This window comes from Carassius carassius, chromosome 41 (assembly GCF_963082965.1).
Source record: "Carassius carassius chromosome 41, fCarCar2.1, whole genome shotgun sequence".
Taxonomy (NCBI): domain Eukaryota; kingdom Metazoa; phylum Chordata; class Actinopteri; order Cypriniformes; family Cyprinidae; genus Carassius; species Carassius carassius.
Genome location: NC_081795.1, coordinates 4,928,002 through 5,216,359, shown reverse-complemented (window position 1 = coordinate 5,216,359; position 288,358 = coordinate 4,928,002). Strand labels below are relative to the sequence as shown.

At 39.3% G+C, this 288,358-nt stretch overlaps 10 protein-coding genes across 19 annotated transcripts; 9 read left to right on the top strand and 1 right to left on the bottom strand.

The window, feature by feature from the left end:
- Positions 1-82,999: 82,999 nt before the first annotated feature.
- Positions 83,000-124,675, top strand: kirrel3l (kirre like nephrin family adhesion molecule 3, like). The gene is made up of 15 exons (XM_059534114.1): positions 83,000-83,651; positions 110,225-110,377; positions 111,114-111,263; positions 113,141-113,298; positions 114,939-115,089; positions 115,536-115,641; positions 115,875-116,023; positions 116,429-116,556; positions 118,116-118,242; positions 118,564-118,664; positions 119,738-119,936; positions 121,829-121,936; positions 122,141-122,250; positions 122,648-122,737; positions 123,011-124,675. The coding sequence occupies exons 1-15, from the start codon at positions 83,612-83,614 to the stop codon at positions 123,506-123,508; spliced, it is 2,268 nt and encodes a 755-aa protein (XP_059390097.1). The 5' UTR covers positions 83,000-83,611; the 3' UTR covers positions 123,509-124,675.
- A 4,478-nt stretch (positions 124,676-129,153) lies between these two features.
- st14 (ST14 transmembrane serine protease matriptase) lies at positions 129,154-162,081 on the bottom strand. Its single transcript, XM_059534110.1, has 19 exons — positions 161,887-162,081; positions 145,338-145,485; positions 144,924-145,087; positions 142,571-142,641; positions 141,889-142,061; positions 141,280-141,315; positions 139,955-140,183; positions 138,718-138,854; positions 138,450-138,553; positions 137,154-137,263; positions 136,812-136,942; positions 136,538-136,642; positions 135,696-135,803; positions 135,236-135,349; positions 134,500-134,619; positions 133,310-133,490; positions 132,734-133,005; positions 132,334-132,470; positions 129,154-130,609 (listed from the first exon to the last, which is right to left on the bottom strand). The coding sequence occupies exons 1-19, from the start codon at positions 161,908-161,910 to the stop codon at positions 130,448-130,450; spliced, it is 2,526 nt and encodes an 841-aa protein (XP_059390093.1). The 5' UTR covers positions 161,911-162,081; the 3' UTR covers positions 129,154-130,447.
- A 7,054-nt stretch (positions 162,082-169,135) lies between these two features.
- aplp1 (amyloid beta (A4) precursor-like protein 1) lies at positions 169,136-220,875 on the top strand. 4 transcript variants are annotated; one of them, XM_059534105.1, is made up of 17 exons: positions 169,136-169,382; positions 203,340-203,522; positions 207,599-207,728; positions 209,363-209,475; positions 209,793-209,989; positions 211,103-211,432; positions 211,698-211,818; positions 211,913-211,987; positions 212,831-212,989; positions 213,267-213,395; positions 213,947-214,046; positions 214,132-214,299; positions 214,444-214,467; positions 214,590-214,657; positions 216,478-216,543; positions 216,858-217,001; positions 217,995-220,875. In XM_059534105.1, exons 1-17 carry the CDS (start codon positions 169,320-169,322, stop codon positions 218,094-218,096), a joined length of 2,172 nt encoding a protein of 723 aa, XP_059390088.1. In that variant the 5' UTR covers positions 169,136-169,319; the 3' UTR covers positions 218,097-220,875. The 4 variants fall into 4 exon arrangements, with proteins under 4 accessions (XP_059390088.1, XP_059390091.1, XP_059390092.1 ...); XM_059534108.1 differs by having other exon boundaries at positions 169,137-169,382; positions 217,998-220,875; XM_059534109.1 differs by having other exon boundaries at positions 169,138-169,382; positions 211,103-211,422; positions 211,691-211,818; positions 217,998-220,875.
- Positions 220,876-234,701: 13,826 nt separating this feature from the next.
- On the top strand, positions 234,702-237,086 carry LOC132123191 (chymotrypsin-like protease CTRL-1). Its single transcript, XM_059533763.1, has 7 exons — positions 234,702-234,801; positions 234,932-235,032; positions 235,118-235,197; positions 235,337-235,418; positions 236,326-236,506; positions 236,600-236,730; positions 236,810-237,086. The coding sequence occupies exons 1-7, from the start codon at positions 234,747-234,749 to the stop codon at positions 236,969-236,971; spliced, it is 792 nt and encodes a 263-aa protein (XP_059389746.1). The 5' UTR covers positions 234,702-234,746; the 3' UTR covers positions 236,972-237,086.
- A 19,063-nt stretch (positions 237,087-256,149) lies between these two features.
- LOC132123190 (chymotrypsin-like protease CTRL-1) lies at positions 256,150-258,048 on the top strand. 2 transcript variants are annotated; one of them, XM_059533761.1, is made up of 7 exons: positions 256,150-256,204; positions 256,335-256,441; positions 256,529-256,608; positions 256,690-256,771; positions 257,405-257,585; positions 257,678-257,808; positions 257,887-258,048. In XM_059533761.1, the coding sequence occupies exons 1-7, from the start codon at positions 256,150-256,152 to the stop codon at positions 258,046-258,048; spliced, it is 798 nt and encodes a 265-aa protein (XP_059389744.1). The 2 variants fall into 2 exon arrangements, with proteins under 2 accessions (XP_059389744.1, XP_059389745.1); XM_059533762.1 differs by having other exon boundaries at positions 257,405-257,589; positions 257,682-257,808.
- A 3,910-nt stretch (positions 258,049-261,958) lies between these two features.
- Positions 261,959-263,973, top strand: LOC132123189 (chymotrypsin-like protease CTRL-1). Of its 2 annotated transcripts, none has more exons than XM_059533759.1 (7): positions 261,959-262,147; positions 262,278-262,378; positions 262,466-262,545; positions 262,629-262,710; positions 263,330-263,510; positions 263,603-263,733; positions 263,812-263,973. In XM_059533759.1, exons 1-7 carry the CDS (start codon positions 262,093-262,095, stop codon positions 263,971-263,973), a joined length of 792 nt encoding a protein of 263 aa, XP_059389742.1. In that variant the 5' UTR covers positions 261,959-262,092. The 2 variants fall into 2 exon arrangements, with proteins under 2 accessions (XP_059389742.1, XP_059389743.1); XM_059533760.1 differs by having other exon boundaries at positions 263,330-263,514; positions 263,607-263,733.
- Positions 263,974-267,883: 3,910 nt separating this feature from the next.
- LOC132123188 (chymotrypsin-like protease CTRL-1) lies at positions 267,884-269,898 on the top strand. Of its 2 annotated transcripts, none has more exons than XM_059533757.1 (7): positions 267,884-268,072; positions 268,203-268,303; positions 268,391-268,470; positions 268,554-268,635; positions 269,255-269,435; positions 269,528-269,658; positions 269,737-269,898. In XM_059533757.1, the coding sequence occupies exons 1-7, from the start codon at positions 268,018-268,020 to the stop codon at positions 269,896-269,898; spliced, it is 792 nt and encodes a 263-aa protein (XP_059389740.1). In that variant the 5' UTR covers positions 267,884-268,017. The 2 variants fall into 2 exon arrangements, with proteins under 2 accessions (XP_059389740.1, XP_059389741.1); XM_059533758.1 differs by having other exon boundaries at positions 269,255-269,439; positions 269,532-269,658.
- A 3,910-nt stretch (positions 269,899-273,808) lies between these two features.
- On the top strand, positions 273,809-275,823 carry LOC132123187 (chymotrypsin-like protease CTRL-1). Of its 2 annotated transcripts, none has more exons than XM_059533754.1 (7): positions 273,809-273,997; positions 274,128-274,228; positions 274,316-274,395; positions 274,479-274,560; positions 275,180-275,360; positions 275,453-275,583; positions 275,662-275,823. In XM_059533754.1, the coding sequence occupies exons 1-7, from the start codon at positions 273,943-273,945 to the stop codon at positions 275,821-275,823; spliced, it is 792 nt and encodes a 263-aa protein (XP_059389737.1). In that variant the 5' UTR covers positions 273,809-273,942. The 2 variants fall into 2 exon arrangements, with proteins under 2 accessions (XP_059389737.1, XP_059389738.1); XM_059533755.1 differs by having other exon boundaries at positions 275,180-275,364; positions 275,457-275,583.
- A 3,899-nt stretch (positions 275,824-279,722) lies between these two features.
- Positions 279,723-281,737, top strand: LOC132123186 (chymotrypsin-like protease CTRL-1). 2 transcript variants are annotated; one of them, XM_059533752.1, is made up of 7 exons: positions 279,723-279,911; positions 280,042-280,142; positions 280,230-280,309; positions 280,393-280,474; positions 281,094-281,274; positions 281,367-281,497; positions 281,576-281,737. In XM_059533752.1, the coding sequence occupies exons 1-7, from the start codon at positions 279,857-279,859 to the stop codon at positions 281,735-281,737; spliced, it is 792 nt and encodes a 263-aa protein (XP_059389735.1). In that variant the 5' UTR covers positions 279,723-279,856. The 2 variants fall into 2 exon arrangements, with proteins under 2 accessions (XP_059389735.1, XP_059389736.1); XM_059533753.1 differs by having other exon boundaries at positions 281,094-281,278; positions 281,371-281,497.
- Positions 281,738-285,648: 3,911 nt separating this feature from the next.
- Positions 285,649-287,663, top strand: LOC132123184 (chymotrypsin-like protease CTRL-1). 2 transcript variants are annotated; one of them, XM_059533750.1, is made up of 7 exons: positions 285,649-285,837; positions 285,968-286,068; positions 286,156-286,235; positions 286,319-286,400; positions 287,020-287,200; positions 287,293-287,423; positions 287,502-287,663. In XM_059533750.1, the coding sequence occupies exons 1-7, from the start codon at positions 285,783-285,785 to the stop codon at positions 287,661-287,663; spliced, it is 792 nt and encodes a 263-aa protein (XP_059389733.1). In that variant the 5' UTR covers positions 285,649-285,782. The 2 variants fall into 2 exon arrangements, with proteins under 2 accessions (XP_059389733.1, XP_059389734.1); XM_059533751.1 differs by having other exon boundaries at positions 287,020-287,204; positions 287,297-287,423.
- The last annotated feature ends 695 nt before the right edge of the window (positions 287,664-288,358 follow it).

Here is a 288,358-nt window from a genome sequence, read left to right as displayed (position 1 = left end):
GATTGAGAATAACTGTCTACTTTTATCTCTCTCATACTGGTAGTGGAAAAAAAGATTTTCTTATTTTTCTTTTCCCCTGTTTCTACACAGACGCTATCATAGTTGAACTAGCTGGCTCAGTCTCATGAAAACTTGTTATATTTCATCTAAAAATCTAAATTATATTTTGAATTAAAAAGTGAAACCTTTTTTTTTAAGGATGATTAAATATGAAGCATGTAGTTTCTACAGAGGTAATATTTCACAGTCTCTCACCCATGTTTGATAATTATAATGCATGGCGAGCAGTGCTGCGTCCCAATGAGCAGTAGCTGCAGATTAACAAACAAACAAGCAAGAATGCAATAAAGTGATCAAAATACTTCCACATTGTTAAAAAAAAATTCTGTTATCTTACATTTGTTAACTGGAACAAAACTGAAATAAGTTTATGAAAAATAAATATTACATGAAAATCTGAAATACTGCCTTAGCAATTTTTTTAATTAATTAATTTAATTAATTGAATCAAAGTTTTAATTAAAACACATTACTAGAACTATAATAACTAGAATAATTGGAAATAAAAATTAAACTAAACTAAACTGAATTACAAAAACTAATACAATGGACAAAAGCACATAACAAAATGTCTAAATATTTAACGAAAATTTCAATTAAAACATTAAATAAATAAGACTAAAATAACACAGCATAAATGTGTCCACTTTGATAATAACAAATGTTTCTTGAGCACCAAATCAGCATATTAGAAAGAATTCAGGGCTTGCGAAATGTGATGATACTCATCTGACTTCTTTCTCAGCTGTTTTCTTTTACTTTAGACAAAACCAACCAAGAGAATACTTGCCATGATGAGTATTTTGAGATAAGTTTATGTACTGTATATGTATCCGTTCATGCGCAATTCTCTGTTTACACGCTGTATGACATTGCTTTGAGTGTGTACACGCAAATAACAGCAAGGGAGAACAGAGCTCTTTCACCTCTTCTTGTGCTTGAATGGTCTTTAATGTTTAAACTGGCAAGACTTAGAAACCTGTGCAAAGGATCAACTACTATCCATTTCAACCCTACAAGCAAGTGAACAAAGTGAATCAAGGAAGGGATTTTATTTCACCATTCAAGATTGCATTAATACATTTTGGTAAGCCGAATGTGGAAAACACAATAGCCTCGTGACGTCGACGGGCTAGCGAGCTCTGCACATAATCTGGATGTGTTCTTGACAGGAAAGATAGGGAAAATCTGATTTTGTCCTGACATGAAAGATTCAAATTGCCATGTTTAAAACATTAACATTTTTATGGAAATCCTGCAGTACATGATGAATAGCAATCATACTTGTGAAACATAAATGTTAGATGTGAACGACAGGTTGAAGGCTGCTCGAAATTCTTTTGAAATACAGTAACTTTGAATTTTAATGTAATGGGCTGCAATTAGTGCGATCCTGTTCATTACATCATCATTCAACAAAAGACTTTCAGGAGATTCTGGTACAGTTTGACTATTAGACCTTTTGCAGTGCTATACACCAAAAAAGAAATACGTGTGTCATAGAAATGCATTAGTCTATGGTGTGTTTCTCTCTTTTTTTTTCAAGTGTTGAGACAGAAAGAGGCTACACAAGCCTCCCCTAAGCAGCATCACAAAAGAGCCATCAAAAGAGGCCTGTGACAAGGGAAGCCAACGGAAGTCACAACGCGACACGACGGCGCTATCACACTGTATTCAAACAGAATCTGTGTTTGCAGTTAAAAAGAGCCAGGCGCATCTCTCAGGCCCCTGCCACACAGTCCATTCTGCACAATCTATTCAGAAGCACCAAAAACATTGGTATTGTTTATTTCATTCGTCATTTCAAATAATAAAATGCTTTGTGTGTTTTGTGGATGCAATGTCTAGAGAGCACTCAATACAAAGTGTCACACACATACTTTTGGGGTGCTATCAGAGATATGCAGTGTCATTCATTAAATGGGCAGTATTCTGCATGCCAAGTCCATATGTGTTTCTTTATGAATTTAAGATGAAGGATATGCAAATAGGTGGATTTTTTAAGGAGCGAGTGAGAGAGAAAGCGATTGAGAGAGTGATTAAGGAAGAGGATGAGGGGAGAGTTTTAAGTACATAACATCACCAGCATTTGCAATTGAGCCTTGTGTGTGTGTTTTTTCTTTTTCTTTTTTTCGCCACAACCATCAACAGTGCTCCAGTCTCCGTTAGCAGTCTGTGAGGGAGTGGAATGAAGATGAGTACGTTTAAAGGAATGCAAATTCTCTCTGTGATGGCCTCCTACCATTTGAGCCATTACGAAAAATTCAACTGTACAACCACATCCGTATTCCTGTAGAAAACCCATGCTGAAAAAAACACAGTTTAAAAACAGCCTGAGATGTTTAAGGTGACCTGGTTAATCTGGTCTTCATGGTGGGAAAGTGTCCATAACCCTCTAAAACCAGCCAACAGACAATACAGACCGGGCCAGGAGAACAACTATGACCAGCTTAAAGGGACAGTACAACCAAAAATGAAAATTCTGTCATTTTTTTTACTCACCCTCATGTTGTTCCACTCAGAAATTGCTAGTAAAGTTTACAACTAACAAAATAGAATTGGCAGGTAATACACCAAATAAAATGTGAATTTTTGAAGAAGAAAGACAGAGAGCTTTCTGATCCTGCATAGACAGCAACACAACTGAAACATTTTATAGCCCAGAAAGGTAGTAAGGCATCATTAAAATAGTCCATCAGTGACATCAGTGGTTCAACTATAATGTTATGAAGCTGCAAGAATTTGGTGCGCAAAGGAAACAAAAATAGAAACAATTTCTTCAGTGTCAGTCTCTGCTGCCATTCATGAGAGTACCATGACGCATGCGTGTTGTGATGCTGACAAAGGAGCCGGACATCTGACGTAGAACATGCATCTCTATTCTGATTCAAATAATTAAAGCTGGGTAAAAAATTCCAAGTCATCCTCTCTGTCAAAATCTTCAGAGATCAGCTTTTTAAACAGATTTAGATGGTCAGAATTGCTTAAGATGGTCAACTAGCTAGGCTCCCTGCCTGACAAGTGTCCCGAAAAAAAAAAAAAAAAAAACTAATTAGAGCAGACTAGGACTCCAATTTACACCAACGAACCAGTTTAGGATGGTTCAGTTTTTTTTTTTTCTTCTTCACAGCAGGGTGGGATTACTGGCTAAATGGAAATGATGTGAAAGCGAAACGTATTATTTTAAAAAATCAAGAAATTTAGAAACATTTTTGCAGCTTAATGTTGTCACTCTGTCAAGTTGTGTTTGCTTCTCTAACGCATTTACATTGTACCCTTGAGGGCCACCGTAGAAACAGCCACTATGACACATTTGCCAAATCAATGACAGCATGTTTGAATGGTAGTTAGCAAAATATATTCCACAGCAAACTTTTTCTTGCTCCTTCCAAAGAGTAGACAAAGTAACACACTAATCCCTACCTTGCATGTTATTGGTAAGCCCACCTTAGAGGGAACCACATGGCTTAAGTTCTGCAAATATTTCTCTTTCTAGGAGGGTCAGGGTTTAAACTGAGTGACAGACCAAAAAGAAACAAGCCCTAGAGGAGACCTCACTCACTTAGACTGGTGATTACTTTCAGAGCTTTAAGTTATGTTAATGTATTCATCTCCAAAAGCATAGTGATTATTTAGAGTTCCTCAGCAACTGTTTTAGATTTCTTTAACTTGTCATTAAAGGGCTTTTTTCTTCCCATTTCTTTCATTCTTTCTTTTTTTTTACTTTATCCTTTTTTGAAGCAAGCAAAGTGCAGTGGTAGTAGATAAGGGGTTCAGAGGCAAAATCATAAAGAGAAATTTCAAACCTTTTAATATTTTCCCAGTCATGGTAATGTTTCTTGATGTACGAATTAATGCAAATTAAAATGTATAGAAGAAAAGAAAACTGAACAAAAATACAATGGAAATCTGATGTTGCAATTTCACTAAATTACAGGAGAGCGAAATCACGTGAAGCATGCATAAATTCCCTCATACTTTCTTCCCCCCACCTAGACCATCAAATTATAATGGGCTCATATTTTTCCTAGCAGAACAGTGACTGAATAAATCCTCTCTTTTAAAAGAAAAATATTTATATTTCAAATAAATGCACTTCTTTTGAGCTTTCTATTTATCAATGAATACTAAAAATGTATATAAATGTATATAAAGTAGAGTCAAAAGCATTAGGCTAATGAAATTGTAATCATTCAAACTTTTGACCAAGGTATATACATACACATGTATATACACATGTATATCTTTTACTGGTGGATGACCAACTGAACAGATTCTCTGGTTTAGCCAGACATAGGCTACACAGCCTGTCAGATCTCTGACCTCAACCCATGAGAGGCTGGAGATGCTGAGCACATGCGGCCAGAAAACATGGGTATGCGAGTCCAGCACACACACAATGACTGCTAGTTTGAGGCTTGGCTGCGACAGCAGCAACTTTTACAAGAAACGGTGAGGAAATTCAGCCTGGGAGCAGATGGAACAGGCTGGAGCACGTACACAGTAATCCCAAACACGGTGTAATCGGAGGAGACTGCTGCTGCTCTTAACGGCTTTGACAGCCTGGCGCCCAGAGACGTTCACCGGGGAGAAATGAGGGGGCAAGAGTCACGGACGTACACACAGACAGCCGGTTAGATGAATGGAGTGAAGACGATGAGATGAGGATGGAGAGAAAAGAAAAGTGGACTTGGAGGAGAGAAAACAGATTGATTGAGCAAACGATTGAATTGGAAGAGTACTCAGCGCAAAGACAAATGGACATCAAAGACAAACAGAGACAATGGACGGGGAGAACAGAAGGAAATTAAATACAAAAAATGAAAAGGGGATAGAAAAGAAGAGGAAAATGTGGAAGGAGATTTAAACGGATTTATAGAGCTGCAGGGATTTGCCGAGAATTTGGGGAACGATTACGGGAACTTCTCATGCATGGTTATGACAGCGAACTTTAATTTTAATTATAGTAAAAAGAACATGAAGGCACACTGACTCCTTATTGTCTTTATTAAACACTGAACCAATACCTCCATTATTACCACCTACTTCATCTTTTTAGTGGTCAGGAGCACATAGGAAGGTTCCGGGAACCAGTTACCATGTAATTGAACATGAAGGAAGATAATAAAATCAAACACACCCCGACAAAGTCATTATTATCATGTGTCCAGCTAAATAAATGATACTGATGAGAGAGAGAGGGAGAGAGAGAGACCAATTATAACACACTAAATCTGTGAAGCTAGTCATGTGTTCATGTTCAAATTAACTTGCTCTTTGTCATTTATAAAGTTGCTGATCTCATACCGCTGAAAATGATTTATTTCAAAACAGTTTTATGTTCAGCTTGTACAGTTTCCTCTGATATCATTCAGATGACGCAACTCGACCCTCTATTGGCCTACTTCAAAAGACTGAACGGAGATCCATTGAAACTAATTAAGGGTTGAGGATTGGCTTGATATGTTGACATTCAATGGTTCTGGACCAAAATATATGCATCTTGCTCTTGACGACAATTTCAAATCAAACTATTTTTATAAAAAAAAAATACAGAATTACTCAAAGTCAAAAACATTACTAATCATTCTACATTAAGAATTTCCACAGTGATAAATATGGTTTGAGCAGTTAAATATTGGCTGCCAAGAGCATGAAAACATCAACAATCAAAAAACATTTAGAAACTTAAGTTGCCAGTTTTCCTATTCAGCCTGTCTTGTTAAAAATTCAGTTCAATTTAATTTTATAGTACTTTTCACAATGCATATTGTTTCAAAGCAACTTCACAAAGAATAATGATTTACAAAACCCTCAGGGAGCAAGCCAATAGTATACTGGCATGGAAAACTCTCTGTTGTTAAAGAAACCTTTGGAGGAACCAAGACTCAGCTGAAGACGGCCTACTCCTCAGAATGCTATTTAATTAGATAAATGAAGTATAAAAGTTTGGGTACATATGTTTATTCACCAAGGATGCATTAAATTAATCAAATGTGACAGTAAAAACAATTAAAATGCTACAAAAAAAGTATATTTCAAATAAATTCTGTCCTTTTGAATTTTGTTTATGTTCTTATGATGGTCATAATAAAAATAACCGCTGGCAGGTTGATCAGAACCTCTTTGTAAAGCTGAGAGCTTTTGAATCATCCTGAAATGGTTTGTTCTTGTATATGTCCACTATACCACTGAAACCCACCCTGACAACAAAGCGACATCCAAACTAAGTCATGGTGGTCGATAGTAATGGTATTTTGCAGTTTTTACAATGTTTCACCAAACGCCTGACCTCCCGGTGGGAGCTCCCGCTTTAATTCTTCCACTGATGTTGGGATCCAAAAAAGCTTTAGTGAATAAATAAGATTAGGCTCATGGACATGCCACTAAATCTTATCATTTTGGAGCAGAGTGGCAGAGAATGAGGGAGCAAGGGAGAGAAGAAAGGGTCAGTGTGGGTATCCTTCATCTGAAACAATCCCACTACCCTCCCCAACTGAAAAAAAAAATCATCTCCTTCTGTCCTCCCTCTCGCTGCTCTTTCTCTCGTCCGTTCTTTCTTCCACGCTGGGGAGACAGTAGAGACAGTTTGTCCTCCTCACCACCCAGTGAGACTGAGGGATAAGCAATTCATGGAGCTTGGCAACAACATCGTCAACTTTGCTGTTTTTAATATGGTTGTCCTCAGAGTGAAGTGGATTTGGAGGGCTGATGAGGAAGAAGGTGGGCTCTTTTTGTCTGCAGTATGGGGTAGTGTGGCACACAACACTGGATTACTGAGCTATAATGGCTGTTCACTGCAGGGCAGATGATTATGGCGCATTACAATATATCTTAGAAATGCAATGACACTTCGCTGGCCAGACTTTGACAGCTTATTTCAGGTGATGCCGTTTAGCTAGTGAAAGGGTAAAAATGATGTCTGCCCAACTAAATAAATTTGGAATAGATGAATAAACCAGTGAGGCGGAATAATCACACAAGGTTATTAACTGTGCGTATTGCTATGGTTTCATGTCTGGGAATCATCATAATAGAGTTGAGAACAACAGTATTGTACCTCTAAAAGCATGTCACTTTACTGGGCAGCCATATTGGTGATGCTCATGTAAGGCTATGCAGGAGATAGGTATACAAGTGAAGTTGCTATCTACTTGAATTAAGCAAAAAACACAAAACTACAAAACTCTTTTACATGTCAATAAGATAAAAAATGATAATAAATAAAAAACAGTGGGATATTAAATTGTACTCTTTTAGCTAAAATTCTAAAACAACAATTTCTTAGCCAGGTTCAGCTGATATTGATGTGAATTCTTACAGAACATTATGTTAACTGAACTGCATTTCTCAGTAGCATGACAGTGGTCTAGCATTTTGCAGAATAGATTTTACTGAAACAAGCTTGTTTTCACAGCCAAGCAAAACAATAATCGAACACGCATATTATAATCAACTTGGTTGTACAAGTCATTTCTACTTAAATTATATAAAGTTGAAACTGCTCACTTATGAGTGATGACTTGATGAGTTAAAGTAATTTTTAACTCATCAAGAGAAAAAAGAGAAAAAGAGCGGGAGGCTGGAAGCTACCGAGCAGGAGCTTGAGGATTACATCAAGAACCTATCTAACCGACCAAGAAAAGAACATCCCGCTTGGGTCACCAGGACACGTGCCTTGTTCTGGTGAGCCAGCCATCAAATTTGACATGACACCACCCAAATGGGCTGAAATCAAGATAGTGATAGACAGGGCAAGGTCTGCCTCTGCACCAGGTCTCAGTGGCGTGCCTTACAGGGTTTATAAGAACTGCCCAATGGTTGCTGAAGCTACTCTGGAAGCTGATGAAAGTAGCATGGAAGGCCCAGAACATCCCCTTAGAATGGAGCCGTGCAGTTACAACCTTCATTCCAAAAGAACAAAATTCCCGCAACATCAACCAGTTTAGAGGCATTGCACTGCTAAACGTGGAGGGGAAAATATTTTTCTCTGTGATGGCCAAGCGCCTAACCAATTACCTCCTGAGCAACTGCTACATTGATACCAGTTGCCAGAACATCGGGGTCCCAGGGTTCCCCGGTTGCGTGGAACATTCAACTATGATCTGGGAGCAGATTCAGACAGCCAAGCGGGTAAAACAAGATCTGCACGTAGTTTGGTTGGATCTGGAGAATGCCTATGGTTCCATTCCCCATCAGTTAATCACTTTTGCCCTGGAATTCTTTCACATACCACCCAGCATTCGGAACCTCATCTCCAATTACTTCAGCAGCTTCACGTTTTGTTACGCAACACAGGAGGCAACGTCAGGATGGCACCACCTAGAGAAAGGCATCGCAATGGGTTGCTCAGTCTCTCCCATCCTCTTCACAGCAGCCTCTGAAATCATTCTCATAGGTGGGAGACAGATGGTTTGAGGGGTAAAAGGACCATCGGGCCAACGACTGCCAGCCCTGCAGAGTTACATGGATGACATAACCATCCTCCTTCAAACAGCAGCCTGTACCAACCGGGTAATGAAGAGGTTTGAAGAACTCCTTAGTTGGGCCAGCATGAGGATAAAACCTGCTAAGTCCCGGAGTCTCTCCATACGTAAAGGAGTCAGAAATGATCACATCTCTTTCACAGTGAACAGTGAGAAGATCCCAATACTAGCAGAACAACCCGTCCAGAGTCTTGGGAAACTTTATACAGCTGAGTTGTCAGATAAGCATATGGCTAATACAGTAATGTTACAACTCACCGAAAGTCTGACGCGGATCGACAAGAGCCATCTTCCGGGCAAATTTAAGATCTGGTGCTACCAATTCACCTTATATAGGCGGCTAATGTGGCCTCTCAAGATGTGCGAGATAACTACCTGCACTGTGCAGAAGATGGACTCAAAAGCCAACAATTACATCAGGAAGTGGCTGGGCTTACCCCGGAGCCTCTCCAGTGTTGGCCTATTTTGGGAGAAATGCACTCCAACTGCCACTGAGGTCGATTCTGTTGGGCTACAGACAGGAGAAGGCGAGGCTTGTCTTAGAGCTAAGGGACTCATCTGACCCATCTGTGCAGAACACCATAGCCCCAGTACGAACAGGTCGCAAGTGGAGGGAAGAATTAGCAGTCGACCAGGCAATCAGCAGGCTGAAACACCAATAAATTGTTGGCAGGACACAGTCAGGGAGAACTGGCCTGGGTTGGGGGACTACTCCAAAGATGTGGTCCAAAGCCACAAACAAGGAGAGGAAAGAGCTAGTGATTTCTGAGGTGGTCAGGACAGAGGAGGAGAGCTATCAGATCAAAGCTCTAAGCCAACGCCAGCAAGGACACTGGACGACCTGGGAAGGAGTAATTAGTAGGACCGTAGTTTGGGCCGACATGTGGAAGATCCCCCAAGCCAGGCTGAGTTTCCTCATAAGGTCCACCTACGACCCCCTCCCAAGCCCCAGCAACCTCTGTCTGTGGTATGGCTCAGAGGAGAGCTGCCAACTTTGCAATGCCCCAAATCCGAGCCTCCAGCACATCCTGTCAAGCTGTAAAACAGCATTTACCCAGGGTCGGTATAGGTGGCGCCATGACCGAGTCCTGCGGAAGCTGGCAGAGATCCTGGAGGTACGCAGGGTGGAATTACCCAGGGAGCGCCTACCACCGACATCAAGATGGATGATCCACTTCATCAGAGAGGGAGGAGGGGCCCTTAACATCACGCAGCCGCAGAGATCAGTCCTGGCAGGCAGTTGCGAGTAGAAATCTGAGAGTGGACCTTGACCGGCAGCTCAGGTTTCCAACTGAGATCACCACAACCAACCTTCGTCCGGACATCATTCTCTGGTCTGGCACAGCCCGGGCAGTAATTTTGGCAGAGCTCACTGTCCCGTGGGAAGGAGAAATGGAGGCAGCGTTTGAGAGGAAAAAAGATCGGTACCTCGACCTCATGGCCAAAAGGCAGAGAGGTGGGATGGTCAGCTGTCAGCTATCCAGTGGAAGTCGGCTGCAGGGGTTACGTGGGAGCATCTACCCAGCGCTTCCTGAAAAGCATGGGAGTTACCGGCCCCAAACTAAGAAAGGCTCTGAAAGACCTGACCGAGGAGGCAGAGCAGGGAAGCTTTTGGCTTTGGTTAAGAAGGAAGGACCAGGCGTGGGGAAAGCATGGTTCCTAGGGCTAGCTGCAGGGGGCGGCAGGGAGACGTCCCTGTCTTTGCTCCACCACCGTGAGATGTTCCGGGATTAATGGAGCGAAACATCAATGAAGGGTGGCTCCCGGCTTATGACCCTGCAGCTACCCGCAATGGCACCGTCGGAGGTGCAACAAGCAGAAATGCTTAGCAGGCAGTCACTTGCCTGTGCTACTATCTTTAAAAACAAAAGTTGCCATAACATAATTTTACACTGTTGAAACAATTCATGTGAATTAACTCTTTTCATAGAAAAAATATTTAGTTAAATGCAGCCATTTACCACCACATTTTTCTAGTTCTTTTTTTCCCTTCATCTTCATTGTAATACGTTTAAATTTATCAGATAAATACTGCTTATTTAAAATAATTAACATCTGATACAGTTACACTGATACTAAATTATATAAATATTTTCATAAAATTAATTACAACCCGAATTCCGGAAAAGTTGGGACGTTTTTTAAATTTTAATAAAATGAAAACTAAAGGAATTTCAAATCACATGAGCCAATATTTTATTTATAGAACATAGATAACGTAGCAAATGTTTAAACTGAGAAATTTTACACTTTTATCCACTTAATTAGCTCATTTAAAATTTAATGCCTGCTACAGGTCTCAAAAAAGTTGGCACGGGGGCAACAAATGGCTAAAAAAGCAAGCAGTTTTGAAAAGATTCAGCTGGGAGAACATCTAGTGATTAATTGAGTTAATTGATATCAGGTCTGTAACATGATTAGCTATAAAAGCTTTGTCTTAGAGAAGCAGAGTCTCTCAGAAGTAAAGATGGGCAGAGGCTCTCCAATCTGTGAAAGACTGCGTAAAAAAAATGTGGAAAACTTTAAAAACAATGTCCCTCAACGTCAAATTGCAAAGGCTTTGCAAATCTCATCATCTACAGTGCATAACATCATCAAAAGATTCAGAGAAACTGGAGAAATCTCTGTGCGTAAGGGACAAGGCCGGACACCTTTATTGGATGCCCGTGGTCTTCGGGCTCTCAGACGACACTGCATCACTCATCGGCATGATTGTGTCAATGACATTACTAAATGGGCCCAGGAATACTTTCAGAAACCACTGTCGGTAAACACAATCCGCCGTGCCATCAGCAGATGCCAACTAAAGCTCTATCATGCAAAAAGGAAGCCATATGTGAACATGGTCCAGAAGCGCCGTCGTGTCCTGTGGGCCAAGGCTCATTTAAAATGGACTATTTCAAAGTGGAATAGTGTTTTATGGTCAGACGAGTCCAAATTTGACATTCTTGTTGGAAATCACGGACGCCGTGTCCTCCGGGCTAAAGAGGAGGGAGACCTTCCAGCATGTTATCAGCGTTCAATTCAAAAGCCAGCATCTCTGATGGTATGGGGGTGCATAAGTGCATACGGTATGGGCAGCTTGCATGTTTTGGAAGGCTCTGTGAATGCTGAAAGGTATATAAAGGTTTTAGAGCAACATATGCTTCCCTCCAAACAATGTCTATTTCAGGGAAGGCCTTGTTTATTTCAGCAGGACAATGCAAAACCACATACTGCAGCTATAACAACAGCATGGCTTCGTCGTAGAAGAGTCCGGGTGCTAACCTGGCCTGCCTGCAGTCCAGATCTTTCACCTATAGAGAACATTTGGCACATCATTAAACGAAAAATACGTCAAAGACGACCACGAACTCTTCAGCAGCTGGAAATCTATATAAGGCAAGAATGGGATCAAATTCCAACAGCAAAACTCCAGCAACTCATAGCCTCAATGCCCAGACGTCTTCAAACTGTTTTGAAAAGAAAAGGAGATGCTACACCATGGTAAACATGCCCCGTCCCAACTATTTTGAGACCTGTAGCAGAAATCAAAATTGAAATGAGCTCATTTTGTGCATAAAATTGTAAACTTTCTCAGTTTAAACATTTGCTATGTTATCTATGTTCTATTGTGAATAAAATATTGGCTCATGTGATTTGAAAGTCTTTTAGTTTTCATTTTATTAAAATTTAAAAAACGTCCCAACTTTTCCGGAATTCGGGTTGTAAAGTCACTGTAAAGCCAATTCTGAGAATTGTTTCTAAACACATTATAAATGTTACACCAGAGTCACCGAGCATGGCCCCTCCCCTAAAACTATAGCCTAACTAGAGCATGTTCGCATTAGTTCACACCACTCAAGTTACTGTCAGTACCTGTACTACAGCCTGTAGTATGCTAGCTAGCTATGCCTTTGTCACAGAAACGGATTCTGGCTCTGGAGGCTCAAACATCCATGGCTTTGCAAATCCAATTAAGCTGCTATGAGCATCCATTCAGGCAGCTTTGTAGTATAGAGTGGGTGTGGTTTCAGCACAGATAGTAGACACACCCCCATGTTTGAGAGCAGAGGATACCGGCCATTTTTTCAAGATTTTGATAACTTATTCTATGTAGTTTGGCTGAGTAGTTAATCATTTATTTTATTTATTTTTGTGGTGTGAAAAACTCAGAACACATATTTAATATTGACTTTACAGGGACGTATATATTATATTATATTATATTATATTATATTATATTATATTATATTATATTATATTATATTATATTATATTATATTATATTATATTATATTATATTATTTTTCTAATGCAATATATAAGAAGAAAAAAAAACGTCTCTAGGTTACGTATGTAACCCTAGTTCCTCGAGGGAACGAGACGCTGCGTCGAAGCGCTTTGGGGAACGCGTTCAGCGTACGCGACTCTGAATATCGTGTGTAATCAGTCCAATGGAAGGGCGTGACGTCACCGACGTGGTGACGTAAGCGACCAGGAAGCTATAAAAGCACGTGCCACGCAGCTGGCGTCAGCTTCGAGTACCAGCAAGCGCCGGCAGGGGTGCCGGGGGTATGGCTCCGAGACGCAGCGTCTCGTTCCCTCGAGGAACTAGGGTTACATACGTAACCTAGAGACGTTCCTCTTCAGGAACTCGAGCTGCGTCGAAGCGCTTTGGGGAACGAGTCCTAACGCCGCCAGACTACCAAACCCCTGCCTGGTGTGTATCCGAAGAGCACAGCTCAGGACAGGAGGACAGAAGCGCCTGGAGTGACTGGCATATCTAGGCCATAGAACCTAACAAATGTAGAGGGCGTGGACCACCCCGCAGCGTTGCAGATGTCCAGCATGGATACACCTGCTAAGAAGGCCTTAGAGGCCGCCATACCCCGAGTAGAGTGAGCCTTGGCTCCCGACAGCGGGGGACGACCAGAGGACTCATAGGTGACGTTGATAGCCTCGACTATCCAACGACTAATAGTCTGCTTAGAAGCAGGAGAACCCCTCTTGGGGGGACCGCAGCACACAAGCAATTGGTCAGTTTTTCTCCACAGGGCAGCTCTGTGGACGTATGCGTCCAGTGCTCGAACCGGACACATACAGTTTAGCTTCGCCTGGTCGGGCTCCCAAAAGGGAGGAGGACAGAAGGCCTGCAGCACTACAGGTCGTGGTGTAACAGAGGGAACCTTGGGAACATATCCCGCTCGAGGGTATATGAACGCTTTAGTCATGCCTGGTGCAAACTCAAGATAAGAAGGGGCCATCGAGAGGGCCTGAAGATCTCCTACTCTCCGCAGAGAGGTAATAGCCAACAGAAAAGAGGTTTTAAGTGTGAGATGTCTGTCTGAGATATCTTGAATAGGTTCAAACGGGGGTTTGCACATAGCCTCTAACACCACAACCAAGTCCCACGGGGGAATACGGGACCGTACTGGAGGTCTCAGCCTCAGTGCACCGCGGAGGAAACGTGTAACTAGGGGGTGTCTTCCCAGAGACTGACCGTCGAGAAGGGTGTGGTAGGCCGCAATGGCCGCCACGTAGACCTTCAGAGTAGAGTGGGTCAACCCTGCAGAGAGCCTAGCCTGTAGAAACTCCAGAACTGTACCAACTGGGCAGTTTGCTGGGTCTAGCTGGCGGTCTCTGCACCATGAAGTGAAAAGCTTCCACTTCAGGGTGTACAGTTTCCTCGTAGAGGGAGCTCTGGATTGGAGTAGGGTCTCCACAACCTCAGTTGAGAGACCAGCTGCTACCAGTTGTGCCCCCTCAGGGGCCACACCCACAGCTTCCACAACTCTGGGCGAGGGTGAATTATCGTGCCCTGCGCCTGTGAGAGTAGGTCTGTCCTGATCGGTATCTCCCACGGAGAGCCGTCGAGGAGCGAGACTAGATCTGAGAACCCTACTCGGCCCGGCCAGAACGGGGCTACTAATAACAGACGGACCCCGTCCCGGCGTACTCTCGCCAGAACTCCCGGAAGCAGAGCGATAGGGGGAAAAGCGTACAGACGAAGCCTCGGCCAGGTCTGTACCATAGCGTCCAGTCCCAGAGGAGCTGGATGAACTAGAGAGAACCAGAGGGGACATTGTGACGTCTCCTGAGTCGCAAAAAGGTCTACTTGAGCCCTGCCAAACACTCTCCATATCTGATCTACCACCCGTGGGTGAAGTCTCCATTCCCCGGGCCTCGGCCCCTGCCTCGACAGTATGTCTGCTCCCATATTTAACTTCCCAGGAATATATACTGCTCTTAATGAGAGGAGTTTGTTCTGGGACCACACCAGGATCTGGTGCGCCAGCTTGTACAAAGGGCGCGAACGCAGACCGCCCTGGTGGTTGATGTAAGAGACCACTGATGTGTTGTCGGTGCGCACCAACACATGGTGACCTCTCAGGTCTGGGAGGAAGTGCTTCAGTGCACGATAAACTGCTAGCATTTCTAGACAATTGATATGCCACGTTAGATGGCGATCGCTCCACAGACCACGGGCAGGGTGGCCACTCATGACCGCACCCCAGCCGGTGAGAGACGCGTCCGTCGCTAGTGTCACACGGCGACAAGGAGCTCCCAGCACCGGGCCCTGATTCAAGAACCAAGGTTTCTTCCACATGTCTAAGGCACCGAGGCAGCGCCGCGTGACCTTGATAGTGCGAAGCGGATTGCCCCTCGGGGAAAATCCCTTGGTCTTGAGCCACCACTGTAGGGGTCTCATGTACAGCAGGCCAAGAGGTATCACGTTGGACGCAGCTGCCATCAGACCCAACAATCTCTGAAATTGTTTGACAGTGAGTGACTGGCCTTCTCTGACTCTCTTGACTGAGATGAGGATCGACTCGATACGAGCAGGGGACAATCGTGCCTGCATCGCGGTCGAATCCCATACTACGCCTAGATAGGTGGTTCTCTGAGCCGGAGAAAGTACACTCTTCTTGGCGTTCAGTCTCAAACCCAGCTCCCCCATATGTGCGAGAACGCCATCTCGATGTCGAACCGCAATCTGCTCTGACTGAGCTAAAATCAACCAATCGTCGATATAATTGAGAATGCGGATGCCCTGCGTGCGCAGGGGGGCCAGAGCCGCATCTACACACTTTGTGAACGTGCGGGGTGAGAGTGCGAGGCCAAAGGGAAGTACTCGATATTGGTAGGCTTCGCCCCCGAAAGCGAACCTCAGAAACTTCCTGTGTTGAGGAAGGATGGAGATATGAAAATATGCGTCTTTGAGATCTATCGTGACAAACCAGTCCTCGGACCTGATCTGAGCTACAACATGCTTGATTGTGAGCATTCTGAACTTCAGTCTCATAACTGAACGATTTAAGACCCTCAAGTCTATAATCGGACGCAGCCCCCCATCCTTCTTTGGAACTATGAAATACCGGCTGTAAAATCCGGACTCCCTGTCCTGAGGAGGGACCACCTCGATGGCCCCCTTCTCTAATAGGGTTTCCACTTCCTGTTCCATAACCAGACCCTGCCCGGGGCCCACTATCGTGTGAACGACCCCGTTGAATATAGGCGGCACGGAGCCGAACTGAATGCGGTAGCCTTTTTCTACTATATGCAGGACCCAACGAGATACATTTGGCAGGAGTTTCCACGCTGCTAAATAATCTACTAAGGGAATCAGTCTCTCGAGACTGACCTCTGGTGTAAGAGACCCCCGCAGGGGCGGCGAGCGTCCCAGCCCCGCTACGCGCACGGGCGGAGGATACTGAGAACGATGCTCGCCCGGGGCCGCTGCGCCCTGGAGCACTGGCAGGGTTGGCAGAACGACCCCTAGAGGGCACTGAGGTGGGACGGGCACCGTGGACTGCAGTGTGTACCATTCTACCCCAGCGGAGGCTGCCCTCTGAAACCCCGGGCCATTGGCGTCAGGGTTTCTTGGCCGAGGACTTCTTAGCTTCGATAACCGCCCTTAAATCTAATTTGGGCTTAGAAGACCTCGGCCTAGAGCGTCGCTGAGACTCTCGTTCCCGACGCGGAGGAGCACGAGAGGCGACGCTCTGTTTCTGGGCCTCGCGGTGTGAGGAGCTAGGGTGCGGCTGGGGCATCTCCTTCCCAGATGCCCCGAGGGAGCGACGAGGGAGGAACTTATGGAACGCCGCCACCTGTTTGCGGGCCTCCTGGAACCTGTCGACGACAGAATTAACTGCGTCGCCGAACAGGCCAGTCGGCTGGATCGGGGCGTCCATGAGGCAGACCCTGTCCCGTTCTTTTATATCGGACAGGGTCAACCATAAGTGCCTCTCCGCGGCCACCATAGCTGCCATGGACCGCCCAATCGCTCGGGCGGTCTCCTTGGTGGCGCGGAGGGAGAGATCAGCGGTCCTTCTTAATTCAGAAATATCATGGGACTTGATCTCCTCTCCCTCGTCTAGCTCCTTGAGCAGGTCGGCCTGGTACGCCTGTAACACCGCCATGGTGTGCAGACACGCACCAGCCTGACCTGCAGCCGCATACCCTTTGCCCACCAAAGCCGAAGTTGTTCTTAGTGGCTTTGAGGGCAATGCCGGGGCCTTCAGAGACGATGCCGCGCCAGGGGACAGATAGCTCGCAAACGTCTGTTCCACCCGGGGCATCGCTCTATAACCGTGCTCTCCCATCCCCACTACATTTCCGTAGTAATCAGACGAGGGGATGTAGAGGCGGGCCTAGAATGGACGTTTCCACGACCTGGCGATCTCATCATGCAGGTCGGGAAAGAATGGAAGGCCCCGGCTGGGAGGTGGCTGACTCGCGCGCAGGAAGCGTTCATCCAGCTTGCTTCTCTGCGGTTCGGTAGACTTTTCGGCGGGCCAATCGATACTTAATTTGGCCACCGCACGAGTAACCACCTCTAAGAGCTCCTCATACTGTAGCGAGTGGGGTGGCGAATCCCTATCGAGCGACTCCACATCGACCTCCTCGGAGGAAGAGAGGCGGAGCGTCGATCCCTCACCCTGAGTGGAAGGAACCGCTGTGCGTGCTTCCGACTCTAGGGATTGGGTGCCGGATCTGGCAGAAGTGGAAGGAGATAGGGACTGGCCCGTCTCCATTCCCTCTACCAGATCGACTTGCAAACCCCACGAGTGCAGCCGCCGTTCTGCCTCGGCAGAAGCGGGACCAGCACCGCGGGGAATGCTGGCGAAGGCCCCCTCCTCGAAGAGGGCCCTCCGGGAACGAAGCAGCCGCACCGACATTCGCTCACAGTGCGGGCAGTCGGCCCCCTCGAGAGCCGACTCAGCGTGCTTCGAACCCAGGCAAACCACGCACAGGTTGTGTGTATCCCCACCCGTTATATATCTCGGGCAGGGAGAGACACACAGCCTATAACGCGATTTGGAATCGCCATCTGAGTGCTTAACTTTCGCCTTGCTTTTTGGCATGTCTAGGAGCTCTTTTAACTGGACAGACAACAGTAAATAAGACTCACAAGACGGACAAATGACATTCACACACAGAGCGCTTGCTGAAAGACGCGAAGCTGACGCCAGCTGCGTGGCACGTGCTTTTATAGCTTCCTGGTCGCTTACGTCACCACGTCGGTGACGTCACACCCTTCCATTGGACTGATTACACACGATATTCAGAGTCGCGTACGCTGAACACGTTCCCCAAAGCGCTTCGACGCAGCTCGAGTTCCTGAAGAGGAACTATGTATTATTCTACTTGCTGGGACAAAGACAACCACCACTGTGTTAGAGTGACTTCAGGGTGACAATTATGCTACACATTTGTCATTGTAACTACACATTTAATGAGGAAAGCTTGGTTGAGGGTGAAAATTGCCAAGCATTGTGCTTAAGAGCAAATTCCATGCTAATGCACGGAGTGTAAAAGGATATGTGCATTTGTTGTGTGGTTGAACGTTGAAAGCCAATAACCAGATTTTGGGATTCACATATGGGATAGATATTATACTGTTAGGTGGGGAAGTCACCTAGTATTAAGACAGACTTCAGACCAGTTGTTTGAATGCAAGCTTATACAGTAAGATCAGTGTAAATATCACAATCAGGCTTGTGTTTGAAGGAAAAGAGATCTAAACAAAATAAACAAAAGCATTAGTCCATTAAATTAGCCAAAGAAAGAGGAAGTGTAATTACTTTAATTTTTGATGAGTGCCAGACCCAGACAGGAATGGGTTAAAGCTCAGTATCAACCAGCAGTTATGGGGTAAGTCCCTGATTGTGAGACCAAGTGATTAGCACCACAATTTAGTGGTTTGGAAATTATTATGGTATTATCAGAAGATATTATATAAACCATTACCATCTAAATGGTTTTAATTAGGGAGGAAAAATGGGCCAAAATATTTTCTTAACCAACAATATGATCGACATCAAAATATTAAAAACTGCACAATCTATATGGAGAATCTAGCCTAGACTCAAAAACTTGCAGCATTTGGAAAGATGACATCTAAATGGACAATGAAAAAGAACAAGAATAACAATAAGGGATCTCTTCTATAATATAAACAGCCAAAAATAAAAATAAAGCGATGTAAATGCTGAGCTATTTTTTCCTGTTTCTCTCTGTGTGACAGACGCTGATCTTCACAAATCCCAGTGTATATCACGATAAACCCGCGTAATGTGGATTAAAAGCTGTTGAGATATATATAGTTATATCAGAGGAACAGATTGGACCAGGCCTTGCCACCAAACAAATCATGCATCATGCCCAGAAAGACAGGGAAATTACTCCAAATTAAGTTCGAGACTAACTGCCACCCACATACCATCCATACTCTCTCTTTCTCTCTGTTTTTCTATGTGTCTCACTCACACAGACACGTACATATACAGTTGTGTTCAAAATTATTCAACCCCCTTGACTTGCAAGACAATTTGCTGTGGAGGATAACATTTTATGAAATCAATTTAACAAAGGCATCAGTAAAGTATTAGAGAAAGTTTGTTAATACACTTTTGAGTGATTCTGAGAATGGAACATTGATGAATCATGATAAAATTCAAATTGACTCTAAACATTCATGTTCAAAATTATTCAACCCCCTTTGTGCAGAATCTTAAAAATCTTATAACTCAAATATATTACATTGTATATTGACAATATCACTTTTAATATGCCAGTGAACTGTTATAGATGCAAGTTTTATTATATCCTGGATCTTCAGAAAAGCTTGTATTTGTAAAGTACTGCAGTCTCTAGGGGGTTGAATAATTTTGAACACAACTGTATATACTCTAGCTTGTAATCCTGGCTTGCTCTGGCCTCCATCAGCTCCTGTCCATTAGGATGTTTTTTCTTTTTTTTCCCCAGCGTGCCCCCAAATCCCCTCCACTTTTCCTTCATCAGTGCATAAAGAGCCACAGCTGCTCATCTCTGTACAACATTAACACACATTTGGACTCACAGCGCAAGACAGTTATAAAATCTGATGGTGCACAACATCAAATTCTGAAGCATTCCTTCAGTTTTTTTAGTGGCCCTCTACAACTGTTGGGCGAAATCAGTGCTACAAAAAGAGTAAAGTTGATAGTTTAAGTTTGTTCTGCAGAAGTGAGCTAGCATAGTTATTTCCAAAACATTTTGATTTCAATATAAAACTATTTCCCTGACCAATATTTAAACAATCAAAGCGTATGTCTTGTATTTTCTTTTGGATTTTTAGAAGTAATGTTTAGTAGTGATCTCTTATGTCAATTATTTTAATCAGGTCTTTCTAAATAAATTGGTCAAGTAAACTAACATAATCGCAGAATTGTTTTTTGTACGACATTTATACAACACCATTTTTAGCTACAAATGGAAGACTTTTTAAGCATATTGGGGGTCTGAAAACTATTGAATACATGTTACAAAGTGCAAGTAAAAAAAAATAAAACTATAGCATTATCATCTCCGATGTAAACTAGAAAAACGTGAATTTATGAAAGAGGCAACATCATGCACACACAGTCCCTGCTCAAGTACTTGAAACCATAATTTTGTCATTTTTGCAGATCTGTGTTAACAGGGAACATTTTGACAATGTTGTCATGTACTTTTCAAAAACACAAAGGAACAACTTTTTTATTTTTAGCACATTGTTGTCATGTAAATTTACCCTTCCAGGCAGTGGTTCCTCACTTCATAAATCAGTAACAGAATACTTTAAAATGGTGATGAATGTAGTGGATATTTACCTATAATCAATTGAAACCAAATCTACAAATGCATCTTGTTTGCTAGTGCTGAAATCTAAACTCTCCTAAGGTCTGCGCAAACAGCAATATCATTTTTCCATTTATCTTGTTCATAAGATGCTCTTTGTTTTCTAGTAGATCAAATTACCACTGACTATATGTAATATTATTTCATATAAAATATGAAATAAATAAAACTCACAACAGGATCACTGCACAAGATTGCATGTTTAGAAATGTCAAGGGAAGTATGCAGTACATACTGAGAGAACTTCAGCAGTCTTGGTTCAACTAGACTAAAGGTGCACCAGCCCAGAAAAAAAACCCTGTTGCATTATACCACATGATATACCAGAAATGTTTAACAGTTTATACTACATAAAAGGTAATCAATGACAGTCTGAGAACAGTTAGTGATATATAGTCATGCTTTAACCCCCAGCATCTACTTTCACAGAAGCAGGTGAAATGATGATGGCACGTCAGCTCATTCAGAGAGATGGATGGCTGCGCATCCGCCCAGCGACCCTCATTTATCTCAGACTGAGTGTGAAACTTATATATAAGAAAACTACTTCACTGATTTATCTTACATTTATTGAGTGGACAGGCCCCCAGAGCACAGGTTCTTAAATGCTGCTATCAAAGACTATTAAAATACATCAGACTATCTAGGTTGCTTAACCTTCAACCTAAGAACTTTTAGTCCAACTTTCACTTTATCTCAATCTACAAAACAATAAATGTTTCTCAATTGGCTCCTTAGTTCAGCAGTGCACTAGCTATTTCTAGAGCTTTATCATTGTCATTCAGTGCAGTAAAAATGATTTGGTCCCTACAAAAATCCTACAATGCTGCAGAAGAGCCAGTGAGCATTGATGCTCACTATATTTACTTAATGTCCAAAGTGAGGTAAATGTTGTTATATTTTATTTAGCCTCAAGCCGACAAAATGGAAGATGAGTGAATATTTAATGGTGGAAGTTTGTTTCACAATATGGTAAACAAAATATGGTAAACAAAAAACATTCACAATTTGGTAAACAAAAATCCTACCGAAAGGACATAAATTTTAATGCATTACACAGCAATGCCATTTATAAATCCCACAGAGGGTTTGAGGTGCGGGCCATTATTGCCCCAATGTTCGGTTGATCAAGTCTCTTATCAGCGAATGAAATCATGTTCACAGTATCCTGGATCATGACATAGGGAACTAGAGAGCAGAATATGTCATTATGATGCAGACGGTAATTGTCAATAAAATACAATAAATATAAAGCAATCTTCATAAAGTGGTACACTTAAAGATGTGTGATTTTCATTGCAAACAATGTTTTTTCATACAAAAACTTTTTCTCATAAGCAGCAACAACTACTAGCTACAAAAGTTAAACATCCACATTTTTCTTATTTTTTACAGTATATCCACTTTTAACAACACCATAAATCATAGGGGTCACTGCAATTTGCATTAATATGCAATCTCTCTTTGCAAACCAGGTTTTTGACTTTTTACTTATGTAATTTTAATTTATTATAGAAACGGTGCTTTGGAGCAACCAGCAGTTTAATGACAGTCTCACAGACAAGCGACTCTTGAATAAAGAGGTTCTGTAAAGCTGTAAAGCTCAGCTGACATGTCTCGTAATGCATATCCCTGTCAACACAAAGCCTGTAAAACACGATGGTCTTGATTAAAAATGACGCGTCTACTGTTACTTGTCTAGTTGCCAGTAAATGGTCTGTGATACAAGAAAACTGTCTGTTTTACTCACTCGCCCTCACACAAAAAGCAAATAAATAAATAAATAAAAGCATTCTACAAACATCCTGAATAAAATTTCTCTTCTTTTTTTATCTGAAGGGCCCATATGTTCATCTACCACCCAAAACAGGTTTAACAAAATAACAGATTAACACTCATTCCCAAGAGCTGTGGGCCACTTGTTTTCACTTTATTTAAACGCCATAGCAGCTGTGGAAAAGAGACCATCAGCGGTGTTTGAAAAATCCCAGCTAACACTGAATGCACAAGATCAAGAGACCAAACCACACCTGGGGATACAGGCCTACTTGTGTATTCTAGTTTATTTATTTTTTAAACACAAGGCCTACATTAAGTTTTTCGAGCACACTCACGCGGCCTCCAGGGGTCTTAATTGGAGGTGGCCAAAACCAGGGAAATCTAGTTCGTTCCCAAGGTTGGAACCATCTGCATGCAAACTCACCTCCGCAAAGTAGAAATAAATATATTAAAAGCTCAGAAGCCACGTGTGATGAACACCTGCTTAGTCTGGGGAATATATGTGTACCAATCTGCAGTGGCAGTAGGTTGGAAGGGGTGAATTTTTTTTCCTCCGTCTGTCTGAACATCAGCCCAGTGCCGTCAAACCCCGGCAGCTGGTGGGAGTCTGGTAACATAAGGGCCGGGCACTAGAAGAATAATGAATGTAACAGATTTGCGAGCTCCAAAAACCCATTAGGATAAGACTATTAACGATATTGGAGAGGGAGTCTGTGACGCACGTGCCACTATTTCCCTCTGCAAACCTGTATTTGACACCTTTTGAACCTTAAATGATGATTGAGAGATGTGCTTGTTGGAGGACGCTTCTGCAATGCTACGTTTCCAGTTTATATTTTATGAATGAATTGGTGAGATGCTAATGCTTGTGGCTTGTGGAATAGAGAACGACTGGCTTTTGGATTCTGGATGTAATGCACACAAGGATATGTGAGAGTAAAATAAACATGAGATCCACTAAACTCAACACCTTAGAGCATCCACTAAAACCTCCACTCACCTTCACCTCGTGTTCAAAAATTAATCCTTCATCCCTCTGCATTCAGAATTCTAACAGTGTGGAAGAGCAGAAAATTACGTACTTGGAGTTCGTTTTATAGCGACAGTTTCTTGTTATTTAAATTCCTCTTACTAATTTAATTCAGCACGCTCGAGCATTCGCATGGATGTAAATTACAGCGAGACTATAATGGACTCGTTATCAGGGTGGGAAGCTCAATATCATGGTTTACGTTGGGAAAACTCTCAAGACCACAGAAATGTCTTGTTGATGGAGTTTTGGTCTGTGTGGCCCCAGGCTGGGGGAGTTCTGGCATATATCCTCGGTGAAAAACCCTGTAGTGGAAAAACACAGCATTTTCAGATAGAGTCATTACAATTTTACAGCAGCGCACATTAGACCTCTAGAAGTAGACCTTTTATGAATTAGTTCTACTATTGATTTCCTATTCAACTTCAAAATGATTTAATCTAGTAGCACTGCAGCATATTATAAAAGACAACAATTACCCAAAACAAGACAGTCGATAAGCATAATTCAGGTCAGAACTATAGACAACATCAGTTAGAGGCTTGATAACAGGTTCAGTGTGTAACCACAAAATACTGAACCTGATATAATGCACTTTTGCTCCATATCTAACCTTTCCGCTAAGCGTGGGTTGCGAATAAGCACAATGCGCTTGATGTAGTGGTGAAATTGAATGAGGCTCTTTGTCTGCGCTTGAGAGAGCTGTGTTTATAAAAGCATCTTCTTGACGCCAAGACGTATAGCTGAAATATGAGGACTTTTATTGAGTAGATGGCTGAAGACTCTGAGGTGATATAGCAGTGCTAGACTGATGAAAAATTAATGCTGATAAGTTGGGCAGTTTTCATTTTCTCTGTTTGATTTCCTTATTGGCTGTCTGACTTCGCACTCCATTTTATTCCTCTCCTGAAAGTCAAGGGCTCTTATTTGTCTGTATGCTCGTAATGAATGTTTGTACGTGCGTGTTTGTGTGTGGGCATGCAACACCCGCAATGTATATGGTACATTTTGGCATTCTGTGACTTTTAAAAGCACAAAAATCATGTTGTTTTGAGACCTATTAGAAATACTTTATCAACTTTAAATTAATCTATCATGAAAAGTACCTTGAAAACACACTAAACTCTCTAAAACGTCATTAAGCTCAACCTAACCACCCTGTAACCCTAATAACTAATAAGGGAAATGAACTGTTTTGTATCCTATTCTTGAAAAGTATCACGCATGCTTGAGTGAAGACAATAGTTCTCATATTACGTTTTTAGCCTGACGGTGCTTAGCTATGCATGTGTACTAGTTCTGATCCACCCACATGTCTGTGCACATAAGCGTCGAACCCTGTCAAGGCAAAAGCGAGAGGCAAGGATGTGTTTCTACATGTGTGCGTTTGTGCAAGTGTGTCCCTGTAAAGTGGTGGAATCGGGTGCCTGTAGAATCCCGAGGAGCTGGGCTGTCAGTCAAACAAGTGTTGGAGAGCTTGTTGGGCTCTGATAAGTGCATTTATGGAAAAAGCCTGCCTGCTTTATCTCCTCATTGCAGGTTAGATCACCAATAAAAAAGGGTCTAGGTGAGGAGAGAGGGAGGAGGGTGTCAGATAAGTGCACATCGCTCTACCTGCCTGTGGTGAAGCGAACATCTGAACCTTTCGAAATAGAGATGAATTGGAAATGACCATAAGCCGTACTCATCAACAGCTGCCAGCCATGTGGGTCTCTCTTGACTCTGCGTCTGGCTTTAATCCGAGCGCCATATCAGCCTCGGACTGCATTTTTCATGTAAACAAAGGTCTTGTAGTTAGGTTAGGTTACCTCCTCACCCGCAGGCCATCTCTCTTTGTCTCGCCACTCCATTTAAAAACCCTGGTCCTTGTTTATTTCACTTTTTATGACCCTTACGACCTCTCCTTGGGCTCCATTCCTTTCAAAGCCGCATGCAGAATGGCACTATCGGTTGCCAGCTAACACCTCACCGTGCAGGACAGGGTACCGTAAGGAATCACTGTTTGCCTAGCCAAAGCCGAGCCCCGATAGGTGCCCCCGACTCTCACGTTTAAAGTATGAGATTGTGAAGAGGGAAAAAAAGAAAAGCCGCCATGAGCTAAAAGCATGCTGGCACACATTCTCTCATAGCACCACATTTATTTGTGTTTCATGTTTTCCATCTGCAGAATTTAATTTATGGGCATGACAGTGAGTGTGTGCGCGAAAGGCCACACTCTTACCACCGAACACACACTTTTGAGTACAACAAGCATCTTATATACTCAAGTACTGGCTCGAGTCCACAAGAAATGTGACAAAAATCTAAAACTTGTGCAAGTATACACAAACACGCATACAAGCATCACAAATTTGCTGTTAATTTTACCAGGCATGCATCGCAAGCGATTAACCATCAGGTAATTTTCCAGTTCTTTCACTTTCCCGCTTTATTTTCTGAACTCTCTCTTTTAGTCTCTGTGTGTTACACTGGAATCCATTTAAAAATCCAATTTATTGATTTCTACCCTCACTGTTTTTTTCCAGTGACTTGACCCCCACAGTTAAATATTCATAAGGCATTAAAAATAAAAGATGCACATTTTGTACATCTGACCTATTGTAATATACGGCGGCAGCAGCTGTAATTTGCTCCATCCGGCACAGTGAGGTGAACCTGGCAACATCAGAGACAAACAAAACCATCAATGTCTCACAAGCTCAGCATTGATTAGTACACCATGAAAAAGACAATGCAATTTTCCCTTTTGGCAGCACAGGGGCTTCCATGACTACCTTCATAACACTATGTTGTTGATGATGTTCTTATAAATGGCTTTTTTCTCCCTCACTCAAAGGCAAACTGGGAAAATAGGCTTCCATTATGACTTTTAAATAAAATAAGCGTAAAGCAATAAGAGAAGAAACAGTCGAGCTACAGAGAAGGACAGCAGCTTGTGAGTGTTTTGCCTTGTTTTCTCTTCAGACTAGTGTGGGATCGTCATTGCTAGGAAAGTTTTTTGGTTTAAATTGTGTGTGTCTTACCCTGGTTAATACGTGCTGACAGTGGCGCTTGGTTTTGCGTTTGCCTATCGCGGGACTGCCTGGTTTCGATCTGCTAAATAGTGAGGCGTGGCCAAAGCCAGTGAAAGTACTTAATTAGCTGTTTAGAAAGCACTTGTCAGAAGAAACAGTCGAGCTACAGAGAAGGACAGCAGCTTGTGAGTGTTTTGCCTTGTTTTCTCTTCAGACTAGTGTGGGATCGTCATTGCTAGGAAAGTTTTTTGGTTTAAATTGTGTGTGTCTTACCCTGGTTAATACGTGCTGACAGTGGCGCTTGGTTTTGCGTTTGCCTATCGCGGGACTGCCTGGTTTCGATCTGCTAAATAGTGAGGCGTGGCCAAAGCCAGTGAAAGTACTTAATTAGCTGTTTAGAAAGCACTTGTCAGAAGAAACAGTCGAGCTACAGAGAAGGACAGCAGCTTGTGAGTGTTTTGCCTTGTTTTCTCTTCAGACTAGTGTGGGATCGTCATTGCTAGGAAAGTTTTTTGGTTTAAATTGTGTGTGTCTTACCCTGGTTAATACGTGCTGACAGTGGCGCTTGGTTTTGCGTTTGCCTATCGCGGGACTGCCTGGTTTCGATCTGCTAAATAGTGAGGCGTGGCCAGCTGACTTCAATCACAGGTAATCAGGCTAATACAAAAGCGCTAAGTTTCACCGCGGCAGCGGTCGCGGCAGCCCTCGTGTGAGCCCTCCTCGTGTGAAGACGGACGAGTGTAAAGACGATCGACTCTACCTGCACGACTCCACCGAGCAAGGACACCGACAGGGCACTTGAGTATTGCTTCCCCCCCCTTTCTTTACTTTTTGTATACCTTGTTCTCAAATATCTTACACCTGTAGTCACTATGTGCTTTCAGATCTCTACTATCACTACTAACACTCGGAGAGCACGCTACGGACGTCGCAGGAAGGCCTGTCTGACAAACCTATGGCCTGTCCCTCTGACCTCTACTACTACGCTCTCTATTCCAGTTGGTCTCTGGAACTGCCAGTCTTCAGTTAACAAAGCAGACTTCATTTCTTCTCTTGCTACTCATTCCGGTCTCAACCTCATGGCACTGTCAGAGACTTGGATCAAACCTGAAGATACTGCCACCCCTGCAGCCCTCTCCACTAATTTCACTTGTTCCCACACTCCTCGTACCACTGGGAGGGGTGGAGGAACAGGTCTCCTTATATCAAAAGAATGGAAATTTGATCTTCAGCCATCACCTACAGGTACTGGTTCATTTGAATCACATGCCATTACTGTAACCCACCCTGTTAAAATCCATTTTGTGGTCATTTATCGTCCCCCAGGTCAATTGGGAAACTTCTTGGAGGAGTTGGATGTGCTGCTATCAAACTTTCCTGAAGATGGTACTCCTCTGGTACTGCTTGGTGACTTCAACATCCACCTAGATAAACCCCAGGCTGCTGACTTCAAAACTCTGCTCGCCTCATTTGATCTCAAGCTAGTGTCTACTACAGTGACTCACAAATCAGGCAACCAACTGGACCTCATCTACACGCGCTGTTGCTCTGTGGACAACTCTTCAGTTGCTCCACTGCACACCTCAGACCACTTCCTCATTACTGCTAACCTAGCACTTACTCCTGAAGTGCCTCACACTCCAACGCAGGTCACCTTTCGATGGAACCTACGCTCACTCTCTCCATCTCGCCTATCTTCTGTGGTTTCATCCTCACTTCCTGCACTCTCTCAGTTCTCTGCTCTGGACACGAACAGCGCTACGGACACTCTTTGCTCCACTTTAACATCTTGCTTGGACAACTTTTGCCCACTGTTGTCTAGACCAGCACGCACTGCCCCATCTGCCCCCTGGCTGTCTGAGGTTCTCCGTGAACATCGCTCTAAACTCAGGGCTGCAGAGAGGAAATGGCAGAAATCAAGAAACTCTACAGACCTCAGTGTGTATCAGTCTCTCCTCTCTTCCTTCTCTGCAAATGTCTTCACGGCTAAAACATCCTACTACCACAACAAAATTAACAGCTGTTGTGACGCTCGGACACTCTTCAAGACTTTCTCTTCTCTTCTTGATCCACCGCCACCACCTCCTCCATCGACTCTTACAGCGGACGACTTTGCAGTTTTCTTCACAAATAAGACGAGATCCATCAGCGGCCAATTCTCCACACCGCAGACTGAGGACAACTTCACAATGACCAATGCACACTCTTTCTCCTCCTTCTCCCCACTCTCAGAGATGGACGTCTCCGAACTTCTCCTGTCCAATCATCCTACTACTTGTCCACTTGATCCGATCCCCACTCACCTCCTTCAAGCGATCTCTTCTTCAGTCATACCTTTGCTTACTCACGTTATCAACTCCTCTCTTCACTCTGGAACATTTCCCTCAGCATTCAAGCAGGCTCGGGTAAGCCCACTGCTCAAGAAACCATCACTAAATCCAGCGCTTCTTGAAAACTACAGACCGGTATCCCTTCTTCCATTTATTGCAAAGACACTTGAGCGAGCTGTGTTCAACCAGTTTTCTATATTCCTTGTACAGAACAACCTCCTGGACAGCAACCAATCTGGCTTCAAAAGTGGCCACTCAACTGAGACTGCTCTGCTCTCGGTTACTGAAGCCCTGCGACTAGCAAGAGCAGCTTCAAAATCCTCGGTACTCATCTTACTGGACCTTTCTGCTGCTTTTGACACTGTTAATCACCAGATTCTCCTGTCCACCCTCAGAAAGATGGGCATCTCTGGAACAGCACTCCTGTGGGTTAAGTCCTACCTCTCTGACAGATCCTTCAGTGTGTCTTGGAGGGGTGATGTTTCAAAGTCACACCACCTTGCTACTGGGGTTCCTCAAGGCTCAGTACTTGGACCACTTCTCTTCTCCATCTACATGACATCATTAGGATCTGTCATTCAGAAGCATGGCTTTTCTTATCACTGCTACGCTGATGACACCCAACTCTACCTCTCATTCCAACCAGATGACCCGACGGTAGCTGCTCGCATTTCAGCCTGTCTGAGTGACATCTCTAGCTGGATGAATGACCATCACCTTCAGCTTAACCTTACGAAGACAGAACTCCTGGTGATTCCAGCTAACCCATTGCTTCATCACAACTTCTCTATACAGCTGGGCTCATCAACCATTACTCCTTCGAGGACAGCTAGAAACCTAGGAGTTGTGATGGATCATCAGTTAAGCTTCACAGACCACATTGCTACAACTACCCGGTCCTGCAGGTTTGCCTTATACAACATTAGGAAGATTAGACCCTTCCTGTCAGAGCAAGCAACCCAACTTCTTGTCCAAGCTCTTGTTCTCTCCAGACTGGACTATTGTAATGCTCTCCTGGCGGGCCTTCCTGCATGTACTGTCAAGCCTCTGCAATTGATTCAGAATGCAGCAGCGAGGGTTGTCTTCAATGAGCCAAAGAAAGCTCACGTTACTCCGCTCCTCATCAGGTTACACTGGCTACCAGTAGCTGCTCGCATCAAATTCAAGGTACTGATGCTAGCCTACAAGACGACCACTGGCACGGCACCAACTTACCTAAACTCATTGGTTAAATCTTATGTGCCCTCCAGAAGTTTGCGCTCTGCAAGTGATCGACGCCTTGTGGTACCATCCCAAAGAAGTTCAAAATCACTCTCAAGGACCTTTTCCTGGACTGTCCCCAGCTGGTGGAATGACCTCCCAATCTCAATTCGTACAGCTGAGTCTTTACTCATTTTCAAGAAACTGCTAAAGACTCATCTTTTTCGCCTGCACTTAACCAACTAACACTAGCACTTTTCCTTTTCTTGTCTTTTTAATTAAAAAAAAAAAAAAAAAAAAAAAAAAAACCCTACCTATGCGTTCTATACTAGACTAACTGAGACTTGTCATGGCACTTGTATACTGTTGTTGTTCTCTTGTTGACCTGACTGCTTCTGTTGTTCTCATTTGTAAGTCGCTTTGGATAAAAGCGTCTGCTAAATGATTAAATGTAAATGTAAATGTAAGAACTGAAACTTGGGAAAGCCATAAAACTGCTAATTAAGATGCGCCGCAGCTCATCTAGTGAGAGAGATACAGTAGAACCAGAGGTGGAAAGAGTACAAAAATATTCTACTCAAGTAAAAGTACCATTACATTAATGAAATTTTACTTAAGTACAAGTAAAAGTACCAGTCTAAAAATCAACTCAAGTAAAAGTAAAAAGTAGCTCATTTAAAATGTACTCAGAGTAAAAATTACTTAGTTACATTTTAACAGTGGGAGGGAGTCAAAAATGGGACAGGCCAAGGGTGTCAAACTCAGTTCCTGGAGGGCCACAGTCCTGCACAGTTTAGATATAACCCTAATTAAACACACCTGATCCAGCTAATCTAATCATTTAGGTTTATTTGAAAACTAAATGATATGTGTGCTGGAGCAGGGTTAGAACTAAACTCTGCAGGGCTACGGCCCTCCAGGAACTGAGTTTGACACCCCTGGGATAGGTCTATTAATCTCAAACTAGTTGTTTTTAATTAAAGGAATCAGTTATTTAGAATAATAAAACATTTGGGCTGTTACCAGGCAAATCAGTATCAACAAACTCATCTTTTAATGCAGAGGAAATGCAGAAGATTCATTGGAAGTGGCATTTAGATGTATTACACTAGTGCAGGACAAGAATGCATTTAACCTGCAGTTACAAATGCATGAATAATGTTTTGATATACAAAACATAAAATGTTGAATACTCATTTGAAATGATAAGAAATTAATTATTTAAAAAAATCAAAAGATACTTTAAATGTGATATTAAAATGGCCAGTATGTGTCAGCAAGTCACTGTTAATAAGTGAGTCATTGCGATTGAACCGAATCATTTAAACGGTTGATTCATCCAGGAACGAAACACTGTCACGTTGCTCAGAGACGCAAAACTGTGCTTTGGTGGCTGTGTTTGGAATTATTTTCTGTTGTAGAAATAGAGCTAAAAAAGGCAATATGGTGTCTAAAACGCAAGTCTCTTAATTAACTTGTTTATTGAACTGTTATATATATATGTATGTATGTATGTATGTATTCATGATGATTTTTGTAGGAAAAGACGGCATTCTTTGTGTGATTTTGATTTAATGTATGAAATTATATAAATATGTGAATTTTCTGCCCCTATATCTTCAATTTTGTGATCATTCTAAATGCATTTTAGGAGACTGAATCACACAGTGAAAGAACGCACTATAAGCGCGCACATCATTAAAACAAAAAATATGATATTATCGCAGATGATATATATAGCACACTCCTCACCACTGTCTTTTTGGCTAAATTGTGCAAAACCTCTTGCTAAAATGTCAAAGCTTCATTTTAACCACCAATGCAACGATGCAATTATTTAGCTTACCTCTACATTCTTGCGAAGGGTTGATGTCTTGTCGAGATTTTATAAGCTGCTAGTTTGGTCTTCCTAGGCAAGTACAGCTTACACTGCATAATAGAGCATACATATGGCCAGGGGTTCACTTCATTTCCTTCGAGTTCAACTTCAGAATATGACAGGGTTTCGTTTTCAGTGGTGTCTGCACCACTAACGCCTGTTTTGACCGTCTGCATCTTTCTTGTGATTTTAGCGCCAGTTTGCCCTCCTGCCCATTATTTACTGACGTAGTTTCCAGGGAGCGATTTTTTTTTTTTTTTTTTACTCAGTAATTAATGTGTTTTAAAATGTAGCGAAGTACAATACTTTAAACAAAATATACTTAAGTAAAAGTAAAATTACAGATTTAAAAAATTACTTTAAAAAGTATTAGTACACAAAAAAGCTACTCAATTACAGTAACGCAAGTAAATGTAATTCGTTACTTTCCACCTCTGAGTAGAACGGAGTGTATATTTTTGAAAATCCCAACAGAGAGAGGAAAAAAGATGGTGGCAGTGGGGGAAGGGGGCTGGCGGAAAGAAAATAGAGAGACAAGTTTTATTCCCTGGGTGAGGCTTAGTCAATCTGTCCTGTCTGGATCCAATATAACGCATTAAAACTGAATTATACTGCACTGCTCGGTGCATTCACTTTAGTGATGGAGGAAACCAGGGACAAGCGGGTGTGAGTTACTCTTTTTTTTTTCTCTCCCCACCCGTGACTGTTCCTATTTTTTCTTTCCTCTCTCTCGATTGCTTTCATCATTATTTCTCAGAATGGTTTACAAGGCCTGTGATATGTGAAAAGGATGCCGTGTTGCCTCAGTGTGGGCCCCTGCATCTTCCGAGAGGGAGAAAGGGAAGATCCAAAGCTCGCTTGTGCAGCCATATGGACGAGAAGGATGTGTAGAGGGGTCCCTGACAGAAAGTCACACAAACGTCTCGAGGCTGACTATACAAGAGGGGCTTTAGGAACCATAGGGGTCCCTCAACAGAATGTACGTGCTAAACGTTTCTACTACAACAAGACACTCCATGGGAGTCTAGGAGTATAGGAAGATGAGGATGAAGGCATTCAGGAGAAGCACATGCAGGTTAACATAACATTCATTCACCTTTTATTAAAGGGATAGTTCACCCAAAAGTGAAAATTACCCCGTGATTTACTCACCCTCAAGCCATCCTAGGTGTACAGTATCAGAGTTCAATTAAATAATGTCCAGGCTAATCCATGCTTTATAATGGGAGTGGATTGTAGCCCAAAATTTGAAGTGTAAACAATTGCAACCATTCATTATAAAAGAAGTCCATACAGCTCTGAGCGGTTAATAAAGGCTTTCTTAAGCAAAGCAATGCATTTGTGTAAGAAAAATATCCAACTTTATGATTTTTAATCTCTAGCTTTAATTTTCAATGAATTTTAAATTGTAATTATTTTATTTTAAAATATTACTGTTAAAAAAGAACTGACAAAATACTGAATGAAATAATAAATGAAAACAAAGTCTTAATATGTTATGTAGTGTTGCATCTCGAATCAGTTTATACCATGGCAAGGAATTATAATTTTTATTTACCTAAAAACAAGCAACAATGACACAAACATGGTTAATAATTTAGTGACGAATTTAGTTAATAATGAAGTAATTTTTGGCATAGTAAAAGCAGCATGTGACTCTCACAAGAGTTTTGCTGAAGAAGGATTACACCATATGCATAAACACTATGGAAATCCAAACCAGTAAGGTTTTTAAAATGAATTGAAATGCATCTACTTCTCATTGCTCAAATGCAGTGTTTCCTTTACTGCTGAGATTAATGAATGCACACATTAGAGCAGTATTACTTGTGTTTTAAGAGTTTCATGGCACTTTGATCCAACAGGATAAGGGATAAATCCAAAACCCATGAAGAACCAGCAGTTCTTTATCAAATAGATTAAGGGATGAACTTAACTCTTTAGACATTATGGGAGATTTGGTCCCAAAGTGTCACAGTTCTAATGTGTTGCATTTATATTCCATTTACTCTGCCAAGTGACTGTAAAGAGTTGGGTAAATGATAAATCCGCTCATACTGGAATGGATGATAAAGTCATATGTAATTCCATAACTTATTGTGGTAGCCATCGCTTCAACTCCTGTAACTTACATACAGTATAATGTCTAAAACTTACATAGATACAATTGTTTTTTCCTGTCATGTGACAAAAGACAGTAACCAGAAATGACTGGGGAGAGAGAGGGAATGTGATCTGGACTCAATCCTGCATGACCAGCATGTCAGGACCACATGTGGTAACCGCTGTGCTACGCATAAGCTTTTATGGTTAAGATCTAGCATTATCAACTCCCACCTTTGTTGTTTTTGTTCATGTCCTCCTGCTAGCTACTGAATGTCAGAGGTCTCATCTAATGGAAAACCAGGCTGTATGTTATTGACTGACACAAGACAGCTGGATCAGTAGCAGATAACTGAAGGTCAGATTGAGAAGTCAATCCCAAACAGATCTTCTTTAAGGCCAGGAGAGGAGGATAATGTCTTATTAGGGATTTACTTTAAGATACACAAGTAATTACACTACTGACAACAACAGAAACAGATAATATGAACAACAAAAACTGATATGTCACTTCCTGTTTGTTGCTACAGTGTTTTGTGTTTGAGCTCCATTAAGTTAATTCGTTATCATCTATTTTTTATCTTAAAATCAATTTTATATACCATTATATCATTTTCATTTCTACAACATGTGAATATATCCCCTATAGTATTCTACGACAAAAACAATCAGAGTACCTTAAGCACTATCAGCTTATAGCCCGTTAGCATCACCAGCATGGCAGCCGCTAATCTTGCTTACATTGCTGATACTCTATAAACACTCATTACCATTGCTTTACTCACAGTTTCTTGCTTTAATGGTGGATGTGTGTCTACCTTTTAGTGTAGGTGAGGACCTTGTCAATATGTGGGAAGCAGTCCTGACACAGTGATCATCATCGTGGGCAATGTGCTGTGCACCGTCTTGATCAGGCTCCTGAAATCCCTCTTCAGTGTTTCCGTTCCGTCTGCCCACGTGCAGCACGACCGCTCCTATGCTTTCGACGCCCTTCATTATTGTGGGTATCTGCCCAGAAACATCGAGAACATAAGCACCAGGGAAACAGTGAGTGTACACTTTACCTTCAGATAACATAGCATGGGCGTGCCAGATGATGGAGTCTCCGACGATCTCAGTGTCGCATTCCGTCTCACTGGAGGCTGTGGAGAAGCAGATCTGTGACCTGGTGGAGAAGTAGGCCCAGCTGAGAGAGTCGGACAACATCTCCACACTGTAAAAAAGAATTTGTTGAGTCAACTAAAAATATTATGTTACCCCGCTGCCTAAAAATTTTTTGTTATCTTGACAAAAAAAATCTTGTTGAAACAACTTCAAATTAGAGAGGAATTAGTCCAGGTAACAAATTTCTTTAAGTTGGCTTGACTATTATTTTCTAGTCCAGTCAACTAAATCATGTTGTGTCAACAGGGATTTTTTTTTTTTTACTTTGATCAATAATCGTAAACAAATGTTACCCCACTGCCTTAAATGTTTAAATAAAGATGACAAAACACTTTTTTTATGTAATTTATTTAATGATAGAGACAACACTTGCATTCACATTTAAATTGAACAAGCAATTTGCTGTCAACACATCAACTGATAATTGATTAAAAAAAAATTGCAAAATACAAACACACACGTCTAAAGATCTGAAACGACACTTGAAAGTTTGATGTATAATAAATAACATTGGCATGGGATTGAGAAACAAATAGTTTCATTTCAATTAATCAGATCAAAACCAAAGGATTTTTTTTTAATTGCATAACTCAATATGAAAATCAGAAGGTTAAACTCTGCATATTAGCCCTGCACAAGTTCACATGCACTCCCCCCACCATAATGCAAGTCATGGTCAAAATGAGAAACCAAGATATATGTATATAATATCACAATTAGTTACAAAAAAATAGTGTACTGTACTTCTGTATAATAAGATATAAATGGAATTAATGCACATGGAAGCACAAAGATCTAAACCGTCAGATTCTAAATTTCATAGCACAACATGACCAGACAGAGGTGTTAACATCAGAAGGATCTTGAAAGTTTCCAAACTCTCCACCATCATAATGCTACATACTGAAAATGTGTACAAACTGTTTTTAGAAATGAGAGGTGAAACAACATTTGTTTACATGACAACATGCATATTCCAAGTCATGACATGAAAAACTTTAACCCTCTGGGCTTCTTCGTAAATGGGTCACACTTAGCTTCCTCCCGCCCGAAAACGGGCGAAGCCTTAAAATTGTACTTTACTTTTTCCCAGGATAACCAATCAAATATATTTTTGTTCTATAATGTTTTCTGATTATTATTTAGAATTTTTAGATTTTTTTATGATACTTTGCATTAATTATATAATTTTTATGAGCTATTTTTTCCATTAGAATTAATATATCATTTTTTTTTTATATTTATTTTAAAAAAAAAAATTCAATAAATGCAGCATTTCACATCAAAATAGAGTGCCAGCCTAAAAAAAAAATGTTCCAGGAGAAGAACTTCATCTAGTGGCTTTAAAAAATAGCCACTTTTGTGTAATGTCCTGTACCAGCCTGTAGGCTGTCTATAGCTTCCTATATATCCTATGTAGAAAGGCTATTTGATTCCTTTTGTTGTTTTAGACATGATTTCTCTATCTTATTCGTTTTTTTTATTTAGATATACATTTAGATATTCTAAAAGATGATTACTTTATTTTCTTAACAAAAATGTTTAGATAAGTATCAGGTTTTGCATTATGATTACAATCAAACTATAGCATTTGGTTAGAAAGGGAACACAATGTGTGTGTGTGTGTGTGTGTGTGTGTATGTGTGAGTGAATGTGTGTGTGTGTGTGTGTGTGTGTGTGTGTGTGTGTGTGTGTGTTGCATTTGAGCGAGAGTCTCTTTTTGTATTTTTTATTTATTTATTTTTGCATATTCTCAAAATTTGCTGTTGCAGTCTTACCAGTCTCTCTCTTTTTCTCTCTCTCTCTCTCTGTGTGTGTGTGTGTGTGTGTGTGTGTGTGTGTGTGTGTGTGTGTGTGTGTGTGTGTGTGTGTGTGCATTTGAGCAAGTTTTTTTTTTTCATTTATTGATTTTATGTGGAATATTCTTCAAATTTGCTGTTGCAGTCGCCAGTTTATCTGTGTATGTGTGTGTGTGTGTTTGTGTGCGTGGGTGTGTGTGTGTGTGTGGGGGGGGGGGTCTTATTTGCACTCTTGATGTTCTAGAGTGTCACCCCTTCATTGCTGTACACTTTTTTTCAGCACAGTTGCTGATCTGTAGCTTGTACCACCAAAAGTTTCTTTGAGTTTTCCTATTTTTTCGTATTTCCCATTCATTTCCTATGTCGCCCGTTTTCGGGCGGGAGGAAGCTAAGTGTGACTTTTTTTTTTACGACCCTTTAACATATCAGAATCATCTCCTTGATTTTTTTGTGTGTTCATATAGGTAATACAACAAAAGTCACCAAGTTTCATACCCATCCGATGAAGCAAAAAAAATTAAACATTTCAAAACGTTCAAGTTTTCGCCCGTTTTCGGGCGAAGAAGCCCAGAGGGTTAATGTACATTCTAAAATGTAGTGAAAGGCACAAAAGAACCTAAAGTTCCTTAAAAAAAGAGCAGTGGGCAGCCATTTATGCTGCGGCGCCCGGGGAGCAGTTGGGGGTTCGGTGGCTTGCTCAAGGACACCTCAGTCATGGGGTTGAGGGTGGAGAGAGCACTGTACATTCACTCCCCCACACCTACAGTTACTGTTGCTGTAGCTGTAGCGAGCACATGGTGGGAGCAGCTGATCTTCACAAGTTTTTGCACAGCCTCAATGGTGTATTTCATGAGGTAGTGGATGTTCACTGCATACAGACCCATTAGGGGTTGCTAATGGCCAATATGCTAGCACTGAATATTTTTCAGGATTCAAAACAGTATTCAACAAAATAATAAAGAATGGCGATGTCCATAAACAGGGTTTCTGTTGATTTTATGGAGATAAATTTAACATTTTATAAAGACTTTATAAATACCAATTATAGAATAAAACTGAAGGGAAAATAAGGTCAAATTATGTTTTCCAAATTTTTAAGCTGTTTTCCAATGCAAATATCTACATTTTCGTAAAGGGTTCACCCAAAAGAGAAAAAGAAAAAAAATTGCAATTTACTAAACCTCAAGTTGTTTTAAATCTGAATTAGTTTATTTCTGTTAGTCCCAGTCCCAGATCGTCTAACACAGTACACAACCCCACAACGTGTTACAACCCCAGATCACCCAGATTTCTTCTTCTTCTATTACCTGGACCACATCACTGCAGACTGATGGTGCTCAGTTTGGTCATCCACAAGCATGATCCCAACAGTCATGTCCTTGATGAGTTCCTGCGCCGAGCCTGTGTGCTTACAAAAGCAAAAGGAAGCATTAATATGTGCCTTACAATTGTAAAGCTGATAGACTCCAATAAATGTACATTTATAAAGTAAATACATTTACTTAAAACTTTGTCCAAGCTCTACAATGTGAATGTCATCTCCATTATGTCTGCAAAGCATTTTGATGGATTAAACTGCAAAAGGAATTGCTTCGGTGCATCCACAGGATTACTGAATTCTACACTGATCTTCAGTCATTCCAAAATATCATAAACATGAAAAATAAAGAAAAACACGTTAAAACACTGAACAATAATAAACATCAATATATAAATAAATCTTTACAGAGAAAGTCAAATGTATTGACAAGTTTGTTTTAAATACCAAAGACAAACTTTACCATCCAGACGATGCTTTTAAATGACATAACACAGAATTATAACACAATAAAAAGAAATGTAACACATTTGTGTTGATCGTTATTGTATGGCTATTTATACAAGATATATGCTATTATTACTTTTATTTTAAAATATATAGTTTTAAACGTATGCAATTTACTTATGACCGTATATTCACCATAGACTGTATAAAAACAGATAACATTATTCACGCAGCATTACACTGAGTTCTGGTGAGGCACTTGAATGACTAACGTCACTTCAGAAAACTGAAAGAAGAGTTTGTATACCTTCAGAACTTCATCTGAACCGTAGACTGTAAAAAAACATCAGAACCAAGCTTATGTCAGCGATATCAAATGTAACGTTAGGTTACGCGCTCCAGAAGAACTCTGATGAAAGTGCTCATTTCCCTTATAACATGCAGAAAAGAGACAGTTCCCCCTAAATTTTCCCCTTTTCCCCTTTTTTTTTATTCCCGCTGTTCTTAATCCATACAGTGATCTGTTGAGCTCTCGCGCTCTGTTTGAACGGTCTCTAACGCAGCTCTGGGCTCAATTAATACATACAAACTGTATTTTTATCGTTCTCCACATAAGTTCAGCTCCGCTGTCCCGCATGGGAGAATATCTGTTTTAATATTTATAAGGAGAATTCTGTGGAACCGCCTGTATTTTGAGGCTTCAGAGTGCCGCGAAACGAACATTTGCATACAGTAAGTTACATAAAAAAATACGACTCTTTAAACCATACTTACTCTTCTGACACAACAAATGTAATTGTACACATTAAGCCAATGAATACGAATATTTTACTTACCAAAGTTGTATTCTGTTAAAATGTCCAAACTTTGTGGAGAAGCTTACTAGTATGGCCGACGACCGTATTCTGTCTGCATCTGCAACAGCCTTCACGAGAATGACGAGATAAGTGATGTTGAGAACGTGATATTGCTATTCAATTGAGTCAACACTTTTTTTTTTAATTTAGAGGACAAATAATCTAGTTGAGTCAACTTTCAAACTAGTTGAGACACTGAAAACTTAAAATTTTTAGTTGAATGAACAAATTCAGTAATTGCAAGTTGTGTCAACATAAAAAAAATTCATTGAAACAACTAAACTGCTAAATAATTTTTTACAGTGCAGGATTTTATGCTCCATATGACTAATAAGCCAATTTTTTAATAACTCTGGCTCTTGTTCTAACCACTTAAATACTAATAATTAATTGCATTTATATAGCACTTTTCTTGGCACTCAAAGTGCTTTTACATAGAAGGAGGGAATCTTGTCAACCACCACCAGTGTGGAGCATCCAACTGGATGATGCAATATTTTGCCAGAATGCACACCAGATTATTGATTTAGAGGAGAAAGAGTGATGAAGCCAATCAGTGTATGGGGATGGTTAGGAGGCCATGATGGTCAGAGCCCAATTTATCCAGGATGCCGTGGTTACACCCCTTCTCTATTTTGAAGGACATCCTGGGATTTTTAATGACCACAGAGAGTCAGGACTTTGGTTTAACGTCTCATCTGAAGTATGGTGCTTTTTGTCAGTAAGGTGTCCGTGTGCAGAAACCCTTTTTGGCAAGCACAGAGGTAAGTTGTTTTTGATCCACTCCTCTACAGATCCTCTCTAAATCCTCAAGGTTTCTTGGCTGCCATTTGGCAACTCGAAGTTTCATCTCCCTCCACAGATTTTCAATAGGATGGAGGTATGGAGACTGGCTAGGCCACTCCATGACCTTAATGTGCTTCTTCTCAAGCCACTTCTTTTTTGCCTTGGCGGTATGTTTCAGGTCATTGTAATGCTGAGAGACCCATCCATGACCCATTTTCAGTGTTCTTGCTGAGGGAAGGAGGTTCTCGTACAAGATTTTACAGTACATGGCCCTGTCCATGTGCCCCTCAATGAGGTGAAGTCGCCCTGTACTCTAAAAAAAAAACAAAAAAACAAAACAGCCCCAAACCATAATATTTCCACCTCCGTGCTTGACTGTAGATATGGTGTCCTTGGGGTCATAGTCAGCATTTCTCTCCCTCCAAACACGGCGATTCAAGTTAATGCCAAAGAGCTCCATTTTCGTCTCATCTGATCATCTTAAAAAGAAGAGCATTTATTTAAAATACAAATCTTTTCTAACAATATACACTACAGTTCAAAAGTTTGGGTTCCTTAAATATTTATTCTACATTATTCTACATATCTACATTGATTCTAATAATAAATCAGCATATTAGAATGATTTCTTAAGGACCATGTAACACGTTATACTGGAGTAATAGCTGATGGAAATTCAGCTTTGCATCACATAAAAAAATTATATTTGAAAGGATATTAAAAAACAAACCTCTATTTTATATTGTAATAACATTTTGCAAGATTACTGTTATTTCTTTCTGTATTTTTGATAAAATAAACGCAACCTTGATGAGTATAAGAGATTTACAACCCGAATTCCGGAAAAGTTGGGACGTTTTTTAAATTTTAATAAAATGAAAACTAAAAGACTTTCAAATCACATGAGCCAATATTTTATTCACAATAGAACATAGATAACGTAGCAAATGTTTAAACTGAGAAATTTTACAATTTTATGCACAAAATGAGCTCATTTCAATTTTGATTTCTGCTACAGGTCTCAAAATAGTTGGGACGGGGCATGTTTACCATGGTGTAGCATCTCCTTTTCTTTTCAAAACAGTTTGAAGACGTCTGGGCATTGAGGCTATGAGTTGCTGGAGTTTTGCTGTTGGAATTTGGTCCCATTCTTGCCTTATATAGATTTCCAGCTGCTGAAGAGTTCGTGGTCGTCTTTGACGTATTTTTTGTTTAATGATGCGCCAAATGTTCTCTATAGGTGAAAGATCTGGACTGCAGGCAGGCCAGGTTAGCACCCGGACTCTTCTACGACGAAGCCATGCTGTTGTTATAGCTGCAGTATGTGGTTTTGCATTGTCCTGCTGAAATAAACAAGGCCTTCCCTGAAATAGACGTTGTTTGGAGGGAAGCATATGTTGCTCTAAAACCTTTATATACCTTTCAGCATTCACAGAGCCTTCCAAAACATGCAAGCTGCCCATACCGTATGCACTTATGCACCCCCATACCATCAGAGATGCTGGCTTTTGAACTGAACGCTGATAACATGCTGGAAGGTCTCCCTCCTCTTTAGCCCGGAGGACACGGCGTCCGTGATTTCCAACAAGAATGTCAAATTTGGACTCGTCTGACCATAAAACACTATTCCACTTTGAAATAGTCCATTTTAAATGAGCCTTGGCCCACAGGACACGACGGGGCTTCTGGACCATGTTCACATATGGCTTCCTTTTTGCATGATAGAGCTTTAGTTGGCATCTGCTGATGGCACGGCGGATTGTGTTTACCGACAGTGGTTTCTGAAAGTATTCCTGGGCCCATTTAGTAATGTCATTGACACAATCTTGCCGATGAGTGATGCAGTGTCGTCTGAGAACCCGAAGACCACGGGCATCCAATAAAGGTCTCCGGCCTTGTCCCTTACGCACAGAGATTTCTCCAGTTTCTCTGAATCTTTTGATGATGTTATGCACTGTAGATGATGAGATTTGCGAAGCCTTTGCAATTTGACGTTGAGGAACATTGTTTTTAAAGTTTTCCACAATTTTTTTACGCAGTCTTTCACAGATTGGAGAGCCTCTGCCCATCTTTACTTCTGAGAGACTCTGCTTCTCTAAGACAAAGCTTTTATAGCTAATCATGTTACAGACCTGATATCCATTAACTTAATTAATCACTAGATGTTCTCCCAGCTGAATCTTTTCAAAACTGCTTGCTTTTTTAGCCATTTGTTGCCCCCGTGCCAACTTTTTTGAGACCTGTAGCAGGCATTAAATTTTAAATGAGCTAATTAAGTGGATAAAAGTGTAAAATTTCTCAGTTTAAACATTTGCTACGTTATCTATGTTCTATTGTGAATAAAATATTGGCTCATGTGATTTGAAATTCCTTTAGTTTTCATTTTATTAAAATTTAAAAAACGTCCCAACTTTTCCGGAATTCGGGTTGTATAAAAAATAAAAAAAATAAAAAAAAAACATTACAATTCTTACTGATCCCAAACTTTTGAACGGTGTATATAAATAATTAATTTCATTGAACATTTAAAAATATATATATACTATTGCATTGCTCCACCAATAGGTCCAAAACAAAACAAAAAATGACACATTCTGTTGAAAATACATAACTCCACTTACAAATGGCAGACAAACTTTGGGATTTTTAAGCTATCTAACAATGCTTAAAGACTATAAACACTCTCATTCTCTCTTGATAAACTTCTATTCTTGGTCCAGTTATCTGAGGATGCACAGTGTACATCGACTCTTTGTGGCCTGCTTTCAGTTCTTATTCCGGACACTTCGCTGGGATGTAAGAGTATGTGATACTCTCAACTACTACGTTTATGTTGGGGAGCATAAAGTTGGCATTGAGGCAATGTGCTCCAGGTCCTCAGCCTCGCCAGCAAATCTCTGCCCCTGATTCCCAGACCCACCCCCTTTTATCAAAATAGGTCACTTCCAAGTGAAGCCAGTTGGCAAAGAAAAGAAAACAGACTTTCTAAGTTACAATAAACAAAAATGTATGGGGGAAAGGGGGTATAGAGAAGATCAGATTCCAAATTGTCTCTTTTATTTGCGACTTTGTTTTCTAAACCCTTAAATTCTGAAATGCTGAGGATATGATCTGCAGCGGAAGGAATTTTGCTGGTGGGGAGCAAGAGCAGCATTGTCTTTAGGCAGGGTTTTAGAAAAGAAAGCCTGACATAGCCTATATACAGCCAGCCCACAGTGAGAGCATGTAATCCACCCAAGACATAAGCTGGAGGAAGGAATGTAATTGAAGCTCCCTTGACAGGAGCAAGGAAACACAAGATTGGAGATTTGGAAAGGATGGAGGGGGGACCCCGGCTGTGGATGGGTTTGTATGTGCATGTTATGTAGTCACAAGACACAGCAGATGGTTCATTTCCTGTGCTGATTTCGGGGGCAAGATAGACAAAGTTGATGATGACATGATAAGCTGTAACAGAGAAGTACGTGAGGCCTGACGCTAACAATCCAAATACCTCCACATACTCACACGGACATTTCCACATGTAGGGAGCTGTCCTGTCTTTGAGCTGAAGGGAAAAGAGACGGAAATGACAGAGATTCTGAAGTATCCTGGCTGCACGTCTCTAGGGAAAAATTTGTACTGGTACATAACATACAAACGCAATTTGTTGTACTATGTCTTTGTTTACTAGTGAGTATATGTCAACATGCTGAAACTAGATACATTTACTTCAAAAGCAAATAACTTTTTTTTTTAAAGCTATCTATTTTATTGTTTAAACTTAAAAGAATAATAATAATAATAATAATAATAATAATAACTAGGCTATATAGGACAAAATAAAGATAGATTTGTTTTCCCTTTAATGTAATTTTACTCCAAATAAATATATGTTATTTTAATAATGTTGAGATAGTTATAATATAAATATAATTATTTATAATTATTATTATTTTTTTCACTGTGAATGTCTTAATTTAAACCCTTTTTTTAAGTGCATAAAATCCAGGAAGCAGTTTAAAAGGTGTTAAAGCTGGTTTGATACTCAAAAGGTCCACAGCTTTAAACAGGTGTAAATAATATGCAATCCTGTTTGTGAAAACATGACTTGTCACATTTAGCTTAAAAAGGAAAATAACCAACTAATTTACAATTTTAGGAAAAAACATGCACCTCACAGAACATCTTCAATTTGTCTGACATCAAAATGTTGTGAAAGATATAATGTAAAGCACTTCCAAAGCTCTCCAAGTAAGTTAGAATTCTGTTAAAAATAGCTTTTTCTTTTTTTTTTTTAGTTTGCATTTGTCAACACCGAGACACTTTCAAAGTGAGAGATGTATCTGTTCACAAAATCAGGGAACCACCCCTCAATATTCGATCACACATAGTCACAGGAGACCCATTTGAAATGCATGTTACTGCCAGGTGTAAACAGCAGTGTGTCTCACGTGATGACTTGTGATCGGATCACCTGAGACAGATGTTTCTAGGAGGTGAAAACAGGGCCAGAGCAGCATCTCCGGGCAGAATAATGAAAATGATACCCTTTTAATTTTTTCAAGTAGGACAAGATCTTGGATCAACACCTTTGTTAGACCTGCAACAACATTCCAGTAAGCCAATCATATTGTAGGGATCAGGAAGGTTTAGAGCTTTGAATAACCTTCTTACCAATCATTTCTAATTAGTATTCCTCTCAGATTATACAATCTTAAAATGCTTGGCTGTTTCAATCCAAACTTGGATAAACAGTTTTTTAAGCCAACTGTTGGGTCAAAAATGTTATTAAAAATTTGTATGATGGAAATATTGCATCTGCACCAACAAAATACCTACTTTGCAAAAATCTAAGTGAAATGGCTGGAAATGGCAGGTAAGTTTGAGCGCAATTCACTGAGTGATACAGTATCTCACATTATGCACGGTTAACAAATGTATTTGATTATTTGGGTATTTCATGAAGTCAACAGTACATAGTACACATACTGCAAAAAGTAAAGGAAAGTATAATATAGTATAGTATAGTCAGTCCTGGGTAGTAATTCATTACATGTCATTTACGTAATCAGATTCCAAAAATTAAGCACTTGTAATTAGATTTTTAGATTACTTGTAATGTTTCATACACTTCATGATGTTGACAACAACAAATTGGAATAAATATGAGATCAGAAGTAATCAAAAAGTAGTCAGACTACATTACCTCTTATGTGTAATCCAATATTACAAACTATAATGTCCATAATGTAATTTGTAATCAATAACAGACTACAATTTGTAAATAATCTACCCAGAACTCCATTCCTCATATCCAAACATACTATATATCACTCTCTCAATCATTCCGATCATATTCAGTCTCACTGAGGGTGCTTCACATTAAAAATATGCTTCACACTGCTACATGTGGTGGATTGTTTTTGTATGTGTAAGTCAGCTGTAAAACAGTACCATCAACAACAATACCTTATCAAATCATCACAGAAGAAGCCCCATAGACAAATCATTCATGAACATCTGGAAATGCAGTTTGCTGATATAACCGGCACAGGAGTGGAGTATCATTCAGGGAGATAACAATCCTTGTGATGGCCAGAGATATAATGGTGGCGATGATGATGGTTATTGTTCTTTGTTGTCTTTTTTTGCAGCTGTAAGGTGGTGTTGAGAATCGATCCACGAGTCTCAGCTTGCTGCAGGGCTCTGAGGAAGAGAGAGAGAGATAAAGGAAAAGAGGGAAGATAAAAGATAGCAGGAGATAGACTGATTCGTTTCTCCTCCTTATGTCTCCTCCCTTCATTTGATGGCTGGCCTGCAGCTCTGACTGCTATCTGCTGCTAGTTTAATTGATCTCGGTCACGCTTCCACGCGAGCCTGCATTAGCGCTTATCAGAGTGGACGGGGGGTTTCTTGGGGGAAGATCGCGTTTGTTGATGTTCAGACCCTGTCACCCTCCTCGAAACAGATCCGGTATGTATGTGTGTCTAAGAGAGGGCCTTGAGCTCGGGGATTAGTTCTCCTTCAGCGTTGATAGCATGTGATTGACGTGTACGTGAGCATACGAGAGAATCCTCAGGCAGTCCGGTGGCTATTTATGGGCCTCTGCAGAGCTGTGGCTATGTCTTTAATCACCGGCTGTTATATTGACCTGCTTTACAGGACAAATACTTCATCTTGTGGACCAGAGCTGGACCACAAACAGAATGGAGTCCCACTGGGGCAATGGTTTGAGAACAACTGGGACAGCAATGGTTGATTGTGACTGCCTTACTATAAAGACAAAACAGACAATTTTTCCTCCCTTCCAGACTCCATCTTCTCCCCAGACGTTATAATGAGGAGACTCCGTGGCTAATAAGGTCACTCAAAGCGCAGGTTCAAACATACCCGAGTCGGCATGCGTCCCTGAACCTCCTGTGACTCAGGCACTGGAATTAAACTTTCAGCCAGGCCAGCTTTCAAAGCCCTCATACTCCGTTGCCAAATGCCAGAGCCACTTCAAACAGGTCTGATGTAGAGACAGTAAGAGAAGGGAGGGGGAAAAACATGACAGCTGGCAAAACTGGTGCAGCTTCAAACCGAATGAGGGGACTGTCTTTATGCCTAAGAGGGATGGCAAATCCCTGGCTTTACTGCGGAACAGAGGATGTTAGGGATTTCTCTATCAAACGGCAACAGTACAGAGGCAGACTGGGAACAATGTTTATATATATATATATATATATATATATATAACAGGGAAACATTCAGTATCAAAGGGGGCACAGCAAGACACGGAACGCTTTTTTGACCAGCAAGACTGACAGATCTCTTTAGCGTAATGACCGTTTGTTCTGTCTTTTCTATTTTATATTTTTTCTTACATGCCAAGGTAACCCTTTGGGTCTAATTTGCATGCAAGTCTACTGAGAAGACAGAAGCAGACCCAGGAGGGACATAAACATAAGAGTGAATGGGTGGAAATGGGCCGAATTCTGCGACCCCCTCAGTTTCCTTGTCACACCAATGGCGTTTATCATTCAGGACATGGCAGAGTGGAGACCTTAAGCTAAAGAGTTGCCGTCATCATTCTTCTCCCCTTTCCATTTCAAGTCAAGTCACTCTGTTGATAACGAATGGATAAAGGATATCCGAGAGTTTCATTGTGGCATATGTCTGGTGGAAAGGGAGGAGCCGATACACAAACAAGTTTTCCATCAATGACAGTCATGTCCGACTTTACACATTGCCATAAAATGTAAAATAATTGCTACAGACAGAACACGTGTTTTTCCTGCCCATGTATTTCAATGAAATCAATCAGGCTGTGTTTGATCACAGAGCCCTCATTTGTGTGGCTAAATAACAATTGACTGGCTATTGATTCACAGATGCTGTAACAAATTAAATGAAATCTGCATCATGACTCCCAATATAAACCATTTCCACTTGAGTTTTAATATATTTGACTCATACGCATAAGCATCAAACTGTCTTTACATTCACACACACAGCAGATGCATGATTTCACTATACTGACTAATGCCGATATACTTTGAAAGCTTAGACTTAAATTTAAAAAATTTAAAAAAAAGGCACTTTTCTCCATAAACGGCTAAAAACGATGAAGCATATCACATTTTAAAATCTAGCTCCCAATGCAAGTTTACAAATGGCCACTCAAACTATCCTTCCCCAACAGAATAAAAACATTCATAAACAGACAAGGAACTGGTATATTGGGTCATTTTCTGCTAAAATTTGTTCATGTAGGTTTTTGCAACCAACCCCACTGAGAGCTGGGAATTTGGAGCTCTGGTTGCTAACAAAAAGCACCAGGCTGGCACATTGGACACTGCCAACTGAACAATCAGCGATCACTTTCCAGGCTGGCACTTTCCTCTCTCCATCTCTCCTAGTGTCTGCAGCATGCCAGCTGCTTTGCTAAATAAGCAGTGCAGAGGAACACACACACACACACTCTGTTCCACGCTTTTTACCTGAGCCCAAAAGAGGATGCATGGGCATTGAGCTCTGTAATGGTGAGTGGAAGAATCTGGGAATCAGCATCCAAATGCTTCACAATGTGAACAAATACACAGAGTATTAAAAGCGTGTGGTCACACATATTTCTAATTTGGTGTTCATTTGTTTGTATACAAAGTCAATGAAAGCATCCAATCCATTATTGACCAAAAATGCATTTTGTCTACAAATATGTGCACACAGACAGATTTCGGTTTAAGCTACATTTGAAAAAACACATCTCGATAGAGCAGCCATTGATGTGGCTCCACACACATAGTGGAGTGAGCAGATGGCAAAACAGATGATCTGCTCTCGTTTGCCCCTCCACCGGCCATATTTATTTTACACTGACTGGCTCCGGGTTTCCTCCACCAACATACACTCCGACTGCACCAGCAAAGCCACACCACTTACCGCAACCTCAAACTTGAAGACAAAATAAGTGTGAAGAAGAGAGAGTGTGAAAAGAGAGTCAAGAGAGAAAACTGCAACAACAACTGCCATTACAAACACACATTCACAAATAAAAATAAAATAAAATCCTGGCTCGCCCAATGGACAGCCATCAAAGTTCTTAAATAACTTAATTTTGATCAAAGCAAGCAGCAAATCCATGAGTTGTTCTGAGCTACTGATCATGAGTAAAGTTTGGGTCGATGGCGTCCAGCGTGATTTATACAGCTTCCTTGAGTGCCGATAAATGAGTGGACTGATTGGCTGGTGGAAGGAGGAGGAAGAGGAGGAGGAATGAACTTGACAGTTTACTCCTTTTGATCTTGCGGTACTTCCTCTGGAAATGAAAACGCTGCCTCAGACAAATCCTCAGCAAGACATCTTATTTGGCTTGGTAATTCACCAAAGCTCAGAGGGTGAAAATTGGTCTTCATCTCAGCAGCTTCATGGAAACCCCTGCTTTTTTGTCATCCGGGCAAAAGGAGAACATCAGTATTGTCACAGACTGATCCATGATGTTCATCGCTGTGTCTTCCCTTTTGTTTAGTTTTGAAGCAATATTGTCACAGACTGATCCATGATGTTCATCACTGTGTCTTCACTTTTGTTTAGTTTTGAAGCAAAGTTAATGTCAGCATAATTTTTTTTTCGGACAATGCATCTACCATCTAAACAGAAACCACCCCGATACTGGCTTTTTAGAGGATGTCACTTAATATTCAGATCCTGGCTTGAGAGGACCTGGCAGTGTCCCTCCACACTGACTGAAATTGTGGTTTATCATCGGATGTGACATGGTGGGTGTCCCTCAAGGCCTTTGGCTGAGTGAGCAACTCAATTTAAAGCGGATTGTGGGGGCTCTCGCCATCCTCGGGTGAGCCCAGCATGCTCGTAGTCCTCATCTGGAGCTCAAATGACCATTTGCTCCAGTTCACTGACTGAAGATGACTCAATGCCTGACTAGACCCTATGATCACATGCACGCTCAGATATCACTAACAAACACACATTCGCATTCCCAGTGCAGCAGATGTCTGTTTAGTCATATTCAGTGCTTGCCCCCCAGGGTGCATGTGCCAACATCCGCAGAGTTTTCCAAAGGCAATCTGCTCTGTTTGGAACCCACCTTAATGATCAGTGACAAAGCGCAGAAGACGTATCGGAGGGAGACTTCACTTTTTTCCAAAGGTAAATGGCCTAAAATCAGTGAAACACAGAAGTTGGTGGGCCACCATTAGAGAGGCAAAACTATTTAGATCCGACAAACAGTCCAGCACCATCATTAGAAGGCTTTGGATTGAGGAGGAAAGAGTCAACAACAAGCACTAACCAAGCATCTGCCATGGTGCAAGGTTGGGAGCTTGTTAAAGCTGAGAAAAATAATGTGGCTTCATTTGTAGGATGGAATCAGTCGTGTGGTGGAAATGGTGGAAATGAGGACAGGATTGAGTTTTATACAACTGTGGCATGCTAGCATGCTCTCACCTATATAAACTATTACACTTAAGATATTGAAAATCCAGTATTATTTTGTTCTTGTTGTGAAGTAGCACAAATAACAATTTAGGTAATTATTTGGGGAATATAGCAGTCAAAATATGCTTACACACTACACTAGTCACAAATTCAATGAGAGTGCAATTATGCAATGGTTCTAATGATTATAATAAGAAAGGAGGAAGCAAAGGGTATACAACTGCGTAAAAATAATTAGAAATATTGAATAATTAGACGTAAAATGATTTCATTGGGCCATAGACCCTTTTATTTGAATGTCCCTGAGCCAGTTGCTTATGTCAAATTGAATTATTATAATAAAAAGAAAAGGAAAATATATTAAAAGATCTAAGGCATTTTCCTCAAACTAGTTAAATGTTTTGTTCAACCCCAGAGGCTTAGCGCATACATGGTTATGCATCTGGTTACTTTATCTCATGAATAATCCGTAGACTTTGTTTACTGCCAGGTGAAACAGGGTGTCATGCATCTCTCAGTCATCAAGGTGTCCTATCAAAGAATTGAGTCTAGGCTACATGTTTGATTGATGCACGCTGTCAAAAGTGTGGGGTGCTCGCAAGCATCATTGTTCAAGTTGTTTTTGTCTGAGCCTCTCTGTCTCTGACCCTGAAGAAGACATAACAGGGCCGTGACCATCAGGGACAAGCACCTTTATAAAACCACGCGGACAGTGACTCTGATGTCCCCACCGACTCAAACACATCTATCAATCTCTGCCCATCTGCCATAGGGGCTGTCAGCCTAGCCACTCTCTGTATCTCTGTCTCTGCACATCTCTCCTTCTATATTTCTCCTCTATTCGATCACCTGACTCTGACAAAGGGTTTTGTCATAGGACTTCTTGTCCACCTCACTTACTACAAACAGCTGTAGGATATTGAGGTTGATGATGATGCAGAGTTGTGGCTGTTCAGAATTGAATTGAGAACAGCTTATAAATTCCAATTAAATTCCTGAAATTGACATGAACTGAGGTAGAAAACACGGTGCAGAATTGCATTTCAAATCGGAACTTATGGTTTTTGACAGTTTTGAAAATAAGTAAAAAATTGCTACATTCGAAGATTTACAGGTCTTGTGTACAGAATGATAAACAGAACTATAGAACCATACATAGAACAGCAAAACAGATAGAATAGATAGAATGGTTAGACAGAATGATAGGTAGAAGGAATATTATATAGAATGATAGTTAGGCAGAACCATTGATCAAACGATGGATAGAATGATAGTTTGAACCATAGATAGAACAACACACTTTTGGGGGAGTTTCCACTGTGAACAGCACCTAGTACCTGGAACTTTTTTTCAGTACCACCTCGGCTGAGGTTCCAAGCGAGCCGTACCATTACCAAAATGTGACGTGTAAACCCTACTGATCACTGATTAGCTGGAGAGAATCATCACTACCTGTGTCATTGAACTTGTGACATGAGAAACTAGACCCCCTAGACTAAATCAGCACAGCCAGCAAGGATCGAACCCAACTTTTTTTTTAATGAACGCAACAGTTATAAACGAGCACACCTTTTTTAAATAACAAAATAATGGCTGTTTCGTGGTCTGTTGAGGAAGTACAGATGTTCCTTTTATTGACAGCTGAGAAGCGGATCCAGCGAGAGATTGATGGGACGACGCGGAATGAAAATGTTTTTCAGGAGGTCGTGGAAGTAGAGGCGGCACAAATATAACGGCATGTCTATAATCACATTAAAACAGTACTAAACTGCAGTGGAAACGCAAACTGAGGCGTGCCGAGCCGAGTAGATTCGAGTTGAGTTGAGCTGGTACTGGTAATGGAAAAGCACCATTACATTCCATCTCCATTAAAACTAAACCCATGACACACAACTAAAATGGCCTGAAGGGGAAATTGGTTCTCTAGGAACCACCCTGCTGGCTAGTTCCTAGAACAACGCGGTGCGAAAGCCCCTATAGTTAAATAGGACCATAAACAGAACCATATATAGAACAATAATTTAACAGAATGATAGGTAGACTAAAACCTCAGAGAGAATGACAGAATGAACAATAGAGTTTGATCTTGTAACTAATTGTTGAGGAACATTTGAACACTTTGAAGTCCAACTCAGCATATTCTATTTCCTTTAATTCCAATTCAGCTTCCTATGAGGTGTTTAAATGCCACCTCATGAAATGAAAAAGTGCCAATTCTCCAATTCTGAATTCTTCCAAACTCTGCGAACCACCACAATGAAGGAGCAAGACATATAAGAACAAACATAGTCTGGTCAATGACACATTGGTGTAGATGGAAGAGTCGGTGTTGCAAAGAGAAACAACAGCTGCTGACGGATTGGGGTCATTGTTGTGTGCTTCTAGCGTGACTCCGTCCCCTCAGCATACATGATGAGCTTCATTAGAAGAGAGGGATGTGAGATGCCTCAGTTGCCATGTGAAGTGACTGAAAATGTGAAATAGCATTGTTAACAAGACAACTGACTGTCAACCCTTCGTCAACAGGAATTGGGACCATTCCAAAAAGTAAAACGACCTTGGAAAGTGACACACATGAGCATAGAGGTCACCCTTTCATACAGTAAGTATTGTTCCGGAAGATAAGAAGGGCACAGCTATGATTCAGCCATCACAAAGTTATCACTTCTCTCAGTCAGTTGGGACACAAAGGGGGCAGAGTGAGATGAAAGTTGCCTGGTAGTCTATTCCGTGCAGGCAGGAAAGAGAATGTTATTGTGAATGTGTGTGATTGTCTGTAGACCTCTGTTCATGTGAGAGTATGTGTTGGACAGGAAAGGAAGGACGGTTGCCTCACAGCGGTGGGACTTGTCATGCCCAAACGCTGTCAAGCGTGGACTCCAGTGACAGGCATGTCACACCCAGAGCAAGCTGGCTCATCCCCTGCTAGGGTGAAGATTACAATGATCACTGTCTTCAGCTGCACGGAAACCACCTAGGACACACGTCTCCGAGTTTGGAGTCAGTCGAAATACTTCTCTCAATCACCAGGCTCACTTTTCCTTGCCATGTTCATGAATACAAAGATTAAAGTGTTTTTTATTTTTGTCAGGATGCATTACATGGAATTTGATTTGGATAAACAGGTCAACTACCATCTAGAACAGCATCCCGACCAAAATAAAATCTCAAAACTGACTGAAATGCTTGACATTGACAGCAACTCCAGTTACAAAGGCACACCACACACAACGTGCTCTTCATGAAAAAGAAATTCAACACTCCAAATTAATTCCGGTAAAGTTTGATATTGTTAACTCAATCCTCTACACTGAAAAGAAAAATATGTAAATGTTAGAGTAAAAGACCGTAAAAATTCTACAGTAAAAATGTTTTTTATCTTGATTAGTGATGTTAATTAGGGAATTATGCTACATCTTATGATTTAAATGAATGGTTTTTGCATTATTTTAGTGTCATGTTTGTTACCATTTTTATTTGTGAGCATGACACCATCTGCACTTTCTATATAATAGTATTTATTATATTTAGAGTATATAATAGCTTATGGAAACAACTACTTGTAATAAGCTTTGACTCTACATGTGGCTTTTTGGTGGTTGTCAGCATATTATAAAAGTACAAAACATATATGAGTACCTTATTAGGTTTTCACTATAATATAGGTATGTGAAATAAAGTTTTTAGACTGTAAATTTAAGTTACATATACGTATACATATATATCCTAATATTCCTTCCATGTTTATGGTGAATTCTGGGAATGACAACTGCCACAATTTTTCCAGCATAACAAAAAATAAAACAGAACACAAAATGAACTACCGTGAACTAACAATTACAGAATGCGTTTACACTTAATTAAAAGCCTTTCTTTCAGAAAGTTTCAATGGGCAAACATAATTTAGCTTTTTAGCTTTTTTTTAATTTAACTTACAATAGATTTTAATTAAACTTGATTAGATTTGTCAAACTCAATTTACTAAGGTATTTTAATTACATTTCTTAAGCAACATGCAAGCTAACTATAACTTTCTTTAAATAAATGTGATGTTTGTGAGGAGAAAGAAGGGAGTCTTTGCTGCAATGGCATTCACACAGTACTGAGTGAGTGAAGCAACAGTGTACATGTACTGTAGTGACCCACCAAGCACAAGCTCCACTCTTTAGCACAATGGGGATAACAAAAGCTCCAACAAATGTTTCTTACAAACAATTTCAACTGCTACACTTCAATCCAGTCCATGTGAGGAACTAGAAATCCACTGTCCAGTATCATTTGTCAACTATTTAGCAAAAGTATTGTTTAAATTGTGAGAGGTTGTTTAATTTTGTCATGTAGCCCCAATTTTTATTTTTATAAATTCAGACAATAATATATATATATATATATATATATATATATATATATATATATATATATATATGTGTGTGTGTGTGTGTGTGTGTATATGTATATATGTATATATTTTTCTTTATAGAAAGTTACATTCTATAAAGAGAATGTAACTTTCATTCAATGAATTTCGAGTGATTTTGAGAATCAGTTAAGGCACTTTTGCTGAAACAGGTCATCTTATTTGGCAGGATAATTCTGCTGCCTACTGTTTGGAATGGCCTATAGTATTGGTAGCGTGCCTATAATGCCTAAAAATGCTGTCTAGGTCCTCACTAGGGTTTGGAAGCAAGCCTAGAAGTGTCCTTTATCTTTATGTAGTGCACTAGTCTTCCTATGGCACACACAAGGACACATGAGCAAGCACTATTTGATGATTAGAAGTCATATGACTAATCAATGTAGATAGAGGCTTATATTGTTATGTATTATATATAGTCTGTGAGATATTGTTTTCTGCATTAGAAATATATAAATTAAAGAATCTGGTTTCCAGAGAAAAAAAAAAAACAAGACTCCTCAAAACAAGATTTCCAACAAAAAAATAACTGTTTATAGCACTCAGATAAACACTGCTGTCAGAGCCACGATTTCCTTTATTTTAACATTTCCAGTCATACATCAGAAATGTAACTGTGAAAACAAGAGCTGAGTGACATTCTAAGCAGCTCTGTTTATTTATCTGGCATTTAGAAGGACAAGAGAAGAAACTTATGGAAAAGGTGAGCCCTGATCAAATACAAATTTTGTAAAACAAAACAATTGTCTATCTCCATTGTGTCCGAGTAAAGGTTAACAATGTTAACAGCCACAGGCTGGGGCTGAAGGACATTAAATGAAATGCACACAGCCAGATCTTGTTGATTGTGAGTATCAGTGCCATCCTGTTAAGATGCCATTAATTAGCATTACCATATCAGAGAGATGCTAGCAGACGGGAAGTGTGCCGTCAAATGGCCCCTGGAATAACCGTGATGGGTGACATTTGATGCACCTCACTTTGCCACTTTCATTGCATTGTCCCCAAATAAGCAATGAAAGGTGTGTGTTCCTGGGGGATAAAGAGCTTTAATCCATATTCCATATGTAACAAATTCCAGGTTCTCCTGATAGCATGAGGTTACTTCATGCATTATAATAATATAAAATAATATAATAAAACGGTGTCTGAAAGTTGTGGTCAGTGGTCAGTTTGTGTGTAACTTTTTTCACTTTTGATGTCATTTCTAGCAAGAAATAGGTATTGTGATTAAATATCCCCTTAGTTCATCCTCTCTCTATTTTGTTGTAGATCATTAAACTGCCTCAGAATTCTGCCTGAAATCAGTATTGTGAGATTCCTTCATGCTCAAATGCTGCCTGCACAGTCATTGCCAAATAAGGCAGAGAGGCTTCAAGCTTTTAAGCACAGCCACTGTTGATATTGAACACAAACTGACTAATGCTAACTGGCTAACTTGCCACATTTCAAAAGGCATTAAAAGTTTTTAAATGTTATATCAAAAGGCATTGAAAGTTTTCAAATTTTAAATCTCTCATTTCATAAGTATATATATTATTTCTGACATACTGAGTACCAAGTCAAACTTAACTACTGTCTACATGCTCATGTTTGTTTACATTGCAGTGCAATGTGGGCGTCACTTATCTATCAGACCAAAAATATTTCAACGCAAATAAGACCCCCAACTGCTCAGATCGCTAGAACAGAAATCCTCGTGAAACATACGGAAATAGAGAGCTGAGACTTTCCTCATTATCTTCAGCTTATATGGTGGCAATCTGTAAATATTAGCTTTTATTGGATGACTTCTGGAAGTTTAGTCTGTTTTGGTAACTAGCAAAATGTGGTGTAGCTTGTAATGTGTGATATGATTTTATTGTAATTAGCATTGTTCAACGCTGGCTCCTGCACATTGTAGCACTCTCCTGAACGTGTAGTGAAAACTAACACAGAAAAGAATTATAAAGTCATTATTTTTGTTTTCCTTGGCATACAAAAAGTATTCTCATAGCTTCATAAAATTATGGTTGAACAACTGATGTCTCATGGACTATTTTAACAATGTCCTTACTACTTTTCTGGGTCTTGAAAGTGTCAGTTCAATGCAAATATTAACAAAGGTCTTATGGGTTTGGAACAGCATGAGGGTGAGTAATTAATGACAGAATTGTAATTTTTGGTTGAACTATCCCTTTTGAGTGTTTATATAAATTGTAAACTTTTAGCGAGCTACTACTTTGTCTGTCTGCAACCTAAGTAAATGGTTGGGTAGAGAGATTGAGCAGTTGTTGCTCTGAATGTGAAATAACAAGAGTGTGACTAGTCCTTCTGTCTGGTTAAGCCTGAATGCTGATTTGATTGTTAAGACAATCAAATTTAAATGTACTAATGACTGCAGGACGAAGGATGTGGTGCAAGCATTACTACAGAGATCAGTGAAAGTGATGAAAGGGTATAGCACCCCTGCTCAAACACACACACACAACCATGCTCATTCAGTTTCAGCCCTCTCGGGGGATGATAATAGTGGGGCTGAGATTGCATCAGCGCTTTGATCTGACCACTAATTGCTGGTGACAGACAGGGAAGCGATTATGCCACTTCCCTGCTTGATGCGGGGTCCTCTTATTCTCAGAGAAAGAGGGAGAGAGGCAGGGACAGGCTTTAGGAAGCTTGATAGAACCAGGGCCCTCACGGGAGTCCAGATAAATCCACATTAGCTTGGTGCGGGATTAACTAGAGAATATAAGTCAGCTGTAAACCCATTAAGGTGATAGTACTAGGACTTCTATGTTAGTGTGAAAGACACACACTTCAACATTAGTGTCAGTGATGATGTCCTTTACAATAACAAAGCTAACATCATATGTGGAAGAATAGGCCTAATACACAATATGCAATTGGTCTTGTATCATCCTATAGGGGTTTATTTTGTTATAATGACTGGCTGACTGCACATTTCCCTGCTTTGTACACAGCTACTTGCTGTATAAATAATTAAAAGGACATGAACTACTAATTTGAGTAGAAATACAGAGACCACAGAGTGCTGTAAGACACATGAAACTAGCACAGCCATGTAAGGAATTACTTACACCAGTCAATTATATATTTTTAAATCACAGTTTAATAAAAATTACAGTGACATCACACAATAGGAAACCATGCACGAATAGGGAAACCTGTGGTTTAGTGTAAAGTTTGAAATGATCCAATGTATATCATCTATTATACAAGTGCTACATTGAAAATACGCCAGTGATAACAGTTAGCCAGTTGGTCTAGCAAATAAAATAAAAAAATGTAAACACACACAATTCTAGAACTGCCCGCATTCAGTCATGAAAACAACATTTAAGTGGACTGCATCCACACTGATGCATCACCGTTGTTTTTTGTATTATGATGCAACAATGTTTGTTCTTCCATACTAGATTCATAATATTTAGCACACGCTTGGATATCTCCATGTTGACAGCAGAAAAGCTTTTGTGGAGGCTATTTCCACAAAATATCAGCACCAAGCAGATGATGATTGAAATCATCAGACGCCACACTCTGTTAAACTATGAAAACGAGTATCTAAGGAAGCCTCCAAGTCTGTCCATCTTCATTATATTTCCTGTTACTCCACCTTCTTTTCCTCGTCTTGCCCTGTGGGTCTCTTGCATCTCACTGCCAATCTGTGTGCCGTTACAGCCAGCCCAGTCAAGCTGGGTGTTTTCTTGAAGTCACAACAGGTTTGAGTCGTTCTGTGCATATCGAGTTAACAGCTCTCTGCTTCGGATGGGGCATGTCATTTCCCAGGCAAGCAAATCAATCATCTTTTTTCTTTTTGAGTGATCAGGGCAAACCTCCAATGTCATCCCTCCATCTTTCCCCCAAAGCACACGGTTATATTCTCTCTTTCACTTCATACACTCTCATATCTTTCTCACAGCCACCTCGCTCTTATTCTTTCTATTTTCCCATTTTTGTCATTCTCGTGTTTTTTTTTTTTTTTTTTGCTTTTGTTCCCTCCGGGTCCTCTGGTCAAACTGTATGGGGAGCTTACTAATGAATCAAATGAGCTGTCGACACAGGAAAACCTCTGGACCAAACTGCTGGAATGCAATAATTAGTGTGTTTTGGGCCGGCAATGTGAGCACTTGGGAAAGACACACCCGCAAATATACTAACACACACACACACACTATAGCAGCAAAGGTCATTTGTTACAACTATGCCTGAAACAATAGTTAGAGTTTTTGGAGCACAGGTCATTACAAAGCGGCTGATTTCTCAAAGCCGTTATGAAAGGCTATGAGTGCATGTGATTTAATATGTAGAAATACGATCTTGTGCAATGATAAAAAAACAATAATGAGGTCTGCCTCTCCTGACAGAGAGAGCTTGCAAAAATGGATCTCTCCTGTTTTAAAAGGGAGTTACATATCACATATTGGCAGGCATAGCAAAAAAAAATTTTTTCTCGCATTCATGTCTTTCATGATACATTTCATATCCCAGAACCCCTTCCCTTTCCCTTAGCACAACGGCTGCAGATATAAATCAGATTTCTAATGCAAGTGGTCAATGTTCAGTTATTCCTGTCAGCACATTCTCAGCTGAGCATTTATCAACCTTTACCATCTATCTCACCTCTCTGTGCAAGTCCATTTTCAAACCAAATAATATTTTGTCTAAAAATTAACAATTTCAGCATTTCACTTAACCCCATATAATAACTTTTTTTCCTTAGATAAAACACAAAAGGATATATTAGCAAGAATATCATTGCTTCTATTTTCCTCACAAAAAAACTGGATGGTAATTTATCCCGCCAATCTCCAAAAAGACACTATGAAAGTACACACATTTAGGTCACACTTTACAAAAGAGTCCCATTAGTTAACATAGTTAATTAACTAAAATCAATTTACAATAAGCCAAACATTTTATACATTATTTATTAATCTTAATGCAAATACAACTGTTCATTGATGGTTCGTGTTGGCTCAGGTCCATTAAATAATATTAACAATTTTTAATAATGGATTAGTAAATGCTGACATTAACTAAAATGACTAATATATATTTACACACAAACATACAGAGCCCCGCACAAGACACGCAGGGGAAAAAGAGGCTAAAACGTGCACACGATTACTATTGCGTTCCCTCGATTTACTATTGCGTTCACTTGATTTATTAATTGTGCGCACGATTTACTAATTCGTTCCCTCGATTTGCTAAATTGTGCGCACGATTTAGCAAATAAAGCGAACGCAATAGTAAATAGAGGGAACGCAATAGTAATCGTGTACAAGTTTTAGTAAATTGAGGGAACGAATTAGTAAATTGTGCGCACAATATATTTATTTTCTCTTGCATGTCATGTGCGGGGCTCCGTACATACATTCAAAGTGCATGCTTGAACAAACTAATTCATTGTATAAACTAGTTAATTCATGAACAAACATGAACTCAAAAATATTAAATCAATTCTGTTAAGTACAATATCAATATTTGAATAATGTATGCTTGATTATTTCATAAGGATGCATTTTTTTCCCACTCTTTTGCGTATTTATTTACACTGCTGATGCTGTTTTTAATTTAATAACCTGAGGTTTTCTTTTGTTTGCAAAAATGATCCATAGATTAAATGTAATGTATATAAAAAAAATTGAAAATGCACAAATAAATAATATAGAAATCAAGTAGTCCATGTGGGCTAACCCATGCACAATGCACAACCCCCAGATAGCAAGCATAGTCGGCCCGATTCTGGCTGAGTGTCGGCACAATCGGCTGGAGTCCGGGTCGGCTAACATACTGTCTCACGTGGTCGCACCAAGTCTGGCATCTTGTAGTTGTATTAGGTACATTGCATTGTATCTGGCCCTATTACGCCTTAAGTGTGACTGAGCTGTTTGGTGCAATGACTTGATGATGATGATGATGATGATATCAACAACAAAAACTGGCCTATAATACTTGTAATGTCCATTTTTACCGAGTTGATTTTTCATGATGATGATAAAATCATGATAAAATAATAATAATAATTATTAAATATTATAATAACACAACCTAATAAAAGTTATATTACAGAAACAACAAAAACAATTAAAAAAAGGGTACATAAACATGCACATTGCATTGTCTTTGTGGACGGACAGACGCTGCCCGATTGAAACTGACACAGACCAGCCGTCACGCTGTTTGGCGCCATTTATAAATATTATGCGGCAGACGGATATCTATCAAGCACACGGCCCGATTCTGTGGAGCGACAGTCGGCTCACTTGCTTTGAAACGGCCACAAGACGACTTTCGTCATCAATTCTAATCCCATAGAGCGGGAAAAGGGACCTCACTTCAACGCCTGAACTGGTAAGTGGAGCATTATTTAATTTTGTAAGATGTGAAATATACCAAAGTCTCTTTAAGACTATTAAGGGTATTCTATAGTCTATGAATATATATAGCACAATCAAAACGGTTAATAAATTTGTCAACTAATTGTTAGCTAAACCGGAACTCTCCAATTTGTTATTCTAGGTAACGTTAAGGTTAATTAGTCAACACATTTTAGCGTCGCAGGAATTCTTAAATATCTTTTGACATAGAAATAAAATATTAAGAGGAAAAGAATACACACTTTAAGTATATTTTTTTCTGTATTTTGTGTTCCATCCACGTAATCTTTAACGCAAGACTGGGTACGGACATTGCTAATTATTTTAGCAGAACAAACAAAACATGCTTGATACTGTAAATTGTTATTTCTTATATTATCTGAATCTACTACCATAATCATAAACACACTGAGTTGAAGTGCAAATATTTTTACCATTTACTACATTTTTCCAGTTATCTACATTTAGCAGCTAATGAATCGTAAGTCTTGAACATTCGAAAACAGCTTTTTGCATTTCAAAGGTGGAGAGACTCCAAGTGGTCTGAAGGCATAACAGTTTTGTGTGAAGAACAGCATGATCATATCAAACTTGATGAGAATGGAGTCTGTAATTTTTTTTATTATTGCAAATTTCACTGTATGAAAAAGAGCAGCACTGACATTCTGTGAACTATACTTTTAATACAACACACATTAAGTGGAATGCTTTGGAATCCTGCGCTTCACTACCTGTGCTGCTTTGGCTAATGGCCCAACAGAGCACACAGCCTACAGAATTTCTAACTCACAGGAGACGAGCCAGGGCCTCAGCCAAACGTAACAATCAGAGTACCAATATTTGCACTGGAGGAAGAATTCTCTATGCGTGTTCCAGAACCGGTTTGAAGAGAAGAAAAATTTGTGTGTCTGGCAGCCATTGAGGCAGGCTCTATCTTTCTTGAGGTCGTTGCAGCAATGGTGTATAACGTATCTCGACGGTGCAGAGTGTAATTAAGAGTGCACCATAAGTGGAGCGCGTCCCTGCAGAAAATGAGGCCACGGCTGCAGCCACTGGAGGTGATGACGGCTGCGTGACTACAGGGCGATAGAGAAAGAGAGAGCTTCTGTTCGAATCAGATTTTCAAAAACAAGCATGCTATAGTGAAACTGGAGGCCTATATTTAAAAGGCTGACAGATAAGAGCCGGGAGAAAAGGTTAGAGAGCAAATGATGAGATCCGCCTGCGAAGGAAAAAAAAAAATCTGATCAGGATATCCTTAAAGGAAACACGCTGAGCAAGGCGACAGACGCCAAGAAAGAAATGCTCTGCTATTAATAGCTTCTTGATAATGAAGCAAGAAATAGCATCCAACAGCTATTGCACGAAATGATCTGAGAGGGCATGTACAGGAAAATTCTGAAGTTTAGTGTATTTTCTTGCACCTCCCTGTGGGGTGGAAGCATTTTCAAAAGTTTTGTAAAATGCACTACTTTTTATTATCAAACTCTTGAGGTCTGATCAGAGTCAACATTCAAGTCTGTTAAATGAATATTCCGCCCAAAATGAAAATCCTCTCAGCATTTGCTCACCCTCATGCCGTCCCAGATGCATATGACTTTTTCTTCAGATGAACATACATTAAAAAAATAAAAATAAAAAAAAAAAATTAAAAAAAACAATCTCTATGAGGATCTGCAATGTAATAGTATGGAACTACCAAAATTGATGCTTCAAAAACCACAAAGTGAACATGACTGTTAACCAAATGACCGTTATCAACCTTTTTAACTTCTGGTCAATTATCATAATGGCCCAAATGCGATGGTTTATAGTTTAAAAACTTTAAAATACTAGTATTTTCTTATATAATTTGTTCACAGAATGTGAGCAGTTTGATAAAAAATAGCAGAAGACAATAGAACCCATAATAATCAATGATGTTGTCTACACTATACCAACTCTGGAGGTCTTAGAGATAGATTAATTTTCTTCAAATCTGAAAAATGAAAGTCATACAGATCTGGGATGGCATGAGGGTGAGTAAATCATCTGAGATTTTTTGGGTGGAGTATCCCTTTAAAACACAATCAAACCTTCTGGATGAGGAACGATGCAACTCATATCTCTATTCCCTTCAAACCTTCTCTCTTCCTCCCTAAAGTGGTTTAAATCTTCTGGGCTGCACGGGGTCAAGCAACAGAGACGGATGTCTTCCTGGTGAGGCACATCAGCCATTTAAATGAAAACAAGCTCTGTCCCACATGGAAAAAAACTTATATAAACATATATGTTTCAATATAGGTTTTGATATAGGTTTTTAATATATGTGACATATATAAAATTGGCCGTTTTCCTATATCATATGTACATATATATACATATATGCACACATATATATGTATATATATGAACATATATATATACATATATGCACACATATATTTACACATATAGGTACATATATGCACGTATATATGCACCTATATGTTCACCTATAATAGTAAAATTAAAATCCATAGCTGCTAGGCAACATAAATAAAAGTCCAAAATGTAGAGATGTACATTATTTATTTACTCAAGATCAATCAAATAGTACAAAACAAAAAATATAGTACAAGAACAAAAATAAGACAAAAAACCTGCTAGGCAACATAAATAAAAGTCTAAAATATAGAAATGTACATTATGCATTTACAAGAACAATCAAATAGTACAAGAACAAAAATAAGACAAAAAACTGAACAGGAAAAAAAATTATCTTTGTTATTCTTTGAAGGTCCGTCATGACGCGCCTCATCATCCTCCTCCACCGCCGCCTCCTCCTCCTCTTCCTTCCTGCACTATCCAATGACGTTTGATAGGGTGTCTGAGATTTTTATTTTTTCCTCTTTTTTTTTCGGCGCACAAATTTTTTAGTGGATAGGCATTTTCGTCCACACGGATCTGGCGTTTTGGAAGAGTGAAACCGATGTTTTGAAACTGGGTCCCAGAGTGGATATATTTGAAAACGCCGCCTTTGCGTTTCTTCTCGACGGCGAATCCAAACATTTTCTGAAAATATGGCATCATCAGCCCACGTCTCGCCCCTAGTCAAACACCACTACATCACGTAACAGCAACAAAAACATGAACAAACACTGAACGCTAACATTAACACGGATTAATAAATGTATTGTTCCATGTTCGTTTGTGTACCACGTGCAGCAAATCCATGTCTTCTTCTCCGTTTTAAGAGCATCTCTGTGTGCAGAATTACAGTGCCACATGCTGGTCTGGCATGTATACTACATCGGTTTTGTGTGGATGCGGATATTTCTTGAGACGAGGGAAAAAAAGATCGGGGGTCTGTCTTCGTGTGGACGGGGCCGAAGAAGTAACGGGTACTTACGGTTATGGATAGAAATGTAGCGGAGTAAAGAGTACAATATTTGCCTCTCAAATGTACTTGAGTAAAGTCATGAGTACTCCCCAAAAATGATACTCGAGTAAAGTACAGATCCCTCAAAATTGTACTTAAGTACTGTACTCAAGTAAATGTACTCCGTTACTGTCCGGCTCTGTATATCATGTTAATATATTGCCATAGTTAAATTCCATAACATGTCAATTACATGTGATACCAATTTCACATGTTCGCACATACAAGTTCTTGCATAATTTTTTTCGTTAATTCTTAGTTTTTGCCTTGATAATAGAAAATATGAGCTAGGCATCATGTATGACAGTCAAAAATGAGATATGAGCCACAAAATGATCAGATCCTGCCATTAGCTATATAGAGGACATATCTTGTATGTATAGGGCTTATATGTGGATATGAAGAAGCAATACAGGAGACCTATATTTCCTGTATATGCACATATATGCACCTCAATTTTGCCTATATGTGGCATATATACGCATATATACGCATATATGCAGTATATATGGCATATATGCAGTATATATATACGCATATATGCAGCATATATGCAGCATATATATATTAACATATATGTGCATATATGCAGCATATATATATTATCATATATGTGCATATATGCAGAATATATGTGCATATACACTGCATATAGGTTTCATATATGCGCATATATCCACATATAGGTTCTTTCCATGTGGGGTATTATCCTGAAACAGTGCCCAGCCACAGATGCTCTACTTTGCCTGGAAAACAAAGTAAACAAAAACAAAGATTCTCCAACTTCTCCATAAACCACTCGATCCAGATGTGTGGATGGGCCGTTCTTTAATGCCATTAGTGCATTAAGACCCGACCGGTTTCCTTCCCTCTCTAGGGAAAAAAAATTACATTCAAATGTACCATGTGGTGTTTTCCAAACAGGAAACTCATCGCAGAGATCTTCAAAGGAGTTTGCTGGAGGACTTTTGGATTACAGTAAGGTCTGATACCAGTCTTTTTAGCAACATGTGCATGCCAGTTACGAAAAACGTACCTTGACATTTCACAACAGGTGATGAAACAAACTGTTTTTCTGGACCATCTCTCCGCTCTTGGTCAGACAGAAGTAAGCATCATTGCCAAACACCTCCACATTTGGCAGCTGAACTGCAGCCAGCCATGGAGATAGTATGTGTTTGTGAACGTGTGTGTATACTCTGAGATCTGGCACATCACCTGTTGCCGTGTGTGCACTCGTGCTGCCGAGGGGAACCATCGCTTGGCCAGTGTTTATGTTTGTATCATTTTCCTGTTCCTGAAACAGATGGCCATCGCCTTCTCCAGAGGAAACGCAAGCCAAAACAAAACCAAACGAGGAGACTAAAAGGCTTACTGACAAAACATCATACAGTGTGTCAAAATGTGAAAATGTCACCTGTTTTTTTTGTTTTTTTTTGAGGCCCTAAATAAAAATAAACCGCAAGATCATTGATCCAACCCATTCTTTCAGTTCTCAGTTAGCCGATGATTAAAAAAAAAAAAAAAAAAAAAAAAATTCAAACAGGGACTGATGATATTCAGAATGCAGAAAACTCACGTCAGAATCACGTCATAAAAATTTAATTAGGAATGGAATTAAACCACAATATGGACTAGTGTCTGTGAATATTAAAGCACAAAAGGCTGCCATTTAAATATGAATTTTGCATGTTCTGTGTACCTCTGTGTGAGTGAAGGTTTTTTACATTTTTTTAAATTATCTAAATTGTTAATGTTCTATGCTTTTATTTGATTACCATTGCATTTGATTCTAATTTCCCAGTCATTTCTAAAAATAAATAAGTAAATAACTACATAAATAAATAAAACATATTTGGGGATAAAATAAAATAAAAATAAAACCAACAAAAATAAAATAAATGCAACAACAAAGTCCCACTGTTTTGGTCAACATCTTTAAACCTTAGATTACTGAAAAGGTGCATGTGTATCAAAAGCGGATTAGAACTTGGCCCCATTTACTGCTTTCAGAGATAAACTGAGAATATTTACATGTTGTCTATATGTATGGGCTTAGTGTTAATCAGGGTTTTGCATAGAATAAGTATACATAAGCTGCTCCATATGCCGAGATGGCGATGAATGTCATTTACTAAGATTGCTGAAAAGCTTTGCAACTTTTTCTTCCTTCTTCTAAGCACCTAAATCTCTTATGTCACAAAGAGTGCGAGACAGTATTTTCTCTCTGTGTCTTTGTGGTCTGCAGTCAGGCTTTGGTTGTAGGCTCCTAAGGCCTTATGTAACCACCCTGTCATATTCACCTTCTGCACCGAGACGGCTTGACAAATAAGTGATGACCGCTCACATTTTTAATTTAAGAGACTGATGAAAAATTCACAGTGCCAACACGAGGCCTTGATTTAAAAACAATCCACCCATGCTCCCAGCCTCCACCATCACGTCTCCTTTTCTCTTTATCTAACCAATGTCTTGTCCACATGAATCCCTTCACACATCTAGAGTGACTCAGACCACAGACAAAGCTGAATGGTTGCTTGTCCAGGTAAACTCCCCTTCCCTTTCAGTCGGTCACGTTCGACGTTACGAATGGGATCTCGCCCGAGAGCCCAATCACCTTCGAGTGGTACAAAACGAGCCAATGGTACACAAAGTACCTTGGTCTGCCGAATTTGCATCGCGAGCTCCGCCTCGCAGAGTGGGTATATAAGGAGCAACGCGAGCAACTCGCATTCAAGCTTTCGCTTCGGAGCCGAGCACATCGCTTGCTGCTTTCACCGGAGTGCTGCAAGAGTCACTGGTGTTGGTGTGACGGCGCGATTCAGCGGTTCGTCTGGGTTTCCTGCGACAGCTCCCGCGTTCCCCTGAGCGCTTCAACACCGCTAAAAGAGCAATTTCTCTCACAAAAGAGATACGGGCCAATTTGCGTCTTTTTAAAGATGTCATTTCGCCCGTTTGTTTCTGGGTGCGGTCGATATATCGCTCCTCGAGACGGTCTCGATCGCTGGGTCACGTGTTTGGGCTTCCAGCACGCTGAGACTGCATTCGTGGATGGCTCATGTTCTCAGTGCGGGGACATGACCATCTCGGCGTTGAGATCGAGACTCGATTACCTTAAAAGGTATAGAGTCCCCTCTGCCACACCCCGTTCTAGCTCTTCTTCTCATAAGAGGGCTACTTCGGCTGGTGGCCAGGGTGATCTGAGGGTTACTGTGTGGGCTTCCCCGACGAGCGAACCTCCTCGGGCCACACCCCCCTCACATACGCCGCAGCCGGTCGAGTTTCCGGATGAGTTTGCTGGACCCTCTCAGGCTCCTGACATCTCATTCGGGGCTCGCGAAGAGGACCGTATGTCGATCGCCGCATCACAAGGCGGGCTTGAGTCCTCGGGAGATGAGGAATTCGGCTGCGTTGCCTCCCTCGGGAGTGCCAGCGTTGTCCGAGTCCGATCCCGGATCCTGCTCATGCGGATCGCCAGCACCCCCCTCTGGTTCCTTTCTTCCCGGAAGTGCACCAGGAGGTAACCAGTTCATGGAAGGCACCTTTAACTGCCCAAAACCGTTCTGGTACTTCCTCCGCCTTCACTGCCCTCGATGGCGGGGCGGCCAAGGGGTATGCTGGGATTCCCCCGGTGGAGCGTTCTGTTGCGATGCAACTGTGTCCACAGAGCGCCTCCGCTTGGCGTGGTGGTCCCAAGCTGCCCTCCAAGGCCTGTAAGTTCTCATCCACGCTTGTGGCCAAGGCTTACAGAGCTGCGGGCCAGGCCGCTTCTGCCCTGCATGCCATGGCCTCACTTCAGGTCTATCAGGCCACCCTGCCGCCGGCGCAACCGGCGCAGCCGCCTCAGCCTGCTCGTCGCTGAGGGCGCCCCCCTGCGGCCTCCTCCACTCCTGCTCGGCCACAGCAGCAGCCTTCACCCCGGCCGCAGCGAGGAGATGGCCGCAGAAGGGCGGCGCAACCCGTCTCTGCCCCTAAGCCAGCCAAACGCCAGGCCAAGCGGCGTTCCTGAGACGGGCGACCCGGAGTTGGAGACGTCAGCTCGTCAGGAGATGGTAGCAGGACCACTCCTTCCCCCGGAGGAGGGCCGGGGGAGAATCCTTTGTTCTCGTTTTCTTTTTGTTCCGCCACTGGCCCTGCGGCCGGTGGTACCCAAACCTTCACTAAAAGAGCTGTTTCCTCAACCTCCGGGTCCCAAGAGGCCACGAAAGACAGTTGGCGACGTGCTTCCTCGCCACTCTCGTTCCCCTCTCCCCTTGCCAGTTTCCAGGCAAAACCGGCCCGAGAACGCTCCGCCTTCTCATGCCCTCTTTGCTACTTGGAGTCAGATGAGTGCCCGCACTCTGCCCCCGCTAAGGGACGTTATGCCTCCCATGCCGGGGCTGTCTGCTCCCCCACGCTGCCCCACTGTGGGTATGCCTGTAGTCCCCTTGACCCCGCTGGTTCGGTTCCTGGGAGCCTGGCTAGAGCTCCCCAGGCCTTCCCGCTGGCTCATCCGGACGCTCAGGCTCGGCTACGCGATTCAGTTCGCCCGGCGTCCCCCCAGGTTTCGGGGTGTCCACGCAACGATGGTGGGCAAAGATGCCCCTGTCATGCACGCGGAGGTCGCGACCCTGCTGGCAAAGGGCGCGATAGAACCGGTCCCTCCAGCTGACATGAAGTCCGGCTTTTACAGCCCTTACTTCATAGTACCCAAGAAGACAGGTGGGTTACGGCCAATCCTGGACTTGCGTGCCTTGAACCGAGCTCTGCACAGACTCCCGTTCAAGATGCTAACGCCCAAGCGCATTTTCGAATGCATTCGTCTGATGGATTGGTTTGCAGCGATCGACCTGAAGGACGCATACTTTCATGTCTCCATTCTTCCTCGACACAGACCGTTTTTTCGGTTTGCTTTCGAGGGGCAGGCATATCAGTACAAGGTTCTCCCATTCGGGTTGGCCCTGTCTCCCCGCGTCTTTACGAAGGTCGCGGAGGGAGCCCTGGCTCCTCTCAGGGAACAAGGTGTCCGTATCCTCAACTACCTCGACGACTGGCTGATCCTAGCTCACTCTCGAGAGCAGTTGTGCGAGCACAGGGATATGGTGCTCAGACACCTCGCCCGACTGGGTCTTCAGGTCAACTGGGAAAAGAGCAAGCTCTCCCCTGTGCAGAGGATCTCTTTTCTCGGTATGGAAATAGACTCGGTTGCCATGTTCGTGCGGCTTACGAACGAGCGCGCGCAGTCACTGCTGAATTGCCTGAGACAATTCGAGGGCAAGAGAGCAGTTCCACTGAAATTGTTTCAGAGGCTCCTGGGGCATATTGCGTATTTTATCCAAAGCGACTTACAATTGCTATATATGTCAGAGGTCACACGCCTCTGGAGCAACTAGGGGTTAAGTGTCTTGCTCAGGGACACATTGGTGTCTCACAGTGGATTCGAACCCAGATCTCTCACACCAAAGACGTGTGTCTTATCCACTGCGCCAACACCACCCCATTATACCACCCCGGTCATACCGTTCGGGTTACTCCATATGAGACCGCTTCAGCACTGGCTTCACGACCGAGTCCCGAGATGGGCATGGCAACAGGGCACGCTCCGAGTGACCATCACTCCGGCCTGCCGCCGAAACTTCACCCCGTGGTTGGACCCCTCGTTTCTACGGGCCGGCGTACCCCTAGAACCAGTGTCCAGACATTTTGTTGTATCAACAGATGCCTCTGCCACGGGCTGGGGTGCCATGTGCAACGGGCATGCTGCGTCAGGCTCCTGGACAGGACCCCGACTTCAGTGGCATGTCAATTGCCTCGAGTTGCTAGCAGTACGTCTTGCTCTGCACCGCTTCAGGGCCCTGCTGACGGACTAGCACGTTCTGGTCCGTACGGACAACACCGCGACTGTAGCGTACATCAACCGTCAGGGTGGTCTACGCTCCCGCCGCATGTCGCAACTCGCTCGCCATCTCCTCCTGTGGAGTCACAAGCATCTGAGGTCGCTTCGTGCCATTCACATCCCGGGCAGGCTCAATCGTGCAGCCGACGAGCTCTCACGGCAGCAGTCTCGCCCCGGGGAATGGAGACTCCACCCCCAGTCGGTTCAGCTAATTTGGGAACACTTCGGAGACGCTCAGGTAGACCTGTTTGCCTCTCCAGAAAATTCCCACTGCCAGTTGTTTTACTCCCTGACCGAGGGCACCCTCGGCACGGACGCCCTGGCAAACAGCTGGCCTCTGGGCCTGCGCAAGTATGCGTTTCCCCCAGTGAGCCTTCTTGCACAGACGTTGTGCAAGATCAGGGAGGTCGAGGAGCAGGTCCTCATGGTTGCGCCTTTTTGGCCCGGCCGGACCTGGTTCCCCGAACTTGTACTCCTCGCGACAGCCCCTCCCTGGCCAATTCCTCTGAGGAAGGACCTTCTTTCTCAGAGACGGGGCACCCTCTGGCACCCACGTCCCGATCTGTGGAACCTACATGTGTGGGTTCTGGATGGGTCACGGAAGGTTTAGGTACCTTGCCACCACAGGTGGTAGCTACCATCACTTCAGCTAGAGCCATGTCCACCAGACATGCCTATGCTTTGAAGTGGAACCTCTTCGTCACTTTGTGTTCTTCACGGCGTGAGGACCCCTGGAAATATCCGATTGGGTCAGTGCTTTCCTTTCTTCAGGAGGGGTTGGAACGAAGGCTGTCTCCTTCCACCCTCAAGGTCTATGTGGCCGCCATTTCCGCTCACCATGACCCTGTTGAAGGTAAGTCTCTTGGGAGGCACGATCTGATCATCAGGTTCCTGAGAGGAGCAAGGAGGCTCAATCCGCCTCGCCCTCAGCAAGTCCCCTCTTGGGACCTCGCAGTGGTTCTATCAGCACTGCAGAGAGCTCCCTTCGAACCCTTGCTCTCAGTAGAGCTTAAATTTCTATCTTTGAAAACTGCGCTCCTGACGGCTTTGGCTTCGGTGAAGAGGGTCGGGGACCTGCAGGCATTTTCAGTTGACGAAGCGTGCCTGGAATTCGGGCCGGCTAACTCTCACGTTATCTTGAGACCCCGGCCTGGGTACGTGCCCAAAGTTCCCACCACTCCTTTTAGGGATCAGGTGGTGAACTTGCAAGCGCTGCCCCTGGAGGAGGCAGACCCAGCCCTGGTGCTGCTCTGTCCAGTACGTGCGCTCCGCACCTACGTGGACAGAACTCGGTGCCTTAGGACCTCAGACCAGCTCTTTGTCTGTTACGGAGGCCAGCAGAAGGGAAAGGCTGTCTCCAAGCAGAGGTTATCCCACTGGATAGTGGATGCTATTGTCCTGGGTTATCAGGCTCAAGACCTGCCATGCCCCCTAGGGGTGAGAGCTCACGAACTAGGAGCGTAGCTTCCTCCTGGGCGCTGGCGCATGGCGCTTTGCTAGCAGACATCTGTAGAGCTGCGGGCTGGGCGACACCTAACACATTCGCAAGGTTTTATAATCTCCGTGTAGAGCCCGTGTCCTCCCGGGTACTCGCCCCTTCAGGGCAGTAAGGACCTGATTGGTGTCAATCCGCTTGCTGCGCCATTCCACTCCGCGGACTGAATGCGTGCGCTATTCCCCTCAGGTGAGTTCCTCAGTCAGAACCCTGGGTTCCTCCAGCATTGTTGATGTCCAACACTTGTGTACATGCCCTTTGGTCAGCCATGTGTGGGACTAGGTGCCTCCATGTGTCGTGATTCCCCTTCTGGGTAATCCCACGTGTGTATGTCCACAGTAAGTCTCTCCGCAGCATGTGTCTTTCCCTTGGCAAGCCCCTTGCCAGCTCTGTCGTTGTAACTTCCACCCTGCGGGCTGGGTACCTCAGAGTTCTTGTGTATCGCCACCTTGGTAGATACCTGCCTTCTGTAAGTCCTCCCACGGGCAGGCAGCCTGCTAGCATATGTCCAGCTGGAATATGCTACCCAGTGTAGTCTGTGTGAGCTATAGGCCCTCACTCGTGCTGGCCTCTCGACAGGGTGCTATCACTCACACGGGTCGCTGGAAGACAGCCATGTGGCGTTTTGTAAGGGACCCCATTCGTAACGTCGAACGTGACCGACTGAAAGGGAACGTCTTGGTTACGTATGTAACCCTCGTTCCCTGAAGGAGGGAACGGAGACGTTACGTCCCCTTGCCACATCACTGTTCCGCTGAATGGCCGGGTCACTGGCTCGGCTCCTCAGCAAAGACTTGAATGCGAGTTGCTCGCGTTGCTCCTTATATACCCGCTCTGCGGGGCGGAGCTCGCGATGCAAATTCCGCAGACCAAGGTACTTTGTGTACCATTGGCTCGTTTTGTACCACTCGAAGGTGGTTGGGCTCTCGGGCGAGATCCCATTCGTAACGTCTCCGTTCCCTCCTTCAGGGAACGAGGGTTACATATGTAACCAAGACGTTTCCCTCACACCATGTCCTCGGTATTAATGGTGATGAGTCTGATCTGGCTGGTGTTAACAGCAGAAGGCAGATGTAATGGTTTGATTCTCTGCATCTCATTTGGGGTCACACTAAACTTTGTGTTTCAGTCACTTAAATTAGCATGCATGTGAACGTGGGAGAGCTGGAACAAATGGCATATGCATAGATGTTTCATCAAAGTAATCATGACTGGTGAACTCTCTTTTACAACCTTGAATAGTAAAAACTGTATTGAGAGTTTCTGGTCAAATGTCACAGCAAGACTTCTCTCATGAATAAAAAGAACACTAAGAACGCTGCATGGTTTGTAGTGTAGCAGGAAAGTGGAGTAGATAGAATTTTAGCATTTTAAATTTAGGAAAATTTAAAATTAATAAATAAATGTATATTTTATTTTAAATCTATATTGGCTATATTTCATCTTTATGTTATCAGAGCAGATGCACAAATAAAAATACATGAAATAAAATTCAATAAACAGCACAAAAATTGAAATCAAAATAAAACAAAACTTACACAACAAAACAAAATAGCTAAAATATAATTTTTTTTTATTATTTTAGTCAGTTGGTAAGAAAACATTTCCCATTTTCACTTAGTTTAACATGATGTACTAAAATAACAAAAAAAAATACAAAAATAAAAAATTAAATTAAAATAAAATAAATCTTAATTAAAAGGAAAGTATACAAATGAAAACTAGTTTGAAAAACTAATTAAACTAATGGTAAATTCCATAGTGTAGCTTTAATAATAATAAATTAACTTTTGTTATGCATAATTTATTAAAACAAGAAGTACTGGTGGATGACAATAATGATAATAATAATAATAATTTTAAATGTAAATATATTAGCTTATTCTTTTTTATTTATAATGAATTATAAAGAGTAGACTAGTCCTGGTGCATGCCATCATATCCTGTTGCTCATATTCACTGTAGGGTGTAAAGTAATGAATACTCAAATCCTACTATCCGTGACACATTTTTGAGCATTCGCCATTTAATTACTGAGAGGGCAGCAAAATATTGAGAGAGAGTGAGAAATATGACTAGGAAGCCACATAGCCTAGATTCAAACCCACACATTCTACACAGTCACCACAGTTTGATATATGCTGACCATTAGGTCTCAGGTCCTTTATCTCCTTCCAACCTGAACTTCCACCCTACATGCCAGAGATATAAGCCATAGTTTAAAGCTGGATGTTGGCTCTTAATGATTTGTTTCCGTGTCTGAGGCAAACAGAAGCACTCTTTGGTAGCTTCCCAGCTGTTTCAAAGGTGCAGCAGCTTCTAGCCTTCACGCATCATGCTCCAGCCAGCTGTTCTTCATCAATTTTTCTCCTTATCACAGCTGCAAATGTGAATAATCCATGATCTGTCCTGTTCGAATGGGTTGGCTTGAGCTTTCGTTCACTCTTTGTATCTCTGGTTCTCCCTTCTCTCCTTCCCACTTATCCTCAGGACAGACTTTCATCAGGCTGCTCAATGTTTAACATGACAGGGTTCCATGGACATCACATGCAGGGGCTGCAGCGAGGCGACTGGTTTAGCTTAATGGGGTCAGATTCTGAGTCACGGCCCCTCAAGCATTCTTACAGCTCTATCAAATGCAAGACCGGGATCGTGGCAGATGAAAATGTTTACATTACTGCACACGTCTACCCACTCTCTCTCTCTCCTTGTCCTTCTTCTTCAGGATGTTTTGATGTCAGCGGAGGTCCATATGGTTTGGGAGTCATGGAAGATATCAAAGATAGATTATTTTACCATGTAAATCTTCCATTCCTGTGACAATCTGTAAAGAGACTGACTCTGTTATGATAGTCTGTGATTCTTGTGGTAAAGCAGAGACATAAAGTAGACTGAAAGAACGAGAGAGAGAAACAGAAAGGGAGACCCTAATAATGACCAGGGCTAGACACAAGATTTAAAGTGACAGTGGATAAGTCATCCATTATTTATAGCTCCGCAGCCAGAGTATTTATTTTTTCAGCGGGCGTGAACAGTGAGAGATCGTGGCACAAAACAAGCAGCCAGTCATGGCCCATTCCTGTGACTGTCAGCTGGCCCAGCGCCACAGCTAACGTTCACAACAACGACTGTCGGGAAACCAAGTCACTGCAGTGCCTGTACCTCAATCAGAGAGCCAGGGGCAAAAGCCCAGAAACCCAGAGAAAACAACATGCTCCATGTGTGCTTTCAAACACCTGTGGTTAGCGAGAGTACATGGGCAAAAATGTAGCAATGCCAAAAATATTACTGACAGAATTGTTTACTTTTACCTACTTTTTATGCAGGGGGTATTTTTTATAGTATACTTAGAAATAGTTTAAATATTCTCCTTTTAAACAGATGCATCTTAAAGGGATAGTTCACCCAAAAATGAAAATGGCCTCATGATTTACTCACCCTCAAGCCAGCTCATGACTTTCTTCTTCCAGATGAATACAATTGGAGTTACTTAAAAAAAATACCCTTGCCCCTCCAAGCTTTAAATGCCAGTGAATGGGGGTCGAGATTTTGAAGCCTAAAAAAAGTGCATTCATCCATCATAAAAAGTGCTCCACACATCTCTGAGGGGTGAATAAGGTCTTCTGTAGCAAAGTGATGCAATTGTGTAAGAAAAATATCCATATTTAAAACTTTATAAACCTTAATCTCTAGCTTCCACTAACTGATGTACCAGCGGATGACATAGTATGTAGCGTATAAATACAAGCCTGAAAATAGTTATTATTATAATTAGTTGTAGTCCTACGAGAAAAAAATTAACTGAAAAAAAAAAAACATTTAGCACTCGAGTTGCCACATTACCTGTCGACCTCTCTAAAGGTTTATCTACACCATTTTTGGTCAATGTTTGGTTGAGTAATTAAGAAGCCATGAGCCAGGTTGGGAATTCCCAGATGTGGATGCTACTGTTGTGCCCTCCAGCATTCTCAATTACTACAGCAAACACCCTGCTGTGAAACCAAATGCCTGATGCAAGACACTCTCAACAGGATTGGCTTTTGAATGAACAGGTGTTATGGCGACTCATGGAAATAACGGTACCCACGGCAGTCTTGTTCCAAAACCAAAGGGATATAGAACTAATTGTGAATTAGTATTTGTGTGGTTTTAGTGAACTGGCATAATATTGGGCTTGTAATTATGGGCACTGACATTAAAAGAACCCTAGTGCGCACAAATTCTCAACAGCAGTTAAAATATGAGAGTGAAATCGTACATTTTTCATGTTTCTACTTGTAATCTCAGAAGAATCACTTGAAAGAGCATTTAACAATGGGGAAGTCGTGGCCTAATGGTTAGAGAGTCGGACTCGCAATCAAAGTTTTGTGAGTTCGAGTCTCGGGCTGGCAGGAATTGTAGGTGGGGGGAGTGCATGTACAGTGCTCTCTCCACCTTCAATACCACGACTTAGGTGCCCTTGAGCAAGGAATCCCCTGAACCCCCAACTGCTCCCCGGGCGCCGCAGCATAAATGGCTGCCCACTGCTCTGGGTGTGTGTTCACAGTGTGTGTGTGTGTGTGTGTGTTCACTGCTGTGTGTGTGACTTTGGATGGGTTAAAAAGCAGAGCACGAATTCTGAGTATGGGTCACCATACTTGGCCGTATGTCATGTCACTTTCACAACAGACGTTCACTGGCCTACAGCCTGTTTTTCTTTTGTGGGAAGCCATGAAGTCATTTAATCACAAGTTATAAACACTTAAATTATAAGTAATAACAGAGCAAGGCTTTATTTTAAGAGATTAAAAAAATTAATTCAAGAAAAATTTAAGTTAAGAATCAGATCATAGGGAAATTAAATGCAGAGAACCAGAAGATAGAAGGTGACTAGTTTTTTCATGTTTTAAGAGGAACCATTTCAAATGATTTATTTGATTAAAGTCTACAGTGACTCGCAGAATTTATGCTTCGGAAACCATTAGAGCCAGCAGTTTGCAACTAAGACTGTGATCATCATTCATGGTTAATATATGACTTTTAGGAATTTGGCACCAATTTTTGTGGCTCTTCAGTGATACAGCCAAGATGCGGGACTGTTGTCGAGACTGGTCAGTGCATGTCAGGGTGGTTATCAAAATCTGTCGGCCCATCTGGGAGAGCTGGCCCAGAGATTAGGTCAGAGCTGAGCGGAGATCCAGAGTCTCAATCTGGTAATGATGCCAGTCCTGGACCAACAGCTGGTACAGGTCATCTTTCACACTTCCATTTCTCAGACAATCTTTCACTCTGTTCACTCTACATGGTGTATGAACAAATAGACACTGAAGCTGATATACAACTTTTTGGTAATACAGTAAGTTGGTCAATTTATCTAGGGAAAAGAAATCTCTAAAAAGTCTCAGCAGATGAGAGTCTTAGTTTTAAAAGTACAAAACACTCAAGTACACTCAAGCGGACATGATGATAAAATCTTTTATTATTTTTTTTTTTTAATGTGATCTCAGTAAGATAATCGCCAACAACACCAAAGCAACCACCTAGAAAACCATGTAAAACTCTGATGGGTAGTTTTGTATCCACACTCTATATTGTGAAAATGCTTTTTTTTTTTTTTTTTCGTGCTGTCATAGACAAAACTTTTCAGATTCCATAAAACACTGTTCCATGAAGCAAGAAAATGTGAATAATATAAAGAAATATTTTCCACCATAAAGAAGATTTTGTGCAATGAAAAAATTCCATGGATGTTAAAGGTTCTTCAAGGAACTGTAGAAGCCAATAAATCACATTTATTTCTAAGAATGTAGTTTGTCTTTTTTTTTTTTTTTTTTTTTAAGTGACGTGACATACAGCCAAGTATGGTGACCCATACTCAGAATTCATGCTCTGCATATTACCCATCCAAAGTACACACACACAGCGGTGAACACACACATACTGTGAACACACACCCGGAGCAGTGGGCATCCATTTATGCTGCGGTGCCCGGGGAGCAGTTGGGGGTTCGGTGCCTTGCTCAAGGGCACCTCAGTTGTGGTATTGCCGGCCCAAGACTCAAACCCACAACTTTAGGTTTAGGAGTCAAACTCTCTAACCATTATGCCACGACTTCCTCAACGTTTAACTATAAAACACAAACACAAATATGCATAGTATCTGTTAACAGAACAAAAAAACTATGCATCAATGTGTATTCTTACAGAGAAAAACAAATGGAGTGCACTGGTGTGACAATTTCTTTCCAGTCTGTCAGTAAACATCTGTGATAGTGGGTGGATCATTTTTATCTACATCCCTTTGGCTCCCTTTTTCCCAACTCCTCCACCATCCACACTCACTTTATGACCTACTTTAAAACATGGTGGCCAACATCTGAAATTTGGCCTCATCTAACCTTCATATAACTCAAGGCCTGATACTGTCACCCAGTCTGACCTCATTCAAAATCGTCATGGATGAGAAAATACTCTTTTAGCCTAGTGATCTGTAACTACCTACTCATTCGATCCAACTGCTTAGATTAGTATTATGTACTCTCTGCTACCTTATTTTTTGAGCATTTGTACTGTGGGCTGCAATAGAATAACATATTGCTCAGAATTTAAATCGTTAAATTTGTAAGTGAACACGAGTTTTGTGCAGACATCCTCAAATCAGCTTTAATCAACTGAAAACACACAAGCAGACACAGAGTATAAGAATGTGCTGAATTTACAGCATGCAGTCATTTTCACAAGGAAAAGTAATAAAACTTTCCCCAGGATTAAAACTATTATATAAAAATGCAATTAAGCAACACCCAAACACAAATACAAGAGCATAAGCCTCCAAAGCAGCATCATACACAAATGACTCCATATTACACAGGCACTTGATATTTTCTGTAACTTTAAAGATAACTAAAGAAACGTGTCCCCTTCTAAGAATACCATATCACACAATAAAAGGGCACGGCACATGGAACGAAGCAGTGTTTATCGCACTCCTGTTTCCGTAACACAGCCTTCTTCAGCAGCCTGTGGCCCAGCAAAAGGCCATACCCTTGACCCCTTCAGCAACCATATACCTCCTGAACTTCCCCTGAGGTACTCTCATTTCAGCCAACTCTGATTTCAATAATGGCCAGCCTGGTATTTTGATATTGAGATGAAGGACATGTTGTTGATTGTTCTTTTCATGATGGTATGTGTAATTATAGCTTGACAAAGCTGGCTTAACAGAAAGGTCTAGTTTAAAGCAGTACTAGTATGCATCTCAACCAAATGTAAGATATTCATAATAATAGGTGGAATGCATGACATGCCTGGCATAGGTAAAGGCATAACGAGTTATTGCTATGTAGCGGTACTCAGAGTTATGGTTGACACAGATCAAGGCTGTACTCAATAACATAATTATAGTAAGAGCTGCTGTAATGTCCCCATATGGTTAATGTAACAAGAGGGGAACTTTGACTGGAGTAGACTGTGCACCGCTCAGCACTGAATTCTGAACTGATGCATTATGTTTTTAATGATGAAATGTGAAATTATGTTTTGAGCAGATTCTTAAACACCTCTGATTGGCCATTGTGTTCAAGTGCTCAACAGATATTTCTGTGATTGGCTACAATGATCATTACTTCATGCTCTTCACACTTACACAGATACACACAGTAGTATTTGAAAGTCTATCAGTAGATCCTTAATATTTCTGCTTGTATCCTGATCTGACGAATTTGGTACCTTTGACAACCCTGCCATGCACAAACATGGAGAAAAAAATTAATAAATTCAAACTGGAATAAGAGTTTAAAGTCAACACAAAATGGTATTTCTAAGTAAAACAGGACATCCAGCGTCCTTTGTAAAACTTTACTACTGCAACATTTTTCAATTTGACTAAGTTTAGGTTGAAGTACTAAAATAACTAAAACTAAATCAACTAAAACGTAAAAATTAAAACATAATGAAAACTATAACCTGTTTAACAAAACTAATAACAATTACAAAAATGCATCTAAACAAAATTACTCAAACTTAGGCCTAACTAAAAATAAAATGAAAACAGAAAATATAAAAATAAAATGTATATAATAAATATAAATTGCATATAATGATATAAAATAACACCAATATATTACCTAACAGGTTGAAGGGCAGCAGTTGGTTATGTCACAAAAACTGGAACGTTATTTCAGAGACAGGACAAATTAATTACATTTTGATGAAAGAAAGAGACCATTTTTATGTCATGCTGACAATATAATTTTACATATCTTCACTTAATTTACACTGCAGAGTCATACTGGTTGATAAAACGAGACATTTGAAACTCAAGACTGACATTATTATATACCCGAGTCAATTAATAGCATATATCTTGTGACATTTGGATATACATTTATAAGGAATGCCGACCTTTAAGTGATACAATATTTACTTAAGGGATGTAGAGGAGACCGTTTTAAGAGAGACATAAAGACATTTTAACCTTTGTGCAACCGCACAATAACAGTTTGTCCACGTCAGCAAGAAAATGTTCTCTATGGAGGGAATGTCATTTAGTTTGTCTTCAAGACAAATACCAAGAAAGCAGTGTTTGTCGTCTGTCAGAGTGAGATTGGAATTGACTTTTTAGCACCATGTCAAATTAAACTGCAATCTCATGACAATATACTAGTTTCAGCTCAACTTTGCATCAGGCTTGCAAATTAGACAGGAGGGGAAAAGCTGCAATGGTAATTTCAGCCATGCGTCGTTGACGTTTTTTTTTTTCTAATTGACCCCGGGTCAAATGGGCTTGAGATAATATTTTTTAAAATATTCTCATTTCCTGGGGAGTCGCATTTCCATACAACACCTCATGCTTTATGACCTTCTTAACAATTACCATGCAAACGACATCTTAACTGTCTCTTTCTCCCCCAACACAGAACAGTTTAGTAAATATCCCTCTTATATGTACATGAATTATTTAAGTAGGCATAGGGTGGGTTGCAGCACCCTCAATGTAAGGTTACAAAATAATTTACTGTATGTTTCAGGTACGGGCCTGCTAAGCAAGTTGACTACATTCAACCAATGAAAGTAGCTGTTAATTCACACGTCTGGCTCACACCCTGTCAAGACTTGGTAAAGTTCACGCAGTAGTTGTTGATGTTTACTGTGCTCTCCCAGCAGGTGTGAGCCCCTGTTGTTTAGAGATCATCTATTGCCCATATACTCCATCTCGTTTCTTTCAACTCACAGGATTCCCATCATCATCTGTGCCTCCAGCAAGCTGTTTCTCTCATCAGCATGTGTTTGTGAGCGGCAGTGTCGCATTTGATCCCCTCACCTACAATAAATCTTAACGGGGGTGGAGACCAAAACCATCCGCATGGTTTTACAATTTTTCTCTCTTTGACCCTATTTCTAAAAGGTTCCAGTGTGTTTTTTTGTTTGTTTTTTCTTGAGAGAGAAATTACAAGGTGAAATCTTAAGAGTTACTTTTAAAACTGTGTTGGTTAATAATAATAATAAAGTTGGTTAATAATAATAATAATTACATTACTTACATTACTTGTAATGCGTTACCCCCAACACTGGACATCGGAGATGGCAACAAATGTAACAACATCTGATGCAGGAATGAATCGTTTGTGTCAATGAATCGGCTCAAACAAGAGTTCTGAACGATTCGCTGTGTCCGAATCACTCATTCACTATTTAGAGCCAACACAATTTCAAAAGCATGAATATGAACATTTACATTTAATAAAACATATGAACTCAATATATTAAAATAGCCCGTTAAATTAATGGGTTCACAACAGTGAAGGACACATGAAGCGAACGAATAGGAGTGAACGAATCCGACTCTAATAAAAACACAGTGCGCTTTAGAGCGCTCTGGAGTGATAAGCCCCTTTCACACTGCGATTCCGCAATTGTTTCCCGGGTCGCTAGATTTTGCACTTTCACACTCCCAGTGATTACCCGGGATATGTGCGTGCTCTCACACGGAACCTGTAAAGATCCCGTAACGACACGTGACATCAGGGCGTGACGTGTAATGTACGAGTCGAAAACGTTAGGCACGTTATACTTACACTGAAGCAAGCAAACGATCTCGGCGTCAGCGCGGAAAGTGAGGAACTAACTGATCTCTGCTTCATTACAGTTTGCACATATTTTACCGTTGCGAACGTTGATCTTCCAAAACAGCCGGTAAAAGAGTCGCGCGATAACATGCGTCATCACTTCGACAAGGCATTTGATCTGGCTTTTGTTCACACAGCGCTCGTCCCGGGTTGAACCCGGCAATGTTACTAGGTCCCCGACCCGGGTTCAATGCCGGAATCAATCCCGGAACGTGTTTGCTTTCGCACAGAAGGCGACCCGGCAATGTTCTAGCAATATGCCGGGTCCGACGTGCAGTTTGAAAGGGGCTTAGGTCCCCGACCCGGTTCAATGCCGGAATCAATCCCAGGACGTGTTTGCTTTCACACAGAAGGCGACCTGACAATGTTCCGGCAATTTCCCGGGTCCGACGTGCAGTGTGAAAGGGGCTATATAGACCTACTTTGTGTGTGTGTGTGTGTGTGTGTGTGTGTGCAGTATAAATGTTGATAGATGTGCTTTATATATTTAATACAGTCCTTATAAATATTTAATTAGGCTATTTAATGTCCTCAAAAGACTGAAATAGCACAAATACTTTGAGATATTTAAAATTAGACATTTATCGCTGCATTTCTTTTATTTATTTATTTTTTATTTTTATTTATTTTTTTAAACGATACAAAAAAAAAAGCTCCCGTGGAATCGACTTATGAGGAGCATGTGGTCCGTATCCGAACATTAAGTGATAAATAACATTAATTGATATGAGTGTATTTACATGACATGTACACTGAATCATTATTTAAAGAAACCCCATTAAGATCATCTGTTCTGCAGATTCTGTTTGCTCCGGGACACACCTGTTTACTTTCCCCAGCAGTTTATTCATTCACAGGCGCGCATAACCAAACACCCCCTGTTGTCTAAGGACCAAACACCCCCAACTGCTAGACACCCCTATAGTTTAAACCCTTAACCAATTGCAGGACCCGGGGGCGTAGGCCAACGGCTGTCCCTGTAGACTAAAAACTCATTCTCAAACTCTGTGTTCCACAGTGAAAGAAAGAAAGGGCGCTTGTTTTATTCCTCGAGCCAACATCCAGTCAATAGAACGAAAGTCAGTGAGGATCGTATCCTCGCCTTGCCGCTGCATTAGAAGAGAGCGAGGAGCGAACAGAGCAGTGCGGAGGGAACTGTGCGCAAGAGGAGGCGTTTATGTGCGCTATAGAGCTGTGGTGCTGAAACGCGCTCAGTTGCACCGGCGAGTGGAGCCCCGCTGAACAGCAGAAACGGAGTTTTCTATCACCCCTGTACGGAGGATCTACTTGTACTTGGATTGATGCAAAACATACGCATTAAAGCAACCTGATTTGAACAAAATTGTGTTGGGAAATATTACGTGAACGTTCGAAAGAAAGTTATAAACTTTAAAGAGACAGCAAACATTGATGCTTAGACTGTGTTCAGATGGCAGTAGAGACTTCCAGCTCTCAGAGCTGAGGTTAACATAATCTGCCGTTTAATTTATTATTTTTTTTTTTGTACCTAATTCAAGAGGTGGGCGAGGACCAGCTTGCACATTCTGTCCATCCGGAGCTTCCGTGCGCACACTTTCAGTCTGGACTGCAGGACAAGTGTTGAAGACTCCGGAAAGATGTTGACGTTTTACATCGCATTGTGCCTTTTAGGAACAGGTAAGACGTTTTGTTTGAGTTCGGTAGTCTAACTATTCTAATGACAAAATCGCATGTTTGTGTACTACTTAGCGCTGCGTCAACCTAATCATAACGCGATTAATCGTTCCGCACGCCCCGTTTTGAAGTTTATGCAGTGGTTTTAGGTGTGTCATAATTGTATTTTGTGACAAACAAGGTCCCTGTGAAATCTTCCCGCTATATTGGGCGAGTGGCACTGCGCCATATGCAAACAAGGCTAATTTGGAAATTAAGCTTGTCCGATATAGGCATGTAGGCTACTCCAGCGTAATGCAGCTGATGTTGATATGGTGCTCATCGTAGCCTACCATTATAGAGAAGTAAGCTACTGAGGTAGTGCCATGGTACAGTGATGATATCATATGGTACATAATATAATACAATGATACTGAAATGTATGTATTTGCATGTTACTGCAAGGTACTTTATAATTGGGCATGCCCGACAATTTGTTGCATATGCTATAACTTTAGTTACAAATAATTTTTGTGTTGATATAAAGGAAAACTCTGGCACATGGAAAACTTGAATGTAAATAGGCTTTATGTTGTGAATATGTGTTAAGGATGAAATATATGTGTTTTGGGAACTTTTGTTGTTGTTGTTGTTGCAATCGCGAGAGCATCATTCAGTACACTGGAACAAGTGGCTGCGTTTCATACTGTAAGCATACTGGACTGGAGGCTATACTGTACATGAGAGACTTGAGGTTGATATCCAGTGCCCCATTTAATGAGATCATCCAGCCAGCAGAATAATAAGAGAAAAGTTGAAGAAAGAATGATCAAGGTGTGACCATGATAATGGCTATCAGTAACACCCTTCTGAGCGTTTGGAAAGGAAGTGTGCTAAAAGCCACAGAGGTCTACTGCATAAGAAATGTGCTGATCACAGTCTCCAAAATAGAAGAAACACCTCTTAATAATTTCACAGTCAACGCCATCAGGAAGGCGCAATCTCCTCTCTCAAACAGAATAATTCAACAGCATTAAATAAATATAAATGGTGCCGGGCAGAGCTAGGTGCGACATTTCTCGATACAGTCTAAGGGGAACTGGCAATGCGCGCGATCTGAAAGATTATGCTCGTCGCAGTGTTGATTTATTAATTATTTTGTACTTTATGTAGTAGTGGCCGCGGGCATCTCTCCCTATCCTGATAGCCTATCTTGTGAGTATGAATGAGCTGGATATCGCTTGCTGCACTCATGCGCTCTTTGTTTTTGATAGAGACTAGCAGCGCTGCAGTGTAGGGTTGGGGACGGGGGAGTTGTTTCTACACTTTAAAATGACCGAAATCGAATGCTTTTTAAGACTTTAAATTTCATTAACGATTCTCAAACGTGCTTTTTCGCCGGCGCGGACAGAACATTGTACTGTAGGCTACTCTGACGGTATGAGTGCAGTCCGAATCCTAAATGAATGACTCTCATGAACAGGTTCTTTTAGCGACTCATAAACAAATTGAGACCAATGTAGACCGATTCCCGACAGAGCGAATTTTAGGGTGCTTTCACATCTCTACTTCGATTCATTTGGTCCGAACCAAGGGCAAACAATTATACATTGTAGCATTTTTCAGCTTTTTTGGTTCCTTTTCACACCACACTGATTGCTTTGGTCCATACCAGTTGAAACGAACCAAAACGCAGTCACATGACAACATCTACATCACTCATTGGCCATGACGTATTTCCTAAACTGCTTTTCGATTGGTCAGAATTTACGTTTGGGAAAATTCCAACATAAGAGGAAAAGCCACCAAACAACATTGAGACTACACGACTGCGCGGGCTGGTTTTGTCCCTGGCCATAATCTATTACATTGTTTGTATACACCACAATATGCAAAAAATACATTTCTATAATGAAATGCGGATGAGGCTTGAAAACAACGTTCTAATGCACTGCAAACGGCGAGCGGGAATCGCTCGTAACTTCAAGCGGAGGCGTGCATTAATTCTTCTTAACTCTGACATGCTCATGGTGATCAGACCAAATTTCTATGATGCTCTGCACCTCCTCACTACTCCAAGTTTGTCCACGAGCTGCCATGCTAAAGTGCAAACTGTCGACAAACACTTCCTCATCCCATAATGCACAACGCAGCTGACTACTGCAGCTGGTTTAGTCCAAAAATGATCAGTACTTTTTGCAGTTGGGTCTGTTCAAGGTCGGATCACATTCTCACCACAAACGAACCGCTCCAGAGTTCGTTTGAAAGTGTACCGAGACCACCTCTTCAAGCAGGTCTCGGTACGCTTGTTTGGTCCGCTTTTAGTCCGCACCCAAGTGTGATTGCTGCTTTCTCACCGGCCCAATCGAACCGCACCAAAGGGGGAAACGAACTCTGTTACGATTCAACCGAACTAAATGAGGCAGGTGTGAAAGCACCCTTATAAACAGGTCCATTTCAGTGAATCACAAACATACTGTGCGAACAGTATCTTTTTTGTGAATGACAAAAATTAAGCGTGATCATTTTTGTTTGATTTCAGAACAGATGACTCTTATGAGCCGGTTCTTTGTTGTGAATCAAAATCAGTGCTAGCAGATACTGAATCAATCTCTCTAACCAGTTATTGTCATTACTTGTCCAACTCAAAATGAACCAAGAACTGTTATTTGTTCAAACTTGTTCTGCAAATCATTGCAATTGTAAATCTGTAAAGATTTAAAGTTAGATGATGTCTGTCAGTTATTAAAAAAATGAATTTAATGACTGACAAGTCATTAAAATAGGACTTCATGTTTTCTTTTTATTTATTTTTTTAGGTCTATTATTTTTTTTGAGTTGTTAAATTACTTCTGTTAAAATTTGGAATGATGTCATTATTTGGCAGTGCAATAAGAATCACACTTCCCTTCAAATTTTTATTTCCTGAAAAGTATTTGTTAACTGTTGTTAAAAGTTCATCACTACTGCAGAGTGACACTGTGCAAAGTGAAATGCACTTAAACTTGTTATTGCACAACGCCATGCAATTTGAATAATTAGCAAACTGGTACAAGAAAACACACCTGTCTTTGCACTGACATATATCAATCTATTAGGTTTGTTTTCTACCACATTGCATTTAAAAGCTCAGTACTCATATACTCCTAAGTACTCCTAAGTAGTTGTCAGGCAACATATTCTAATTTGCACTGTTTATTTCACACCAAAGGCAGCACTATATTTTGCATATTCTGTGTGCTATGAGAGAGGTTGATACAGCATCCTCGAGTCTGGCCTATTTTTACAGTGTGTCTGTTGTTTCCACGCCTTTTAACAGATATTTTATTCATTGGGTGTATTATTAACACCGGCTTTGATTCAGCTCTAGATAAAGGCTTCAAAATCCCTTGGCGCCCTCAGATCCAAAAGTGTTTCTTCTCCCAATTAACAGCGTAACCGCAAGCGAGGCAAAGCGCTTTCGGTCGGTGCTCCAGTAAACGAATTAAAACAAATGTTTATTGGTGGTTAAGCTGTGCTTTCTGTCTGTCTCTTTGATAAATGAGGCTGCTGTATTGACACGGATGGAGGCGGTAATTAAATTTAAATGTTGAATCCAAATGCCTACCACCGTCACAAACTTAGAGGGAAATTATAGGCGGAAATGTTAATAAAATGCCTCCCTGGTTTGCAAATAGTTTTTACATTTGTAATAATCATAGCATAGAGTATGCGTCAGTTAAGCACAATAACAGAGACTTATCTGAAGATACATTATAAATTGTCCCCTTATAACAGCTATTTGTTTACTATTGGCTTTCATGTGGACTTTCAAACTCATTTAGGGGGAAAATATGACCCTGGCTGCACTCTAGATGTTTTTCTCATCATTGAGTGGGTGTGTAAGTAAGACAGAAGGAGGAGGGAGAGGGAAGAATAGGACGTAACAGAGCAATTCTTTGACAGACTGGTGGCAGCTGCTTTGGGAGGAGCAGACTCCCGGACGGCCTGAACCACTCATCTCACCTGACATCTATACAAGCAGCACGCCACACTCTGAAAAACCACCAGCAGCTCACCAGCTCCCTCTCTGAATAATGGCTCATAGATAGATAGACCAAAGAGAGAAATATAATCCTGGTTCACATAAACACACATGCTTTCTTACACATTCACCCAGACATATACACAACCAAATGTAGGTGCAAACACATATCCCCTTTATCTTTTATTCTCTCTCTTGTTTGTCTTCTCTGTCTGTCTGTCTTTCTCCCTCTCTGTCTCACTCACTCACTCACACACACACACACGATTTCAGAGTGTCTGACAAGATGAAGTCTCAGAACTAGTAGCAAAGAGCAATGTTTGAAGCAGGGAACATGACAGAGTCTTGAAGAGACCAGCCCCTAGTGCCAGATATTCATGTGCATGCCCTTACCAAAGCTCCGCTGCTTCTTTCTCGCAACCATGATTTGCTTTCTCGGATTGTCCCTCTGTCTCCCAGTGGAATTCTGTTGCACTGTGCCATCAGTATTCCAAGTTATCTCCGGCACTGTGCTTTTTTCGAAACCTTTGGCATGGGGTTGGCTAGTCCCATAAGGCAGCTTTCATAGGAAGCGTGTTAAGATCATAAGACTTTCGCCTACTCCTTCCTTCCTTTCTAGTCCTTTTGCTTGAAAAGAGAAAAGAAATACATAACTGACTATCGCTTTGTGCATTATAAATGTACCATTTTGTACATTAACACAGACTTTCATTCACATACTTTCCTACTCTTACACCTAGTATACATCTAGTACATGTATTTTTTGCTGTCTGTGATATCCCACAACCTTTATGGTGTTTAAAAAAAAGGCTATTCATAAATATCCATTTACTATCATTAGGTTCACTCAAATCAGTTTTAGATCTTTAGGCATCATAATAGTTGGTTGGAAGCCTGTCTGAAACCAGCTTCTTTATTTGGTGCCTTCAACTGCTGTCTAAGTAATTGACTGACTGGACAGCAAGGCTGCTGGCTTCAGTTTCACACACATGTAAACACTGCAACAAACAGCTTTGCGAATCTACATTCTTGATGTCTCCACTGGCTCCATTAGAGGAACAGATAGTTTGACCGCACACAAGGCCTCCCATTAGTGGTGGAGACTGCTGGGTGCTGAGATTGAGTGGGGTTGTATGCTGGTATTTTTGGCTTTGTGGCTCTCTGGGTTTGTTTTAGGAGCTTTCTGTATTATGCATGATATAAATATCTTAGGAGACCATATGGATACTGAAAATGACTGTTTTTATGTATGTGTGTATATTGTTAAGAGGTTTAATGCTTGTATGGAATGTAAAGGTGCGTAACATGAGATGATGTGTCCAGTGCAATGATCAGAAAAGAAGAACATGAAATATAAACATAATACAGAGAATTAGTGTCATTATTTCTCTTTCCCTCCTGCTCACTCTCTTCTGTGGAAACCTGTTTCTGATGCAGTTAAAAAAAAAAAAACAATAACTAAATGTAAGATGAAGTTTAAAATAATAAATAGTCACTTTGTGACATACAAAGTCACAATTATGAGAAATAAAGTGGCAGTTAGATATATAGTTGCAAATGCAAAATCCCATTGTGAGTCGATTTCTTTCCACTCTGAGGTAGAAATGGATTTCCATACTTTGCCTTATTTTTCCTTATTGAAAAGGAGTAGAAAAGTTGGAAGCGAGCAAGTTCAGTGATGAGTGTGTGCGTTTGAGTTAGAGAGAGTGTTTGACACACACGATTCACAATAGCGCCGATGCAGCAGAATCTGTCTGGTGCAGGAAGACTGCTGCATTATTTAGGAGATGCTCGTATGGCATAGATATGGATGAGTTTTGGCCTGCTTTGATTCACTTGCACTCTGCATACATGAGAGAGATGGACTGGCTGCAATCGGTTGAGTGCTCTGGGCTCTTTTACAGGGAGAGGTTGGCGCTTGGTGACAAATTCAACATAAAGGTCAGTTTTGTTTACAGCAGAGAGCAAATCGCGAGATTTTCTCCCCTGACAACTTTCTTGCGTACAAATTTTTATGTGTGTTGTTGGGCCTGATGCTGAGAGTGACATTCAGGCTTTTGAATAGGACTAAGGGGATCAGGATAATGCTATACCTTCTTTGTACAGTAAAAAAAGGAAACCCTTATATTGTAGGTGAAATAAAATCTGTAAGTTAACTTATATAATACCTCCTGTGGAGAAAAGGCCACAACTCCTTGTTTTCCATTTTTTCCCATGCTCTCATTTGCCCATCATAACGCTCAAACTGTGTTCCCGATGACACATACAGCTGTTAGGTTAGGGGGGTCTTGAAACAATGGCTCCCTCTGTTTTCTGCCCGAGACATGCTACACACAGCCGTATTGTCTAATTATCTTTCACATACATAAGACAGTGACCCTGGGGTCTCACCCACGTTTTTCCGCAGCTTTCCACCCCCCAAACAAATCTGCGCACACAGGCAAATATTGAGGAGAATTAGTGGAATACAGAAAGCAAATGAGAAGGTTTTGGAGGGAAAGGCTGTAATCAGCTTGCATGCAGAAGCACACATGTAAAGAACTTGGCATTGCATTCAGGGGGGCTTTTGTTATCAGCTGTCAGTGTCTCCAGCTTGTATGGCTAATGGCAGAGCCCAGAGGAGAGGTGGCCAGTTGTTCCTCACTCTGGGACAAGGCCATCTCCTCCATCTCCATTGTTTTTTCAGTCCTCTCTTCCTCTCGCCTCGTCTCCGTCCACCCACATCCTCACCTCATTTTCCTTGGGCGGAAAGACGAGAGAGTGGACAAAGAGGAATTGTGCTGACTTCTTCCTCTAGAGGAGAAAATGAAAAAGAGGGCAATGATGTCATAGGAGGTCTTCAGTTACATTAAAACGGACAGTTTTTTTTTTTTTTCAAGGCCGAGAGTGACTCCTAGAGCAGAATTTAATATTCTGTATCCACATCCCTTGGGATTCCTGTCAACAATGTTTTTTTAAGGGAGTTTGTTTATTCTAATGATGAGGTACAGTAGGCAATAGGGTCAGATAATCACGGATATTTGCATACAGTGGGGAAAAAAGAGGGTGTTTACTGCTGACGTTACTCCCAGATCACAAATTGGTGAAGCTCAGCAGCCTGAGTTAATTTGAAGAAAATCATTAAAACAATGCCTAAGGAAAGAGACACAATTTCAAACACTCATTTCCTATTTTTAGAAGCACTTTGCTTGCATTTTTTCTCCCAAAATGCGAAAAGTCTCACTCGTTACTGGGGGAAATGTATCACAATTTGGTACGAACAGGACCAAGGAAGTGTTTTGACACAGAATGAGCTGGGATTTGGTAGATCGCACAACGGCTTCTATTTTACTATCACCTCCAATCCTCCAAGACAAAATTTCATATCTCTTGCTGTGACACAGAAAGCAACATTAAATTGAAATTTATCTTCCATGTTGCTGCAGTATCTGGGCTCATATTATCCTCTTGGGCCAAGATCCTTAAGCTCGCTCTTAAAGATGGCCCTGATATGAGAGGATGTTCTCTGCGGTGGAAAAAATATCCAGTTCTGCTATGAAAACTGTTCATTAATTTTATCTGATTATTTATTGAATATTAGATTTTATGTTTATGTTTGGGGAAATTATGTACTGCAAATCATTGAGGCAGATTCAACTATATGTTCCTTTATATCTGTTGTAAAGTTTGTTGTAGTTATGGATTCATGCATTCATTCATTGATGAGTCATAGATGTTCAGATTGACTGACAGCTAAAAGTAATTGATTGTTTCCCTCGCACACACACAGTTGAAGGGTGTGCCATAGGGGCAGTTGAGATGAGTGTCTCGTGGTTAAAGCTGCATGGCCTTTATAGGGTGATTAGTCAAAGCCTGACTGCTTAATTAACGATTACTCCATCACAGAAGACATTGTGTGCCTAAGAGAGAAAGAAAAGCTCTCAGGAAAGACACAGTCTGATTGTAAAATTACATGTGATGCTTTAGGATCAAACTGTGTCCCTCATATTCAGTTTAAAGCATTTCATACAATCTAATACAATGTCAAAGTCAATTAAGATTTTGACACAATGTCACATTGTGCAGGCCTTTTTTGAGCTCATAAGTTCCGTAAAAAAGGTTCTGATACTTTCAGATTGGTGCAATATTATGCACCACAACAAATTAAAGAATTTTTGTTTGCTTATCTCTCCTTTTGTAGCGACAGACAGAATATTATGGAGTATTTTATACTGATATAGTCTAGTAATTAAAGTGAAATTGTTTTTGACACCCATGCACAAGTAGGATACTGATTTCAGTGCTGCTAATGGCGCTTTTCCACTACACAGTACCAGCTCGCCTCGGCTCGCCTCGACTCAGCTCTGTTTGGTTTTCCACTGTGTAAAAGTTGTACCTGTACCGGCTTCCATGTACTTTTTTTCGTACCGCCTCCGGCGAGGTTCCAAGCGAGCTGAGGCGATACTATAATGTGACGTGAAAACACAGCAGACTGCTGATTGGTCAGAGAGAATCGTCACTATTCACTGCGTCATCATTACACGCGCCAGCAATAGTATCCAGATAGTATCCAGAATAACCCCGCCATTTTTAAAACAACGTTTGTCTTCTTGCTGTGAGAAACAGCCACATCCCGAGGATCAAAAACAACATGCACTCGATTTCCTCCATTGTCCTGTGTGTGTGAATAGCGGGTGTGTGTCGCGTAGAAGATTACGTCACGGCAGTTTCCTGCAGCGTTGCTATGACAACCAGGTACTATTGTGGAGGTACTATCTGCAATGGAAAACGGAGCGAAAAGCGAGCCGAGTCGAGTCGAGTCGAGTCGAGCTGGTACTGGTAATGGAAAAGCGCCATAACTGTCTAGATTCTGTATCAGCATAGGATCTTATACCTGCTTCCATTATGAGATACCATCATGCTAAACAACAGATCTCAGCCAAGCACAGCCCTAGTTGAGCATTTGGCATAAAGACTGTCATGCAGACATGAAGACCCTCATTATCAGCTATTTGTGAGCTCATTCTCTCACTGTCTGTCTGTCTCTCTCGTTCTCATTCTCTGTCACACATACACTCACATCCCTAATCCAAATAGTTCTTCTTCTCTGGAAACCCCAGTGGAATGTGTGCACAAATATTGTGATTGTGAGCTCAACCGTTAACCATAATACTCTGAACCGGAGAGAAGACCTCACTCAACCTCCCCCACCACATCAGGGTTAAAGGCATCTCTGTTTAGTGCTCAGACAGCTGGGCAAGAAATTTAGAAAAGCATATATTTCTTCCCTTCACTCTCCTCACGTCTTTCTTTTCCTTGATTGCTGGGATATTACTGCATGGCTTTGAACGCCACAGTGGGAGGTTGAGCCAGAAGCAGGCCAATTTGCTATCAAGTAAGGGGTGTCAGTCAAGACGCATCAAACAAGCTTTCAATCATCACTCATATGTCCGAACATGGTAATTTTATCGAGCGATCCAAAGTTATCTTAAACAAGCCAATGCCTTTTTAAAATAGAAGGGGCCATCAAATGATTTGGAAGGTAGAAAGGATGGTGGTAAAGAAAGCAAGAGAAACATTTAGCCAAGATGCGGAAGGCTTAGGAGTCCATTCAGCTTGACAAAGTGGTGTACCAAGGCAGAAGGAAAGAGAGGAAATCAAACAGATTCATTTCCAGCATCTTAGCTTTAAAGGTAATGGATACTTTTGTACTGGTGTGAAGGAACCCCTTCATCTGTTCTCCCAGTTTAAAAGTAGGAAACAGAGTAACAAAGACATACCAGATGAAAAGTGATTGTCTGACACAGGAGACTGGATAGGGCATTTGGAGACACCTGGGGGCAATGATGAAGCTGTAACAAAGCAGACAAGCTTTGAATGCACAGGTTGGCCGGAGCTGGGTGGATGAAAAGGGCTAGTGTTGATGGGTTGAATTTGATACACAGCCTCTTTCAGACGATGAGGTAATGTCAGGCAGTGCCCCTGGACCTTCCTGTTTGATGCATTCTAGCCGCTTTACTGGTGTGGGAGGGCTGTAATGGATTACAGCGCCGAACCCTGCACAGAGATTGACAGAGAAACCTCTAATGGTCTGTGACTATTGTCTGGGTGAGGCATCCAAAGCCTGCAGTTCTCTGTGGAGTTTAGGAGGAGTTCACACACACACACACACATACTGGGACAGGTACACAATACACACTGAAAAGAGCTTCCTCAGCGTTGTTGCGCAGGATATTGGCTGTTTACTTTTGAAATTCTCTCCCTGGTTCTGGCTTGCTGTAAACAGTGGTGTGGTGTGCTTGTCAGTCACAGATAAGGACAGAGATAAATAGAAGAGGGAGGGAGTGAGATCGAAGACAAAGAGAACAAGGAACAAAGAGGGACAAAGGGAAAGAAAAGTTGCTTGCTAAACATAATGTCTCTTGGAGTGAATAATGAGTCTGTATGGACATATGAATTCTAAAAAAGTGATCCAATGCTTACATTAGCTGAGCTTTTTAGAACTTTACCAAGCTGCCTCACAAAGTGACACTTTCTATGCGGTTGCATGCATAAATATGCCTATTATGCAGAATAGAATGGAATTGGCTCTACAATCCCACAATACTTCACTCTACTCGGCTGAAAAGATCTGCTTAGGCTAGCGTGAGTTTCTGTGATGATGATATATATATAGCTATGGTGTTCACCAGCAACATGGTTCTGATAGACCAACATAATTTAAAATATATCATGCTAAGCAGCTTTTTGAGGTATCCATTATTTAGTGTGATCTAGAACATTATTTGTACCCTGTGTTATCCTTTCTTTTTCAGAGAAGAAAACATTTCTTTGCCATCCTTATTTTGTTTTACTTGTATGAATGAAAAAGCATTATAGGACAAATACATAAATAAGAAAAGCCATCAAGCAGGATAGGAAGTGTGGGCTGGTTCATGTGTGGAGTATAGAATGAGAAAAAATGAATGAAAGTTTGACGCTAATGCAAGCTGCTTGGTACTTTACCTCAAGCCACTTGTTTTAGCTTTCTTCTTGATTGTGTATGTTACCGGGGTGTGACAAAAACAGCCTCACCAGTTTCCTGAGAAAAAGATGCATTTAAATTGGCGAACACAGTGGGTCTTCCAGTTCTGGCTTTGTACACAGCAGGCTGCTTGGTTTCAAGCATTCCCAAACAGGGCCACCCCAGAGCAGGTTAGAGAATGAGGAGCGTGTTCCTGCTTGGAACTGCACTTCTCTAGGTTCTTCTCACTTACAGCAGCAGGCCAAGCAAGATTATTTCCTGCCTGAAGATACAGGTTCAGCTTTCTCTATGAGCTGCGTCCCACTGTAAGGAGATTTAGTGATGATTTATGAATCCCCCTAGAAAACAGGGCACAAGTGTGAAAGGTTGTCATATGATCCTGACATCTCGCTTCCAAAATCAATGTTTTATTGAGTTTTGGTGGAGCTGCAGTTTTGAAAAAGCTTGTTTAGATATGAAGGGATTGTGCAGGCAGAGGACTTTTTTGAGGAGTATATTTTTCAGAGTTTCTTTTGAGTTTTTATTCTACTATAATGGCCAAATAAATAGTGTTTATTGTTTATTAAAGTATGAAAACAGCAAAATGATGAAGACATCACAGGTCAATAAGTAGTTCAATTTAGAAGCTACATTAATCAGAATATCTTTTTTCTCTTTCAAGTAATATGGTTCATTAGCCATTAACTGTCAGATTTTTATGGCTGTATCAATTTTGTTGACAGACACCTTTTTGTCTTAAAAGTGTTTGCTTTTCTCTAATGAAAGTTTATTTTTTTATGAATCTGTAGAAGTACATGCTGTACTGTTGATTAGGTCTATATACGATTTCACCATGCAGATCATCAATAAGAACGTCTCTATTTGCTCTGAGGTAAATTAATGTTGCTAATTTACAGTCTTTCTTTTAACACAGTTTTACATATTGATTCAGGTCTCTGTAGTACAATACTTACTTAATAGTTCACAGTACAGCAGTAAATGTGTGCTGTTCACTTACACTGATGTTATCAGTTGTAATCATGATCAAATGAGGGGTTTCTTTTAAGCAGACTGAGAAGTATTTATCTAAATTCCGATGGTCCGGGGTTTTTGTAATTTAATCTCTTTGAAGAAAAATGTCAGAAAGAAAGATATTTTGCAATGTTATAATTCCTAAATTCTTTCAAATAAGTAATTTTTTTTTACCACTTTATGAACCCATCTTACTGCCAATCCACAAATCCACAGAATTTTCCTGTTTATTTTTATGGTATGCTCTATAACGTTTATGCAAGTTTAATGAAGGGTCAGCGTGATTGTGAAATTTTAACTATTCATTTTATAAATAAAAAAAGGTTAGAACAAGTCTTGACACTATTCTGATGAATGTGGACATGTGTAAGCAAAGAAAACTGGTGCAGGGGTGTGTCTGATGTCCTCTTTTTTTTCTCAGCTTGTTGAGAGGAGGTGATGGATAGGCTTCTAATGGACCCTCTCAATCATAAGCTACTTAAGCAGGCTGATCAGTAACAGAGAGCAGAAAGACCAACCCAAACCCCCTTTCAACAGAGCCACAGGGAGGTTCAGTGATCATCCGTGCTAGTGATTAGTCCTGTAACAGTCCTCATGCTGCAAGCTTTCACTCATTTACCAGGCATCTGAGAAATCTATGGTCCAAACTCACCGTGAAGGAGTCTTGAATTGTCAGGCAGAACCTTAAAAGGCTCTGTTAAAGCTGAGTCTTTTGTCCCAGGACGCGGTAGCTTAGTGCAAAACCTCTTTTGTTTTGCTAATGTTATTAATGGGCTCACTTAGATTTAAAAGTAAAGCAGATTCAACTCAGTAGGGAAAAAATAAGTTTTTTTTTTTTATAAAGATGTTTTTAAAGTTTAAAGGTTTACAAGGTATTTGTACTTTGGGCATGTAAGTGTGAAAGTGTGAAGTGTACTTATTTGTCGGTGGAAGCTTCCTGTGAGTCCGAATCTGTGGCTATCAGATTTTTATAAAACACCAGTTTAAAGTGGGACGAACTCATTAGCAATGTTCCTTACACTCTTAAAAATAAAGGTGCTTCACGATGCCATAGAAGAACCTTTTTGTCTAAATGGTTCCATAAAGAACCTTTACCATCTGAAGAACCTTTCTGTTTCACCAAAGGTTCTTTGTGGCGAAAGAAGTTCTTCAGATTATAAGAAAAGAAAGAGATGGTTCTTTGAAGAACCTTTGACTGAATGGTTATTTGTGAAACCAAAGATGGTTCTTTTATGGCATTGCTTGAAGAACCTTTTGAAATACCTTTATTTTTAAGAGTGTAGAGCCAAGAAAATAATTAACAAATATTAGTAGAAGGTGGGGCCTCTCCTCTCAGAAAAACCTCTCCAGCTCTTCATTTTGTCTCTCTCTCTCTCAGGGTATCCTTTTAACAAGTGCCAGCTTCATTGAATAACCATAACACAAGTCATTGTGTGTATTTTCACACCAATTAACAGCTTTCTTTTGGTGCTTGCTGATATGATGATGGCCTGTCTATGGCCAGGTGCATGGAGTTTGTGTGTATTTGGATTTTTTTTTAGCAGCACTGAGAGAAAGCTCAACCTTTATCTATGTTCATTAGCAGTATAATTAGTAGTTGTAGAACCTTGTTGGTCTGTTAGAGAGGAAGCCAAAAGGTAAAATGAATGTATAAGAATCTCTCAGCTTTTGTACAGAGTTCTCTCAGTCTTCACAAATCTACCATTGGCTGACTTGCTCTCTGACAAATTAACAGCCTACTTTGTGCCATTCACAATCTGCCCCTTAAGAGGTAAAAACTCCTCCATTGGCTGGGAGTTGAGTGGTCATTAATATCAGGCTGGTCCTTATTGGCACAAATGGCAATGCTGGAGAAAAATGATTCTGTCCAGCCCTCTTCCATTCTTCCCTTTCTCCCTCACACTATCTTTCTTTTGGCTCTCAAAGCCAAACTAGCATCCCCTCCTCTCTTGCACTCTCAGTCTAAGATAATTCAATCTGTCCAATATCGAATAATCGCCTCCATTTTTTCGGCCCATTTTAACCTTATCACTGGCACTGCCTCCTCAGGGGACTGACTCTTGTTTCACCTAGTTAAGAGAGAGAGAGAGAAAGGGTGCCCAAGAGCGATAACCTGGGATCATGTTGAAACGAGGTGGGTGACGAATAGTTCTCTAAGGAGCGAGGAGTAAAGACTGTTTGTTGTTCTCACAATGAGAACAAGTGGGCAAACTGGCTAAGAAGTTTTTTTTTATTTTTGTCTGAAAAAGAAAAGGTGAATAGTAAGGGTCACGGGAAAAGAAAAAGGGTAAAATGTGAAGCATGAGAAATGTGCTGTACATGATTGTGAACAATGCAGCCCCTCTGCATTGGCCATTGTTCCAAACCTTTGTTTACCTTCTCTAGGAGCATCGCTAGCAGCTTAATCTTGCAAGAAAGTGGGGTCGACAGGTCAAGACCGGACTCTAGTCCCCACCCTGAACGAGAGAGGGTGGGGGAACTTTTTCTCCCTCATCTTTCTGTTCTTTGTGTCGTGTCTCTCTCTTTCCTTTTCTTTTCCTCATTTCCCCTGGAACCTAATCCGTAAGGTTGATTGTTCTAAGCTGATATCAAACTTGCCCCTGGGAGGAGATGGGCTTTTGGAGTTGGTTTTAATTAAGATTTAAAGGAAGCCTTCCTCAAAAAGGAAGATTGAGTGGTTTCTCCTGATGGAGGGATGAGAGTGGACATGAGGACGTGGAACAGATTGCCCAGCAAAATAAAAATAAAAAAACAGTGAGAAATTATTCATCAGGAAAGAGAGAGAAAGATATTTCATGAAAATACAATGTTATGTCCGTTGAATTATAATAGGTTAAGTGGAGGTAATGTGCATTAATTCACAATTGCAGATCAGATTTTTTCCTCTTATTTCCTTGTCTTTGTTTGTGATTCTTCCTTTCCTTTCTCCATTTATTCACTCCTTGAGAACTGCTGGGGTGAAAAAAACTAAATGATACAGTCCATTTTGCCTCTCCAAAAATCTGAATCTATAGAGATTGATTTGGACTTCCTAAAATCCAAGCCCATATCCTGTACAGACGTCATTGGAACACTGCCGAGCTGCAGGCAAGCAATATCCAGATTATCTAGATGCTGTAATGATCGATAGCGGCACCTTATGTACCCTTTTTCGACTGAAATGGTGCTGAGGCTGGAGCCAGGACTCAGGGAATCTGTGAAACTCTCTTTAAGATTTTCAGAAATGAATTGAGAATGGATTTAACATTTAACATAGTGAAATTATTATTTTATATTTTAGAATTTGGATGTAACAATTAGACATAATTTAACTTAATTATTAAAAATCATATTAATCAAAGAATACATGATATTTGTAAATAACAAAATAATATCAATTGATAATGTCTATCCACAAAATAAAGTGATTAGAGTACCTGTATAGCCAAATAGTTTTAAATATGTGGTGTTTGGTTTGAGTTTTTTTCTTTTCTTTTTTTTTCTCCTGTGGTGGAGACTAGCAGAATTGGTCCAGGTTGTGCTCCAGTATCACTGTGTCGGTTAAACAGGAGTAATGAATTAAGAGCACATACCTCACTTGTTTACCAGCATCTGAAGTAGCCCAAAAACTGAGCCGTACCTGCTAATAAAGATTTGTTTATATAATCATTAAAACGGTCATGGCGTCTGGTGCTTTAATCATGATTTAGATCTGTTGGTGTCCTGGTCGTGACCGTACAGGGAATTAAGATTCCTACAGAGTGGAAAGTCTGTATGTGTGTGTGTGGCTTTGTTAATCTCTTTTCGCCTTTCTCTGCTAATGCCTATCTTTCGTTCTCTCACACACACTCTTTCTTCTCTTTCTCTCCCTCTGTCTCTCTGGATAATGGGTTTGTACACAGGTGGCCATGTCCCTTCGATGGACACCCCCACACATCCTTGTTAGACACTTAATTAAAAGCCTTATCACAGGAAAACACGCCAAGACATTCCAATATGGGCCTGGGCATCAGAGATACTGCTACAACCAGACAGTGTCCATCTATTACTGCTGTCTGCTTAAATGTCCAGCCAAACAGAGTGTGTGTGTGTTAAAGCATAAAATAATAAGGAGTTTACATGCAAAATAAGAAATTCTGTAAGCTGATTTATGATAGATAGAGAGTGAACGTCTAAGTGAGAGAAACTGTAAGGCCTAGTTTATCTGGTATTAACATCTATATCTGGAGATTCATTTGAAACAGGTAATTGCTAAATACAGGTGTAAATAGGATCCAGAAATATTTTGAGGTTTGGCTTTGAAAGATCATAACTGACTGATGATCTTTTCACATCTATTTTTGTTTATTTCTTTCTTTGAATTTTAGATACACGTTATTACCAGGTGTAAACAGCAATGTGTCGCAGCTGACCACTTGTGATCCGATTGCCTATAGACCTCAAGGCTAGGAAGAAGTAGGCTTTTTAACCTACCTTCGACCATGCTGATGAAACATAAGTGGGTCTGTTATTATCAGGAGAATATGTAAAAAAATCCACATCTGTCTTTCCATGCATTCCTCCCCTCCCACCGCTATCAGCACTCCTCCCATGGTCAGTTAACTTTTAGAGCTGATGACAGGCGGGGGAAAAATCCTTAACAAAGGGAAGACACACAACGAAGTGTTTATGTTAATTACACCAATAGCTGAGTTAGGCACACTAGGTGTTAAAGAAGAGTGGGGAGGTCAAGTGTCCCTCCCACTACATTCTTCAGTAGTGCTAGGCAGGGACCAGCACACAGGGACCATATGTCCCAAACTCTAGTCATTGATCCTCCCAAAATGGAAAGACAAAGGCCTTTTCACTCAGTTGAGACCGGGGAAATCTCCAATTCCACACTGGCAGCATAGTACCAGTCAACAAGAAGATAGTGAAAAGGAAGAGGACAAGAAAAGGGGGAGAAAGAGAGAGCATGAGAGAGACTTGGCATTTTCCATCACATTAACTAGGAACAATCCTTCCAAACAGCCTTAAGGCTCCTTCTCTTTTCTCCTGACTTCTTCTGTAGGTTGCCCGGTTCCAAAGCCCCCACGAGACTTTTCTCAAAAGCTCTGTGTCCATTCCTCTTGCTCAGATGCTCAGCTAATAATGCCACAGCCAAAGCATAACAATCTATATCTCTGGCTATCACAAAGCAAGTTCTCTTATGTTTAGGTTGGGTCTTGTGCACTGGGGAGTTGAAGGTTTACTGGGGCACGTCATATTTTTTAAAGGTCACAACAAACCTATCCAATCATAAAATAACTGTCAGGTGACAGATCCTGGTGTGAAGGTGCACTCCGATGGGGGTTGGGGGGGGGGGTATTAGTGAAAAAAAGAAGGGAGAGAGATAAAGAAAGCTTAGCAAAGACACGGAGAGGCCAGAACGGCACTGTAAAGTGCACAGGGTTCCTGGGGGAGAAATTGATCAGGCATGTATTCTGGCACTGCAGCGATTAATATCAGCGGAGGAAAAAAAGGTCAAACTTGACTGGAAAACGCTACGGTATATCATTGTTACTGGCACAGCCCACATTTCATACATCACACCATGCTGTGCTGTGTCGACTCTCCCACCGCTGGTCTCACAGCCATAGCTCACGCCAAGTATTATCAAAGATTGATAGAGTGTCTTAGTTAAGTGGGGAGGGTGTACAAAGTTGGATGGAGGGATGAAGTGGGGAAGGAAGAATTGCCACCTCTGCGCTTCAGGGTTACAACTTGTTGTATTATTCGATATAACACCAATCAGTGAAAATGAATGTATGTCAGATTTTTGGCTAAAACTAACACTTGTTTAACTGGATTACACAGTTATGCTCAGATAAAGGTTTTTCAGACATTCTGTGTGTGGCTTCCTTAACAACACTTCATTCATCCTTATCTCCTCATCCCCCCTTTTCTCTTGTTCAGAGTGCTTGCTTAATAATTAATTGATAATCAATTGATTGATTAGTTCACTCATTAATCATTCATTCATTAATCATTTTTCCAGAGGAAGTGGTTCAATCCATAAAGACAAAATAAATAATAAAAAAATCCTGACTTCACATTTAAGCCTAATTACGCTTTAGGAGTTTCAGGAAATTACCTTTTTTTCTCCTCTTCCTCTTTCCCTCTTTTCTTTTGCACTAAGCAAGCCAAGATGCACTGAGTTTGGAAGTTAAGATTTTTTTTTGTCCTTTTTCTATTCTTTTTCACCACCCGTTTTTTGTGTTCTGGAGGGTTTTAGTCATCAGTCATGTTAAAAGAACACTTTGAGTCCACGCTAATCTGATGAACAAGAAAGTTCGGTCTTTAATTAAACTACCCAACCCCCTACCACCATAACTTGATAGAGGAAGGAAATGCAAACTGTGGTAACTGAGAAAACCACAGACATTGATTAATCACGGTGGTTTTGAAGGCCATCCATGAGCGGGGTCAGCCTTTTCACCAGCAAAGAGGCGACTCATTGTTTCAGTCGATGCAACCCTCTCTAGAGAGATGAAGGAGCTGTTTGTTTAATTGTATACTGTTACGTGATGGGGATAGAAGTCACCACCACATAGGTGTCAAAAGAAAGAAAGAAAAACAGGCAGAATGAAGCTAAAGGGAAATTGTAATAGAAAATAAATTAAATCTCATTTACATCAAACAAACTAGTGGTCTTCAAAAACAACACTCAGCCATGGCCAGTCTCTCTTTTGATTAGAAAGGAAAAAACATCAAATTAGAGAAAACTTCAATTGGACTGCCAGCACCACATTAGCCTCCAAGCGGTAAAAAAAGCACACGCATTGAAAAATTCTTACAAGGTATTCACTGAACCCATCTCTCTTTATTTTCCAACACACATACTACCATGTGCACCTAAAGTTCAATATGCCACTAACAACTGAGGTTACAGCTATTTTCCCTTTCTTCTCTGCATTTAGACCAACAAAGTGCGTGGCCTTCTTTGCACTAATGAGATGCATACATTTACAGCATCACTTTTTCATTAAAAATAATAATAATAAAGACAGTATGAGGAAAAAACCTATTAATTATGGAACGCACTTCCACCTATCATAGAGAGCCACAGGGGCCTCCACTGGGCTCAATTAGGAAGTGTAGGCCACAAATCCCCAGACTAAATTGATTGACACCCCAGGGCATCGAGCCTAGCATCCCAGTAGCTCAGCATAAGGACTAGATTTTCTTTGTTTTCATTTAATTTGCTTTTTGAAAGTGAGTGCATAAGGGGGCCACGTTCAAATGTGATCTTTTCAATAACGTTATGTTTTTTTAATCATCTTGCCATATTTACAGTGTTAATTTTTCTGTGTTGTTTAACCTGACTTCACAACCAAAGGATTGAAACGAGAGTGCATATAAAAGCATTGTTTATTTATTTATTTATTAATTTGTCCTTGTTTATTTTTCCTCACAGTGAATGAGGTCCATCAGAGGCAGACCGATTGTAGATGTTTCCAAAATTGTGGGGGCTTGGGGCATACAGCAACCCACACATTTATGCAAAGAGTTCACAACGCTAATGATTTAAAAGCATATTAGATCTTAGATCATACTGTACACTAAGCAATAGAAAGCAAGCAACAGAAATATAAAGTGTGATTGGTGCATGCTGTAGGAAAGAGAGAATTAGAGAACGGCTGCACGGAAAGTGAGAGAAGGGAGAGCAGCAGCAATAACTGTCTCCAGAAAATACCAGGAGACCTGCAGGAATGAAATGACAAGACTGGCTCAATCAACATCTTGTCAAGACAGTTGGCTGATGTGTAGAGACAATCTCTTCCTCCCCCTCTTCCTTCCCTCTCTAGTTTTTTTTTCTACCCAGCCTCTTTGTGTTCCTAGTGGAAAGCTTTACGTCTGTGAGTAGAGGAGTTCTTAGACTCTGAAGTGAGAGAGCGAGAATGGGAATGCTGGAATAATGACACTTGGAAAAGTTCTGACGCACACCAGAGACACAGGACAGCAGAGAGGAGTGTGTGACAGACACAGACTCTGCTGCAACTAGAGGACCTAAGCACCACACACACATACATAGATGCATATTTCAGTACCATTTTAATTTCAGGATTTATCGGTCACCCTTCTTATCTGACCTGGCAGGGTCGACACAATCTGATAATGTGGTAATTGTTACCCTCTGTTGTCAGGCCAAGATTATTATTTTTCCTTTACAAATCTTGCTGCCAACATGCTAGGATGTTACGTGGTTGCTAATGTGTTCTTAGTAGTTGCCATGGTATATTGGGTGGTTGTTCTGGATGGCTTCTAGGTCATTACATTTTGACTAAGGTCTCTAGGTTGGCTTATCATTTTCCATGTCTGATCACTTAGCATTAGCACAAAACCCTTCAACAAGGCACAAGATTTGAGGTTTGCAAGTCACTCTGAATAAAACCATTTGCAAAAAGAACAAATGTAAATATAAATCATTCATGTCCATCATCGGTTTAATACTTAATGTTAGTGGTTTGTTCAAATCCTTAACCCTAACTATGAGAAACTATAATAGTAATGGTTGTCTAAGCAAACACCACTAACAAGAGAATAAGACAGTGAGAAACTGCAGGGTTAGATGCTTGATTATAGATTTCCATTTTTGAGCCCTCTATCTCTTAGAAGCCTGTTCTTCCCTTCACCACCCCTGTAGGAATCTCTTCCTATTCTATGATTTTCTTACCGCTGCAGAACCCCATCACCCCCATTTCACTCTCTCTGTCGACAGGTTGACTTGAACCCCTACAAGTTTCATGCTGATAAATAGAGAAAGGACAGGGATAGAGAGGGTGTAAGAGAGGGAAAGGGTGTATGGAATGCAGAGAGAGGAGCAGAAACAGGCATGGAGAAGGCAAATCAACAATTTGTCACACCTTATGTAACTGTGAAAAGGGCCCTGCTCAGCATTGATGCTGGGGATCAGGCCTCGTTGACAGGAGAAAAGAGAGAGGGATGGAGGGAAAAGAAAAAGTGGGGGTTTACTAAAGCAGGGCTAGAAGAAGAGAGGGAAGGACAGGGGAAGAAGGTTTGATGGATGGATGAGCTGTATGGTCGTTTTGAAAAGGGTCTCGCACCGTGCCAAGGATGCTTACAATAGACTGCAGACTGAATAAGACGCTAGGAGGATTAAACCCCTGCAAACAGCTCTTAAAAAGCTGTTAGGCTGCAATTTAGACACAAAACAACACTGAAAGTTAGAAAGAAAGGGGGAGAAAGATGTGACTGGAATTTAAGGCAGGAGATAAGGCACAGTAGATGAGACCAGGCAAACGGGAAAAGCAAGGAGGGAGAGAAGAAAGGAATTCAATGTGGCAGGTTCTAAAACTGCAGATGCAAATAGAAGTGGCCCTCAGTTCAGTTTGTTTGGACATTAGGTAGAGGAGATGGCTATGTTTACAAGGGAGACTTTTCAGATGCAGACTAGAGAATGTTAGAAGGACTTTGGTATAACATCTTCACATGTGATTCAACTATTTCACACACACGCACATGCACACAAACACACACTCACCCTCCACAATGAGAATGAAACAATAGAGTCAACCCACACCAAACAAAAGGATAATTCCTAAATGGAGCTCAGCTCTTTCCAGCTAGGGTTTAGTGGCCTTATCTGAAGCAGGCACAATGGATCGCTTTTAGCCAGCCCTGTTAATTTCCAGCAAGTTACTTTTCACACTAGTTTTCTCTTTTCCTCCACTGCACTCCACTACCCTTCTTTTTCTTGTATTCCTATCTCTCCTCTAGATGAGTCTTGAGCACAATGCTCAAGGTGCTGTTTGAACTTAATAGAAGAGCATGCTACGAAAAGGGTGAATTGAACAATTCAGTGATTTTGGCTTTTCTATTATTTACAGGACAGGCAATGTGGAATAAATTTGATCAAGATATAACTTTACCTGCATTCAAATGTGAGTCGCCTGCCTTTGCTGAAACGAGCAAACAATGAAATGATTAACAAAACTGCAAAATGTGTTATTTTAGAGTTATTGGTCCATGCGAAGCAGTGTCTATCTCTCTCTCTCTCTCTCTCTCTCTCTCTCTCTCTCTCTCTCTCTATATATATATATATATATATATATATATATATATATATATATATATATATATATTTAGCATGATCATGAATCCATGTGAGCTGTATTACCCTCCTGCAACATCTTTACCGTTTATAATCAGAGTTGTCAGAGCAGACAGTGAAGAGGTTGAAGGAGGGCTAAATATGGCTTGACATGGGATAAATATTCTGATTTATCTGCAAATGTGCCAGGGGCGAAACCAAGTGCCACACACACAAACATACACATTTACTAATACCATCAAGACTCCCTGCTGTCTCCAGTGAGGGTATACCAGAGAGGGATCAATGCTAACATCTGTTCGTCCCAGTGAGGCAGAGTGCATGGCTCTCTCCTCAGAAGCATCCTGGGCTCTAAAAACAGTCTGGAGAAAGTAGAAGAGAGTGAGACAAAAAAAGGCAAAGCTCTTTAATATGTCATGCTCATGTCAGGCCCAGCTGCAGCTGCACTTAATGTGTGACAAAAAAAGAAGACAAAGACACTGTGTCAAAGTAGCAACTAAATGTGAGCCGCAATCCCCACAGCACGCCTGCCCTATTTACGCCCCCACATGAACACACACTCCTCTCTGCTTCCATCCAGTGCCGTGAAATGATATTCCATTTTGAAAAAATCTGGATTAAAGTGTATCAGGCCAAGTGTGTTATGACCTTTTTACTAGAGGAAGGGGTAACGCATAAACATACAGACACACGCAGATGCCACACACTGTGGAGTAAATCACAACGTAGGTTTTAGAGATGGCTTTCTCAGTCTTATCCCACGCACCTCTTAATTTGTTATGGTACCTTGTAATGACATTGCATGAGCCATGTTAATACCAAGCCTTTTGTCTGACCTGCTTATAATGTAAATACAATATTTTTTATCCTTTTTAATATTTTGCATTAGTTTTACTTTTGTTAACGTTAAATCAGTTTTTGATCTTTCTTTGAGGGCACTATAAGGAACGGTGTAAAAAAATTCAAAAGGGTCTACCTTAAAAAAAATAAATTATCTCCCACCATTAATGCTCCTCTTAGTCTCAACACCTCCTCCTTTTTATCCATCTTTTTCCCTTCCTTTCATCCCTCTCTTCTCTGTCAGGAACGAACTCATGTAATTAAGCCGCTAACATGCCGTTAAAGAATTGGCAAATTCAGCGAGGAGGAATTATTCCAATTTGAAATGACTCATTAACCAGACGTGTTATTTTGTGGGGCTTCTCTTGGAGCAAGATTTGGAGAGCGTTGAATCACTCCTATGGTGTGAACTCGTTTTGCTGTATATGTGGATTTGTGTATGTGAATGTCTACATGCTTTGCAAAAGTAATAAAGATACTTTTGGATTTGCTCATACATCCTTGATACGGGTGCATAACTTGTAAATGGTCCTGAATGCCAGCTGTGAATGTCTTGTGTATGTGAGAGAGTGACTGAACTCATTGAGGGGTCTAAAGAGGAACTATTGAATGTACAAAAGCCCTCAAACATCGGCTCATCCTGATGAATTATCACAGCTTGTAAACATTTAGATGCTGGGGCAAGATGCTTTAAATGCAATCGATGTTCATCCAGTACCTGATGCAAAAATGGAGAATCCCAGAAGCATAACACAATTACAGTATCTATAAAGAGACTCAATATCTCATAAAAGCGGAGCTCCAGGGATGGCAGGACAGTACAAAGAAATAATGATTCTATATTAACATACAGTTAAAGGTTTGACTTAGAAATTCCGCCACTAATAATATTGTTAAAAAGAGTTTTGTTTCTGACAGGAGAGTCCTATTTAGCTCTTTTGATGTCAACTCCTTCATTGTAAAGAAAAAAAAATCATGTCATGGAGGGGTTTCGATAAGTCTGTTTCACCCAAAAAATTTGTAATTGCTACTTTGATTCTGATCATTTTTAATTTGTCTTCTTTTTTTCACAATAACATACAATACATATGATAGCACGAAAATAATGTCAAATAAAAATGTGTAATATTCAATTAATGAAGTAGGTAAAAATAAAATAAACTAGATAACTCTTTGGAAGAGAGACAACTATTCATAAGCATTGGTATCTTCGTTTTAGTAAGAGTGGGACACTTGTGGGATGCAGGGTGATTTGAGTGTGGTAGTAAATAGTAGGTGTCAAAATAAGGCATGGTTTGTGTTTTTATTTTATTTTCATTTACATTTTAAATGGCTATTTGTCATTTGTTTTTTAACATACCAGGTTGCCTGACAAGTAGAAAGTTGGCACTTCCATTTCATTGTAGTGTCAATTTCTACGCTGTATTTCTTCTCCTGTCTGGCTGTGTCCATCCTCAGTAGAAGAAAATAGGATTGTCAGGACAAGTGGGAGAAAAGAGCACAAACTGAAATCTGCACTGGCCTTTGCCTTGGAGGGAAAGAAAGCTTATGTTTCTGAGAGAGAACACTGGTGTGGGGTTAGGGGGATGGATGGTCTTTGCTGCACCCCTTGATGGAGTGGATAATTGAGTCTCGACCAAACTCTGTCAGCCAAGCTCGGAAGCCCCTTTTCAGCTCAAAGAAATGCAGTGAGAATGATGAAGTAAGAGAGAGAGAGTGAGAACAACAGAGAGTGAGAGAGGATGGAGGAGAAAGAAAATCCTGTGTTCCCTCAGGGGGGAGAAGCCTCTATTGAAAAGCTATTAAACTTGCATTTAGCAGGATTGATTGGAAATGAAGAGGCCTATTAAAACCAAGGGACAAGAGAACAATAGTGTGTTTCTGGCCACCGTATGTTGCCCTCCTTTCACCGTCTTGCGCCCCCCCCCCCCCCCCCCCCCCCGTCTGTTTAAACACCCCTGGCCCAAAGAGAAAAGTTTCAGAGGGGTTTAGCACCAGCTGAATAGATCCCTCTTTATCCACCACTGGCACCCTATTCTCCTATTTAACCACACAGAAATAAAAGGGCAAGGAATGAGGAGGCAAGGCAGAAAAAAATGGGGTGACGGTCCATTTCTTTTTGAAGAACCAGTAACAGGCCTCCCCTTCAACCCCCCCCCCCCCCCCCCCCTAGTTTCTTTTGGATGGTTGCCATCTTTCTACTTTCAAAAGGGCTCATGATGCACCAGATCAAATCACGAAGCTCTTGCAATGGAGAAACACAGAAATACATAAAAGTGATTGGGATAGTGAGCGAGTTAAGGCTGTTTGTTGCTTAATCTGGGTGCATTTATTTGCGATTTTACAGTAAAACAGAGAGCCTCTATGCAAATTACATAGAAAAGAAAGAGCAGAAAAAGTGTTTAAAAAGGAGAAAAAGAGCAAAGCCAAAATAGAGGAAAGACAGTGAGGCGGCAGGTGCCTTTCACAACGGATGGCTCTCATGGGATGCTGAAAGCTTCTTTGATTGTTTAACATACATTTTTATGGAAAAATTTCTCTTCCCCCATCCTGGGAAGTGGTAACAGATTCTCTGACTCAACGGGCCATCGCTTTCAATGTAATTCTATGCAGATTGCCATATGGGCATGAGAAGAGTTAAATAAGTCATGACCAGCTGATGCCTAAATCCCTTGCCAAGTGCAGAAAACCAAACTGTTGTAAAATGTGCTATGGACTGTAGTTTTTTTCCTGCCAACTGAAAGATGATGCAACATAAGCCTTTTCTGCATCAATCAGTCAGCAAAATACCACTTGCTGGTCTTGGTTAAAAACAAAACAAACAAACAAACAAACAAATAAAACAACGAGTATAGTATGTGACCAGTCATGAAAATTCAATTAAAAGAGTGTGTTGGGTAGGCAAAGTGATTTTAGATTAGTGTAAAGGGGTAATATGTTCCTAGAGCCCGGACATGGGTATTGCAAGGAAAATTGTGTCTCATTGTGTATCCGGAAGAGTATTACCAGCTGCAGAGAGATGGTGAATGTGAGCTGGAATGGCTCTTGCTGATTCAGCACCAATATACTATCGCACTAATGTGTTCTGTGCTTTCCCATCTCACTCCCTGTACAAAATCACTGACCTGAAAGCTGGATTGGTTAGAGCCAAATGACAGATAGGCTTCAGCATTAGTCTTGCTGCAGTTTACCAACTACTGGTCCACTTCAGAGAGCCAGACTAATAAAAAAGAAAAGTGGCACTTCTACATTTAAACATTTAAAGAAAAACTCAATAACACTAAAAACTGAATGAAATGGTCATGACTTTTTTAACCAATTTGTTGAAAGCAGGACATGGTATATTGAAGCCTGTCACTGCATTTCAAGTCTTAAGACCTTAAGGATGCTTCAGTTTTACAGTGTTTGGTGTAAATTTCTTCATCAGTGTTGTCCATACAGAAAGTGCACATACAGAACACACATGCACATGCACACACACTCACACACGCGCACACACACACACACACACACACACACATAGGTCTGTATGTCCACAGTATGTGATTCACTAGATCCACTGTGCTTATTACACATATTTATATCACAATATGAAACAACAACCAAAGTATTAATGTTTTGTGTGTTTATGTGTTTTCCTCTTACAGTGTCTCAAGCAGCCTACTTTTCTAAGCAGCCCCAGGACCAAGTAGTGGTTGCTGGCCAATCAGTAACCTTGCCCTGTGTGATTGTGGGATACCGGGGCATGGTGCAGTGGACCAAAGATGGCTTGGCGCTAGGCGGCGAACGAGACCTACCAGGTAAGAATTATACAAGAGCCAAACACCAAGGAAAATTGTCTGAAAAAAATGTCAAGAGTTCAACTGTGCTTGTCATTGAGTCATTTTCAAAAATTAAGTTGAAAGGGGAAAAAATGAAGACAACCTAATTAATTTCCAAGGTGCTTCTAAATGCTGCACTGGTTTGTAATTAGCTAGAAACCCGCTTTCCTGTATGTCAAACAAGTTTAGAGCAAGCAGCAAGGCAGAAATGATGCTGTTCCCCCAGGAGGAACACAATGCTTATTGAAGTCCATTTACCAAGTCTTCTTTTATCTTCATCTTTACTTCCCAGTTAACAAGAGATTGGCAGGTAAAGGGCATAATCCCTTCTCTGCAGTGAATATGTGTTTGAGTAATGTCACTGCTTCACTTTTTCGGCTGTGTTCAGTGAAGAAACGGGAAGGCAAACAAACACTGCAGCTAATGCAAACTAGCGTTTAATTTGTCTAATCATCTAAGCTGTCTGCTCGGGCTGAGGTGAAGAATCAATCACCACTCATGTCATGTGTGAAAATGATTTCCCCTTGAAGGCAACAACCTGGACAGTTAAGGTAGTTCGTTTTGGCTGGCTGCATGAGCAAGGCACCTCACATGTTGCCGCTGACCAAGTGATACAAAGATTTTAATGTGCATAGAATAGGGTCTCAAAACTAGCCCTATCTGTAATGGCAATATGTGTGTGTATATCTCTAACAGTGACTTTTGTGTTGATCAGGTTGGGTACGTTACTCTCTGATGGGAGACCCGCTATCAGGAGAGCACAGCTTGGTGATCGATTCAGCTGAGCTGGGCGATGATGCGGTCTACGAGTGTCAAGCCACACAAGCTGGGCTACGATCACACAGAGCCAAACTGACAGTGCTGGGTGAGAACTATGCGTGTGTGATATAAGTGAGTGAGTGTGATTGAAAGTGAGAAGAAACCACTGCAATATAACTCTCCTGCAACTGATTAAAAGCGAGGGGAATAGAGCATTCCTCATTGTCCCCAATTTCATTAACAGTATTTAAACTAGTCCCTCAAATGTGTAACACTGCAAATTTCTCTGCTCCACATAAAACACTTCGGAGACCTCACCCCCATGCAATCCTAAGTCAAGCCTTCATTATTTATTGACAATTTTAAATCATGCCCAAACAGAACTCTTTTTTTCAAACCAAGCGAAACAGTTGATAGAAACACTGAGGAAAATATCCAACCCCCACCTCACTGTTTCATTCCCTCTCTCTTTCTCTATAGCCTACTGACACTTAACACTATGAAGGGCCAAGGAAATGTGATTGCAGCAGTCACAAATGACTTGCGTGTATGGTTAAAAGTCAAAGTCTGCACAGTTAGCACATTCTACTGTGACTCACGGAATTCATCAACCGCAGGGCTGCTTTTACATTAACACAATGTGATTGATCTACATATTCTCCAGCATTTAGCGACAGGGGGCGGGGTGGGGGGCCAAGGAGGGGTGAATGATCAGTGGGGATTTCAGCTCAGTGCTACATTGCTGACATCTGGTGGCCCGACTTGGACAGGAGCTGTGTTTTATAGTATCTGAAAAACGTAGATTTCCCCTGCAGGGTAAGGATATTGAGGGCTAAAAATATAAGACTTTAAAGATTTAGCATTATGAAAGCGAGAAAGGCCAAGTTTGTTACTGCACAATAAAAATAATTTTCCTCTAATTGAACAAAATTGGCACAGCCACACAGACTCATCAAGAAAAAGTAGGGCTACAACAATAGCCTTTGTACGTACACACTGCCAATTGCTGGCACTATGTTCAAATTCCCAGACTAGAGCATCGTGAATATGCCAGCTCCTGTGTGGAGGGAATGAGGTGTGTGCGTGCATGTGAGCGTTCATGTGAGTACGTGCACGTAGGTGCATGTGGGGAAATCAATGCAGCCGGATGAGACCAAAGCAATCCAACAGAGTCAAAGAAGTCAACTGCAGGAGTGCAGTCGAGGGAATCCACATGAAAATTAGAATCACCTTGCACACGGATTCCATTAACGCCTGGGCAAGACCAGCGAAAAGACCTCTGACAATTCTGATACAAAAACAGAAATTGGTTCGGAGAAAAGGAACAGGACAGTCGGAAGACAGTGTACCACAGAAAGATTTTTTTTTGCACGCGTTTCTATGCGTACTGCGAGATGAACACTTTCATCAAATGTGGCAGACACTATTTGCCCAAGGCTTGCACACAGGCATGCAAACAAATGAACAAATCAGTAATTCAGATGAAACAGGCCTGCGGCGGAGTGCCTGTAAATAGACTCATAATGGCAAATCTCAGCCATGTTAAAAGGGCATGAGCACTGTCTTAACCTCTTTTCAGAGAGAGCCAACCTCTCTCAATCTTTTTGTCCATTTACCAGCTTGTTCTGTATAGGTCAAACTGGCAGAATTAAATTATTCCAAAACGCAGTTGGGAAGGGGTTAAGCTATGGCTTTATGTATGAAGTACATGTAATTTATGCTAGGACTAAATATACTCTCATATAAATTGTCTCAATACGCAGTAGTCTACTGGTCATTAGGACACTTGTTGTTATAGTGACTGGACACCTGTACATTTCAGGCTAACTGGGTGGAAATGACATAGACTTCCAAATTTGAAAGACAAGTATGATGAAAGACAAGTATAATTGAAAGACAAGTATGACAAGTAAAATAATTATGAAGTAGCGTTCATTTTTTTTTCTTGAAGTAAAATAAAAAACTCTTTGATTCAATTTTCAGTGCCACCTTCAGATCCCGTAGTGGAGGGAGGGCCAGTGGTCCGCCTGAAAGCTCATACTGCTCATAATCTGACATGCCGGGCATCTGGGGCCAAACCTGCTGCAGAGATTACCTGGTACAGAGATGGAGAGATAATGCATGATGCCATCTACATAAAGGTAAGAATGTGGACATATCAGGCTTTATGGAAGGCATGAGAGTCGCTATGGCTGATTACAACTTAGGATCTTTGTCTTGCCACTTACCTGTCCTTCACAAAAGTTCCATCACACAGTGCACACACAAAGTTGTGAAAACTCTCTTGAATTCAATCTCTGTATGTCCCATCCTCATCACCCTACCACAAGATGCCTCCTGATGTGCCTCTGTTTTCTCTCACTTTTACTATTGCTCTAATACTCGAGCATAACTGGAGCATGTCAAAGCTCAGACAGGCATAAGCGTTTGATACAGTTTCCGCTGAGAGAGAAAGAGCAAAGAAGGGAGAGAGGGAGTGAGAGAAGAGAGAGAGAAAGGGAGAGGGTGGAAAAGGAGAGAGGAAATCAGCCACAACAATGCCGAAACACAATGGGAAGTGCAGTGGAGCGTGAACTGGCTGCAACTGCGAAAGTGTCACATTTGTCATGCTCTCTGACTACGCTAAACGACATTAAACGACATCTTTAAGGGGGCAAGAGCCAGCAGTGAATCGGGGGAAGTGGAGGAAAGACAGATGGAACCCGGAAAGTAGATGAGGGAAAAATGAACAAAGGAGAAGATTGTTTAAAAGCAAGGTGGAAAATGCAAAGCCATTTTGATTTAAGCTGGAGAAAAAAAAAATAACTAGATGGAAAGCCTCTTGAAGAACAGAGTGAAGGAATGTAAAAAAAGGTAGACAGGGGGCAAGTTGGTGGGAGAGAGCAAATGAGCAATAAGAAAAGGACAGTGAGTGGAACGCTGATGACAGGCGGCATCGTGATTCGATCTAGCGTAAAATGCTTTCACCGCGTCAGAGTTTGTGCGTGTGACCTGCCAGGCTCTCCAGGGAACTCTCTTCCCATAACGCTTTTGCCCCATAGAGCACTGGGTGCCTTCCACCCCCCACCCCCACAATCGTCTCAACCCTAAAACTGCACCTGATCCTCCATTAAGGCTGTCTTGTAGATTCAGTGGGCAGCAATTCACCTAAACTTTACACCTCTCCCCACTTAGGCGTATTGATTTCTCACACACAATAAATAGATTTCGAGGATGACGTGTGGCAAGAAGAGCTGAAATACAGATCTTTGGGAAAACGTGCTAATGGTAGAACAGTCCCGGCAGCGTCTTAAAACACAGACACTCACCTGCCTCACTAAACTGATGGCGGCTTTAATTCTCTGCAGTGCTCAGCCTATGGAGCTGGCACAGAGTTGAGCTCAAATTGGATTATGGGCATCATGGGAATTCCTTATTAAATTAGCATGTGCATCAGAAAATATAGGACCATTAGATTAGGATTATCATGTCTGTGCGATTTTAACAGTGATAACAAGATTAGAAAAGTAGGTGTGTGTTTTGTATCTGAAGTACATAGACCATTAGGCCGAAATAACATTCCATTAGCCATTCTGTCTGTCAAATGTCTCTTCATATTTGAATCCAAAGGGTGACAAAAGTAACAATTATGGATAGTTTTGTTAAGAGCCATCTTTGACATTACTTTCAGAACATTTAATTAAGGCATTCTATTTTCGGAAAGCTACAGCAATTTGTTCCACCAGCACTGATACTGGCTCGGTTTTTTAACTAGTTTTACACCGTTTCACTGTCTTTTTAGACTTTGATGGAGGATGGAAAGAGAGAAACAGCGGTTAGCATGCTACCCATGGTGCCTGAGGACAGTGATTCTGGACGTACCTACACCTGCAGGGTCCTAAACCCAGCCGCCCCTGCAGGTCGCCAAACTTCGGTTACCATCAGTGTTCAGCGTGAGTAGATTTCTTTATGTATCTATTTTTCTCTGTGATGCAGATTTTGTGGTGCTTATTTCATTTATGCAGGCAAAAGGCCAAAGGTTTTTTTTTTTTTTTTTTTTTTTTTATGAATTCCGAATACTTGAAAATGACATGTGCTTTGTAGTTTAATATATTACAAATTTGATTTCCTAAAATAAAAAGTATGGCTCATTAGGGATTAGTGATTCAGTAAATGTGAGACTTGGTTTAAATATATTTTCATGGCACTGTACAATTGTCTATTTATATGCAAGGTTTTTGTGGTACAAAAAAAGACGTGTAATTGGACTGGGGAACGGATTTTAAAAAAGGATTGTGACTTACATTTACACACCTGGAGCTTGGCAGTGAAGTCATTGGGAAGGATTTGTAAAGCCTCTATTGCTGCAGTGAATCTAATCCTGCGTGTTTCCTTCCAGATCCTCCGTCTGTGACTCTCTCTGTTCAGCCTCAGACGGTGATGGAGGGAGCAAAAGTGTTGTTCATTTGCTCTGCCTCTGCCAACCCTGAGATTACAGGTTACAAGTAAGCACATCTAATATCACAACAGACTCAGACTCCCAGATTATCCACTTCATCAGATTTAGGTTAGAGAGTAAATCCCAAATTGGATATAAATGACAGATCAAATGCTTTGTACACAGTTGCTTTAGTGTTTGGTGTTAATAATAGTTGTTATTGTAAAGAGTTAAACATCACAAAGAATGTGACAGTGAATCAAATAAATGAAAGCATTTTCATGTTAATGTTGCAAACAGATGGTCCAAGGGTGGGGTTCCTATCTCGGAGGCTAATGGTGACAGCCTGGAGGTGACCGTAGACCACTCTTACTTCACAGACCCAGTGTCATGCGAGGTATCCAACTCAGTAGGAAGTACTAATGTCAGCACCTTGGTTGATGTACAATGTAAGTACTTTTCTTTCATCCACCTCCGTAATAACATATAAAATTGGTTAAAGCAAAATTAGAGATGTTCAATCCATAGTTCTCCCACCATTTATTATTTATAGTATTTTAGTGTCTGTTAAAAAAGATAAATCTTCATTCAGTACAGTCTAACAGCGGTGTTTAGGTATAATCAGTTTCTTAAATAATGTAAACGTGGGCACTGCATAAAAAATGTTCACATACAAGACGTAAACAAAAAGCGGTCACATCTTTTCCTTTGAAAATATAGAGCCATACGTACCTCCCACATTCATTCCTTGGAATTACCTTTATTTCCTAATAGGGCATGTGAACATTGTAATGGGCTTCATTTTTGTTTTGTACTTATTCCAGTGAAATGGAATTTACATCTTTTATTTTTAGTTGGTCCCAGGTTGCTGACAGAACCGAAACCCCAGACAGTGGACACCGGGATGGATGCTGCCTTCACATGCTCATGGACGGGCAACCCTCCTCTCACTCTGGCCTGGACAAAACAAGGCTCCAATGTGGTATGGTGACCTCTTCTCTTCTTCTTAAAAATTGCACATCATCTACAACTGTCACAGCAATCCTATCTGAATTCATTCAATGAGTTCAAGATGTATATTGATTTTCATTAGGGTATGGAAGGATTGGGTTAGAGTGATTCAAAACAACTTGTGTTGTGACTGACAATCTTTTGTTACCCCAGTCCAGTTTTTATTTGACCCAGTACACACATTCCATTTCCATTAAGTTTATTCACTTAATAAAAGGTTCATTACATTAAACAAGTTCATGTTATATCTCATCTCTGGCAACAGAATCGCCCACCTCAAAAAACCCAATTTAACCCCTGTCTATACAGGAAAGATAAAAATTATTTTCTGCTCAGAGCTGGATGGTTAATAGATGACTTTTCAGTTTATGGCACATTTACAGTAGTTTGGAAAATGGATAAAGGGATTGCTATGCTAAAATGAAAGTTTAGCTCCAGTAGATGTGTGAAATGCATCAGCCTATTCTGCTGTAAGTGTTTCTCTGCTGCTGCTTAATCAGATTCCATAAAGAGCCTGAGAAAGCAAACAAAAAGCGAGAGAGGAAGGTAAAAGAGACAGAGGGAGGGAGGGAGGGAGGGAGGGGGAGAGAGGGAGAGAGAGAGAGAGAGAGAGAGAGAGAGAGAGAGAGAGAGAGAGGCCAGAAGGTTCTGATGAGACAATCAGTTAATTTTGCCATGATTACATCCCTCCACCCTGCCCTTCCTGAGTATGGGCCGATCTGATCCACAAGTAGAGCGTTTACTTCATTGCCACAAGATATGGATTAATTGGCTAATTCGATGAGAGTTGGCGAATGAAAAATCAAGGCGAGTGCTAAACGGATTAATCACAGTTTGGTGGCGTCGAGAGAGGGAAGGAGGGGAAGGGGAATAGGGTGCTCTAATGATCAGTGGCTTCTAGCAACTGACCGTGGCGTGTGTACCAGTGCACTAGAGGCGAAGGAGCACAAGTATCTGCTCATACTCTGGAAAATTCTGCACTGCCATTGTCGTAGGTTTAATTAGAGCAGTGGGTTGACTCAGAGGACCCAGGCTAGAGCGCTTTAGACAGTAATTAAGATTGCTGCAGACAAATTTACAGGCGGAGTCAATTCTTTCCCCTTGGTATTGGTGGCATTGGTCTTTCTCTTGTGTGAGCCATGAGCAACGAAATGGATGACTGGTGCTAACGGCTTGATCTGTCTGAAATAAAGACTCACTGTGTCTATTCACAATCTTCCCATCTACATCCTGTGAAATATTGACATATTCCAACGATTTTCATACCACAACTGGCTAGAAAGATAAGACTTTAACAGAAACTGAAAAACATCAATATTACAAACACGTATAGACAGGCCCTGTCATACAGACATTTGATAGAAAGTATATAGTAATATTTTGTGTGTGATAATCTGTTGGAATAAATTATTGGCATGTGGTTTGTGCAAAATCTTACACGATGCCTATATCTGTAGTTACTTCTGTGGATAAATGGTTTGGTATAGCACCAGATCTGACCAGGCTCTTCTTGTTCATTTTATTTAACAGGTGCTCAGCAATAGTAACACCCTTCAGCTGAAGGCAGTTACACAAGAGGATTCTGGGACATACACCTGCAAAGCCATTGTGCCTCGGATTGGTGTGGCAGAGAGAGATGTTACTCTAACAGTCAATGGTAACTAAATGCTGTCTTTTTATCTCATTTGTTTTCTTCTCCCCTCATTCTTTCCCAGTTTTGTTCATGATAAATTATTTTTCAAAGACACATGAGTTCACGGTTTTTGGTTAGATTACCAGGGTTTGAAACAAAAGCTTTATTTTTTCTTTTAGTCTGTGAATTGCTTCTCTAATTGATGAGCTTCTTGATGAACTTATATGTGCATGACCCATGCACTTGGTCTTGAGTGCACAAGGAACATCAGCTCTGTGTCTTCTTTGCTTTCATTAGCACGCCTTAGTCAGTACGATTTCTCTTAATTTCTCTCTTTCACTTCAGGCCCTCCCATCATCATGGCTGAGGCCACGCAACAGGCCGTCAAGCATTCCAAGGGCAAGCTGGAGTGTCTAGTGGGCAGCAGCCCTCCTCCTGACAAGATTGTAAGTATACATCCTCCTATTTCTCGAGGTGTGTGGTTGCTAGGTATCTGACGCTTAGTGTAGCCTTATTCCTGACAAGCTTGTTTGTGAGCCTTTCCTATGAGCAGGTGCTTTCGGTGTGTGCACATCACATACTGAAGTTCCCTACCTCCAACAAGATCTCATGCAAGTGTCCTCTTTCCTTGCTCCTGTCTCTCTCTTTCCATATCTGACACCCACACAAATACACACATGCACAACTATACAGCCCCATTCCCCTATTAGAGAACATTCAATGAGTAGAGCAATTAGCGCATAACACCACTGACCTCCGATCGACCCCATCGTACGTGGGAAGGTCTTTCAGTGGGTAATTAGGGTCTAAGTTGGAGAGACATTGAGAAGAAGGGTAAAGCATAGAGATGCACAGAGACAGATTGAAGTTAAGCAAGGGTAACTGAAAGCAGTGATGCAAAGAATGAATCAGACAAAGAAAAAACCCTCCTGATCCTGGAAACAGTGACAGGTGGGGGCTGGGGGTGTTAATGGTTGTTATTTCTTCACCTGAGGCCAGTCAAGAGAGGACTTCTCAGACATGCTGTTTCACCTCTTTGCCAGAAAGGTGAAGGAAAGAAACAATGACTTGTTCTCTCTCTTTGAGTAGCTGATCTGCTGCTAGACAAGAGCTGGTTGTCTTCCCTGCACGTTTTTTTTTTTTTCCACAAAGCCCTTTTTCACAAGCGGAGACACAATACTGTTGGTAAACCAGCTCAAAATGACAGCATAAAAGAGCACAAGAAAAATTCCAATCTCTTGAGCACTGAGTTTATGGCACTGAATGTCTTCTGGAATGATAAATCTTTACATGTATGTCCTTAATTCTGTTATACTAAAAATTCTACTTAGATGTTCTGTTGTTTTGGCTGGCTTGTTGAATATACAATGAGATTTTAAGTCAACCTGGAACATTAAGAATCCCTCTTGCCTTTTCATTATCAAATCAACAAAAATGTAATTGTCATTTTATGCTTAAATAAAATGTAAGTATAAAGACTGTTGCTGCATCTTATACCTTGCTGCGTCTTCCTCCTCAGGTATGGACATTTGGGGACATGATCTTGTCATCTGGCTCTTCTGGTCGTTTTTCCGTGCAGACAGTTCACAGTGAACGAGGGGTCCTTTCCTCGCTAATCCTCTCAGAGACTCTGGCCCAAGATTTCCAGCTTCGATACAACTGCACTGCGTGGAACCGCTTCGGTACAGGCATGGCACTGGTCACTCTTGAAGAGCAAGGTGTGTGGTCCTCATGCAAGAATATCCTGTGTAAAACAGAATTTTATTCGAATGCAATGTAGTACTGGTCAAAAGTTTAAAAACCCCTAATTCCTTATTTTTACTATGTTCCAACTTTTAGACTGGTGGTAGTCATTAAATTATGAAATTACATAAAATTAAGTATGGATATTACATGTAGGTGGTGATCAAACATGTTAAATAAAAAAACAATTTTACATTTAAGGTTCTTCAGGGTGTAGAAAGCCCTAGATTTCATCTCTGACCTGAGATGCTTTTAAACAGTATTTAATCTAAATCAATATTGAGTTAACATGTATGCTTCCCCTCCCACAACTCTTCAGAAATTTTTTTTTAAAAATAATAATAAAAAAAATGATATATATTTGTTAAGAAATGCATTTGTATTATATGTCATGCATTTAACCCTAAACCTTAAGATCAAAAAGTTCTCAAGACTGTGAGAAACATATTCAGTCAGTTGTGTCCTTACTTTTGACTGGTAGCGTTTGGGGGTAAATGTTGTTGGAAAGGTTTGGGTGTGGAGAATCCAAAATGGGAGGGGTGTGAAGGAGGCAACTGAGAGTACACTGAAAAAAGAGGCAGGGATTTTAGATTTGTGGATGGGCCAAGCTCTTTTGGCACCATCTCTTTAATTATTGAAGGAAAGTTGATTTTCCAGTTGATTGAACAGTTCGTCCACCGCCTTTTATCTAAGATTAGTCATGACCAGCCGTAATCCAGTTTGAGTCAGCTCTATCTGCAGGAATCGAGTCTCAAAACACCCTGCAACTCTGTGCTTGTCTTAATTATACACAACCAAATCAATATCATTTAATCAGGAGATGGTTCACTTAATGAATACATTCGTTCCATAACAAAGATATAGATTTTGAGCCTGAATGAATTAAATCAAGACCTAATGTACGGCATGGGTATGTAACGCTTCACTGACCATTTTATTTTGTATGCACAGTGCACTGTATGCACATCTTAAATTTGCTTAAATAAGACTAAGAGTGTGGTAGATGATTTCAGCCTTTGTACTGGGAGACACCAAAAATAAGGTCTTCGCCAGCAATTTGCATCAAGGCAGCAAAGCCAAGTCTCTTGAGAGGCAGACAGTGCTATCTCCTGGAATCTCTAATTAGATTACTGTTGGCTGCCTCACTGCATGTCAGGCCTGGTTACCCCTCTTCCACCAGAGATTAGAGACAATAGCCTGTTCCTGTGATGCCACAGTGGATCACACTAGATTAATTTCTATACGTTACATTTGAGTTTGGACGTGGCTTGGACAAATAACTTCTTTGTAGAACGTGTTTAACAAACAGAGATCTTTTCTACAATTAGAGATTCAAAATACCTGTGAAAATTAAATAATCTCACATAGAAAATGTCAAGAACATGTCTGGGTCATAATTTAGTCCCAAACGTTAAAGAAAGAAAAAAGCAAAAAAAAAAAAAAAAGCTATATATTTTGCACAAGGAAAATGAACCCTGTTTACGGTCATTAAAATATATTGAGACATTTTTATGAAAATTACACAATTACCCAGTTCATTTGTAAAAGTTAATTGAAATTATGTGGTAGCATTTGTTGTACAAAATGTAATCTACAAATGTGCTTTGCAACTGTGCAAAAAACAAAAATAAATAGACTACTTTTGTTCATAGACAATATAGTTTTTTTTATTATATTTAAATAAGATTATGGCAGGTCAAAAAGTGTAAAGGACAAACAAAGCATTATGGACGGTGTAATAGAAACATAAAATCCACTGAATAAAATGAAACACTAAATTTGGATCATCTGCATGCCCTGCAACTGAAAAGGTAGATGTAATAATAGATGTAATTCAGCTCAGTCACATTCCCTGTTTTCCTTGCAGAGGCCCTCCCCTTGCTAATCATCATTGGAGCATCGGTGGCCGGAGGCTGTGTCTTCATCGTTTGTGTCATTACCCTGGTTTCCATCTGCTACCGCCACACTGCTAAAGGTGAGGTCAAAGGTCAGATGTTATCTGAGAGTTCTTAATCTCTCCTCAAAAACATGATACATTAGAAATCAAACGAACTAACTAGACAGAGGTTAATTATGGGGCCACCTCTTTGCCTGGAGCAGTGTTGACCTTTTCACCTCTGGAAATCTTCCCACCGTTCACCTCATTAATCTCTATACACTGCGCTATTTCCTCACCCAGGCAAAAAGGGCACACGCCTGTCTAAGAGCGACATCCGCGTACAAATCGTGCACAGTGACCACAACGCAGCAAGAGGAAATGATGATGAAGAGGACGTGAAGGAGCCTATGGTAAGTCACTCTCAAACCAAAAAAGAAATACTTAGAATGGCTTAATAGATAGAAATATCTTTTATACCATTTGTTTCCCCTTTTTTTTCCTGCTATGCTGCAACTCAATTTAATTTTTAAATATGTTCCCTGACTTCTGAGGGAAATGTGATACTAAATAAGAAAACAAAATGTTAGGCTATAGTTTATCCATCAGGACCAAAAATATCTAGGACTTAGTGACATTAGCCAAAAGGTAAAGTCATTTATTTATTTTAAGACTGTAAAAAACGCATATATTGATTATTTGTTCAAAAGACGACCAGGAGTTAGGGACAATATTAATTATGATTGCATGACATTTAACATACCATAGACACCAAGCAGATTGTAAGCCAAATCTCTGTACTCTTCTCAGGCTCCCAACAGCAGTGAGTCTCCAGGAACATCTCGCACAGAGCACAGCGACCTGCTGGAAGAGGAGGATGATGAGAGATCAGATATCAAGGTATTTCATTTCACAAAGCATGACTTGGACGGTTAATCCGATAAAAGCAAAAGGTTGTTTTCAAAGGTTTGAGGAAACTACTATACTTAATAACACAATCTTGCTGAGATCATATCGTATTACACCACAAGCTTGGATCATGTTTAAGAAAACCTACAATTCTTGGTCAATTTCTAACTTGTATCTAGCACCTTACTAAAATAATTTGCATGTATTTCATTCAGTACGAGATTTTATTATTATTTTGACAAGGTTTTCTTTTGTTCTTCCTAGGACCCCACCAATGGGTACTACAATGTGCGGGCTCATGAGGACCGCCACATTACAAGAACCGGCTTCTCCGAATATGTCCCTAATGCACGTCCAGTCTACACTCCCTCTCAGCTTCCCTCGCCGAGCCCCTTATACGGCCAGCACTCCACTCAGCCTCGGATTTATGACTTCTCTCAGCGTTATGCCACAACCCCTGCCACACGCACAACCTATGAGCAACAGCAATCACAACAGCCGCAGCAACAACAGCAAACTCCCACCATCTACCCTCAGGAGCCAGTCTATGCGGGCTCCGCCTACCTGCCCGCCACCTATGGCCGTGCCTTCACAAGCTACGTCAAACCTGCATCCTACGAGAAGGTTGACGGATATGAGCATTCAGACCAGGCCAGCAAGGTTTCCAGCTCCTCTCGTTTCTCATACGCATCCTCGCAGGTGTCGTCGCCACAGTCTGATTATGGACGGCCCTCTCAGCAACGCATGCAGACTCATGTGTGATGGCTCCCTCGAAGACCCACTGAGGGTCTAGCATGATCATCATCATGGTCAACAAGGACTTTCTTCTGAATGGGTTCAGGAGGGATTAAGCAAACTTTAAACTGAGATTCAAGAGGTGGAAAAGCTTTATTGCTGTATTGAAGTGAATGTTGGATCAATGGGAAACTTCTTTCGAAAGAACTACAATGTGCCACTCAAGCTTGGAAGTCACCATCAAGCTACTAATTCTCTTTGACCAAACATTGAACTTTTAACGGAAATAAACACCGTCCATTAATCCATCTCTATGGCACTGTATTTCCATTAAAAATGGTTCTAGCACTGACCCTTCTAGATCTTGGAGAAGGAAGGCAGTGCTTTGGAGAAGGGAAGTGTCCTCTTGAACTAACCTTTCCAAATGGGGACATGCTTATGACACTATGCTGAAACAATCATAATAACATAAACTTAAAAAAAAAAGTTTAAAAAAAAATGTTTGTTGGCATGCTGATGGAATTCGAAGCACATTTGTGTATCAATGACAACAGGTCTTGCCTACACAAAGTGGCTCAAAGTTCAATCCACAAAGCAGGAGAGCAAAAGAAAGCACCTTAAGATATTTCTTCAGAAGCTCTCTCTGCAGTCTGCACTGCTCGCAAGAGAGTATTTATGTAAAGCCTCAATGGACCAATGTGGGAAACTGGAATGCTCTGGTAAAAAAATTAATATATGGACAAAATCCATAAAATACATTTCTGTCTGTTTGATAGAAACAAGATTGGCCAATCCCCCCAAAGAAGCAAATTTAGAGGTGCAGTCTCTTTAAGCTATAGCCTACCCTCAAGGACTTTTTGCAGAGTTCAGAGTAGAGCCCATTTCGGGACCACGGTTTCTTAAGTCGAGCCATATACGGCAAACCTAAATTACAGCACAGCCTTGCAGCGTGCAGTAATAGTATTGTTACGTTCCTTATGTGACCACTGTATGTTATTAAATACAGAGTGTGCCAAGGTGACTGTTATGTCATGCTGACATGGCTGACACCATCAGGTAGCACTAAAATGTTTACCGTATTTTCCGGACTATAAGTCTCACTTTTTTTTCATAGTTTGGCATGTCCTGCGACTTATAGTCAGGTGCGACTTATTTATCAAAATTAATTTGACATGAATAAAGAGAAATGAACTAAGAGAAATGAACCAAGAGAAAACATTACCGTCTACAGCTGCGAGAGGGCGCTCTATGCTGCTCAGTGCTCCTGTAGTCTACCACTGAGCAGTATAGAACTCCCTCTCGCGTCTGTAGACGGTAATGTTTTCTCTTGGTTCTTGGTTCTAAATAAATGCGACTTATAGTCCAGTGCGACTTATATATGTTTTTTTCCTCATCATGACGTATTTTTGGACAGATGCGACTTATACTCAGGTGTGACTTATAGTCCGAAAAATACGGTACATAGAAGAAAAAAAAGAAATAGCAAGTGAAATGCAGTACTGTCCATATCCACTTAGAGCCACTTCAATGAGTGTACAAATTGTTGGGAAATTCATTCCTGTCTGTTGCATGCAGATGATGTGTGTATGTGAACGTATTCAGCATTTCTTCTCATCTGTCTGTTCCTTGTGTGAGAAACCACTTACTGCACCCTACATCAATTCGATCTTGGATACCTGCATTTGGAAGTTTCCATACTGCCATTTTCCTTTGAGCCTGAATGGTCGGCTCCATTTGGAAAGATGAAAAAAAAATTGAAATGAACATTGCTTGTCTTTATTTTTATATTTTATATAAGCCTTAATGTACAGAGTGTGAGTTGCTCTATTGTAAAGTACCTTTATATTATAAAATGCATAAATCTATATCTTTGAGTTGACTTTATTTGGTTCAGACTGTTTTTTCCCCCATGTTACTTATCAGTTTTTAACTAATTTACTTTTTCTTTCCGTTTCTTTCTTTCTTTTTTTGTAATAATGTTCAAATAATTTTATTTGCTAAAAATGAGCTATTGTTGCTTGTAACTTTGTACACATATTTATATTTAAATAAAACCATTTCGAATAATATCTGCTCTGACTGGAGTGAGTTTGGCACACATCGCTGGGTCTCGTCAAACCTCATGAGGAAATGAGGTCAAACAATACCAGGGCTGCCGAGTTGATGAATACATAAATTAGCAGTGATGCTTATGTTGATTCTCTTATTCCCGCGGCGACAGCAGGGCTTTTAAAAAAGACGGATGAGAATCCCGAGCCTCCCGCTGTCTGCGTATCAAACATAGCAGGCACAGGCCGTCTCCCTCTACGCCAAATATTGCGCTGACTGAGCGGGTGTCGTGTGACAACATTATCTTGTCGTGTCACCCAGACTCTCAGATTTCATCATGTCATGCCGAACTTCACCGCAGGGAGTGCTGAAGACATAAACACGTACTGAGCATTAAACAAATAAACTGACTGTTACTCTGGTAAATTGAGGGTCATCTTTCCATCAGCTGTCATCATCCCTTGCATACTACGAACACTGCCGAAAATACCCAAACAAGAATGAATATACATAATGTGCAAACCTAGTAACATAGACTACAATGCAAACTCTGATTCCCTTCATTAAAGGGATAGTTCACCCAAAAATCAAAATTATGTCATTAATACCTCACCCTCATGTCATTCCAAACTCGTGAGAACTCCTTTTATCTTCGGAACACAGTTTAAGATATTTTAGATTTGGTCCGAGTGCACGAGTCAATGTTTTGTGCGTTATCTGGCTCGGCTCGGTGTTCATCTTCATCTCTCTCTTCACAGCAGTTCAGTCAGTGTACTGTTTGAGTAAATGAATTACTCCGGGATATTGGTTTGTTTGAACACAGAGGGAGTGTCAGCCACATTAAAAAAGTTAACAGCTTAAGTCATTTGTGGATTAATGCGTATTGGAGACGCGAACCATTTAAAACGATTCAGTTCGATTTGGTGAACTGGTTCAAAAAGATCCGGTTACATCGAATGATTCGTTCGCGAACTGGATATCACAAACTGCTTTGCGTTGAACTCTCTCACAACAGACACGGAAGAGAATACAATGCTGAATAAAGTCGTATTTTTGGCTATTTTTAAGACCAAAATGTATTTTCGATGCTTCAAAAAGTTCTAACTGACACTCTGATGTCACATGGACTACTTTGATGATGTTTTTCTTACCTTTCTGGACATGGTATACCATACACACAGTTTCAATGGAGGGACCGAGAGCTCTCGGACTAAATCTAAAATATCTTAAACTGTGTCCTGAATATAAACGGAGGTCTCACGGGTTTGGAACGACATGAGGGTGAGTTATTAATGACATAATTTAGATTTTTGGGTGAACTATCCCTTTAAGACAGTGAGAAGGCAGTAACACTCAGTGAGTGTCTTGTGAACAAAATGGTTAGTTTTAAAGCTACCGTGGTGAATAACGGAAAGAAGAATTAATCACTTTGTTTACAAGAATTTACATTTTTAACGAGTTAGGTTAGTAGCAATGACTGAAAAAGCCCCTATTTTGGCAGATAGAATGTATGAAACTTAATAGTGATTAGTTGATTGTCACAAATGCTGGTTCTCTACGTTAGAAACAAATTCATCAATGTTTTTCTATGGTGAATTCTCAGTTGAGGAGCCGACTAAATCGACAAACTCTTAACTTATTAATAATACAATTTATATATTTCCTGGTTATACGATTATAACAATGAAATTAAGCACAAAATCAACAATACACGTTCGCAAATCTGGCATGTAATTAACCTAAGTTAAATATTCTGTCAACCATTTAAAACAACCGTTGCAGTGCTTAAAGGTACAGATTGTAGGACCTGCCATGAGAGGGCGCACTTCCAAAACAATTACAAACGCGTGGTCTGATGACGCTAAGAAGGAGCATGGATGATGGGATTTGTTGTCTTCTACCCAACTGCTGACGGCCATCAATCAGACAGAAATATAAAACATGGATTTAACGGATGAGGTTAAGTTTTATAAATGGTGTGCTTGATGTCATAATTTTCAAGCGCGAGTAGATTACATACAAAGTCAAAGCAAAAACACGAAAAGACTATGGATCAGACGTGTCCTCGCGCGGGTCTAGAGACACGATGCCCCGCGTTTGGCCTGTATGCCCCAAAATACTAATCTTGTTGGTCGTTATAATAGCATACGTTTTCTGTAAAGATACTAATAAAAAAAACTCACCTGTCAAGTAAAACACAAGTTTACGGGAGCTGTCCTTGTCGACAGAACGGTAAACGGTAATTATGTTCCATAAATAAGTAACACAATCCACCATAAAACGTGCAAGAAGAAGTAAATAAGGAACTGCTTGAAGCAAGCTAGTGGTTTGCTGTACGCTAGACACTACTTCCGCGTTTGTCCACGACACTGTTGTCATGTGGTTTCCTACGTCAGTAAAGGCGGTAACAAAGGGTAACTGACGTCATTGACAGGCGACTGCACTGCCCCGTGTCACTGTTTAGAATGGGAATTTTCCATAGACAGTAAAAGAAATGGACACAGCGACCCCATTGGAACTCAATTGAGACAAGTGAAGCCCATTTTTAGAGATTTTTAGCACTTCCGTTTCTGACGCGCAGACTCTAACTAAGCTTGATGACGTCAGCAACCTGTCTGACAGATGTAAATCTTCTAGTAGCTGTGCATGAAAACTGCCATCGTTAATCTTGCAGAGACGGCGAGCTTGAGCGGGGAGTTCTTTGGCGTGAGTGAGCAGGAGTAAGTATTCTGATTAATTATTTTGTATAGTATTTTAAAATGTAACGCCAGGGCTTGTATCTATGGGCTTCTCTCTTGACGTCTCCCCGATTGCCTGCGAGCTTCTCCTCCTGTCTGTACGGTAATTTCTCTACTGTGCGACAGAGAGTAGAGTGGTTATGACGCAATCGTTAGCCTATTTTTACAAAAACTGTTTCTACGGGGCCATAATGTAACATAGAAGGTAATGGAGCCCTTTATACATTGTCGTGTATCTTTAGAAATAAATAATGGACAAATAGAGTCTTTAAACGCCTCAGGTGTAAAGTTATTCGCTGTCAAAGTGACGCCAAAATGAATGTGAGTCATTGGTATGCTAACGCAAGTGAAGTTCTGCTACAAGATGGCGGCACGCGGCCGACTTCAACTTCCGGTCGACTTCCTTCCCGCCTGGAATTTTCTCATAATTTACAAGTAGTTAAAAACATTAAGAGATATTGCTAGTAAACAGCTGGACAAAATATATAACACTAGCCTAGTGGTTTTTGGATATTTCACTGCAAATATCTTACAAATTGTACCTTTAATTAAACCTATTGGGGCAATGTCAAAATTAAGTAGCTACGTTCACATCTGTAACAAAGACATGCTGTGGATTTTCTCATATCAACTGAAAAAAAAAAATAATAATAATATGATTTATGATGCTTTCTGGATTCGTTTTCCATTAGGAGTCCACTGATTTATGGGCATGTAATTGTTGAAGGCAACGTTGACGTTGTTTTATGCCAAGGCCAGCTGATTTAATGAAACTGATGAAATTGATCCAACTGTTTTGAGTTTTCTTGACTAAATTCTGCATTTTAAGGAGGAAATGAAATTACTTGGAAATTACCATTCTGGAGCGAACGAAAAAAAAAAAAGTAGTGTAAAACCAGCATGTATTTTATTTTCAAGAAAACATTACAAAATCCAGCATACGTTAAAACATTTGAATAATGATAAAATATAAAACACAAGGAAACAGAAAAGACCAACAAGTTATCAGTTACATGAACAATACAAAAAGCATTTAGTCACCCAGACACTTAAGGCAATAGATAAGCATTGCAGTTTTAAAAACAATTTAAAGTTGTTTGAAATTTACACAATTTAAAAATGAAATCCTAACAAGGGCTCAATAGGTCAAATAGCACATCATGATGCTATATGAAACTTCTGTAATACATAAATACAGCATATTGCTTTACATCTCTCAAAATACACCAAACGTCTCTTGTACCTCCTGGGAAATTAAGTCATTACATCACAAAGCCTGAAAATCTTACTAAGCAAGTGGACTTTCCACGGGAAAGAAACTTGCCAAGACTATAAGGAAGCCGCGGTATAGGTTCCTTGATACGTTTAGGCATCTTTGAAGGAGAGACTATCCTGCTTTGACATTGATTGGCTGGAACTTTAACATGCTGCAGAAGTGTGTGACCTATATTAGCCTTGGTTGTATTGGCAAACGGATGATGGAAATATCCTATTTTTACCTAATCCTCCATTTCAGAGCTTTGGCACTGAGGTTCCGAGGTCACACAGATGTGAGGAAAGAAGGTCAACCTGAGTGAGAGAAATTTCTAGATTGCAAAGAAGCGTTTGACCTTTGCCAGGCTTTGGGGGGGCCAGTATTTGGAATAAAGGCACACTTTGAGCATAAGAAAAAAAAAACTTTTTAAACCAAATATAATTCATAAAGATTACAACAAAACTTCCACCAGGTCAGAAGTCTCAGAATAGGTCAGTTTGATCTCTAAGTGCCATTTATGAAGTTACTTTTCAAGGAATCAGATACCAACAAATGGAACTAAATTGGGGTAGGAGTAGGTAAAAGAGTGTAAAAGTACATCACAGTGATATATACTGTCATTATAGTGGTATCTGCATCTATTATATGAACCATTTTATTTGGTTGACTAAAGCTGAAGTCAACTTTTGATTGATACATCTATGAAAAAAATCATTCATAAGCCATAACAATCAAATAGTCATACTGAATGAAAATGCTATTATGAAACAATTAAATGATTTTTTTCTCACAACAGATGTCGACCAAATTTGTATTCACTTTTGCTTTTGTGAGTGCAGCTCACATACTGTACTAAATATTCATGGCACTCAACATTTGTGTTCTTCTGCTTTGGTTGTCGTATGATTGCAGGTCCAGGCTCCACTATATGTTTGTGATTTGACGGATCCATTCCCGCAGTTTGGTGACACGCGTGTAGACGCCAGGCTTGTTCCGCCGAGCGCAGCCTTCTCCCCAGCTCACAATGCCAGCCTGGAACCATTTGCCTACATCTGAACGACACACAAGAGGACCGCCGGAGTCTCCCTGTTGAAGCCAAAAGAAAGAAACTTTTAAACATAATTCCACATTTTCCAAAACTTGATGAAATGCATGGACGCTACACATATTTGACCACCTTATTCAAGAGTTGATCTGTTGATCTATTCTAGAGAATGTTTTTTAATGCATCACTGAATGTTTATTTGATTTGTATTATATATCGTGATTATTTATTTTAGTGTTAATGGGGAATTATTTTCTATTGTGTGTATTGATGCTTTGGCAATATTGTATATATAAACAATTTTGCCAATAAAGTGCTTAAAATTGAAAGAGGGGATGAAGTGATGATTATGTATATGAGAAACTTGGGAAAAAAAAGGGGAGAGTGTGAAGCAATTGCAAATGTTTTAATTATTATTGTAATCACTTATTTATTATTTTGTGCCTCTAATTTAAGCTGCTTATTTACTGTGTCATTTCATTCCATTACTATTATTCCTCAATGATTTGTTTTGTGTGTAATACAATTCGGCTCTTAATTACTTTGCCAATATTGCAATGTAAACAGACATGGCAATAAAGCATACTTGAATTGGGAGATGAGAGAGAGAGGAAGACAAAACTACTAAGTGAATGAAAGAATATCACAGAGGGTGAGAAAGATGTAGCAAAGTACAAAGAGCGAGAGAAAATCTACGCACTTCAACAGCAGGAGAGAGGAAGATGGAAAGGAGTCACAAGACCAGGACCAGAACCTGTGCAAGAGAAAAGCACACTAAGAAGATTACACCCAGAATAAGAGAGACGCACAGAGCGTTCAGAAGAGGAAAGCAAGATGAATAACAAGTGAGATAGAAGTAGAAATTATGGAAATCAGCTCATTTAAATATTAGGGAACCAAGTAGAATAATTAATCTTCTCCACTACGAGGCTGCAGGAAGACAACAACATTAGCTGAACATTTTGACGACATTATGCTCATGTCATATCTGTACTGTAGATGTTTCTGAATGAACAGAACAGGACAAAAAAAAAAGACTTATCCCTGCTGGGCTTGACTATGCATCTAAATGGCTAATAAACTACCTCGAATTCATTAACATTCAATAAATGTGTAAATTTGCACGTGCTATAGATTTCAGATTTTCAAATTACAACTGGGGTTGAGGCATTATGATTTTGAGTCTGTAAATGGCCATAAAAACAACAACAAAAAAACAGCCCAACATGTACAATTGTTCAGTGAATTGTTATTGTTGAAACACGGTTGAAAGAGTAATTTTAATAGGAATCTAGATTTCTCTACGCACATTTCACATAAAGTTTAAGTTGGACCATGTTGACCGACAAACAGAAAGCTACTTGGTTTGAGTTGTCTATGTAAGCACTGCAAAATTTCATGTAAAATTGAATACAATGCTAAGCTTTGGACAATAGAGGAATTTTTATTTTATTTTTTACATAAAAATGTTGCCAGAATTCCACTAATGTAAACACACAATATTATTCTTATATGCAATTTGGTCTATGCAGTGTTTTGTATGTGCAAAAGAGATAACTTTTATTATTATTTTGATTATTATAATAGTTTTTCACAATATTGTTTATACAATACTAAGAACTGACCTGACAATCAAAAAAAAACAAAAAAAAAAACATTTTTTATTTATTCCTAAATATATTGCAAGTGGCCTACTACAGAATTCAAATATCAGATTCCATGTGTTTTTGTTATAAAAAAAAAGAAGAGATAACAATGGTTTTACCTGACAAGCGTCCACACCTCCAGTGAGGTAGCCACTACACATCATTCTAGAAGTCAACTGACCTTCGGTCACCATGTTGCATACTGTATCATTAATCACCTTTACTTCTGCTTTCTGCAAGATTTGTGCAACACTTCCTACAACACATAAATAAAACATTAGTCCTATGAGACCACCTCTATTACCAATGAGCATCTCTACTTAGTATAAGTCTTTGAAATATGTATTATGATAATAATGTGCTTCCACAAAATCTTAGAACAAAAGTTGTGTTAAAAGTAACACTGAGAGATGGAATTGATAATTGTCAAACTTGTGCGGCAAAATTTCCAAAAGGTATCTCAAAGAAAAAGGAACTCTAAATGCAAAGGGCAGCCCTCAGGCACACAAGCTGTCTCACCTCCCTCTCGGAGTGTGCCCCAGCCCGTAACAAAGCAGCCACTACCAGCTGGGAAGACGTGGGTGGATGCCGGAAGGCAGATGGGATGAACGGTGTTGGTGAAGTTCAATGGATCGCTCAGTTCCAGCAGTGAGATGTCATAATCGTAGGTCATTGAGTCGTAGTTTGGATGGGTGATAATGCTCTTCAAAGAGCGCTTCTGAACAGAGCCGTCCTGGATGTTCTGGTCCCGCAGACCACTGTATGTCAGCCAGTTGGATGTCATTTTGTTGCTGTTGACAATAAACACAGTGTTGTGTAATATTTTTTAATTCAGCTTTAGTATTTCAGTCTCAGAAATGTATGATTGTACTGCATATCTTGTGCTCCACCTGCTGGCCACTGAACATAAATCAAGCCCAGGCTTTGTTCCAACACAAAGCGCAAATGCTGGAAGAAGTTTGAGCACAAAGCAAATGGAGAAAGATACATTACAAATGTCTAATTTATGTCTGTCATAAATTATCATTAACTACAGCTAAATTAAATGCAGCACTAACACTAACAGCCATACAGAGATGCAATAAACTGACTCACGCTGGGTCAGACTGGATGAAGCAGTGGGCAGCACACAGCAACCATTTGTTAGAGATGATGGATGCGCCGCAAACGTGTCCCTCATTCTTGAAATGTAGACTGACCTGCCATGGCCATTCACCCACATCTGCGTTCTGCCCACCCACAATACGGTTGTGCTTGAATGGCCGGACTCCACAGTCTGCAACCAAATTGTAAGAACGGTTCAGACACAAAGACTTTAAGGAAGACAACGGAAGGAAGAGCATTGGTATGCTGAGATGAGAAGTGATGGGGGGTCTTGAACATGACCAGCAGGGATAAGATCAGAGAGTTAACTGCAAAACTATTTGCACTGAAAGATGGCAAGTTTCTTGTAACATCTGCTCGGACACACACAGTACAGTCGGCCTTTACCGGGACTAAAGCAGAATCATAACAATGTAGATATATGGAGGAATGAACCGTGCTGGGTAATAAAAACACAACGAGGAAGGACAATGAAACTAGCAACCCTGAGGACTGTAATAGAAGAACAATGTCAAATAAGGTTTCATATATATATATATTTTTTTTTTTGTGAATTTTATACACTAATTAGCACATTGTTGATGATGCTGCAGCAACTTCTGGAAACTGCAATTGCTTTTAAATTCACTGAAAGACCAAAAGCTTGTGAAACCTGGGAGCTCAAAAAGATTTTTTTTTTTTACTGTGCATCTCAAAGAATTAATCATAAGGGTTACACATTTTCTTTGCTAAAATCAAATGCTGTCCCTTTAAATTTGTCAAAATTAGTCTCTTTAAGTGTGTTGTTAAGGGATAGATCTTTGGTGGTTTATAATCAACTGACAATGCCTTTTTATTAAACAGTGAATTAAGTACTTTGCAAAGGTACTTCATCTAAAGTACATTCAAAAATGATAAATCTGGCATCAGTGCAGCTTCACATTATGTAACACTTGAGTGGAAAATAAAGGACTCCAAACAGGAAATTGAATATAATAAGAGATACTTCTAACTCCTAATTATGATTAGATAAACCACACTCTAGGTCATTGTAAAACAAGTGAAATACCCAACTGAGCACTACAGTTAAATAATATATATAGGCAATATCACATGATCAACCGTGCTGTTGTTCTGAATATCAGCATAGCCAGTTACTAGACAACACAGATTATAAAAAAAAATAAATAAATGTGACTTACCACATCCCTGTTCATCCGAACCATCTGAGCAGTCTTCTTCACGATCACACTCTGCGTTCACTTTGTTTACACAGTCCTTGTTTTTACATTTGAAGGAGAAATCATTGCAGATACCAGCCGCTAAGAGAGAAAGAGTACAGATAACGTAAAACTCAATTTTTTCCAAATATAACTTGACATTAGAGACCCTAAACTATAGACAGGTAGGGATAGTCTTACTATAAATGAACATCCAGCCCAACAATAGAAAGCACTATAATATTTTATGATTTTGTGAATAACTCCTATGCACAATAACTCCTGCATATGTTAATATCACAATGAAACAGTCAATGTTTTCCTCAAAGAAAAAAAAGGGACATTTTTTATAATTGTATTTTTATTTATTGTAACAAGTTAGGGTTAGATTGACTATAATTATATATGGCCTACATTGACTGATTCAGTTTTGTATCTTTTGTTTTTTGTTTTGTATCTATTGTTGGTTGTTTATCTTTTGTTTTGTTTTCTTTTGTATGTTTTTTTTTTTTTTAATTATTATTTTGTTTTGTATTGCTTTGTTTCCTTTCAAGTGGCACCTATGATGCCATGACAAAACATAAGTTGTTTGTTGCATGTGAATAGGTATATTCGATGCATATTAATGTAAGCTTACACAACTAGTTAGATTATCCTGGTGATAAGCTCTATGGAAAAGCAGATCTGTGGTCAGTAAGTCAAAGTTAAATCCACTCACCTGCTGCACAGGAGACCTCATCACTGCCATCAGCACAATCATTTTTCCCATCGCATATAAATTCTTGTGGGATGCAGGCACCGTCCCCGCACCTTTCCTGAGCTCTGCCACAATCTAGGAGGAACACCAAAACAAAAGCATGTCAAGTGTCCTTCAATGGCGAGAATCAAAGTGGCTTTTTATAGTATGCCACAAAGAAGCAAGTCTTGAATGTTTTGAAGTTATCCAGGAAAATGTCATAGATCAAAGTTAATCTTAAGTTTATTTGAAACCCAGGAAACAGCTTGTCATGTGACCTCAATGAGGTTCTGCTTTGTGGAGATAAAACACCTGCCATGGCTTCGTCTGTCAGTACTTAGTGTATCCTTAAAAGTATTTGGATTCATTTGAATTAACTTCCTAAAAGGTAAATTCTGATATAAATAAATATGTTCAGTAAAACGTAATAGGAGAAACTCACCGCAATCTTCCTCATCACTATTGTCACCACAGTCATTCGCTCTGTCACACACAAAGTACTGAGGCCTACACAGGCCATTTTTGCAGGTGAACTGTTCGTCATCACACTCTGAAACACAAACCACATTGAACTAAATAATGTGTCAACATAAAATGTATGTCTAACATAACCTATCTTTGTCAATTATTAGTACCATGTAAACACTCAATTTTTTTTTTTAGGTTTACTGGTTACTTGCAAACAGGATGCAAAATTATAATGCAAATCTAAAGTTAAGGAAGTGGAACTTACACATGATTTTTAATTAACCATAAACATTAACTGATGATCTAAAAAACTGATGTTTGAAATACCACCTATAGTGTAAAATTTGTATTTTCAATACATAATAACATTTATTTTACAAACAAAAACACCTAGAAGTTTTTACGTACATGACAAATCATACATTTAATATATAATATTTCATATAATACATACATTTTGAACTATTATTTTAAATTATGTTCTGTACATCTAAAACAAATGAGTACAATTGTAAAATCACCATTAAAACTGACAGTACTGAACTAAAATGGGAGGAATCTGTCCAATCAGCTTAAGAAAACAACATTTTTATATTACAGACACACATACACATATATATAATGTCAGATTAAGTAACAATTACATTTTAGATTTTGTTTTTATTCATTTGGACTGAATTTTATATAGCAACTGAATTGCAATTCTGTAAATTCATCTTCGTGTCGTTCTACATCAGTATCCTGTTGGACAGGGCTAATTCAGTTCAAAAGGTTTGAATGAAAATTTAGCAAAATCCTGACAGGGATGAGACTTACTGCAGTTTTTCTCATCACTCATGTCTTCGCAGTCATTCCACCCGTCACATTGTAGCTCTTTTTTGATGCAGTAGCCTGAGGTGCATGCAAACTGACCAGGGCAAGCTGGAGATGAAATTCATGAAGGTAAAAACAGGAAGACGGCCAGAACTCAACACAAAGGAGAAGTGAAAGAGAGTTCTATTGATATAATAATGTGATCTGTTGGTTTTAGATGGATCAAAATTTCATAACTGCATTTGGCTGGCCATATTGAAACACTGAGCTTACGTACGGTTTACAGGGTCAAAGGCGGTGTAAACGATCCTGAATCCCTTATCAGTGTAGGATTCATCTGAATGGAACTTCACTTCTAAGGAATTAGTGATGCTAGAGAGAACAAGTCTACGTCTCTCTCCACAATACCTTCAAAAGTAGAGGAAGTAAAGAAGTGTCAATACAACAAAAGCTAAAATGAAACTACAAAATTAATTGGCAACACATGGTTTTCAGCTAAATTAACAAACTTTTATTTATTGGGCCTTTTGCCATTTTATTTCAGACTGTCGGGAAGCTGACAAGAAATGATGAGGGAAATCCTTCTGGCTGGCATGGTAGGACAGATGACAGAACTCACTTTTTACCCAGCACCTCTACGTAGTCTTTGTGACAGGTGCTAGTGTCCACACTCGGCTCTTTCACACGGAACATACTGAACTCAAGCTTTATCCTTCCGCCAGTAGGAACCTGCAGAACCCACATGATGGTGTTCAGGGTTATTTTCAAAAAGGCATAGCTCAATAATAAAAGAGCACTTTTACAACCCTTTTGCTAATCAAGAGGAGTAGTTCATTCAAATATGAACATGTTGTCTTCATTTCGTCACTATCATATTGTTCTGAGTCTGACCTCTTATTATTTTCTTCTTTTGTGAAACACAAAATGAGATTGAGATTAGTGGGGCGAGTGGAGTAAAGCATAATGAGTGACACCTGTGCCTCTCACCAGTCTCAAGTTCCCTGGAGGAGCTCCCGAAAAATAAGATAAGAGTAACGACAGTGAAGGACGAGAAAGGAGCGGGCCTGGATTTTATGTTGTAGTTTTGATATGTTTTATACAGCAGTCGTCCGTGAGGGGCTGTCACTTTCATTTTGTGTTTGTTTATTTGATAATTAAAGTTTTATGTTTAAATGTTCACCGGTTCCCGCCTCCTTCCCGATCTACAAACTTTGTTACAGAGATGTTAAGCAGACTGCCTAAGCTGCTTTATATTAATGTAGTTTTCACCACTTATGATTTGAGGAAAACATACAACTTATAAGCTGAAAAATAAATTTGGCAATTTGCCAGATCTCTCAAAGCTCACACTTTCTCAGTTCAAAAATTGCACCTTTAGACAAGTATTTACTTATACACTTCGGTTCTAAACTTTAAGATTTGTTTATGTTTTAAAAAAATAAATAATAATTTATGCTTGGCAAGAATTTATTTGGTCAACAATACAGTAAAACAGTAATATTGTAACTATTGTTAGAATTTAAAATAAATGGTTTCTATTTTAATATTTAAAAATGTAATTTATTCCTGTAATGGCAAAGTTTAATTTTCCACATCATTACTCCAGTCTTCAGTGTCATAGGATTTTTCAGAATTAATTCAAATTTGATTAGTTTGCTGTTCAAATCTATGTTGAAAGCAGCTGTGCTGTTTACATTTTTTATTTTATTTTATTTTTAGAAACACTGATTAACAGTGATCAGTTTAACGCATCCTTACTGGGAAAAATGCATTCATTTAAAAAACGAATTACATTATACCTAACATCTCCTTTTGTGTTTCATGAAAGAAAGAAAATGATAAAAGAAAGAACAGCTATTACATAGTTCTCTCTATTGGTAAATAAAGAAAAGTGAAACGGTCATGTGGGGCTTACGTTGATGGTCCAGCTGCAGTCCAACAAAGGAGGATAGAAACTAGGAAAATGAGGAGAGGTGAAGTTTCCTGTGAGAGCAGTCAGAGATGCTCCACAGCTCCCAGCTAGAAATTAATATGGGAAGGGGGGGGGGAATGGAAAACAGATATTAATAACATGGAACACTTCAAGTCCAATTCAACATCCTTTTTTGAGTTCCAAGGCAAACACTGCAAGACTTATAACTATAGAATATTAAAGCATTGTACAGAATGATCAATGACTTTACCAGCAATAATTGGAACTGCAGTGTAAACCGCTCTGAATCCAGGTGTCTGGGCCACATCAGTGATTAGGTTGACAAGCATGACGTTACCAGAAGAAACTACCTCAAGAGGATTTGTAGGGGGTCGAAGTCCACATTGTCTGTGATAAAAGGTGCAAGAGTGTTAGAACTGTAGCAACGGTGTATACACACACACACATACATATATATTAAATTGCTTGATGGGACGAAAATCTGTGAGGTTGTATTATTGGTATGTTTGTTTCTAAAGTACATTTTGTCAATGTTTAGGTATAAACCTGTATATATAAGCCTGCAGATGACCTCCTAAAAGATTTAATAAATCTCTTTAAGATCATAAATTCTGTCAAGATTGTGTACACTTTGACTTGTAGTGAAACTAAATGTCAAAGCAAGTCACATTGGTATATTGAGTTCAGAAGCCTCAAGACAGATACACACACACACACACATGCACACACACAGACAGAGAGAGAGAGAGAGAGAGAGCGATACCTGGGGCGTAACAACATTATTATGAACTGTATGGCTGTGATGCACAGAAACGCTGTGTGACTGTTTACGACCTTTACACTTCAGGTGATTTGTTGCATAGCATAAATAAATCAAGAAATTAAAAAAAAACAAGTGTTCCCTTACTAAAGTCTGTCATCACCCAGGTGACTAAAAGTTGGCATGTAAATAAGAGGTGCTAGAAAGGGGTCTTAACAAGCCAATCCTGAGCAAGAAGCCGGATGCTAACCATGAAAAATGTAATAGAATTGAAAAGTAGTGTAGTCAGCACAGATGAGAGGCAGTTTAAGAGGCAGAGATGGATTGCAAAGGATATAACATATATAATATACTGTACTGGTGTTTTTATATATACTATATATATTTTTTTTTAAATCACTAAAATATGAAGCAGAAAATATTAGAATAATTTCTAAAGGATCATGTTATACTGAAGACTAGAGTAATGATACTGAAAATTCACATTTACATCACAATAAATTGAAATAGAAAATGGTTATTTTAAACTCAAATAATATTTTTTACTGTATTTTTAAACAAATAAATGCAGCAAATCAGATGCTAATCTGAAGTCCCTAAAAGTTTTTTTTGTTTTTGTTTTTTGTATGGTATTCAAGTGATACTGATAGAGCATAATTGTTTTTTAACTTGGAACATTCCTTTAAAATGACACTCAAGTCAAATCTGAGGTGTGACATGTACTCACTTTGTTATAGCATACGTGCTGTCAGGACTGAGAGAGTTGTAGATGGCCACGTAGTCATTGGCACAGTCATCTTCTATGTGAAAGGACCTGAACTTGACAATGATGGCGGAGCCTTTGGGAGCACGGATCTGCCACTGGCATCGGGACTTAGCTGGGTATTTCCTAGGGTGATCCGGAGATGTAAATTCTTTGTTGGTGGTGTCAGCCATGAGACTGTAAAAGCATTTCTCTGATAACAGAAACAGGAAAAAAGATAGATCTAAACTTATTGCGTTCTAGGTAAATAAACAACTAGCTCAAGTACTCAGTAGCACATCAGATGATAATTGCTGTGCAGCAAGTATAAAAAGCACAAAGATCCTTAGCCCCCTCAAAGTGGTTGAATCGAGTGGCTTCTTGGATGGACAAAAGATCAATCAAAAACCTTAAACATCTGCATGAACCAAAACTGTGGCTGGATTGTGATGTATTGTGCAAACTAAACGGAGGCATGTTTAATCAATCACTGTGTATATGTCCCAACTATAACCAAACAGACCACAAAATAACGTCACCATAACCCATAGTTAAAACCTAAATGTTTCGAAATCATTCATTTGCTGTTGAGTGTTGTTGTCAGTAGTCCAGCACATCTTTAACTTCAGATCTCACTGCAGCAGCTCTGGACAAATTGAAACAGGTTTTTATGGAAAAATTATTATATGAAAATGTATTCCTGTTCTTTTTTTTTTTTTTTTTTAGACTTAGAAGTCAAAAAAAAATTTTTTTTTACCTTTTTTTTTGTTTGTTAATAAATACCATTATTTTCTACTAATGACATGACCTTAAATGTTAATGTTAAACAATATCACATTAAACACTAAGCTCAATGTGGTCAATATGCTTGGCTGACAAACATTTTGGGAATCCCTGGTCTCAAATAAGGAAAGCCTAGAAATCAAGTTATTATATTTTTATCAAAAAAGATTACAAGCCAAATATTTCATTGAAGAAAAACGTGTCAATTTGGCTTTCATGTTGACTCTATAAAGTCATAAGAGACCTCCATGCACTTGCAGTTTAATGCAGATAATATAGACTTTCGTATAAAGGTCCTGTTGAAGAGCTGTTGTTCAACATTTACTCTCTGCGGTTGAAAAACAGGTTTTGAGATCACTGTACTGTTGTGCACAGCAAGGTGAGTGGAAGGGAAAGCGAGCGAGAGATAGAGCGAGCATGAGATGGAGGCGGCCAGGCATTTTTCAGTGAGTGACAGGATAGAGCACGACAACCCAGGTGGAAAATTACAGTGCAGCGGTGACTGAAATGGGACAAACTTTACTCACTGGATCTGGGGTCCCTGGCCATCCGAGGGTCTGTGGCTGCAGAGAGAGAGAGAGAGAGAGAGAGAGAGAGAGAGAGAGGGAGAGAGAGAGAGAAAATGATGCATGCTGTACTTTTTTCATTCCATTTTTCAAAGGCCTGTCAGATATTCTGTTCCTCCTCCTCCGCCCATCACCTTGACTCCAGCGTTCACAAATACCAGTCTCTCACTTCACTACAGGGACATGAGCCTCCATTCAGAGATATCATTTTAAGCAGAGCACTGAGGTGTCACTCAGGCCCCCTGCTCTCATGTATACAATGCATATGGGGACCAGAGAAGGACAGAGTTACATTTTTTTTTTTTTTTTTTGCAATCACAAAGAATTACTGTGTTGCATTGAGCTGCACAATGAAGCCAAGTCCCTACCGCTATCTACAATGTTATTAAAAAGCATCTTTATAAATTTTTATTGTTTTTGTCATTTATATACAAGTTAGTCATCAGATTTTGCTCCAAAAAGAATCATTCAAAAACCGTTTTGAATATAATCTTCCTTATCTCATCCTAATCACTGCACTGTGACTGTGTGGAGCAAAGACGCTATCTTTAGAATTACCAATCATCTTACATGAAGCAGTGATGTCGATGTCAGTGACTGCAATGTTGCCGACTTGTCTGCCCTCCTGGCGGATGCCCCTCATCAGAGCCTTGACAACACGCTCCTCTGACAGCTCCGGGACAATCTCTTGGTCATTCTCAGGAATGTCAAATTGAGACCAATGATACGCTAAGGTTCCTTCACTGCAAATGCAAAGATGGTGCAAAGTAGACATATTGTTGAATGAATGTACAACTTGATTTTTGTGATGCTTGCCATGCATAATGTACTTTCAAATTTTAGGATTTGCTTTGTACAATGCTAGTTGCCAAGGTGTTTTGTATGGTATTAAGAATTATGCTATGCTAGGTCTAGTTGGTTTCTTATTGACCCAAATCAAAAAAGAGCCCATTAAAAATGACCCTCTAATTTGGTGTAATGGATTTTCACTCTGTTTTTTATGGTTCCCCAACTCTAAGAATGAGCAGTAGTAATAGTTGAACTGGAAATTTATCATTTGTATTCCATTAGGGTGATTTTTTTTAAACTAGTTTCTATGAGACTTGTAATTTATCTCTATCAGCGGAACCACTAAGCATTAAAATCAAGACATAAAGAATGATCTATCCTTTCATTTAAAAAACTATTTGATTTAGAGAGCATGCTGTAAAATCAGCTTTGTCTGAATCAGGGATCATTGGTTCAGCCGTACCTGAAGGCAGTGATGACAGACTTGGTATAGTATTTAGAAAGGAGAGGATCTTTGGTGAATGTATTGTTCATCTGAAAAAAAAAAAAAATAGATTATTTAACACAATTATAATAAGATATAAAAGGTCAATGGTAAGCAGTAACAATACAACCTTTAAATATATTTATTGTATGTTTTATTTATAGTTTATATCAATAAAAATTATATATATATATATATATATATATATATATATATATACACACACACACACACACACACACACACACACACACACACACACACAGAGGTGGGTAGAGTACCCAAAAACTGTACTCAAGTAAAAGTAAAAGTACTTATAGAAATATTTACTCAAGTAAAAGTACTAGTCTGAATAGTTACTTGAGTAAGAGTAAAAAAGTATCGGATAAAAAGTCTACTCAAGTAGTTAGTTACTAGTTACTTTGGGTCATATATATCTACCCTATTTTTATTTAGATATATAGATAAAATTTATGTAATGTATGTGTGTGTGTATATATATATATATATATCATCAGCCTTTACTCAAGTCTTCAATGTCACATAATCCTTCAGAAATCATTCCAATATGTTGATTTACTATCAATGATGTTCTTTTTATCATAATCCTAAACAAAATGTCACAGGTTCCAAAAAAATATTAAGCAGCAAAACGGTTTCCAGCACTGGTAATAAATCAATATATTAGAATTATATTTTTAAGGATCATGACTCTGAAAACTGGAGTAACAGCTGATGAAAATTCGGATTTGCATCACAAAATAAATTATATTTTAAAGTATGTATTATATATGTATAAATAACCTCTGACACAGAGAAGAGAGAAAACTCCTCACATGACCGTTAAGTTACAGAACATCTGTCTGTTTACCTAAGTAACAGATATAGGTGTCATGCCATAACATATTTTTAATACGACTGACTTTATATTAAATATGAATTTAACATTGAAAGTTAATGTGATATAAAAACTGCTACTAATTTTTCATTGTTCATAAAGAGAGCAAATAACATTTACATTATCAAAAATCATTTTCACTGACAGTCTAGAGTTCAATCACTCTCAAAAACTCCCATTAAAATCACTGAAACTGTCAACACTGTGAAATCAATATCTTAATTATAGATTCGTACACACATCTGCACTTTGTTGTTTCTGACGAGAGAATTCGCCAGAAAGAGGTCTCCAGTCAGGAGCGAGTGAAGGAAGCACCTGCATTTTAGCGATGACTCATCGGAACACCTCTGATTGGCCAATGCTTTAATAAGCTCAAAAGAATCATGTGTGATTGGTTATAATGTGCAGTGCTGTAAAAACGCATCTATCTCTGGCTCAGCACCAGCAAGCGATCACAGATCTGAATTTAGCAGCTGATGATATGACTCGCTGAACGTTCTCACGCCGGTGTGATTGTATTAATATTAATAAAATATTAATCGGCTATTTTTTGTCTTTTGGAAGCTGCATTCAACTTGGTTCCCTTCTGTTATAAGTCACACGTACAACAAACTAATGTCATAGTGGTATCCTGTAATCGAATGTAGCCCAAGTTATACCTGTTGAACCGTAGACAGCACACGTGGTGTTCATCTAATAAAGATCTTCATCGCTAGCAAATAGCCTTTGCAGATTTGCTTTCAATTCAATGCACTTCCATAGCCACGTTTTCAACGCTGCTGATGTTAAACGTTACAACTCTGAGTGAACCGCTTTAGATGCTCAGCGCGTGCGGCAGGGAACTGAACCAATTCACTCATTTGCCAACTGGTTTGATCAAACTTTTCAACAGAGTTGACTCAAAAGAATGAATCATTCGCGAATGAGCATCGCTCATTGCCCAGAGAAAAGTAGACGGCGCGTTTGGAATAAACTGAAGCATTTATAACATTTATTGCATTTGCATTAAGATAAAGTAACGAGAGGAGCGTCGCCCACAGTAACGAAGTAAAAGTACAGATTTAAAAAAAAAAAAAAATACTCAATTAAGAGTAAAGTTACCCATCTTTAAATATACTCAAAAAAGTATTAGTTACCCAAAAAATTTACTCAAGTAAATGTAACGAAGTAAATGTAACTCGTTACTACGCACCTCTGTATATATATATATATATATATATATATATATATATATATATATATATATGTATATATGTATATATGTATATATATATATATATAAATAGTCTGTTTGACATCTTTGGAGTGTAAAGACACTTAAAATTCTTTAAAAGCTTTAGTACGGTCTTTAAAGTCTCAAAAGAAAGTCAAGGTCACCAGAACACTAACAACACCATCAGCAAAGAAAAGTCTGAGAGAAGCAAAAACACTCACAATTATTTCCAAGCCCCTCGCCACTTGTTGGAATTCTGCACTTTCGGGATTGTTGTACACTGGACTGTACTCTGGTTTGAGAAGTTTCATTTGACCACTGTAAACCAGTGTGGATGAGCTGTGTTTATAAGAGGTGGAATCTTTTTCCAATTCTTTGGTCCTGACTGAAAGAAAGAGGGAACTATTAATTAAGTAATGGCTTAATGGTTGCAGAAATTTAATCTTTGCCATCACAGAAATAAATTACATTTTAAAATACATTAAAAGAGGTGTTTATAATTCACAATATTACATTTTTATTGCATATTTGATCAGATCAATTCAGCTTTGGAGAGAATAACAGCTTTAAACAGTGTAGGTGGGCAACCTTCATCATTTAAGAGCAAGTTAGAAATGATTGGTGAATCTTTGTACCAACGAAGAGCCAGACAAGAAATCCGACCACTGCCGCCACTACCAGCAGGGCAATGAAGACCCCCACGGCAATCCTCGCCCTCCTTGCTGGTGCCATCTTCTGTTCATTCGTCAGGAAGGAGACATTCTCAGGACGCCCGTTCTCTCCCTGAAACAGAAATTAAAAGTATTCTCCTGTGATTGAGTCCTTCAAAAGTACTGTAAACATTTAGTTTCTTTGACAAGCAAATGTTACAATAGAGCATCTTCAGAATGAATCATGAATAAACAATGAGTGTCATTTTAACAGTAAAACATTGTAAAAAATGCTAAGGATTTTTTTTAAAGGGTTAACAGTAAGGTTAAAATGCTAAGTTTTCAGATGTAAAAGAGAACAAATCAACATATAATTCACATTAAAAAAAAACTGTAAACTGATATTGCCAGAATTTCCTGCATTAAACTCCACATTTGAAATTGGAAAATTTATTAAATAAACTGAATAATTAATTTACATCATTTCGGTTTCCTCTTAAAATAAACTTTAGGGCTGTCAAGCAAAAAAAAACAAAAAACAAAAACCCAGCACTATAAAAAGGCAAAAGGTGCATGAAAGTGCATGATTAATATTGTTAAAAATGTCTTTCTTGTGTTCTTGCTGTGTAACTTCCACTCTACAGAACAAAAACAGTGGACTGTGTATAAAAATGCTTATTATTTGTTTCGGTTCGAGAACAAGTAACCACTTATACATTAAACATTAAATGCTGTTAAATGTTAATATGAACCACAGCACTTATGAGATATAGAGTATACATGAGAATATTTAATGCAAACCACTTATTTTTATTTGATCCCACACCATTTATGCTTTAACGTGTCCGTGAGCTTGTGATTTTAACTTAAATTGTGCATGAGAAGGCACAGTATGTGGTCTACCCACCATAACCACTTCCCAAACTATACAGGAAGTGCCGGAAAACAAAGATAAGCCAAAAACAGATAAAGTTAAGCTTCTCATATAAGGTACCGTATGTGGCTACAAGTCCCAACACAACTGAATATATGTGAAATAACGTACATATAAATGCAGTTATGCACTGTTGCACTTTGCATCAACATATGCGGAGGTTTCAGTGGCCTAAACACTGCTGCATCGAAAGTAGTTAGGCCTGTTTCTGTGACCTTAAACACACATACAGCGTCGGTTATTTCTTATTTGACATACTATGTCATCCAGCAGAGTACTTAATTGTTTGCATGACTATCTTTAAAAAGCAGTTGTGTGAGTTAATTAGGAAATATGACTAAAAGTGATTGGATGAACATCCTGAAGATCCTTCCACAAGGAGATCTTTGCTTGCCTTTATCAAGGAAGGTAAAGATATTGTAGCTTGTATTCCAAAGGTAAATTTGGGATGCTAACTAAAATGTTGAAAGCTCAGTTCTAAGTAAATCCGTCACAGATGAACAACAGTATCCAATGAGTCAACATGAAATGAAATTCACATCCCACTTCCCTGGAACCCTGCTGAGTAAAACAGCATAATGAAGAAGAAAGCAAATGTAGGTTCTGATTTTATCTGTTGGTAATTGACTGGATGTACACACTAGGGCTGTAGCTATCGAATATTTTAGTAATCGAGTATTCTACCAAAAATTCCATCGATTAATCGAGTAATCGGATAAAATGTGTTTTTGCTTAATTAAAGAGCAATATTAATTTTGCAATAGAAAATTAATACTCCTGGGACTTGTGACGGTCACAGAGGGACCGCACGTTCAACATGGACGTTAATACGCACACATACGCAAAAACACACACCGAGACTGTTTGGTGATACAAGAGTTTGTAATTATGGATCAGAGAGTGAATGAAATACCTGTAAACTATGTGTATTGTTCCCGTGTAGCGTTTGTCCCGTGATTTTTTAGAGTCCTGGTAAGAACAATTGCAGGAATTATTGGTTCCGCTTAGGGTGGGAATATACCATGTATTAATTGAGCGTGGGGGTTTCAGGGGCAACGTGGGCGAGTTGTTGATGTAATTTCCTGTTTAATGTGAACGAATTAATAACAAAGTAGATTTATTAATGCCAATACGTTTCTTTCAGACTGTATATTTAAGGGAACATGTGTAAAGTGTTTTCTGTGAGTTTGTCCCTCCACATGTGTTAATGGTGCTGGCCATGAGTATAAATGTGAATGTCTTTGTAATGGAAGGTAGTCTGTGTTTGTTTCTGCAGTGGAGAGTATGGCCTGAGGGTTGCAGGTATTTTAATCACTTTCTGATCAATAATTACAATAAACTCTTGTATCACCAAACAGTCTCGGTGTGTGTTTGTGCGTATTAATGTCCATGTTGACGCCCTACGTGACCGTCACAGGTCTCTTAAAATGAACAACTAAGTTTCCTTTTTTGGAATTTTTTTTTTTTTTTTTTTTTTTTTTTTTTTTTTTTTTAAAGCATAGAATGCAATGCATACATCAAAAATAAAAAAATAATTATTACCCATTGTTTCTCTGTCTGTACTTGTACTGTGAACAATGAAAAGAAAGCATTTTCTGAGATGCACATTAATCACATAAAACATTAATTTAATTTATCTTTTAATTATTGAAAATTAACAACTTTTTGGTAAACAAAGGGGATTTACTATTAAAAATAAAACATGGAAGAAATGTTGTGTGATTAAACATTTAAAAAATAAATAATGTTTGATTTTTTTTTTTTTTTTAGTAGGCTATGTACATTCTGCTGAACAATAGTCTTTAACCGGACTTTTATTTTGACGGGTTGACAAACCTTTACAGTTCTGTGTATGTGATGTGACGCTAGTTTTACTCAAATCAATCGGTCAAATGCTCATAAAGTGACTGTCAGAGCAATTCTGGAGATGTTGTTCATGTGTTCACGTTCTTATTTAGTGAGACAGCAGATGCTGAAATCACCGGAGCATCACGCATGCTTCCGTGTTTAAAAAATGAAGGCGCGCTTCTGCTCCATTCATTAACACATACACGCAGAACATGCAGGATTCATATTTAAATAGACTGTTCCGGCTTAATATTTACAGATATTAGTCCATATTGTGATTTGATGTAAGTGCAATGACCTATTTTTGATTAATTCATTCAAAATTTGGCAAATTCCGTGCCATTCCGCATTTAACTGTAAATTCTGTTTTTATGACTTTTTGGTCATTTTGGTCAAGAGTTTTGGACTTTTTGGTCACATTTTCTGCATCGCTGAAATCATAGGGCCCTAGTTGTGGTATTTTAGCTCTATCTTGCATGAGACACGCCACGTCGTTCTCTTCACGTTTGCCCGCGCCCTCAAATCAAAACACTGCTGACTCCTTGCAGTATGTGATTTCGGACCATAGACAGTAAAAGAAATGGACACAGCACCATTGGAACTCAATTGAGACAAGTGAAGCCCATTTTTAGAGATTTTGAGCACTACCGTTTCTGACGCGCAGACTTAAACTAAGCTTGATGACGTCAGCAACCTGTCTGACAGATGTAAATCTTCTAGTAGCTGTGCGTGCAAACTGCCATCGTTAATCTTGCAGAGACGGCGAGCTTGAGCGGGGAGTTCTTTGGCGTGAGTGAGCAGGAGTAAGTATTCTGATTAATTATTTTGTATAGTATTTTAAAATGTAACGCCAGGGCTTGTATCTATGGGCTTCTCTCTTGACGTCACCCCGATTGCCTGCGAGCTTCTCCTCCTGCCTGTACGGTAATTTCTCTACTGTGCGACAGAGAGTAGAGTGGTTATGACGCAATCGTTAGCCTATTTTTACAAAAACTGTTTCTACGGGGCCATAATGTAACATAGAAGGTAATGGAGCCCTTTATACATTGTCGTGTATCTTTAGAAATAAATAATGGACAAATGGAGTCTTTAAACGCCTCAGATGTAAAGTTATTCGCTGTCAAAGTGACGCCAAAATGAATGGGAGTCAATGGGATGCTAACGCAAGTGAAGTTCTGCTTCAAGATGGCAGCACCCGGCCGACTTCAACATCCGGTCGACTTCCTTCCCGCCTGTTTCGGACACAGCGCTTGTGTCTCCTTCTGCTTTGTGGGTGACGTAAACGCGTTGTGTCACATTAAAAGAATCATTGCGAAAGAAGCTGACGTGAGATTTAAAATAAATTAAAAGAATGTAATCGAGTTACTCAAGGAATCGTTTCAGCCCTAGTACACACTTAAGAATAATAGTTTCTTTCTTTGGAATCTATATGGTTCCATGAAAACCTTTAACATTCATTGAACCTTTTCATTAGAAAAAAAAAGTTTCCTTAGAGTGGAATTTTTTTTTTTTAAATAATATTCATTATGCTAAGAAAAACAACAACTATTTAAGAACTGGTTGCTAAAAGGTTCTTTGAGGAACCCAAAATGGTTCTTCGATGGCATTGCGACAAAAATCCTCCTTTTGTGTAAAGGCCCATTCACACCAAGCACCAATATAACTATAAAGATAACTAAACCGATAACAATTTTAGCATTCACAACAGCAAACAATATCTGTTTATTTAATGTCTGTTTATTTAGGTGCACACTTGTCTGCCACTTTAAATTCTCGAGCTCGTTATAGCACGATGGATTCTGATTGGCTGTCAATATTTTTATTGTTCATCAGCTGGAAAAAATCGTTCTGAAAGTGATTCCAACAATATTGTTTCTCTATGATTCTCTATGACTTATAGTTATTGTGCTTGGTGTGAACGGCCTTAACATCCATGAAATCGTAAAAAGTTTTATAAATTTCACAAAAGGTTTTTATAAATCTCCATTCCACAAAAGGTTTTTATGCATCTTTCATTTTTTTTATATTATTCAAAAAAGAAAAAAGGTTCTCTGGCGAACCAAAAAGAGTTCTTCTAAAATTGCAACAATATCAACTACCTGACACAATATATCCAACAATATATTGGATACTGGATAAATACTGGCCAATATTTAATTGTGCATACCCATTTTCCTTATTTTTAAAATTTGAACAATTATTAACATTATGAACATTTAATAATTTTGTTAATGCAAACATAAAAGGTAAATCTTGTGATGCCTAAATACACTTGACATTTACTATTTATTTATTTATTGAAGATAGGAGCTACACTGCAGCAATTGCTTGAATATGTGTGCAAAATAACATACAAAGTAATTTTATTTCAGAATCCTATGTTTGAGAAAGGTTCAACTTATGACTTGATTTTGCAAGATGCAGTTAGGGAACTGCTGTGAGATATCTGGATGGTTTGCATTCTCTATGCAGAATCCCCAAAGGATGCAAAGGTACTAAATAACCGCACTGACAGACATCCACAGTCAGGCATTTAAGGAACCAATATGCCTCTTCCCTCATTTCCTCCTTTCTTCTCCACACACTGTTGACTCCACAAAAAAAAAAAAATGGATCTAATTGTCCATAAATCAGCCATTGCCCACCGCAGCGGTATCATACTGAAGCAAAACTGGGACTGCGGAATTAGCCAGAGCCTCAGTGCATGTTTTGAACTAAAAGTGCATGCTCGCACAATAAGGAAAGAGTTTGCAATTAAAAAGTGGTTAGAATAGACATCAGAAGATCATTAGAGAGACAGAATCACTTGGTATTAAATCAATTTGTCAGATTTGCAAGCCCCTTTTTAGGATTCGCTCCCGTTTACAACAGCAAGTGCGATAACTCATCGCAATTAAAGCCATTCTTACTGTAGCCCGCCTGGCACACATGCTGCCTAAATTTTTTAATAGCCATCATGGCATAAGATTAAGAGAATCATCGGGGAACGCGAGTCACTTGCTCCTGTGGGCTTCTGTTATCAGTCATCCTGATCACAGCCTAATAACAGCATTACACGCCGTGATTCTACCCATTACCCTCTGGAAAATGCTATACTGAAGACATATCACTCTCAGTAAGGGCCACCAGCAAATCAGTAGCGTCTCTTTCACACTTTTATCAGCCAGGGGAGACAAATCTAATTAGATGCCCCATCCACAGGTGTAATGTGCATAAAGCCAGTCGTGTTCTTTCTCCGAACTGAGGAGTGCTCAGAAAATGGAGCGATATCACTGAAATTAAAGATTAGGTATTGATCAAGCTTTTCAATGGAACAGACAAAAGAAAATTACTTTTCGTGAAAGCAAAATAAAGCTTGAATGTCCAAGACTTCCCATTGCTTCCAATTATTTTACCTGTACAAAAACCATTGGTCCATTATGCTCTATTTGTTGTCATGTTATTTTATGAGTATTACAATCATAAACGCACTGGTTTGTGTAGCGCAAACAGTTTTACTATATTTACCTTATAAAAAAAAAGGAAAAAATGTGACCAAATTATAGAATTTAATCAAACAAGAGTCAGCAGTATCCTGCAGTGTGGATTTCCCACAACAGAAGGTGTTCACAGAGTCCTACGGATAGATTTGTTAACCTGTTTCCACTTTTCAAAGAGTAGTGTTTTTGAATGGAGACATTTGACCCATGCGTTAAAAGTATTTCGGCATACCATATGAAAAAAGATTGATGGCATGCTTAACCAAACCTGTTCCTCAAGCTTTTGAAAAAAAAACTAATAAATAAATAAAAGGAAGGAAGGACCAAAACAGAAGAAACTGATATACTTTTTCTAAAAAAAAATTCATTATGGCCTTCTGCAGATAAGACCTGATCATGGATAAGATTTAAAATTCTTCACGTTACACTCATGTTATCTCTCTCATGGCAGACACATCACAGGCTGTTGACTTAACTCATCTTTTTATTTGACTTTAATCTTGTACTGCAACATATCGCACTGTTTGCATTTGTTCGGTTTTATTTCTGTTCCTCTGTTTCTCCAGGAACTAAAAGTTTAGTCTTTGTACTTCTAGCCTTAGCTACCTGCCAAGAACATAAAATGTTAATGAATCACTATTGTGCAGCCAAACTGTCAGCTGAAACAGGGATCAGAACCTGTTAATCATAAGCAAGATTTGACATTTACACATGTGAACCCAACAAATTCATGCTGGAGGCTTTTTTTTTGGTTGTTGTTGTTGTTTTTTATGTTATGGATGATAACTAATAAATGCCAGAAAATATAATGGTAAATAATTAATCTGAATAAATAATTTAAATAATAATAAATAAATTTATGCGTGTCAATACATGGCTTGTTGCAAAAGAAATATATCAAAAAATATATATCAACATAGTATGACAGTCACATGACTTGACAAAAAGCTGTAACATCATGAATGCAGACAATAACTCAAGAGAATGCAAAAGAGCAATTTTACTAATTTCAAGGATTCTTCTGATGCCAGTTTGCAGTCTCCAACGCCAAGCAGACCACATTTCTGAGAGAGTCCAGCTGTCTAGTACTTCTGACAAGGAGCTGGACTAGAGGCCAGTAATCACTGACTGGTCAGTCAGCTGGAAAAGACAGTTCAGGACACAGAAGAGCCTCCAAACAACACAGGAGCAATTAAATATTGAAGAATGAATCCCCCTAAGGCAAAACAGAATGTTTAAATATATGTACAGGCAATTAAAAGAGAAATGACGGTTGAGTTATTTATTCAGTTGATATGTTTGTACTCCATGCAGCAGATAATTGTACTATATTAGGGGCTTTTTTGAAACATATTATGAAACAAAAGCAGAAAACTACTAGTAAATGTCAAGTTTTTGACAACGTCTTTGAAGCGTTTCAAAAGGAAACTCAGCCTGGTTTTTGTAAAACTGTTGGAATTAAATTACTATTCCACTACTTTGAGAAAATGATAACTCAGGCCATGTAATGAAAAACATCCAACAATCTCAGTGTAAATGATTCAGTTTGTAGTTGTATTGATTGTTAATTAATAAAGCAAGCTAAAAGGAAATGATAATCATTTATGAAACTGTTGAAAATAAACTAAAACTGACTAAAACTAGACTGGAAGTGTTGGAAAAACAGCAACATGATGTATCAAGATTTTTTAGTTAGTAATATTTGTCCATGCGAATAGCAATAATTTTATAACAAAATAAATTTCAAATGAACAGAACGTCATTCAATGCTGTTAATGAAGTCCCCAATCACCCACATCTATAAATGTTTCATCTTAACAGTAATGTAAGTATTTGTATCCTGAACAGAACATGAACCATTCAGATTTTAACAGAATAAATGTTTTTCCAAATTCCAATTACACCAGAAATCATCATCATACCCTAAATATGGCTTTCCAGATAAGATGTTTTTAGGCCTGCAAACAATAAATATTTGATAAATACTTGAATCTGTAAATTATTTTTTACGTCACCGAAAACAAATGAGAAATATTACAAATATTCCAGAAAGTCTTTCAATTAATATGAAGCCATAAAAACAGCATTTATAGTAATTATAAATATTTTATTTAAAATAGTTTTAAATAAAATTTTATTAATAAGATTCGGGAGGAGCGCGTCAGATACTTAGCCTAATCAACACAGGTGGACCATAATCAAGTAATCAATCCCATAGTATAAATATCGCTGACTTCCCTCTATCCATTGACGGTTTATCAGCATCCCTCCTCCACCCCATCTCCTCACTTCGAGTTCACTTTATAAATAGACGGAGAAGGGGGGGTACTCTAGGTTCGGGCCATTCCCGAGCTCGGAGCCCTTCCCCGGACAGCACGCAAAATACGCATACCATACCTCAGCTAATTATATGTAAGCGTGAACTCGTGAAATACTTGTCAGTCAACTAAACTAATCAAAAACAACAACTCTTTCTCCAAGACTTGTAACATCACATAAATGATTAAACACCTTTAGGAACACCAAAATAACTTTAGGGATTGTATAAAATAGTATTGCATAAGACCAAGTATAAAAAAGGTGTGCCTATTGTCATGTTCAGACATTTCTTATTAAGAAGTTGTAAAATCACATGTCGTTCCAACTAGGTTACAAACACACCTATAACCCCAAGTTAACAAACCTGAAACTGCAAGCAGAGAGAAGATGAATCAGTGCTGAACGAGAAGAGGCTACTATGAAACTGTCACACTGGATCGACTGAGATGATACAGAATATAAGAATTGGTCTTATACTGGCAACACGAACCAGAGGTTATTTGGGTCCCAAAACATCTTTATAATATAAGTCTCTCAATAACAGGCCTAACAGAGGTTGTTGTTGTTGTTTTAATAACAAAATGATTTATTGTTTGTTTAATTGTATATGTTAAACTGAGCCAACAATGACACAAAAGAATCTCCATAAACGCACCATAAATGTCCATATGACACTGAATTGTGATTTATTCCATATCCTCTGAAGACAAGCAATAGTTCTGTGTAAGAAGCAATGGAAAAATTTAATTCACTGCTATTTCTCCTCTTTTTTTGTAGGCCATGTTTCCATAAAATGAAAAAATTATGCCTTAACGTAGAAGAAAATGAATGCATTTTGAACATTATGGAGGAGGGAAGATTTCCATTGAATAACAACATCCTTTTTCATTTGTGGGTACTGTAATTAAATCTAAAGACTGTAGTTTTTTTTATATACAGTAGTTGATATATTTGAATACTACCCACTGTATATAGCATGGAATTTTGTGAACTTTCAGGAATGCAATAGCATATAGATAATCTTAAAGCTAATACATGAAATAAGCTGCAAACTTCAACTTAGATTTCACAGGGTTAGTAAGTATCCAAAATTTGCCACACAATAGAACAATCCTCTTACATTGCAATAGGGCTGGGCGATATATCGATATAAAAAATATATCGATATATTTTTAGACGCGATATGGAATTAGACCATATCGCATATATCGATATAGTTCAAATTTGCGCTGCTCCCCGCGCCACCGCCCCTCCTCTTCCGGGGAGTGGGGGGGGCAGGCACACCACTCTTCAACAAACATGGAGGAAGCAGCTACGTCTGCGGAGCGCGCGGATGAATTGGTTAGTAAAAGAAAAAGCAGTGGCTCAGTAATTTGGAGATGGTTCGGATTCGTCATTTTCCCGCAGTGTGCCTTATGAAAAGAAAAGTGTCAAGTGGATTCCAAAAGCTACTGAAAACTATGGACCCGAGATATGAGCTTCCCAGTCGCAACTACTTTGCACGAGAAGCACTGCCACAAATGTACACTGAAATCTGACAGAGCCTTGCTGACCGGCTCGCTAACGTGACCCATTTTGCGTTGACCAGCGATATGTGGTCGAGCAGGACGTGTGAGCCTTACATGAGTGTGACAGTTCACTTCATTCAAGACTGGGAGATGAAAACAGCGTGTCTACAAACAAGTTATTTCCCCCAGGATCACACCGGTGAGCACATAGCTGAGGCCCTGCAGGACGCAATTGCAAGCTGGAAACTCCAAGAAAAGTATCTGGTTGCTATAACAACCGACAACGGGAGCAACATCGTCAAAGCGGTTGAGCTGAATGAGTGGATGAGGATGCAGTGCTTCGGTCACTGACTGCACTTGGCTATGGGCTAGTTGCATATCTCCGCCATCTTGGATTTCCGGTCTTGCGAGTGTGTGCGTAGATATTTCCAGTTGTGCTAAACGTCAGTGCAGAGAACCGGAGAAGTCAAAATATTACCTTCTATATGTTTACAGGATTTATAATATCACTTCAAATGCAAATAAGATATACACTGCTATTATTACTATACTATAAATGTTAACTAGCCAGTGGATTTGAAACTTGTGTATGTTTGGGTCTGGTGAATGAATTACACTATGTTCCCTACTGTTCACGAGATGAAAGTTGAACTCGTGGTTTGTATACACAGCTACATAATGTATTTGTATCTTACCAAATATGTGAATGTACAAATTACTTATTTCTCGAAAATGTTTGCATTATATTTTTTTTTTTAATGAAATATTTACCTTGTGAGACGTGGGCTGCGATTTATCTTCAGAAGTATACATTTCTCAATTGTACACATACATCAGTCTGTTTCATCGTTATTTTCACAACATATTTTATTATTTGAAATAGTAAAAAAATATGTGACTAATTTTAATATCTGTTTAATCTGATAATTAATGCAAAAGAATAACAATATACATGGCTGCTCATAGACAGATAATGATTTATGCTGCAGATCTTTCACAAAACAAATAAACGTAGATAAAAACACACATGAATGCAAACAGCGATCTTTTATTTAAGGCAAACCTACCATAATTATATTACGTTTAATTGTACTGTTAGTTATAAATTATGTTATCAAATAAAGTTAATAAAACATGCTTTATCAGAAATCTCTGTGCGTTTTGTTTGACAGTCAGAAACATTGATCTTACATAACAGTCAGAACAAAACCAGCTCTTCGAAAATGAAAAGTATTGCATATTTGAGTGGTTTGTGTTTGAAAGAAGAAATCCCCGTGGATCTGACCTGACGCTGATCGCATAATCAACAGAAGAATAACGCAATCTCCGCGTTGTATCTTGATGAATTTCCACACAGAGGTACGCAAAATGTGGGGAGGATGTTTCCCCATGTTTTTGATATACCACTATCGGCTGTTAAATTTGAATATCATTAATTATATACATCTAGCCAAGTTTCGTATGTAAGTTTCCCTTACAGTCAATGCGAGCATCGCAAGACCGGAAATAAGTATGCACACACTCGCGTCGCTGAAGCTCACCGGCGCCATCTTGTGTAACTAGCCCATAGGTGAGTGCAGTGATGTAAGGAGTATTCAGATATTTTACTTTAATCAAAAACATATTAAAATGTTAGTTTTTCCTTATTTTCCTTTGTGTGTCTGTCTGCAACTTTGTGTTTTATGCTGCTGTCTTGGCCAGGTGTCCGTTGAAATGCAGTATGTATTGTTAAATATAGGTTAAATAGATTAATAAAACACAAAACCTAAAGTGCTAAATGTAAAATAATTTACAATACAGAATGGTAGATTTCAGAACCATATTTAGTGATGCATTGATGTATTTACCACTTTAATGTTACAGCTGGTAAAGGTGAGGTAATTATGACTTTAAAATGCTGGTTAGCCTGTTGTTATCATCAAGGTAACATATATTTAGCTATTATGATAGACTATAGTTTTTTTCTCTGGATTAAAAATAGCAAACTGCAAAGTAACTAGAAACTAATGTTGACACATATGCCTAAACATTGTGGAGTTTTTAGTGGAGTAGAAATATGAAGTAGCATTAATAAATAGCATAAATATTAAATACTAAGAACAACAACAAGAACGGAACACGAGTAAATGTACATACAGTATAGTCATCATTTATAAATTATACAAAAATAATAATACATAAAAATCACTTACATGATTAAAATTCAGAAAAAAAATATATAATATTTGATATTTATGATTAGTACTGGTGTTGATTAAAAAAATAAACTATGAAACGAGAAAATAATATTAATGTAGAATATTTCTAAAGCTTGATTTTGGATTAGTTGTATGAATGTGTTAAAGTGAAACCAGAGTCAAATTTCTCGCATAAGCACATTTGTTTAATAGTTTTTTATGATTCTGACAGGACATGGCATGAATGACAAGCGTGTCACCCGGGCCATTTCTTTGTGCAAAAGAATTGTAAGCTGTTTTTCGTACAGCTGGAAGAAAAGGAGAAATCTTGCTGAAGTCCAGATTCAGCTGGGTCTGCCAAGTCACCAACTCATAACCGAGTCTGCCACACGCTGGGGATCCAGGCAGCAGATGATAGAGAGAGTCCTGGAGCAGGAAGAAGCACTGGCCAAAGTCCTGTCTAATGACAAAAAGACCAGGCACCTTGTCCCTACCTGGCAGGACTTAGAGGTCCTAGAAGCAGTCCAAAAGGTCCTGAAACCTCTCCAGGACTTTACTGATGCTTTATCAGGTGAGGAGTACGTTACTCTATGATATGTGAAACCTGTGCTGCACCTTTTTAATGAAAGTCTCCTGGCATGTGAAGAGGGCGATAGCGAGCTTTGTAAATCGATCAAGACCAGCATTGTTGATTACCTCAACAGCAAATATTCTGACCCAGCCACTACTGAACTTTTGGAGACGGCTTAATTTGTGGATCCTCGGTTCAGGGCCACCTACATCCCAAGTGAAAAAGTCGATGCATTAAAGCACAGAGCTGTCTAGGAGGTGGAGACGCTACTGGCTGATCAGAGCAGCTGTCAACCGCCTTGCCTATGTGTGCCCACTGTGCCTGAGCCTGCAGATGGAGAAGCAGCAGTAGCACCAAAAGCTAAGAGACTGACAAGCTTCTTCAAGAAGCACACAGCCACCACCACTGCACAAACCAAGAGGGGGGCTATTGAAAATGAACTGTCAAGTTACTAGCAGTCCGCAAGTGTGGAGAGTGACACTTATCCTCTCAAGTGGTGGAAGGATCATGAAGTTTTCTTTCCATCTCTGAGCCACCTGGCAAAAAAGTATCTCTTGGTACCAGCTACCAGTTCACCCTCCGAAAGGGTTTTCAGCTGTAGTGGCAATATCGTGACCTGCCACAGAGCATCTCTGAAGCCAGATGCTGTTGACAGGCTGGTGTTTCTCGCACAAAATCTTTAAACGAAGGAGGATACGCTTGTCTGTCTTCTAATGTCTACCTCAAGACAGCATTACTGTTCAATGTTTATTGAGTTGATAATCTGTTTCTTGTGCAACTGGTTGAGACTGTTCAGATAAGAAATTGAGTTAACAAAAAGGAAAAGGTAATCTCAAGCTGATGTTTAAAAAAAAAGTTCTTAAACTGAACACTTTATTTTGTTCTTTCTTTATATAAATGCTGCCCTTAGGTTACTAGGGTTTGTCATATTCTTTTGTAATGTTCATTATTTGCATCTGTGGATTTGTTAGAAAGGAGAATAAAATCTGTTGTTGGATTTTAGTAAGCCTTTTATAGTTGTAAAACTAAACATTTTTGATATTGTACTTTTCTCATATAAATATATTTATTTCGGGGAAAAGATTGGCCTATTTTATTTTATAGGCTATTTTTAAGATATATTTTTTTTATTTAAATGTGCACCTCATGGAGCTTTGATTTTAAAAAAGGTACTCCTGTCCTATTACAGTATATACAGTATTTTTTTTTTACATTTTATTGTTATTTTAACAGCTGAGCATTTAATTATGAACCAGGTGAAGAAACCTGTTTACTATTTATTCATTCGATTTTGCAACTGTTCACTGAAATGGCCGGTTTCAATAAAACTACTTGTGACGTCATATTTGGCTTTGACTTTGACTGAACATTTGCTCACACTTTGCGGAAAAAATATCGGGATATATATCGTATATCGATATTCAGCCTAAATATATCGGGATATGACTTTTTGTCCTTATCGCCCAGCCCTACATTGCAATGCTTGAAACTTTTCAATAAACTAGTGAACCACATTTTAACTTAAAGCTGGTTATGCATCTATACCATGCTGATGTCTAGTACAAGTGTGAATCGAAAATAGAGGAAGGCCTATATCCCTTTTTATCTGTTTTTCTCAGAAAGGATCAGGTAAAGACAGCAGCTGTGAATAGCTGAGCACGTACCAAACAATGCAGTCTGCCTCAGTATCATCAGTCCACATCAGAGCAAAAAAACATATTACATTCAACCTAAATGAATGGCATTGATGATTGGTCACAAAAGAAAGAAAAATCTTTCAGAAGAAAAAAATCTGCTGTATTAATCAAAGATGCTGAACAGAAAGCAGACAAGACTCAAAGTTTGTCCAATAGCTGAATCGTAAATAAACAGCATTTCAAAACATTACATACCGATCTTTAACGTATGGTTCATAAACGGGCTCATGCACTTGCAAAATACACCAAAATCCAATGATAATGGTAAAATGCCACAGTTTATTTTAAAAAGCATTTTCAAAGAAAGAATTTTGCTCTTGCCTATAAATTACGGGAGTATGACATGGTGTTTTATTCTTAGTTATTTTTGAAAACTTTTTATAAAGAAGGCATGCAATTATTGATTTTTTTTTTATTTTTTTTTTCTCCATGAAACCCACCGATACTGAAACAAGCTATCTGAAGGAGCCTGAAAAATGCATTTATTAATGCATTTGTTGTCCTCCGTGAATATGTGAGGATTCTTGCTATCAAGTTGAAACAGGCCCAAGGAACAGAACAGACTGCAAAATACCTGGAAATCTAGGTGTGTTTAGAAGGAAACAGAGCCTATATACTGTATCTGTACACATTACCTCTCCTTACTGCAGTAAAAGTCTTACTCATGCCTGATCACATATGGCCAAATCTGTCTAAAGTATATATTGTCAACATATTTTGGTTAATCTATACAAAAATCCAATGCATCAAGTGAGAGAATAGCCAAAGAAATGATTACTTACCAACCTATTTATAGGACACACACATCCATTATGTCTTTACTTGGAAGGCAATATCCTCAAGGGAAATGACTGGCTTTAAGAAACTAGCGTTATTTGGGATTTGAAAACAGGTGACAAATGACATCTCACACCAGTAATCTAGATTTCTCAACCTCTTGGCACACAAAGTTATCCAGAACAAGACACGAATAATGTGGATTATATAATATAATATTTCAAAACTGGGTGTATCTGTCAGTTTTTGCTCCCACAAGCATTGTGTTGCTGTATTTTGTCATCACAGACAAATAACAACTAAGCTGTGGATGTGACTCAACATTGCACCTTAACTAAGGACAGAGGCCATAAAAAAAACCAAGCCCAAAGCCAATGTGTCTTCATTTCCAACTTTATGACAAGAATTTACACTTTACCACAACCACACGCAGAGAGAGACAGCATTACACTAACGCGGTTACACTAAATGGATCTCAAATACTTAATTTCCCTTCTGGGGATGTATCTGGACTGTCTTACACTACTGCTGATCAACCACAAGAGTAAAATGCAAGCAACACCACAGTCAAGGGATTGAATTTCAGGTCACACTAAATACTATGAATGTTAAATGCTCAGTGTCAGGGATTCACCCAATGAAGCCTACAGTATCATATTTGATACAGTCTTCTAAATGATCATAACTTTGCTATTACAAAATGAATAAATAAATAAATAACTGTTATATTTGTCTACTACAGCCTTCTGTCGTCTGATTAATAGTTTTTTTTTTTTTAGTCCTTAGACTGACAAGGTCGTCGCAAGTTAGAAAATCTTCTTACGTGAATGTTTTCAAAGAACAAATCATTCTCGTTCACCTCTTGAACTGAACTAGTTCATGATTCAAGTTTCTCTACGTTTGAGGCTTAACGACCTGACGAATCTTTTTTTAGTGAATTTCATCAACGAGTCACTGGAATGAATCAAAAGCTCCACCACTAGCTAAAAAAATCATAATAATAATAATACGTGAATAAAAAATAAAGTAAAACTGGCCTACTAGGATGCAACATCACAAATCATCTCTTTGATAGGGGTTTAAATTCACATTTTCAAGTTGTGTTGTCAATTTTGAAAATGGCATTTTAGGTATATCTTACTATACCTTAATATTAGGAACATTAAAGTTGACAACATAGCTGGGGAAATACACCGTTTCAATTAAACATATTTTTACACTTACATGTTCATATACGGCAGAAGTCATGTTATTTCAGGAAACTCGTTTCGCTATGAAATAGAAGATCGCACGCCTGAGGATCCGATCAGTCAACCAGGACGCTGATTTTCTAATGCAGTTTGGATGAAATATTCCAGCTGGAAAAGTTCTCGACGGGCTGTTCAGGGTTTAAATCCCGTGGCGTTCTGTCATCTCTCACCTGAGTGCTCTGAATGACGCTGTAGTTTCAGTGGGCATGATAAGGTAAGACCAGAGCCGTTAAAAAAACAGAGTTGCGACACTCCCATAGACTGCCATAGGAACTTTGGAATGCGGAAGTAGCGCGTGTCGTTATCTCTCATGAATCTATATAATAGTTGTATTTTATGTAGCCAGCTTTATCTTAATCGCTGCTATCTTAAGTAACAAACACTTAACTAATATTAGCTACCAAAATCTGATGTTGGGCTACATTTAACTTCCCTCAAATTTTCTTCAAGTTCGTTGGCATACAACGTTTATCGTCGGTTATTAGATTTGTTGTTAAAGTGATTTACACTTGTATGCAACCGTATTAGTACACCTGATTACAATTAACTTTAGCCAGTTTAGCTAGAATTATTAGTATTAATTTTTTTGCTAGCTCAACTAGATAACATGGGTAGCTTGTATCTTGCAAGGTTGTTCCTTGGTTAATTTAGTCATTGAAGTTACACAGACCGTTTGTTAGACATTGCATTGTGATTATAAAATAAGTAGCATAAATGTGGATTATCCCAGCAAATAAAAAGTGTAACTGCAAAAAGAAAGATTATTAATCTATTTTTAAATTGAAGAGGCTGACAATGTGAAACCATTTGAGACTGACTTTTGACCAAAAAACTGAGGTCATGATTTTAATAGTTATTTAGAATACAGTGAAGTATTTCAGCTGCATAACTCATGTTCATGGCTCTTTAATCTAACAGTCCCGTGTGTGTAATGGAATGAATAAACATGAAACCAGAATACATCTTTGTAAATATGAAGTATTTTTGGATGACATTTTAATTTTACAATATTTCACTTTTTTTCTCTCTTTTAGGAGGTGAAAAAGAAGTCTAAACCAAGACTTATACCTAGATAAAGTGACTCAGTAATTTAAATTCCAGCTGTCGAACAGGTGGGATTTAATTTGCAAAGCCATACACTGTAAGCCGTGTATGTGTGTGTGTGTGTGTGTGTGTGTGTGTGTGTGTGTGTGTGTGTGTGTGTGTGTGTGTGTGTGTGTTGTCCTGTTTGTTTTCAGCAGGATGGATTATCGGTGGGGGGTGTAGCAGTGGCCAGGCTGGGGAGCTTATGGTTCCTGTAAGCAATGGAGTGATGATGAAGCTGGTTTACTTACCCTCTCACAGGATGTAATGTTTAATTAAATGTTTTGTTGAATGCAATCGGTTGCCTTGTATATTTTTCACAGTTGACATTCTTTCTTGACTTAAAACTGAGCAGCTTCTGGCATTCATTGATATTCACTTGTTGTGCATGTATATATTTATGTGAATGTGTCTTAGCAATATATACAGTAATATTAATTAATATTGGGAAGTCGTGGCCTGGTGGTTAGAGAATTGGACTCCCAATCGAAGGGTTGTGGGTTCGAGTCCTGGGGCCTCATTTATAAAGCGTGCGTACGCACAAAACGGGGCTGGAAACGTACGTACGCCAGTTCCCACGCAAAGGTTGTGATCTATAAAAAACAAACTTGACGGGAGAATGTGCGCACCTTTAAGCAAACGTTGAGCCGTGCGTACGCACATTCTGGAGACAAAGGGAATTGGCGACACCGATGGTGAGGTCGTGAACTGAAGTTAGATTGTAGAAAATAAATGTGAGAAGAACGATTATAAGAATGAATGACATTTAATTTTCACTCCATTTCATACGTTATATCCACATTATCATGAAGATTAAATCCAACAGTGTTATTTGTGCCGATTGTTTTAGGCTATATACATCTAGTAAAATCCAAACGTAATTCAAAATGTATTAAAAGTACAATAAAATAATAATCAGCGCTGCCTTACAGTCACATTGTCCACAACGGGAGCACAGGAGGACATGGCGCGATACATGTGATAGCCTACAGAATAGCATGAAATACCCTTTTATTAGAGAACTGCAGAACACAGTGTAAAAAGGAAATATTTTCCTTAATGTACATAGCCTATATCATAAAATGTCAAAGTCTGCAAATACAGTCATGAAGCACAATCGCTACTCATCATCGGTCCTAACTATTACGGTGTTCATTACAAAACCGTCAAGAAGCATGTGTTCACTATAACATTTTCGTCTTAAATTTTCGCCCACAAATTAATTAAGTGATTTTGTCAAGGTGTTAAAGATCAGTCTATTTGCTAGAAACATATAAATTCTCCGGTGACCCGGGTATGTAATGCTTCATGATGGCACTCCTGGCACTGTTGGAGGATTACGCTAATGGCAGAATAAGGAGAGAACGAGTTTTCAGGGACCATGATGATTTCCTGGCCCATGATGATGACTGGCTAATAAGCCGATTTAGATTCCCTAGAGCTGTGCTCTTGGATCTATGTGCTGAATTGGGTCCAGTATTAGAGAGGGCAACACGCCGGAACCATGCCATCCCAGTCCAAATACAAGTCCTCACCACTCTGGGGTTCTTGGCAACCGGCTGTTTCCAGCGGGAATTGGCAGACAGGTAAATTAATAATATAAAAAAACTATAAGTAATCCTCAAATTTGTCTCTAAGACCTTTTTGTATATGAAATAATTCTATTGGAATCTATCATCTCACCCTATAGGTCTGGTATATCACAGCCGTCCCTGAGTGCCATAATATCTGTCGTTTTAAATGGTATACTTAATATGGTTAGTCGATACATCAGGTTCCCCTACACTGTGCGAGAACAGGCCGAAATTAAAACGCAATTTGCAGCAATGTCTGGTTTCCCAAATGTAATCGGCGCAATTGACTGCACTCATGTTGCTATAAGGGCACCAACTGAAAATGAATTTGCTTATGTTAATAGAAAGCATGTGCATTCTATTAATGTGCAAATCATATGTGACTCCAACATGACCCTCACAAACATTGTGGCACGCTGGCCTGGTTCAACACATGATTCCTTTATCTTGACACATAGCAGTGTAGGGAACAGACTAAATGCAGGCGCAGTACGTGATGGCTGGCTTCTTGGTGAGTTTAACAATATTAAAAAGTAGAAACTGTAACAATTTTGTTTTTAATATAATTATAACCTGCAGGCGACAGTGGCTACCCCCTGAGACGCTGGCTCCTCACCCCATTTTTAAACCCGCAGAGCGCAGAGGAAACTCATTATAACGAGGTCCACTCTCGTGCCCGCGCAGTTGTGGAGCGTGCCATCGGCATCCTGAAATGCAGATGGCGTGCTCTGGATGCCTCGGGTGGCAGACTTTTATACCATCCAGCAAAAGTGTGCAAGATTGTCAGGGCGTGTGGTGTTTTGCACAATATAGCACTGAGAAACGGTATTCCTCTCCCTCCTGATCTCCCTCTACCCCAGCATTACGACCCCGAGCCACAGCCCCCTGGCCGACAAGAGGGATATCAACGAGGTGCAAGAATCCGTGAGGATGTCATGCGGCGTTTGTAAAGAAAGACAAAACTCAAGGTTCATGTTTTAACTGCATCTTTTAATGATTGTGCAATTTCTTGCATCACTTCTCTCATCTGCCGTAGCTCATCTGCAACCCTGTTGACAGCGTTTGTTGTCTCTCGCTGTAACTGCAGGACTGCGTCAGTGAGTACCCGACCACTTTTGGACGTGCCAGACGCAGAAGGGGCACTGCTTTGAGCCGGACGCTGTGCATCTGCATCTGAGAACCCCTCACCCTGAACCTCCTGTTCATTTACAGCTTCAGACTCCGGAAGGACTGGAGGACAAACAATTGGCAACATTTATCCATTTATCACCCCACACACTCAAATGTACAGCGTTAATGATTAAAAATCGGTTTAACCTTGCTCCTCTGTGGTTTCAGTCACGTCAGTGTCTCCCTCCTTTTCCGACACAATACCACACACGCTGACCTCCCCAATTATAGCCGCGATTTTGCTGTCCACTGATGTGAGATCAGCTGTACATGGGCCCCCACCAGTTGCAGCCACGCTCTGGCGGTGGGAGGACAGTTTTCTCTTTGCCTCCACCTTGAATGAATGAGAATCTTTATTTCACATATTTTGCATACTGTAAGCACATGTAAATAAAACTTTTTGAAAATCAATATTGCTATTTATATAGGTATATAGCCTAATAAAACACAAATGTAATATGTTGGTAAAAAAAAAATGTGTATACCTTCAGGTCGGACCATTTTTTCTTTAATTCTGCAACTGTCCGTTCTGTCCCACTGACACAATTGACGGCAGAAGCAATACTTTGCCACTCGCACTGCTTCTTTTTATTAGTGACCCCACTGCTGTGGCCACCAAATAACACAGTTTTCCGAGCCTCCACCTCCCCTACAAGTGTTTCAATCTCAGTATCTGAGAAATTACGTTTTTTTCCTCTTTTCTCACCTGTCGCCATTATTAAAATTAGGCTAACAGAAATGCACGTTTTCACTTTCTTGGATTAATTAATTGGCGGGTCGCATGCCAGTTTTCCAGGTGTATATGGGATTCCACTCTCATTTACATGCTGATCAGCAATCATGAGGTGATTTGCATTGACTATTTATGGTTAAAAATGGGCGTGTACAGGGCGGGATATGAGGCTGGTTCACGTACGCACATCTGCGGGTGATCTGTGATTTATAAAGGGAACATTGCTTACAGGTGTGCGTACGCACGGTTTTATAAATCGGAATATTTTTTGGCGTACGCCATTTTTGGCTTTTGGGCGCACGTAAACTTTTAGTAAAGATCCTACGCATAGTTTTATAAATGAGACCCCTGGGCCGGCAGGAATTGTGGGTGGGGGGAGTGCATGTACAGTTCTCTCTCCACCCTCAATACCACGACTTAGGTGCCCTTGAGCAAGGCATCGAACCCCCAACTGCTCCCCGGGCGCCGCAGCATAAATGGCTGCCCACTGCTCTGGGTGTGTGTTCACAGTGTGTGTGTGTTCACTGCTCTGTGTGTGTGCACTTCGGATGGGTTAAATGCAGAGCACAAATTCTGAGTATGGGTCACCATACTTGGCCGGATGTCACTTCACTTCACTTAACATTAACACAACTGGGTGAGGGCTGTGCAGATGTGCTGCCCAAGCTCTGTTGAAGAAGCACAGAGAAATTGAGGATTGGTCAGCAGTGTCACCCAAAGAAACGTACTGCAGCAGATGAAAGGCACATCATGCTTACTTGCCTCGCAGAAGATGTCCAGCAGTACCATCAGCTCAGAGCTGCAGAAAACTGTGGGACCCTAGTACATCCATCTATCATCTGGAGAAGTCTGGTCAGAAGTGGCTGGCCAATTCCTAAGTAGAAGGTTTTAAGACAACTTTGATTCACTTTTTTGATCCATTTCAAATGTTGACTACTCTATATTATATATACATTTATTTATTTTATTATATGTGTGTGTGTGTATATATACATATATATATATGTATAATAAACACATTTCATATAGTGTCTTTATGTGTGTACATATATGTAATTTATGTGTGGTTATTATATGTATGTGTGTGTGTATATATATATATATAAGACACACACACATATACATATATATATATATATATATATATATATATATATATATATATATATATATATATATATATATATAATAAAGTTTTTAAATGTGTATATATAATATAACCTAGAGTAGTCAACATTTGAAATGAACCTGAAGTTGTCCTAAAACCTTCTTATTAGGACAAATTAGTTCTTACGACAACTTTTTTTACTTCTCTTTTTTTTTTGTATGTGTGTATATTATTACTATACAGACATACTGTAGGTAAATATAAACAGTACACTGTTTAGGGAATGTTTAGCCTATGTTTAGGGGAGGATGAAGGGGTTAACCATACTGAAATGAATCCCGTTAACAGTAACGTTATGGATCGTATTTAGGAAAAGAGAACACACTGTAAGTGTAGTACTCATAGTAGGCCAATCAATGCATACGCGTTAATATTTGCCGAAAAAATGCTGTCATTTATAGTCGTTGCTGTAAATGTATTTTACGCTATAGGAGCAGCCCGATCTCCCCTTCAAAATCAAACACAAAAACGGATTAATGCCGTGTTTCCGCCACTCCCCAGAAAATAATGCTATTATATGTATGTAATGCAAGTGTCAAAGTAATAATCAATGTATATTATGCGTCAATATTTACCGATAATTGCTGCAAATATAGTTGCAGCTGTCTGTCCCGCTTAAAACCACTCAAACTGACTGACAGCGCGGAGTTGTTTGGAACCAGAGCCGTTGAAAGGTAAGACTACTTCCGTCACCAAAGGCACAGGCGTTTACAAATACTCTTAAGTGTCAAAAGAGTCTAGCCGTAGTTTTGTATGTTGGTTTCAGACACCTTGTTCAGAATTGTTCTTACATTAACTCCAGACTAATATTTTGATATTGCAGTTAAACAAGTGTATCTAGGCAAGAGGTGTAGGCTAATAAATACCTGTAAGGTTACCTTGTGTTATCATGTCATATACATAGTGGGCCGATGCAAGTTGCCATATTTTATTATTATTATTTTTTGATATTATTTTTTAATTTTTTGGATATTCTTTAAGTTGTCAAATGTATTTATATGTTTACAATTCATGTTATATTTTTCAGGGTAGTAATAAGACTATTGGAAATGCAAATGACTTTTATCGGATATTACAACCAAAACTCGTCTCGTTTGCTTTAAGGTTATACAGCCATTAAATATGTTAGTTTAATAATCATACATTAGCGCGTGCGTACAAGGTGTAAACATTAACTTGACTTTCCTCTAGCGGCTCAATCCTGAAACTACATCATTAAAACACAAGGTGGCTGTGAAAGTATCGTAGTGTGGGTCACCAGCGGCTGTCAAATCTATGGAAACAATTAATTGTAGGCACCGAGAGACATTTAGAAGGCTGAAAAGTATGTGCTTTTGTATGTATCTCTTAAAAGATTTAATTGAACCCCTTTCCTCTCAAGCACCCACAGTGCCTGTCCACGGATGTCCAACAGGGGGCGCCGTTATTCAGCAAATGCACGCCCACCTTCTGCGCAACCCGAGCGGAGGAGGGTCTGGATTTACTGAGCGGAGCCGCAATCGAGTGTCAGTTCACACCGAGATCTGCGGACACAGGAGATATCTCCGATCAGACCAGCTCGTATCCCGTAGCAGACCGGCTCAAACCCGTTGCTTTTTCTTTTGGAAATAATATATTAATTAAAAATAGACCATCAAATAAATCAGCAAAGTTAAATACTAAGAGGAGAAGGAAGGAGAATGGGGCAGAAAACGCCATTAATATTGATGACTTTATTGTCTTATTGCGTCTGGAGAGATGAGGTAGGATCCGAATGCGGATTATATATTTATTGTTCTCATTTTTATGCACTTGTTTCAGATTAACCTTGGGTAGGCTACCTCATTTTCCCCCTATGCTGTTTTCTATATAGATTATTATTATTATGGCAGCCAATTTGAAAATGAACAATAAAAAAGATTTATGATTGCTTGTATGTATATATTTGTGCGTTTGTGTGTATACATGTGTGTGTGTGTGTGTGTGTGTGTGTGTGTGTGTGTGTGTGTGTGTGTGTGTGTGTGACTGAGAGAAAGAACCAGTCGGGACCTTGGCCTGATAAATGGAAAGATAAATAAGCTGACCATATTTATTATTTAGGGTGGGGCACACTTTTAAATTAAAGAATGGATGTTTCTTCATATACAATTCATATATCACTGAAATCTATTAGATTTTTAGTATTTAATACGTACTTGCATTGAGGGGGCAATTGCTGTCTTTCATAGATGGTGGACTGCAGATGTCCGACATGCAACCTAATGAGTTCCCATGCATTGTAAAAAATAAAAAAAATAAACAGTTTGATTTTACAATTGTTCTTTCTGGTCTACAACTGAACTGGTTATTTGTCTGAGAAAATGTATGTATCTATAAGTAAAATGTGACATTTCTGAGTAGTATTTCAGATAAAATAGTTTGAAGCAGGAGAACACAGATTGTTACAGCAGCAGACACGTTCTCAGCCCTGATGCTTGAATGATGTCTGGTGGGATGTTGATTCAGTGCTATTAGATATGCTGCAGCCTCTGCGGCCTGCAGTGCTGACGAAGCCTACTGTACCTCCAGGCCCAAGATGGAAAAATGAGGCTACTCAGTCATTTTATGCCTGACATCCCATGCTTATATATATATATATAAACACCTTATATAATTTGATTCTAGATTTGGCCACATGCAGATGTTGGGGAAATAAAGTGTTGCGCAGGAAGAGGATTGTGTCCGTCTGACAGGATATAAACACTGTAAATCCCTTCAATTCTTGTGAATGAATCAGGGTGCGATCAAGAGAATGCATATCTGTCAATCCTTCACTGCATCCAGGGATTTTTATTGCCAACATTTTTGGGGTTAAAAAAATAGTTTATACTGCGACATCAGTATCAATTTAGAAAAAGCCTAACAAGAATTTTTTAGCATTTGTTATCAGGCATAGGGAAACAAACGGCTACATATACAAAGTTAAAGTTAACAGTTAATGCAAAATGTTGTCTATATATATATATATATATATAAACAAGATTAATAGATGCTGTAAAAAAAATATTAATTATTAACTCAATACATTCACTATGTATGTTAACACAACCCTAAAAAAATCAATATTCAAATGCAGTTTTTCTTTATTCTGTTCATTTGTTCATTCAGTCATTCGCATAGCATAATCAATGACCAATAATCAATCAGCTCTGCAACTGCTCTCCTCTTAATATTAATCCCCTTTATGAAGTCACATCCTGTCTCCCTGAATGCACTCAGTTTGATTGAGGTCAGTGGAATTCAATCTTAACCTAACCTATAATAAATCAAACTAAAAACTTGGTAAAGACATTGTGTCAGTCAGTATACTCATCTGTTTCTGTCACATTTGAAATTAGTTTGTAATATCGTCAAGCTGTTTTTCAATGAGAAGCTTGCCTAGAAAATCTGGAAAAGCAGAAAGGAAGGGAGGGAGGGAGACCTGGCTGACTTCCACTGTCCTCTCTCCCGCTGTCTGATTGCGTCAGCACTCACCTCTTGCTGCTGGTCCACAAATGCTGCCGTCAAGCCTCATGGGAAATAGCAGAGTTTTTAGGGTGTGTCTAGGAAACCCACTGTCACCTGCTATGTGCAGTGACCCAATGTGTATGTACTGTCATTGTAAAGCATTGCAATATTTGTGGCACATATATATAAAAAGTTTGTTGGGGTCTGTGAGGGGATACCCTTTCATTGCATTTATTGCAGCAGTGCCTTTAGCAATGTCTGTGCACTTGTTGTAAAACAATGAACAGAGAGGAAATATGATGACATATATGTGCAGACTGGATATTGTGGAAAAGTTTTTTTCCTTCTGACCTTCATTTGTCTTTTTTTAAGTATTTTTCAGATGTTTTCTAGTAATCAAAGAATCCTGAAAACACAAAAATATTAAAAGCACAACATCAACAATAATAAGAAATGTTTCTTGCCATCACAGGAGTAAAAAAATAATTAAAAGAAATATACAAATACAGAAGACATTAGTTTTTTAAATGTAATAATATTTCGCAATATTAGTGTTGTATCTTGTTTTTGATCAAATAAATGCAGCCTTGGTAAGCATGAGTTTCTTTAAAAAAATAAAAATTCTTACAAACACCATACTTTTAATGGTAGAGTACAGTATATTTTAAGAATTATGTATTTGCTTTGAAATGGCATCATAAGATTATTTTATTTAATCAGAGGAATCATTTGGTTTAATTGTTTTGACCAAATTGTATATGTTGTTAAGAGCATTCAAAATGTTCATATTCAAAAAATACAATATACAAAAAAAAAAGAAGTAATAATTCTGTAATAATTTCTGTGGAATTGCACCCGCATAACAATATTTATGTAATAATCTGTACATATATATTATTTTTTTTACATTTTGAAGGATGCAAAATGACAGACATGGGCTTCTGATAACATTTTTAAATGTTAGGATGCAAATTAATCGCTTCTTTCTTTTTACGGATTAAAAATAGTGAACAGTTGAAAAGGACCAATTTAGAGAAATGAATTTCCGAACTCTATTGGCATCTTTCCTATTAAGTATATTAATATCACAGATCATATAATATAATAATTCTGTATATATTACCCAGAACTACTGGTCAGTCAGTACAAACACTGGTCCTCATTCATGACACATTTCAGTGTAAATTATTTGTAATGCGATACGCCAAATTCTGAGATTCATTTTGCAACAGTGCAGTAGCAGTATTTTTCTTTGATGAACCATGTATCCATTCACAAATACAGCTCTATTCAGTACAACTGTATGACAGATGAAAGCTGAAGGGATAAGTCACCTTGTGTGAAACAGTGAGCATTATTCCATTTTGAAATAATCTGGATGAGGTGCAAATCCCATCCATTGTTATTCAGAAGTGGGAGAGTGCAAAAGTTGACAGTCATATCCTAAGAGGATTACTATACTTCTTTATTTATTAACCACCAGTGCAGATTGCTTAATTTTATGACTCATAAACCCATCTTTCATTGTTCAATTATGCTGGACTGGTAAGAGCATTACTGGGATTTGCAGTCACGATTGAGGATGTTGGATTCCCCCGTTTGGCTCACAATAAAACCACTTCTTAAAACTTCACCCCGAATATGTGGTTTACAAAAAGCACCATTTTCCTCACCGTACCTTATAATGTACCTCACGTAATGTTCTCTGGGAGTTGTTTCCCTCATGAAAGCAATGTTTAGACTGTAGTGAAGTGGTTGTTTGCTGATGCTAGAGAGTAAGGATTATTCTCAGGGTTTTTTGGAGGGTTTTTGGAGTGCTTTCATACTCTGTTTATGCATGGAGGAAACAGCTGAACTGTGGCCTGTTGTGAAGCTTGTTGGGAGTGTGAGATCCATCTGAGAACATTTTGATATTGGATTTCAAGAAGCAGAGGAAAGACTCCACATGATGGAACCTGAGACCTGATGAAGCTGAACAGCGAAGCCCTCGGGGAACATAGCATGAAATGGTTCAGAAAGATTGGAAGATCATGCACAATTATGGAGCACATCTGGACTGAGTTTTTTAGGAACAATGTACATTGAATTTTGATGACTGTAGGTTAATAATTCAGTTATCACAATTAGATTTAGTTTTTATTGGTTTATTTGAATTTGATATATAAAGACCTGACAGCTCCACAGCAATGATAGACTTCTTGTGCATTTATTGAAAGCCTAATGTCTAATAAATTGTTAAAGTAGTTTTATATATGGTGTAATTATCATAATGTAGTATATTTTTACAATTTGTGTAAAATTTTAAAATTACATATTAAATAATATTTCATTTAAATAACTGTAATTATAAAAAAAATCACTTATAATATTATGTCATTTTAGATATTAAATTATGTAGACCTACATTGTTCACGATTACTTATAGTAAATAAATATTTGTTTAAATTAATGAAGTTTTATTTAAAAAATATTATTAAAATTATATTATATTTTTTTATATTTGAACTTCTATACGTTATTTTTACTAGTGGTGAATATTATTTAAATAAGTTTTATACTTCTACTAAATAATTTAATTAAATACAATTTTAAATATAATATAATTAACACAATTAAGTATGATTAATAATATAATTTGTAGAATTATACTTCTGATAAATTGTTCAATTGTGTACATTATGAAAATTATTTTACCAATTAACATGATTTAGGATAATTAATCATTTAAAGTGTATAATTGTTATTAGGATATTAAATATTAATTTAAATAATTAAAAGTTGTAGTATAGTTTGTTTATGAATTTGTTTATTTATTTATTTATTTATTTATTTTATTGACCTCTTTCTGTGCTTTTCAATGCCAGTTTTAGGAGTGACTTTGCAGACACAAAAATGTAATCCTGTTTTGCCCTTGATAAGTAGCACCTGTGCTTCTCCGCTTATGCAGCTGCCACTGCTCTACAGGACGTCCTTATGTAGTCATTGTTAGCAGTGGGTGGTGGATGGGGTAAGACAGTGTTAATCAGGTAAAGAGAGCCCCACGGATGGGAGGAAGGACCCTTGAGTGGTGATGTGCTTACATTTTTTAGTAGGCTATACTGCGGCCCTGTCGGTACAGAGGCACAGCAGCTCTGGCTGCAGGGCAGGGGATTTGTTGAAACAGAAAGGTGCATACAAGCCCTACCAGATTCCCCCTCTCTCGTTTAATTAATTTCCCAGCTGGGAGATAATCAGGTTTCACTAATGTTTTCCAATGTGCTTTGCTCTACCATGTGCATTTGCTACAGGGTATGAAATGCACCATTTCAGTGCATCATTCCTCTTCCTTCCCACCGTTTTAGTATTCCTTGTCAGTGTGGAGATATGTCATATGCTCTATGACTATGAAAGAAAAAACACTCCTCATTAAAAAGAGATGCCGTTGAAACCCATTAACTCTCACCAATAAGATTATGTCCATTTGAGCTGTGTGGCTTATTTGGCAGCCACTATCACTTTTGTTTGTTGATTACAAAACCCAGGGTCAAGCTGGTGAATTCCTGCACCTTTAATATGCATCTTCTATGAAAAAAATGCAACCGTTTCATGCATTTGAGGATTTACTGTAGATTGAAATGCAGGCAAATCATCTGCATCTGCAAAAGACATCAGATACATTTCCTCATGTTTTTGAACGAGTGTGCAGGTTGCGCAATCTACCAAATGATGCCATAATTAACTAGTTGGACTTAAAAGTGTTGTTTACAGCATTCCATTTAATTATTCTCATTTTTATTTAAAATGTTTTTTTTTTTGTTTTGTTTTTTTGCAGTAGTTGAACTTTATAACCAATCACAGACATGTTGTGCACATGAATGACATTGAAACTGCTGGCAACCGGTGCTAAAGAGCAGAGTTTCAGCACTGTTATTTTTCACTTTTGTTCATGGAGGCCAGTGCCAATGCTGAATAAATGTCGCCTGACTCTGCCAAAAAAAAAAAAAAAAAACAATTCTAGCTGTTTTGCTGTTTCCTTTCACTGTAGACAATGAAGCACATAATATTCAATGCATGTGAGCAATGTAAAATAAAAATAAAATGCTTCTATTACAAGGCACAAAAATGTTTTATATAAGAGACTTATTGTGCAGAGAGACAATATGTAAAATTTTTATTCTGCTTAGTAATCAATGTGTGTTTTTATTGATGTACACAACTGGAAACAAGTTTGGAATATTTAAGACTTTTTATGTTTGAGAGTCTCTTCAAGTGCTCATCAAGGCTGCATTTGTAGTAAAAACACACATTATACCTAATAGTTATGCCAAATATAACAATTTAAAATAACTGTTTTCTTTTTTAATGTATTTGCTGATAGTGTTCTTTAGAAACATTTCATATGAATTTTGAAAACAATTTTTGCTTCTTAATATTTTTTGTGGAAATCATGATACAGATTTAAGAATTATTTGATGAATATAAAGTAAAAAAAATAACATTCTTTTGTAAACACATTTTACATATTAATTTTGATTTTTTTAATTTAATGCATCCTTGCGGAGTAAAAATATTTATATATTTCCACTTTTTTTTTTTTTTACTTACTAAGAATCCAAAAAACTGTTGTTTGTTTTCCATAAATCAGAACAAATTATTTCAAAATTGATCATAATAATAAATGTTTCTTGAGCAGCAAATCAGCATATTAAAATGATTTCTGAAGGCTCATGTGATGCTGAAGTCTGGAGTAATGATCCTGAAAATACAGCTTTGCATCAAAAATAAATTGCATTTTAAAATGTATTCATATAGAAAACTGTTATCTTTTATTAAATAAATGCAGCACTGATGAGCATAAGAGCCTTCTTTTAACAGCATATAAAGTTGAGTAGATCAGAAAAACAGATCTCAGTTGGTGGATATGTTAGCCAAAAATGTGGCATAATTGTGTGGCAAGAATTTTGTCATAAGTGTGCAGCCCTATGAGTGTGAATAAAACCCAGTGCAGGTTTCTGTCTGTGTCTTCAGCCTGGCCAGGGAAAAGCCTAATTGGATGTGGTTTCTGTTCAAACTTTCAGAGATTGTGAGGCTAAAATGAAGTCTGAAGGTTTGGCTTCCCAGTAGGAGGCTTTAGTTAGACAACCTATGGAGCTGCTGCTATAAATTGATAACACTGTTCTAGACTTTAACTGGAGGGACATGGATAAAAAGAGAGAAAGCGTGAAGAAAGAGAGAGAGAGAGAGAGAGAGAGAGAGAGAGAGAGAGAGAGAGAGAGAGAGAGAGAGAGAGAGAGAGAGAGAGAAAAAAAAAAAAATAAAGTAATGGCAGATGAAACTGCAAGCCAAGGGAGGAGAGAGTGTAAGGTACTGTATATAGAGCCATATTAGCTTTTGGGAGAAATCCTCGGATTTGTTTGCTTGATCCTCTTCATCTCTCTCAGTGATCTGCACTCACATATGGCCTGGTTGGAGATGTCAGTCAGTGGAAAGATGTCACAAACCTGTCTTCAGAGCACATACAGTAATATATAAAACCATGCCAGTTACCAAGAATTGATTTCAGCAGCGAAGGGCTTTTGCGATAATGAATCAACTTGACAGAAAATGTAGGTGTTGACATATGATTGTATTCAGAAGCCATATACAGTATATAAGACTTGACTTTACAGCAGTCAACACAGTGTTTCTATTTTAAATGTCAGTGGTTTTGCATGAACAAGTTTAGACCAGCGGTTCGAAATGTGGTTAAATGCAGGAGTGCGATGCAAACTGGGCTAAATGGGGAGTGATAATAGATTTAAAGCAAATGGAACAGGCAAATAGCTGTAGCAAGATAAGATGGATTTCTGAGATCGAAGACAGATTTAGGGCCACCTTGGAGGAATTCTGTGGAATAAAAATATATAGTTCTTCATGAGAAATGCTGGTTGGTGCATACCACTGAGAATCCACGTAAAAATAAATAAATAAATATTCAACCGTTTCTTGTGGAGATGCCAGGTCAATTTAGTTTTTTCTTGGTGTAGAGTAAAATGCAAAACATGTTATGCAAATGATGGTGTTCTTTAGAAAATGTAAAAATGTTGTTTGTTCTGAAAAGATGCATCGTCAACAATGAGGTTGCATCAGGGTTTTATATGTTTGACTGAAGTGGTTTATTTCTGTGATGACAGTGTCCCCTGTTGAGATATGAAATAGGTTCTGCCTGCACTGCTGAGCAAGATGGGATTGTTCTTTTCTTCAGATATCAGCTTGTATAAATTGCCACATCACCATCAGTAGGGGACTTTTCTAGACGAGTGGCATCACCATTATTTACCAGGGTTGTGCATAATTCAGGACTGAACTGAGAATGTCTTTTAAATGAAATGTCAATTGCTGAATGTGAAGTGACTTAGCAAACTGTGAATTGTGAATGGAAAGAGTGTCAATTCTACATTGATACAATACATAAATACAATCCCTAAATTATAGATTTTTTGAGGCTCGGCACATTTTATATATATATATATATATATATATATATATATATATATATATATATACATATAAAAAGATGGGTGGTAGCTGCAGCTCCATAAATAATGTAGGGCCTCGGAAAGGTCCGTACTCTTGCTCTGTCGGATCTGCTTGGGTGCCTCTGTCACGCTCTCCTGTTCTCGAACGTCCCGTCGGCCTGCACCCCTGTGTTCATCCCCAGCCGGCCTGCTGCTGCTTTTCTTTTCTTTTTTTCATCAACTCAGTTTGTTTTGCAATCAAATATTTATCGTCTGTGCCCACTTCACTCATTCTCCATCTGTCCTTCTCCATCTCTCAGACTACCTCTGCCAATCTAGTAACTCTCCTTTCTTTAATAGAACTCAATGTTCTCTACAACCTTTCTCTCCTTGAACCATTGCACCGCAGTATTATGGTCTATCTTGGCTTGTTCATCGTTCATCACTTTTAAAGGGGTCACATGATGCGATTTCAAGTTTTCCTTTCTCTTTGGAGTGTTACAAGCTGTCTGTGAATAGATAAGATCCCTAAAGGTGCAAGGACTAAAGTTTTAAAGCCAAAGAGATATTCTTTATAAAAGTTAAGACTCGTCCACATCCTCCTAAAACGCCTCGTTTAAACACGCCCCCATGTGTCTACATCATAATGTGGGAAGATTTGCATAACACCGCCCAAATGTTTTTGCAAAGAAAGAAGGCGTAACTTTGATTCTCGCTGTAGAATTGTTGCTGCCGCCATGTTGTGATTTGTTGTTCATGTTGTTTGGTTGCGCTGAAATTACAAAACTGTTCCAAATCAGTTCAACCCAAATATTCAGATGTGTGCAGCACATTTTACGGAGGACGAGGACTTCCTGGAAGAATAGCCTTCAATGCCAGTGTTCTGACAAAAAATGCTTACTCTCAGCCTGTAAGTACGTTTTTATATTTAAAGGTGCTGTATGTAAGTTTTTGACTCTTTAAGAAACATGCTAAGTTAACATCCTTGTTTATCTGAAGAACAATGCTACATTCATTTATTTTCCTTTGAAAATGTGGGTTCCGGGTCAGAATGTCGTTCTCTGTTTTGGTTTGTGAAACCCGGCCACTAACAGTTTACTTAATTGCATTTGGGCACACCGGTTTGCCAGTTGGCGGAAAACACAGCGTATTTCATTTCATTCTTCGCCAAGTGCACTCGTTCCTATTGGTGTCGTCAATCTGGCAACCTGTGTATGCGTCAAGTTTGAGGAGGAGGGGCCGAGTAAAAAAAACCCACTCCGATATTATACAATCCTACATACAGCACCTTTAAAGGATTGGCCACTGATGATTCAAACACGAGTTTTGAGCAGTGTAGAGTAGTGCTTGTTGTGTGTTGTTTCTCCGATCACAAATGCAAACATGGTTTTATGTTTATGTGGTACGATACCCAACGCAAAACGTAATTCATAATTGTGTCCCCACAGAATGCAACAAATTCCTTGTTTATAATGGGTTTTTATTGGATTTGTCTTGTCATGCCGGCACATGGCATTACAGTATGATAAGGGACGTAACATTTCCGTCACACAGTTGAGGCATTCGGCCAATGACAACGCACTGGGATAGCTGGTCACACAAGATTACATATCGCTTTTCAGACTGATTAGCTTTTTAAAAATCGATGCATTTAAGAAAGGCGGGGCATAGAGGAGAAACAATGATGTACAGTATGAGTTCTGTAGCTATCAAAATGTTTCACAAGCACAGATAATTGAATGAATTGTTGAACTGTGCTTCTTTATTCAGCACAGATTACAGAGCATTTTTCTCTTTTCAGAAATGGGGAAAGTATGAAACCTCTAGGCTCTGTTTGAAGAACTGTTCATTGTATATATATAGTGTACGTACAGTTTTTTTATTGTCCATTCTGACATGATTGGCCCTGGAACCATTAGTGCAAAAAGAGAGTAATGCAGATAACGAACAATGACTGAATTCAGCCTGACTTTAACCAGATACAAAACCAGCATAAAACAGAATTATTTACTCAGCCTCATGTATTTCCAAACCCAATTAAATAAAATTATTTAATGCATTAGCTGACATGACTAAGTAATATATTTTACAGCATTTATTATTCTTTTTGAATGTTAGTTGAACAAATGATGGAATTAACATTTAACTAAGATTAATAAAAGATGGAGAAGTATTGTTCATTGTATTTATTATTGTACTTTCTAAATGCATCTTATTGATCTAATAATGAACGATTCATATTTCTTTTTTTTTTCTTATCTTTTTTCATTATTTTTCAAGCTTAGTCCAAATTTCATAACTAAAATTTTCAGTGAAATGATGGACTTCTTTCTGGTGATGAATGCTGGTTTTCTCCAGTTATTTAGTCTGCTTAAAACCCAACCTTTTTTTACAATCAACCTCAGTCTCGCATTCAGATTTGCCAGCATCCAATCAACAACCTATGGATAGAATCAAGTCCCTGCTGCTTCATTTTTATATAATCTCTTTCACTCAGATGTACATGACAATAAAAAAAAGAAAAAAGATTGTGACGAAACCCAAAAAGACTATTTCGCCGTGGGCTTTATTGATTTTTTTTTCCTATGGATTTTTATAATGTTTCTATACATGAGTAAAATTATTCTGTGTTAAACATAACTTGATGATACTTGGATGTGTTGTTGTACAATGTAAACTGCACACACTCCACACCTTCAGTATGGGTGTGTGTAATTTACATTGTACAGAAAAATGGCCAAGTATTATCTGTTTATATTTAACATTAGACCTGGTTTTATTACTCATTTATTCATAAACTGAGAAATCCCATCATAAAAACCCATAAGATAACCTTGAGGGGCCTCATAGTGACGTGGTCTTCTGGGTTTTGAAGTCAAAGCTGCAGGACTCTACAGTCATAGCAAGTGTTATTTAGTATTTATTTATTAATATTTTAATGAGCTTTTACTTGTATATTTCCATATTATTTTAATTACATTTTAATTGATTATTTTCATTTTAATAATTTAGTAAAGTGTTTTTAGCATTTTTATTTTTGTATTTCTATATAACATTAATTTATTTTTATTTTAGTTTTAGTCATTTTATCATTTTAACTTAAACATAATCTATTTTAGCTCCAAATCAACATTTCTCATTTTCATTTTTTTTCATCTGTTATTTATATTTTATTTTAGCTTTTTTATAATTGATGCAAATGAGTTTAATAATTTTAGATGTAGTTAATCCTTCCATATTTTGGATATTTAGATGCAAAGCAAAACCTGAATTGTTACGTTTTAAATTATAAAGGCTGAGTCTGTGCATTAATACTAATGCTAACACCACAGCTAAATCGCTGCTAATAGCAGCAATTACACATTGCAATTTGAGACATGAGTAATTTCACCCACTAATGGTCTGTGATGAATATTAATATGAATTTTAATGTAAATGTAAAGATACTCTAAGTGAAAGCAGGAGGCCATTTGGAACAATCTGTGTAACCTATAGGCTAATTTTGTGTTTAAAACATACTACTTTATAGTCATAACTCCACACCAGTGTTATTTTAGTAGTAAAGTTACTATTATAGTTTTTGTTAATATTTGTATTTTGTTTTTACATTTTCTGCCTTTTTAGTTTTTGTGTTTTTCATCATTTTGCCATTTTTATTACCTTTTGCTGTTTTTTTTTATGTCTGCATAGTTTTAACAAAATATTCTTTCAGTTTTAGTTATTTTAGTACATCATGTTAAATGTTGCCTTAGAAACTAGCTGAAATAAAATAAGTTTAAATTAATATATATATATATATATATATATATATATATATATATATATATATATATATATATATATTCAATTACTAAAAATATTTTGAATTAGCGTTTCTTTGTATATTTCGAGTTGTCTTTTTAATTTTACAATAGTTACATTTTTTTTTGTAATTTATTTATGTGCTTTTTTAATATTTCTGTTTAGATGTAATTTATTTTTAATATTTATATGAATATGTAAGTGAGTATTAACAGGTCCTTTTTGAGTATTTATGAACATTTGAATTATATTATATTATATTATATTAACAGGTACTGCAATACGGATGATAAAGCATTTCTTGTATATTTCACATTCTCAGAGAAAGCAGGCAGAAGTCTAATTCCCTTTTTAAAAGGAAAACAAGATCCTTATTCCAAGCATTGGACACGATGAAGCATTAAGATGCGGAGAATCGGGCTAAAATGCACCGAACCCATTTAGACCAGTGACATTGTTGGACATTATCTGATTTGGTTGCTCGCTCTTGTTTAATTATGTCATGAGCCATTGTGTCAAAGCAACATCAGTCACATGTAAATGTGTGTCTAAGCATCTTAAGTGGCTGCGATGTAAGCGTTCAAACAAACAATATCAATGGCTCTAATGCTTTGTGCTCATTTATATTTTTGACCTACTGAATATAAAGCAGCCAGGAAAGCATATTTCAGTTCAATTTTGGAATGAAGAGAGAGAGAGAGAGAGAGAGAGAGAGAGAGATGGAGTGGCTCATTTGGAATCCTGGAGGGAACCAGTTGCTACGGTAACAAGGAAGGTAGCCAGCTCCGTTGGGAGATGTTGCCACAGCAACTAGCCTCAGTGGCCAAGTGATGCTGCCGAAAGAGAGCGTGAGGTAAAGAATGGGGGAAGGAGTGGCAAAAATACAGGCACAAGTGTTTGATGTGTGTAAGGAGATGGGGGAAGGGTGGGCTGGTGACGATGAAAGAGTGATTAAAAAAAAAAGAAGCTTTAAATGTGTTAACGTATGTGCCACAATTCAGTGGGATGCTCAATTGGAACTCGTGGAAATTTCCACAACAAAGTGAACAAAGGTAAACAAGGAGAATGAGGAAGGGGAGCCCAGTGTTTCACTCCTCTGCGGAGAGCGAAATCATGCTAACGCAGACGTTGACAAGTTTTCTGTAACCCGACAGCTCAGAGCCCGCAGACATCACAGCTCAAAGTCAGTGAGACCTCAGATTTCTCAGATTTGGTTTTAAATCCATTGACTCTGAATTTGTAAACGGAAGCAAAGTGGTATGTTGAGGTATTATAATGGGGATCTCACAGCATGTGTGTTCATGCAAGCTGTATTACTGAAAATACTAGAACTGTAAAGACTGATGAAGTCTAAAGGTCAGCTGTCATAATGGAAATAGTGGTTTTGATTTCTACAAAATGAGATCAAATGGCAAACACTTAATACATTCTTGTTTCTTATGAATGGCTGTCAATGATTACTCATTCCAATTGGAAATAAAACTTTCCTAAGAAAACACTTTCTTGTAGATAGTAATGCTATTAAATTGAGAACCAATCGTGTATTTTACATATCCTTTGTGGATTCATGGTGATGTTAGTATTTCAAGCAGACTTGGATGTTCTTGAATTAACACTCTTGTTGGTCAAGGACAAAAACATTCCAATACACCAATTAGAGTTAACCTTACATTAATTTAGTGATACTTTACAATGAGGTTCAATTTGGTTACATTGCATAATGCATTAGGTATCATGAACTATAAATGAAATTTAACAGCATTTAATAATATAAGATCATATAATTTTACATACTCTGTTTTAAGTCTTTTACCAAGGCTTGTTCTGCAAAAACAGAAAAAAAGAGAGCTAATGTGAAATATTACTATAAGTTAAAATTACTTTTTTTTATTTTAATATATTTTAAAATTCATTCCTGTGATGCAAAGCTGACTTTTCAGCATTATTCCTCCAGTCTTCTGATCCTTCAGAAATCATTATAATATGCTGATTTGCTGCTTAAGAAACATTTCTTATTATTATCAATTTTGAAAACAGCTGTGCTGCCTAATATTTCTAATGATTTTTCTGGATTTATTTATATGAAATGGAAATATTTAGTAACATTATAAATGTCCGTACTGACATGTTTGACCATTTTAATGTGTCCCTGCTGAATAAAATTATAAATTTCTTTCAAAAGTGTATATAAAACAAAGTTTTAACATTATTTACTGTATTATGAATGGACATGAACTAATGAACAATAGTATATTTATAAATTAACATTCATCTAGAATTCATGATACATAATCCATCAACTAATATATTTGACTTGGGCTGTTTACACTAAATCTTGTACATGTACATCAGCCATCCACAATCACTACAGTGGCATTTCTTGATGCTAAACTCAGGTTTACACCTACTGAAGTCAATCATCATCTTATCTGTAACACACACACACACACACACACACACATACCTCATGTAAAAGAGATCCAAAGTGGACTGCAGCGTGAAGACAGCAACCTGCCGCAGACAAATCCAACAGAAGTATTAAATGTAGAGAAAAGAGAGTGAGAGAGTGAGGAAGAGATGAGAGCAGAGAAGAAACGAAGGCATAATGAGGATAAACGTGATGTGCAAATGTGCTTTTAAAAAAAAGAGCACAAACTTGAGCAAAAAAAAGGTCTTGACCCCTACATTCGCTGACTGCACAGAAACATTATTACAGACAGAAGCTTTTGAAAGACCAGTGGGGACCTTTTCAAATGTTGCAGGACTGTATTCATTTTACACATGGTCAGTTGCTGCAACAAAACAGCCTTGAAGAAACATTGTGTGAATTACAAAAAGCTCCCATTAGGATTGGATTGTCCTTTTGTGACGAAAAGAAACAAGGAACATACAGACATTTTTTTTGTGTTTGTGTGTGTTGAGGTGTTGAAATTTGTAGCCTCTTTACAGGTGCTTCTCTTTAGGAAAGCCTTAAGAGCAGTTCCATAAACAAATTATATTTGCTTCCACATCTTCTACAACCCATGTGTGTGCTTTATTCTTCTAATTTTTCCTTGGTAAGGTCAACATAATTCATAAATTAAATTAAGAATATACTTTTAAGATTTTTCAAATAATCTCCTCTTTTTGATTGGCCTCCCAAGTTTATACAGAGGTCAGCAATGTCTCAAATATTTCTGATTCAAATTAATAAAAGACTGTATCTGTAATGATAAAGGTGTGACAACCCGGTAGTGGATCCAAATGCAGGCTTTATTCCAAAGAGTGGTCAGCAGGGTCAAAAACAAGTACAATCCAGGGCGAGACAAAAGAATAATCCAGTAACCAGGAAATGATCATGGCAGGCAGCAAACACTCAGAAACAGTCCAGGGTCAAAAAACAAGGCACGGCAAGAAAGCAAGGAACTAGGGAACGCAACAGGCTAACAATACTGAGCAATGAATTAATGGATAACCAGGCTACAAATATGGTGCGACTGATGGAGGTAACAAGACACAGGTGAATGCAATAAGTGATGATGAGTCCGGCAAAGGATTATGGGAAATGTAGTCTGTGAGCGTGGCAAGAGTCAGGGGTGGAGTGCCCTCTAGTGGAGTTCATGGGCACTTCAGCTGGAGATTGTGACACTATCTGAGATTTGCTATTCACATTCATTTTATAGCTATATTCTATATTCTATTTATATGGCTCTATTCTCAAAATATTTGTTTATGCATTTATTTACTGATTTCTTTTTCCAATCATCTAATCCTAAGCAAGGAATTCATCAGTAAAATTAAAACTGGAGTCCGTAACGTTTGGCGAGCTAGCGGTTTATAAACAGAACTGCGTGTGTCTTGCGGTAGAACATTGTAGCCGGAGCTACTTCTCTCGGTTTATGTCTATGGTGAATCACGCAGGTACTGGGCTACTCCACAGTGGTACCTACCTGAACCAGTCTAAATAGTCCAAATATAAATGTATTATTGGTGTACTGTAGTGATTCAGAACAAGCCAAAAACACTGTTTGGAAAATGGATTCATGGTGTACTTGCTTATTATAGACATTTTGAACGTTTTGAACACAAAGTTTCGGACTGCAGCTTTAAATATGTAAAATAATGCATGTAATAATATATTCATTTCTGCAATGTATTTATATTCATGAATGTATTTGTGTGTGTGTGGGTATGTATATATACATTTATTTTTTCCTTGGCTGTTTTAAAGTCCCAAAGGTTGTGGTGGTAATAAAAGTGACGCAAACCAAAAAAGGCTGGCGGTAGGTTTATGAATTAAATGTTTGATTTCAGTGATGAATTCCATGCTGATTGAATGATTATTCAGAGGGATAAGAGATCAGAATATTCCCACAGCGCAGATGAAAGTAATTCACTTGATGACTGTTATTTGAACTTTCATTTAACAAGCTGAATTTGATAAATAGGTCTTTAAACATACACATTAGCATTGATACACGCACCTGCCTCGAAAGAAAGCGGAAAAATATCATCTTTATTCTTTCAAATCCAATTCTCATGCCATTTGCTGATCTGCAGTAACCCGCAAAGAAAAGCAAGCGATTCCAAAGCAGGATTAGTGATTTCACAGTTGTTAAAATGCCGTGTCTTGCTGGCAAGCTTTCAGATGGCATAGACGCTGATTTGCTCTGGCATAAGACACTGAACGAATGAAATGCATTAAATGAGTATAAGGAATAAACTGAAACATATTTACAGTGATAACTAGTGCCACGGACATTTCATGTTATATTTCATTATTTATATGCAAGGCCCAAGAAAAGTGATCGGTGATGTCAAGAGTAGTGTTATTCTATAAATCCTTTGCAGTCATTGTCTGGCGAGATTATACTTTAGTTTGGACAGGAAGACACAAGATTTACATAAACACATGTTAAATTTACGCAGCAGAGCCTGACGTCCTATGGGTTTGCGTCATCTGAGGCCACTCGAAAAATGGCAGATTTTCTGAGTCAGAAAGCGCAAACGTCTCTAGTGCAGCTGGTATCATTAGAAAAAAGATTTCAGTGGTGTATAATCCGTTCAATTTATACATTTGTATAATTTTTCAAACTTTTATTTTCTGTCATATAGTAGCAAGTAACCTGAGTTGGCCTAAATCTGGATTTGCATGCATGGGCAAAGAAAATGATTAATGTATACATTTTTGCTATTAACTTAGTTTGTGATAAAAAAAATAAAAATCAGAAATTGTGTTCTATAAAATTTTAAATAAGCAAATAAGCTATTTTTAGAGTAACATCCTAGTACTGTGGTGACAAATTTGCTGAAGAAAACTTATTATTTTTGTAATTTTGAACACTTTTGACATAATAGGGTATAGAAAATAAAAGTAATATAAGAGCAGAATAATGCTGTGAGCTAAATTTGAACATGCATCGGGTACAAAGTACATACTTTAAACTTAAAAGTCTTTCCAGTCTGCTTTTTTAAAGTGTAAGTTAAAGTATATCCTCCTTTCTAAACACTTAGAAATCTCATGCTGTACATTAGAGTATTTGCATTATAGAGTCTGAATGGCATGTGGTTGGGGTAGACTACTGTGGTTTTAATATTGGTAATATTGGAGTATATTGCTGTTTTCTTTATGAAATAGGAATCATTTGTCCTCAGTACAACAGTGATATGCTGTTTGTCACTCCTTTTGCAAACAATTTCCTTTGTTTAAGCTAAGAACAGCAGGGGTTACTGCACTTCTCATTCATTCCATCAAACTAAAAATTGTTGGAGGGATACAACATAAGTGGAAGATAATGATTGTGTAATTTTTATGATCTCTGGGTGTTGATTATGGTGTAAATAATACATATTTTGCATATATATTGCATATGTGTGTGTGTGTATATATATATATATATATATATATATATATATATATATATATATATATATATATATATATATATATATATATATATATATATATATATATATATATATATATATATATATATATATATATATATATATATATATATACACACACACACATATATATATATATTATTTATTTAATGTTGTGCTTGAAAAAAATATGGCATATAATTTTATTATAATTTCATTTTTTCAAATGCAAAATCAAGACCATATATGAATAATCAATAATGGTTATAATGTTGTAATGACTGAGGTAGTATTTACTGCCATTGATCTGAAGAAGTATTAAACTGTGGTGTATGACTGTTTCTATACAGCTTGCACTGCTAGCATGAATGATGCCTCAAATCATGCAGCATGCAGACTATTTACGAGAGGAGTGGTAATGCTTTTAGATTTGCTTTGTGGACAATAAAACAGGCAAAAAAATAAATAAATAAAAATCCCATAAACTTGCATTGAACTCACATCCACAGGCACCATAGGAACTGCATAGCCCACTCTAAAAACCACTCAGAACATCATGACAGCTAGTTTTGCACAGGTTTTTCTTAAGGAAATGTCAAAATCTAGTTCTAAGTGTCAGACTCACTGTTCTTGCAATGTCAAAAAGTGCTAGTTAAAGATTTCACACAGTTCCAACCAGAATCTTGCCTTTGTTCTATGCTTTTTGGGTCATGCTAGACTTAGTTGTAATTGTACAAATTATGCTTGACAAGTGTTTTGTTTTTTGATGAGAGAGAGAGAGAGAGAGAGAGAGAGAGAGAGAGAGAGATAGCAGGACATTATGTGTTCATCAGAAAGACCCCAAAAACTGAGTGTCTCACCGAGACCCGTCATCTATGAACCGTTCCTCAATCTGAATAGAAGTTATTGAATTTAGAAAATGAAAAGGCCTCTTTGTCTTTTAAAAAAAGATTGCTTGATGTCGTCCTTGATGTTCTCGCGATTAAGCTATAAAAAGGGAGCAGCCCACTTTCGAGGGGGAATGGACAAAAAGCTTTAATGATGGAAAGGAACGGAACTGCGGGTGACAGCAACAAAGAAAAAATAGAGTTTGACAGGAGATTGTTGAACGTGGAATGTTTAGTCATACATCACTCTCTGAGTCAGACACATTTCTCAGTTAAAACACTGCAGCAACGGCTCAATGCAGAAAACAACATTTTCCCTGCTGGTCCTGTAGATTGTTTGTATATTAGGAGCGTGCTCGGTTATTTAAGGTCTGGTGAGTGTTTGTGTGGTTTAACAGTGACTCACCTCTCGCTGCTGGTGCCCATCTGGACTAATGTGGGAGTGTAGAAACCTCTCAGACCAGTAGGACTATTCTTGTGGTTTAACTCACAGGCTTCGTGGGAGATCTCCAGCTACGCATCATGGCTTCTTCTACACAAAATGTGGTATTAAAACAGAGACACACGACATGGACATCACGACTTTATAGCCCACAAATGCACAGTAATTCATTGAGTAAACTTTTCGGGTTATGACTAATTCATCTGCTTTACTGGTTATTATTATCTAACACCAGTACTTTTAAGGACGTAAAAAATTCATTCATTATTTACTCACTATCATGTAGTTCGAAGTATGACATCCTTTCTATCTGTAGAACACATATCATAAAATATCTTCTTTTTGCGTTCTGCAGAAATCATATAAAGGCTGACCATTTTCATTTTAGGATGGACTATCACTTAAAGATTTTTTCTTGCTTTATGTTACAAGTGTTTATTTTTCTTTTTTTGCAAATATCACCATTATACCAGATAATTAGCTGGCTTTGTCGGGTTTGACTCAAACAAGAAAATGGTCATCATTTGTTCAAATGTTTCTTCTATGTAACACAAAATGATATTCCAGTTCCAGTAGCTCAAGTGGTAAAGCATTGCATTAGCAAGCGCAAGGTTGGGGGTTCAAATCCCAGGGAACACATGTTAGGAGAAAATTGTTAGCCTGAATTCAATGTAAGTCGCTTTGGATAAAAGCGTCTGCTAAATACTTAAATTTATTTATTTATTTTAATGTGAACGAATGACATGAGGGTGAGTAAATTATTGAAAATACCACTGTTTGAACATACCACTAATATACAGGCTTAGAAGGGTTAGTTCACCTCAAATGAAAAACATTTACTTGCTTTCTATTTTCTATGAAAATTTTGAGAAATGTCTCAGTGTTTTGTTTTGTCTAAAGAATGAAAGTATTTTCGTCTAGGGCCCCAATGTTCTTCAAAATACCTTCTTGAGATTCGAATGGATTTGGATTGAAATGAGGGTGAGTAAATGATAACACAATTTAATTCTGGGTTGAACTATCCCTCTACACACGGATGAATTGAATTCTTAATAGACAAGTAAGTGTGAGTACACCCTTCTGCATTCAAATGTGTGGGGGTTTGGCTTCTCTAGTGTGCAAACCACGTCCCACAACAATCCCTGCAGGGGTCACCCATCATCTGCTCCTCATCAAGGCAGCTGGAGCTCCAGCTCAACTAATCTGGACTGATGAGACCCTAAACGGAGAGCATCCAGCTGCCCTGTCAGTCCAGACACCACTGCCTTACAGCCCATGCTTCACCCCAAGGCAAAACAAACAGATAGAGAATAAATAGTGTTGGGTGCTGGTGAGCTACACAACCCGATCGCTTAGGAAAACATTATTATCTTACAAGATGACAATTTTATGTGAATTCATAGAATGTGAATCGTACAAATTTGTATGATACACACTTGCAAATCACCTAATTAGTTGGCTTAGAAGGGTAAGTTACCCAATCCTGAAGATTCTGTTCAATTGTTAATATGAATAGATCTATTGATCTGTTTACTATGACTTTGTTTCTTCTATGTTGTACGAAAATGTATCAATTGTAATCATAACTTCCAAAATCCTAAACATAACCATCTTTGGGGCATAAGCTTTTCCACCACAGAAAAATAAATAAATAAAAAAGATAGTTGCAACTTTTTATTTTACATCTAACAATTCAGACTTTCCTACTTGAGAGCTATACCTCGGTTAACATCTCGCAATTCTGAGTTCAAATCTTAGTATAGTGTAAGACTTATCACAGAATTGCGAGTTTATGTCACACAATTCGGAACCTTTTATCTCGCAATTCTGCCTTTTTCCCCCTCACAATTTAGCACTTATATCTCACATTTCAGACTCTTTTCTCCAAAGTGCAAATTATATCTTAGTTAACATCTTGCAGATATGATATTTTTTCCCTGCAGAATTGCAAGCTTACATCTCACAATTCAAAATTCTGAGAACAGAGAAATATACTAGTTAGCCTCTTACAATTTTATATCTTTGCAATAATTACTTATTTTTTTCATAGAATTGCGAGTTTATATCACAAAGTTTGAACTTTTCTTCTCAGAATTGCGAGTTACATCTTATATCACTACATCTTCCAATTCCGAAGATTAAAAAAATAAAATAAAAAGGTAATTGCGGGTAAAAAAAAAGGTAAAACTTTTTATCGCAATTATAAAAGTTTAGAATTTTTCTCCTAATTGCAATTTCTTAACTAATGTCTCGCAATTCTGAGTTTATTTCTTTGCAATAGTGACATTTTTTGTTGTTGTTGTTGTTATGTCACGATTCTGACTTTTGTTCTCAGAATTGCAAGTTATATCATAGTTAACATCACACAACTCTGATTTTTCTCAGAATTGCCAGAAAGATAAGTCAGAATTGTGAGATTTATATGCTAATTCACATAGTAAGCAGATTGTACAAATATACAATGAATGAATCATATGAATTAATAACCGATTCACCAAAATATAAAATAGTTATGAATTGCCATGTGATTGTGTTCATCCAGCAAACTAAACCAGCATAAACCAGTATGAAAACTGGCCAATCATTTTAGCAAGGGATGTTGAACTGTTTGCCTTGTAACATCTCATTTCCTGCTGTGTTGTCCATCCTTCACACCAGCCAAGTGTGAGAATCTATGGCTCCACAGCTCGTTGCTTTTCGCTAACATTAATTACAGCATGCAATTAGCATGGGGCACACAATTAGCGTCAGAATCTAATAGTGGTTGTTGCTCTGACTGAACCGAGACTGTCCGGGCTTTTTCATCAGGCTTCTCCACATCCAAGAGCAGGGTGGACCCAGCTGACTCTACGCTCTCCTAATCAAGGGCTGGCAGGCAAATGAAGCTGAGCACTGAATAATTAATCAGCATGATTACAATGATGAATGCACCCAAATCTTGTAGGGGCTGTATTACTTTGGGTAGGGGTGGAGGGGGAAAGCGACACAGAGAGGAGGGGAGAGGAAGACAGATTGCGGAGGGTTGAGATCAGCAGAAAGTCAGAGAGAGAAAGGGTGGAGGGGGGCCGGAGAGCTGGCCAGCCACCCACTATTAGGGCCATCTGTCCTGCAGAAAGACATTTCTGTGTAAGCGCAAGCTAGAGCTTTGCGCATGTTTGTTTCTATTTATTACCCAAATCTGCGGCAGAAGCCCACTGTGCCGCTGAGCCAAAGGAAGAAGCGTTTCCAGGTACACTGCCTGACAAGCCAGAGCTTGTTGTGTAATTTTCATGTATAATAATAATAATAATAACCTGCGGCCCACTATTTTCACCTGCCAGCACATGTCTAAAATGATGCATGGTGTATGGGCTCGTCCTACTACACATGGGTACAGATGGAGATGACTACATCTCTAATGAACAGAGGATCCACACACACACACACACAGTCCATACACTCCGTATTTACTGCAGGGTGGTCTGATGGATTAAAACAAGGTTGACTTGTTAAAAGGTGACACATGATGAACTGGCGTCCTCTCTCTGCTCACTTACCCACTAGCTCTGCACGATTGCATCATCGCCAGGCATGATGTCATCCTGCATCTACGACCAGGAACAGCACCGGGAGTGGAATATTTAATCAGAAAGCAGGACACTGTTATTGAATGAACTGTATTTCATATGTTGCTACAAACAGCTGGAATACAATCTCAGGGGAAGCTGGATTGAATATGGGGTGGTTTTGTGTTTGTTTAAACATGGTGGTTAATATACTGTAATACACATTCCTAGAGTGATTTATTGGTGAGTGTTATTCCAAAGAACAAAAATCTTGTAATCGTGATTGGTAATAGCTTAAGGAAATGTAGGAGCTTCATTTTATTCTATTGGTTATCCTTTTTTCCCTGTTAAATATCTTATTATGGAACCAAAAATGTTTGCTGTTGCTGTTTTATATTGACTTTAAGCACTCAGTAGCTATGTTTCCATCCAAAATTATGAATCTAACGTATGCCCAAAATAGGAATAAAATCACATAAATCATCACGTACTGATAAACTGGCATTAAATATCTCTAAGAAAAGTAGGAAAAGCTACTGAAATTAATACTTTTCATATATAATAATTTACTTTACTATAAATGTGGTCATTGCTTTTCAGAGCTGCTATTTGGGAACACAGAAGTATAAATTCTGGGAGGCAGTTATGCATAAATACTTTGATGACAGACTTTGCTCAGGCATTGCAGAACGACCGAAACAACATTTCAGATGCTGTGCAATGAGATCGGTCCACTGGTTAGTCAACTTATCCAGTCCCTTCACCCAAAGTCATATTACTTTTTTGATGCATATGGAGGCAACTCGATCTCGAACTCGAAGTCAAAAACCACCTCAGGCGAGCATAAAAACATTTTTGCACATTAAGGTATTTTTATTTTATTTTATTTTTTCAGATATTTGGCATTTCCATCACTCATTTCTTATGCGATGCTTTAAAATGTACATCAAAACAGTGTGACGGAAACAAAGCTACTGTAGGGATAAATTTGATGTAGGGAAGGTTTTTTTTTTTTTTAAAAAGGGAGTGCTTTAATTAAATTAGACTTAGATGAATCAAAATTATTACATTTATTGATATTTACATGTTTGTTTGGTTTGATTCCTGAAGGATCATGTCACATGATCCTTCAGGAATCATTCTAAAATGCTGATTTGCTGCTCAACAAACATTTTTATTATTATTATCAATGTTGAAAATAGTTGTGCCGCTTAATATTTTTGTTGAACCTGTGACACGTTTTCTTTTTAGGAGTCTTTGATAAATAAAAAATGTAAAAAAAAAATAAATAAAAACAGCTTTTATTTGAAAAAGAGATCCTTTGTATCCTTATAAATGTCTTTACTGTCACATTTAATCAATTCATTGCATCTGTGCTTACTAACTCCAAACGTTTTAATGGTAGCGTAAAGGTCTTTCTAGGTCTAAGCTGGTCTGTTCTCACTCTTCATACTAGGAAAGTGTAGTGTGTGTGTGTGTGTGTGTGTGTGTGTGTGTGTGTGTGTGTGTGTGTGTGTGTGCGTGTGTGTGTGTGTGTAGTTTGTTTAGAGTAAATGTCATTGCTTCCAAGTCTGGTTGAGCTCTAGAGCCAAATCAAACACATTTGAGTGTATCTGTGTGGGTGATTGTCTGGCTGTGCTTGCATTCCCTCCTCTATGTTGAACTCGCTCTGGATACACCCAGCTCTGACTGTCCAATTAAGGGGTATTATTTGGGTAAGGCGAACCCTCGCTCTCTTCCTCAATGAGCTGTAGGTGACATATAGCTTGCTGCACTTCACTTTGACTTGAAGGAAAATCAATCAGGACATAATTCTCCAAAAACAAGTACACACGCTGTTTTGGATGGCTCGAGCTGTGAGCACAGGGCCTTTTGCATGATAAAATCTTAAGTTTCCATTGTACAGATGGAGCATGAGCAGCAGTGAATGAGAGCAAATCCATTTTTAATGGACCTGTGTGGTTTGTGAATGTAGTCACAGCCATTTAACAGGATTTAATCGGTGACTGCTGAATGTTAAGAGTTCAAGAGCGTACAGGAATCAAATGGAGCTTTTCAATAGCATTACTATGGAGCGTGTGACTTGCATTATGAGTCAAATATAATTTTCTGTTTTTAAAGGTAATGGATAAAGCTTTTGAACTGAATTGAACTGAACTTAATGGAACGGATCAGAACGTAATCTAATTACATTAGCGAGATAGCGTGGTCGATTACAACAAAACAATGGCTGAATCTGCATTGATGGGATTTTCTTTTTAACAAGACTTTGTATGAAATGCTGCAGTTTCCATTGTGAGTGGCATGTGAATGCTATTTTATCGTACTGCAAAATGTTTTCTTTACTCCTGGAAAACATTTCAATCAATCTTTTGATGTTCTTTTTTCATTATTATCTTTTGCTAATTTCCCTGTTTGCCTCAGAGCAAAAAAACAGTTTTTTAGGTTCTATCTGCAAGGGGAAGCTGCTATTAGATGGTGTTTATGGTGTTCATTTGGTTTACTGCAGTTGAATCTCCTCTAGCAGAAAAGTTAGAAAGATAGTTCACTCAAAAATGACAAATATTTGCTCCAGTCTTGTGTTTTTCCAAACCTACACCTGTATAATTTTCTTTCTTTCTTAGATGGAGCACATCAGGTTTTAAGAATCTGCCAGCCACTTTTGTCAGTATAATGAAAGAATAGTAGGTTATATGACTTGTGCACTTTATTACAAGTCTTCTAAAATCATATGATGTATCTCCATGAGAAACAGACTGAAATGTAAGTCAGTAGTAAATGAAAATGATCTAGTCACAGTGGTTTAGTCGATTTTAAATATACACTATAGTTCAAAAGTTTGGGGTTGGTAAGAATTATTTGTATTTATTTATTTTTAAAAGATGTCTGCTGTGCTCACCAAGCCTCTTTTTTTAAATCAAAACTACAGTAAAAACGCTAATACTGTGAAATTCTATTCCATTTTAAAACAATTTTTTATTGCAATATATTTTGAATATATTATGAATATTTTCAGCATCACATGATCCTTTAGAAATCTATCTAATATTCTGATTTGATGCTCAGAAATATTTCTTATTATTATCAATGTCATAAACAGTTTTAATTCTTTATATACTGTAATTTCGTTCTGGCCCCAAACCTTTAAACTGTAGTGTAGCTCAAAAGTTATATGAATTTATTTTAGGATACACTATTAAAAAAGAAGGGTGGGGGGGCACAATGTTCTGTATCCATATTAAGGAAATTAGATTGGTTTAGAATTGTTTTGTTTTTGTTTGTTTTTTTTTTACAAATGTTTTACAGATTACAGATTATTTTTATTTTTTTTCTTCTCTTTTTTACAAAAAAAAAATTTAAATAATAATAACTAAGTTATACAGGTTTTGGAAAACCATGCGTGTGCTGACAGAATTGTCATTTTTATTTGAACTATCCCTTTAAGCATAATCCTTCCACTTTAACCCGTGGAGTGCTTCAAGACTGATGGCATCTGTCATCATCAACCAAGATAAAAGGCAGCGTCTTAAATACCTTGTAGTGAATGTGAGCATGCATTCATCTCTGTCATCCCCAGTACAATGACGCTTACGAATTCTTCTTTTATCCGAGGGATAAAGAGTTGTTTTTTTTCTCCTTTGGATGGAGGATGTCAAACATTGTGTAACCTGGCTCAGGTTTTAGCAGACTGTGTGAATTAATCGCATGATGCACATCACAGAGTCGTGCATATCTGCTGTTCCCTGAATGCGATCTGGCCTAAGCCTGAAAGACTTGGCATATAACAAGCCTCTGTTTGTATGTGCGTGTGTGTGCATGTTTTAGATCAGACCTCGGGGCTCCTGATGCACTGATATCGATTGAAGGAGTAGGACTGTACAACAGCTCTGGGTATTGATCTTTACCATGTGTGTTTCTGAGTGTGTGTTTGTGCCATGTGTGCATATGGAACTAAGAGCTGGAAAATGTGTGCAGGCAGGTTATCTTCTCAAATGTCCGGAAGTCTCCCATGTGGCTATGACCTTCCTCCTGTTAAAAAAAAAAAAATATTAAAAAAATATTATAATAATAATTATCTCATCCCATTATCTAGTTTTAGGAAATAGAGGTGCCGGTCAATACCATGCCCGGTTTCATCCTGTTTTAAACCACATCAGAGGTCTTAAAGAAAACTCTAAACACCAGGTTGGCTGATAATAATCAGTCCTAATATCTCCAGGCATTGCTGTAACTCACTGTGTGAGGTTTACTGTAGATACATGTCAGGGTATGTAAAAATACATGTGTTTGTTTCAATTTAGTGTAATGTAATCAAATAGATTCTACACAAATTATTTGTTATTTTGAAAGAATTTTAAATGAGCACCATCTTTAATGTTACCAAAGTCTCGCTTAGTGTAACGCATTTTATTAAAATTGGAAATGCATTAATATAAACATTTTGTTAGATGTTAATGTTGAATCACAATTAGTTTCAAGTTTTGCCCAAAAACTATGTTACATGTTTCTCTTTTTTTATTTATTTTTTTTATTGTATTTGATTGATTGATTGATTTTTTCAACGTAAATCATTTAGATGTTTGTATTCAGGCATTATGAATACAGTACATGACATATTTTATCAATAAAAAATTAAAGAAATCGTTACTTGATATAAAATAATTGTTAACTGAAATCAAATAAAATATATAAACAAATTTAGTTCAGATATTTGTTGTTTATTTTCTCATTTATTTTAACTTAATCTACCAAAATAATGAAAACAATAAATAATAAAAATAATAATTGCATATTATATAACTAAAATTAAAATGGAAATGGAAATGGAACTATAAAAATAAAAACGGATTAAAAATATACTAATACTAAATACTAAAATAGCACTGCATATATAAACACACACACATACATATACAGTATATATATATATATATATATATATATATATATATATATATATATATATATATATATATATATATATATATATACACACACACACACACACACACACAAATCGTATATTAAATATCGTATATTAATAATTAGAAAAAAATATTGGTAAAGAAAAATAATTACAGTAATAATGCTTTCAATACTACACAGATACTGAATAAAAAGATAATATTATAATATTTTATATAAACAAAAATTTTAAGGAAATAATTTTTCCATATAATCTGTACTGAAATTGTGTCAGAAGTCAAACATTTTCAACTGAAGAATCAGTTTTACTCAAAAATAATAGTGGCACCAGCAGATCACTTGAGTAATCGACAGCTGAAATTCTGCGATGAATAAGTGCAAGGTCATGACACCAGGGTTAAATCTGAGTATTTAACACGTGTGTGTGTGTGTGTGTGTGTGTGTGTGTGTGTGCAATGCAAACACTGCAGCACTAACCAATTCGTCAAGCCTTCAAGCTGATGAGATTTTTTCCATCATTTTTAATCCAACAGTCTCCTAATGGCATTTGCTCTTATTCTCAGCTCTCTGCAGTAATGCTGCTCTTCCTCGCTCTCTCTCGCTCTCTCACTCTCTCTCTCTCTCTCTCTATCCTGTGGGCTCTGTATATTTATTGTATATTTATGGCTCCGATTTATATATTTATTTCCTCATAAATTTTAATAAGAACTTCAAACGTTTTTGCATTGGCCAGCAGAGGCAGGGTTTTCCTTTGATCACTTTCACATTTGCCTTTCTCCTTCTTTTCCCCCCTCTTCTTCCCTGTGGGCATCTCCGCTCTAATTGGGTGCCTGAGTGCTGTGTGTCTGTCATTCACTCTGTCGTTGAAGATTAAAGTAAGCCGGGTTTCCAGTCTTTGCCAGGGTTGCCAGATTGATGCCCTCAGTTGGGATGCCATTGACATGTGGCGAGCTTTGGAGTGTAAAAAAACTCTGACAGGCTTTTAAAGCTGTTTTTTGCTTTGATTGCGTCTTTCTGCCCACAAGTAAGAAGTCATGCAACCTCGCAGCATCACTCCCCCTCAGATTCCACGCATGCAGAAGAACAGCACTGACGCACACAAAATCTGCTGGTATTATCATGTTACAATCTGTTCTCCCTCGTTAGTCATTATTGCAGTTCTCTAGAATATCTTATACACTAGTTCTCTTGGCCACAGAACCAAACTGATCAAAATTACTAGACGTGTGATGAAAAGGAAATTATTCTAGCTTGACTAAATCAAAACTGATTTAGTTGTGATTAAAAAAGTCATTGTGACCTGAAACACAATTTTTTTATGCTTTTTTTAATTTTTTTTTAAAATCTTAAAACTATTACATAGATGTAATGTATTTAGAAATAAAAATATAATGTTAAATTAGAAATATATAAAAATATGTATATGACAGTTAAATTCTCATTTAAAATGATTATTTGATATGCACATTTTATAAGAGAATTGTAATATTATAATTATAATTTATAATTGAATAATAAAAATATATGAATATATAATTATATAATTTGAACTTAATATAATATTATTTTATTTTATAATATTTGAATATTACAAATATATTTGTGTTCATTAAATTAGTTTAATTCAGTTTAACTGAATATCATATTTTACTGTTTAAAGGTTTATTTTAAATTATATTTTAAATGTGTATAGTAAAAATAGAAAAGTATTTTATATAAATATATATTCATGTTCTATTTTAAAGTGATCTTATATATTCATATATAATTTAGTAATTGTAATATATCTTTTTGTAAGATTTAAATAAATGATGAAATACTATATATACATATATATATATATATATATATATATATATATATATATATATATATATATATATATATATATATATATATATATATATATAATTTTTTTTTTATCCTTCAGATTAATGATGCTGGTTGTATGTTAGTGTAAGTGAAGCCAGCGAGAGCTCTGTCTGACACTTTTAAACAATCACTCATGTAAACTCCTGCCTCTCTTCAATTCAGTGTCTATACCCTGATACAAATTTTGACTCTAATTTATCAGATTAGACAAAAAAAATCCAGGATAAATCACTCTAGCACAGACAAACCCCAGATTAATGGTCCTCTGAAATGCGCAGTCATTCTCTCCCTGTCTGTGACGATTCCTGCATATGTTAATTTTATATTGTTGCCCCAATTTTGTATTTTTTTTTCCTTTATTTTATATTCTTTTCATAAATCATTTTTTAAAAGCATAATCATTTTTATTTTGTTCTTTTTTATGCCATTTGTTTTAAGTAACGTATCTCAGATGTATATCTCATTTGATTTCATTTGATTTGGAATTATTTATGTACATAACATAGGCTTTTATATATCTCCTAAGAGGCTTTGGATTAAATTGTTTTAAATATATATATATATATGGGACTTGTAGGCACAGGACAAATGACATGCAAATATTATACTAACACAGAAATATCAAAATTCTCCTGGTTGCAGAGAAGTGATTAGTGTGCCCGGTACCGCTACTAAGCCTTAACCGGTGAAATGGGTGGATAACCAGATGAAATGAAGCCTCTCCCCTCATTAGACTCTCTCTTCTCACCTGATCCTTGCTTCCTGCTCTGTGTTGATGTACTCAAATGACCTAGTGGTCAATGAGCTTGTATTAACATCTGACTCTAGCAACAGGGTTACTGTTTGCTCTGCATGTGTGACTGTCCCCGGGGCCCTTCCTCCAGAAGCACTGAACACATTTCAGATCAATACCTACATCCTTTGCCAAAGAGACAGAGAGGAAATGAATGAACTAGAAACTGAGTGATGTGAGAGAGACTCGGCCAGACTCGTACGGATCAGGAACTGAGGGTGCTCTCAATGGCTTACTCTTACTTTACTCTTAGCAGGCCCTCTGTATCCCATAATACTATACAATTTCATTTTCAATATGGAAAATTAAATTAACAATTTTATTACAAAACAAAATGTTTTGCATGTATAATCTAGTTTTTTTTTTAAATATTGAATTTAACAATAGTATTTCTTTTAGTATTTTAATTTATTAAAAATGTATTTATTAAAAATACTAATGTTTAAATACTATTTTGTTTAAAGATGTTGTTTATTTGTAGTATTTGTTAATATTTTATCAGTGTTGTTTAATTTATGAATAGAATTTAGTTTTGAGTATTTCATTATTTTGAGTATTTTATTTATGAATAGTTTTCATTTTTAGTATTTTATTTATAAAATGTATGAATACTAATTTATTTATTAATAATATTTATTTTTTGTATTTTGTTTATTAATAACATTTCTGTCAATACTATTTTATTTATACTTTTAATTATATAATGTTTTTCAATACAAATTTATTAAAGAATAGCATTTTTTTTTGTATTGTATTATTTAATATTATTCATGCATCAGTACTATTTTATTTATGAATAGTGTTTTTTTATGTATTAATGTTTATTTTTAAAGTTTTTGGTTATTATAGAATTTATTTATTTAAATGTTATGTACATATACTTTCCAGTATGCACAGTTTTCCATTCCCAAAAAAGAAAATCATAATCAAGAAGGGATCATTGAAAGGGCACTACACAGAGAGAATAAATACCTTTAAAAATATTCACTGAGAAGAATGACACTTTGTTTCATGAAAAAATGACAATTATAATACTGAGCCTCTTCTACCTTTTAAAGATAGTAGTTCACCTTTGCCCTTCTGAATTCATTAACATTTTTATTTTGGCCTGATGGGTGAGCATGCATATTTGTGGCTATCCAGTGACAAAAGCTGTTGCTGTGCTCCTCTGCGGTTGAGTGTGCTGTCTTTGCCTGTACTCCAGTTACACATGCAGGTTTGATGGGAGAAGGATAAGATGCATTTAGGGTTATAAGCAAGTCTGGCTTGCTGGCTCAATTTGAAATTCAATACTGAACCTCCATGTTATATTTCCTCCTCACTGTCAGGCCAGTGATAACAACTGTACTCACCCCTCTTCCCTCTCTCCTCGTCCTGTCCTTTCCACTTCCCTATAGCTCTGAATTTTTGCTGGCCTCAAATATTTCTTATCACTCTTTGGTTTGCAGTAATAACAGGCAGCCAGGCTTAACATATTTTTATCATGAATGTAGGCCACTTTGAACTTCAAACAATTTCAGTTCTTTAGCTTCATCAATGCTAGACGAGATATTAAAGTTGGATATCTTCTCAAAGAGAGTCCTCTGTTTGCAAAACATGCTGTTTTCACATCCTTTTTGCATTTGTTTACTATATTGTTATGCATTTGAATAAACTGGCACTTGAGGTTAGCTATGGAATGATATTGCGGACTTTATTCAAAGGGAATTGCAAATTGTATTTGCAATTGCATTTTCAATTTGTGGACGCATAAAATGTGACATAATCCAAACGCAAATGCAAATCGCGCATTACCGTTTTCATTTTCGATTAAGTGAACGCACAGTGTCTGCCAAATTTAAAATGGAAATGCAAAGTCCGTTTGCAATTGTGTTTCCCATATCTTACGAGCTATTAGCCTGTCATATTTAAATAGCAATATTAATTACCACATTTGCCTTTTCACTCTCTCTGCACTGTGCATGTAAACTGCCAAAACTCAAATAGAATCGCAATACCTTTTGCATTTGAATTTGCAACGTCTACACGGAAACCTGTCAATCAAGTGACAGGGGTGGGGCCATTTTATTGGGCGTGTTTGCATTGGGAAGTGACGATCGTACTAAAACGTACCATGTTTTTACTAGGGTAAATATGAGTTAACGATAGTGTTTATAATTTAGCCACAGTAGCCACAAATGTACAGTTGTCTGAGACGTTATGAAATGTTCTTTAACATCATGAACCATAAAATGTAGTCAGTGTTCTGCTATTGTTTATTTTCATAATAGGTAAACACAGGCCACAAGTTAACACGGTCACATTTCCTTGATTCAGCAGCTGCACGATGTAAAGCCGAGAGTCCTGTCTTGAATATAGAGATCTGGTGCTGATTCAGTGTAGCTTGGGAGCTCAGTGGTTAGTGACTGTCATCTCTCACGGCATACTGTCTTTTAGCGCGTGTTCGAAACCCGGGCCAACACAGACGTTCTTTATTTTTTTGTTTATCCTACTAACTTCAGCCGCCAAACGGGCGATCATACAGTGAGGAAAATTGCAGTAGTCAAGGCGAGCTGACATGTTATCAAGTACGCTGCTGTTTTCAGAATTACCGGACCTGTGTCCTCGCAGACATCTCACTCCCGAGTCGAATGCACAAAGTCTGAACTACTGAGGATGCAAGTCCGAAATCAGCGCCTGAAGTTAGTAGGATAAACAAAAAAATAAAGAACGTCTGTGTTGGCACGGGTTTCGAACACGCGCTAAAAGACGGTATGCCGTGAGAAAAGACAGTCACTAACCACTGAGCTAACAAGCGACACCAAATCAGCACCAGATCTCTAGATTCAAGACAGGACTCTCGGCTTTACATCGTGCAGCTGCTGAATCAAGGAAATGTGACCGTGTTAATTTGTGGCCTGTGTTTACCTATTATGAAAATAAACAATAGCAGAACACTGAATACATTTTATGGTTCATGATGTTAAAGAACATTTCATAACGTTAAAGAACATTTCAACACTATCGTTAACTCATATTTACCCTAGTGAAAACATGGTACATTTTAGTACGATCGTCACTTCCCAATGCAAACACGCCCAATAAAATGGCCCCACCCCTGTCACTTGATTGACAGGTTTCCGTGTAGACGTTGGAAATTCAAATGCAAAAGGTATTGCGATTCCATTTGAGTTTTGGCAGTTTACATGCACAGTGCAGAGAGAGTGAAAAGGCAAATGTGGTCATTAATATTGCTATTTAAATATGACAGGCTAATAGCTCCTAAGATATGGGAAACACAATTGCAAACGGACTTTGCATTTCCATTTTAAATTTGGCAGACACTGTGCGTTCACTTAATCGAAAATGAAAACGGTAATGCGCGATTTGCATTTGCGTTTGGATTATGTCACATTTTATGCGTCCACAAATTGGAAACGCAATTGCAAATACAATTTGCAATGCCTTTTGAATAAAGTCCACAATATCATTCCATAGTTAGCACTTATATTCATGCTTTGGTTATAAACTAGTTCCCTAAGAAAACACCTGTCACTGACATGTATGCACAGCACATAATGCTTTAATGTTGAACTGAGGGTTATTCTGACTTTGAATCAGCATTATAAGTCCATATCTCTTTCTCAGGCCCTGGCCATGACGGAGGTGAATGGACCGGTTAGTCCTCATCTGGCAGAACCTCAGATTGCCATGTTTTGTGGCCGTCAGCTTCTACACATAAACACCGAGAGTGGACAGTGGGAACCAGATCCTCAGGGGCGACAGGGATGCTTCACCCAGCCCAGCAAGATCCTGTCATACTGCCAGGAGGTGATCTATTCTATTCTATTCTATTCTATTCTATTCCGTTATATTCTGTTGTGTTCTGTTCTATTCTGTTCTATTCTATTCTGTTATACTATGTTGTGTTCTATTCTATTCTGTTCTATTCTATTCTATTCTGTTCTTTTGTATTCTGTTCTACTCTGTTGTGTTCTATTTTATTCTGTTCTACTCTGTTGTGTTCTATTCTATTCTATTCTATTCTATTGTATTCTGTTGTGTTATGTTCTATTCTATTCTATTCTATTCTACTCTGTTGTGTTCTATTCTATTCTGTTCCATTCCATTGTGATCTGTTCTTTTATATTTTGTTCTATTCTATTCTGTTGTGTTCTATTCTATTCTATTCTACTCTGTTGTGTTCTATTCTATTCTATTCTATTCTATTCTATTCTACTCTGTTGTGTTCTATTCTATTCTGTTCCATTCCATTGTGATCTGTTCTGTTCTGTTCTATTCTGTTCTATTATATTCTATTCTGTTGTATTCTGTTGTGTTCTGTTCTATTCTATTCTTCTAGTTTGTGTTCTATTCTATTCTATTCTACTCTGTTGTGTTCTATTCTATTCTATTCTTTTCCATTCCATTGTGATCTGTTCTATTCTATTCTGTTCTATTATGTTCTGTTCTAATTGTGCTCTCCTTTTTATCCTGTTTTGAGCTTTATTAATTGTTTTATTTACAGTATTTTGTTTTGCGCTCTAGTTAAGTGTAGTCTTTTCTATTGTGTTGAGACATTGTTCCATTCCTTTTTGTTTTATTTGTTTGTGCTCTATTCGCTACTGTTTAATTTGTTTTAAACTGTATTTATTGATTTGAATTTTACTTAGTATTTGTTTTCTTAAAGAAAAATGTGTGCACTATTCTATCGTATTTAATTTGTTTTTAGGTTTATTTGTTTACTATTCAATTCTACTCTATTCCATTCTAGTTTCGTCTTTTCTATTCCATCGTTATATTCTAGTTTATTTTATTTTTATTTGATTTTTGATTTAGTTTTATTCCATTCAATGTTTTTGTTTTGATTCTTTTTTTATTTGTTTTGCTCTGTTGTTACATTCCAGTCTTCTTTTTCTATTCTATCAGACTTATTGTATTTTGTTCTCTTCTACTTTTACTTTCTGTTTGCCTCGTGTAATTAATTTCAGTCAAGTGCTAAACATCAAACTCAGCGCACCTACATTAGCATGCGCGCTGATTGGTTTAATTACTATGTGGACAAGAATCTGCAGACAATCTCCACTCAAGAATTTTCTCAAGGTGAACGCCGAGGGCAGCCTGTTCTAATATTAGCATTGTAAAATAAGACTAAAATGGCGTTTATGTGCATACACAGGGAACTCGATGCAAATCTCTTTCTAACTCTCGCCGTATTAAGTGTGTGGTATAATGGGCATATTTTTCACCATCAATCAGCGGTGGAGATTTATGATCTCCGTACGCCCTGAGCTCAAATGTATTGTGCTGCTAATATGTATTCTCTGACTCCTAAGAGGACTGCACGTTTTTCGTTCCCCGTTGTCTGATCTAGAGGAATTATGAATGAGAAATGAGGCCTGGTTGTTTTCCTCTGTTTTTCATGTGCGTATTTCATTGCTGAAATCAGTCTGAGCCTGAGTGTTCAGTCTGAACAAGGCACGTTTTTGTCTCTCTTTGCTCTATAAGTGTGGAGCAACGTCTGTTCAACCTTGTCTCAATCATCACACTGTCCCTACCGCCGCAGTATAAAATCACCTCGTTGTGAGCTAATCTGGGCTCAACCAGTCAACCAATCAATTTGACTAAAGGCTTTTAAAAGCGTTATTGTGCCTGCATTCTAGCCTGGCACGAAGTGGCATATATATAAGCTAGCTGGCACATGTGACATCAAAATTGAATGAAGAGGCCAAACAATATGTCATTCTCCTGGCTGGATGAGGTTTAGACTAGCAGGCGGTCTGCCAGTGGACTGCGTCCTCATTGCCAGAGCTTGTTTAGAACATAATAATCCCTTCCCATATGTCTGTAAGATTACACTCTCGCTCACTGCAGCCCAGTGCGAATAGATTTGATGCATGCATGTACCCAGAACAATAATCTTTTTCTCTTTTTGAAAGAATATTTGTATATTCTTGATGATGTTAATTTGAACCGTATGTCATAATTGAGACGTAATGGACTCAAGGTTGTCCTGTGTTGTGAATATATTTAAAGGATGTTAAAAAGGAGTGTGTGCTACTCCAATAGACATAGAGTCACAATTTAGTGTTATCCTTAATATAAAAATAATTAAGAGACAAATTTCACTATAGGAGATAATATCCCTGGAAAATAAAATAAAATAATGTTATTCAATGGATATTGGGCATCTGTTTTAATATACTGTATATGTATTTTAAGGCATAATATTGGTAGAAAATATTAAAATAAAATGTTATGAACAATAACAATGTTATTCAATGGATGTTGAGCATTATATATATATATATATATATATATATATATATATATATATATATATATATATATATATATATATATACATACAGTACAGACCAAAAGTTTGGACACACCTTCTCATTCAAAGAGTTTTCTTTATTTTCATGACTATGAAAATTGTAGATTCACACTGAAGGCATCAAAACTATGAATTAACACATGTGCAATTATATATGGAATTATATACATAACAAAAAAGTGTGAAACAACTGAAAATATGTCATATTCTAGGTTCTTCAAAGTAGCCACCTTTTGCTTTGATTACTGCTTTGCACACTCTTGGCATTCTCTTGATGAGCTTCAAGAGGTAGTCACCTGAAAAGGTCTTCCAACAGTCTTGAAGGAGTTCCCCGAGAGATGCTTAGCACTTGTTGGCCCTTTTGCCTTCTGTCTGCGGTCCAGCTCACCCCTAAACCATCTCGATTGGGTTCAGGTCCGGTGACTGTGGAGGCCAGGTCATCTGGCGCAGCACCCCATCACTCTCCTTCTTGGTCAAATAGCCCTTGATGCCTTCAGTGTGACACTACAATTTTCATAGTCATGAAAATAAAGAAAACTCTAAACTCTGGCAAATAAAATAAAATTGAAATAGGACAAAAAAAGTGAATAACAGAATATTATTCAGTGCGTGTTGAGTGTCTATTTTAATGTATTGTGTATGTACTGTATATTTTAGGACAGAATATTGGAAGACAAGAGAACAATAGTCTTGAATATAAAGTGTTATGAGGTTTATTAATATAGGTTATTGATTACATATTTTTATATCTGTGTGGCTGACCTTGTCGTGTCAAATCTATATATATATATATATATATATATATATATATATATAAAATATATAGTAAAACAACAGCCCTAATGTGACAATACTCATGTATATTCCTGAACATACATATGCATGTCTATCCATTTTTCTTCTTTTCCTAAACTCCCTCTCGCCTGTGATTTGTTACACTCAGTTTATTAATGATTATATTTTGAATCATAAATAAATCCTAATAATGTACAGATGAGTCAGTATGACTCAGTGCCCCTGCAAACATGTTTTGAAGGTGAGGTGTAATTGCTTTGGAAATTCGGGAATATTACGCAATGAGTTTTCAGACGCCCCCTAGTGCCAAGTTCAGATATGTATTTCACATTATTTTATTAACTTTAAAGCGCTGCAGTCTTAGCTGGCACGATTGACTCCACGACTCCCTCTTGTGGTCAAATGAGAGGTTTCCCATTAAAAAGAAACCAGCTTAAAAAAAAAAGCATCCTTTATGTATTTATCTGGCTTGTTATTAATTGCATGTGTGGTTTAGCTACAGGGTCATATTAAAAGACTGCTTCATTTTCAGAAACAACAGTTTACTGTGCAATAACGGCTTCCATGGACCCTTATCCTGTAGTGCTATTTATTTCTTTTTGTCCCGCTCCTTTTCATCCCCTTGTTCTTTGTCTTTTCTTTTGTTTTCTGCATGATAAACTTACTATTCCCCTGTCCTTTTTCCAGCTGTTGTGATCCTGACTCCTGTCCCCTTCTCTTTCCTCACGTGTGTGTGTGTGTGTTTGTGTCTGTCATTCTCACCGTATGTCAGATGTATCCAGGACTACAGATCTCCCATGTGGAAGAGGCCTCCTCTCCAGCGACCATCCCGGGCTGGTGTAAGAAGGGCTGGGGTCACTGTCAGACCCGCTCCTTCATCGTCGTGCCCTACCGTTGTCTGGGTGAGTCACAAACACACCATAAACAGTTTATAATACAGATATCCCACAAGAACGCAGTATAGACCAGATTTAAAAAGCAATATCATATGTAATTCAATGAATCGTGTGTTAATATAATTGTTTTATATAGCTAAAACCAAAAAATGAATCATCATTTAGGTTGTAGTTTTTTTTCTTTTTCTTTGGTGATCTATTCCTGTAAGTAAGACTTGTTAATGTACATTTTGTTTATGAATTTCCTAAACATCATTTTATAGTACATTGTACTCTGTGATCATGTTATATCACAATCAAAAATATATAAATAGATCCTAAATATGTTGGCTCATTACTAATGTTGATGAATATGTAATGCTTGTGCAGCTGTTTGGCTCTGAGGGGCTTTTGTCCTTGGTTTTTGTTCCCACTTCTTATATTCTTTTATTTGCAACATCAGCTCATGTGGACATTTTCAAAAATGCTAACGCTACTTTTTTAATGCCAGTACTGTCTACCTCAGTTCTCATTATAGTAGCTTCTTTGAATTTATTTATGTATTCCAGTAATTATCATAAACACTCTATTGTTCAAAGGTTTGGGGTCTGTAGAATGTATCAATGTTTTTGGAATAATTCTCTCACACTGACCTAGTCTGTATTTATTTGATCAAAAATACAGTAATAATATTCCACACAATGTCTCTTTTTACTATTTAAAATAACTGATTTCTATTTTAATATATTAAAAAAAAAATGTATTTATTCCTGTGATGAAAAGCTGGATTTTTGTGCAGCCATTTTTTAGTGTCACACGATCCTTCGGAAATCATTCAGAATTATTTATTGTTATTTTTAAAAGTTGAAACTATGGAAGCCTATAAAAAAATTTAAAATCCTTAATTGCGAAATAAGTTCATTTAGTAATTCACAATTCTGACTGTTTTTCTCACAATTCTGAATGTATATCTCACAATTTGGACTGTTTCTCTCACAATTCTCTAAGATATAAACAGTTCTGAGGAGAAAAGACATAATTTTAGTTTTTATTCCGTGGCAGAAAAACAAAACAGAAACAGAATTGTAAGATGTAAATTCAACATTCAGAGTAAAAAAAAGTCAGAATTCTGACTTTGTATCTTGGAATACTGAGTTTTGTTTCCTCAGAATTGCCAGAAACAAATCTAAATTGTGAGAAGTCACAATTACCTTATTATGTGTGTGTGTGTATATATATATACATATATATATATATATATATATATATATATATATATATATATATATATATATATATATATATATATATATATATATATATATATATATATATATATATATATACATACATACATACGCAACACACACACACACACACACACACATATATATATATATATATATATATTTTTTTTTTTTTTTCCAGGATACTTTGTTCTAACATTGCAAACGTGTTTATTGTCGCTTTTGTTCAATTTAATGCATCTTTGCTAAGTAAAACTATAAATTTCTTAAAAAAAAAAAAATTCTTACTGACCCCAAACTTTTGAACAGTCGTTATTAAAGGATTATTAATAATCCTTTAATAATCCTTTATTAATAATGTCATTTTATTTTTTTTCAAATGACCCTATGTAATTGTCTCTGCCTATCTCTCAGTGGGTGAGTATGTCAGTGAGGCACTCTTGGTTCCGGATCGTTGCCGTTTCTTACACCAGGAGCAGATGGATTCTTGTGAGAGCTACGTGTACTGGCACAACATCGCCAAAGAGGTAAATACTAAAAGCACACAAAATTACAACCTGGAAAAGTATTAGAACTGTAATTCAACTTTAATAGCTTCACATCTTTAATGGTGAGTCTGATGCCTGTGAAACATGAGTCCCCGCTGTGATCTATGTTATGATCTTCTATTCTCATTTCCTCTCTGCACTATCACCAGTATCCCCTGGTACTTAAAGTTTTCCCATTTGAATGTTGTAGGTCATTTCACCCTGACACGTATGCGCAATTACAAAAAGAGAAAAAAAATAAATAAAAAGTTTTTAAAGCACTGCCACAGTCATTCATCTTCTGCTCTGCTCATCAGGCCTGCACAGCTGACAGTCTGGAGCTGCACAGTTATGGGATGTTGTTGCCATGCGGTGACCGTTTCCGTGGGGTGGAGTACGTCTGCTGTCCTGGAAGGGCAGGATCCAGTGGACGGGGAGAGACAGAGACTACAAACACTGTACAGGGAGAAACAACACCTTTCGTGTCCATGGCTGGAGAAAAAGTGCTCACCAGGTAAAGAACCTTTGTATTATGTTATATTATATGTTTCTGGTTCCTTTATTGATTTTTGTAAAAAAAATTCTGTTACTTTTTCAGTTAATTCAGTTACTTTACCAAATGATGAGATTTCAATATATCCAAAAATAGTTCTTACAAAACTTATTCTAATTTAGATTTTGGTCTAAAGAGTTACTGCAGTTGAAAGCTGTTTGTGATTGATTCATTAAAGAGTCAGCTCATACGAGTCATTCATTTGGGACGTATTTTCAGGAATCAAATTATGTTTTTGATTCGTTAAATCACTTGTTCAAGAATCAAAATACACAGGTTTGGATGTACAGTACTGTTTATTTGATTCAATAAAAAGAATCAACTCATAACTGTTATTTGTTCAGGAATCAGACTACACTGGTTGCACTGTATGTGTTTGATTCAGTAAAAAGAATCATTAGAATCATTTGTTGAGGAATCGGTTTACACTGATTACAATATATGTTTTTGATTTAACTAAAAATAACTGACTCATATAAGTTAAAAAATCATATTGTACCACTTGCACTGTATGTGATTCATGAAAACAATAAACTTAAATAAGGTTTGAGAATTACTCAATTATTATGTGTTTAATTCACTAAAAATAACCAACTCATATGAGTCACTCATTTGTTAATCAGTCCTTACTGATTGCGCTGTATGTGTTTGCTTCTCTAAAAAGTGCCAAGTCATTTGTTTAGGAATCAGACTACAATGGTTGTGCTGTTTGTTTGATTCACGAAAAAGAACCGCTTCATACGAGTCATTTGTTTGAGAATTAGACTACTGGTTGCACTGTATTTGTTTGATTCACTAAAAATAATCACCTTATAAATGTCACTTGTTCTGGAATCAGACTACACTAGTGGTCTGCATGTTTTTTATTAATATTTTGCCTGTATGTTTTTTTTTTTTTTTTTTTAAGAAACTGCACATATGAGAATCAGACTACATTGGTTGCACTGGATGTTTGATTCACTAAAAGGAATCATCTTAGACTCATTCCTTTGAGAATCAGACTACCTTGGTTGCACCTTGATTAAAATATGAAAAAAAAAACGTTTAACTTTAAAATCCTTCCCACTTGATCAGTGTGAAAACGATGCCACCCATTCCCAGTCCCTCTCCCGAGACCGACATCGAGGAAGATGATATGGAGGAGGAAGAGGAAGAGGTAGTAGAGGAAGAAGCAGAGGAAGAAGAAGAAGAGGAGGAAGGCAATGATGAAGATCCAGCTGAGGCAGAGGAAACTGAAGAGGAGGAAGCCGCAACGAAGGTGAAGGACCAAGAAGACTATGAGTATCCCATTGACTCTCATTTCCAAGGCCAAGACTACATGGACAACTTCTACTACGACAAGAACCTCCAGTCTGCCAAAGCCTTCACCCAGCCTCAAACAAGGACGGACAGCCGTGAGTCTTACTGATGTTTCAAATCGTCTCTCACACACAGACACTCAGCAGAGGTTAAACAGGAAGCGTGAGGTGAAACCACATTGCATTTTTAATGCTTCCTCTTTAACTCCCTCTCATATAGAGATTTAAGTAAACACGCTGCTGGGATTGATGCTACTTCAGTCTTACTGAGCCCTAGAGTTCCTTTTTTCCTTCTTTGATAGATTTATGGATTAAATAATCACTGATTGGTGCTTAATTAACTCCCTTTCTCTCCTGTGGGTAGCGCCCACTCCTCGTCCTACAGATGGAGTGGATGTTTACTTCGAGATGCCGGGCGACGACAGTGAACATGCCAGCTTCCTACGTGCCAAGTTGGACCTGGAGGAACGGCGAATGAAACGCATCAATGAGGTAAGGGAGGCGGGGCTTTTTATGTGTGTGTGTTTAAGGTCTTATGTGACTTAAGAATGATTAAGAGGGAATCGTGACTTTATTTGTGCATCAGATCATGAAGGAGTGGGCAGAGGCAGACAACCAGTCAAAGAACCTGCCCAAGTCAGACCGCCAGGCACTGAACGAGGTACAGAAATGAATTAATTGATTGTGTTGTGTAATGCTTTTATTAAGTAAGGATGCATTAAATAGGGTTAACATAACAGTTGAGAGATTTATAATGTCACAAAACATCTGAAGCAGCAGCATTGATATTAATACTACTGTAAATGTTTCTTGAATAATTTTTGAATGTGTCACTAAAGACTGGAATAATGGCTGCTTCAAATTCAGCTCTTCATCACAGAAATAAATTACATTTTGAAATATATTAAAATAACATTTTAGCAAATAAATGCAGCTTTTGTGAACATAAACTTTACTAAAAAAAACTTTTTTATTAAAATAAAATCTTACCAACCTAAACTTACAGTAGTATGCTATTTGTTAAAGGGGTCATATTTTACACTTTTGTTACACATTTTTTTTTTTTTTTGTCAAAAACTGTCACAATTTACAGTAGATTCTCTTGACTCATGATCTTAGGACTGACCCTTAGATTTTAACAGACTACTGTAAATGTTATCGGCTTGAATAGTCTGATTAGGTAAAATGTGTTGCATGTGATATAAATAAAGGTAATGGCAACAATAAATTAATACTGATAGTTCTCTTGAGGGTGAACTTAATCGTTATCCCTGACATCCTGGTAAAAAAAAAAAAAAAAAACCAATTCTTCACAAGTGGGTACAGAAGCAAACTTGCATTCAGATCTTACAGAAATGGACACTTTGATCGCTCCAGTCAATTCCTATTGAATAAAATTCCATTATGTCTTCTTCTTATCTTGTTAACTATACTGTGTTTCAATTAAAAATGTTAATACTGTGACTATTCTCAAAAATGTCTCTCTTTTTCTCTCTCTTCCCAGCATTTCCAGTCTGTTTTACAGACCCTTGAGGAGCAGGTAGCGGGTGAGAGGCAGAGGCTGGTGGAGACGCACCTGGCCCGCGTTGTTGCCACCCTGAATAACAACCGTAGACTGGCTCTGGAGAGCTATCTGAGCGCTGTGCAGAGCGACCCTCCACAGGTCCGTCCTCTTAAAGAGAACTGTTAGCAATATTAGCACAATTCAGTACAATTCAGAACAATATATGTTTTTTCTTAATTATCATCAACATTCACATTTACGTAATTGGCAGACACTTTAATTCAAAGCAATTTAAACTGCATTCAAGGATCCATTTTTATTCAATTCATTCTTTCCCTGGGAATCAAACCTGTGACATTGGTGCAGGTAGTGCCATGCCATGTTTCTAATTCTCTCTTTTTTTGACAAGATTTCTCTTTCTCCAACTCCCTCACAGCCGGACCGTGTTCTTCAGGCTCTGAAGCGTTATATGGCCGCAGAGCAGAAGGACAGACGACACACTCTACGTCATTACCAGCACATTGAGTCCGCCGACCCTCAGAAAGCTGAGCAGATGAAATTCCAGGTTTGAGACATACACCCAGATCATCTCTACAACTTTAACCCCTTACAATAAGATCTGATTTGTTAACATTAGTTTAATGTTTTAACAGTAGTAACTAGTTCACAGTGCATAAACTGATATGTACAGATACAAACTTTAATTTATAAAATGTTGAAATTAATGCCGCAAAAGTATTACTAATTGAAAAAAAGTGTTCATTTATCACTTTTATAACATAACACTTTACTTTTTTATAGGGCTTCACAATTTGGCCCAAAATGGTGTGATATTAAATAAATTTCATGATCATTTAATAATAATAGCATATCAGAACATATGTGACTTGTAATAAATATATTGTTGTCTGAAGCAGAATTTTGAATTAATAGGATTTCAGTGTGGGCGGAGCTACCTAGCACAGCATGGCACGAATAGAAATCAAAATGTCTCACTGCTAATTGTAGACGTGTCTGTCTGCTTAACGCAGACATGAAAAGGATGAGATTTATTGCTTGGTCATGTTAAATAATGCAAAGATAAATGAAAAGGTAATTTGATATCTGTGTTTGAAGGTCTACACACACCTGCATGTGATCGAAGAGAGGATGAACCAGAGCCTGGCTCTGCTATACAAGGTCCCTGGCCTGGCTGAAAAACTTCACGATGAGATCCGTAAGAAGTGTTTTTGTGACTCCCTTGCTGCCTCAGAAGTCTAATAGCTCTCAGAATCATTCATTGAATCTGTCTGTCTCTGCAGAGGAGTTAGTGAGAACAGAGAGGGGGGACATCAGCGAACTCATGACCACTTCCTTTTCTGAGACGCGCACCACTGAAGAGTTGCTTCCTGCCGAGAGTGAAGAGGAGCGAGATGATGAGGAGGAAGAAGACAGAGCTTTTCAGAATCGCCCCTACCCACCACGCATCGGTACAATAACCACATATACAAAACACATGCATTACAAAGAAGGAAATGAAGCTTAACACAACAAATATTGAGCATGATCACATTGTGAAAATACTTACCATTCTTTATCCTATTCCTTCTATCTCTTTATTTTTGGAAATGTAGACCCCCAGCCTAATGAAAAAAAAGGTAAATCCTAAGCTCTGGTTACACTTCCTGTAATATCATTCTCATATTATAGTTTGTTCTTATACTGCATGTATATAGTTTTTTATTTACAGTTATATATGAATATTCCTGTATTTCCACAGTTTCATCAGTGGATGAGTATGACTACACCACCTCTGAGAGAGGACCAACTTATGAATATGAGGAGAAGGTTAGAGCAAATTCTAACACAGAATAACCATTTACAATTGTATGTGTACTAGTGTTGCTCAGCAAGTGTTTCTTTCCAAAGTGACTTTGCTTTAGAATGAAATACATGCTTAATACTTACTGAATACTGCTAAGTATACACTATTTACTCCCTTTTATTCCACATATAAACCAGTAGTAATGCTGCATCGTTGTCACATGACATTACTAAGCTACATGTCAGATAGGGGTGCACAAATGGGGGGGAGGGGGTGGAATCTAATTATAATATTGCTATTGATTATATATGTAGTTATATAATAATACTATTATTATTATAATTATTCAATGAAAATTATAAAATAAAATATTGCAATTGTAATAATAAATAACTATAATCATCATCATCAATATTTTTATTATTACTAATGCTTTTCCGAACAAGACAGTATGATGTTTCTGCAGTCTTGTACGTTTACCACAGGATGGCACCATTTGTAGTTGAATAAATTGAGATTATGTTTCCCCAAGTAAAAAAAATAAAATAAATAATTATTCAAATTTTCTCACATTCTGCAAGGGTTTTCCAAACTTTCACATGCCGCTATATATATATATATATATATATATATATATATATATATATATATATATATATATATATGTATATATATATATATATATATATATACATATATATATATATATACAATTTGAATAATTTTAACAAAACAAGAGATTATTTTTTATTTAGTTTTTACCTGAGTAAGATATTGTACATAAAATATGTTTACATTTAGTCCACAACACAAAAAAAAAAAAATAGCTGAAATTATTAAAATAGCCCCATTCTAAAGTTTGGGGACCCTTGGTTCTTAATACTGTGTGCTGTTACCTGGATGATCCACGACTGTCTTTCTGTTTTGAGATGGTTGTGCATGAGTCCCTTGTTTGTTCTGAAGAGTTAAACTGAGAACTGTTCTTCAGAAAAATCTGTAAGGTCCTGCAGATTCTTCAGTTTTCCAACTTCTTTCGCATATTTGAGCCCTTTCCAGCAGTGACTGTATGATTTTGAGATCCATCGTTTCACACTAAAGACAACTGAGGCACTCAAACACAACTTTGAACTCGATGAAGATGTCTAAATTTTTCTTTTTTTATTGAAATATATATTTTTTTCCATTTAGTTCTGCCCTTCGTAAGCAACAGAAGATACTTGTATGTTTCCCAGAACAAAAATTAAGTACAATGAACCTTGATCTTCAAATTCCAAAAGTTTTCACCCCCCAGCTCTTAATGCATCTTGTTTCCTACTGGAGCATCTGTGAACCTTTTTTAATAGTTGTGTTTGAGTGCCTTAATTGTCATCAGTGTAAAAAAAAAAAAAACGGATCTCAAAATCATACAGTCACTGCTGCAAAGGGTTCAAATATGCAAAGATGCTGGAAAACTGAAGAATCTGCAGGACCTTAAAGATTTTTCTGATGAACAGTTCTCAGTTTAACGGTTCAGAACAAACAAGGGACTCATGCAAAACCATCACAAATCAGAAAGAAAATTGTGATCATCCAGATAACAGCACACAGTATTAAGAATCAAGTGTTCCCAAACTTTTGAATGGGTTTATTTTAATAATTTCAGTAATTTTTTTGTCTTTTGGACTATATGCAAACTACTTTTATGTAAAATATCTTACTCAGGACAGTACTAAATAAAAAAATTAACATGCATTTAGTATGATCTCTCTTATTTTTTTATTATTCAATACTTGTAAGCTGAAAGCTCGAGTAGAATTTAAAATGATTTTTTTATCACATGAACTCTGTGTCGTGTGTTCCTCAGATCAACACCTCTGTGGAGCTGAAACAGGTGGTCTACAAGTCTCCAGGAATCCAGAGAGATGAGCTGGTGAGCATATATATACAGGTCCTTCTCTTTGCATATTGTGATAAAGTTCATTATTTTCCATAATGTAATGATAAAAATTTAACTTTCAAATATTTTAGGTTCATTGCACTCCAACTGAGATATTTCAGGTCTTTTATTGTTTTAATACTGATGATTTTGGCATACAGCTCATCAAAACCCAAAATTCCTATCTCAAAAAATTAGTAGAATGAATTTACATCGTAAGCAAAAAAAACTATACCCCCTCAGGTGCTGATTTGGTTCTTGTATTGTACTGAATGTGAAACTCAATGCCTCATTGTTTTCTAACACAGCAGCCGGATGTTTTGGAGACATTTAACCGTGGGGCAATGGTGGGGCTTCTAGTGGTCGCCGTGGCTATCGCTATGGTGATGGTCATCAGCTTGTTACTAATTCGCCGTAAGCCTTATGGAACCATCAGTCATGGCATAGTGGAGGTGAGAGTTTGTCTGAGAGGATCTCTACTGACATTTGCATGTTTGTATTTGAAGCAGCATGTCCAAGAAACAGGGTCAACCCCAGACTCAAAAGGGCTTCTGGCTGATGTTTATGGTTTACGTGCTGGCATAGTTCAATTACACCATAACCCATTTAAGTACTTTATATTTATCTATAACATGAGGAAGTAACAACCAAGCCCTGAAGCAGTTTCCTGTTGCTATCTGTTTTGCAATCTAGTCATTTGATACCTAATCTGATGTTTTTGTTTGATAGGGAAAAAAACATAAAAGGAAAAGTCAAGTCATGAATAGTTATTGAATAGTTAATTAAAAAGTCATATGTACATAGAGTATTCTGCCAAGTATTTCATAAGTCTATTGTGAAAAGTTTCACAAAACTTGTAAAAGACAAACACAGGCATTTATGAATCATGAATAACATTCCCTTTTTCAATAACTCCATGAATATTTACCCAGTAAACAATTAAGTGGACATGAAATAAAGATTTGTGTTGAAATTACTTTGTAGAGACAGTGGACCATTTCTGCTTTAACAAATAAAAAAAGTTAATCATTTTGAAATAAAGTTTGAAATGAGAAAAGTAGCATTTGTGTAATCTATAGCTGCAATTATAGTATTGCAATATTACGTTTATTAGACAAGGTAATTGAGGATCCTGTCATTTTTTTTATTTCTTAAAAAAAAACTAAGATTTTTATTTGATAACTTTCTTACAAATGCATTTTTTAAATATATTTTTACATTTCCCGCATTTTTATACTGGTTGGCCACACATATGCTAACACAAGTCACTAATTTTGTTAAATCTTAAATAGTTTTTTTCCATACGGGAAGCCCACTCAAATGTGCCTGCCTTAATGATTTCAGATTTACTCAACTTATTAGAACGTTTCCGTTCATTAATTTTTCCCATTTAATATCTCTTATGCTCCATTCTAAGCGATTCTTTCTCCTCGTCTCTCTCCCAGCAGGTCGACCCCATGCTGACCCCCGAGGAGAGACAGCTGAATAAGATGCAGAATCACGGCTATGAAAACCCCACTTACAAATTCTTCGAGCAAATGAACTGAGGAGGGCTCTGCAGTCTCCAGGCCATGCCCTCCTCTCTCGCCTCCCGTTTTTTGATTGGGGTTTCCACTGCAACCCCCTCTCCCTCGTACTGTATGTATGACTATATGACCGATGTTCAAAATGTACAACAAACCTGGCACGTAAATAGGGAGTTTGTAGTAAAACGTTTGCATACTACTCTCTCATCAGGGAGAGAGACTAATAAGAGAATCCGCAGAACTCCGAAAGCTCCTTTATCCCCCGGTTTTTCCTTTCATTCATGAGGGTGAGGCTGCGCCGAGCATGGTCGGCCGTTTTAAAATCTTGGAATAGTGTCACACTTTCTTTCAGAATGAATTTCAAAGAAGCTAAACTCGACCTGAGTGCTTTGTTTTTGTCGCTTCTATTTTCAAAGCAGTTTATTTCACGGTGAAACTGTGATATGAATGAAATAATATATTTTTGAGTTCACCGGAAGATGTTTTGACCCTCTAAGACAACGTAGTTCTAGAAACCATTTTAGAATAACCTGCTAGTCTCTTTCTGTTTGACTTCAGACATTAAACGAGCGAGGTTTGTATTCGCGCGTAACTCAACCATCCGACATTCTAATAGATTGTTAGTCTCAAATCACACAGAATCAGTGTTTTAAATGTAGGCTACCACGAACGTTCATCGAACAATACTACCCGAAAGCTTAAAATATTTTTTGGTATTGCTTCTTTAAAAGTCAATTCCAAGTAATCTGAAGTCCATACACGTAAAGAAAAGCATGCGAAATTTGGTGTATGATGCTATAACGTACTTGTGTTGGTCCTGTTTCTTGCTTTTTGATAAAAATTTAAATATCACACTGCAACAATGATGTGTACATAACTAAAGACGTAACTAAAATAGACGTTTCTATCATTAATTTGTATCGACGCAATGTGTGGATGTAAAGATGACCTTGTGCTGCTCACACAGAGAACGAAACATTTCCTAACATGGCTGAATGAAAACGGACTGTTGTATAAACCAGCACAAGAAAATGAGACAGTAACTTCTGACTGAATGTATCTTCGGTAGACATAGGCTCCATTCACGTCCCTCATCACACAACGCGGCGATTAGAGTGTAGGTTAGTAAGCTTAGCTAATCGCTCCGTTTTCATACAGTAGTTGATTCAACTGCTGAGGGTTTGTGTTGCGTAACTGAAACTAGCATCACCTCTGAAAAAAACTGACGAGATGTGATTCCAAAACTGGTTTAGCTTTCGGTAAGTCTTTAAATTCAAGGTTGTTGCTTTTTTTATATATATATATTTGAGGGTTATAGAGTTGTCTGTCTAATGCGTTTCTGTTTTAGTACATGATAGAAATTTGAAATCAATTTTTTGAGTGTCTGTCGCTGTGACACAAATAATGTAAACCCAACAATTACTGTTAACCTGTTGTAGAAAGGACATGTCTTGCTCTAAATCGTTTTATTAGTAGACCGAACAGGTTTTTGAGAAGAAAACAGCATCATCCTGTGCTTATATATTACATGACATATCAGCAGAAGTGAAACCAAAGTGTGGGCCCAGTACATTTTTGTTTGTCATTACTTCAGTCCAAAACTAAATTTTTATACCAAACTAAACTCCGTCCCATGAAATCTTAGCTTATAGTTATTTAAAATAATAATGAATACACAGATTTATTATGGATGCAACAAACCTTTTGACATGATCATTTGTGTCTGATTGCATTGCCTTTTTTGTCTTCCTTTGTTTGTTCCGCAAACATTTTGAACACATCTGAACTGAATCCAAACCACAGAAGCAGCTTGCTTAACTGTAGATTATTGGAGGATTTGATTGGACAGAAGCTTCTATTTGCATTCTAATAATTTTAAGGCATTATTAGATTTATTAGACTTAGAATGGTCTAATTCAACGACTGGCACCAGATGCTCATGGCACTTAAAACGGATCATGGATGACCTTATGATGTTTTGATCACTCTGAGGTGGATTTATGAATTATGAGTTATAATTTAGGACTCATATAGATTTTGTACCAGCAACAAACAGATTTAGGATGGTGTATTCAATAGGGATTGAATTTAAGTTCATAAATTTCTTCTCTTGGTTGAAATGACCATTCCCTCTTTTATCCTGAACCAATAGAAATGTAAACAGATGTTTTAACTGCTGCATTATTGCCTTTTTCAATGCTGTGTTTTGGATGTAATTATATGTATTTTTTATTTAAGTCAATATTAATTTGAGTTTGGGTCATTTGCTATATAGATTTGGACTGTAAACACTGAATGGGTCTCATGCTTGAAAACTAAACTAATTAACTGCGAGCACAACTGTATCCAGATCATCTGTGTCCATTCATCAGTACTTCACAATCTTTCCACATCTTGCTGAAGAATCAATAAAGTGAAGATTATGATGGAAATGCATTTAGCTTACATCTAATGTGTTGAACATCCTAACCCAATTTTATCTAGCAATCAAATTACTAACATATATTGAAGATACAGATTGATAATGTAAAATAATTGGTTACATTAAAAGTAACGGTGTAACTTGGTGAACTGTTGCTTTAAGTAACTTGTTGTTAAGCTACTGAAACCAATGCAGTGAAATAAGCTGATCTCGAATTGTCCTGAATTTCACCAAAGACGTGTTCTGGATATGATTGGAAGGCCAAATAATGTGTTGTATTTTAAATTGACATGTATAATAAGAGCAAGCAACCTGTGAACTGATCTGGCTTGTTGTATTAGCATTAAAATGACAATAAAATGATAAATGACCCACAAAGTTTGACTCTGGCTTTTAACTTTTGGAAATAATGTGCATTATAGCGAATGGCATCCTCCTGTTAAGCTTCTTATCATCCTTAACAAACTAAATTACACTTCAGTTTATTTTGTCTGTCAGTTCATTTATTTCATGAATATTATAACTAGTACCTAATATGGTAGTATAACCAGTTAAGTGACATCAAAAAAAGCCATCAGACTTTTAATTATGCTTATTTTTATTTTCTTTCACTATACCTGTTGGGTTGAGTCCAATATTAGCTTTAGAAAATTGTGGCTTACCTTCACTTTACTGAATGATGATTTTTCCACTTGAGTGGATGGTGAACAATCTCTATTGTTTAAAGCAGAGGAACAGGAAAAACAAGCTTTGTTTAGCTATAAAGAACTCATTTACAGTACACATTTACAAAGTAGAGACATCTAAAAACCAAACTGCTTGCAGGATTTGCTGGAATGCATGATGTTGGCAGAAATCTATATAAAGTATGAACTGGTTTGTTTAAGCTGCTTTAAGAAATGTGTGAAATTCTTTAGATGTTGTTTGAATTATTATTATTATTATTATTATTATTATTATTGTTATTATTATTATTATAAATGTTTTATTTTTATTTTTTTTTGGAAGACTGGTGCTTCTTTTCAGTATAAAACCTCTGTAGTGTTTCACATTACCCATGCATGTGTTTTATTTTCCATTGCTATATTTGTTTTTGCTTCTTAATCCACTGCACAAAATAAGTTGGTAAATGTCAAACAGCAAAATAATTCATCTTGAATAGTGTCCACCCTTTGATCCATCTCATAAAAAGATTTAAGCAGTTTCTTTATATCAAATAACAACAGCACACTCAAGTTAATATTAAGAAATAGCCTCCTTCTAAGGTTAAAACCGTGTGATCAGAAGCCACCCGAGTTTAAGAGCAGAGGTTAAATTAACAGGATAGGTAAATGTATTTTGTATTTTTAAAATTTTGCTTCCACCCATTGAAACAGTATGTAGCACAATGAGACAACTAAAAAAGGCTACTTATCAGATTATCCTTTATTAACGCGTACTCTTACCCCAAACATAAACCTAACCTTACTGTGCAGTAAGCCTTGGTTGGACAATCTGATGGGTAGGATGAGATGTCAGGCACTTCAGACCTTTTTCTTTTTTTCTGTTCTTGGTTATGAAACTTATATTATTGTGGTCTCTTCACAAATGTCTAACTCACCAGCAGCCAAAGATACCTCCTGCATGTGTTTTTGTACTTGTATATAACCTTTACAAACTACCATCGCTTGAAATATTTGACTTGTTTTATTAGGAAATGACAAAGAGTGATAATCCATAAGTCTTTCATTTTTTCACTTTTCATTAACTAAAGCCATTGTCCAATTATTACTGATTATTGAGTGCTGTAATTTCAGACTGCTAACACTGAATCTGAAGGATGTTTCTCAGGACAGACTACACTAGCATTCATTAAACATCTACTACCAATTAAAATAAATAAATAAATAAAAAACATCAAGTATAAAAAGTTCCGGTTACTGTGTTTAGTTATCTTGACAAGAAATCAACTCTATCAGAATCTGATCAAACCACATGAGCCAGATCACTTGCTTAATACTTTTTCATACCATGTACACATTTAACCAGTAAACAAATAAAGTTCGCTACAATTTAATGAATCATATATAATCTTATAAAAGTTAGGATCAAGCTTTTGTTAAGGTAAATAGCTTTATCTTCTATTTAGAAATATAACATGGACAGCCAATGGACAGAGTGCTGACTTTATCTATTACTACCAACAAACAAAGAAAATTATGAATATACAAGCAAAACCGACCAACCAAATAAATAAAATGTGTCAGTACTGTGTAAAAAAAATTAGTTTACAATATTATAAAGCTTTCCAGAAAGAAAAAAAAAGTCATGTAAAAAATGTGTGATGTTCAGAAAAACACACTCTGTCTCTCTTGTGCAGATGAGATAAGATACGTAAATACTTCTTTGACCAGTTTATTATCTTTAGTTTTACAGAAACAGATATTATTGTTTTTTGTTTCACCTTACTGTGACATATTTACACAAGGTTGAATGCAGGATTAGTTACCATTACAGGCTTATTGGGAAAGCAGATAATCTAGTGCAAGTACAGCGGAGACACTTAAGGAAGCACTTTGCTTGACATAATGATTAACCCTCCTGTTACCCTCAAGTCTGACAACATCTGTTACCCATTTAATTTAAACCTCCAGAATATGATTTTTTTAAAAGGTTTGTGTCTCAGGCAATTTATGTCTTTGTTGACTACTTAAATAGCCTTTTAAGTTGACATCCACCCACCACCCCCTCCCCACCCCTTATAAATCCAGAATACCCGTTGCAGGACTATGGACACATTTACAAATCACCATAAAATCTTACTGATTGACCTCAAATTTGAAAAGTATATATATATTTGGTGTTTTATTTGTTTTATAATATTTCTAAGTATAGATTTTTGTAATCTATAACATTTGAAAAGAAAAATATATTTATTTTATCAAGGATAGTAACACGAGTTATGTTTGGGGTCAATTTGACCCCAGGAAAAACAAACACAATTTCAAACATTTAGAAGGATTTTATTTTTAAACAGAACATCATCACAATCAAAACATCAGTAAGGAACACATAACAGTCCTTTTTGTTATTAAGGATTGCAACATACATAATGTGTGGGGTCAATTTGACCCCAAGAAAAACGTCCTAGGTTACGTATGTAACCATGGTTCCCGGAAGGGAAACGAGATGCTGCATCCGAAACGCTATGGTAACACCCTTCAGCATGACCAGCTCTGAATAATATGTGAAATCAGTCTCATGAATGGGCGTGACATCATAGGCGGGTGACGTAGCGACCAGGAAGCTACAAAAGAACGTAAGGTAGAACGAGCGTCAGCTTCTAGGAATGAATCGAACTCTGGCAGGGATGCCGGAAGTATGGCTTTGAGACGCAGCATCTCGTTCCCTTTGGGGAACCATGGTTATATACATAAGCTGGGATATTACGCTTCAGGAACTCGAGCTGTGTCCAAAACACTATGGGAATGAGAATGCCCACGCCGCCAGACTTGCAAGTATATACAAGGAGCACAATTAAGGGAAGAGAAAGAAGAGCCACGAGTGGCTCGCAGATCTAAACCATAAAATCTGATGAATGTGAGGGGCGTGGACCGTCCAGCTGCGTTGCAGATGTCCTGTATAGACAAACCTGACAAGAAGGCCTTGGAGGCTGCCCTACTTTAGTTCAAGTGAGCCTTGACTCCCAATGGTGTGGGGAGATCAGAGGACTCAAGGTTTTAGGATGAAAGTGAAAGTGAAGTGACATTCAGCCAAGTATGGTGACCCATACTCAGAATTTGTGCTCTGCATTTAACCCATACGAAGTGCACACACACAGAGCAGTGAACACACACACACACACACACTGTGAACACACACCCGGAGCAGTGGGCAGCCATTTATGCTGCGGCGCCCGGGGAGCAGTTGGGGGTTCGATGCCTTGCTCAAGGGCACCTAAGTCGTGGTATTGAAGGTGGAGAGAGAACTGTACATGCACTCCCCCCACCCACAATTCCTGCCGGCCCGGGACTCGAACTCACAACCTTTCAATTGGGAGTCCGACTCTCTAACCATTAGGCCACGACTTCCCCGATAGCATCCTGATCAACCACTTCTTCTGACCGGAGGCCTCAGCCTCAATGCACCGCAGAGGAAACATGTAACCAGAGGGTGTCTGCCCACTGAATGGCCACCAAGAGGGGCACGGTAGACTGTAATGGCCGCCACATAGACCCTCAGGGTGGAGTGTGTCAAACAGCAGAGAGAAGGGCCTACAGGAACTCAGGAACTGTCCCAACTGGGCAAATAACTGGGTCGTGCTGGCAGTCTTCGCACCAGGAGGTGAAAGGTTTCCACCTCAAGGTGTACAGTTTCCTCATGGAGGGAGTTCTGGATTGAAGGATGATCTCAGCAACCTCGGTTGAGAGACCAAAAGCTACAAGATGTGCCCCCTCAGGGGCATATTGCATTTTGCCCTTCCAGTGTCAGCATTCCAAAGGCTTGCTGTTGCGTCACCTTTTGCCTTGTAGACTCCTGCCAAAATGAGCAACCCAATGTAGGCTTTCAAGTCAGTCACATCAAAGTCTTTCCAACCATCCCCATAAACACGCCTACCCTCTAAGTTTGTCATTTCAAGTACATTCTTTTCAACTGATGGTGTGATGAAAAGATGAAATGCTGATTTTATATCTTGGACATGGCTGACAATATATTTAGTGGGCCCTGGAACCATTTTGATGACATTAGCAGCACTAAGTCTATCTTTTTGTTCAGGTGGTGAGCGGGATCATGATAACATTCCATTTTTGGAAGGTAATGCTTTTGTGGGTGGTTGAGAGACAACAGGAGGGTCAACATTAGGAGTCTCATTCTCAACTGAGGAGGATGCCTCATAATCAGGGTCCTCCATATTATCATCGGTCACATTCTCCTCTGTCACTTTCACTGTCAAAATCTCAAAATCTCATTGACAGAAAATCTTTGCTTAGATGTAATTTTCAAATGAGAGAGATGGAGAACATATAGAGCACACAGAGCACAAAGAGAAATGGTTTAGAATGCTTCTGTTCATGCTTTTATAATGTTTGGTCCACCCCTTTGTTTGGTAAACCATGATAATTAGGTTTTCCCCTCCCCACGACATGGGAAATCTCAAAGTTCTCGCAAAAATGATGTTTTCCCCTCCCCTACGGCACGGGAAACATCAAAGTTCTCATGAGAATTATGTCCCGTGTCATGTGAACTACTTCAGATATGGTTATGTTAGGTTAGAGCCCTAAAACAGAGGGAAGTTTTTTGAATATAATATTGAATATGTAAAATTATAATGAACATTATATAATTATAACATGTTACAGTGACCTCAATAAAAAAAAAAACAAATGTGTGTGAAATTTGTATCTTTCTTATGTTTTATACAGCTAAAAGGAAGTCGTGGCCTGGTGGTTAGAGAATCGGACTCCCAATCGAAGGGTTGTGGGTTCGAGTCCCGGGACAGCAGGAATTGTGGGTGGGGGGAGTGCATGTACAGTTCTCTCACCACCCTCAATACCACGACTGAGGTGCCCTTGAGCAAGGCACCGAACCCCCAACTGCTCCCCGGGCGCCGCAGCATAAAAAATGGCTGTCCACTCCTCCGGGTGTGTGTTCACAGTGTGTGTGTGTGTGTTCACTGCTCTGTGTGTGTGCACTTCGGATGGGTTAAATGCAGAGCACAAATTCTGAGTATGGGTCACCATACTTGGCTGAATGTCACTTCACTTCACTTCACTTCAAAAGAGCCTGTCAAATTGACCCCAAGGAACACCGATGCTACAAAATGTGTACAGGACATTTAAAAAATATCAGCAGGTTAATTTTATGTTTACAGAGTTGTCCCCGTTAAATTAGGAAAAGTAATTAAATCTGAAGAATTTTTTTTTTTTTAATAATGTATTAACAGACGTTAAATATTGAATGGGGTCAAATTGACCCCAAAGCTAATAGGGTTAAAATTTCTCATTTAAACTTCTAATTTAAAACACTTCAAAACATACAATGAGAAAGATAAAACCATGATAGCTCTCAAGGAAATAGAAGTCTTAAACCTCTTCATGAGGTCAAAGAATGTAGAATTCAGCCTCTTTGCTCGTAAAATATTTGCCTTGTACAAGAAAACGTTAGATTGTCTCCAGCGATAACAAAAGTATAAAAAGTTCCGGTTACTGTGATTAGTCATCTCGGCCAGAATTCAAACTCTAACAAAATCTTGCCAAACCACACTTAGATCTAGATGAGCCGGATTATCTTGTTAGTTTTTGTTGATTCTCAGAAGGAGAAATACAGTAAGTGGTAAATATAAAAATGTTTTGAAAAGCAGGTTCCTCTAAAAGAATGAATCACAGTCAGAAGTTTGATTGTAAGAAATTAGAAAAAATGTGTTTTCACATGTTGATTATGTAAAGTACTTCACTTGATCTGTATTTCTTAAAACCCTAAAAAAAGATTTGTATTGTGTACAAACGTTTCCCAGAGGTTTTTATTGTGGATATACTGTACATATAAACATTCAGCCACCTTAAATCAAAATATTGTCTAAACAGCTAACTTTGAATTTAGCTGTGCATTCACTCAGTTTAAACGCAACTGTAAAAAAGTAATTTTCCAAAACCAATTGTATTAAAAAAGTAGTAAAAGATTGTAGCACAAAAATACATAAAATACAATCAAATAAATAAACAATGCATTATTTTAAATGTGCGTTAGTACAAAAATAAATAAGCTTAATTATTAAAAAAATAAAAAACTATTAAAGCTTAATAGAGTTTATTGTAATATAGTGCTTTCTAAAAACTAATGCCAGAAATGCACGTGAGGAGAGGAGAGCTGTTAAAGTAAAATAGCTAAACAAATATGTTGAGACATTTCAGCTAGTCATTGAATCCCCCCCCCCCCCCAGTCTTTGGAGCTTTTCCTATACTTCGTTTATTCATTTTTTTTTGTTTAGTTATTTAATTTAGATGTGTATTTCTATTTCTTCTGCACTTTTTAACCTGTTAACTGTCACTCACATTTTTGAACATAGACTTGAAAGTGCATGATCCAAATCTAAATTTTTATAATTCATGACTGAAAACATTTTTTAAGATAATATTGATGTACAATTGTCATGATAATGCAATGTTTGAATATAAAATGGGTTTCAAATTATGAATTTTGATATTTTATGTTTTCAAGTGATATATAATTTCTGATAATTTCTAAAGTTATATAGAGAAAAAGGCAACAAAGAAGACTTTTTTTTGACAAAACTTATTGTGGCGAGTGGGGCGGGGCCGAGGGATGTGGGAACACGAGCGAGGCCACTGGAATGATTGGGAAATCTGCGACACCTGCGACCCACCACCGGTCTTGAGTCCCAGAGAGGAGATGGAAGGATATAAAACTGGAGCGACGACAGTGAAGGACGAGAGAGGACCAGGCCTTGGCTTTATTTTAGGTTTTGGTTTTATTTTGTGCGCATCAGTCGTCCGTGAGGAGCTGTTGCGCTGTTTTGTGTTTATTTTGTTATTAAAGCTTCATTTCGATTGTCCGCCGGTTCCCGCCTCCTTCGTCCCGAAGATTATGGAGTTTTGTTATTACAGTGGTGCCGAAACCCGGGAGATGGAGGGACGCGCTGCTGAAGATCCCTCGCCGCTGTGGTGAATCCACGGTGCCATCGAGCAAGCGAGGAGTGTGCCGCCATGGACGCCTGAGGCGGTGGGCTGGAGTGAGTTGCCGGGGACGGGCGAGCTCGCTACCGGCCGCCCGCGATGTGGAAGCGCGGCTGCCGTCCGTGAGAGAGTGGAGGAGTCGGTGCCGTTCGCCAGGGGGCCTGAGCCTGCTGCCTCCGTGAAGGTATCCGGAGGAGCAGGGAACGGGGGATTCCTGCCGGCTGCCCAAACCCGGAGGAGCCGTCGCCGTCCACCGGGCGGCAGAGGAGAGTCGTGCCGTCCGCCGAGGGCCGTCCAGTGCCACCGCCAGGCACCGTGGAGGAGATCTCCCGGCTGGTAGAGGGCCGAGCAGCAGTGCGTCTGGGAACCGGAATATTTTTTCTCTCTCCCCTCTCTCGTCTCTGTCGCTCCTCCTTCCATTTCCTTTTCTCTCGCCTCGTCTGTCCTACCCCCAGGTTCCCGCAGGTCCCCTTGAGCGGGAGTAGAGCGCAGTCTCGAGGATCTCGACGACAGTGGTTCTCTCTCGTCCTTCACTGTCATCGCTCCAGTTTTATATACTTCCATCTCCTCTGTGGGACTCAAGACCGTTGGTGGGTCGCAGGTGTCGCGGATTTCCCAATCACTCCACCGGCCTCACTCGTGTTCCCACATCCCTCGGCCCCGCCCCACTCGTCACACTTATGTTTTTGAGGTGCACTCTTGCCATAAATTAATATATTACTTTTCCTACATAATTCTTCACAAAAAAGATATATATTTAGGAGTCTTAGACATTTCCAACGATATATAGTTTGTCATGATTAGATCAGGATTTAATTGTAATATAGTCAAATACACGTAGGGTGACAGTTAACAGGTTAATTATTTCATTTATAAATTAATAAAAAGATTCTTTTTATTATTAATAAAAATAATTGATAAAAAGATTCTAATAAAAAGAAAACGAGTCATAAATTGTACAGTAAAGCACAATCAAATACTTACATTATAATCACATTGCTCCAGAGCACCCGTAGATGATTTTCAAATGCTACTTAAGTTACGATGCTTTTGGGAAACAGACCTTAATATTAAGATCAGTCGTACACTACACAAACTTTTTAGGCTTATGAAGTTTTTGGGAAACTCAGCCCAATACAAATCTTTTTTAAGGATTCTTAAGAACTACAGATCAAGTGAAGTAACATAATGTGTAAACTCCTTCTTCCTCATTTCTTACAATCAAACATCTGAATCTGATTCTGAAGGAATCTCTGTCGGACAATGGGGAGTAATTTTGGCTTTAATTCATTGGCTGGATATGAATTCTTGATATCAACAATTAACAATTTCACTTGTTAAAATGGTAAATATTTATATCAGGAATTTAGGAGTTGGGGAAAACGACCTCCCTAAGGACTGTGTAGCCTAAGTTAAATATGTCCTGAACAATTATCACAGTTTAAGTGACAATTACATAAATTATAACCCAAGAATGAAAAATGTATTTATTAAAGAGTTTTCATGACTTATTTGTACCAAGGGGTCATTTTCCCCCACAGGTGGGGTAAAACTAATATTAAATGTCCCGTTTTTCGTGCTTTTTTGAAGCTTTGTGTTTACAGTGTGCAATATAACATTTGTTCATGTTTCGCATGTAAAAAAAAATAGTATATTTCACACAATTCACATATCTGTATGTTTTCACTGTCATAAAAACGGCTGATGACTTCCTTGTTCTACAAAGTCCCTCATTCAGAAACACGTAACGAGTTCTGATTGTGCCAGCGGTTTCTGTGTTGTGATTCGACAGCAGCTTAGAGCATGCTGCCCTTCTGGAAATGAATTTGGGCTAGTTTTGAGAAGCAAATGAGTAGGATTTGTTTTGAAAACCTGGCAATCCTGATCTGAACCATAGACAGTAAAAGAATGCACATGCTGGAGATGTACTTATTATCACAGGAGCGTTTTTACTGACGAGATGCGCTCCTGTTAACAAAGCTAAACAGCATTGCCCTTTGTGTAATAAATTACAGAAACTGTTAAACGCACCAACTTAAATAATAAAATACACTTACCGGTTGTGGTGATGGAGAGGATGGTGAAGGTCATGATGTAGATGAGTGTGTGATGGCGAGCGATTTGTGACATGCGGCGGGAGCGTAGACCACCCTGACGGTTGATGTATGCTACAGTCGCAGTGTTGTCCGTATGGACCAGAACGTGCTTGTCCTTCAGCAGGGCCCTGAAGCGGTGCAGAGCAAGGCGTACTGCTAGCAACTCGAGGCAATTGACATACCACTGAAGTCGGGGTCCCGTCCAGGAGCCCGACGCAGCATGCCCATTGCATATGGCACCCCAGCCCATGGAAGAGGCATCTGTAAAGAAAATGATGAATATACAAGCAAAACCAACCAACCCAATAAATCAAATGTGTCAGTCCTGTGTAAAGAAAATTAATTTACAATATTTGCGGGAGAGCAAAAAAGCTAATCAGCAACACCTGTGTCTTGTTTCAGTAATTGGCGTGGAGAAAGTATATAATGCCACTAGAAACAGGAGTATGCGAGAGAGAGAAGGACTGCAGACAGATGACCCTGTCCTCTTCCTTTCCACCCACGAGCACATCACAATATACTACCCAACTAAATAAATAAATAATATAACAAATCAAGTCTAAAAAGTTCTGGGGCCTCATGTATCAACACTGCGTACGCACAAAAACACGGCGTACGCCAGCTTTCACGTTCACGGTCACGTGTACTTCATGCCTGGCGTACGTACATTTGTCGTGATTTTTGTCCGTTGGCGACTCATAGAGGCAATAAAGTGAAGTGGCAAACATTACACTACGAATTGTTCTATCGCACCACCAGCTGTCAGATTGCAGGTGACCAGCCAAACATTAAAGCGCAATTTGGAGCGATAGCCGGTTTTCATAATGTAATCGGAGCGATCGACTGCACACATATTGCTATAAAGGTGCCATCTGAAGAATTTGCATATGTGAATCGGAAACATTTTCATTCAATAAATGTGCAGATTATATGTGATGCACAAATGTGCCTAACAAATATTGTGGCAAGGTGGCCTGGGTCAACCCATGATTCATTTATCCTCACAAACAGCATGGTTGGGATGAGACTCCAAGCTGGCAGGGTGCGCGATGGGTGGCTACTTGGTAAGTTATGCATTTAAATGTATGGTTCTATCTAAAAGTTTAATGTTTGTGTGTGTAATTATTCAACTGCCCATCAGGAGACAGTGGTTAGCCACTAAAGATGTGGCTGTTAACCCCCCTCACCAACCCACAAACTGACCGAGAGCGCAGATACAATGATGCCCATTCTTGCACTCGGTCAGTTGTGGAGCGGGCGATTGGGCAGCTGAAAAGTCGGTGGCGCTGCCTTGACAGGACCGGGGGGATGCTGTTATACCGCCCTGACAAGGTTTGCCGCATCATACTGGCCTGTGGAATGCTGCACAATGTTGCGCACAGGCATGGCATACACCTTGGTGAGGTGGGGGCACTGCTAGATGACCCTGACCCAGGACCAGTATATGTGCAGCACAATCAACAAGCCATTCAGGCCCGTCAACGTGTAATTGCGACAATATAAATGGTACTCAGACAAAAAGTTAATTTTTTGACCAATTCTTTTAATGAATGGCTTATTTCTGTAAGTGCGTCAGTGACATTTTTTAAGTGACTGTTCATTTCTTCAATGGCCCTAACAATTTGTTGCTGTGACTGTATTTGAGTCTGTTCCTTATTAATGGGTACATTACTACATTGCATTTTAAAATTAAATGGTGGCTGGTAGGCTATGTATCAAAGTTAAGGAAATAAATTTTAAATTAGTCACCTTGCTGGCAGTCCTGTAGTATATCCGAGTCTCCCACATCAACGGATACGATTCCAGAGATTAACGTGTCTCCTACAATAGACACAACTCTCTGATCAAAGGGTGCGAGTTCATCTGCCCCTGTACCACCGCCTGTTCTGCCCACACTTTGTCGGTGCGCAGCAGTTCTCCGCTTAACTTCCACCTTTATGTCAGACCATTTCTTCTTCAGTTCATTTACGGTGCGACTCTCAGATCCCACCACGCTGACGGCATCAGACAAACTCTCCCACTCTTTTTTCTTTCTTTTATTATTAATTCCAGAGGACAAAGTTCCAAATAAAATATTTTTTCTTGTTTCTACCTCTGTTAGTAGGACCTCTAATTCATTTTCAGTGAAATTTCGTTTCTTGCTTGCTTTAGCCATGTTCTAGCAGGTTTCTTTTGCCAAATTAGACTAATTACCATATTTAAATTAATTTAATTGAGGGAGGAGACAGGGTGTGGGGTTGTGCTCGTGCATGTGCGCTCAATTTCGCGTTAATTGGGATGTACAAAGAAAATGTATGTGGAATGCTGCGTACGCAGAGATTAATACATCTGATTTTGTTTGTGCATACGCACATTTACAGCTTTGACCGTAAGCAATGTTTTAGTATGAATTCAACGCAAGTCTTTGTACATGAGGCCCCTGGTTACTGTGTTTAGTTATCTTGGCCAGAAATCAAACTCTAACAGAATCGGGACAAACCACACTTAAATCTAGATGAGCTGGATTATCTTGCTGGTTTTTGTTGATTCTCAGAAGGAGATGGATGTGGTAAATATGACAATGTTTTAAAAGCAATTTCCTCTAAAAGAAAGAATCACATTCAGAGGTTTTGATTGTAAGAAATGAGGAAGGAGTTTCACATGTTATGTAAAGTACTTCACTTGATCTGTAGTTCTTGATAATCCCTTAAAAAAGATTTGTATTGTGTACAAATGATTCCCAATGCTTTTTATTGTGCACATTCATATAAACGTTCAGCCACATTAAATCAAAATACAGTCTAAACAGCTAGCTTTGAATTTTGCTGTGCATTCACTCATGCATTCATTTTAAATGCAACTGTAAAAAAGTAATTTTCCTAAATCTTTTATATTAAAAATTAATTAATTACAAGCAAATAAATAAACAATGCATTATTTTAAATGTGCATTATAAAAAAAAAATAAGAAAAATTAGCATTAGTTAATAGAGTTTATTGTAATATAGTGCTTAATAAAAACGAATGACAGAAATGCACGTGAAGTTGCTGAGGAGAGAAGTTGAAGTAAAATTGCTAAATAAATATTTTGAGAGAAAATGATTGACTTGATGCCATCTTTTTTCAGTGGCTATGATAATATTTTTAAAGATTGTTTATCTAAACTACTGTTAGAAACTGATCTTAGAACTTCTATTTTCACTTCAGCGCAGTTCTCATAAATGCACATTTTCTTTATACAACATTAGGAAGATCAGGCATTTCTTTCAGAAAGTGCAACACAACTTCATGTTCAAGCTCTTGTTCTGTCCAGGCTGGACTATTGCAATGCTCTCTTGGGAGGTCTTCCAGCCACTTCTATCAAACCTCTACAAGTAATCCAAAATGCAGCTACAACATTAATCTTAATAAGTCGAAAAAAGCGCATGTCACACCTCTGTTCAGCAATTTGCTAATCTGGCCATACCACGCTTCCAGTAGATCTGGACGAGCCGGATTATTTTGCTGTTTTTTGCTGATTCTCAGAAGGAGAAAGATGTGGTAAATATAAAAATATTTTGAAAGCAGATTTCTCTAAAAGAAAGAATTACATTCAGATGTTTGATTGTAAGAAATGAGAAAAAAATTAGTTTTCACAACTCATGCATTAATTTTAAATGTAACTGTCAAAAAGTAATTTTCCAAAATCAGTTGTATTAAAAATAAATAAATGCATAAAATAAAAGCAAATACATAAACAATAAATTATTTTAAAAGTGCATTAGTACAAAAATAAATAAGAAAAAATATTATAGCGTAATAGAGTTTACTGTAATATAGTGCTTTCTAAAAACTAATGACAGAAATACATGTGATGTTGCTGAGGAATGCAGTTAAATTAAACTCAATTTATGCATTTAGCAGACGCTTTTATTCAAAGCGACTTACAGTGCTTTCAGGCTATCAATTTTTACCTATCATGTGTTCCCGGGGAATCGAACCCCCAACCTTGCGCTTGATCTACCAACTGAGCTACAGAAAAAGTAAAATAGCTAAATAAATATGTTGAGAGAAAATCGTTGACTTGATGCCATCTCTTTTCAGTGGCTATGATAAGAAGTCATATAATAACTATTTTTCTTGTTTTATCTAAACTGCCGTTATAAACTGTTATTAGAACTTTTATTTCCACTTCAGTGAAGTTCTCATAACTGAAAATTTCAGTCTCTTCCTGTTCAGCAGCACTCACTTGAGTGGATTAAACATCACATCAGACAACAACAAAACTGTTTCCCAACAAAATCATTTCATAACATATAACTACAGAAGTATGATGCTTCTCAAGGAAATAGAAAAGCCAGATAACAGATCTAAACATTCCTCAGCTATGAGCTCATTGGAGCTGATGGGATGGACCTCAATCACGTATCAGATTTATCAGCTACTTTAAATGATATAAAAGCAAGCGAGACAACCTACAGATACATCAGTGAGATACAGTCCATCACACACTCATTTACATCATGACCTTCACAATCTTCTCCATCACCTGCTTTGCTCTGGTGGCTTCTGCTCTGGGTAAATGTCACCTTTAGAAGTTTGCAAGAATAATGATGGGTAAATATATTTAGAAAATGCAAAACATTCATTAAGAGCTTCCTGTCTCATGCTTGTCTCATGAACAATGTGTTATGTTTTGTAATAACAGGTTGTGGAGTGCCTGCGATTAAGCCACAGACTATCGGCAGCAGGATTGTGAACGGACAGAATGCCATCTCTGGTTCTTGGCCCTGGCAGGTCTCACTTCAGGTAACTCATCTGTTTTTCAAACACACATTTGTCTGCTTTGCTTAAAGAGTAAGTTTCACATTTTCAGTGCTTTTACCTTTAACAGCTGTCCAATGGTTTCCACTTCTGTGGAGGATCCCTGATCAACCAGAACTGGGTTCTCACTGCTGCCCACTGCCCTGTCCTGTAAGAGTCTTCAGTCTGGCAAACATCACATTCAGTAGTGGTTAATAGATGCTCTTTCATCATACTGTCATCTTTCTGTCTGTCTTTTAACCATTGACTTTTTCTTTATCTTTTTAGAGGTTGGCAATCACCGTGTTAGGGTTGGCAATCACCGTGTCATTCTTGGAGAACATGATCGTGGCTCAAGTGTTGAACCCATTCAGGTCAAATTAGTTTCCAAGGTAACAGTGTTTATTGATCTCAGTGGATCAGAGATTAAATCAAAATGAGTGATCAACCAATGCTTTATGACTCGTACTGTAGTAAACTGACTGTTTATGTTGGTTTAAAGCAATGAGATTTTGTTTTGTTTTGTTTTTTGTTTGTTTTTTAGATAAAAACAACCACATCATTATACCTAAACAAAATTTATTATTATGCAAAGGAGTAATCTAAATTTTTACAAATGTATTTTCATAATTGTTTTGAACTTTTGAGTAATTGTTACACATTTCTCCAAGGGAATGGCTGATGTATTGAAAGTTAGGTTACACTTTATTTTGATAGTCTACTTTAGACGTTCTACTAACTATAAATAACTTAGTAACTACATGTCAACTACATATCAACTGAATCTCCTTATTTGCAACTACATGTCTACTGACTTTCAGAGCAGACTGTTAGGGTAGGTTTAGGTTTAGTTGAATAGGTTGACAGTTATTAGAAAACTAATACTCTACTAACTGCTAGTTGACATGTAGTTGCAACATTACTTACTGTTAGAAGAATGTCTAAAGTGGACTATCGAAATAAAGTGTTACCGAAAGTTATTAAGTTGTGTTTTTTATTGGCTGACCTGATATTTAAGTACTAAAAAAAAAGTAAAAGTGTGAAGTAAAAAAGAAAAATTATGAAAAACTGATTGTTATTCTCAAAATTTATACTCTGAGGTCATCTATATTCTATACTCCTAAAAGTTGCCAAAACGACCTTTCAGCATGCATTTAAAATAATCAGCACATAGAGGCAATAGAAAAAAGGTTAAAATAATAGAAGGGTTAAAACAACAAAAATAAATTAAGCTAATATCTTAGTTCACCATTCATAAAGGCAGCTTTCAGCATTGATCCCCCTTTTCTGTGTGTTCAGGTCATCACCCATCCGCTCTACAGCAGGGCGACCTTCAACAATGACATTGCTCTGCTGAAACTGTCGTCTCCAGTCACACTGACTCCCCGTATCTCTCCTGTATGTCTGGCTCCATCAACCCTCAGCATCCTGCCTGGAACCCGCTGCTTCACCACTGGCTGGGGTAGAACTGCCACCACAAGTAAGTCATCTGTAAAACAAAAATATACTGAGAGAATAACAACACATCTGTTAACTGTGCAAGACAATTTGTCACGTTTTCTTCTCTTTTTAGCGAGCCCACTGATCCTACAGCAGACAGGTGTACCCATCATAAGTCCTGCTGTGTGCAAGCAGATCTGGGGTCAGAACACTATCACTGATGCTATGATCTGTGCTGGAGCCTCTGGTTCCTCATCTTGCCAGGTATATGAAGACAGATCAAGAAACACATTACCATCTCAGTGTTGCTGCTGTTTAAATCAAATGTGTGTTTTTTTCTCAGGGTGATTCTGGTGGTCCTCTGGTGTGTGAGCGTTCAGGGGTCTGGTCTCTGGTGGGCTCGGTGTCCGCAGTAACAAGCAACTGTGACACCCATTTCCCTGGAATCTACGCCCGCATCTCCCAACTGCGCTCCTGGATCGACAGGACTATCGCTTCCAACTAGAGCAGCATTCTGAGTGTTTATCCTACAGAGATGGAACATGCAGTTTTAAGTCATTAAGATGTTATACAGCTGATCTATGTTCGTAGGGGGTTTTTCAGTCCATCTGTGGTTCCAGTGATCTGGCTGTTACTTCATGTTACACTTTCTACTCTTCCTCAACACTTCATGGCTGTTTTCTTGTTCTAGCTGTACAAATATTTTAATAAAAGATAGAAAAAAAATAAAATAAGTGTACTGATGAGTGAATTTAATATTATTTTTACCCCACATGTGGGGGAAAATTACCCCTTGGTACAAATGAGCCATTAAAACTCTTTAATAAATACATTTTTCATACTTGGGATATAATTTATGTCATTGCCACTTAAACTGTGATAATTGTTCAGGACATATTTAACATAGCTACACAGTCCTTAAGGGGGTCCTTTCCCCAACTCCTAAATTCCTGATATAAATATTTACCATTTTAACAAGTGAAATTGATAATTGTTGATATCAAGAATTCATATTCATCTAATGAATTAAAGCCAAAATAGCTCACCATTGTCCACTGGACATTATTTTACAGGTTTTTAGTGGCTTTATTTTTTATAAATTACCAGATGGTACTGTTTTTCAACAGCCTGGAAGCTTTTAATCTTCTCTCGAAACAGTCAGAGGAAAGTTTTCAGAGTCTCAGACCTGTTTTCCGCGTTTGGTTAGGGGACATTCTACATTTACCCTTTAACACACCAAACAAAAACTACAAATTAATAAAACAAACTTTACATAAACTACATATTTGTTGCATTTAAATGGAGTTAATTGGTTAACAGATGTTCAGGAGCAGGGGCACGCCTCAAACGATCACCTGACTTCCTGAAACCTCCATATGTCGGGCCACCTCATACCGTATTGATTGTTTGTTTCTCTAGAACCCACACTTTTCTCCTTTTCTCTTCCATTCAGCCAACCTTATTCTCTGATCAAGCTGACCATCATCCCATTCTCTCTACCACTTCATCCTCTTTCTACTCTTCCTCAACACTCTGTTCAACTAACAGTTTCATAGCTTGTTTGTGGCGTGGTCCTTGTTAGTGAATTATTTGTAGAATACATTAACTAGATTAGACTTTCATGAAATCATATGCCTTTGGTTTGTAAAAGAAAGCGTTTTAAATGTTTGGTCTGCATTTCCATTGCATTTACAATATTTTGACCAGCAGGTGCACACTGTGGCGAAATGGTGAATTATTTTGCATATCACTTGATTTAATTGATTCAGAACTTAGAAAAATTATTTTGAGGGATTATTTGAAATTATTTAAGTGTTATTGAATGAAACAATGAATGGAGACCTTTACAGGTTTCTCAGAATATGTAAATTACCCCATATATTTGATTGTGTTGTTTTCTGAGAAAGTTTGAAAACTGATTGCCCTTGCCTCGCATTAAAAAAAGAAAACTGATTCCATTATTTTTAATACTTTTCATAGCATGTACACTTTTAACGTTTAAACAAAATAAAGTTGGCTACAATTTTATATATATATATATATATATATATATATATATATATATATATATATATATATATATATATATAATATATTAATATTATATATATATATATATATATATATATATATATATATATATATATATATATATATATATATATATATATATATATAATTTAAATATAGGGCAAACTAGCTTTATCTTCTATTAAAAAATAAAGAGTTCTGACTTTATCTTTGACTACTATCAAACAAAGAAAATTATGAACATACAAGCAAAACCAACCAACCCAATAACTATAATGTGTTAGTACTGTGTAAAGAAAATTAATTTACAATATTATAAAGCTTTCCAGAAAGAAAGAAAAAAAATGTAAGTGATGTTCTCGTGCAGGTGAGATAAGATATTTTTGAAAAACTTGTCCGACCAGTTTATTATCTTTAATTTTATCTAAACTGATTGAGGTTTTACAGAAACAGATATTAGTGTTTTATTTTTCACCTTACTGTGACATTACACAAGGTTGAATACAGGATTAGTTACCATCACAGACTTATTGGGAAAGCAGATAATTTACTGCAAGTACACTTAAGGAAGCACTTTACATGATATAATGATTAAAATTTCAACCCATAAAAAATAAAAAATAAAAATTCTAATTCAAAACATTTCAAAACATACAAAGAGAAAGACGAAACCATGATAGCTCTCAAAGAAATAAATCTTAAACCTCTTCATGAGGTCAAAGAATGGAGAATTCAGCCTCTTGGCTTACAGACTAGTGTTAATTTCGTCACCTATTTTTAATTTAGTCTTAGTCTTAGTCTTGTGCCAAATGTCCTTGTTAGTTTTAGTCATATTTAGTCATTCACATATCTTTTTTGTTAGTCAAGTTTTAGTCGACTAAAAGTCTTGTCATTTTAGTCTAGTTTTAGTCAAAAGAAAACTCAAGGTATCTTAGTCAAGTTTTAGTCGACTAAAAGTCTTTTAATTTTAGTCTAGTTTCAGTCAAAAAAGAACTCAATATATTTTAGTGTACTTCTAGTCAATTTTTTTTTGTCTTTTTTTAAAATAACACATTATTAATGAGATTATTACTGATAAACTTTTCAGTAAAAAAAAGTGGTTCACATATCTCAAACATTGGTTAAATGTCATAATTACTTTTTGTTGAATGTAAATGTTAAACGTGTATGGTTTACAATTTCTGATTTAGGACTCGAGCTTGACTGCACATCACATGTTTTACTTTATTGATACTGCTAATCGTAATGCAACGGACCGGTCATCGGGACATAAGACAAAGAGCCTGCGCAGCGACAGGAAATATGATTGTAATGAATTAAAAACTCCGTAATCATCGGGAAGAAGGAGGTGGGAACCGGCGGACAAGCAAATGAAACTTTAATGATCAAAATAAATACAAAACAGCGCACCAGCCCCTCACAGACGACTGGTGCGCTCAAATAAAAATCAAAACACAACTAAAATCCCAGGCCTGGTCCTCTCTCGTCCTTCACTGTCGTCGCTCCAGTTTTATATCCTTCCATCTCCTACGTGGGACTCGAGACCGGCAGTGGGTCTCAGGTGCCACTGATTTCCCAATCATTGCCGGCCTCCCTCCTTGTTCCCACGTCCCTCGGCCCCGCCCCACTTGCCACAATGATTTAACACAAAAAGCTTGCCTAGACGGTGGACTTGCGCTCAGGATTTTTTTTTTTTTTTTTTGAGCGGTGTGTGCGGACGAATTTTTCTACGCACACACTATTTTATTTCTTGATAACAGACCACTGCTAACTATAACACACCATTGCCATGAAAAACAGAGCGTTGCCATGAACACACAGGATTCTAACCGTAGAGACGGAGCGCACTATTTTCTTTAGCGGAAGCAATACAATCGTTTAATCAATAAACTCCTTTTTTAATCATAATTTTGTGTCAAATTATTGATTTATTTGGTAGGTAGCAATGTAATAAGCGGGATCCGAACTCGTTCTGAATATTTTAAAGGTGTAACAGCTGATGAAAAAGCAGAGACGATTGTAGACGAAAATTAAGAGAGATTTTATCTTAGTTTTTATTTTATGCAAAACATTTTCGTCTCGTCTTTTTTCGTCAACAATAATGCATGTTAATTTAGTCTTAGTCAGCGTTTTTGGACAGTGTTGCAGTCTTGTTATCGTCTCGTTTTAGTCATGAAAAAAAAGGTCATTGATGAACATATTTCGTCTCGTCTCGTCAGACGAAATTAACACTATTACAGACATTAGCTCTTGACAAGGAAAAGTTAGATTGTATCCAGCGATAACAGAAGTAAAAAAAAAACAAGTTCCGGTTACTGTGATTAGTCATCTTGGCCGGAAATCAAATTCTAACAAAATCTTGCCAAACCACACTTAGATCTAGATGAGCCGGATTATCTTGTTAGTTTTTGTTGATTCTCAGAAGGAGACGGATGTGGTAAATATAAAAATGTTTTGAAAGCAGTTTCCGCTAAAGAAAGAATCACATTCAGAAATTTGATTGAAAGAAATTAGGAAAAAAAGTTTTCACATGTTGATTATGTAAAGTACTTCACTTGATCTGTATTTCTTGAAAAACCCTAAAAAAGATTTGTATTGTGTACAAACGATTCCCAGTGCTTTTTATTGTGCACATTCATATAAACGTTCAGCCACATTAAATCAAAATACAGTCTAAACAGCTAGCTTTGAATTTAGCTGTGCATTAATTTTATATGCAACTGCAAAAGAGTAATTTTCCAAAATCAGTTGTATTAAAAATAAATAAATACATAGAATACAAGCAAATAAATAAACAATGCATTATTTTAAATATGCATTAGTACAAAAATATATTAAAAAAATTATAGCTTAACTCTTTAACTGTCACCCAGTCCCGTATATGGGACACCTACATTTACTTCACTATATTACAATTTAATCTAATCTAATCTTGACAAACTATATATCGTTGGAAAGGTCTAAGACTACCAAAAATATATTTTACCAATGTTTTTTGTTAAAAATTATGTAGGAAAAGTAATAGATTAATTTATGACAAGAATGCACCCTCAAAAATCTACATTATAACAAGAGTTTTGACCTTTGTTTAAAAAAAGCCTTTTTCTCTATCACATTTTAGAAATCATCAGAAATTATATATCAACTGAAAACTTAAAATCTCAAAATGTATCCTTTAAACCCCATTTTAAAATCAGACATTGCATTACCATGTAAATGGTACATCAATATCATGTTACAAAATGTTTTCATTCATGTATTATAAAAATGTAAGTTTGAATCAAGCACTATAAAGTCTATGTTCATAAATGTGAGTGACAGTTAAGGGGTAGAGTTTACTGTAATATAGTGCTTACTAAAAACTAATGACAGAAATGCACTCGGCGTTGCTGAGGAGAGCAGTTAAAGTAAAATAGCTATAGCTATAAATATGTTGAGAGAAAATGGTTGACTTGATGCCATCTCTTTTAAGTGGCTATGATAACATGTCCTATTAGAACTAATTTGGGCCCGGTTCCCCGATAACGCTCACTCTTAGAGTGCTAAGAAGACTCGAAAGATATATCTTACCAAAGTTGTTTATGTTCCTAAGTGTGTTACGAATTAACAAAAGTCTCTACTCAAAGAGAACAGAAGAAACATTCATAACAAAATAACAGGGATCCAAATAAGATCCCTGGAGTCCCCGCTCTCACTCCCAAGGCTTCAAAACACCAAAGATACTTTAAAGCATAAAAAGTAAGTTTATTAAACATAAGGTAGTAAAGAGCATATACATTTCAGGAGGGGGAAAAGCCAAAACAAATAACAAAACAAAGCTAACTATATTAAGGATTCTAACCTAGAATTCAGATAATAAACAAAATATACAAAAGCTTACCTCCCTACTTATCACAAACAAGAGAAAACGAGTAATAAATAAAAAAAAAAGGCACCCACCTCCCTACTATGCTCCAAATGATTAGGGTTTAAGATGAATATTAAGGTTCCACATAACAGATCAACTTAGAAAAGTAAAGTAATGATTTACAACAGTTGTCTCATTCCACAGTCAGCATGTACACCATATGTTACAGCATAGACACAAAACAACAAGTCTCTCAATCAAGGAAGCCATGAGAGCGGGGAGCTCCAGATCCATGCTTCAGGTGGCTTTAAGTAGCAGCAATCACTCCCGTCCCCAATCAGGTCACTCATTATCAGCTCCACCTGCGAGTCATGATAGTTAGAGGGTAACAAGAAAGAGAAACACACCAAAAGGAACACTAGACCAACACAACACAATGCATTCCCACGTAACAGTGTGTTCACCGAAGTATCCCTTAGGAAGCTTCTTAACACGCTGCCTCTTACGCTTGTCGTTTTGAGCAATCGATTCATTGCTCAGTAATCGATTTTCCACTTTACAAAAGGGTGCATTAAAACATTAAGAAAGACAACACGTTATATGCAAATTAAACATTCCTCAAATTTCCTCAAAATTCTAGTAGCATTTCTTTCAACATGGTTTAAGTTAACAGCAAAATATAGACTATAAATTAAATTATCAAATGGTCAGTAAAATGTTCACATGATATGTTGTGACGGTTAGATGAACCAGGTATCCCTCGCTAATCATCCACCCTCCTTATCCCATTGTGCCACTTGTGCTGCTTCTTTACATGGGTTTAACAACTTCTAAAAATTATGTAATACACTTTTATATTTATGGTGAGGTACTTTACAATCAGAATTGATTGGCAAGCAGCTGCAGCTCTGTTTCATGCAGTATTGATTGCCATTGGTTAATATTTTCAATAAAAAGCAACCTATCTACAATCAACAGAGAGAGAGAGAGAGTTAGATACAGAATATGGTGGGGAAGCAACGTAAAAATGGGTACCAAGCCTCTTTTCAGAGAATGACTGATCAATAACTGATAGATTGGCGATAGGGATGAGTGTGCCATCCACCAGGCCCAAGACTCTAGGGATGCCAGCAATGGCATGACAGCCCTGCTGCACCTCCTGGACCTCCTGACGTGTTGCCGGCAGCCGGATGTAATCCCCGGCATGGCGCAGAAGGGCATTGGTGACAGTAAGGACACACATCCACATAGCTGCCATAGTTGGTCACTTACAGGAGACAACCATGCTTATCCATTCGGAAACTAGTGTCTTGAGCTCAAAAAATGCTAGGAGAGAGCTTATGAGGGGTCCAGACCAACCTTACAAAAGTGTGATTTATAGAAGATATACTTAGCATACGAACGTTTTGGGGAACCGGGCCTTGGTTGTTTTACCTAAACTGGTATAAACTGACCGACAGGCACAAGCATGAGCCTCACAGACCCATTCCAAGATCTAGTAGATGCACTCCATCAAACACTCATGGTAGTCCCAACATCTCCTCCACCAGCGAGCACTTCCGCCGACCCTGTCATCACTTCCTTACCTGCCGTGCACGCCAGTCCCATGGCCAGGCCGGCGCCCTACTCTGGTTCAGCAGAGGAATGCAGCGGATTTCTCCTTCAGTGTTCACTGTTCCTGGAGATGCAACCGCACATGTATCCAACGGACCGCTCTAAGGTAGCCTTTATCATTTCCCAATTGCAAGGCAAAGCACTACTATGGGCAGCTAACCCAGTTATCCAGTCTTGTTCTAGCTTCATTGACCATTTCCGTGAAGTTTTCGGCAGACCTACTTGGGACTCTTCGATTGGTGAGAAGCTGTATAATTTAAAACAAGGGAAAATGTCTGGCAATGAATATGCTTTGCAGTTTAGGACTCTGGCGGCCTCCAGTGGATGGAACGAACAGGCCTTGCTGACAACCTATCATCAAGGACTGGAACCCCGAGTGCGGTTGCATCTCGCTGCATACGAGGATACCATCGGCCTCGAGAGATTCATCCAGTTATCCATTCTCTTCGCCACTCGTATGCAGTCGTGCTTAGAAGAGCACCAGGGCCAGGCGCATTCCTCCACTACACTCTGCCGACCAGATAACGTCAGCTACCCAGAACCAGCCACGAACCCATGATTGTGGATTCCTACCGCCAGACGATGACGGAGCGTCAAAGACGGCTGGCCCAGAATCTATGCCTTTACTGTGCAGCCCAAGGGCATACTATATAGCAGTGTGCCCTGTCCGTCCTCCTCGTCCCATGGTGAGTGCCATTCTCCCTTCAAGATATCAAATGAGACCACTCACCACTGTTGTAACACTTACTGCCACTGATGTATCTCTTCCAGTTTCCTCCTTGATTCTGGGTCAGCCGGCAACTTCATCTCCGTCGCCCTCTGTCGTCAGCTCGAACTCCCCACTACGGCTACTCTGTCTGCCTACCAGATCCACACAATCACCGGCAGGCCGTTAAGCAAGAAATACGTACGTCATTGTATTGGTCCCATCTCCCTCAGAACCGGACTTCTGCACCATGAGGAGATCCATCTGCTGGTTCTGGAGGAATCCACCGCTGACATTATCTTAGGGTGCCCATGGTTGGAGCAGCACAACCCTGTGATTTCCTGGAGAACCGGCGAGATCCTGAAGTTGGGCGAAGCCTGTTTCCATTCATGCATCTCCAGCTGTCCCATTCCTGTTGAGCACCCCCCTGAACCACTACCAGTCTACTCCACCTCTATCGAGAGCCCGATCGAGCACCAGTCCATCACCATCCCTCAGTGCTACGCCCCCTTCAGCGATGTCTTCTGCCCTAAGCGAGCCTCCAAGCTGTCTCCACACCAGCCGTGGGACTGTGCAATTGATCTACTGCCGGGTGAACCAGTGCCAAAGGGAAGGATATATCCCCTATCCGTTCCCGAGGAGAAGGCCATGGAGGACTACATCAAGGAGGCGCTGGCCCAAGGGTATATCCGTCCATCAACCTCCCCTGCTGCTTCAAGCTTCTTCTTTGTGGCCAAAAAGAATAGAGGTTTGAGACCATGCATAGATTACAGAGCTCTCAATAAAATCACTCTTAAATTCCGGTACCCACTTCCCCTCGCCCCTGCGGCCCTGGAACATCTCCGTGGTGCCACTGTGTTCACCAAGTTGGACCTCCGCAGCATGTATAACCTCATCCGGATACTTGAGGGGGATGAGTGGAAGACTGCCTTCATCACCCCTACTGGCCACTATGAAATTGTAATTGTAAAATTGTAAATTCTACTTCTTGTTACAAGTATGGAAGAACCATCTCTTCTAACACAAAAGACTGCTTTTTAAGTTATCTTCCTGATGTAACCAAATTCCTTAGCATATCCAAAACCTCAGAACAACTTGATGATGTAACAGAAACTATGGACTCTCTCTTTTTTAGCACTTTAAATAAAGTTGCTCCTTTACGCTTAACGAAGGTTAAGGAAAACAGTTTGACACCATGGTATAATGAGCATACTCGCACCCTAAAGAGAGCAGCGCGAAAAATGGAGCGCAGCTGGAGGAAAACAAAACTAGATGTATTTCGTATTGCTTGGCGGGAAAGTAACATATCCTACTGAAAAGCATTAAAAACTGCTAGATCCGATTACTTTTCTTCTCTTTTAGAAGAAAACAAAAATAACCCCAGGTATTTATTCAATACAGTGGCTAAATTAACGAAAACTAAAGCCTCAACAAGTGTTGACATTTCCCAACACCACAGCAGTAATGACTTTATGAACTACTTTACTTCTAAAATCGATACTATTAGAGATAAAATTGCAACCATTCAGCCATCAGCTACAGTATCACATCAAAAAGTGCACTATAGACCCCCCTGAGGAACAGTTCCACTCATTCTCTACCATAGGAGAGGAAGAATTGTATAAACTTGTTAAATCATCTAAACCAACAACATGTATGTTAGACCCTATACCATCTAAGCTCCTAAAAGAGGTGCTTCCAGAAGTCATAGATCCTCTTCTGACTATTATTAGTTCCGCATTGTCATTAGGATATGTCCCCAAAACCTTCAAACTGGCTGTTATTAAGCCTCTCATCAAAAAACCACAACTTGACCCCAAAGAACTAGTTAATTATAGACCAATATCGAATCTCCCTTTTCTGTCCAAGATACTAGAAAAGGTGGTATCCTCACAATTATATTCCTTCTTAGAGAAAAATGGTATATGTAAGGATTTCCAGTCAGGATTTAGACCGTATCATAGTACTGAGACTGCTCTCCTTAGAGTTACAAATGATCTCCTCTTATCATCTGATCGTGGGTGTATCTCTCTATTAGTTTTATTGGATATTAGCTGGGTTTGACACAATTGACCACAACATTCTTTTGCATAGACTTGAACACTTTGTTGGCATCAGTGGAAGTGCATTAGCATGGTTTAAATTGTACTTATATGACTGCCATCAGTTCGTAGCAGTGAATGAAGATGTATCCTATCGATCACAAGTGCAGTATGGAGTACCTCAAGGCTCAGTACTAGGGCCGCTACTCTTCACACTTTATATGTTATCCTTGGGAGATATCATCAGGAAACATGGTGTTAGCTTTCACTGTTATGCTGATGATACTCAGCTCTATATTTCTTCGCAGCCCGGTGAAACACACCAATTTGAAAAACTAATGGATTGCATAGTCGATATAAAAAACTGGATGACGAGTAATTTCTTACTGCTAAATTCTGAAAAAAAAACAGAGGTGTTAATTATAGGACCTAAAAACTCCGCTTGTAATAACCTAGAACACTGTCTAAGACTTGATGGTTGCTCTGTCAATTCTTCGTCATCAGTTAGGAACCTAGGTGTGCTATTTGATCGCAATCTTTCCTTAGAAAGCCACGTTTCTAGCATTTGTAAAACTGCATTTTTCCATCTCAAAAATATATCTAAATTACGGCCTATGCTCTCAATGTCAAATGCAGAAATGTTAATCCATGCATTTATGACCTCAAGGTTAGATTATTGTAATGCTTTATTGGGTGGTTGTTCTGCACGCTTAGTAAACAAACTACAGCTAGTCCAAAATGCAGCAGCAAGAGTTCTTACTAGAACCAGGAAGCATGACCATATTAACCCGGTCCTGTCAACACTGCACTGGCTCCCTATCAAGCATCGTATAGATTTTAAAATATTGCTTATTACTTATAAAGCCCTGAATGGTTTAGCACCTCAGTATTTGAATGAGCTCCTTTTACATTATAATCCTCTACGTCCGCTACGTTCTCAAAACTCAGGCAATTTGATAATACCTAGAATATCAAAATCAACTGCGGGCGGCAGATCCTTTTCCTATTTGGCGCCTAAACTCTGGAATAACCTACCTAACATTGTTCGGGAGGCAGACACACTCTTGCAGTTTAAATCTAGATTAAACCCATCTCTTTAACCTGGCATACACATAACATACTAATATTCTTTTATAAATCCGTTAAAAGATTTTTAGGCTGCATTAATTAGATAAACCGGAACCGGAAACACTTCCTATAACACCCTATGTACTTGCTACATCATTAGAAGAATGGCATCTACGCTAAAATTTGTCTGTTTCTCTCTTGTTCCAAGGTCACCGTGGCCACCAGATCCAGTCTGTGTCCAGATCAGAGGGTCACTGCAGTCACCCGGATCCAGTACGTATCCAGACCAGATGCTGGATCAGCACCTAGAAAAGACCTCTACATCCCTGAAAGACAGCGGAGACCAGGACAACTAGAGCCCCAGATACAGATCCCCTGTAAAGACCTTGTCTCAGAGGAGCACCAGGACAAGACCACAGGAAACAGATAATCCTTCTGCACAATCTGACTTTGCTGCAGCCTGGAATTGAACTACTGGTTTCGTCTGGTCAGAGGAGAACTGGCCCCCCAACTGAGCCTGGTTTCTCCCAAGGTTTTTTTCTCCATTCTGTCACCGATGGAGTTTCGGTTCCTTGCCGCTGTCGCCTCTGGCTTGCTTAGTTTGCTTAGGGACACTTCATCTACAGCGATATCGTTGACTTGATTGCAAATAAATGCACAGACACTATTTAACTGAACAGAGATGACATAACTGAATCCAATGATGAACTGCCTTTAACTATAATTTTTGCATTATTGACACTGTTTTCCTAATGAATGTTGTTCAGTTGCTTTGACACAATGTATTTTGTTTAAAGCGCTATATAAATAAAGGTGACTTTGACTTTGAGTACTGTGTTATGCCGTATGGACTTGTTAATGCCCCCTCCGTACTCCAGGACTTCATTCATGAGGTGCTCCGGGATTTCCTCCACAAGTCCGTCCTAGTGTACATTAATGACATATTGATCTACTCCCGGAGCTTGGCAAAACATCAGTGCCACGTTGCGGAGGTCCTGCAACGCCTGAGGGACTACCAACTCTATCTCAAAGCCGAGAAATGTTCCTTCCATCAGCCCTCAGTGCAGATCCTTGGATACACCATCGACCGCAGTGGCATCCGGATGGACGAGGGGAAGGTGAGCGCAGTCAGGGACTGGCCCATTCCTACCACAATCAAGGAGCTGCAACGATTCCTGGGCTTTGCAAATTTCTATAGACGATTCATACACAATTTCAGTTTTATCACCAGCCATCTTACCAACCTTCTCCGCCAAAAGCCCAAATCTCTCTCCTGGACTCAAACAGCCACAGAAGCCTTCCAAGCCCTCAAACAAGCCTTTACGACCGCCCCACTCCTAGTACACCCGGATCCCGATCAACCTTTCGTGGTGGAAGTGGACGCCTCAACCAGCGGAGTGGGTGCGGTCCTTTCCCAGCAGCAGGGGAATCCCAGTCGCCTCCATCCATGTGCTTCCTTCTCCCGGAAACTCAATCCGGCGGAGGTAAACTATGACATCAGGAATAGGGAATTGCTAGCCATTAAACTTGCCCTGGAGGAATGGAGGCATTGGCTGGAGGGAGCCAAACACCCATTTCAAGTACTAATTGACCACATGAACCTTGAATATCTTTGAGCAGCTAAGAGGCTCAATCCCAGACCTGCCCACTTGGCGTTATTCTTCAGCCGCTTCCAGTTTACCATATCTTACCGCCCAGGGGTAAAGAACGTTAAAGCCGATGCTCTGACCAGGTGTTATGCTCCCGAAGAGAAAACAGAAGATCCTGAACCCATCCTCCCGGATGAGATCATCGTCGCTCCTATCACTTGGTCAGCCAAGACTCTTCCTCCAGCCGAACCTCCTAATAATACCCCGCCGGGTTGCCCACCGGATCACTTTTACATCCCCAGGACACGGCGCACCCCACTCATCCACTCGACACATACATCACTTGGCACTGGTCACCCAGGGGTCAATGAAACCCTCTCGTTGCTACGGGAACGTTTCTGGTGGCCCAACGTGGCTTTGGATGTCAGAAGGTACGTGAGTGGATGTACCAGCTGCGCCATGTCCAAGAGCCCTCACCGCCTACCATCAGGCAAACTCCTTCCTCTGCCCGTCCCTAACCGCCCGTGGTCACACCTAGGGGTGGATTTTTATAACGGACCTTCCACCCTCTGACAATAATACCTGTATATTGGTTATAGTGGATATATTTTCTAAATCCTACCTACAGCCATGGAAATGGCTGAATTGATGTTCAACCATGTCTTCAGGTACTTCGGCATCCCAGAAGATATCGTGTCAGATCGAGGCCCCCAGTTAATCTCCCAGGTGTGGAGAGCATTTCATTCCCTCCTAAGTGTGGCCATCAACCTGTCCTCTGGCTATCACCCCCAATCAAACGGGCAGACGGAGAGGAAGGTCAAGGAGATCGGACGCTTCCTCCGTACCTACTGCCAAGGCCACCAGAACTCCTGGAACAAATTCCTCGGCTACCAACCACCTCTGTTCCCCTGGTCTGGAGAGCCCTCGGATGTCCCTGCCGTCGACTACTGGTTCCGGGAGAGCGAGAGGGTCTGGGACGCGGCTCATCACCAACTTCAGCAGGCACTTCGCAGACGCAGGATGACAGCCGACCTTCGCAGGTCCAAGGATCCCCACTACCAGCCCGGTCAGAAGGTCTGGCTGTCCACACGGGACATTCGCCTGCGTCTACCCTGCCGCAAGCTCAGTCCCAGATTCATTGGCCCATTCACCATCACCCAGCAGATAAATCCGGTCACGTATAAACTCCAGCTTCCTCCTGAGTACCGGATTCACCCCACTTTCCATGTATCACTACTTAAACCTCACCATCCTTCTGTTTCTCCCTCCACAGAACCTGACGAGATGAAAGCCCCCCCTCCTCTCCTCCTATATGATGGCGCAGCTTATACAGTCAAGGACATCCTGGACTCCCGGCGGCGTGGTGGGCAGCTGGAATATCTAGTGGACTGGGAAGGATACGGTCCAGAGGAACGTCCCTGGGTCCCACGCAACGACATCTTGGATCCCGCCTTACTGGATACCTTCCATTCCATTCATCCCAATCGACCAGCTCCCAGGGGAAGAGGACGCCCACCACGTTGTCGGGGTCCCTCAGGAGCGGGCCCTTGGAAGGGGGATACCGTTACAAACACGCCAGGTTCCACCTCCACACAATCTCAGCGCACACCCTCACCTGAATATTAGATCGCCTCCACCTGCTCCTCATCACCCACTCATCAGCACTGCACTACAAAAGCCACACACACCCACTCATTGTCCGGTCACGTTTCGCGACAAGATCATTCCTGTATGCTTACTATAAGGACTAACTCCTGTTCTACTCTCTCCAGAAGATTCTCTCCTACGAATCCAGTTCCCCAAAGTGTGCGTGTGTGTGGTTCCCCGTCCCTTCAAGAAGTCACAGCCTTACCTGCACGGATCCAAACTCCTTCTCACTCCTCACTTCCTGCTCCTCTGCTTGTGTCTTATAAAGTAAACATCTTCATCTGTTTCCTCCTCAGCTTCCCGAGTGATCCGTAACAATATTACCTTCCTAACACTTTGTTCCTCTTCAGGAACTCGAGCGTCATTGCAAGCACTATGGGGAACGTGCTTAGCGTGAGCAACTCTGAATTTCGTGTGTAATCTGTCTGATGGAAGAGCGTCACGTCACGGGGGTGACGTAAGCGACCAGGAAGCTATAAAAGCATGTATCTTTCAGCAAGCGCTCTGTGTGTGCACGTTATTTTGTCTTGTCAGTTTTATTTATTGTTGCTTGTCACTATTACAGTTGGTCCTCAGAAAGTAAGCAATAGTCAAAGAGCAAAGCTAAGATGAGACATCTGAAGGGCGAATCCAGATCAATTTTCAGATTGTGTGTTTCTCCCTGCCCTTGCTACATCATGAGTGGGGATACACACAGTCTGCCTGGGATCGAAGCACGCTTATTCGGCTCTTGAGGGAGCGACTACCCGCACTGTGTATGGCCAGTGCAGATGCTTCGATCCCGGAGGCTCTCCTCGAGATGGAGTCTTTGCCAGCATTCCTCGCGATGCCGGTCTCGCTTTCGCAGAGGCAGAGCGCACCTGCATTTGCTGGGTTCACAGATAGATCTGCTGGAGGGAATGGAGATGGGCGTGTCCCTATCTTCTACCTCACCCGCCAGATCTGCCCGTTCTCTGGGTTCGGAAGCCCGAGGTGCAATCCTTCCCCCCGGGTAACAGCGGCGATGCACCACCTTTCTCCGAAGAGATGGACACAGAAGGTGTTGATGAGCTCGCAGTTGCAAAAACATCAGCTGCATAAACATCAGTTGCACAGACATCAGTTGCACAAGCATCATTTTCACAAGCATATTATGCCTAAAAATTATAACGAGCAGCATTAATGAGGAGAGCAGCTCGCGCAATCAGCTCTCGGGCTGGAGATGACTTTTCCTATCTCCACCCATGTTCCCTAGATCTAGAGTTATCGCATTCAGTTCAGCTCTCAACCATTCCAAAGTTGGTTGGACCCGAGCAGGCTTGGTTACGGAACAAGAAGTGAATACCCTATTAAGGAAGGAGGCCATTGAGGTGGTCCCTCCTAGAGACAGGGATTCGGGTTTTAACAGCTGGTATTTCACATGCTTCAATGCTCTTTATAAAGCATGTTGTAACACAAATCAGGTCTGAGGACTGGTTTGTCATGATAGATCTCATAGACGCATACTTCCATGTATCAATCCTTCCACAACACAGGACGTTTCTGAAGTTCGCTTTCGGGGGCAAAGCATACTGATATTGAGTACTTCCATTCGCCTTGAACTCTCACCCTGCATACTAAATTATACCAATGATTGTTTGGTTTTAGCTCAATCAGAGCAAATGGCGGTTCAACATTGAGATGTCATTCTTGCCCACATGGGGAAGCAGGGTTTGAGACTGAATGCCAGAAAAGTGTACTTTCTCCATTACAGAGGACCTCTCATCTAGGCAAAGTGTGGGATTCGAACATGATGCAGGCATGTCCGTCTCCTGCTCGTATCGAGACGATCCTCATGTCAGTCAAGAGAGTCAGAGAAGGCCAGTTACTCACTGTCAAACAGTTTCAAAGACTGCTGGGTCTGATGGAAGCTGTGTCCAACGTGATACCTTTGGCCTGCTGTAGATGAGACCCCTACAGTGGTGGCTCAAGACCAAGGGATTTTCCCCGAGAGGGAACCCACTTCGAAATATCAAGGTCACCTGGCGGTGCCTCTGTGCCTTAGACACATGGAAGAAACCTTGATTCTTGAATCAGGGCCCGGTGCTGGGAGCTCCTTGTCACCGTGTAACACTAGCGACAGACTCATCCCTCACCGGCTGGGGTGCTGTCATGAGTGGCCACCCTGCCCGCGATCTGTGGTCTAGAGATGCTAGCTGTGTATCGAACATTAAAATATTTCCTCCCAGTCCTGAGAGGTCACTATTTGTTGGTGCGCACTGACAACATATCGTTGGTCTCTTATATCACTATATAAGAGATATATGGTCTCTTATATACCCCAGGGAGGTCTGCGTTCATGCCCCTTGTACAAGCTGGCATACCAGATCCTTCTGTGGTCCCAGGACAAACTCCTCTTGCTCAGAGCAGTGTATATTCCTGGAAAGTTGAATGTAGGAGCAGACATACTGGCGAGACAGGGGCCGAAGCCCAGGAAATGGAGGCTTCACCACTAGGTGGTGAAACAGATATGGAGACTTTTTGGACCTCTTTGCGACTCAAGAGACATTGCAATGTTCCCTCTGGTTCTCTTTAGTTCATCCAGCTCCTCTCAGATTGGATGTTATGGTACAGATTTGGTCGAGGCTTTGACTATATGTTTTTCGCCAATAGCTCTGCTCCCGGGAGTTCTCCCCCCTACTAACACGGTTCCTCCATGGTGCGCTGAGGCTGAGGCCTCCAGTATGGTCCCGTGCCCCCCCCACCTAGGACTTGTTTGTGGTGTTTGAGGCTCTGTAAAGCTCCATTCGAGCCGATCCAAGATATATCAGATAGACATCTGATCCGTTGGTTATTACCTCTCTGAGGAGAGATGGAGATCTTCAGGCCCTCTCAGTGGCCCCTACTCATTTCACCTTGCGACCGGCATGGCCAAAGCACTTCTATACCCTCGAGTGGGTTGTGTTCCTAAAGTTCCCTCTGTCACACCACAACCAATAGTACTGCAGGCCTTATGCCCTCCTCCCTTCCATAAGTCCGACCAGAAGAAGCTAATTGTATGTATCAAGCTCGAGAGCTGGACACATACGTCCACAGAGCTGCTCTGTGGAGAAAGATGGACCAACTGCTGGTGTGCTATGGTCCCCCCCAAATGGGATTTCTCCTGCAATGAAGCAGAAACTTAGTTGTTGGATAGTTGAGGCTATCAATGTTACATATGCATCTCTGGTCTCCCCTCGCTGATGGGAGTCAAGGTTCACTCCACACGGGGTATGGTGGCCTCTGAGGCCTTCTTAGCAGGTTCGTCCATGCTGGACATCTGCAATGCAGCGGTGTGGTCATCGACCTTTACATTTGCACGCTTTTATGGCCTAGATATGCAAGTTAATCCAGGCGCTTCAGTTCTCTCGTCCTAAGCTGTGCCCCTCAGATACACACTAGGCAGGGATTTGGCAGTCTGTCATAGTGTTTCTCAACGCAGCTTGAGGTCCTGAAAAGGAACATCTCTAGGTTACGCATGTAACCATGGTTCCTCTTAGTGAATGAGATGCTGTGTCTCAATGCCATACCCCAGGTACCCCTTCCGGTGCTTGCTGGTACTCGAGGCTGACGCCAGCTGTGCTGCACATCCTTTACATGTTCTCACAGTGACACAATGCGCAGCATGTATTCAGCTCCTGCTAAACACGCTCCGCCTACTTGCTGGATTATCACAGAAATCAAGCGCGAGCAAAAACTGCTGCCACGTATGCATTGCTATTCCAGCGAGAGGTGAATGCACTCATGCAAATGTTGCTACAAACTCTGGTAAACAGTGAAATACTGACATCCCTTCTGAGTCTCACGAATGCATCACAATGAGTGCAGCATAGTGCGTCCAACTCCCTCGAGAGCTGAACGCTTGTACTTGCTCTTCACCACACACACACACACCACAGTATGCGAGGCATGTGAACTGCAAATATCAGAGCAAACCCAATTGCGAGAAACATGCACTCCTATATGCTGTAACAAAACAGTAAATGAAGACGAAGAAGAGGATGATGTGTTCTCCCGGTGTCTATTTATAGTCGCACCGATAGTGACGTCCTGGGCTGTCGCCTGCCAACTTGTTGGTGTTTTTTAAATGTATGCTTCAGACATGGGTAACGACGGGGTGTTCCCCCCATAGCGACCCCTAGAGGATGCAGTTCAAGGTTCCCTTGAAAGGGAACTTAACGATCAATATATTCATTGACAAACAGAAGGCAGACTGCGAATGTTTCATTGGGCATCTCTACAATGATTTCCAATTAACTGCATTTTAGTGAATTATGTCTCTTCCTTGTTTATTTCCAGTTCAGAGTAGCAGAACTGGTAACATTACATTCTCGCCCAGTCTGAGACAATGACAAGCTACTGACCAGACAAACTAGTGAACTCAAGAACAGGGACTGTCCAGGAGCTTATTAGAGACTAATGTGAACATCACTGTTGTGAATTATCACTGAACATCCTGCAGTATTTTAGATAAAAAATTATACCAGGCATTAGTAATATAAACTTAGCCATAAAGACATCATGCACAATTAAACTGTGTATGTTAATTACTAAAATTATGCTTTTGAAAAAAATAATGCCATAAATGCATGCAACATTTGTTGCGAAAAAATGGTTGACTAGATGCCATCTCTTTTCAGTGGCTATGATAACATGTCCTATAAGAACTATTGTGCTTGTTTTATCTAAACTGCTATTATAAACTAATATTAGAACTTTTATTTTCACTTCAGTGAAGTTCTCATAAGTGACGATTTCAGTCTCTTCCTGTTCAGCAACACTGACTTAGTGACTTAAACATCACATCAGAAAACAACAACAACAAAACTGTTTCCCAACAAAATCATTTCATACAATTACAGAAGTATGATGCTTCTCAAGGAAATAGAAAAGCTACGAACACCTCAAGGTAAAATAATTCACCCTCTTGACATGAAAGAGATCATCTATGGGCAATGAAGATGTAGATCATCTCCAGCGATAACAGATCTAAACATTCCTCAGCTATGAGCTCATTGGAGCTGATGGAATGGACCTCCATCACGTCTCAGATTTATCAGCTGCTGTAAATGATATAAAAGCAATAGAGACAACATACAGATACATCAGTGAGATACAGTCCATCACACACTCATCTACATCATGACCTTCACCATCTTCTCCATCACCTGCTTTGCTCTGGTGGCTTCTGCTCTGGGTAAGTGTCTCCTTTAGAAGTTTGCAAAAAAAATGATGTGTAAATATATTTAGAAACTGCAAAACCAGCATTAAGAGCTTCCTGTTTCATGCTTGTCTCATGAACAATGTGTTATGTTTTGTAATAACAGGTTGTGGAGTGCCTGCGATTAAGCCACAGACGATCGGCAGCAGGATTGGGATTGTGAACGGACAGAATGCCATCTCTGGTTCTTGGCCCTGGCAGGTCTCTCTTCAGGTAACTCATCTGTTTTTCAAACAAACATTTTTCTGCTTTGCTTAAAGAGTAAGTTTCACATTTTCAGTGCTTTTACCTTTGAAACAGCTGCCCAGTGGTTTCCACTTCTGTGGAGGATCCCTGATTAACCAGAACTGGGTTCTCACCGCTGCCCACTGCGCTGTCGTGTAAGAGTCTTCAGTCTGAAAACAATCTAAAAAAAATTTTTGTCTGTCTTTTAACCATTGACTTTTTCTTTATCCTTTTAGGGTTGGCTATCACCGCGTCATTCTTGGAGAACATGATCATGGCTCAAGTGTTGAACCCATTCAGGTCAAATTAGTTTCCAAGGTAACAATGTTTATTGATCTCAGTTGATCAGAGACGAAATCAAAATGAGTGATCAACCAATGCTTTATGAGTCCTACTATATTCACTGTTTATATTGTTTTAAAAGCAAACATTTTTCTTACCCAAAATCCTTGAAATACCCAAATCATTCAAGAATTTAAACAAAATGTATTATTATTATTATTTTTAATAATAATAATAATAATAATAATAATAATAATTTCTTGTCATTTATACAAAGGAGTGATCTAAATGCACAATTTATTCAAATATATTTGAGTAACTGTTACACAATGGTTAATGTATTGATAGTTATATAGTTGTGTTTTTTATTTGCTTACCTGATTTTAAAGCACTGAAAAATAAAAAAAGTGAGAATCACAAAAAAGTTATGAATATTTTATTATCATTTTCAAAATAGATGCTCTGAGGTCATTTCTCTCTAATAAGCTCCTAAAAGTCGCCAAAATTAACTTTTAGCACGCACTTAAAATTCTCAGCACATACAGTATGTATTTGAAAAAAGATTAAAAACAGAAGGGTTAAAATAACAGAAAGAAAGTCATCTTATATCTTAGTCCACCATTCATAAAAGCAACTTTCAGCATTGATCCCCCTTTTCTGTATGTTCAGGTCATCACCCATCCGCTCTACAGCAGGACGACTATCAACAATGACATTGCTCTGCTGAAACTGTCGTCTCCAGTCACACTGACTCCCCGTATCTCTCCTGTATGTCTGGCTCCATCAACCCTCAGCATCCTGCCTGGAACCCGCTGCTTCACCACTGGCTGGGGTAGAACTGCCACCACAAGTAAGTCATCTGTAAAACAAAAATATACTGAGAGAATAACAACACATCTGTTAACTGTGCAAGACAATTTGTCACGTTTTCTTCTCTTTTAGCGAGCCCACTGATCCTACAGCAGACAGGTGTACCCATCATAAGTCCTGCTGTGTGCAAGCAGATCTGGGGTCAGAACACTATCACTGATGCTATGATCTGTGCTGGAGCCTCTGGTTCCTCATCTTGCCAGGTATATGAAGATAGATTAAGAAACACATTACCATCTCAGTGTTGCTGCTGTTCAAATCAAATGTGTGTTTTTTCTCAGGGTGATTCTGGTGGTCCTCTGGTGTGTGAGCGTTCAGGGGTCTGGTCTCTGGTGGGCTCGTTCACCTGGGGAACAAGCACTTGTGACATCCGTTTCCCTGTAGTCTACGCCCGCATCTCCCAACTGCGCTCCTGGATCGAAAGGACTATCGCTTCTAACTAAAGCACCATTCTGAGAATTTATGAAGAAAATGAAGTCTTAAGTCATTAATATGTAATAAGCTGATCTCTGTTGGTTGTGTTTTTTGTCTTTCTGTGGTTCCAGTGATCTGGCTGTTACTTCATGTTACTGTTTTCTTGTTCCAGCTGTACAAATATTTCAATAAAAGTTAAATAAAAAAATTAAGTGTACCGAAGAGTCAAAGTAATGATCTGAATATTTAAAAATGTACTGTAAATGTAATGATAAATTGCCATTATCGGCATAGTAATGTAGCAAAATGATATATACATTACATTTTCTTCAAAACTTTAAAGAAATATATTACTTTAATTTGCACTTTAAAAATGTTCCAAATTCACAGTAACAGATGACAGACAAACGTGATGCAAGTGCAGACAAAGCTACAAAATACTAATTTTAAAGCAAATCAAATGATGAGACCCCTACAGTGGAGGCTCAAGACCAAAGGATTTTCCCCGAGAGGGAACCCACTTCGAAATATCAAGGTCACCTGGCGGTGCCTCTGTGCCTTAGACACATGGAAGAAACCTTGATTCTTGAATCAGGGCCCGGTGCTGGGAGCTCCTTGTCACCGTGTAACACTAGCGACAGACTCATCCCTCACCGGCTGGGGTGCTGTCATGAGTGGCCACCCTGCCCGCGATCTGTGGTCTAGAGATGCTAGCTGTGTATCGAACATTAAAATATTTCCTCCCAGTCCTGAGAGGTCACTATTTGTTGGTGCGCACTGACAACATATCGTTGCTCTCTTATATCACTATATAAGAGATATATGGTCTCTTATATACCCCAGGGAGGTCTGCGTTCATGCCCCTTGTACAAGCTGGCATACCAGATCCTTCTGTGGTCCCAGGACAAACTCCTCTTGCTCAGAGCAGTGTATATTCCTGGAAAGTTGAATGTAGGAGCAGACATACTGGCGAGACTGGGGCCGAAGCCCAGGAAATGGAGGCTTCACCACTAGGTGGTGAAACAGATATGGAGACTTTTTGGACCTCTTTGCGACTCAAGAGACATTGCAATGTTCCCTCTGGTTCTCTTTAGTTCATCCAGCTCCTCTCAGATTGGATGTTATGGTACAGATTTGGTCGAGGCTTTGACTATATGTTTTTCGCCAATAGCTCTGCTCCCGGGAGTTCTCCCCCCTACTAACACGTTTCCTCCATGGTGCGCTGAGGCTGAGGCCTCCAGTATGGTCCCGTGTCCCCCCCACCTAGGACTTGTTTGTGGTGTTTGAGGCTCTGTAAATCTCCATTCGAGCCGATCCAAGATATATCAGATAGACATCTGATCCGTTGGTTATTACCTCTCTGAGGAGAGATGTGAAAGTGAAAGTGACGTGACATTCAGCCAAGTATGGTGACCCATACTCAGAATTTGTGCTCTGCATTTAACCCATCCGAAATGCACACACACAGAGCAGTGAACACACACACACACACACTGTGAGCACACACCCGGAGCAGTGGGCAGCCATTTATGCTGCGGTGCCCGGGGAGCAGTTGGGGGTTCGATGCCTTGCTCAAGGGCACCTAAGTCATGGTATTGAAGGTGGAGAGAGAACTGTACATGCACTCCCCCCACCCACAATTCCTGCCAGCCCGGGACTCGAACTCACAACCTTTCAATTGGGAGTCCGACTCTCTAACCATTAGGCCACGACTTCTCCACGATGGAGATCTTCAGGCCCTCTCAGTGGCCCCTACTCATTTCACTTTGCGACCGGCATGGCCAAAGCACTTCTATACCCTCGAGTGGGTTGTGTTCCTAAAGTTCCCTCTGTCACACCACAACCAATAGTACTGCAGGCCTTATGCCTTCCTCCCTTCCATAAGTCCGACCAGAAGAAGCTAATTGTATGTATCAAGCTCGAGAGCTGGACACATACGTCCACAGAGCTGCTCTGTGGAGAAAGATGGACCAACTGCTGGTGTGCTATGGTCCCCCCAATTGGGATTTTTCCTGCAATGAAGCAGAAACTTAGTCGTTGGATAGTTGAGGCTATCAATGTTACATATGCATCTCTGGTCTCCCCTCACTGATGGGAGTCAAGGCTCACTCCACACGGGGTATGGTGGCCTCTGTGGCCTTCTTAGCAGGTTTGTCCATGCTGGACATCTGCAATGCAGCGGTGTGGTCATCGACCTTTACATTTACAAGCTTTTATGGCCTAGATATGCAAGTTAATCCAGGCGCTTCAGTTCTCTCGTCCTAAGCTGTGCTCTTCGGATACACACTAGGCAGGGATTTGGTAGTCTGTCATAGTGTTTCTCAACGCAGCTTGAGGTCCTGAAGAGGAACATCTCTAGGTTACGCATGTAACCATGGTTCCTCTTAGTGAATGTGATGCTGTGTCTCAATGCCATAGCCGAGGCACCCCTGCCGGTGCTTGCTGGTACTCGAGGCTGACGCCAGCTGTGCGGCACATCCTTTACATGTTCTCACAGTGACACAATGCACAGCATGTATTCAGCTCCTGCGGGAGCTAAACACGCTCTGTCCACTTGCTAGATTATCACAGATATCAAGCGCGAGCAAAAACTGCTGCCACATATGCATTGCTATTCCAGCGAGAGGCGAATGCACTCATGCAAATGTTGCTACAAACTCTGGTAAATAGTGAAATACTGACATCCCCTCTGAGTCTCACGAATGCATCACAATGAGTGCAGCATAGTGCGTCCAACTCCCTCGAGAGCTGAACGCTTGTACTTGCTCTTCACCACACACACACACACCACAGTATGTGAGGCGTGTGAACTGCAAATATCAGAGCAAACCCTATTGCGAGAAACATGCACTCCAATATGCTGTAACAAAACAGTCAATGAAGACGAAGAAGAGGATGATGTGTTCTCCCGGTGTCTATTTATAGTCGCACCGATAGTGACGTCCTGGGCTGTCGCCTGCCAACTTGTTGGTGTTTTTGAAATGTATGCTTCAGACATGGGTAACGACGGGGTGTTCCCCCCATAGCGACCCCTAGAGGATGCAGTTCAAAGTTCCCTTGAAAGGGAACTTCACGATCAATATATTCATTGACAAACAGAAGGCAGACTGCGTATGTTAAATTGGGCATCTCTACAATGAATTCCAATGAACTGCATTTGAGTTATTTATGTCTCTTCCTTGTTTCTTTCCAGTTCAGAGAAACAGAACTGGTAACATTACATTTTTGCCCAGTCTGAGACAATGACAAGCTACTGATCAGACAAACTAGTGAACTCAAGAACAGGGACGGTCCAGGAGCTTATTAGAGACTAATTTGAACATCACTGTTGTGAATTATCACTGAACATCCTGCAGTATTTTAGATGAAAATTATACCAGGCATTAGTAATATAAACTTAGCCATAAAGACATAATGCACAATTAAACTGTGTATGTTAATTACTATAATTATGCTTTTGAAAAAAATAATGCCATAAATGCATGCAACATTGCTGAGGAGAGCAGTTCAAGTAAAATAGCTAAATAAATATGTTGAGAGAAAATGGTTTACTAGATGCCATCTCTTTTCAGTGGCTATGATAACATGTCCTATAAGAACTATTTTGCTTGTTTTATCTAAACTGCTATTATAAACTAATATTAGAACTTTTATTTTCACATCAGTGAAGTTCTCATAAGTGACGATTTCAGTCTCTTCCTGTTCAGCAACACTGACTTAGTGACTTAAACATCACATCAGACAACAACAAAACTGTTTCCCAACGAAATCATTTCATAACATACAATTACAGAAGTATGATGCTACTCAAGGAAATAGAAAAGCTACGAACACCTCAAGGTAAAAGAACTCACCCTCTTGACACGAAAGAGATCATCTATGGGCAATGAAGATGTAGATCATCTCCAGCGATAACAGATCTAAACATTCCTCAGCTATGAGCTCATTGGAGCTGATGGGATGGACCTCCATCACGTCTCAGATTTATCAGCTGCTGTAAATGATATAAAAGCAATAGAGACAACCTACAGATACATCAGTGAGATACAGTCCATCACACACTCATCTACATCATGACCTTCACCATCTTCTCCATCACCTGCTTTGCTCTAGTGGCTTCTGCTCTGGGTAAGTGTCTCCTTTAAAAGTTTGCAAGAATAATGATGGGCAAATATATTTAGAAAATGCAAAACCTGCATTAAGAGCTTCCTGTCTCATGCTTGTCTCATGAACAATGTGTTATGTTTTGTAATAACAGGTTGTGGAGTGCCTGCGATTAAGCCACAGACGATCGGCAGCAGGATTGTGAATGGACAGAATGCCATCTCTGGATCTTGGCCCTGGCAGGTCTCTCTTCAGGTAACTCATCAGTTTTTCAAACAAACATTTTTCTGCTTTGCTTAAAGAGTAAATTTCACATTTTCAGTGCTTTTACCTTTGAAACAGCTGCCCAGTGGTTTCCACTTCTGTGGAGGATCCCTGATCAACCAGAACTGGGTTCTCACTGCTGCCCACTGCGCTGTCGTGTAAGAGTCTTCAGTCTGAAAACAATCTAAAATATTTTTTTTTGTCTGTCTTTTAACCATTGACTTATTCTTTATCCTTTTAGGGTTGGCTATCACCGCGTCATTCTTGGAGAACATGATCGTGGCTCAAGTGTTGAACCCATTCAGGTCAAATTAGTTTCCAAGGTAACAATGTTTATTGATCTCAGTGGATCAGAGACGAAATCAAAATGAGTGATCAACCAATGCTTTATGACTCCTACTATATTGACTGTTTATATTGTTTTAAAAGCAAACGTTTGTCTTACCCAAAATCCTTGAAATACCCAAATCATTCAAAAATTTAAACAAAATGTATTATTATTATTATTATCAATAATAATAATAATAATTTCTTGTCATTTATACAAAGGAGTGATCTAAATGCTAAATTTATTCAAATATATTTGACTAACTGTTACACAATGGCTTATGTATTGATAGTTATATAGTTGTGTTCTTTATTTGCTTACCTGATTTTAAAGCACTGAAAAATAAAAAAAGTGAGAATCACAAAAAAGTTATGAATATTTTATTATCATTTTCAAAATAGATGCTCTGAGGTCATTTACACTCTAGTAAGCTCCTAAAAGTCGCCAAAATTAACTTTTAGCACGCACTTAAAATTCTCAGCACATACAGTATGTATTTGAAAAAAGGTTAAAAACAGAAGGGTTAAAATAACAGAAAGAAAGTCATCTTATATCTTAGTCCACCATTCATAAAAGCAGCTTTCAGCATTGATCCCCCTTTTCTGTATGTTCAGGTCATCACCCATCCGCTCTACAGCAGGACGACTATCAACAATGACATTGCTCTGCTGAAACTGTCGTCTCCAGTCACACTGACTCCCCGTATCTCTCCTGTATGTCTGGCTCCATCAACCCTCAGCATCCTGCCTGGAACCCGCTGCTTCACCACTGGCTGGGGTAGAACTGCCACCACAAGTAAGTCATCTGTAAAACAAAAATATACTGAGAGAATAACAACACATCTGTTAACTGTGCAAGACAATTTGTCACGTTTTCTTCTCTTTTAGCGAGCCCACTGATCCTACAGCAGACAGGTGTACCCATCATAAGTCCTGCTGTGTGCAAACAGATCTGGGGTCAGAACACTATCACTGATGCTATGATCTGTGCTGGAGCCTCTGGTTCCTCATCTTGCCAGGTATATGAAGACAGATCAAGAAACACATTACCATCTCAGTGTTGCTGCTGTTCAAATCAAATGTGTGTTTTTTCTCAGGGTGATTCTGGTGGTCCTCTGGTGTGTGAGCGTTCAGGGGTCTGGTCTCTGGTGGGCTCGGTCTCCTGGGGAACAAGCACTTGTGACACCCGTTTCCCTGTAGTCTACGCCCGCATCTCCCAACTGCGCTCCTGGATCGACAGGACTATCGCTTCTAACTAAAGCACCATTCTGAGAAATTATGAAGAAAATGAAGTCTTAAGTCATTAATATGTAATAAGCGGATCTCTGTTGGTTGTGTTTTTTGTCTTTCCGTGGTTCCAGTGATCTGGCTGTTACTTCATGTTACTGTTTTCTTGTTCCAGCTGTACAAATATTTCAATAAAAGTTAAATAAAAAAATTAAGTGTACCGAAGAGTCAAAGTAATGATCTGAATATTTAAAAATGTACTGCAAATGTAATCATAAATTGCCATTATCACCATATTAATGTAGCTAAATGATATATACATTACATTTTCTTCAAAACTTTAAAGATATATATTACTTTAATTTGCATTTTAAAAATGTTCCACATTCAAAGTAACAGATGACAGGCAAACGTGATGCAAGTGCAGAGAAAGCTACAAGATACTAACTTTCAAGCAAATCAAATGATGAGACCCCTACAGTGGTGGCTCAAGACCAAGAGATTTTGCCAGAGAGGGGACCCACTTCAAAATATCAAGGTCATCCGGCGGTGCCTCTGTGCCTTAGACACATGGAAGAAACCTTGATTCTTGAATCAGGGCCTGGTGCTGGGAGCTCCTTGTCACCGTGTAACACTAGCGACAGACTCATCCCTCACCGGCTGGGGTGCTGTCAAGAGTGGCCACCCTGCCCGCGATCTGTGGTCTAGTGATGCTAGCTGTGTATCGAACATTAAAATATTTCCTCCCAGTCCTGAGAGGTCACCATGTGTTGGTGCGCACTGACAACATATCGTTGGTCTCTTATATCAATATATAAGAGATATATGGTCTCTTATATCCCCCAGGGAGGTCTGCGTTCATGCCCCTTGCACAAGCTGGCATACCAGATCCTTCTGTGGTCCCAGGACAAACTCCTCTTGCTCAGAGCAGTGTATATTCCTGGAAGGTTGAATGTAGGAGCAGACATACTGTCGAGACAGGGGCCGAAGCCCAGGAAATGGAGGCTTCACCACTAGGTGGTGAAACAGATATGGAGACTTTTTGGACCTCTTTGCAACTCAAGAGACATTGCAATGTTCCCTCTGGTTCTCTCTAGTTCATCCAGCTCCTCTCAGATTGGACGTTATGGTACAGATTTGGCCGAGGCTTTGTCTATATGTTTTTCGCCAATAGCTCTGCTCCCGGGAGATCTCCCCCCTACTAACACGTTTCCTCCATGGTGCGCTGAGGCTGAGGCCTCCAGTATGGTCCCGTGTCCCCCCCACCTAGGACTTGTTTGTGGTGTTTGAGGCTCTGTAAATCTCCATTCGAGCCGATCCAAGATATATCAGATAGACATCTGATCCGTTGGTTATTACCTCTCTGAGGAGAGATGTGAAAGTGAAAGTGACGTGACATTCAGCCAAGTATGGTGACCCATACTCAGAATTTGTGCTCTGCATTTAACCCATCCGAAATGCACACACACAGAGCAGTGAACACACACACACACACACTGTGAGCACACACCCGGAGCAGTGGGCAGCCATTTATGCTGCGGTGCCCGGGGAGCAGTTGGGGGTTCGATGCCTTGCTCAAGGGCACCTAAGTCATGGTATTGAAGGTGGAGAGAGAACTGTACATGCACTCCCCCCACCCACAATTCCTGCCAGCCCGGGACTCGAACTCACAACCTTTCAATTGGGAGTCCGACTCTCTAACCATTAGGCCACGACTTCTCCACGATGGAGATCTTCAGGCCCTCTCAGTGGCCCCTACTCATTTCACTTTGCGACCGGCATGGCCAAAGCACTTCTATACCCTCGAGTGGGTTGTGTTCCTAAAGTTCCCTCTGTCACACCACAACCAATAGTACTGCAGGCCTTATGCCTTCCTCCCTTCCATAAGTCCGACCAGAAGAAGCTAATTGTATGTATCAAGCTCGAGAGCTGGACACATACGTCCACAGAGCTGCTCTGTGGAGAAAGATGGACCAACTGCTGGTGTGCTATGGTCCCCCCAATTGGGATTTTTCCTGCAATGAAGCAGAAACTTAGTCGTTGGATAGTTGAGGCTATCAATGTTATATATGCATCTCTGGTCTCCCCTCACTGATGGGAGTCAAGGCTCACTCCACACGGGGTATGGTGGCCTCTGTGGCCTTCTTAGCAGGTTTGTCCATGCTGGACATCTGCAATGCAGCGGTGTGGTCATCGACCTTTACATTTACAAGCTTTTATGGCCTAGATATGCAAGTTAATCCAGGCGCTTCAGTTCTCTCGTCCTAAGCTGTGCTCTTCGGATACACACTAGGCAGGGATTTGATAGTCTGTCATAGTGTTTCTCAACGCAGCTTGAGGTCCTGAAGAGGAACATCTCTAGGTTACGCATGTAACCATGGTTCCTCTTAGTGAATGTGATGCTGTGTCTCAATGCCATAGCCGAGGCACCCCTGCCGGTGCTTGCTGGTACTCGAGGCTGACGCCAGCTGTGCGGCACATCCTTTACATGTTCTCACAGTGACACAATGCACAGCATGTATTCAGCTCCTGCGGGAGCTAAACACGCTCTGTCCACTTGCTAGATTATCACAGATATCAAGCGCGAGCAAAAACTGCTGCCACATATGCATTGCTATTCCAGCGAGAGGCGAATGCACTCATGCAAATGTTGCTACAAACTCTGGTAAATAGTGAAATACTGACATCCCCTCTGAGTCTCACGAATGCATCACAATGAGTGCAGCATAGTGCGTCCAACTCCCTCGAGAGCTGAACGCTTGTACTTGCTCTTCACCACACACACACACACCACAGTATGTGAGGCGTGTGAACTGCAAATATCAGAGCAAACCCTATTGCGAGAAACATGCACTCCAATATGCTGTAACAAAACAGTCAATGAAGACGAAGAAGAGGATGATGTGTTCTCCCGGTGTCTATTTATAGTCGCACCGATAGTGACGTCCTGGGCTGTCGCCTGCCAACTTGTTGGTGTTTTTGAAATGTATGCTTCAGACATGGGTAACGACGGGGTGTTCCCCCCATAGCGACCCCTAGAGGATGCAGTTCAAAGTTCCCTTGAAAGGGAACTTCACGATCAATATATTCATTGACAAACAGAAGGCAGACTGCGTATGTTAAATTGGGCATCTCTACAATGAATTCCAATGAACTGCATTTGAGTTATTTATGTCTCTTCCTTGTTTCTTTCCAGTTCAGAGAAACAGAACTGGTAACATTACATTTTTGCCCAGTCTGAGACAATGACAAGCTACTGATCAGACAAACTAGTGAACTCAAGAACAGGGACGGTCCAGGAGCTTATTAGAGACTAATTTGAACATCACTGTTGTGAATTATCACTGAACATCCTGCAGTATTTTAGATGAAAATTATACCAGGCATTAGTAATATAAACTTAGCCATAAAGACATAATGCACAATTAAACTGTGTATGTTAATTACTATAATTATGCTTTTGAAAAAAATAATGCCATAAATGCATGCAACATTGCTGAGGAGAGCAGTTCAAGTAAAATAGCTAAATAAATATGTTGAGAGAAAATGGTTTACTAGATGCCATCTCTTTTCAGTGGCTATGATAACATGTCCTATAAGAACTATTTTGCTTGTTTTATCTAAACTGCTATTATAAACTAATATTAGAACTTTTATTTTCACATCAGTGAAGTTCTCATAAGTGACGATTTCAGTCTCTTCCTGTTCAGCAACACTGACTTAGTGACTTAAACATCACATCAGACAACAACAAAACTGTTTCCCAACGAAATCATTTCATAACATACAATTACAGAAGTATGATGCTACTCAAGGAAATAGAAAAGCTACGAACACCTCAAGGTAAAAGAACTCACCCTCTTGACACGAAAGAGATCATCTATGGGCAATGAAGATGTAGATCATCTCCAGCGATAACAGATCTAAACATTCCTCAGCTATGAGCTCATTGGAGCTGATGGGATGGACCTCCATCACGTCTCAGATTTATCAGCTGCTGTAAATGATATAAAAGCAATAGAGACAACCTACAGATACATCAGTGAGATACAGTCCATCACACACTCATCTACATCATGACCTTCACCATCTTCTCCATCACCTGCTTTGCTCTAGTGGCTTCTGCTCTGGGTAAGTGTCTCCTTTAAAAGTTTGCAAGAATAATGATGGGCAAATATATTTAGAAAATGCAAAACCTGCATTAAGAGCTTCCTGTCTCATGCTTGTCTCATGAACAATGTGTTATGTTTTGTAATAACAGGTTGTGGAGTGCCTGCGATTAAGCCACAGACGATCGGCAGCAGGATTGTGAATGGACAGAATGCCATCTCTGGATCTTGGCCCTGGCAGGTCTCTCTTCAGGTAACTCATCAGTTTTTCAAACAAACATTTTTCTGCTTTGCTTAAAGAGTAAATTTCACATTTTCAGTGCTTTTACCTTTGAAACAGCTGCCCAGTGGTTTCCACTTCTGTGGAGGATCCCTGATCAACCAGAACTGGGTTCTCACTGCTGCCCACTGCGCTGTCGTGTAAGAGTCTTCAGTCTGAAAACAATCTAAAATATTTTTTTTTGTCTGTCTTTTAACCATTGACTTATTCTTTATCCTTTTAGGGTTGGCTATCACCGCGTCATTCTTGGAGAACATGATCGTGGCTCAAGTGTTGAACCCATTCAGGTCAAATTAGTTTCCAAGGTAACAATGTTTATTGATCTCAGTGGATCAGAGACGAAATCAAAATGAGTGATCAACCAATGCTTTATGACTCCTACTATATTGACTGTTTATATTGTTTTAAAAGCAAACGTTTGTCTTACCCAAAATCCTTGAAATACCCAAATCATTCAAAAATTTAAACAAAATGTATTATTATTATTATTATCAATAATAATAATAATAATTTCTTGTCATTTATACAAAGGAGTGATCTAAATGCTAAATTTATTCAAATATATTTGACTAACTGTTACAAAATGGCTTATGTATTGATAGTTATATAGTTGTGTTCTTTATTTGCTTACCTGATTTTAAAGCACTGAAAAATAAAAAAAGTGAGAATCACAAAAAAGTTATGAATATTTTATTATCATTTTCAAAATAGATGCTCTGAGGTCATTTACACTCTAGTAAGCTCCTAAAAGTCGCCAAAATTAACTTTTAGCACGCACTTAAAATTCTCAGCACATACAGTATGTATTTGAAAAAAGGTTAAAAACAGAAGGGTTAAAATAACAGAAAGAAAGTCATCTTATATCTTAGTCCACCATTCATAAAAGCAGCTTTCAGCATTGATCCCCCTTTTCTGTATGTTCAGGTCATCACCCATCCGCTCTACAGCAGGACGACTATCAACAATGACATTGCTCTGCTGAAACTGTCGTCTCCAGTCACACTGACTCCCCGTATCTCTCCTGTATGTCTGGCTCCATCAACCCTCAGCATCCTGCCTGGAACCCGCTGCTTCACCACTGGCTGGGGTAGAACTGCCACCACAAGTAAGTCATCTGTAAAACAAAAATATACTGAGAGAATAACAACACATCTGTTAACTGTGCAAGACAATTTGTCACGTTTTCTTCTCTTTTAGCGAGCCCACTGATCCTACAGCAGACAGGTGTACCCATCATAAGTCCTGCTGTGTGCAAACAGATCTGGGGTCAGAACACTATCACTGATGCTATGATCTGTGCTGGAGCCTCTGGTTCCTCATCTTGCCAGGTATATGAAGACAGATCAAGAAACACATTACCATCTCAGTGTTGCTGCTGTTCAAATCAAATGTGTGTTTTTTCTCAGGGTGATTCTGGTGGTCCTCTGGTGTGTGAGCGTTCAGGGGTCTGGTCTCTGGTGGGCTCGGTCTCCTGGGGAACAAGCACTTGTGACACCCGTTTCCCTGTAGTCTACGCCCGCATCTCCCAACTGCGCTCCTGGATCGACAGGACTATCGCTTCTAACTAAAGCACCATTCTGAGAAATTATGAAGAAAATGAAGTCTTAAGTCATTAATATGTAATAAGCGGATCTCTGTTGGTTGTGTTTTTTGTCTTTCCGTGGTTCCAGTGATCTGGCTGTTACTTCATGTTACTGTTTTCTTGTTCCAGCTGTACAAATATTTCAATAAAAGTTAAATAAAAAAATTAAGTGTACCGAAGAGTCAAAGTAATGATCTGAATATTTAAAAATGTACTGCAAATGTAATCATAAATTGCCATTATCACCATATTAATGTAGCTAAATGATATATACATTACATTTTCTTCAAAACTTTAAAGATATATATTACTTTAATTTGCATTTTAAAAATGTTCCACATTCAAAGTAACAGATGACAGGCAAACGTGATGCAAGTGCAGAGAAAGCTACAAGATACTAACTTTCAAGCAAATCAAATGATGAGACCCCTACAGTGGTGGCTCAAGACCAAGAGATTTTGCCAGAGAGGGGACCCACTTCAAAATATCAAGGTCATCCGGCGGTGCCTCTGTGCCTTAGACACATGGAAGAAACCTTGATTCTTGAATCAGGGCCTGGTGCTGGGAGCTCCTTGTCACCGTGTAACACTAGCGACAGACTCATCCCTCACCGGCTGGGGTGCTGTCAAGAGTGGCCACCCTGCCCGCGATCTGTGGTCTAGTGATGCTAGCTGTGTATCGAACATTAAAATATTTCCTCCCAGTCCTGAGAGGTCACCATGTGTTGGTGCGCACTGACAACATATCGTTGGTCTCTTATATCAATATATAAGAGATATATGGTCTCTTATATCCCCCAGGGAGGTCTGCGTTCATGCCCCTTGCACAAGCTGGCATACCAGATCCTTCTGTGGTCCCAGGACAAACTCCTCTTGCTCAGAGCAGTGTATATTCCTGGAAGGTTGAATGTAGGAGCAGACATACTGTCGAGACAGGGGCCGAAGCCCAGGAAATGGAGGCTTCACCACTAGGTGGTGAAACAGATATGGAGACTTTTTGGACCTCTTTGCAACTCAAGAGACATTGCAATGTTCCCTCTGGTTCTCTCTAGTTCATCCAGCTCCTCTCAGATTGGACGTTATGGTACAGATTTGGCCGAGGCTTTGTCTATATGTTTTTCGCCAATAGCTCTGCTCCCGGGAGATCTCCCCCCTACTAACACGTTTCCTCCATGGTGCGCTGAGGCTGAGGCCTCCAGTATGGTCCCGTGTCCCCCCCACCTAGGACTTGTTTGTGGTGTTTGAGGCTCTGTAAATCTCCATTCGAGCCGATCCAAGATATATCAGATAGACATCTGATCCGTTGGTTATTACCTCTCTGAGGAGAGATGTGAAAGTGAAAGTGACGTGACATTCAGCCAAGTATGGTGACCCATACTCAGAATTTGTGCTCTGCATTTAACCCATCCGAAATGCACACACACAGAGCAGTGAACACACACACACACACACTGTGAGCACACACCCGGAGCAGTGGGCAGCCATTTATGCTGCGGTGCCCGGGGAGCAGTTGGGGGTTCGATGCCTTGCTCAAGGGCACCTAAGTCATGGTATTGAAGGTGGAGAGAGAACTGTACATGCACTCCCCCCACCCACAATTCCTGCCAGCCCGGGACTCGAACTCACAACCTTTCAATTGGGAGTCCGACTCTCTAACCATTAGGCCACGACTTCTCCACGATGGAGATCTTCAGGCCCTCTCAGTGGCCCCTACTCATTTCACTTTGCGACCGGCATGGCCAAAGCACTTCTATACCCTCGAGTGGGTTGTGTTCCTAAAGTTCCCTCTGTCACACCACAACCAATAGTACTGCAGGCCTTATGCCTTCCTCCCTTCCATAAGTCCGACCAGAAGAAGCTAATTGTATGTATCAAGCTCGAGAGCTGGACACATACGTCCACAGAGCTGCTCTGTGGAGAAAGATGGACCAACTGCTGGTGTGCTATGGTCCCCCCAATTGGGATTTTTCCTGCAATGAAGCAGAAACTTAGTCGTTGGATAGTTGAGGCTATCAATGTTACATATGCATCTCTGGTCTCCCCTCACTGATGGGAGTCAAGGCTCACTCCACACGGGGTATGGTGGCCTCTGTGGCCTTCTTAGCAGGTTTGTCCATGCTGGACATCTGCAATGCAGCGGTGTGGTCATCGACCTTTACATTTACAAGCTTTTATGGCCTAGATATGCAAGTTAATCCAGGCGCTTCAGTTCTCTCGTCCTAAGCTGTGCTCTTCGGATACACACTAGGCAGGGATTTGGTAGTCTGTCATAGTGTTTCTCAACGCAGCTTGAGGTCCTGAAGAGGAACATCTCTAGGTTACGCATGTAACCATGGTTCCTCTTAGTGAATGTGATGCTGTGTCTCAATGCCATAGCCGAGGCACCCCTGCCGGTGCTTGCTGGTACTCGAGGCTGACGCCAGCTGTGCGGCACATCCTTTACATGTTCTCACAGTGACACAATGCACAGCATGTATTCAGCTCCTGCGGGAGCTAAACACGCTCTGTCCACTTGCTAGATTATCACAGATATCAAGCGCGAGCAAAAACTGCTGCCACATATGCATTGCTATTCCAGCGAGAGGCGAATGCACTCATGCAAATGTTGCTACAAACTCTGGTAAATAGTGAAATACTGACATCCCCTCTGAGTCTCACGAATGCATCACAATGAGTGCAGCATAGTGCGTCCAACTCCCTCGAGAGCTGAACGCTTGTACTTGCTCTTCACCACACACACACACACCACAGTATGTGAGGCGTGTGAACTGCAAATATCAGAGCAAACCCTATTGCGAGAAACATGCACTCCAATATGCTGTAACAAAACAGTCAATGAAGACGAAGAAGAGGATGATGTGTTCTCCCGGTGTCTATTTATAGTCGCACCGATAGTGACGTCCTGGGCTGTCGCCTGCCAACTTGTTGGTGTTTTTGAAATGTATGCTTCAGACATGGGTAACGACGGGGTGTTCCCCCCATAGCGACCCCTAGAGGATGCAGTTCAAAGTTCCCTTGAAAGGGAACTTCACGATCAATATATTCATTGACAAACAGAAGGCAGACTGCGTATGTTAAATTGGGCATCTCTACAATGAATTCCAATGAACTGCATTTGAGTTATTTATGTCTCTTCCTTGTTTCTTTCCAGTTCAGAGAAACAGAACTGGTAACATTACATTTTTGCCCAGTCTGAGACAATGACAAGCTACTGATCAGACAAACTAGTGAACTCAAGAACAGGGACGGTCCAGGAGCTTATTAGAGACTAATTTGAACATCACTGTTGTGAATTATCACTGAACATCCTGCAGTATTTTAGATGAAAATTATACCAGGCATTAGTAATATAAACTTAGCCATAAAGACATAATGCACAATTAAACTGTGTATGTTAATTACTATAATTATGCTTTTGAAAAAAATAATGCCATAAATGCATGCAACATTGCTGAGGAGAGCAGTTCAAGTAAAATAGCTAAATAAATATGTTGAGAGAAAATGGTTTACTAGATGCCATCTCTTTTCAGTGGCTATGATAACATGTCCTATAAGAACTATTTTGCTTGTTTTATCTAAACTGCTATTATAAACTAATATTAGAACTTTTATTTTCACATCAGTGAAGTTCTCATAAGTGACGATTTCAGTCTCTTCCTGTTCAGCAACACTGACTTAGTGACTTAAACATCACATCAGACAACAACAAAACTGTTTCCCAACGAAATCATTTCATAACATACAATTACAGAAGTATGATGCTACTCAAGGAAATAGAAAAGCTACGAACACCTCAAGGTAAAAGAACTCACCCTCTTGACACGAAAGAGATCATCTATGGGCAATGAAGATGTAGATCATCTCCAGCGATAACAGATCTAAACATTCCTCAGCTATGAGCTCATTGGAGCTGATGGGATGGACCTCCATCACGTCTCAGATTTATCAGCTGCTGTAAATGATATAAAAGCAATAGAGACAACCTACAGATACATCAGTGAGATACAGTCCATCACACACTCATCTACATCATGACCTTCACCATCTTCTCCATCACCTGCTTTGCTCTAGTGGCTTCTGCTCTGGGTAAGTGTCTCCTTTAAAAGTTTGCAAGAATAATGATGGGCAAATATATTTAGAAAATGCAAAACCTGCATTAAGAGCTTCCTGTCTCATGCTTGTCTCATGAACAATGTGTTATGTTTTGTAATAACAGGTTGTGGAGTGCCTGCGATTAAGCCACAGACGATCGGCAGCAGGATTGTGAATGGACAGAATGCCATCTCTGGATCTTGGCCCTGGCAGGTCTCTCTTCAGGTAACTCATCAGTTTTTCAAACAAACATTTTTCTGCTTTGCTTAAAGAGTAAATTTCACATTTTCAGTGCTTTTACCTTTGAAACAGCTGCCCAGTGGTTTCCACTTCTGTGGAGGATCCCTGATCAACCAGAACTGGGTTCTCACTGCTGCCCACTGCGCTGTCGTGTAAGAGTCTTCAGTCTGAAAACAATCTAAAATATTTTTTTTTGTCTGTCTTTTAACCATTGACTTATTCTTTATCCTTTTAGGGTTGGCTATCACCGCGTCATTCTTGGAGAACATGATCGTGGCTCAAGTGTTGAACCCATTCAGGTCAAATTAGTTTCCAAGGTAACAATGTTTATTGATCTCAGTGGATCAGAGACGAAATCAAAATGAGTGATCAACCAATGCTTTATGACTCCTACTATATTGACTGTTTATATTGTTTTAAAAGCAAACGTTTGTCTTACCCAAAATCCTTGAAATACCCAAATCATTCAAAAATTTAAACAAAATGTATTATTATTATTATTATCAATAATAATAATAATAATTTCTTGTCATTTATACAAAGGAGTGATCTAAATGCTAAATTTATTCAAATATATTTGACTAACTGTTACACAATGGCTTATGTATTGATAGTTATATAGTTGTGTTCTTTATTTGCTTACCTGATTTTAAAGCACTGAAAAATAAAAAAAGTGAGAATCACAAAAAAGTTATGAATATTTTATTATCATTTTCAAAATAGATGCTCTGAGGTCATTTACACTCTAGTAAGCTCCTAAAAGTCGCCAAAATTAACTTTTAGCACGCACTTAAAATTCTCAGCACATACAGTATGTATTTGAAAAAAGGTTAAAAACAGAAGGGTTAAAATAACAGAAAGAAAGTCATCTTATATCTTAGTCCACCATTCATAAAAGCAGCTTTCAGCATTGATCCCCCTTTTCTGTATGTTCAGGTCATCACCCATCCGCTCTACAGCAGGACGACTATCAACAATGACATTGCTCTGCTGAAACTGTCGTCTCCAGTCACACTGACTCCCCGTATCTCTCCTGTATGTCTGGCTCCATCAACCCTCAGCATCCTGCCTGGAACCCGCTGCTTCACCACTGGCTGGGGTAGAACTGCCACCACAAGTAAGTCATCTGTAAAACAAAAATATACTGAGAGAATAACAACACATCTGTTAACTGTGCAAGACAATTTGTCACGTTTTCTTCTCTTTTAGCGAGCCCACTGATCCTACAGCAGACAGGTGTACCCATCATAAGTCCTGCTGTGTGCAAACAGATCTGGGGTCAGAACACTATCACTGATGCTATGATCTGTGCTGGAGCCTCTGGTTCCTCATCTTGCCAGGTATATGAAGACAGATCAAGAAACACATTACCATCTCAGTGTTGCTGCTGTTCAAATCAAATGTGTGTTTTTTCTCAGGGTGATTCTGGTGGTCCTCTGGTGTGTGAGCGTTCAGGGGTCTGGTCTCTGGTGGGCTCGGTCTCCTGGGGAACAAGCACTTGTGACACCCGTTTCCCTGTAGTCTACGCCCGCATCTCCCAACTGCGCTCCTGGATCGACAGGACTATCGCTTCTAACTAAAGCACCATTCTGAGAAATTATGAAGAAAATGAAGTCTTAAGTCATTAATATGTAATAAGCGGATCTGTTTTTTGTCTTTCCGTGGTTCCAGTGATCTGGCTGTTACTTCATGTTACTGTTTTCTTGTTCCAGCTGTACAAATATTTCAATAAAAGTTAAATAAAAAAATTAAGTGTACCGAAGAGTCAAAGTAATGATCTGAATATTTAAAAATGTACTGCAAATGTAATCATAAATTGCCATTATCACCATATTAATGTAGCTAAATGATATATACATTACATTTTCTTCAAAACTTTAAAGATATATATTACTTTAATTTGCATTTTAAAAATGTTCCACATTCAAAGTAACAGATGACAGGCAAACGTGATGCAAGTGCAGAGAAAGCTACAAGATACTAACTTTCAAGCAAATCAAATGATGAGACCCCTACAGTGGTGGCTCAAGACCAAGAGATTTTGCCAGAGAGGGGACCCACTTCAAAATATCAAGGTCATCCGGCGGTGCCTCTGTGCCTTAGACACATGGAAGAAACCTTGATTCTTGAATCAGGGCCTGGTGCTGGGAGCTCCTTGTCACCGTGTAACACTAGCGACAGACTCATCCCTCACCGGCTGGGGTGCTGTCAAGAGTGGCCACCCTGCCCGCGATCTGTGGTCTAGTGATGCTAGCTGTGTATCGAACATTAAAATATTTCCTCCCAGTCCTGAGAGGTCACCATGTGTTGGTGCGCACTGACAACATATCGTTGGTCTCTTATATCAATATATAAGAGATATATGGTCTCTTATATCCCCCAGGGAGGTCTGCGTTCATGCCCCTTGCACAAGCTGGCATACCAGATCCTTCTGTGGTCCCAGGACAAACTCCTCTTGCTCAGAGCAGTGTATATTCCTGGAAGGTTGAATGTAGGAGCAGACATACTGTCGAGACAGGGGCCGAAGCCCAGGAAATGGAGGCTTCACCACTAGGTGGTGAAACAGATATGGAGACTTTTTGGACCTCTTTGCAACTCAAGAGACATTGCAATGTTCCCTCTGGTTCTCTCTAGTTCATCCAGCTCCTCTCAGATTGGACGTTATGGTACAGATTTGGCCGAGGCTTTGTCTATATGTTTTTCGCCAATAGCTCTGCTCCCGGGAGATCTCCCCCCTACTAACACGTTTCCTCCATGGTGCGCTGAGGCTGAGGCCTCCAGTATGGTCCCGTGTCCCCCCCACCTAGGACTTGTTTGTGGTGTTTGAGGCTCTGTAAATCTCCATTCGAGCCGATCCAAGATATATCAGATAGACATCTGATCCGTTGGTTATTACCTCTCTGAGGAGAGATGTGAAAGTGAAAGTGACGTGACATTCAGCCAAGTATGGTGACCCATACTCAGAATTTGTGCTCTGCATTTAACCCATCCGAAATGCACACACACAGAGCAGTGAACACACACACACACACACTGTGAGCACACACCCGGAGCAGTGGGCAGCCATTTATGCTGCGGTGCCCGGGGAGCAGTTGGGGGTTCGATGCCTTGCTCAAGGGCACCTAAGTCATGGTATTGAAGGTGGAGAGAGAACTGTACATGCACTCCCCCCACCCACAATTCCTGCCAGCCCGGGACTCGAACTCACAACCTTTCAATTGGGAGTCCGACTCTCTAACCATTAGGCCACGACTTCTCCACGATGGAGATCTTCAGGCCCTCTCAGTGGCCCCTACTCATTTCACTTTGCGACCGGCATGGCCAAAGCACTTCTATACCCTCGAGTGGGTTGTGTTCCTAAAGTTCCCTCTGTCACACCACAACCAATAGTACTGCAGGCCTTATGCCTTCCTCCCTTCCATAAGTCCGACCAGAAGAAGCTAATTGTATGTATCAAGCTCGAGAGCTGGACACATACGTCCACAGAGCTGCTCTGTGGAGAAAGATGGACCAACTGCTGGTGTGCTATGGTCCCCCCAATTGGGATTTTTCCTGCAATGAAGCAGAAACTTAGTCGTTGGATAGTTGAGGCTATCAATGTTACATATGCATCTCTGGTCTCCCCTCACTGATGGGAGTCAAGGCTCACTCCACACGGGGTATGGTGGCCTCTGTGGCCTTCTTAGCAGGTTTGTCCATGCTGGACATCTGCAATGCAGCGGTGTGGTCATCGACCTTTACATTTACAAGCTTTTATGGCCTAGATATGCAAGTTAATCCAGGCGCTTCAGTTCTCTCGTCCTAAGCTGTGCTCTTCGGATACACACTAGGCAGGGATTTGGTAGTCTGTCATAGTGTTTCTCAACGCAGCTTGAGGTCCTGAAGAGGAACATCTCTAGGTTACGCATGTAACCATGGTTCCTCTTAGTGAATGTGATGCTGTGTCTCAATGCCATAGCCGAGGCACCCCTGCCGGTGCTTGCTGGTACTCGAGGCTGACGCCAGCTGTGCGGCACATCCTTTACATGTTCTCACAGTGACACAATGCACAGCATGTATTCAGCTCCTGCGGGAGCTAAACACGCTCTGTCCACTTGCTAGATTATCACAGATATCAAGCGCGAGCAAAAACTGCTGCCACATATGCATTGCTATTCCAGCGAGAGGCGAATGCACTCATGCAAATGTTGCTACAAACTCTGGTAAATAGTGAAATACTGACATCCCCTCTGAGTCTCACGAATGCATCACAATGAGTGCAGCATAGTGCGTCCAACTCCCTCGAGAGCTGAACGCTTGTACTTGCTCTTCACCACACACACACACACCACAGTATGTGAGGCGTGTGAACTGCAAATATCAGAGCAAACCCTATTGCGAGAAACATGCACTCCAATATGCTGTAACAAAACAGTCAATGAAGACGAAGAAGAGGATGATGTGTTCTCCCGGTGTCTATTTATAGTCGCACCGATAGTGACGTCCTGGGCTGTCGCCTGCCAACTTGTTGGTGTTTTTGAAATGTATGCTTCAGACATGGGTAACGACGGGGTGTTCCCCCCATAGCGACCCCTAGAGGATGCAGTTCAAAGTTCCCTTGAAAGGGAACTTCACGATCAATATATTCATTGACAAACAGAAGGCAGACTGCGTATGTTAAATTGGGCATCTCTACAATGAATTCCAATGAACTGCATTTGAGTTATTTATGTCTCTTCCTTGTTTCTTTCCAGTTCAGAGAAACAGAACTGGTAACATTACATTTTTGCCCAGTCTGAGACAATGACAAGCTACTGATCAGACAAACTAGTGAACTCAAGAACAGGGACGGTCCAGGAGCTTATTAGAGACTAATTTGAACATCACTGTTGTGAATTATCACTGAACATCCTGCAGTATTTTAGATGAAAATTATACCAGGCATTAGTAATATAAACTTAGCCATAAAGACATAATGCACAATTAAACTGTGTATGTTAATTACTATAATTATGCTTTTGAAAAAAATAATGCCATAAATGCATGCAACATTGCTGAGGAGAGCAGTTCAAGTAAAATAGCTAAATAAATATGTTGAGAGAAAATGGTTTACTAGATGCCATCTCTTTTCAGTGGCTATGATAACATGTCCTATAAGAACTATTTTGCTTGTTTTATCTAAACTGCTATTATAAACTAATATTAGAACTTTTATTTTCACATCAGTGAAGTTCTCATAAGTGACGATTTCAGTCTCTTCCTGTTCAGCAACACTGACTTAGTGACTTAAACATCACATCAGACAACAACAAAACTGTTTCCCAACGAAATCATTTCATAACATACAATTACAGAAGTATGATGCTACTCAAGGAAATAGAAAAGCTACGAACACTTCAAGGTAAAAGAACTCACCCTCTTGACACGAAAGAGATCATCTATGGGCAATGAAGATGTAGATCATCTCCAGCGATAACAGATCTAAACATTCCTCAGCTATGAGCTCATTGGAGCTGATGGGATGGACCTCCATCACGTCTCAGATTTATCAGCTGCTGTAAATGATATAAAAGCAATAGAGACAACCTACAGATACATCAGTGAGATACAGTCCATCACACACTCATCTACATCATGACCTTCACCATCTTCTCCATCACCTGCTTTGCTCTAGTGGCTTCTGCTCTGGGTAAGTGTCTCCTTTAAAAGTTTGCAAGAATAATGATGGGCAAATATATTTAGAAAATGCAAAACCTGCATTAAGAGCTTCCTGTCTCATGCTTGTCTCATGAACAATGTGTTATGTTTTGTAATAACAGGTTGTGGAGTGCCTGCGATTAAGCCACAGACGATCGGCAGCAGGATTGTGAATGGACAGAATGCCATCTCTGGATCTTGGCCCTGGCAGGTCTCTCTTCAGGTAACTCATCAGTTTTTCAAACAAACATTTTTCTGCTTTGCTTAAAGAGTAAATTTCACATTTTCAGTGCTTTTACCTTTGAAACAGCTGCCCAGTGGTTTCCACTTCTGTGGAGGATCCCTGATCAACCAGAACTGGGTTCTCACTGCTGCCCACTGCGCTGTCGTGTAAGAGTCTTCAGTCTGAAAACAATCTAAAATATTTTTTTTTGTCTGTCTTTTAACCATTGACTTATTCTTTATCCTTTTAGGGTTGGCTATCACCGCGTCATTCTTGGAGAACATGATCGTGGCTCAAGTGTTGAACCCATTCAGGTCAAATTAGTTTCCAAGGTAACAATGTTTATTGATCTCAGTGGATCAGAGACGAAATCAAAATGAGTGATCAACCAATGCTTTATGACTCCTACTATATTGACTGTTTATATTGTTTTAAAAGCAAACGTTTGTCTTACCCAAAATCCTTGAAATACCCAAATCATTCAAAAATTTAAACAAAATGTATTATTATTATTATTATCAATAATAATAATAATAATTTCTTGTCATTTATACAAAGGAGTGATCTAAATGCTAAATTTATTCAAATATATTTGACTAACTGTTACACAATGGCTTATGTATTGATAGTTATATAGTTGTGTTCTTTATTTGCTTACCTGATTTTAAAGCACTGAAAAATAAAAAAAGTGAGAATCACAAAAAAGTTATGAATATTTTATTATCATTTTCAAAATAGATGCTCTGAGGTCATTTACACTCTAGTAAGCTCCTAAAAGTCGCCAAAATTAACTTTTAGCACGCACTTAAAATTCTCAGCACATACAGTATGTATTTGAAAAAAGGTTAAAAACAGAAGGGTTAAAATAACAGAAAGAAAGTCATCTTATATCTTAGTCCACCATTCATAAAAGCAGCTTTCAGCATTGATCCCCCTTTTCTGTATGTTCAGGTCATCACCCATCCGCTCTACAGCAGGACGACTATCAACAATGACATTGCTCTGCTGAAACTGTCGTCTCCAGTCACACTGACTCCCCGTATCTCTCCTGTATGTCTGGCTCCATCAACCCTCAGCATCCTGCCTGGAACCCGCTGCTTCACCACTGGCTGGGGTAGAACTGCCACCACAAGTAAGTCATCTGTAAAACAAAAATATACTGAGAGAATAACAACACATCTGTTAACTGTGCAAGACAATTTGTCACGTTTTCTTCTCTTTTAGCGAGCCCACTGATCCTACAGCAGACAGGTGTACCCATCATAAGTCCTGCTGTGTGCAAACAGATCTGGGGTCAGAACACTATCACTGATGCTATGATCTGTGCTGGAGCCTCTGGTTCCTCATCTTGCCAGGTATATGAAGACAGATCAAGAAACACATTACCATCTCAGTGTTGCTGCTGTTCAAATCAAATGTGTGTTTTTTCTCAGGGTGATTCTGGTGGTCCTCTGGTGTGTGAGCGTTCAGGGGTCTGGTCTCTGGTGGGCTCGGTCTCCTGGGGAACAAGCACTTGTGACACCCGTTTCCCTGTAGTTTACGCCCGCATCTCCCAACTGCGCTCCTGGATCGACAGGACTATCGCTTCTAACTAAAGCACCATTCTGAGAAATTATGAAGAAAATGAAGTCTTAAGTCATTAATATGTAATAAGCGGATCTCTGTTGGTTGTGTTTTTTGTCTTTCCGTGGTTCCAGTGATCTGGCTGTTACTTCATGTTACTGTTTTCTTGTTCCAGCTGTACAAATATTTCAATAAAAGTTAAATAAAAAAATTAAGTGTACCGAAGAGTCAAAGTAATGATCTGAATATTTAAAAAATGTACTGCAAATGTAATCATAAATTGCCATTATCACCATATTAATGTAGCTAAATGATATATACATTACATTTTCTTCAAAACTTTAAAGATATATATTACTTTAATTTGCATTTTAAAAATGTTCCACATTCAAAGTAACAGATGACAGGCAAACGTGATGCAAGTGCAGAGAAAGCTACAAGATACTAACTTTCAAGCAAATCAAATGATGAGACCCCTACAGTGGTGGCTCAAGACCAAGAGATTTTGCCAGAGAGGGGACCCACTTCAAAATATCAAGGTCATCCGGCGGTGCCTCTGTGCCTTAGACACATGGAAGAAACCTTGATTCTTGAATCAGGGCCTGGTGCTGGGAGCTCCTTGTCACCGTGTAACACTAGCGACAGACTCATCCCTCACCGGCTGGGGTGCTGTCAAGAGTGGCCACCCTGCCCGCGATCTGTGGTCTAGTGATGCTAGCTGTGTATCGAACATTAAAATATTTCCTCCCAGTCCTGAGAGGTCACCATGTGTTGGTGCGCACTGACAACATATCGTTGGTCTCTTATATCAATATATAAGAGATATATGGTCTCTTATATCCCCCAGGGAGGTCTGCGTTCATGCCCCTTGCACAAGCTGGCATACCAGATCCTTCTGTGGTCCCAGGACAAACTCCTCTTGCTCAGAGCAGTGTATATTCCTGGAAGGTTGAATGTAGGAGCAGACATACTGTCGAGACAGGGGCCGAAGCCCAGGAAATGGAGGCTTCACCACTAGGTGGTGAAACAGATATGGAGACTTTTTGGACCTCTTTGCAACTCAAGAGACATTGCAATGTTCCCTCTGGTTCTCTCTAGTTCATCCAGCTCCTCTCAGATTGGACGTTATGGTACAGATTTGGCCGAGGCTTTGTCTATATGTTTTTCGCCAATAGCTCTGCTCCCGGGAGATCTCCCCCCTACTAACACGTTTCCTCCATGGTGCGCTGAGGCTGAGGCCTCCAGTATGGTCCCGTGTCCCCCCCACCTAGGACTTGTTTGTGGTGTTTGAGGCTCTGTAAATCTCCATTCGAGCCGATCCAAGATATATCAGATAGACATCTGATCCGTTGGTTATTACCTCTCTGAGGAGAGATGTGAAAGTGAAAGTGACGTGACATTCAGCCAAGTATGGTGACCCATACTCAGAATTTGTGCTCTGCATTTAACCCATCCGAAATGCACACACACAGAGCAGTGAACACACACACACACACACTGTGAGCACACACCCGGAGCAGTGGGCAGCCATTTATGCTGCGGTGCCCGGGGAGCAGTTGGGGGTTCGATGCCTTGCTCAAGGGCACCTAAGTCATGGTATTGAAGGTGGAGAGAGAACTGTACATGCACTCCCCCCACCCACAATTCCTGCCAGCCCGGGACTCGAACTCACAACCTTTCAATTGGGAGTCCGACTCTCTAACCATTAGGCCACGACTTCTCCACGATGGAGATCTTCAGGCCCTCTCAGTGGCCCCTACTCATTTCACTTTGCGACCGGCATGGCCAAAGCACTTCTATACCCTCGAGTGGGTTGTGTTCCTAAAGTTCCCTCTGTCACACCACAACCAATAGTACTGCAGGCCTTATGCCTTCCTCCCTTCCATAAGTCCGACCAGAAGAAGCTAATTGTATGTATCAAGCTCGAGAGCTGGACACATACGTCCACAGAGCTGCTCTGTGGAGAAAGATGGACCAACTGCTGGTGTGCTATGGTCCCCCCAATTGGGATTTTTCCTGCAATGAAGCAGAAACTTAGTCGTTGGATAGTTGAGGCTATCAATGTTACATATGCATCTCTGGTCTCCCCTCACTGATGGGAGTCAAGGCTCACTCCACACGGGGTATGGTGGCCTCTGTGGCCTTCTTAGCAGGTTTGTCCATGCTGGACATCTGCAATGCAGCGGTGTGGTCATCGACCTTTACATTTACAAGCTTTTATGGCCTAGATATGCAAGTTAATCCAGGCGCTTCAGTTCTCTCGTCCTAAGCTGTGCTCTTCGGATACACACTAGGCAGGGATTTGGTAGTCTGTCATAGTGTTTCTCAACGCAGCTTGAGGTCCTGAAGAGGAACATCTCTAGGTTACGCATGTAACCATGGTTCCTCTTAGTGAATGTGATGCTGTGTCTCAATGCCATAGCCGAGGCACCCCTGCCGGTGCTTGCTGGTACTCGAGGCTGACGCCAGCTGTGCGGCACATCCTTTACATGTTCTCACAGTGACACAATGCACAGCATGTATTCAGCTCCTGCGGGAGCTAAACACGCTCTGTCCACTTGCTAGATTATCACAGATATCAAGCGCGAGCAAAAACTGCTGCCACATATGCATTGCTATTCCAGCGAGAGGCGAATGCACTCATGCAAATGTTGCTACAAACTCTGGTAAATAGTGAAATACTGACATCCCCTCTGAGTCTCACGAATGCATCACAATGAGTGCAGCATAGTGCGTCCAACTCCCTCGAGAGCTGAACGCTTGTACTTGCTCTTCACCACACACACACACACCACAGTATGTGAGGCGTGTGAACTGCAAATATCAGAGCAAACCCTATTGCGAGAAACATGCACTCCAATATGCTGTAACAAAACAGTCAATGAAGACGAAGAAGAGGATGATGTGTTCTCCCGGTGTCTATTTATAGTCGCACCGATAGTGACGTCCTGGGCTGTCGCCTGCCAACTTGTTGGTGTTTTTGAAATGTATGCTTCAGACATGGGTAACGACGGGGTGTTCCCCCCATAGCGACCCCTAGAGGATGCAGTTCAAAGTTCCCTTGAAAGGGAACTTCACGATCAATATATTCATTGACAAACAGAAGGCAGACTGCGTATGTTAAATTGGGCATCTCTACAATGAATTCCAATGAACTGCATTTGAGTTATTTATGTCTCTTCCTTGTTTCTTTCCAGTTCAGAGAAACAGAACTGGTAACATTACATTTTTGCCCAGTCTGAGACAATGACAAGCTACTGATCAGACAAACTAGTGAACTCAAGAACAGGGACGGTCCAGGAGCTTATTAGAGACTAATTTGAACATCACTGTTGTGAATTATCACTGAACATCCTGCAGTATTTTAGATGAAAATTATACCAGGCATTAGTAATATAAACTTAGCCATAAAGACATAATGCACAATTAAACTGTGTATGTTAATTACTATAATTATGCTTTTGAAAAAAATAATGCCATAAATGCATGCAACATTGCTGAGGAGAGCAGTTCAAGTAAAATAGCTAAATAAATATGTTGAGAGAAAATGGTTTACTAGATGCCATCTCTTTTCAGTGGCTATGATAACATGTCCTATAAGAACTATTTTGCTTGTTTTATCTAAACTGCTATTATAAACTAATATTAGAACTTTTATTTTCACATCAGTGAAGTTCTCATAAGTGACGATTTCAGTCTCTTCCTGTTCAGCAACACTGACTTAGTGACTTAAACATCACATCAGACAACAACAAAACTGTTTCCCAACGAAATCATTTCATAACATACAATTACAGAAGTATGATGCTACTCAAGGAAATAGAAAAGCTACGAACACCTCAAGGTAAAAGAACTCACCCTCTTGACACGAAAGAGATCATCTATGGGCAATGAAGATGTAGATCATCTCCAGCGATAACAGATCTAAACATTCCTCAGCTATGAGCTCATTGGAGCTGATGGGATGGACCTCCATCACGTCTCAGATTTATCAGCTGCTGTAAATGATATAAAAGCAATAGAGACAACCTACAGATACATCAGTGAGATACAGTCCATCACACACTCATCTACATCATGACCTTCACCATCTTCTCCATCACCTGCTTTGCTCTAGTGGCTTCTGCTCTGGGTAAGTGTCTCCTTTAAAAGTTTGCAAGAATAATGATGGGCAAATATATTTAGAAAATGCAAAACCTGCATTAAGAGCTTCCTGTCTCATGCTTGTCTCATGAACAATGTGTTATGTTTTGTAATAACAGGTTGTGGAGTGCCTGCGATTAAGCCACAGACGATCGGCAGCAGGATTGTGAATGGACAGAATGCCATCTCTGGATCTTGGCCCTGGCAGGTCTCTCTTCAGGTAACTCATCAGTTTTTCAAACAAACATTTTTCTGCTTTGCTTAAAGAGTAAATTTCACATTTTCAGTGCTTTTACCTTTGAAACAGCTGCCCAGTGGTTTCCACTTCTGTGGAGGATCCCTGATCAACCAGAACTGGGTTCTCACTGCTGCCCACTGCGCTGTCGTGTAAGAGTCTTCAGTCTGAAAACAATCTAAAATATTTTTTTTTGTCTGTCTTTTAACCATTGACTTATTCTTTATCCTTTTAGGGTTGGCTATCACCGCGTCATTCTTGGAGAACATGATCGTGGCTCAAGTGTTGAACCCATTCAGGTCAAATTAGTTTCCAAGGTAACAATGTTTATTGATCTCAGTGGATCAGAGACGAAATCAAAATGAGTGATCAACCAATGCTTTATGACTCCTACTATATTGACTGTTTATATTGTTTTAAAAGCAAACGTTTGTCTTACCCAAAATCCTTGAAATACCCAAATCATTCAAAAATTTAAACAAAATGTATTATTATTATTATTATCAATAATAATAATAATAATTTCTTGTCATTTATACAAAGGAGTGATCTAAATGCTAAATTTATTCAAATATATTTGACTAACTGTTACACAATGGCTTATGTATTGATAGTTATATAGTTGTGTTCTTTATTTGCTTACCTGATTTTAAAGCACTGAAAAATAAAAAAAGTGAGAATCACAAAAAAGTTATGAATATTTTATTATCATTTTCAAAATAGATGCTCTGAGGTCATTTACACTCTAGTAAGCTCCTAAAAGTCGCCAAAATTAACTTTTAGCACGCACTTAAAATTCTCAGCACATACAGTATGTATTTGAAAAAAGGTTAAAAACAGAAGGGTTAAAATAACAGAAAGAAAGTCATCTTATATCTTAGTCCACCATTCATAAAAGCAGCTTTCAGCATTGATCCCCCTTTTCTGTATGTTCAGGTCATCACCCATCCGCTCTACAGCAGGACGACTATCAACAATGACATTGCTCTGCTGAAACTGTCGTCTCCAGTCACACTGACTCCCCGTATCTCTCCTGTATGTCTGGCTCCATCAACCCTCAGCATCCTGCCTGGAACCCGCTGCTTCACCACTGGCTGGGGTAGAACTGCCACCACAAGTAAGTCATCTGTAAAACAAAAATATACTGAGAGAATAACAACACATCTGTTAACTGTGCAAGACAATTTGTCACGTTTTCTTCTCTTTTAGCGAGCCCACTGATCCTACAGCAGACAGGTGTACCCATCATAAGTCCTGCTGTGTGCAAACAGATCTGGGGTCAGAACACTATCACTGATGCTATGATCTGTGCTGGAGCCTCTGGTTCCTCATCTTGCCAGGTATATGAAGACAGATCAAGAAACACATTACCATCTCAGTGTTGCTGCTGTTCAAATCAAATGTGTGTTTTTTCTCAGGGTGATTCTGGTGGTCCTCTGGTGTGTGAGCGTTCAGGGGTCTGGTCTCTGGTGGGCTCGGTCTCCTGGGGAACAAGCACTTGTGACACCCGTTTCCCTGTAGTCTACGCCCGCATCTCCCAACTGCGCTCCTGGATCGACAGGACTATCGCTTCTAACTAAAGCACCATTCTGAGAAATTATGAAGAAAATGAAGTCTTAAGTCATTAATATGTAATAAGCGGATCTCTGTTGGTTGTGTTTTTTGTCTTTCCGTGGTTCCAGTGATCTGGCTGTTACTTCATGTTACTGTTTTCTTGTTCCAGCTGTACAAATATTTCAATAAAAGTTAAATAAAAAAATTAAGTGTACCGAAGAGTCAAAGTAATGATCTGAATATTTAAAAAATGTACTGCAAATGTAATCATAAATTGCCATTATCACCATATTAATGTAGCTAAATGATATATACATTACATTTTCTTCAAAACTTTAAAGATATATATTACTTTAATTTGCATTTTAAAAATGTTCCACATTCAAAGTAACAGATGACAGGCAAACGTGATGCAAGTGCAGAGAAAGCTACAAGATACTAACTTTCAAGCAAATCAAATGATGAGACCCCTACAGTGGTGGCTCAAGACCAAGAGATTTTGCCAGAGAGGGGACCCACTTCAAAATATCAAGGTCATCCGGCGGTGCCTCTGTGCCTTAGACACATGGAAGAAACCTTGATTCTTGAATCAGGGCCTGGTGCTGGGAGCTCCTTGTCACCGTGTAACACTAGCGACAGACTCATCCCTCACCGGCTGGGGTGCTGTCAAGAGTGGCCACCCTGCCCGCGATCTGTGGTCTAGTGATGCTAGCTGTGTATC

Coding starts and splice junctions, on each gene's coding strand:
- kirrel3l (XM_059534114.1), top strand. CDS start 83,612: ATGTTGACGTTTTACATCGCATTGTGCCTTTTAGGAACAG. Junction 113,299..114,938: donor ATGATGCCATCTACATAAAG/GTAAGAATGTGG, acceptor CTGTCTTTTTAG/ACTTTGATGGAGGATGGAAA. Junction 116,024..116,428: donor CACCTTGGTTGATGTACAAT/GTAAGTACTTTT, acceptor TTTTATTTTTAG/TTGGTCCCAGGTTGCTGACA.
- LOC132123188 (XM_059533757.1), top strand. CDS start 268,018: ATGACCTTCACCATCTTCTCCATCACCTGCTTTGCTCTAGTGGCTTCT. Junction 268,073..268,202: donor TCTAGTGGCTTCTGCTCTGG/GTAAGTGTCTCC, acceptor TTGTAATAACAG/GTTGTGGAGTGCCTGCGATT. Junction 268,471..268,553: donor GCTGCCCACTGCGCTGTCGT/GTAAGAGTCTTC, acceptor TTATCCTTTTAG/GGTTGGCTATCACCGCGTCA.
- LOC132123190 (XM_059533761.1), top strand. CDS start 256,150: ATGACCTTCACCATCTTCTCCATCACCTGCTTTGCTCTGGTGGCTTCT. Junction 256,205..256,334: donor TCTGGTGGCTTCTGCTCTGG/GTAAGTGTCTCC, acceptor TTGTAATAACAG/GTTGTGGAGTGCCTGCGATT. Junction 257,809..257,886: donor CTGGTTCCTCATCTTGCCAG/GTATATGAAGAT, acceptor GTTTTTTCTCAG/GGTGATTCTGGTGGTCCTCT.
- LOC132123191 (XM_059533763.1), top strand. CDS start 234,747: ATGACCTTCACAATCTTCTCCATCACCTGCTTTGCTCTGGTGGCTTCT. Junction 234,802..234,931: donor TCTGGTGGCTTCTGCTCTGG/GTAAATGTCACC, acceptor TTGTAATAACAG/GTTGTGGAGTGCCTGCGATT. Junction 235,198..235,336: donor GCTGCCCACTGCCCTGTCCT/GTAAGAGTCTTC, acceptor TCACCGTGTTAG/GGTTGGCAATCACCGTGTCA.
- LOC132123186 (XM_059533752.1), top strand. CDS start 279,857: ATGACCTTCACCATCTTCTCCATCACCTGCTTTGCTCTAGTGGCTTCT. Junction 280,143..280,229: donor CCTGGCAGGTCTCTCTTCAG/GTAACTCATCAG, acceptor CCTTTGAAACAG/CTGCCCAGTGGTTTCCACTT. Junction 281,275..281,366: donor GGGTAGAACTGCCACCACAA/GTAAGTCATCTG, acceptor CTTCTCTTTTAG/CGAGCCCACTGATCCTACAG.
- LOC132123187 (XM_059533754.1), top strand. CDS start 273,943: ATGACCTTCACCATCTTCTCCATCACCTGCTTTGCTCTAGTGGCTTCT. Junction 273,998..274,127: donor TCTAGTGGCTTCTGCTCTGG/GTAAGTGTCTCC, acceptor TTGTAATAACAG/GTTGTGGAGTGCCTGCGATT. Junction 274,396..274,478: donor GCTGCCCACTGCGCTGTCGT/GTAAGAGTCTTC, acceptor TTATCCTTTTAG/GGTTGGCTATCACCGCGTCA.
- LOC132123184 (XM_059533750.1), top strand. CDS start 285,783: ATGACCTTCACCATCTTCTCCATCACCTGCTTTGCTCTAGTGGCTTCT. Junction 286,069..286,155: donor CCTGGCAGGTCTCTCTTCAG/GTAACTCATCAG, acceptor CCTTTGAAACAG/CTGCCCAGTGGTTTCCACTT. Junction 287,424..287,501: donor CTGGTTCCTCATCTTGCCAG/GTATATGAAGAC, acceptor GTTTTTTCTCAG/GGTGATTCTGGTGGTCCTCT.
- st14 (XM_059534110.1), bottom strand. CDS start 161,910: ATGACTTCTGCCGTATATGAACAT. Junction 138,855..139,954: donor AGCACGTATGCTATAACAAA/GTGAGTACATGT, acceptor CTTTTATCACAG/ACAATGTGGACTTCGACCCC. Junction 132,471..132,733: donor GGGCACACTCCGAGAGGGAG/GTGAGACAGCTT, acceptor TATGTGTTGTAG/GAAGTGTTGCACAAATCTTG.
- LOC132123189 (XM_059533759.1), top strand. CDS start 262,093: ATGACCTTCACCATCTTCTCCATCACCTGCTTTGCTCTAGTGGCTTCT. Junction 262,148..262,277: donor TCTAGTGGCTTCTGCTCTGG/GTAAGTGTCTCC, acceptor TTGTAATAACAG/GTTGTGGAGTGCCTGCGATT. Junction 263,734..263,811: donor CTGGTTCCTCATCTTGCCAG/GTATATGAAGAC, acceptor GTTTTTTCTCAG/GGTGATTCTGGTGGTCCTCT.
- aplp1 (XM_059534105.1), top strand. CDS start 169,320: ATGGGGCAGAAAACGCCATTAATATTGATGACTTTATTGTCTTATTGC. Junction 211,433..211,697: donor ACGGACAGCCGTGAGTCTTA/CTGATGTTTCAA, acceptor GGTAGCGCCCAC/TCCTCGTCCTACAGATGGAG. Junction 212,990..213,266: donor TGCAGAGCGACCCTCCACAG/GTCCGTCCTCTT, acceptor ACTCCCTCACAG/CCGGACCGTGTTCTTCAGGC.